General features: G+C 48.9%; 1 protein-coding gene across 1 annotated transcript; it reads left to right on the top strand.

Moving 5' to 3' along the window:
* Positions 1-106,247: 106,247 nt before the first annotated feature.
* On the top strand, positions 106,248-219,364 carry LOC138293764 (uncharacterized). Its single transcript, XM_069233106.1, is given in 5 exon segments — positions 106,248-106,346; positions 107,593-109,754; positions 129,274-129,369; positions 218,106-219,066; positions 219,068-219,364. Coding segments are annotated over 4 exon segments (3,360 nt in total). The 5' UTR covers positions 106,248-106,346; positions 107,593-107,623; the 3' UTR covers positions 219,240-219,364.
* Positions 219,365-288,358: the final 68,994 nt, after the last annotated feature.

Genomic DNA, 288,358 nt, shown 5'->3' with positions numbered 1-288,358 from the left:
CCGCTGAACAGGGCAAGGACCGCCAAGACAAGCACCGCTGAACAGGGCAAGCACCGCTGAACAGGGCAAGGACCGCCAATTCAATTACCGATGAACAGGACAAGGACCGCCAAGTCAAGCACCGATGAACAGGGCAAAGTCCGCCAAGTCAAGCACCGCTGAACATGGCAAGCACCGCTGAACAGGGCAAGGACCACCAAGTCAAGCACCGCTGAACAGGGCAAGGACCGCCGAACAGGGCAAGGACTGCCAGATCAAGCACCGCTAGCCCATGAGCGGCAGGGGCAGTGACGCAACAGGGACCATCACGGGGTGAGTGATCCACTCTGGGCACCAGTCCCCCTCCAGAACCAGTGGAGACATGCATCCACTCCGTCTGTCCTGCACAGGATGAAGCACTCTGGGCACAAAGCCCCCTCCAGAACCAGTGGAGAGATCTATCCACTCCGTCTGTCCTGAACAGGATGAAGCACTCTGGGCACAAAGCCCCCTCCAGAACCAGTGGAGAAAGGCATCCACTACCTCAGTCCTTGGCAGGATGAAGCACTCTGGGCACAAAGCCCCCTCCAGAACCAGTGGAGACATGCATCCACTCCGTCTGTCCTTCACAGGATGAAGCACTCTGGGCACAAAGCCCCCTCCAGAACCAGTGGAGAAAGGCATCCACTACCTCAGTCCTTGGCAGGATGAAGCACTCTGGGCACAAAGCCCCCTCCAGAACCAGTGGAGAGATCCATCCACTCCGTCTGTCCTGCACAGGATGAAGCACTCTGGGCACAAAGCCCCCTCCAGAACCAGTGGAGAGAGCTATCCACTCCGTCTGTCCTGAACAGGATGAAGCACTCTGGGCACAAAGCCCCCTCCAGAACCAGTGGAGAAAGGCATCCACTACCTCAGTCCTTGGCAGGATGAAGCACTCTGGGCACAAAGCCCCCTCCAGAACCAGTGGAGACATGCATCCACTCCGTCTGTCCTGCACAGGATGAAGCACTCTGGGCACAAAGCCCCCTACAGAACCAGTGGAGAGATCCATCCACTCCGTCTGTCCTGCACAGGATGAAGCACTCTGGGCACAAAGCCCCCTCCAGAACCAGTGGAGAGATCTATCCACTCCGTCTGTCCTGAACAGGATGAAGCACTCTGGGCACAAAGCCCCCTCCAGAACCAGTGGAGAAAGGCATCCACTACCTCAGTCCTTGGCAGGATGAAGCACTCTGGGCACAAAGCCCCCTCCAGAACCAGTGGAGACATGCATCCACTCCGTCTGTCCTTCACAGGATGAAGCACTCTGGGCACAAAGCCCCCTCCAGAGCCAGTGGAGAAAGGCATCCACTACCTCAGTCCTTGGCAGGATGAAGCACTCTGGGCACAAAGCCCCCTCCAGAACCAGTGGAGACATGCATCCACTCCGTCTGTCCTTCACAGGGTGAAGCACTCTGGGCACAAAGCCCCCTCCAGAACCAGTGGAGAAAGGCATCCACTACCTCAGTCCTTGGCAGGATGAAGCACTCTGGGCACAAAGCCCCCTCCAGAACCAGTGGAGACATGCATCCATTCCGTCTGTCCTGCACAGGATGAAGCACTCTGGGCACAAAGCCCCCTCCAGAACCAGTGGAGAAAGGCATCCACTACCTCAGTCCTTGGCAGGATGAAGCATTCTGGGCACAAAGCCCCCTCCAGACCCAGTGGAGAAAGGCATCCACTACCTCAGTCCTTGGCAGGATGAAGCACTCTGGGCACAAAGCCCCCTCCAGAACCAGTGGAGACATGCATCCACTCCGTCTGTCCTGCACAGGATGAAGCACTCTGGGCACAAAGCCCCCTCCAGAACCAGTGGAGACATGCATCCACTCCATCTGTCCTGCACAGGATGAAGCACTCTGGGCACAAGGCCCCCTCCAGAACAAGTGGAGACTGTTATCCACTTGAGAGACTGTGGCTTTGCACTCCCCAGGATGGTACAGTGGGCAAACCACCCACTGGAGTGACTTGAAAGACTGTGGCTTTGCACTCCCCAGGATAAAGCAGTCGGCAAACCACACACTGGAGTGACTTGAGAGACTGTGGCTTTGCACTCCCCAGGATAAAGCAGTGGGCAAATGTAGGAGGCTGGACTGGCTTGTAGTGAGTACCAAGGGGTACTTGCACCTTGCACCAGGCCCAGTTATCCCTTATTAGTGTATAGGGTGTCTAGCAGCTTAGGCTGATAGATAATGGTAGCTTAGCAGAGCAGCTTAGGCTGAACTAGGAGACGTGTGAAGCTACTACAGTACCACTTAGTGTCATATGCACAATATCATAAGAAAACACAATACACAGTTATACTAAAAATAAAGGTACTTTATTTTTATGACAATATGCCAAAGTATCTTAGAGTGTACCCTCAGTGAGAGGATAGGAAATATACACAAGATATATATACACAATAGCAAAAATATGCAGTATAGTCTTAGAAAACAGTGCAAACAATGTATAGTTACAATAGGATGCAATGGGGAAACATAGGGATAGGGGCAACACAAACCATATACTCCAGAAGTGGAATGCGAACCACGAATGGACCCCAAACCTATGTGACCTTGTAGAGGGTCGCTGGGACTATTAGAAAATAGTGAGAGTTAGCAAAATAACCCACCCCAAGACCCTGAAAAGTGAGTGCAAAGTGCACCAAAGTTCCCCTAAGGACAAAATAGTCGTGTTAGAGGGAGAATGCAAGGAAAACACAAATCAGCAATGCAACAACGATGGATTCCTGTCTGAAGGTACCTGTGGAACAAGGGGACCAAGTCCAAAAGTCACAAGCAGCTCGGAGATGGGCAGATGCCCAAGAAATGCCAGCGGTTGGTGCAAAGAAGCTCTTACTAGGCTGAAGAACTGTGAATACTGCAGGAACGAAAAGGGCTAGAGACTTCCCCTTTGGAGGATGGATCCCCCACGCCTTGGAGAGTCGTGCAGAAGTGTTTTCCCGCCGGATGGACGCCAACAAGCCTTGCTACACGCAAATCGTGCGTTTGGCGTTTTTGGACGCTGCTGGGGCCCAGGAGGGACCAGAAGGTCGCAAATTGGACCTGCAGAGAGAGGGGACGTCGAGCAAGACAAAGAGCCCTCACTGAAGCAGGTAGCACCCGGAGAAGTGCCAGAAACAGGCACTACGAGGATGCGTGAAACGGTGCTCGCCGAAGTTGCACAAAGGAGTCCCACGTCGCCGGAGACCAACTTAGAAAGTCGTGCAATGCAGGTTAGAGTGCCGTGGACCCAGGCTTGGCTGTGCACACAGGATTTCCGCCGGAAGTGCACAGGGGCCGGAGAAGCTTGCAAAGTCGCGGTTCCCAGCAATGCAGCCCAGCGAGGTGAGGCAAGAACTTACCTCCACCAAACTTGGGCTGAAGAGTCACTGGACTGTGGGGGTCACTTGGACGGTGTCGCTGGATTCGAGGGACCTCGCTCGTCGTGCTGAGAGGAGACCCAAGGGACCGGAGATGCAGCTTTTTGGTGCCTGCGGTTGCAGGGGGAAGATTCCGTCGACCCACGGGAGATTTCTTCGGAGCTTCTGGTGCAGAGAGGAGGCAGACTACCCCCACAGCATGCACAAGCAGGAAAACAGTCGAGAAGGCGGCAGGATCAGCGTTACAGAGTTGCAGTAGTCGTCTTTGCTACTATGTTGCAGGTTTGCAGGCTTCCAGCGCGGACAGCGGTCGATTCCTTATCAGAAGGTGAAGAGGGAGATGCAGAGGAACTCGGCTGAGCTCATGCATTCGTTATCTAAAGTTTCCCCAGAGACAGAGACCCTAAATAGCCAGAAAAGAGGGTTTGGCTACCTAGGAGAGAGGAAAGGCTACTAACACCTGAAGGAGCCTATCACAAGGAGTCTCTGACGTCACCTGGTGGCACTGGCCACTCAGAGCAGTCCAGTGTGCCAGCAGCACCTCTGTTTCCAAGATGGCAGAGGTCTGGAGCACACTGGAGGAGCTCTGGACACCTCCCAGGGGAGGTGCAGGTCAGGGGAGTGGTCACTCCCCTTTCCTTTGTCCAGTTTCGCGCCAGAGCAGGGGCTAAGGGGTCCCTGAACCGGTGTAGACTGGCTTATGCAGAATTGGGCACATCTGTGCCCAACAAAGCATTTCCAGAGGCTGGGGGAGGCTACTCCTCCCCTGCCTTCACACCATTTTCCAAAGGGAGAGGGTGTCACACCCTCTCTCAGAGGAAGTTCTTTGTTCTGCCATCCTGGGCCAGGCCTGGCTGGACCCCAGGAGGGCAGATGCCTGTCTGAGGGGTTGGCAGCAGCAGCAGCTGCAGAGAAACCCCAGGAAGGGCAGTCTGGCAGTACCAGGGTCTGTGCTACAGACCACTGGGATCATGGAATTGTACCAACAATGCCAGGATGGCATAGAGGGGGCAATTCCATGATCATAGACATGTTACATGGCCATATTCGGAGTTACCATGGTGAAGCTACATATAGGTAGTGACCTATATGTAGTGCACGCGTGTAATGGTGTCCCCGCACTCACAAAGTTCAGTGAATTGGCTCTGAACAATGTGGGGGCACCTTGGCTAGTGCCAGGGTGCCCTCACACTAAGTAACTTTGCACCTAACCTTTACCAGGTAAAGGTTAGACATATAGGTGACTTATAAGTTACTTAAGTGCAGTGTAAAATGGCTGTGAAATAACGTGGACGTTATTTCACTCAGGCTGCAGTGGCAGGCCTGTGTAAGAATTGTCAGAGCTCCCTATGGGTGGCAAAAGAAATGCTGCAGCCCATAGGGATCTCCTGGAACCCCAATACCCTGGGTACCTCAGTACCATATACTAGGGGATTATAAGGGTGTTCCAGTAAGCCAATGTAAATTGGTAAAAATGGTCACTAGCCTGTCAGTGACAATTTGGAAAGAAATGAGAGAGCATAACCACTGAGGTTCTGATTAGCAGAGCCTCAGTGAGACAGTTAGTCACTACACAGGTAACACATACAGGCACACTTATGAGCACTGGGGCCCTGGGTTACCAGGGTCCCAGTGACACATACAACTAAAACAACATATATACAGTGAAAAATGGGGGTAACATGCCAGGCAAGATGGTACTTTCCTACACAACCCCCCCCCAAACGAAGGACAATAAGACTAGCCATTACCTGATGAGTCTTCATTGTCTAAGTGGAAATATCTGGAGAGTCCATCTGCATTGGAGTGGCTACTCCCAGGTCTATGTTCCACTGTATAGTCTATTCCCTGTAGGGATATGGACCACCTCAGCAATTTAGGATTTTCACCTTTCATTTGTTTTAGCCAAAGTAGAGGTTTGTGGTCTGTCTGAACAATGAAGTGAGTGCCAAACAGGTATGGCCTCAACTTCTTCAGAGCCCAGACCACAGCAAAGGCCTCCCTCTCAATGGCAGACCAACGCTTTTCTCTAGGGGTCAACCTTCTACTAATAAAAGCAACAGGTTGATCCTGGCCCTCAGAATTAAGTTGTGATAGGACTGCCCCTAATCCTAATTCAGATGCATCAGTTTGGACATAGAATTTTTTAGAGTAACAAGGGCTTTTCAGGACAGGTGCAGAGCACATGGCCTGCTTCAGCTCCTCAAAAGCTTTCTGACAGTTTGCTGTCCATAATACCTTTTTAGGCATTTTCTTGGATGTGAGGTCATTAAGAGGGGCTGCAATGGAGCCATAGTTCTTAATGAACCTCCTGTAATACCCAGTGAGGCCTAGGAAGGCTCTCACCTGAGTCTGAGTGGTAGGGGGAATCCAATCAATAATAGTTTGGATTTTCCCCTGAAGTGGTGCAATCTGTTCCCCACCAACAAGGTGTCCCAGATAAACCACCTTACCCTGCCCTATCTGGCACTTTGAAGCCTTGATAGTGAGGCCTGCCTTTTGCAGGGCCTCCAAAACTTTCCATAGGTGGACCAGGTGATCATCCCAGCTGGAGCTAAAGACAGCTATATCATCCAAATATGCTGCACTGAAAGCTTCCAGCCCTTGCAGGACTGTGTTCACCAACCTCTGAAAAGTGGCAGGTGCATTTTTCAAACCAAAAGGCATTACAGTAAACTGGTAATGTCCTCCAATGGTAGAAAATGCAGTCTTAGGTTTAGCATCTTCTGACATTTTGATCTGCCAATACCCTGCAGTCAAATCAAAAGTGCTTAGATACTTGGCAGATGCCAGTGTATCTATTAGCTCATCTGCCCTGGGTATAGGGTGAGCATCTGTTTTGGTTACCAAGTTGAGACCTCTATAGTCTACACAAAACCTCATTTCTTTCTTTCCATCTTTAGAATTGGGTTTTGGTACCAGTACCACAGGAGAAGCCCATGGACTGTCAGAGTGCTCAACCACTCCTAGTTCCAACATCTTCTGAACTTCTTGCTTTATGCAGTCCCTGACATGGTCAGGCTGCCTATAGATCTTACTTTTGACAGGTAAACTGTCTCCAGTATCTATAGTGTGCTCACACCAAGAAGTGGTGCCTGGCACAATGGAGAAGAGTTCTGAAGATTGTCCTAGGAGATTTATGCAATTATCTTTCTGCTCAGCAGTAAGACAATCAGCCAAAACTACACCTTCCACAAGAGCATCTTGTTCTGTGGAAGAGAAGAGATCAGGTAGAGGATCACTGTCTTCTTCCTGTCCCTCATCTGTTGCCATGAGCAGGGTGAGATCAGCCCTGTCATAGTAGGGTTTCAGGCGGTTGACATGGAGCACCCTAAGGGGACTCCTGGCAGTGCCTAAGTCAACCAAGTAGGTGACTTCACCCTTCTTTTCAACAATTGTGTGTGGACCACTCCATTTATCTTGGAGTGCTCTTGGGGCCACAGGCTCCAAGACCCACACTTTCTGCCCTGGTTGGTACTGAACCAAAACAGCCTTCTGATCATGCCATTGCTTCTGGAGCTCTTGGCTGGCCTGAAGGTTTTTACTGGCCTTTTTCATGTACTCAGCCATCCTTGATCTGAGGCCAAGTACATAGTCCACAATATCCTGCTTAGGAGCTTTTAAAGGTTGTTCCCAACCCTCCTTTACAAGTGTGAGTGGACCCCTAACAGGGTGTCCAAAAAGAAGTTCAAAGGGGCTGAAGCCCACTCCTTTCTGGGGTACCTCCCTGTAGGCAAAAAGGAGGCATGGTAGAAGGATATCCCATCTCCTGCGGAGTTTTTCAGGGAGTCCCATAATCATGCCTTTGAGAGTTTTATTAAATCTCTCCACCAGTCCATTTGTTTGTGGATGATAGGGTGTTGTGAACTTGTAAGTTACACCACACTCCTTCCACATGGCCTTTAAGTATGCAGACATGAAATTGCTTCCTCTGTCTGATACTACTTCCTTTGGGAAGCCCACCCTGGAAAATATTCCCAGGAGGGCCTTTGCCACTGCAGGAGCTGTAGTGGTCCTTAAAGGAATAGCTTCAGGATACCTTGTGGCATGGTCCACTACCACTAAGATAAACCTATTGCCTGAAGCAGTAGGAGGGTCAAGGGGGCCAACTATGTCAACCCCTACCCTTTCAAAGGGAACCCCAACCACAGGCAGTGGGATAAGGGGTGCCTTTGGAGTGCCACCTGTCTTGCCACTGGCTTGACAGGTTTCACAGGACTTACAAAATTCTTTTGTGTCCTCAGACATCCTAGGCCAATGAAACAGTGGAACCAATCTGTCCCAAGTTTTCATTTGACCCAGGTGCCCAGCTAAGGGAATGTCATGTGCCAGTGTTAGGAGGAACTTTCTGTACTCCTGAGGAATCACTAATCTCCTGGCAGCTCCAGGTTTAGGATCCCTATTCTCAGTGTACAAGAGGTTGTCCTCCCAGTAAACTCTGTGTGAGTCACTGACATCCCCATTAGCCTGTTTGACAGCTTGCTGTCTGAGACCCTCTAATGTGGGACAGGTTTGCTGTGCCACACTCAGCTCCTCTCTGGCAGGCCCCCCTTCACCCAAAAGCTCAGCAGTGTCTGCTTCCAGCTCCTCTGGTGTAGGTTCTGCACAGGGAGGGAATTCTTCTTCCTCAGAAGTAGAATCCACTGTAGAGGGAGGGATAGTAGGAAGTGGTTTGCTTCTACTAGCCCTAGCTTTAGGGAGCACTTGGTCCATTGTTCCAGGATCCAAGCTTCCCTGTCCTTTTTGCTTTTTGGCCTGAGCCCTTGTCAAAGCAAAAATATGCCCTGGGATGCCCAGCATTGCTGCATGGGCCTCCAACTCCACATCTGACCAAGCTGATGTCTCCAAATCGTTCCCTAATAGACAGTCTACAGGTAAATCTGAAGCTACCACAACTTTCTTTGGACCAGATACCCCCCCCCAGTTGAGATTTACAACAGCCATGGGGTGGCTTTGTGTTATGTTGTGAGCATCGGTTACTTGGTACTGGTGTCCAAGTATGTGTTGTTCAGGGTGCACCAGTTTTTCAATCACCATTGTGACACTGGCACCTGTGTCCCTGTAGGCCTGGACCTCAACACCATTTATTAGGGTTAGTTGCTTGTACTTCTCCAAGTTATGGCGGCAAGCAACCAAAGTGGCTAAGTCAATAGCCCCTTCAGAGACTAAAGTAGCCTCTGTGGTCTCCCTAATCAGACCAACCCCAACTAAATTACCAAAAGTGAGCCCAGCTACTCCCTTGGATTGGCTATTAGTAGGTTTGCTCCCACCACCACTGCTATTAGTAGGGACACTAGGTGTAGCAGTAGGGGTTGTAGTGGTAGGAGCTGTGGTGCCTTTCTTTGGACAACTGGGATCTGTTGTCCAATGGCCTTTTATCTTACATAAATAGCACCATGGTTTCTTTTCCTTGTTCTGATTAAAGGAGGATTTGGGCCCACCACCCCCACCAGAGTGTTTTTGTGGGCCTGATGAAGACTCATTTTTAGATTTGTCCCCACCCTTGTCAGAAGACTTACCATCCTTCTTTTTGTTGCCATCTTTGTCACCCCCTGTATGAACTTTTCTGTTCACTCTTGTTCTGACCCATTTGTCTGCCTTCTTTCCCAATTCTTGGGGAGAGGTCAGATCAGAGTCCACCAAGTACTGGTGCAACAAATCAGACACACAATTATTAAGAATATGCTCTCTCAGGATCAAGTTATACAGGCTGTCATAATCAGTAACTTTACTGCCATGTAACCACCCCTCCAAGGCCTTCACTGCCTGGTCAATGAAATCAACCCAGTCTTGTGAAGACTCCTTTTTGGTATCTCTGAACTTTATCCTGTACTGTTCAGTGGTTAAGCCATAACCATCCAGGAGTGCATTCTTAAGAACTTGGAAATTGTTAGCATCATTTTCTTTTACAGTAAGGAGCCTATCCCTACCTTTTCCAGTAAATGATAGCCATAGGATAGCAGCCCACTGCTTTTGAGGGACATCCTGTACAGCACAGGCCCTCTCAAGTGCAGCAAACCACTTGTTAATGTCATCCCCCTCCTTGTAAGGGGGAACTATCTTATGCAGATTCCTGGAATCATGCTCTTTTGCAGGATGACTATGGGGAATACTGCTGCTGCCACCATGGGTATCTAAACCCATTTTCTGTCTTTCCCTCTCTATTTCTAAAGACTGTCTATCCAAATCCAGCTGTTGCTTCTTGAGCTTCAGTCTGGTTTGCTCCACTCTCAATCTATTGAGCTCCCTTTCCAACAATCTGTCATCAGGGTGGGTGGGAGGGACATTTCTAGATACAGAGGTATGATGGGAATGAACAGAAGGAGACCTGTCCCTTACAGAGGGCACCCTAACAGCTTGGCTACCAGTATAATGTGAGAGCACATCCTCAGTATGATGTGATTCAACCTCTGTACCAACTATGCTAGACTGTCTAGTAATGGGCAGGCTAAGAAGTTTCTTTCCTGAACCTTTTCCTGGGGGAGTCCCTGGATCAGATTGAGAACCATTAGCTACTTTTTCTACAGATTGGGCACTTATGGCCTTATCCTGTACTCTAAGCATATTAATTAACAGTTCTAAGGAAGGATTCTTCCCTACACTCAAACCTCTCTCTATGCAGAGACTCCTTGCTCCTTTCCAGCTAAGGTGATCATATGCAAGTTTGGACAGTTCAACTTTTTGGCCTGTGCCAGACATTTTTAGAGAGAGTTAAAGTGATAGACAAAGAAAAAAAGTTTTCAGAACTTTTTGGAAAGACAGAAAAAACTTTTTAAACTTTTAAGAACTTTTTGAAAGTTTAGAAGTACTTTTCAGCACTTAGAAAAGAGTGAAAAGAGGAAATGCAAAACTTTTTGTCTATGTGTATATACACTGACCTTGTTTTGTATATTTTTCTCTTATGAAAAGTACAATGACAAGAGTGGTAAGTAGTCTCAAACACTTATCCCACCACTGCACAACCAATGTAGGAGGCTGGACTGGCTTGTAGTGAGTACCAAGGGGTACTTGCACCTTGCACCAGGCCCAGTTATCCCTTATTAGTGTATAGGGTGTCTAGCAGCTTAGGCTGATAGATAATGGTAGCTTAGCAGAGCAGCTTAGGCTGAACTAGGAGACGTGTGAAGCTACTACAGTACCACTTAGTGTCATATGCACAATATCATAAGAAAACACAATACACAGTTATACTAAAAATAAAGGTACTTTATTTTTATGACAATATGCCAAAGTATCTTAGAGTGTACCCTCAGTGAGAGGATAGGAAATATACACAAGATATATATACACAATAGCAAAAATATGCAGTATAGTCTTAGAAAACAGTGCAAACAATGTATAGTTACAATAGGATGCAATGGGGAAACATAGGGATAGGGGCAACACAAACCATATACTCCAGAAGTGGAATGCGAACCACGAATGGACCCCAAACCTATGTGACCTTGTAGAGGGTCGCTGGGACTATTAGAAAATAGTGAGAGTTAGCAAAATAACCCACCCCAAGACCCTGAAAAGTGAGTGCAAAGTGCACCAAAGTTCCCCTAAGGACAAAATAGTCGTGTTAGAGGGAGAATGCAAGGAAAACACAAATCAGCAATGCAACAACGATGGATTCCTGTCTGAAGGTACCTGTGGAACAAGGGGACCAAGTCCAAAAGTCACAAGCAGCTCGGAGATGGGCAGATGCCCAAGAAATGCCAGCGGTTGGTGCAAAGAAGCTCTTACTAGGCTGAAGAACTGTGAATACTGCAGGAACGAAAAGGGCTAGAGACTTCCCCTTTGGAGGATGGATCCCCCACGCCTTGGAGAGTCGTGCAGAAGTGTTTTCCCGCCGGATGGACGCCAACAAGCCTTGCTACACGCAAATCGTGCGTTTGGCGTTTTTGGACGCTGCTGGGGCCCAGGAGGGACCAGAAGGTCGCAAATTGGACCTGCAGAGAGAGGGGACGTCGAGCAAGACAAAGAGCCCTCACTGAAGCAGGTAGCACCCGGAGAAGTGCCAGAAACAGGCACTACGAGGATGCGTGAAACGGTGCTCGCCGAAGTTGCACAAAGGAGTCCCACGTCGCCGGAGACCAACTTAGAAAGTCGTGCAATGCAGGTTAGAGTGCCGTGGACCCAGGCTTGGCTGTGCACACAGGATTTCCGCCGGAAGTGCACAGGGGCCGGAGAAGCTTGCAAAGTCGCGGTTCCCAGCAATGCAGCCCAGCGAGGTGAGGCAAGAACTTACCTCCACCAAACTTGGGCTGAAGAGTCACTGGACTGTGGGGGTCACTTGGACGGTGTCGCTGGATTCGAGGGACCTCGCTCGTCGTGCTGAGAGGAGACCCAAGGGACCGGAGATGCAGCTTTTTGGTGCCTGCGGTTGCAGGGGGAAGATTCCGTCGACCCACGGGAGATTTCTTCGGAGCTTCTGGTGCAGAGAGGAGGCAGACTACCCCCACAGCATGCACAAGCAGGAAAACAGTCGAGAAGGCGGCAGGATCAGCGTTACAGAGTTGCAGTAGTCGTCTTTGCTACTATGTTGCAGGTTTGCAGGCTTCCAGCGCGGTCAGCGGTCGATTCCTTATCAGAAGGTGAAGAGGGAGATGCAGAGGAACTCGGCTGAGCTCATGCATTCGTTATCTAAAGTTTCCCCAGAGACAGAGACCCTAAATAGCCAGAAAAGAGGGTTTGGCTACCTAGGAGAGAGGAAAGGCTACTAACACCTGAAGGAGCCTATCACAAGGAGTCTCTGACGTCACCTGGTGGCACTGGCCACTCAGAGCAGTCCAGTGTGCCAGCAGCACCTCTGTTTCCAAGATGGCAGAGGTCTGGAGCACACTGGAGGAGCTCTGGACACCTCCCAGGGGAGGTGCAGGTCAGGGGAGTGGTCACTCCCCTTTCCTTTGTCCAGTTTCGCGCCAGAGCAGGGGCTAAGGGGTCCCTGAACCGGTGTAGACTGGCTTATGCAGAATTGGGCACATCTGTGCCCAACAAAGCATTTCCAGAGGCTGGGGGAGGCTACTCCTCCCCTGCCTTCACACCATTTTCCAAAGGGAGAGGGTGTCACACCCTCTCTCAGAGGAAGTTCTTTGTTCTGCCATCCTGGGCCAGGCCTGGCTGGACCCCAGGAGGGCAGATGCCTGTCTGAGGGGTTGGCAGCAGCAGCAGCTGCAGAGAAACCCCAGGAAGGGCAGTCTGGCAGTACCAGGGTCTGTGCTACAGACCACTGGGATCATGGAATTGTACCAACAATGCCAGGATGGCATAGAGGGGGCAATTCCATGATCATAGACATGTTACATGGCCATATTCGGAGTTACCATGGTGAAGCTACATATAGGTAGTGACCTATATGTAGTGCACGCGTGTAATGGTGTCCCCGCACTCACAAAGTTCAGTGAATTGGCTCTGAACAATGCGGGGGCACCTTGGCTAGTGCCAGGGTGCCCTCACACTAAGTAACTTTGCACCTAACCTTTACCAGGTAAAGGTTAGACATATAGGTGACTTATAAGTTACTTAAGTGCAGTGTAAAATGGCTGTGAAATAACGTGGACGTTATTTCACTCAGGCTGCAGTGGCAGGCCTGTGTAAGAATTGTCAGAGCTCCCTATGGGTGGCAAAAGAAATGCTGCAGCCCATAGGGATCTCCTGGAACCCCAATTCCCTGGGTACCTCAGTACCATATACTAGGGGATTATAAGGGTGTTCCAGTAAGCCAATGTAAATTGGTAAAAATGGTCACTAGCCTGTCAGTGACAATTTGGAAAGAAATGAGAGAGCATAACCACTGAGGTTCTGATTAGCAGAGCCTCAGTGAGACAGTTAGTCACTACACAGGTAACACATACAGGCACACTTATGAGCACTGGGGCCCTGGGTTACCAGGGTCCCAGTGACACATACAACTAAAACAACATATATACAGTGAAAAATGGGGGTAACATGCCAGGCAAGATGGTACTTTCCTACAGCAAACCACCCACTGTAGAGACTTGAGAGACTGTGGCTTTGCACTCCCCAGGATAAAGCAGTGGGCAAACCACCCACTGTATAGACTTGAGAGACTGTGGCTTTGCACTCCCCAGGATAAAGCAGTGGGCAAACCACACACTGTATAGACTTGAGAGACTGTGGCTTTGCACTCCCCAGGATGTAACAGTGGGCAAACCACCCACTGTAGAGACTTGAGAGACTGTGGCTTTGCACTTCCCAGGATGGTACAGTGGGCAACCCACCCACTGTACAGACTTGAGAGACTGTGACTTTGCACTCCCCAGGATGGTACAGTGGGCAAACCACCCACTGTAGAGACTTGAGAGACTGTGGATTTGCACTCCCCAGGATACATCAATGGGCATGAAGCCCCCTCGTGGATCTGGCGTCGTGCACTCATCCGGCTGAGGTGCCCCCCCTTCCCTTCCCCCTGAGGTGCCTGTTGTATTTCTATCTGATGCCCCTGCAGTGTTCTCTCCATCATGTTCGGGTATCTTGTGTGGGCCTCGCCCATGCATTTTGGGCCCAGTGGTCCACGGACTATGAATGGTGCATTACCTGGACTACTATTCGTGGTGTATATTTTGTTAATAGTGTTTATATGTATATTTTTGCTTACTCTATTTTGATATATTACAATGGTTACACTCATTTCCTTTTGTCCTTGCATTCTTCCGGGGGGGTTGGGGGTTTTTACTGTAATGTTTGAATATGCATTGGTGTGTGTGTTGTAGTGGGTGGGGGTGTTGTGTGTGTGTGTCCCTGTTTTTTTCCCTCCCCCCTCCCCTATGTCGTAGGTGCAGTACTCACTGTGGTCTTCGCCACCGGCATTGGTGCTCCTGGTACAGGAGCAGGAAGACTAGCGCAGGAAGGATATGGAGTTCCGGCTCCATGGTGTCATCGTTCCTCGTGGAGTGTGTAGAGGTGAGCATTTTCCCTTCGAAATGCCTGTTTCCGCCATCTTTTTATCTCCGGTGAATCCGCCCCAGAAAAGGTGGCGGATTGGCCTGTCATAATACTGTGGGCGGTACATTGTCTCCCGCCTGTCTGTTGGCGGTGACCGCCGCGCTGTTTTTGTTTGTACAGCCGTGGCGGTCGGAGTGTTAAATTGGCTGTCTTTGTTGGCGGTTTCCGCCACAGTCGTAATTCCAAAATGTTTACAGCCGGCCTGTTGGCTGTCTTACCGCCGCTTTAGCACTGTCTGCCAGGGTTGTAATGACCACCCATTTCTTGTAAGTTTTTGCAAATTTTTTCTGATCTTGATTCTCTTGTTTCTAAATGTAACCCTTTATTTTTATCCTGGTGGGGTAGATTGGATTCTCTCAAAATGATGTTACTCCCTGTTATCCTCTTTTATTTATCAAACATTCCAATAAATTTTCCAAATCTTTATTTTAAGAAGTTGAATTCCCTCTTAATGAAATTCTTATGGAATAATAAGAAACCCAGAATGTCTCTTCAAAAGTAAATGAGACCTAAATACAATGGAGGGGTTAATTTTCTGAATCTCTGCTCTTATCTTATCAAGCTTCTTGTTTATTGAAGGATGATGATTCTATTTTTTTACCCTTGTAGGTTGACTTTGAAAAGTCTTTCGTTGTTCCCTTTATATTTTCGGAGATATTGACTCTGTCAAATAAACCAGCTTCTATCTCCCTTCCGATTTTAAATAATTCTTGTCCAATTTTTCAGCCTGTTTTTGCTTCACACAATGATGATAAAGCGAGGTTTCTAAATTCGTCAATTTGGTAGAATCAGCTCATTAAGTTGAATAATAGAACCATCTATTGGAAATCGGGGCATTTGAAGGGGCTAAGATGGGTATATCAATTATTTGAAAATGATTCCCTGCTTTCTTTTATACAGGCACAATCTTTTTTTCACTTCCATCCTCTTTTGATAAAAAATATGATGCTCTAATACACGTTATAAATACTTTATATCAATCTTTTCCAATTCAGCAAACACCTTCAGTCCGTCCTCTTCCAATTAAGAATTTGTTATTAAAATCCACATCAACTTCTTGTTTTTGTCAAACTCTTACAGCTTTTCCTGAAGATAGACCTAAGTCGGTAATAGAAATGCAGTGGGAAACAGATCTGGATATTTCACTTTCACCTTCTTTGTGGAATAGAGTGTAGATTAAAATACGTAAGTCTTCTAGAGAAGCTAACGCAATTCAAACTTTGTTCTTTATATATAATAGGTTATTAATTACACCTGTGGCTTTGCACTCCCCAGGATGTAACAGTGGGCAAACCACCCACTGTAAAGACTTGAGAGACTGTGGCTTTGCACTTCCCAGGATGGCACAGTGGGCAACCCACCCACTGTACAGACTTGAGAGACTGTGACTTTGCACTCCCCAGGATGGTACAGTGGGCAAACCACCCACTGTAGAGACTTGAGAGACTGTGGCTTTTGCACTCCCCATGACTGAACAGTGGGCAAACCACCCACTGGAGTGACTTGAGAGACTGTGGATTTGCACTCCCCAGGATACATCAATGGGCATGGAGCCCCCTCGTGGATCTGGTGTCGTGCACTCATCCGGCTGAGGTGCCCCCCCTTCCCTTCCCCCTGAGGAGCCTGTTGTATTTCTATCTGATGCCCCTGCAGTGTTCTCTCCATCATGTTCGGGTATCTTGTGTGGGCCTCGCCCATGCATTTTGGGCCCAGTGGTCCACGGACTATGAATGGTGCATTACCTGGACTACTATTCGTGGTGTATATTTTGTTAATAGTGTATATATGTATATTTTTGCTTACTCTATTTTGATATATTACAATGGTTACACTCATTTCCTTTTGTCCTTGCATTCTTCCGGGGGGGGTTGGAGGGTGTTACTGTAATGTTTGAATATGCATTGGTGTGTGTGTTGTAGTGGGTGAGGGTCGGGGTGGGGGTGGGGGTGTCGTGTGTGTGTGTCCCTGTTTTTTCCCTCCCCCCTCCCCTATGTCGTAGGTGCAGTACTCACTGTGGTCTTCGCCACTGGCATTGGTGCTCCTGGTACAGGAGCAGGAAGACTAGCGCAGGAAGGATATGGAGTTCCAGCTCCATGGTGTCATCGTTCCTCGTGGAGTGTGTAGAGGTGAGCGTTTTCCCTTCGAAATGCCTGTTTCCGCCATCTTTTTATCTCCGGTGAATCCGCCCCAGAAAAGGTGGCGGATTGGCCTGTCATAATACTGTGGGCGGTACATTGTCTCCCGCCTGTCTGTTGGCAGTGACCTCCGCGCTGTTTTTATTTGTACAGCCGTGGCGGTCGGAGTGTTAAATTAGCTGTCTTTGTTGGCGGTTTCCGCCACAGTCGTAATTCCAAAATGTTTACCGCCGGCCTGTTGGCCGTCCTACCGCCGCTTTAGCACTGTCTGCCAGGGTTGTAATGACCACCCATTTCTTGTAAGTTTTTGCAATTTTTTTCTGATCTTGATTCTCTTGTTTCTAAATGTAACCCTTTATTTTTATCCTGGTGGGGTAGATTGGATTCTCTCAAAATGATGTTACTCCCTGTTATCCTCTTTTATTTATCAAACATTCCAATAAATATTCCAAATCTTTATTTTAAGAAGTTGAATGCCCTCTTAATGAAATTCTTATGGAATAATAAGAAACCCAGAATGTCTCTTCAAAAGTAAATGAGACCTAAATACAATGGAGGGGTTAATTTTCTGAATCGCTGCTCTTATCTTATCAAGCTTCTTGTTTATTGAAGGATGATGATTCTATTGTTTTACCCTTGTAGGTTGACTTTGAAAAGCCTTTCGTTGTTCCCTTTATATTTTCGGAGATATTGACTCTGTCAAATAAACCAGCTTCTATCTACCTTCCGATTTTGAATAATTCTTGTCCAATTCTTCAGCCTGTTTTTGCTTCACACAATGATGATAAAGCGAGGTTTCTAAATTTGTCAATTTGGTACAATAAGCTCATTAAGTTGAATAATAGAACCATCTATTGGAAATCAGGGCATTTGAAGGGGCTAAGATGGGTATATCAATTATTTGAAAATGATTCCCTGCTTTCTTTTATACAGGCACAATCTTTTTTTCACTTCCATCCTCTTTTGATAAAAAATATGATGCTCTAATAAACGTTATAAATACTTTATATCAATCTTTTCCAATTCAGCAAACACCTTCAGTCCGTCCTCTTCCAATTAAGAATTTGTTGTTAAAATCCACATCAGCTTCTTGTTTTTATCAAACTCTTACAGCTCTTCCTGAAGATAGACCTAAGTCGGTAATAGAAATGCAGTGGGAAACAGATCTGGATATTTCACTTTCACCTTCTTTGTGGAATAGAGTGTAGATTAAAATACGTAAGTCTTCTAGAGAAGCTAATGCAATTCAAACTTTGTTCTTTATATATAATAGGTTATTAATTACACCATCTTTTTTACATAAAATTAATTCTAACCTCCCGTCCTCCTTCTGGTCATGTAGTACACCGATCTCTGAACTTAATCACATGCTTTTTGAATGTCCCTATACATTTCAATCTTGAGTTAAAGTATGGAGTCAAATTAATACTATTTTTAGAACTCAAATTCCCATGAGTTTTGCAAACATATTTCTAGGTAGACTTGCAGCTGACTCGTTTTCCAAAAACTTCTATTGCAATATTGGATTTATTGCTGGCTGTTGCTTTTCAGCAGATTACGAAAAACTGGAAGGGTTCGTCTCAATTATCCTTTCAAGCTTGTTGGTATGGTGTGTGCTACAATCATAGGCTGGATAGAGCTTATGTTTCCCCCGTATCCCTCGCTATTAAGAGAGACATGCTATGGTTACCTATTACAAATTACTTAAACTCTTTGACTTATTCTGCATGTAATCATTTTCCTAGAAATGAGGAGGTCTTTAAACCACCATGAATTGTTGTTTTATTCTCCCTATCTTAATGTACATACTTATATTTAACTATATCTTATAATATTTTTAATATATGCATACATACTTTGCTTTTAGAGTATTAATATATTTAAAGTATTTTCTTCTACTACGTGTTTTCTCAGAAATAGAACTGTTGTATTAATTTCATTTCTATTTTCAAATGTATTTATATATATATATATATATATATATATATATATATATATATATATATATATATATATTTTATTTTTTTTGTATACTGTATGATTTTTCAATAAACTTTCTTCTTAAAACTTAAAAAAAAAACTACTGATGCAATGGTTGTTCTCTTGTGGAAACCCCACCTACACGTACATTCCTGCCAATATAACTGGCTGCCCATGTGCTTTTACGCGGATGGGAATTATGATGTTTCCATTTCACTTTGTGTCACATCAGCGACTTACAAGAGAAACTGTTCAATTAAGTGAAGAATGTGACTCTGAAATTCAGTTATTTTCTAAATCGGAGTATGTAAGCTTAAGTATTCCTATAGTAGGAGTTTCAGGATTAACTGTTTATTATAATTGAGCTATTAACAAGTTAGCATGTTTAATGGTCAAGAGTATCACTTATACTTCCACTGCTTTGACTGAATTATTGTTAGACATACGAGGCACTAGAAAGGGACCATTTCAAAACAGGGCAGCCATTGACTACTTGCTCTTGAAGCATGATCATGGCTGCTCAGAATTTGAGGATATGTGTTGTTCTAAATTGTCAGACCACTCAACCTCTATTCAGTCCCACATTGACGTTTTACTCAAATTGGTGAAGGGAGTAAAACAAGATATAGATAAAGGGTGGTGGGACTGGCTGTTTAGCTGGTTGCCTGATTTAGGGCAATTACGCACTATTCTAGCTGGAGTGCTCGTAGTGATTTGTATTATAATAATGCTATGTTGCTGTATACAGTGCATAGCTAATATGTCTCCATTTTGTGTTTAGCTTAGCTTCAGATGCCGTCACAATGGTGGCGCAGGTATTTTTCCACAAAGCTTGTTTTCTACACTGAACGTGTTTTAGCTTATTTTCACCAACACTAGGTTGCACCATGCACGATCAAAACATGGGGGTTGTGGACAGTACACATGATAAGAGTCCCAGCCTGGGAATAGTTTCCACGTTTTCACTACGGAAAAGTACTTCTCCTCTGCCTCTGTAATGCGCATCAGGGCAGGGCCCGTTCCTTTGCATGTTTTCGGCGCAGACCGACTACAGCCAGCGCTTGAATTTCATAACTTACATCAAAGAGGGGGAGGTTGCCAGAACCTTCCTCTTGGGTTTGTTTAAGGTATATAAGGTGGGGAAGCTTGGCACTGAGGTAGAAGGAACTCATTTTGGGGGTGGATGTACTGCCCAGAACAAAGTCCTAGGTGGGAAGGTTTCTCCTGTCCCAGCTGTCCAGGGTTCCACAGCTTGAAGTTGGCGCAGGATGATGTTGGATTGGATCCCCATGGTGATGCATTTTTATTCTTAATTATCTAGCTTTGCTGTGTACATATATATATATATATATATATATATATATATATATATATATATATATATTCACTGCATACATATTAATTGTTGAATCATTGTACTTTGACATTAACTGCTGTCAGTATTTTAGCATTTACACGTGTTTTACTGCATTCAAGTTAAATGCTTATATTCAGTTTTTCATGCGCTGTGTTTTGATATCTGGGAAGTTCCTTAATAAATTCATTACTCAAACTAGGAATGCTGCATTCCTTGGCATCATGTTCTTCTTAGTTTGAAGCAAAGCAGAACAAGCCCCCATTTGTAGCATCTGATATATCTCTATTAGTGCCTCAGGTAGTCCAGCTATCTGCTCTGAAGAGATTAATTGGAGACAGAAAAGTCTAGACCATCTTAATCCAGGTGCAGTTGTAATGTGTGAGATTTCTAGTCCGGGGTGGAATGATTAATGTCCTGTTTGGGTAATCGCCTCTTGTATAACTGGAAGATCTCTAGATCTGAATTTGAAATGTTTTTTTTTATTGACAATCAGCTATGTTGTCAGTTGACAAAGTACAGCTGGACCTTTGACAAAGAAATCAAGACCTTCCGGCGCATTTCACCTAATTCAGGTGGCTGGTGGCAGAGACCGTGTGACTAGAAGAAACAAGGGCAGCTGTGCTTTTTTTTTTTAATCAGGTCTTAAGGACGAACTGAAAGATGTTCTCTGTCAGATTGACCCATAGCTAACAAAATGCACATATCTTATAAATCCCACTTTACGATTACACCAGAGGCCTCATAACAGAAAAGGAGACTGAAGAAAATTTAAGAGGAATTCAGGGTACATAGAAAGAGATCGCGCTTGTAAAAACATGATTTCAGGTGACAGCAGCTCTGACCCCATTGAAGTGAAGCTTTCAATCTTTTTCTAAGGAAGAAAAAGATGCAAAGCATTGAAATAGACAGTGCCTAGATTGTGTTAGGAAATAATACTTTGTAAAAGAGTGTCAGTAAAACCAAAAGGTGAAATCATTGGAAGTGACAGGAGGTCAGTGGTCATAGACAATCCTGATGTTTTGACAGAAAACTAAGAACCCTGATGCAAGATGAATGGGGTTCCCTCAGGGAAGTCCCTAGTCCTTGTCCAGGTAGAGCACAAGACATGAAGACACACTCGTTTCTCTCTCAATGCTTCAGTCCCCTGTCCTGATTTGTACTATGATAGATTCGGGGACTACTGGTCATTTCTTTGATTTACAGATGGTGAAGGGTCCAGCCAGACCAGTAGTTACCAAAGAAACTTCTGAACAAGTAACTGCTAATGATCATACATAATTAATTTCATACATGTCGAAACATTCCACCCCCCCAAAAAAAAAATTACGGAGCAAATTAAAATTAAACCAGAACATAAAAATAACAGAAATAATATACAAAGGGAGAATATTAAAACACCATCAAATACATCAGAGCAACGGTACTGGACTGTTTTCATATTCTGCCGGATACAAGATGTAATACACAGATAACATTCAATAGTATCGAGATATCTTAACAGATTCAGATTAAATAATGTGTCAACACGTTTCAGTGGTTTTGCTGATGTTCTACCACCTTCCTCTAGATGAAACAGACATACACTCTGCCATATTATCTAAAAAAAAATCTACATTTCTTGGATCATGTTTCTATACTCACTTCATCACAAAAGGCCTGTAATGAATTACCTTTCTATACACAGAATGTTAACATTTTCCTAATCTCAGTTACACCCCCCAAAGATTCAATTCAATCACAACCCACAATAAGAAACCCCGATCATCTGGTTATTGTGTCTCCCATATTATGCTGGCAACGCTCACATAAAACCCACAGTGTATCTCCATCTTACATGTCACCATACTTTCCACTGTTCTAAATCCTCCATATTTACCAGCCATTCTTCCACCATACCGTCACTCAGTATCACTATCTCTTGACACACTCACCGCTGTAGTCCACTTCAGAGGGATTTCACAAGAACAACCTCTTAGAAATACGCATTGCATCCGAGTCACGTATGAAAATCTGAGAAATTGTTAAAAGAAAGAGACCTTATTTTCTCTTTGTCACTGTCAGCAATTCTGAGGATGATGCCTGATCCGCATCGCTTACCTGTCTCGTATCTGTGAACCAATCAGAAAGGGGAATTATATCCTCCTCATTTACCCAGACGTTAGACTGGACCCGCAAGATTTATCGTAAGCAGTACCCCTGCGTGTCGTTGGGTTGCTTTGATTAGTTCCGCCTGTCATTTTACATGCCATAGTGACATCACGGTTACCTATATAGGCACCACCTCGGCACGCAGGCATCAGTTCTTTTCTTTCCAAGACCGTTAGCACAGATTCTAATTGTGTGGCTGGGGATTTGTGTGAATTTGTAGAAGACCAGTCAAATTCCTGCCTTTGATTCCTTCTCCACAAGATCAGGTAAACAGCACTACTATTTGTACTCAACTTGATATAAGGGGAGCTATTCATTGGTCATGCGACGTAGGGGGACAAGTGGATGACAGAGTTTAAATGTGTTACGAAAACTAAATTCTGTTGAAATAAGTTATACCATGGCTGACAAAGATTCAGTGGCCATCGGACAGGCTTTGTGTGAATGGCAACATTATCTTCTTGACACACACACATGACCAGTTTTACTGATCATCACAATTTGCAGTTCATTCACTCTCCCTGATTAGTTGCTCCATGTCAATTGGGATGGATGTTATTTTTTTCCCAGATTTCATTGTGTTGTCGGGACACAGAACAGAATGGCTGACTTTTATCCAATGAGGAACAGTCATGTCCCCTACGTCTATTGAATTTGTCACCTCTTCAGCTGCATCAGCCATGAAAAATAGAGTTCTGTACAATTAAAGGACATTTTAGAAAACATGGACTGAAATCAAAAGAAAAGTACAAATTACAAGCAGAGAAGAAACAACAAGCTGGCCTCATACACATGTAGGTTTCATCCTAGATGAATCGGACCGTGCTTGGTGGAGATACAAGTGGACCCAGGAACTTACTAATTAGCCTCCCACCTCAGAGAGCATAGATCCGGTGTTTGACGCATCACTTCTGAAACCCACTCAGTCTTGTCATCAGAATCGACAAGTGCCCATAATAATGCAAGGACAACCAGAGTCTGTAGTAAAATAGATTTTGGACTCCCAGAAAGGATATGAACCTCAGAATGATTAAGGAGAAACGGCCTCAGCTTTGTATTTTCAAGATTGAGAAGAAAGTCCCGCAGTCAACGCCCAAGCAATCCTAGTACAAGAAAGATCTAGAGGCGGGAGCACCGTCATGATGTCCTACCAGATGATTCCTGACTCATGGACCAAAGGGCATCATCACCCAGGGCCTCATCTAGGGCCAGATGTATCAAAGTCCCGGTTTGCATTTCCTAAATAGCGATTTTTAAGAAATGGCTATTTAAGAAATGCAAAATGGGATGCATGAAAATTGTGATTTGGTAATAAAGATTTCTTAAAAATCGCAATCGCTATTACAGAATCGCAATTAGGGAATGGAACTCCATTCATCCCTATGGGCCTGTAGGCCGATAAGTGTGAATGGGTTTGCATTTCTGAATTTGCAAATTCCTGTTAGGAATTCGCAAATTAGGTAATGCAAATCCCAGGGTGTTGGGGGCCTAACTCCCCTTTGATGCACCCCAAAAAAATATCTGTGGACATGTAAAGCGCACACATGCCATAGGGGAATCTGTGCACTACATGTCATTTTTAAAAATGCATCTTTAATGCATTTTTTCATTTGCACATGGTTACCACCAAATTGGATTTGGTGGTAATTGCATTTTCTAAATGCCCAGTTTGCATTTAGGAAATGCATGATACATGTGCTTTGGTAATTGCAAATATGAATTCCCTATTTGCGATTACCTATTTAGGGAATCACAATTTGCGATTCCCTAAATCGGGACGCAATTTCAGGGAATCGCTATTTTAGTGATTCCTTGAGATTGCACTGTGAATGCCTTTCATACATTCTGAAAGGCATGTTTGCATTCGCAAACAGTGGAATTTTGCGATTCGCATCATTTGCGAATGCTAAAAGCTTTGATACATCTAGGCCCCAGTACAGTTTGTAATGCAAACATTAAATACTTACCCAGTCACACTAGGCATAAACCCTCCAAATGTACTTTCAGTTATGGGTAAGGTATCCATGAAATGAGAAGAAATTCGGGTTTGGTTAGCTCACAAAATAAACGGGCTGGAGGCAGTATTCCCCAGACAGGACCTCAAGATGAACAGAATTCCCACTATGTGCTTGCCATTTGGGGTGGCTCTCCCAGTAGATAACCGCACCACTAAGGGCATGGTATTTGCCACGCTCTGTACTACCGCACACAGTACACCAACACTTGCCAATCTTCTGAAAGTGTTAAAACAAATTCAGGATGAATATGGGGATGCCCTTGATTTGGGGATGCAATTAATGGGCCATTTTGCCACAGCGGCTTCACTAATATTAAGCAATCTTGAAGGGAAAGCCGTAGCATTAGCAGTGCGCATGCAGCTCCAAGACGTTCCTGTACAGGATCAAGAACGTGAGCTGCCGAAGATTATTGCCGAGACCTACTCTAGTGTTGGTCGGAATAGTCTGGCAGCCAGACCTAGTAAACCACAATTACAGGGTAAATCCAATCCGGATTCTACCACACAAGCACCCAAGGGTTCTAAAAAATGCTGGGATACACAAAGGCAAACACCTAAAAAAGAAAGGTGATAATCTCCACTTTCGGAGACCCCTCAAACCCCTATAGTCTTAAAAATAGATATAAAATAAAAAGAAACCCTGAGAGATATTAATATAATGATACACACTAATACTGTTCCTTTCAGGACTCACCAGATAAACGCAGTAAGAGAGGTGGGCGGTCAGAGAAGCAATCTGAGTATTTGAAACCAAAAATGAAGTCACAATGCTCATCAGAAGTTTCTGTTAGTAAAGAGAAACTTCTCTAACAGAAACCTCAATTCAAAAAGAAAAAAGGGCAGCAATTTCTGTACAAAATGTCATTGAGGATGAGAGCTTTACTGAAGAACAAGTGGGCACTGGCCCTGTTAGACAGAGCAGCAGAGCTCACAATAGTTTGACAGAATCTTCAAGAACATCTAGAGGTGAAAGCAACTAGCGACTTTTTACAAGTCAAGACTGCGGACATGTGTGTCGCCACAACCGATAGGGTGTATAAACTGAAAATACAATAAGAAGGAGCAATTGAGAGCACAATTGATGCTACCTTTTGGGATCGCGTAAATACCATTTTTTATATTTTATTGGCCGAAAAAGAATGGCCACCAGAGTTTGTCCCTAATCTCCCATATGGAGAAGAGGTAATTGAACCATTGTTCTTGCCACTAGTTCCAGTAAAACTCGGGGAGGCTTTCAGTATTGATTAAGCATTAGCGCAGGCACCCATGCTGTATCATAACCATGTAGGGTGGGATAAAGATTCCCCATACCATATAATACCAATTAGTCCCAACGGCAAACTCAACCCCCCAGGATTGTTTTCAGCTCGTGTTACTTCAATTTTACATGACATCGACCCTCAGGCATTGTCACACCTAGATGATATCTACCTTACAGATGATGATCTCGTGCAACATATAAGACGAGTGAGCTGCATTGTTGTGGAATTTGCTGAATTCGGCTTCAATTTTAATTTTTAAAAAATAGCCTTCCTTAGTGTCCTATTTTTGGGATACAAATTATCAGACGAAGGCAAGAGCGTAGCTCCCCACTTTCCAGAAAAGTGCACAGAATTGCAGCCACCAAGCACCATAAAAAAAACTCCAATCATTGTTGGGCTTTTTAGACTTTGGCAGAATTTACATTCCAGATTATGCACAACGGATTAAACCATTATATGATTTAATACGTTCTGCCTTTTCAAGCAAATATTGGACAGTTGAACACACGGATTTTTAGAGCATTGCAACAAGACATGCTTGCAGCTAAACACACACAAGGGACAACAAAACACCTTTGGTCATCAGAGTTATTGCTGGTGTCATTGGCTTCACCTATGTAACGTTCAATGAGGGTGATACAGTCCCCATAGCATACAAATCACATCTGTATTCCACAGCTGAACAAAGATTTGCTCTCACAGAAAAAATTCTGACTACTGTTTAGATGTCAATAAATGGAGACCTGTGGCCCAGGAAAAATGCATTATTGTCATATCTCCGATCCCAGCCCTTTAGGCTGTCACCAAAACCAGCGTTCCTAACGCCAATGTAGTACATCCACATTGGATTCAATGGGTATCGCTTCTGACAGCCAGTGATGTTGCTTATGTTTTCGACCCTAAATTACAAACTCAAGAATTTCTCCAATATGAACTAGCATACCCAGATCCAGCAAACACTTTGCCTATTGAACAATATCATACAATCATTTAGACTGATGGTTCAGCCCAGCCAGCAATAGGCACGATACATCAATACTGTGCAGCCTGTGCGGTTGTGAGTGGCTACATGAAGGATGGTGAATTCCATCTACAACACACTTAGACGCAGACCTTAGGGGACTGTACTGCACAATTAGCAGAGCTCAAGGCTCTGTTGAGGCACTGAAAAACACTGATCTAGGACTATTAACATTAATAGTCTGTGATTCGTATTATTGGGTCCAGTCCTTCAGTGAATACCTGTATTACTGGCTCCAGAATGGGTTCAGAGATCCAAAAGGCTACACCATCAAACACAGATTACTGTGGGGGAAAGTAACTGATCTGAAAGAAACGCTGCCCAATGTCCATGTAGTTCACACATTGGGACATCAATGTATGGGAATACATATTATTGGCAATACCTTGGCTGATGAAGTGGCCAAATCAGCAATAGCTAAAGCTTCTTTGCTGCAGTAACTTGTTCACGGGTGAGGCTGGATGATGAAACATCGGCTGCTGTGAAAGCTCTGGCTGAGAGCAAGCCCATCCCAAAGGCATATCCTGCCAAATCATGCTACCGCATTTCTATCCTAAATATTGCCCTATTAACAATAGCAGCGCATGAGGGAGTTGCTTCTGCCCATTCTGGTGTGGTGGCTAATATTTCTTTACTACAGTGACGTTTCTGGTGACCAGGTCTGTACAAGCAGACCAAATAGTATGTCTTTTGTTGTGACTTCTGTCAGCAAATAAAAGGGTCCACCGTCAAATGTCCACCACAGACACCCCTCCTAGTTTTAAAAAAAAACTCTACAATGTGTGTACCTGGACCATTGTGATCCCTTGACACCTGATTGTGCATACAAATACATCTTACTCGCTGTCAACTCATGCTCCAGATTTCTATTGGTGTGGCCGCAACACTCAACTGACACTCAAACTGTTATTACAGATGTGCAAGTCTTTATCGGCACATATGTGGTTGTGGCTTTCCAGTCGGACCAAGGCCCTGCATTCAGCTCAAGAGCATCCAGGGACACCATGGCTTTGTTAGGGGTCCAGTTGTATTATTTGTCTCCATATCATCCAGAGGGAAGCAGTGTTGTGGAGCAAATAAATCAAGACTTATAGCAATCCTTAACAGCAAGAGTATTAGGCACAGATCGTAGTTGGCTTAATCACCTGTATGGAGTTCAGAGAGTACTTAATAATCTGCCCAGAAGGTCCCTGGGAGGTCGTACCCCATATGAAGTCTTGTTTGGAACACAAATGTGTGTTCTAGATCTTGATGGTCTGGGCGTGGAGGCGGCAGATACACCTTTTGACATAAATGAATGTGTCACTACCTTGCAGGACTTACAACAGTTCTATGATGACAACGCATCCTCCAGTATCGCCTCCTTAGGAATAGGGGATGCACCATTAACATCTACCGGCTGGATTCCAAAAGTTGGGGATCTAGTGTGTGAAAAGATTGCTGTGAAAAAGGAGCTTGATCTTTCTTATTGTGCTCTGGTCCCAATCCTGGGAATACAGGGTACCAGGACTGTTAATCTTCCACCGTTGCCTGGTTCTAAAGAAAAACGCTTTGTCTCCATCGACAATGTCAAGCTACCCCATATGGCCGATCCTGCACAGCAGACCTGGAAGACTCCTGGGTAGTACTTGACTCCCTCTCACTATAGACCAGGATGTTCCTCTAGAGGTTTTGAGCAGCAACGCTGATATTTCCCCGAGCTTGGGAAGGGTGGAAGATGATCTTTCATTAGTACCATTAACTTCTTCTGCAACAATAAACTTCCACAACAATGATCAGTTGTTCTCAAATTCAACTCAAACAGATGGAATCGTTTACTATGAACCACCAAGGGTGACTTCTGCCAGCTCTCCTCTTCCAAACATGGCTCCAGTTTTTGCACACGCTGCTTCTGTGTATTTTGCCGACGTCAACAAGCGCGTAAGCTGGTAAACTGGCTCATAATTAACTATTTCTTTTGAACATGGAATTATCTGTGGCTCTGATTAACTGTACTTGCCTTCCTTCTTTGGATTGGTTTTGTCATGGTCTTTTTCTTATGGATACATGGTCATTACCTTCCTGAATGCTCTGCAGTTGAACTGGTGGATGATGTCCTAAAACCACATTTTGTCTCCCATAAGATCCATCGTGATTTGTCCCTAGTGAACATTTCAGCTATACGAGTTCCTGGTGGGATTGTTTTGGATAAAGTATCTCTTGATATATATGGCCTGACGGAGCCATTCCATATGTATTCAGACTTTAAATAAATGATGTAATAACACCTGGTGTTGTTTCTGATGATTGCAATGTAAAAACAGTTGATTCTATGTTATCTGAACCAGAATATTTTACTGTATTTGAAAGTGAAGATATTTACCAATCAAAAGAAAATTATAGCGATATGTTCTGTTACAATTACTATGGATATCATTTAATTCATAGAGCAAGTACCAAAAAGGCTATTTTTAATTACACACAATGAGAACATTCTCCAACTAATTGTTCTAAAACATACTCTGAAAAGTTTGCATATTTTCTGGGCACAGTCTTAAAAATGCTGAGTCATAAGTTTGTAAATTGCCTATAATGGAAATGAACAATGTATTATTGAGTGATAAAAAAATGGATTTATTCTGATTCCTTTGTTTCCCGGCTGGCTATAGCTATTAATAACTGTACAAATGATATTTTTAAATGAAACTGTACTACAGACAAGTTGTTTAGGCTTGGCAAAAATTAAGGAATTGAGAGTGCCCAGTATGCCTGCTCCTGCTAAATTCTATAAATGGCAAAATACATTAATGCAAATGAAGATCAGCCTGATGAGTGGGTCCAAAATGGAACATTTAACACATCACTTTCACGTCCTGGTGGGTAGCTATTAAGAGCAGGGGGCACAAATGGTCCTCATGCACGTTTTGTAAACTCCACATTGGGTTTTAACTCAAGTAGAGCAGACCCTCGCTATGTGTCATCAGAACATTCTGGTATAGTAACAACATACATGTAGGAAAGTACCATCTTGCCAGGCATGTTACCCCCATTTTTACTGTATGTATGTTTGTTTTTGCCTATGTGTCACTGGGATCCTGCTAGTCAGGACCCCAGTGCTCATATTGCATGCCCAGTATGTGTTCCCTGTGTGGTGCCTAACCCTATCACTGAGGCTCTGCTAACCAGAACCTCAGTGGTTATGCTCTCTCTGCTTTTAAAAAGTGTCACTGCAGGCTAGTGACTAATTTTACCAATTCTCATTGGCACACTGGAACACCCTTATAATTCCCTTATAAATGGTACCTAGGTACCCAGGGTATTGGGTTCCAGGAGATCCCTATGGGCTGCAGCATTTCTTTTGCCACCCATAGGGAGCTCAGACAATTCTTACACAGGACTGCCACTGCAGCCTGAGTGAAATAACGTCCACGTTATTTCACAGCCATTTTTCACTACACGTAAGTAACTTATAAGTCACCTATATGTCTAACTCTCACTTGGTGAAGGTTAGGTGCAAAGTTACTTAGAGTGTGGGCACCCTGGCACTAGCCAAGGTGCTCCCACATTGTTCAGGGCAAAGTCCCCGGGCTTTGTGAGTGCGGGGACACCATTACACGCGTGCACTACATATAGGTCAATACCTATATGTAGCGTCACAATGGTAACTCCGAACATGGCCATGTAAAATGTCTAGGATCATGGAATTGTCCCCCCAATACCATTCTGGTATTGGGGGGACAATTCCATGCATCCCCAGGTCTCTAGCACAGAACCCGGGTACTGCCAAGCTTGCTTTCCGGGGTCTCCACTGCAGCTACTGCTGCTGCCAACCCATCAGACAGGTTTCTGCCCCCGGGGGCCTGGGCAGCCTGGTCCCAGGAAGGCAGAACAAAGGATTTCCTCTGAGAGAGGGTGTTACACCCTCTCCCTTTGGAAATAGGTGTGAAGGGCTGGGGAGGAGTAGCCTCTCCCAGCCTCTGGAAATGCTTTGATGGGCACAGATGGTGCCCTCTCTGCATAAGCCAGTCTACACCGGTTCAGGGATCCCCCAGCCCGGCGTGAAACTGGACAAAGGAAAGGGGAGTGACCACTCCCCTGACCAGCACCTCCCAGGGGAGGTGCCCAGAGCTCCTCCAGTGTGTCCCAGACCTCTGCCATCTTGGATGCAGAGGTGTGAGGGCACAGTGGACAGCTCTGAGTGGCCAGTGCCAGCAGGTGACGTCAGAGACCCCTCCTGATAGGTGCTTACCTTTCTCAGTAGCCATTCCTCCTCTGTGGGCTATTTAGGGTCTCTCCTCTGGGCTATTCCTCGGATAACGAATGCAAGAGCTCACCAGAGTTCCTCTATACTTCCCTCTTCGACTTCTGCCAAGGATTGACCGCTGACTGCTCCAGGACGCCTGCAAAACCGCAACAAAGTAGCAAGAAGACTACCAGCAACATTGTAGCGCCTCATCCTGCAGTCATTCTCGACTGTTTCCTGGTGGTGCATGCTCTCAGGGCTGTCTGCCTTCACCCTGCACTGGAAGCCAAGAAGAAATCTCCTGTGGGTTGACGGAATCTTCCCCCTGCTAACGCAGGCACCAAACTTCTGCATCACTGGTCCTCTGGGTTCCCTCTCATCCTGACGAGCGTGGTCCCTGGAACACAGGAGATGGGTCCAAGTGTCTCCCACAGTCCAGTGGCCCTTCTGTCCAAATTTGGTGGAGGTAAGTCCTTGCCTCCCCACGCCAGACAGTAATCCTGTGTACTGCGTGAACTGCAGCTGCTAGGGCTTCTGTGCGCTTTTACAAGACTTCCTTCGTGCACAGCCTAGCCCAGGTCCCCAGCACTCTGTCCTGCATTGCCCAACTCACTGAGTTGGACTCCAACGTCGTGGGACCCTCCTTTGTGACTCTGAGTCGACTGCTGTCCTCAGATCTTCTAAGTGCCTGTTCAGGTACTTCTACGGTGCTGCCTGCTTCTGCAGGGACTCTCTGAGTTGCTGAGCGCCCCCTCTGTCTCCTCCTCCAAGGGGCGACCTCCTGGTTCTTCCTGGGCCCCAGCAGCACCCAAAATTCTCAACCATGATTCTTGCAGCTAGGAAGGCTTGTTTGCAGTCTTTCTGCATGGAAACAACTCTGCATCCTCCAGCACGCCGTGGGACATCTTCTGACCAAAGGAGAAGTTCCTGGAACCTTCCGTTGTTGCAGAATCTTTGGCTTCTTCCACCCAGAGGCAGCCCTTTTGCATCTTCATCCGGGGTTTACTGGGCTCCTGCCCCCCCTGGACACTTGCATGACTCTTGGACTTGTTCCCCTTCCTTTACAGGTCCAGGAATCCTTCTTCAGTGTTTGCTGGCAGTTGTTGTCCTTGCAGAATCCCCTATCTCGACTTTACTGTCTTTCTGGGGCAGTAGGGTAACTTTACTCCTACTTTTCAGGGTCTTGGGGTGGGGTATCTTCGACACCCTTAGTGTTTTCTAACATCCCCAGCGACTCCGTACACACTACACTAGGCCTGAGGTCCATTTGTGGTTCGCATTCCACTTTTGGAGTATATGGTTTGTGTTACCCCTAGGCCTATTTCTCCCTATTGCATTCTATTGTGTTCTACATTGTTTGCACTACTTTTCTAACTGTTACTTACCTGTTTTTGGTTTGTGTACATATAATTTGTGTATGTTACTTACCTCCTAAGGGAGTGTATCCTCTGAGATACTTTTGGCATATTGTCACTAAAATAAAGTACCTTTATTGTTATTAACTCTGAGTATTGTGTTTTCTTCTGATATAGTGCTATTGGATATACGTGGTATAGTAGGAGCTTTGCATGTCTCCTAGTTCAGCCTAAGCTGCTCGGCTATAGCTACCTCTATCAGCCAAGCTGCTAGAACACCTCTAATCTACTAATAAGGGATAACTGGACGTGGCACAAGGTGTAAGTACCACAAGGTGCCCACTATAAGCCAGGCCAGCCTCCTACATTGGTGGTGCAGTGGTGGGATAAGTATTTGTAACTGCATTACCACTTTGTCATTTGGTGCTTTTCATAAGAAAAACATATACCAAATATTTCAATATATGCACATTGAACCAAAACAGTTTACTGTTCTGCTCTAAAACTTTCTACTAAGTTTCTGAAAAGTTCTGAAAACTTTTTAAAGTTTTCAAAAAGTTTGAAAAAGTTTTTTCTCTGTGCTTTCAAAAGTTCTAAAACTTTGTCTTTCTCTGTCTTAAACCTTTTCTATCATGTCTGCAGTAGAGCTCACTCCCAAAATTGTTCAGGCAACGTATGAGAGTTTAAACTTTAAAAGTTTGAGGCGTCTCTGCATGGAAAGAGGTTTAAGCATTGGTAAGAATCCTACAAAAGACTTTCTCTTTAACCTGCTCCTCGAAAGTGACCAGAACCAGTCTGGCCCATCTCAGGAAGAGGAGGTAGGAGGGGAAAGTACCCAGTCAGACTCAGAGGAGTTCCTATAATAATGGGTGACCAAATAAGAGTAAATGGCGCTGCTGGTCATGTATCCAATGTATTTCCAATACTATTGATGGTGCAATTAAAAGAAGATCACCCTCTGCTTCTTAATCTCAGTGACAAATCACTGATAGTCATGTACACTATCCTTTTATGCAACTGTTTATCTAAATCTAAACAGTTGCATAAAAGGATCAATATTCAGGCTATGAGTAACTTAACCAGAGGTGAATGGCAGTCATTAAAGCACTACAGAGAGATGATAATATTGTGATTAAACAGGCAGATAAGGGTGGAAACATAGTGGTATGGAATAAACAAGATTATGAGAATGAAGTATTTAGGTAACTTAATGATGCGGAGTGCTATGAGGCTCTTACATGGAATCCCATGAATGAACTAACAAATAAGATTAATACATGCTTACAAAATTGGCACTCCCTAGGCTTATTAGATGAGGCTGAATATGTTTATCTTAAGGTTGACCGACCCAGATTCCCATGTCTGTATATGCTTCCAGGAGTACATAAAAGCCTTGGCTCTCCCCCAGGTAGACCGATAGTGTCTGGGATAGGTGGGCCAACGGAAAAGTTATCAGAATTTGTAGATATCTTTTTACAACCTTTGGTGAACAATTTACCATCGTTTATCAAAGATACAAAATATATTTTGAGTTTGTTGTCTGATATACAATGGGAAAATGGTATGATTTTGGTCACCTTAGATGTGGTGGTTCTGTACACCAGTATAGAACATGGAGTTGATACACGAGCATTAAAACACATGCTTTACAGGAGATCAGCAACTTTACGTAAGCATACTGATATGCTTTTAGATATGATAGAATTAATTTTGAATCATAATTTTTTTCTATTTAAGAACAAATGGTATAGAAAACAAAAGGTGTAGCCATGGGCTCCAGATTCTCTCCCTCGTATGCTAATCTCTTTATGGGATGGTTCGAGGAGAAGTGGGTCTGGGGTTCAGGAGCAGCCGAATGGCAGTCGCACATTTTGTACTTGGGAAGGTATATCGATGATTGTTTAATGATATGGACGGGTTCTACATTACAATTGGAGGAGTTTTGTAACTACCTCAACAACAATGATGCTCATATCAGATTTACTTATCATTATAGCATGGAGAAAATCGAATTTTTGGATGTGGAATTGTTCATTTCAGAAGGTGAAATTCACAGCAGATTATATAGAAAGCCAACCTCATGTAATGCTGTGCTGCATGCTAAAAGTGCAAATCCTAAGCATCAGATAAATGCAATTCCATATGGTGAAATGATAAGGGCAAGAAGAAATTGTAGTAAAACTGAAGATTTTGATAAGTGTATTCAGGATATGGAACAACGTTTTATCCAAAGAGGTTACCATAAACAGGTGATTGAGAATGCCATACGACAAGCCAAGAGGATTAGCAGGAATGATGCATTACAATCACAGAAACAGAAATATAAATTTAGGGATAGGTTACTATGGTTATGGATTTTTCGGCATCCTCTAATGCATTGAAGAGGGCATTAACTCGACACTGGAATATCCTAAGACAGGACAAGACATTTGCGGATTTAATCACAAATATGCCCAAGATAACATATCGTAAAGGGAGATCATTGAAAAACCTTCTATGTACTAGTTATTATCGATGTGTGAATACTGATAATTGGTTAATGGAACGCAGTAGGGGATTTTACAAATGTGGCCAGTGTGGGGTCTGTAACTGGGCCTGGCATGCCAAGAAGGAATTTATGGACCATGATGGACACGAGTTCAAGATACTATCAAATATTACCTGTCTGACATCATATGTTATTTATTTAATATTATGTGAGTGTGAGCGGCTCTATGTGGGAAGCACCATTTGCCCCTTGAAAGTTAGGATTGGGAAACATTTGCGGGCGATAAAACAGGAGGATGAAAGATATCCTATAGTACAACACTTAAGAATGTGTGACAAATCCGATGTGAAGAAAAATGTCAATTTGTTTGGCATTGAACATATACCTGTAGACCCTAGGGGTGGTAACAGAGAATTGCAATTGAGGAGAAGGGAGGCAGTGTGGATCATGAGATTACGAGCGGTTGAAAAAGGTCTGAATACTGATTCAGAATTGGAATATTTCTTGGGTACTTGACTATACTCAGACTTACTGTTTAATACTCGTGTTTATTACTTTTATGTTTTTCAATGTATTGGATATGGATTGAAGGCATTATGTGATTACAGGTGGTCCTGGGTACCAATGTGCAACTATACATGTATGTTTACTCACATATGTATATAGTGTATGAGAAGCATTGGATTTAAATAATATCTTATTCAGGCAGACCAAAAAGTCCTTGTTTAGATAGCTTAGTGCCATCCTTTTAGTTTGATAGAAGAATCTGACTCTTTTCATAGTTATAATGAATATTTTTGCAAATGTACGATTGTTACAATATATGTGACAGGTAAGAGTAGACTATACATATGGCAGACAAGCAATGTGGTGAATAGGGTTAGTCCTATTTCTATTTCCATGGTGGAACGAGAAGATAAAAATGGATAATAAACAACGGACTGCAAATAGTAGTAATAGGCGTACTCGCGAGGTTCAGAGATAGCGGCAATGTGGTAAGCGGTTCTATTTTTGAAATTATAGGCTGTCTAAAGTCATATTTACATAGTTCCTAAGTGAGCGTTTATGAAAAGAGGATACTCGAAAGGCTCCCTTGGTATTAGGGTTGGGCGAGTTATGCGTTTGGGCTCCCGACGTTCAGAAATAGTGGCAATGCGGTAAGCGGTTCTTTTATTTTTGAAATTATAGGCTTTCAAAGTCATATTTACATAATTTCTGAGTGAGCGCTTATGTATGGGATACTCGAAAAGCTCCCCGGGTATTAGAATTGGACGAGTTATGTTATTGTGGGTTTCTTATAAATATAATTGCGGCGAGTTCTGAAATTTCGAACTGGCTCGGTTTATGGGATACGGTGTACGTGCTATCGCTCAGGTGCGTACTCTCGGGAAACTTTATAATCACGGGAGCCGCATCGCTCTGACTTATTCACTGAGTGCGTTATGTACTAAATAATTGGCAATATAGCATAGGAATTTTAAGTGATTGATAGCGTTAATACGGAATCAGAGAGAGTACATTAACAGACTGGGATCTTTTTATTTCAAGGCACAGGATGGGTCATTAATGTTTTATATACTTGGTTCTTTATTGGATAGTGTTTAGAGGTTTATGATGTTATTTGATTATACTGATTTCATTTTAGGAGTCATCAATTGAGACTCATAAGAAACCTAAGAGAGATAGAAATATAGACCCAGCAGGTATTTATTGTGAGGTGGAGGGTTCTCCTTTCTTCTTTAGTTTTTACATTTTTTATTTGTATATCTCGTTAACACTAATTATAATTTACACACTTGTATGCTCGCACATTTGGGAACCAGACTGTGATTGAAAAGATATGTAAAATATGGGTTCAGCACTGAGTTTTTCTATTCAAAAGTGCCTGCTTGCTTATCTGGGCTACTTATTGTAATTGCATGATGAATTTGTACACGCATTATCATTAATAGGATGTTAAATCAGCACTTTTGGAATACACAGACTTCACTTAATATTATTATTTGTCAGGAGGATTGGCATGAAATGCTTAATGCACAATTCACACTCTTTGCATGAGTGATGTATACAAATTATAACTGTGTGATTGTAAGATGGACTGTATGGATAATTTAAAATATATGTAAAATTGCAGACTCAGAGGAATTCCTTGAACAGATTGGGGAGGGTTCTTACAAAGTCCTGCCCCTTAGCAGGGCACCTAGTGACACTGGTAGTGGGAGAGGTTCACACATTAGTAGGGCATCTTTCACTCCTAAAGGCCAGGTTACTAGGGCCCAGCCAGTTAGGGACAGGTCTCTCTCTGCCAATTCCCACATATCCTCTGTATCCAAACTCTCCCAAGCCTCCCACCCTGAGGATAACTTACTGGAAAGGTGTAGGAAAGTACCATCTTGCCTAGCATGTTACCCCCATATTTCACTGTATATATGTTGTCTTAGTGTTTGTGTCACTGGGACCCTGCCAGCCAGGGACCCAGTGCTCATAAGTGTGCCCTGTATGTGTTCCCTGTGTGATGACTAACTGTCTCACTGAGGCTCTGCTAACCAGAACCTCAGTGGTTATGCTCTCTCTATGCTTTCCAAATTGTCACTAACAGGCTAGTGACCAATTTCACCAATTCACATTGGCATACTGGAACACCCTTATAATTCCCTAGTATATGGTACTGAGGTACCCAGGGTATTGGGGTTCCAGGAGATCCCTATGGGCTGCAGCATTTCTTTTGCCACCCATAGGGAGCTCTGACTATTCTTACACAGGCCTGCCACTGCAGCCTGAGTGAACTAACGTCCACGTTATTTCACAGCTATTTACTACTGCACTTAAGTAACTTATAAGTCACCTATATGTCTAACCTTTACCTGGTAAAGGTTGGGTGCTAAGTTACTTAGGCGGTCATTCTGACCCTGGCGGTCAAAGACCGCTAGGGCGGAGGACCGCGGGAGCACCGCCGACAGGCCGGCGGTGCTCCAATGGGGATTCCGACCGCGGCGGTAAAGCCGCGGTCGGACCGGCACCACTGGCGGGCTCCCGCCAGTGTACCGCCGCCCCAATGAATCCTCCAAGGCGGCGCAGCTTGCTGCGCCGCCGAGGGGATTCCAACCCCCCCTACCGCCATCAGGATCCCGGCGGTCCGACCGCCGGGATCCGGATGGCGGTAGGGGGGGTCGCGGGGCCCCTGGGGGCCCCTGCAGTGCCCATGCCACTGGCATGGGCATTGCAGGGGCCCCCGTAAGAGGGCCCCTACATGTATTTCACTGTCTGCTGCGCAGACAGTGAAATACGCGACGGGTGCAACTGCACCCGTCGCACAGCTTCCACTCCGCCGGCTCGATTCCGAGCCGGCTTCATCGTGGAAGCCTCTTTCCCGCTGGGCTGGCGGGCGGCCTGAAGGCGACCGCCCGCCGCTGGGCTGGCGGGCGGCCTGAAGGCGACCGCCCGCCAGCCCAGCGGGAAAGTCAGAATTACCGCCGCGGTCTTTCGACCGCGGAACGGTAACCTGACGGCGGGACTTTGGCGGGCGGCCTCCGCCGCCCGCCAAGGTCAGAATGAGGGCCTTAGTGTGTGGGCACCCTGGCACTAGCCAAGGTGCCCCCACATAGTTCAGGGCAAATTCCCCGTACTTTGTGAGTGCGGGGACACCATTACACACGTGCACTGGACATAGGTCACTACCTATGTACAGCGTCACAGTGGTAACTCCGAACATGGCCATGTAACATGTCTAAGATCATGGAATTGTCATCCCAATGCCATTCTGGCATTGGGGAGACAATTCCATGATCCCCCAAGTCTCTAGCACAGACCCGGGTACTGCCAAACTACCTTTTCCGGGGTTTCACTGCAGCTGCTGCCAACCCCTCAGACAGGTTTCTGCCCTCCTGGGGTCCAGCCAGGCTTGGCCCAGGAAGGCAGAACAAAGGACTTCCTCAAAGAGAGGGGGTTACACCCTCTCCCTTTGGAAAAAGGTGTCAGGGCTGGGGAGGAGTAGCCTCCCCCAGCCTCTGGAAATGCTTTGATGGGCACAGATGGTGCCCATCTCTGCATAAGCCAGTCTACACCGGTTCAGGGATCCCCCAGCCCTGCTCTGGCGCGAAACTGGACAAAGGAAAGGGGAGTGACCACTCCCCTGACCTACACCTCCCAGGGGAGGTGCCCAGAGCTCCTCCAGTGTGCTCCAGACCTCTGCCATCTTGGAAACAGGGGTGCTGCTGGCACACTGGACTGCTCTGAGTGGCCAGGACCAGCAGGTGACGTCAGAGACTCCTTCTGATAGGCTCTTACCTGTGTTGCTAGCCTAACCTCCTTCCTAGGTAGCCAAACATCCTTTTCTGGCTATTTAGGGTCTCTGCTTTGGGGAATTCTTTAGATAACGAATGCAAGAGCTCATCAGAGTTCCTCTGCATCTCTCTCTTCACCTTCTGCCAAGGAATCGACCGCTGACTGCTCTGGACGCGTGCAAAACCGCAACAAAGTACCAAAGACGACTACTGCAACCTTGTATCGCTGATCCGGCCGCCTTCTCGACTGTTTTCCTGGTGGTGCATGCTGTGGGGGTAGTCTGCCTCCTCTCTGCACTAGAAGCTCCGAAGAAATCTCCTGTGGGTCGACGGAATCTTCTCCCTGCAACCGCAGGCAACAAAAGACTGCATCACCGGTCCTCTGGGTCCCCTCTCAGCATGACAAGCGTGGTCCCTGGAACTCAGCAACTCTGTCCAAGTGACTCCCACAGTCCAGTGACTCTTCAGTCCAAGTTTGGTGTAGGTAAGTCCTTGCCTCCCCACGCTAGACTGCATTGCTGGGTACCGCGTGATTTGCAGCTGCTCCGGCTCCTGTGCACTCTTCCAGGATTTCCTTTGTGCACAGCCAAGCCTGGGTCCCCGACACTCTAACCTGCAGTGCACAACCTCCTGAGTTGTCCTCCGGCGTCGTGGGATCTTCTTTTGTGACTTTGGGTGAGCTCCGGTTCACTCCTCTTCGTAGTGCCTGTTCTGGCATTTCTGCAGGTGCTACCTGCTTCTGAGAGGGCTCCTTGTCTTGCTGGGCGCCCCCTCTGTCTCCTCACGCAATTGGCGACATCCTGGTCCCTCCTGTGCCACAGCAGCATCCAAAAACCCTAACCGCAGCCCTTGCAGCTAGCAAGGCTTGTTTGCGGTCTTTCTGCGTGGGAACACCTCTGCAAGCTTCTTCACGATGTGGGACATCCATCCTCCAAAGGGGAAGTTCCTAGTCCTCTTCGTTCTTGCAGAATCCACAGCTTCTACCATCCGGTGGCAGCTTCCTTGCATCCTCAGCTGGCATTTCCTGGGCATCTGCCCAATCTCGACTTTGTCGCGACACTTGGACTTGGTCCCCTTGTTCCACAGGTACTCTCATCCGGAAATCCACCTTTGTTGCATTGCTGGTGTTGGTCTTCCTTGCAGAATTCCCTTATCACGACTTCTGTGCTCTCTGGGGAACTTAGGTGCACTTTACACCTACTTTTCAGGGTCTTGGGGTGGGCTATTTTTCTAACCCTCACTGTTTTCTTACAGTCCCAGTGACCCTCTACAAGCTCACATAGGTTTGGGGTCCATTCGTGGTTCGCATTCCACTTTTGGACTATATGGTTTGTGTTGCCCCTATACCTATGTGCTCTCATTGCAATCTATTGTGACTGTATATTGCTTGCATTACTTCCTTTTGCTATTACTGCATATTTTTGGTATTGTGTACATATACCTTATGTATATTTGGCATCCTCATACTGAGGGTACTCACTGAGATACTTTTTGGCATAGTGTCATAAAAATAAAGTACCTTTATTTTTAGTATATCTGTGTATTGTGTTTTCTTATGATATTGTGCATATGACACCAGTGGTATAGTGAGAGCTTTGCATGTCTCCTAGTTCAGCCCAAGCAGCTCTGCTAAGCTACCCTTTTCTATCAGCCTAAGCTGCTAGAACACCTCTTCTACACTAATAAGGGATACCTGGACCTGGTGCAGAGTGTAAGTACTCCTTGGTACTCACTACAAGCCAGGACAGCCTCCTACAAAAGGGAACTCAGAAAGCTGAGGTTGGAAGAGACCGGACTGAAGCTTAAACAGCAGCAGCTGGCCTTAGACAGGGAATCCCTGGATGTAGAGTGGGAAAGACAGAGATTGGGGTTAGTTGCCCATGGTGGCAGCAGCAGTGTTTCAGATTCCAGAATCCTGCATAAGATAGTCCCCCCTTACAAGGAGGGGGATGACATTAACAAGTGGTTTGCTGCACTTGAGAGGGCTTGTATGGTACAGTTGGTCCCTCAAAGGCAGCGGGCTGCTATTTTGTGGCTATCTTTCACTGGAAAAGGTAGGGATAGGCTCCTTACTGTCAGAGAAAGTGAAGCTAACAATTACACAGTATTGAAGGATGCACTCTTGGATGGATTTGGCATAACCACTGAACAATACAGGATTAAGTTCAGAGACACCAGAAAAGAGTCCACTCAAGACTGGACAGATTTTGTGGACTGTTCAGTGAAGGCCTTGGAAGGGTGGTTACATGGCAGTAGAGTATCTGACTAAGAAAGCCTGTATAATCTTATTCTGAGAGAGCATATTCTGAATAACTGTGTGTCTGACTTGTTGCACCAATATCCAGTGGACTCGGATCTGACCTCTCCCCAAGAATTGGGAAAGAAGGCAGACAAGTGGGTCAGAACAAGGGTGAACAGAAAAGTTCATACAGGGGGTGACAAGGATGGCAAGAAGAAGGATGGTAAGTCTTCTGACAAAGGTGGGGACAAAAGTAAGCATACTGAGTCTTCATCAGGCCCACACAAATCCTCTGGTGGGGGTGGTGGGTCCAAATCCTCTTCAAACAATCAGCCTAAAAAGCCTTAGTGTTATTTGTGTAAAGTCAAAGGCCATTGGGCAACTGATTCCAGTTGTCCATAGAAAAACACCAAACCTCCCAATACCACACCCCATGCTGCAAATTCTAGTGCCCCTAGTAATAGCAGTGGTGGTGGGAGCAAACCTACAAATAGCCAATCCAAGGGAGTAGCTGGGCTCACTATTGGCAATGTAGTTGGGGTTGGTCTTGTTAGGGAGACCACAGAGGCTGTTTTAGTCTCAGAAGGTGCCATTGATTTGGCCACCTTAGTTGCTTGTCCCCTTAATATGGATAAGTACAAGCAACTTCCCCTAATAAATGGTGTTGAGGTTCAGGCCTACAGGGACACAGGTAACAGTGTTACTATGGTCATAGAGAAACTGGTCCACCCTGAACAACACCTACTTGGTCAGCATTACCAAGTGACAGACGCTCATAACAGCACTCTTAGCCACCCCATGACTGTTGTGAATCTCAACTGGGGAGGGTTACTGGTCCAAAGAAAGTTGTGGTTGCCTCAGATTTACCTGTAGACTGTCTACTAGGGAATGATTTAAAGACATCAGCTTGGGCAGAAATGGAGTTGGAGGCTCATGCAGCAATGCTGGTCATTCCTGGGCATATCTTTGCTTTAACCAGGGCTCAGACAAAAAGCAAAAAGGACAGGGTAACTTGGATCCTGGATGAATGGACCTAGTGCTCCCTAAAGCTAAGGGTAGTAAGGGTAAATCCCTACCCACTATCCCTCCCTCTACAGATGATTCTCCTTCTGAGGAAGAATTTCCTCCCTGTGCAGAACCTTCACCAGATGAGCTGGCAGCAGACACTGCTGAGTTTTTGGATGGAGGGGGGCCTTCCAGGGAAGAGCTGAGTGTGGCACAGCAAACCTGTCCCACATTAGAGGGTCTCAGACAGCAAGCTGTCAAACAGCAAAACGGGGATGTCAGTGACTCACATAGAGTTTACTGGGAGGACAACCTCTTGTACACAGAGGCAAGGGACCCAAAACCTGAAGCAGCCAGGAGATTCCCCTGCAGTACAAAGAGTTCCTCCTAACTCTTGCACATGACATTCCTTTGCCTGGACATGTGGGTCAGATCAAAACATGGGAGAGACTTGTCCCCCTGTTTCACTGGCCTAGGATGTCAGAAGACACAAAAGACTTTTGCAAGTCATGTGTGACCTGCCAAGCCAGTGGCAAAACTGGTGGCACTCCAAAGGCCCCCCTTATTCCACTACCTGTGGTTGGGGTGCCCTTTGAAAGGGTAGGGGTTGACATAGGTTGGCATTCTTGACCCTCCTACTGCTTCAGGCAATAGGTTTATGTTGGTGGTTGTGGACCATGCCACAAGATATCCTGAAGCAATTCTTCTAAGGACCACTACAGCTCCTGCAGTGGCAAAGGCCCTCCTGGGAATCTTTTCCAGGGTGGGTTTTCCTAAAGAGGTTGTTTCAGACAGAGGTAGCAACTTCATGTCTGCGTACATGAAAGCAATGTGGAAGGAGTGTGGTGTTACCTACAAGTTCACCACTCCTTATCATCCACAGACTAATGGACTGGTAGAGAGGTTTATTAAAACTCTCAAAGGTATGATAATGGGACTCCATGAAAAACTCAGGAGGAGATGGGATGTCCTGTTACCTTGCCTCCTTTTTGCTTACAGGGAGGTACCCCAGAAAGGAGTGGGCTTCAGCCCCTTTGAACTCCTCTTTGGGCACCCTGTAAGAGGTCCACTCACTCTTGTGAAGGAGGGTTGGGAACAACCTGTAAAAGCTCCTAAACAGGACATAGTGGATTATGTACTTGGCCTAAGATCCAGAATGTACATGAAAAAGGCCAGTAAAAACCTTCAGGCCAGCCAGGAGCTGCAAAAGCAATGGCATGACCAGAAGGGTGTTCTGATCCAGTACCAACCAGGACAGAAGGTGTGGGTATTGAAGCCTGTGGCACCAAGAGCACTCCAAGACAAATGGAGTGGACCCCATCAGATTATTGAAAAGAAGGGTGAGGTTACCTATTTGGTAGACCTGGGCACTGCCAGGAGTCCCCTTAGGGTGATTCATGTCAACCACCTGAAACCCTACTATGACAGGGCTGGCAACTCGAATATTACATAATAAATATCTTAGAATAGTGGCATACAATAAACAACATGAAATAAACTCGAGGAGAGGATTGTGTGTCTTGCCGATTCGAGTGTCACCATGTAAAATACCAAGAAATGGTAGCACGCAATGAATATCAAAGTCAAATCATCATTAATCGAATCGCGCGTCTTACCGATTCGTAAAACACGATGTAAATGTCAAGAAATAATAGCTCACAATAAATAACAAGATCATAGTAGAATGAAACAAATCGCGCTTCTTTTGCCGATTCTTAAGCCACCATGTAAATGTCAAGAAATGGTAGCGCGCAATGAACAACAAAGTTAAATCCTCATGAAACGAGTTGCGCGTCTTGCCAATTCGTAAAACATCATGTAAATGTCAAGAAATAGTAAAGCGCAATGGACAACAATGTTTAAACACCATAAAACGAATTGCGCGTCTTGCCGATTCTTAAGCCACCATGCCAATGTCAAGAAATGGTAGCACGCAATGAATAACAAAGTAAAATCTTTATGAAACAAATCGCGTGTCTTGCCTATTTGTAAACTACCATATAAATGTCAAGAAATGGTAGCGCGCAAGTAATCTGTTACTCATTTAAGAATTAAACCAAGAATATGAAAATTCTTAATAAAGGTGTCGGAACAGTCCAACCACGTCTTAACGCCTGGAACAATGATCACCAATGAAGGATGAAGGGCAGAAGACTGGAAGATCCAAATAGGCTGCCGGGACAGGAGCTCAGGAAGAAGCTGCTGCTCTGCACCGGTGTAGGAGGCTGGCCTGGTTTGTAGTGAGTACCAAGGGGTACTTACACTCTGCACCCGGTCCAGGTATCCCTTATTAGTGTAGAAGAGGTGTTCTAGCAGCATAGGCTGATAGAAAAGGGTAGCTTAGCAGAGCAGCTTAGGCTGAACTAGGAGAAATGCAAAGCTCCCACTATACCACTGGTGTCATATGCACAATACACAGATATACTAAAAATAAAAGGTACTTTATTTTTATGACAATATGCCAAAAGTATCTCAGTGAGTACCTCCGTATGAGGATAGCAAATATACACAAGATATATGTACACAATACCAAAAATATGCAGTAATAGCAGTAGAAAGCAATGCAAGCAATGTACAGTCACAATAGATTGCACTGAGAGCACATAGGTATAGGGGCAACACAAACCATATACTCCAAAAGTGGAATGCGAACCACGAATGGACCCCAAACCTATGTGAGCTTGTAGAGGGTCGCTGGGACTGTAAGAAAACAGTGAGGGTTAGAAAAATAGCCCACCCCAAGACCCTGAAAAGTAGGTGTAAAGTGCACCTAAGTTCCCCAAAGAGCACAGAAGTCGTGATAGGGGAATTCTGCAAGGAAGACCAACACCAGCAATGCAACAAAGGTGGATTTCTGGACGAGAGTACCTGTGGAACAAGGGGACCAAGTCCAAGTGTCGCGACAAAGTCGAGATTGGGCAGATGCCCAGGAAATGCCAGCTGAGGATGCAAAGAAGCTGCCACCGGATGGTAGAAGCTGTGGATTCTGCAAGAACGAAGAGGACTAGGAACTTCCCCTTTGGAGGACGGATGTCCAATGTCATGAAGAAGATTGCAGAGGTGTTCCCACGCAGAAAGACCACAATAAAGCCTTGCTAGCTGCAAGGGTCACGGTTAGGGTTTTTGGATGCTGCTGTGGCCCAGGAGGGACCCGGATGTCGCCAATTGCGTGAGGAGACAGAGGGGGCGCCCAGCAAGACAAAGAGCCCTCTCAGAAGCAGGCAGCACCCGTAGAAGTGCCAGAACAGGCACTACGAAGAGGAGTGAATCGGAGCTCACCCCAAGTCACAAAAGAAGATCCCACAACACCGGAGGACAACTCAGGAGGTTGTGCACTGCAGGTTAGAGTGTTGGGGACCCAGGCTTGGCTGTGCACAAAGGAAATCCTGGAAGAGTGCACAGGAGCCGGAGCAGCTGCAAATCACGCGGTACCCAACAATGCAGTCTAGCGTGGGGAGGCAAGGACTTACCTCCACCAAACTTGGACTAAAGAGTCACTGGACTGTGGGAGTCACTTGGACAGAGTTGCTGAGTTCCAGGGAACACGCTCGTCGTGCTGAGAGGGGACCCAGAGGACTGGTGATGCAGTCTTTTGGTGCCTGCGGTTGCAGGGGGAAGATTCTGTCGACCCACGGGAGATTTCTTCGGAGCTTCTAGTGCAGAGAGGAGGCAGACTACCCCCACAGCATGCACCACCAGGAAAACAGTCGAGAAGGTGGCCAGATCAGCGATACAAGGTTGCAGTAGTCGTCTTTGCTACTTTGTTGCGGTTTTGCAGGCGTCCAGAGCAGTCATCTGTCGATTCCTTGGCAGAAGGTGAAGAGAGAGATGCAGAGGAACTCTGATGAGGTCTTGCATTCGTTATCTAAAGAATTCCCCAAAGCAGAGACCCTAAATAGCCAGAAAAGGAGGTTTGGCTACCTAGGAAGGAGGATAGGCTAGCAACACAGGTAAGAGCCTATCAGAAGGAGTCTCTGACATCACCTGCTGGCACTGGCCACTCAGAGCATTTCAGTGTGCCAGCAGCACCTCTGTTTCCAAGATGGCAGAGGTCTGGAGCACACTGGAGGCGCTCTGGGCACCTCCCCTGGGAGGTGCAGGTCAGGGGTGTGGTCACTCCCCTTTCCTTTGTCCAGTTTCGCGCCAGAGCAGGGCTGGGGGATCCCTGAACTGGTGTAGACTGGCTTATGCAGAGATGGGCACCATCTGTGCCCATCAAAGCATTTCCAGAGGCTGGGGGAGGCTACTCCTCCCCAGCCCTGACACCTTTTTCCAAAGGGAGAGGGTGTAACACCCTCTCTCTGAGGAAGTCCTTTGTTCTGCCTTCCTGGGCCAAGCCTGGCTGGACCCCAGGAGGGCAGAAACCTGTCTGAGGGGTTGGCAGCAGCAGCAGCTGCAGTGAAACCCTGGGAAAGGCATTTTGGCAGTACCCGGGTCTGTGCTAGAGACTCTGGGGATCATGAAATTGTCACCCCAATGCCAGAATGGCATTGGGGCGACAATTCCATGATCTTAGACATGTTAAATGGCCATGTTCGGAGTTACCATTGTGACGCTATACATAGGTAGTGACCTATGTATAGTGCACGCGTGTAATGGTGTCCCCGCACTCAAAAAGTCCGGGGAATTTGCCCTGAACGATGGGGGGGCACCTTGGCTAGTGCCAGGGTGCCCTCACACTAAGTAACTTTGCACCCGACCTTTACCAGGTAAAGGTTAGACATATAGGTGACTTATAAGTTACTTAAGTGCAGTGGTAAATGGCTGTGAAATAACGTGGACGTTATTTCACTCAGGCTACAGTGGCAGGCCTGTGTAAGAATTGTCAGAGCTCCCTATGGGTGGCAAAAGAAATGCTGCAGCCCATAGGGACCTCCTGGAACCCCAATACCCTGGGTACCTCAGTACCATATACTAGGGAATTATAAGGGTGTTCCAGTATGCCAATGTGAATTGGTGAAATTGGTCACTTGCCTGTTAGTGACAATTTGTAAAGAGAGAGCATAACCACTGAGGTTCTGGTTAGCAGAGCCTCAGTGAGACAGTTAGGCATCACACAGGGAACACATATATATATAGGTCACAAACTTATGAGCACTGGGGTCCTGACTAGCAGGGTCCCAGTGACACATAACAAACATACTGAAAACATAGGGTTTTCACTATGAGCACTGGGCCCTGTCTAGCAGGATCCCAGTGAGACAGTGAAAACACCCTGACATATACTCACAAACAGGCCAAAAGTGGGGGTAACAAGGCTAGAAAGAGGCTACTTTCTCACACCCGGGACCTCTGAATAGTGAGCACTGGGAGTTGGGCTGGCTCTCTTTCATAGAGTCTTGACCCATCCCAGAACCACGCCTCAGGATTGAACTCTGCAATGCAAAAGGTTAAACCACAACATATCAGCACAATGCATAAATTATGTTGTTTTGAGAGTGCTGGATTTTTGCATTTTTGTCACCAATAGAGCACGTACTGCTCTGGTGTTGATACCTGTTCTTTTTTTCTTTTCTTTGGACATCTGGTTGTGCCTTCCTTTATGTTTTTTTCCCCTTCCCATGTTACCTTTCTCTTCCCAGCATACCTTGTTCCCTATTCTCTATGGTTCCTAGTCCATTATGTTCTATGTGCTTTTCCCTATCTAAGATGGAGTCCTTTTACTTCCTGTTGATCGTTTCCTCTTTGATGGTATTTAAGGGCTGTCATTCTTTCTCTCCTTGCGCTGCAACACTTTCTGTTTGGATGGTGTCTTCGCTCCTGCTTCCTTGTATTCCTGTGCCGGTTGTCGTCAGTTCAGAATACTGTTTCCTGTATTTGCTCTTGCTGATATCTCTTCTTTTTTGTTCCTGTTTTAGGAACATATCCTTGTGGAGGTTTTTCCCCCTCTGGCAGTACTTCTGAGGGACACGGCCTGCCCTTGGCATACCCATTGCCTGCAGCACCGTGGCTACCAGAAAGAGTCGCCCCTACTTGGGTCAAGACCGAACATTCAAGAACAGGATCCATGCCATTCGCTCTGCGGCCTCCAGGGTAAGGCAGTACGTAAGTCGTAACAGCGGCGGGAGCTTGGCAGTGGAAACCTTTATTTGTTGACAGATGTCACAACAAAGGACATACTGCTTAGTCTCCTTGTAGCGACCTGGCCACCAGTAACGGGCCTGCAGAATAGATATTGTAGCCGCCACAACCGCATGTGGAGATGCCACCCCCTCATGCGCTGCTTTAATCAATTGTGGTCTTACATCTTTATTTGGGATGTCTCGCACGCCTACGCCTGATATCTTAACTTCAGCGTTCAGCATACTACCCATGCAATAATGATATTTGTTAGAAAATCCTTTAGGATGGGGTGTACCGTCAGCCGTAGCTTTCACGGCAGTCTGTATCTGGTTTTGAACTCGAACGAGTTACTGCAGCTACAGTGGCCACCGCCACTGCTGACTTTGCGGCTTCATCAGCCAATGTATTTCCAGCAACGTGTATTCCAACGTGCTGGTGTCCAAGTGTATGTACAACTTGGACATTTGGTAGCGTCTCTTTTAGGTCAGCTACTTTCCCCCACAGAAGTCTGTGTTTGATGGTGTTGCCTTTTGAATCTCTGAACCCATTTTGGCGCCAATAATGAAGATATTCATTAAAGGACTGGACACAGTAATAAGAATCGCAGACAATCAGTGTAGGCTGTGCCAGATCCTTGCGTTCCAGTGCCATCAGTAGAGCTTTTAGCTCAGCCAATTGTGCTGTACAATCCCCTAATGTTTGTGTAAAGGTATGGAGAGGACAAAATTGATCTCCTTCCATATGGCCACTTACGACTGCGCAAGCAGCTGAATATTGATGCTTAGTTCCAATTGCAGGTTGTGCAGAGTCATCCGTATACATGACTCTATGATATTGATCAATAGGCAAAGTATTTGCTGGAACCGGATATTCTACCTCATATTGTAGAAACTCCTGAGTCTGTAGTTTTGGGTCAAAAATTTAATCTACATCAGTGGCAGTCAGACGTAGCCCATTGTATCCAACGTGGATGTAATGCTTTTGCATTCGGAACGCTGGCCTTTGTAACAGCCTCTAGGGTTGGGATTGGAGAAACGACAATGATGCGTTTTCCTTGGGCAAGAGGTCTTTTTTCAATGACAGCCATCTGTACAGCAGTGAGAATTTTCTCTGTGGGAGCAAAGCGCTGTTCGGCTGCTGAATATAAATGTGATTTATATGCTATCGGAACTGTCTCACCCTCATTGAATGTCACATAGGTGAAACCGATGGCCCCAGCTATGACCCTGATGACCAAATGTGTTTTGTTGTCCCTTGTATGTAAATGTTGTGCTGCAGTTCTCGAAGAGTGTGTGTATGTTCAACTGTCCAAAATTTACTTGAAAAATCCAGACGTATTAGGTTATATAAGGGTTTTATGCACGTAGCATAGTCTGGAATGTATGTTCTGCCAAAATAAAAAAAAAAAAGAACAATGATTGGAGTTTTTTAATCGTATTTGGTTGTTGTAACAGTGTGCATTTTTCTAAGAATTGCAGTGCTAAGCTCTTACCCTCATTTGACAGCTCATATCCTTAAAACAGGACGCTGAGGAAGGCTATTTTTGTTTTTTTTAAATTAAATTTATAGCCTATTCCAGCAAATCCTACAACAATGCGGGCTACCCGTCTTAAATGTTGTAGTAATCCATTGTCCGTGAGATATATATCATCCACATAGGACAAGGCTTCAGGGTCGATCTCGTGTAAAATAGTAGTGACACGAGCCGCAAACAGTCCTGGGCTGTTCTTATAACCCTGAGGTAAACAACAGAATTGTTTCTGAGAGCCAAGTGCGCTGAAACCTGTTAAGTCTCTACTCTCAGGCGCTATATTCTGGCAGAAGAATCCATTTGAGATGTCTAGTGTTGTTTTGTATTTTTTACGCACAATATTGCTTATAAGCGCTGTGCTATGTGAATTTTATATAGCGTATGTACGTGCATGACTGTTTAAATGTCTGTAGTCTAAGACTATTCTGTAGGAATGGTCTGGTTTAGCTACGTGAAATAAGGGGTTATTCATCGGTGATACACAGGGTTCAATCACACCCTGATACTCTAATTGCGTGAGTATTTCTCTCACAGGTGCTCTTGCATCATGTTTTATAGGATACTGTGGTTGTGGCTGAGGTTCGCTTTTATTGGAATTACGTGGTGGGGGATTCTTTATCCCAACCTACATGGTTTCTGTATAAAGCAGGTGCTTGCGCTAGAGCCCATTCAATTGAATATGACTCAGCTAGTTCCTCTGGAACAAGGGGCGAGAAGGAAGGCTTAATAACATCCTCTCCATATCGGCAGGTACGGTCAAAGTCAGGCGGCCAATCTTGTTCAGCCAACAAGACATCATATACTTTTACCATGCGATCCCAAAAGATTGCATCTATTATGCGTTCAATGTCTCCTTCTAATTGTAGCGTTACTTTGTATACCCTATCAGGCTCGGAGACACACATTTCCGCAGTTTCTACTTGTATAAAGTCATCAGTTGCTTTCACCTCCAGATGCTCTAGAGGATTCCGGCAAACTATTGTGACCTCTGCCGCGCTGTCTAGCAAGACTAGAGCCCAAGTCTTGGTCTTCAAGAGGACCCTCTTCCTGTGTGGCATGTCGGACTGTGACAGCTGCCACCTTTTTCTTTTTAAATTGTTGTTTTAGTTGTGGTGGTTTCTCTTCCTTTTTAACAGAAACCTCCACAGAGCGTTGTGAGTCCTGTCTCGGTTTCACGTACTCTGTTCTTCGCTCTGATCGCCCACCTCTCTCATTTCTCTTTTCTGATGAATCCTGAAAGTAACGAGATTGGCGTGCTACAGTATATTGATATCTATCAGGCGTTTTTATAGTATCTCTATTTCTGAGATTATACCTAGTCTGCGGGGTCTCCGTACGTGGAGATTCTCCCCTCTCTTTTTTAGGTGTTTGTTGTTTTTTATCCCAGCGTTTCTTATTGCCCTCAGGTTGTTGTTTGGTATTTTCTTTATTCGATTTACCCTGTAACTGAATTTTTTGTGGTCTGGCCCCTAGGCTATCTCGCCCGATACTTGAATAAGTTTCCGCTATTATTTTAGGCAGCTCTCGTTCCTGATCCTGTTGTGGGACGTCACGAAGCTGCATGCACACTGCGAGCGCAACTGCTTCCCCTTTAAGGTTACTTAAAATGATTGAGGATATTGTGGCAAAATTGCCTATCAATTGCATCTCCAAATCCAGGGCCAGGGCTGCCCCATACTCATCTTTAATTTGTTTTAGTACCTCCGGTAAATTGGCAAGTGTCGGTGTACCGTGTGCTGTTGTGTAGAGCGCAGCAAATACCGTGCCCCAAGTATTACAGTTTTCTACTGTAGGGACCATTCCAAAAGGCAAGCACATCGTCAATATTCTATGTTTATCCTGAGGTTCCGTATGGGGAAATACTGCCTCCAGCGTATTTATTTTCTGTGCTAACCAAAACGGAGTATCCTCTCGTTTGGCGGGTACTTTACCCATAATCGAATGTACAGTCACATGATTTATACCTGGCGTTACTGCATGTAGATGTGCCGGAGCAGCACACGCTGGGTTTGTATTTAGAGTTTGCATCACAAATTGTACCAATCGTCTATATATTGCTATTAACTCAATGTATAAGCGACGAACCTCAGCTACTGCTAAATTTGCTACCGCAGGATGTGGTGTATAGGTGCCCAATAAAGGCCAGGTAGGACCGTCATTACTTAGTGGACCTAACCTTACTGGTAGTACTGTATGGGGTAGGGCGCCATCAAGCCAATTATTATGTTCTTGATATGATAGAGATTTCTCTAAAGATGCGTATGCTCTGTATTGTCCAGGTGCATTTGCAAGTGTGTATTGGTGAAATGTATTTGTGTTCCCATCAACTGCTGGAAATGTGACCCAAGAATAGAAAAGTTCTGTTCTATAGGCTGCGTGGGCGTCCACCATAAAAGTGACTGGACCTCCCTGGGCCGTCAGGCTATTCACTAATAAATGTGCTGTGAGAGTCTGTCTCATATTGACAGCTACTTGTACATGCTGGGGATTCGCCATGATCGTAATCCTATGAGTTCAGAGAAGGCACACCAAAATGGGGTTTCCTTTTTAAAGTTCAAGCTTGAACAACCGTCAGTTGTAGTAGGATTACCTACACAGCTGTGGTGGAAATCCTCAGTACCACGGGCGTCTCCGCATACGGTATTGAGGCGTCATTGTATATAATGAGACTGAGATACACCGGTGGACCCGAAAATTAGAGCCTGACCAAACGTTGGCGGCGCCATGTCACGTAGGCTCCCATTATTCTAATGAGACTACTGGATTTTGAGCAACAAGATCGCCTGCGGTGTGGGAGACTGAGTCTGACCCACTACAGGTGACACCTGTCGCTCTGAATCCGGGTTTTGCTCCGGCTAACTAGCAGTGCCTCATCTCCATCACGGGATAGAGATGATTGGGCAGCTGAGCGCATGACATATTATACTTCTCAGGGAAGTCGTGGTCACTCAGGTCACAACCGGTTCTCTCACACACACTTCGGTCTCATATATAAATGACAAGAAAATCAGTATAAGTTTTAAAACTGGTTTAATAAAACGACTGCATCTTAGATAGCAAAGCGTGAGCTGCAATAACCAGAATGATACAACATGACAATATTAAAATAGTGACAAGGAGAGTAAAGCACAAGAATAACACTATCGTCTTGTTACTATTCTAAGTGGACAACTTCCTGTCTAGATTATAATTTGAGCACAGTGTAGTAAGCTCTAACTCTGCCTTTCAGGGTTCCCCAGGATGACATCGACCCTCACATCTGAGCAAAGGCCTGTAGTTCACGTTAGCATCTGCGGCGAAGCATTCAGCGTTCAGCGTTCAGATCACAGTCGTGGTTCCCTGGCTGGAATCTCCCTCTTGATATGTACTGGGACTAACAAGTGTTTTTATAATAACCTAGCTAAAGTCCTGCAGAAATGTTCCTATGTAAGGACATGTAATGTCTACGTGTATTGGAGACATAACTTCTACCACGTTCACCGACAACGTACAAAACTATAGCCTTGATTGAAACACAGAGTGAACAAGAATGTCATGTTTGAGGACACGGTGTTGGGCTAGGCTAAACAATAGGATAAACGCAAATTAAAACAAGACCGTGAAACTGGCTATTGTAAGAAAAATAAGCCAAGCCAAATAAAATATATCTAGGTGAGGGTGCGCAGCTACTCTGGGTGAAGGTGCACAGCGGCCGAGTATATTAAACTTAACGCGCATGGAGATGTAGCTAAAAATGCCTCCGAAACAATCATACCTTTGAGAGTTCTATTAAACCTCTCAACCAGACCATTTGTTTGTGGATGGTAAGGAGTTGTGAACTTGTAAGTTACACCACACTCCTTCCACATAGCTTTGAGGTATGCAAACATGAAGTTACTACCTCTGTCTGACACTACTTCCTTAGGGAAGCCCACTCGGGAAAAGATTCCCAGGAGGGCCTTTGCCACTGCAGGAGCTGTAGTGGTCCTTAAGGGGATGGCTTCAGGGTACCTAGTGGCATGGTCCACTACCACCAGGATAAACCTATTGCCTGAAGCTGTTGGAGGGTCAAGGGGGCAAACTATATCAACTCCTACCATTTCAAAGGGCACCCCAACCACTGGAAGTGGAATTATGGGGGCCTTTGGAGTGCCACCAGTTTTGCCACTGGCTTGGCAGGTCACAAAAGAGCGACAAAACTCTTTGGTGTCCTCTGATATATGAGGCCAGTGAAACAGGGGAACAAGCCTGTCCCAAGTTTTACTTTGGCCCAAATGCCTAGCCAAGGGAATGTCATGTGCCAAGGTAAGAAGAAACTCTCTGTATTGCAAGGGGATGACCAATCTCCTGGCAGCTCCAGGTTTAGGGTCCCTTGACTCAGTATACAGGGGGTTGTCTTCCCAATACACCTTATGGCTATCACTGAAATCCCTATTCTGCTGTTTGACAGCTTGCTGCCTTAAACCCTCTAGTGTGGGACAGGTCTGCTGTGCCACACTCAGCTCTTCCCTGGCAGGCCCCCCTGCACCCAAAAGCTCAGCAGTGTCTGCTGCCAGCTCATCTGGTGTAGGTTCTGCACAGGGAGAGGATTCCTCTTCCTCAAAAGGGGAATCATCTGGAAAGGGAGGGATAGTGGACCAGGATTTACCCTTCCTACCCCTAGCTTTTGGGAGCACTTGGTCCATTGTTCCAGGATCCAAGTTTCCCTGTCCTTTTTGCTATTTGGCCTGAGCCCTGGTTAAAGCAAAAATATGCCCATGAATGCCCAACATTGCTGCATGAGCCTCCAACTCCACTTCAGCCCAAGCTGATGTCTCCAAATCATTGCCTAGTAAGCAATCTACAGGTAATTCAGTGGCTACCACAACTTTCTTTGGACGAGTAACCCCCCTCCCCCCAGTTGAGATTCACAACAGACATGGGGTGGCTAAGTGTATTATAGTGAGCATCAGTCACTTGGTACTGCTGACCAAGTAGGTGTTGATCAGGTTGAACCAGTTTCTCTATAACCATAGTTACACTGGCTCCTGTGTCCCTGTAGTCCTCAACCTCAACACCTTTGATTATAGCTAATTGCTTGTACTTACCCATATTAAGGGGACAAGCAACCAAGGTGGCAAAGTCAATGCCACCATCAGAGACTAAGACAGCCTCTGTGGTCTCCCTAACAAGACCAACCCCAACTGCACTGCCCAATGGCCTCACTTGCCCAATTACCTTTTACTTTACATTAATAACACAAAGGCCTTTTCTGATTGTTAGAAGAGGATTTGGACCCACCAGGACTTTTGTGGGCCTGATGAAGACTCAGAATGTTTTTTATCTTTGTCCCCACCCTTGTCAGAAGACTTACCATCCTTCTTCTTGCCATCCTTGTCACCCCCTGTATGAACTTTTCTGTTCACTCTTGTTCTGACCCATTTGTCTGCCTTCTTTCCCAATTCTTGCGGAGAGGTCAGATCTGAGTCTACCAAGTACTGGTGCAACAAATCAGACACACAATTGTTAAGAATATGCTCTCTCAGGATTAGATTATACAGGCTTTAATAGTCAGTCACCTTACTGCCATGCAACCAACCCTCCAAGGCAGTCACTGAACAGACTACAAAATCTGTCCAGTCTTGAGAGGACTCTTTTCTGGTATCTCTGAACTTAATCCTGTATTGTTCAGTGGTTAAGTCAAATCCATCCAAGAGTGCATCCTTCAAAACTTTGTAGTTATTAGCATCACTTATTCTGACAGTAAGCATCCTATCCCTATTCTTACCAGTGAAAGATAGCCACAAGATAGCAGCCCACTGCCTTTGAGGGACCAACTGTACCATAGAGGCCCTCTCAAGCACAGAAAACCACTTGTTAATGTCATCCCCCTCCTTGTAAGGGGGGCTATCTTATGCAGGTTTCTGGAATCTTGCTCTCTAACAGGATTACTATCAAAAACACTGATGCTGCCACCATGGGGAACTAAACCCAATATCTGCCTTTCCCTCTCTACATCCAGAGATTCCCTGTCTAAGACCAGCTGCTGCTGTTTAAGCTTCAGCCTGGCCTCTTTCAACCTCAGCTTTTTCAGTTCCCTTTCCATTAAGTTAGCCCTGCAGTGGGCTTCAATTTACAGCAAGCCCTGTGTAGGAAAGTTCAATCTTGCCTGGCATGTTACCCCCATTTTTACTGTATGTATGTTTGTTTTTGCCTGTGTCACTGGGATCCTGCTAGCCAGGACCCCAGTGTTCATAAAGTATGCCCTGTATGTGTTCCCTGTGTCACAGAGGCTCTGCTAATCAGAACCTCAGTGCTTATGCTCTCTCTGCCTTTAAAATTGTCACTATAGGCTAGTGACCATTTTCACCAATTCTAATTGGCACACTGGAACACCCTTATAATTCCTTAGTATATGGTACCTAGGTGCCCAGGGTATTGGGGTTACCTGGAGATCCCTATGGGCTGCAGCATTTCTTTCGCCACCCATAGGGAGCTCAGACAATTCTTACACAGGACTGCCACTGCAGCCTGAGTGAAATAACGCACACGTCATTTCACAGCCATTTTACACTGCACTTAAGTAACCTTTAAGTCACCTATATGTCTAACCTTCACTTAGTGAAGGTTGGGTGCAAAGTTACTAAGTGTGAGGGCACCCTAGCACTAGCCAAGGTGGCACCACATAGTTCAGGGCAATTTCCCCAGATTTTGTGAGTGCGGGGACACCATTACACGTGTGCACTACATATAGGTCAATGCCTATATATAGCTTCACAATGGTAACTCTGAATATGGTCATGTAACATGTCTAAGATCATGGACCTGCCCCCCATGCCAAATCTGGTATTGGGGTGCCAATCCCATGCATCCCTGAGGCTCTACCATTGACCTGGGTACTGCCAAACCAGCTCTTTGGAGTTTTCTCTGCAGCTACCGCTGCTTCCAACCCACAGACAGGGTTCTGCCCTCTTGGGGTCTGGGCAACCCAGTCCCAGGAAGGCAGTTGTTAAGGGCTCGGGAGGAGTAGCCTCCCCCAGCCTCTGGAAATGCTTTGAAGGGCACAGATGGTGCCCTCCTTGCATAAGCCAGTCTACACCAGTTCAGGGAACCCACAGTCCCTGCTCTGGCACGAAACTGGACATAGGAAAGGGGAGTGACCACTCCCCTGTCCATCACCACCCCAGGGGTGGTGTCCAGAGTTCCTCCAGTGTGTCCCAGACCTCTGCCATCTTGAATCCAGAGGTGTGAGGGCACAATGGAGGCCTCTGAGTGGCCAGTGCCAGCAGGTGACGTCAGAGACCCCTCCTGATAGGTGCTTACCTGACTAGGTGGCCAATCCACCTCTGAGGGCTATTTAGGGTCTCTCCAGTGGGCTTTTCTTCAGATAACAACTTGCATGAACTCACCAGAGTTCCTCTGCACCTCTCTCTTCGACTTCTGCCAAGAATCGACCGCTGACTGCTCCAGGATGCCTACAAAACTGCAACAAAGTAGCAAGAAGACTACCAGTGACATTGTAGCACCTAATCCTGCCTGCTTTCTCGACTGTTTCCTGGTAGTACATGCTTTGGGGGCTGCCTGATGTAGGAGGCTGGCCTGGCTTATAGTGGGTACCTAGTCGTACGTACACCTTGTGCCAGGTCAGTTATCCCTTATTAGTAGAATAGTAGTGTTCTAGCAGCTTAGGCTGACAGAGGTAGCTATAGCAGAGCAGCTTAGGCTGAACTAGGAGACATGCAAAACTCCTACTATACCTCATATCATATAGCACTATATCATAAGAAAACAGAATACTCAGAGGTACTAATAATAAAGCCACTTTTTTTTGTGACAATATGCCAAAAGTATCTCAGAGGATATACTCCCTTAGGAGGTAAGTAAAATACACAAAATATACACACAGCCAAAATCAGGTAAGTAAAACACTTAGAAAAGTAGTGCAAACACTGTAGAACACAATAGAATGCAATAGGAGAAAATAGGCATAGGGGTAACACAAAACATATACTCCAAAAGTGTAATGCGAACCACAAATGAACCCCAGGCCTAGTGTAGTGTGTAGAGGGTCGCTGGGAGTGTAAGAAAACACTAAGGGTGTCCAGGATACCCCACCCCAAGACCCTGAAAAGTAGGAGTAAAGTCACCCTACCACCTCAGAAAGACAGTAAAGTCGAGATAGGGGATTCTGCAAGGACAACAACTGACTGCAAAGCACTGAAGACGGATTCCTGGACCTGAGGACCAGCAAAGGAAGGGGACCAAGTCCAAGAGCCACGCAAGTGTCCAGGGGGGGCAGAAGCCCACTAAACCCCAGATGAAGGTGCAAAAGGGCTGCCTCCGGGTGGAAGAAGCTGATGATTCTGCAACAACGGAAGGTGCCAGGAACTTCTCCTTTGGTCTGAAGATTTATCACGGCGTGCTGGAGGATGCAGAGCTGTTTCCACGCAGAAAGACTGCAAACAAGCCTTGCTAGCTGCAAGAGTCGCAGTTGAAGATATTGGGTGCTGCCAGGGCCCAGCAAGGACCAGGAGGTCGCAACTTGAAGGAGGAGACAGAGGGGGCACTCAGCAACAGAGAGCCCACGCAGAAGCAGGCTGCACCAACAGAAATACCTGAACAGGCGTTCAAGAAATCTGAGCATGGCGGTTGTCTCAGCACAACAAAAGAGGGTCCTACGAAGTTGGAGGTCAAATCAGCGAGTTGAGCAATGCAGGACGGAGTGCTGGGGACCTGGGCTAGGCTGTGCATGAAGGAAGTCTTGCAAAAGTGCACAGAAGCCCTAGCAGCTGCAGATCATGCAGTACACAGGATTACTGTCTGGAGTGGAAAGGCAAGGACTTACCTCCACCAAATTTAGACAGAAGGACCACTGGACTGTCGGGGTCACTTGGATCCAGCTCCTGTGTTCCAGGGACCACGCTCGTCAAGATGAGAGGGGACCCAGAGGACCGGTGATGCAGAAGTTTGGTGCCTGCGATAGCAGGGGGAAGATTCCGTCGACCCACGTGAGATTTCATCTTGGCTTCCAGTGCAGGGTGAAGGCAGACAGCCCTCAGAGCATGCACCACCAGGAAACAGTCGAGAAAGCCGGCAGGATTAGGCACTACAATGTTGCTGGTAGTCTTCTTGCTACTTTGTTGCGGTTTTGCAGGCGTCCTGGAGCAGTCAGCGGTCGATCCTTGGCAGAAGTTGAAGAGAGAAGTGCAGAAGAACTCTGGTGAGCTCTTGCATTCGTTATCTGAAGAGAAACCCACAGGAGAGACACTAAATAGCCCTCAGAGGAGGATTGGCTACTAACCAGGTAAGAGCCTATCAGGAGGGGTCTCCGACGTCACCTGCTGGCACTGGCCACTCAGAGGTCTCCATTGTGCCTCACACCTCTACATTCAAGATGGCAGAGGTCTGGGACACACTGGAGGAGCTCTGGGCACCACCCCTGGGATGGTGATGGACAGGGGAGTGGTCACTCCCCTTTCCTTTGTCCAGTTTCGCACCAGAGCAGGGGCTGGGGGCTCCCCTGAACCGGTGTAGACTGGCTTATGCAAGGAGGGCGCCATCTGTGCCCTTCAATGCATTTCCAGAGGCTGGGGGAGGCTACTCCTCCCCAGCCCTTAACACCTATTTCCAAAGGGAGAGGGTGTAACACCCTCTCTCAGAGGAAATCCTTTGTTCTGCCTTCCTGGGACTGGGCTGCCCAGACCCCAGGAGGGCAGAAACCTGTCTGAGGGTTGGCAGCAGCGGTAGCTGCAGAGAAAACCCCAGAGAACTAGTTTGGCAGTATCCGAGGTCTATGCTGGAGCCCCGGGGATGCATGGAATTGGCACCCCAATACCAGATTTGGCTTGGGGGGACAATTCTATGATCTTAGACATGTTACATGGCCATGTTCGGAGATACCATTATAGGTATTGACCTATATGTAGTTCACACGTGTAATGGTGTCCCCGCACTCACAAAGTCTGGGGAAATTGCCCTGAACGATGTGGGGGCACCTTGGCTAGTGCCAGGGTGCCCTCACACTTAGTAACTTTGCACCTAACCTTTACTAAGTGAAGGATAGACATATAGGTGACTTATAAGTTACTTAAGTGCAGTGTAAAATGGCTGTGAAATAATGTGGACATTATTTCACTCAGGCTGCAGTGGCAGTCCTGTGTAAGAATTGTCTGAGCTCCCTATGGGTGGCAAAAGAAATGCTGCAGCCTATAGGGATCTCCTGGAACCCGAATACCCTGGGTACCTAAGTACCATATACAAGGGAATTATATGGGTGTACCAGTGTGCCAATGAGAATTGGTAAAATTAGTCACTAGTCTGCAGTGACAATTTTAAAGACATAGAGAGCATAAACACTGAGGTTCTGGTTAGCAGAGCCTCAGTGATACAGTTAGGCACCACACAGGGAACACATACATATAGGCCACAAACTTATGAGCACTTGGGTCCTGGCTAGCAGGGTCCCAGTGACACATATCAAACACACTGACTACATAGGGTTTTCACTATGAGCACTGGGCCCTGGCTAGCAGGATCCCAGTGAGACAGTGAAAACACCCTGATATATACTCACAAACAGGCCAAAAGTGGGGGTAACAAGCCTAGAAAGAGGCTACCTTCCTACACCAGTCAACAAGAGAATCACCTTCAAACTCCTCACCCACGCTCACAAAGCACTGCACAACACCGGACCAGAATACCTCAACAGACGGCTCTCATTCTACACCCCGACCCGGCATCTCCGCTCCCCCGACTTCGCCCTCGCAACCATCCCACGCGTCCGCAGAACTACAACCAGCGGCAGATCATTCTCGCACCTCGCTGACAAAATGTGGATACTCTTCCCACCCACCTGCGCCAGATCAAAGATCTCCTTAACTTCAAGAAACTTCTCAAGACCTGGCTGTTCAAGCAGTAGCAGCCCACCCCCCTCCCCCCCCGCTTCCACCTCCCTCCTCAGCACTTTGAGTCCTCATGGGGTGAGTAGTGCGCTTTACAAATTCCTGATTGATTGATTGATTGTAAGGTCCCAGGAGTCTGTAGGATTTCTTAAGAATCCTGCGACCTCCGAAAGGTAATCTATGTCAGTGATGCAGCCATGTTTACATTTCACATGTTTAACTTCATGTTACAATCGTAAAGGCTATTTCCTTTTGCTAGCTGTTGTGTTTCTGTATATTTTTTAAGTAGCATACACTGGTTGTGTGAGCCAGGTCTTTGTTGGATGTCTAGTGCGTTCTGGCTGATGGTTAGTGGTAAAGACGGGGCATGATTGCTACCTCCAGGCAGTTCCAGTGGGTCAGGATGGTGTTCAGACTGCCTGCTCGTCCCATCTTTTGTCACTCTGCAGAGCACATCAGATGTGGTAATTGTAGCTACCATTTTATATGGGGGTGTGGGAAGGAGGGAGGCAGCTGTTGAAATACTGACAGGTGCAAAGGAAAATGTGCTTACCAGTGAGGAGAGAGTGGTTCGTGTGTGTGAGCGAGAGACTGGTGAAGGTGGGGGGGACACAAGGAGGTACCTGCAGGAGGGCAGAATATAAAGACAGTGATGAAGAGGAAGGAGACAACCTGCACCTACGCAGGTGGACAGTTTCAGGAGATGTGGATAGAGAAAGAAGTGGCAGAAGGATGAAGAGCTGCAGAGGCCAGTCTGAATGACAGAGCAAGACCGATCGAAGCCCCCTGAAGGCCACTGAAGGCCACTTCCCTGCAACTGACCTTGGTAATGTTTAAATCACAGGCCTGGCTTGTTTTGGGGAAGTATTGATTATTCTGGTTTATGTCCGGATACAATAGAATAATAGAAAACTCAGAGGCACCCAAATAGCAGTCATTGCTGTGATTTACTCCTGTCGTAGTTTGGACTCTTGCTCTAGGCAAGACTGCTGGTTAAAGGATGACAGTACTTTTGCTTGTAGGCGACTATGCCTATCCTACAACAAGTCGCAACTGTTGTCCCAACCTTACCGGCTCACTAGCAGCACCTCACCAGAAACATAATAGTAAAAGGTGATTTAGGGCATCCTTTACGCATGGACTCGAGAATAAGACATCTCAGGGAGTGTTGTGGTTAAATGGAGATTACCCCTTTCTCACAGATATATCATGTCTCATGCAAACAAAGGCAATGACAGATGCAGTAAAGTTCCAATAGTTTTTATTTAACACAAGTGCAATTTGTGATATGTTGCATGGGTTGCAATGATTAGGATAATGAATAATGCAAGAAACAGAATTGTGAAGACGAGAGTCATTATTACAAAGACCCCCACCATCTTGCAATACATAGAAAAGACATATGAGATGTAATACGCCCTAATACCCTAACATGATAGGCCTAACCTCCTACCTAAAGGAGAGCTGGGTTTGTTAAACCTAATCTGCCAATGCCATGTCCATGAGAGGAGCCCCCAACCCTTGTTACCTTGGAATGAGGTCTCTGTCTCATACTCCACAGCGACATGAAGACTGGGTCAGCACCAAGACGACGTGCAGCATCGATATCAGCGATGGTGGCGATGCCCTCTGGTCGGAATCCCTCCGATTATTTATCTAAAGTGCGATGTATTTATACAGATCTACCAGGACCCCTGACGTAGGTGTGTTCCAAAACAATAGATAACAGACATGCTTGGGACGGCAATTAATATAAAAAATCCCTCGAAAGTATGGAGAGGGAAAATCCCTAAGTCTGAACACCAACTGTTTGTTTGTCTTTGTTGCTTGATCTTGAAGCCTTAGCACGGTGGCACTGATAATGAAAAGCATAACAAGTGGCCTAACTATAAACAAGGCAGCCATCTTAGAAGAATTAAATAATTAAATGGGCTAAGATAGAGCAAGCTAAGTAGGTTAAAAGTCACTAGGTGACGGGGGCACGAGTCTGCAAGCCAAAGGCTAAGCTAACTCCTGTTATCCCATTAAAACAAATTAGGATTCACTGCACCCTCCCCATTGCCGTAACAGGTATGACGAAGGTACAGGCACCCAAATGCTAAAATTGCTCTGAACTAAAAAAGCTAAATGCATAAAAACCAGCTAAAAAATCTTTAAAATGTGTTAAAAAGGTAATAAAAACAGTTAAAATACATACAGAGATATTAGTGTCAACCATGACAAGCGCAGAGTGCCAAAGCAAACCAATTTAAATGCATCATTTTTAATTGGGAATGGCAAATCAATTCATCAAATTATTTGCTGTACGCATGATCTTGAAGAGTGTCATCAAAGTCACCAACCAAGGACCTCAAAAATGAGTCAACATCATCTGATGTTAAATTGAGTGCTGGGTGGACAAACGGATCCACAGAGCAGTAGTGAGCAGTACTTTCTGGTATAAAGTCATTCGTTGCAGTGCCATCGTCCATAGTAGATCACAAAACGGAAGGCTCATAGGTGGCCTCGCGGAGCAACCTCAGTCTCAAGGGGCATGACCGTGTATGAACCCTCATCGGGGACATCAGCAGTTCGTGGTCCACAGGAGATGTCGGTGCAACAGCAAGACAGACCATAGGCAGATGTTAAAAGAGGCACCATATGCAGCGGAAAACTGGTTGTACGCACCAGAGAAGGGGCCAAAATGACAACGACCAGTCATGCTCCAGTTCCACCGGCAAAGGTGCACCGAAGATCGGAACCATGCGTTCACGGCACAGTGGAGTTGGTGGGAGCAGTTCCATTGCTCTGCATAGCTGGAAAGAAACAACCACTGCGAATCAGAAGAAATAGCAGTAGTAGTCCGCCAATCAAAGCCAAAATAATTGGAAAGCCACCAAACACGCTTGAAAAGAGCGAGTGGATGGCTGATGGGATGACTTCGAAGACAGTCTGGAAGATGGACACAAAACCAGACCGACTGCCTTAAAGAAATGAACAATCCCAGTGGTGCTTGAAGCATTGAATATTCTGGATACCAGTTCTCCAAAGTGCTTGGGGAAGTTGGTATTTAATAGGGATTGTATCTCGGCTGATGATCTCGCAATCTGGAGAGCATACGTCTCCTTTGCAGATGTCAAGGCGACCTGTTTTTGAAACAATAGCGCCTTTAGCCTGCTCAGATTGTCATAGTTCACATTAATAGTATCTATGTGAGGCCACATGTCAGATACTTTTATCTCTCATGTGGGGAGGAATAACACATGTCCACAATACGTAACGACCTTTGAGACCGAAATTGCGTAGGCAATTCCAGGTTGCATGCCGCAACAACTTTGATTGTTCAGTACCACATAACTTCAATTGGAAAGTACATGAAATACCGGGAAAATCAAAGGGACGTGAGTACCCTTCAGTAAACAGGCTAAGTTTGTGACCCCCGCATTGCAAAGGCCATGAAGGGACACATCCTTGCATATCATTGAATGACTAACAGCAGTCTCAAATTCACTTACGCTAAGTAAGACCTCTGTTTCGCCGTTCAGACATTTATAATCAAAGGGCAACTCCCACTCTTAATATAGCTATCTCCTAGTTGCTCGTACCTTCCCACTGCAAGATGTTTCAGGCAGCTTGAGAAACGAAAGGTCAAAATGGGTAAATTAATTATAGTTGAAGGACTCTCTGCCACCGTGAAGGGCAACTTATCTAACTTTTCTACGTGAAGCATGGTGAAACTAGCCTCCCTTTTATCCATTGTCTATTGTTCTCTGGAAAAATTAAAAGCAGTGAAAAATTCACTCCCGTTAATATACTTCCATGGAATGCAGCCATTTTTCAGTGTCTGCAAAGTCCAACCCAGCTGCATGATGGAACGTAGCTGTGTTTGCTCATGATATAACCAGGACAAGTCTGTCTGAGTGATATCAATAGCAGACAACACTATATTTGATAGTGAATAAATTCTGCTGGACAGAGTATTCATGCCGTTGTCGACAACCGCTAAAGCCTTTTCTAAATTTTCCTTATCCAATTGCCTTAAACGCGAAGCAGCCTCAATCTGTGAAAGTTTCCAAATTTCATTGTACATAGCATATAGAAACCTTTTCGAACGCTCTTTTCTAGGACCCAGCAGAAAATCCTGCAAGTCTACATCATCAGAAAGAGTGTTTAGGTGTTTCTTAACTGCGGCTAATTTGTTGGTCTGTACCCATTGCTGGCACACTTTACCCACACTGTATTTCGTAACTATACCTGTAAGCAAGGGTCTGGCCTGTTAATTGAAAAAACCCCTGAAGAGTTCAAAACACGCATTTGACACTCATTAGTGTCATTGGGCCATATTAACCACCCACCGGGACTGGAAAGTGAAGAATTATAGGTACCAGACTTAACCATTGCGTCTAGCCTTTCCTCTGTGATACTAAGCAATTGTTGCCAATCTTTAAACCTTGCCGGTGTAGGTATATTTGGTGTTTTCAGATCTTTAATTTTTGCTAACCCCAGACAGGATGTCTGCTGAATAGTGTCATTTAAGAAAATCATTTGCACAGGAATCAGGCATGCTCGAAATAAAGCTTCCCTACCCTGTACCTGCCAATCTTGTGTTCCCCATACCACTTTTCAAGTCAATAGTGCTCTTCCAGTATTCGTAACCTTCAACTGCGAGCCGGGAAACAAAGGGATCTGATTAAATCAGTTTTGTGTCAGTTAGCTAAATTTTCCTAATTTGTGCTGGAGGTATTTTAAAATAATACGGCTCTGCTTTTTTTGTGTCATGCCCAGAAAAATATGTACATTTATCACAATAGTATTTTGGGCCCCCCACCGGTGGTGTAGAACTGTGTTCCCACTGTGTGTAATTTAATACTGGCCTGTATCTAGTGGCACGGTGTAGGTAGTAATGTCCCCAATTGTTATAGCAGAACATTTCCCCATAATTCATTGTATGTTCATATATATCATCACTTTCAAAAGCGGAATAGTCCTTCATCTCAGTTAGCATAGGATCAACTGTTTGGACATCCCAATCATCCGAGACAACATCAGGTGTAATTACGTCTGTCATAGAAATTTTGAACATGTATGGTATTTGAATAATTTCTGTAGGCCCGTATATATCAAAGGGAACTTTGTCCCACACAATCCCATCAGAAATTGGTATTGCTGTAACATTTATAGGGGACAAGTCTCTTCGGACCTTATGTGAGGAATGATATGGAGTTAAAACTTCATCAAGAGGCTCAACAGATGAGCGGTCAGGAATATAGCGACCATTTATGAGCAAAAAGAAAACAGTCACAATACCAATCCATAAAAATAATGCAAAAAATGTCAAACAGAACCATAAATAGTTCCACGGGTATATCAAATAGTTCTTTTTAAGCCATTGATACAGCTTACTGATTTTTGAAACACTGTCAATCACAGTGGTGGATGAGTCTGAAGAAAAATCATCAATGTCAATGAAATAGCCAGAGGCAGTCTCTGCAAACACGGGAGCCAGTGCAATATCCGTACTTTGGTCCACTTCACGTGGAGGCTCTTGGTAGACGGCGTCATTAGTCTGTGATGTGTTTGTGTAAAAAACAGCCAAATCCTGGACGGGAGTGGTCACTGAAGTGGTGACAGGAACTAGCAAGAATTCATTTTCCGCCCTCCCCATGGTCGAGGAGGTATCTGGAACAGCATTGGACATTGTTGCATAGTCCGTAGTAATGTTGTTCATTCTACTATGTAGGTGTATGTCCTGTTGGGTAGTGAGAGGGGATCGGGAACCACCCAAGGGACCTCTTGGTCTACTGTGAAGGATCGGCCACATGGTGTAATTTGATGTCATCGATGGAGATAAATCTGTACGTTTGAGAGCCAGACAGTGGTGGTAAGATGACAGTCCTGGTACCTTGAATTCCCAGGACCGGTACAGGTGCTCTGTATGATGGACCGAATTCCTTCTTCACAGCGATCTTCTCACGAACCAGATCCCCAATTTTAGGAATCCAGCCAGTCGAAGTTTTCGCTGAATCCCTTATTCCTAAGGTGGCAGCACTTGCAGATGATTTATCATGACGAAATTGCTGAAGCTCCTGTAAAACAGTGAGACGTTCATTTATGTCAAATGGTGTTTCTGCTGCCACCATACCAGAGGCATCAAGATCTGGGACAATCATAGGTATCCCAAAGAGAACCTCATATGGAGTGCGTCCCCCCAAGGACCGTATTGGCAGATTATTCAGTGTTCTCTGGACCCCATATAGTTGATGTAACCAACTGCGGCCTGAACCTAATACTCGAGCTGTCAAGGACTGCTTTAGATCACGATTCCGCCTCTCCACGACCGAATTTCCCTCGGGATGGTATGGTGAGGAGTAATGGAGTTCAACACCCATCGTCTCCATGGTATCCCTGAATGCCTTAGAGGCAAATGCAGGGCCCTGGTACGAATGGAATGCTGCAACCGCATATGTACCGATAAAGATCAGCACGTCTTTTATAACAGTCCGAGCGTCAGCCGACCGCTGTGGCCATACCCACAGGAATCTAGAACAAGAATCTACAGCGACTAGAATGTATTTGTATGCACCATCAGGCTGTAAGGGACCACAATGGTCCAGGTACACACACTGTAGTGGCCTATTGGACACTAAGAGGGATGTCTGCGGTGGGCGTTTGATATTAGAGCCCTTTATCTGCTGGAAGATGACACAGCAAAGGACATATTTCTTTGTCCGTCTGCAAAGACCAGGCCACCAGAAGCATTTCTGTAAGAGTGTTATCGTGGCCGATATACCAGCATGTGCAGAAGCAACACCCTGATACGCTCCTTTTATGAGATCTAATCTCTGGTCTTCGTTGGGGATCACTCGATCTCCAACCCCAGGAATTGTTGAGTAGGCAACATTCTGTGCACTGATATGGTAAGTATAGTTTGAAGGGTATCCCTTCGGAAGGGGCTTGCCTGCAGCCAAAGCTTTCACAGCAGTCAGTATTTCATTATCCAATCTCGTTTGCGAACGAGTCACTGCAGCCACAGAAGCCGTAGCTACTGCTGCTTTGGCCGCATCATCAGCCAAAGTGTTGCCAGTAACGTGTACTCCTACACGTTGGTGGCCAAATGTATGTACTACATAGACACGCGGTAGCTTATCCTTAAGATCAGCCACCCTCCCCCACAATATTTTGTGTTTAATGGTGTTCCCTTTAGAGTCTCTAAACCTGTTCAGCTTCCAATGATTGAGATAGTCATTGTATGACTGAACGCAGTAATATGAGTCACAGACTATTAAAGTCAGGCATCCTGGCTTAGTATGTTCGAGCGCTAGTATTAGAGCTTTAAGTTCAGCCAACTGGGCTGTGCAGTCCCCTAAGGTATGCGTGTAGGTATTGTGAGGGTGGAAGACTCCATCTTCCATCACTCCGCTCACGGCTGCGTAAGCTGCTGAGTATTGATGTTTAGTGCCTACAGCCGGTTGTGCTGAACCGTCAGTATATATGACAGTATGATATCTGTCTAGTGGCAAGATATTTAGAGGAGCGGGGTACTCTTGTTCGTACTGGAGAAACTCTTGTGTCTGAAGTTTTGGATCAAAAATGTAATCGACATCAGTGGCGGTCAGAGACGTTGCCCATTGAATCCAACGTTGATGTAATGCTTTAGTGTTTGGAGCGCTTGCTTTGGTGACAGCCTCTAAAGCTGGCACCGGAGAGACTACAATAATACGTTTCCCCTGAGCAAGTGGCCTCTCTTTTATGAAGACCATTTGAACTGCCGTCAAAATCTTTTCTGTAGGTGCAAAACGCTGTTCTGCATTAGAGTATAAATGTGATTTCTATGCTATGAGTACTGTGTCGCCTTCGTTGAAGGGGACATAAGTAAATCCAATGGCACCAGTGTGAGAAAGTAGCCTCTTTCTAGCCTTGTTACCCCCACTTTTGGCCTGTTTGTGAGTGTATGTCAGGGTGTTTTCACTGTCTCACTGGTATCCTGCTAGCCAGGGCACAGTGCTCATAGTGAAAACCCTATGTTTTCAGTATGTTTGTTATGTGTCACTGGGACCCTGCTAGTCAGGACCCCAGTGCTCATAAGTTTGTGGCCTATATGTATGTGTTCCCTGTGTGGTGCCTAACTGTCTCACTGAGGCTGTGCTAACCAGAACCTCAGTGGTTATGCTCTCTCATTTCTTTCAAATTGTCACTAACAGGCTAGTGACCAGTTTTACCAATTTACATTGGCTTACTGGAACACCCTTATAATTCCCTAGTATATGGTACTGAGGTACCCAGGGTATTGGGATTCCAGGAGATCCCTATGGGCTGCAGCATTTCTTTTGCCACCCATAGGGAGCTCTGACAATTCTTATACAGGCCTGCCACTGCAGCCTGAGTGAAATAACGTCCACGTTATTTCACAGCCATTTTACACTGCACTTAAGTAACTTATAAGTCACCTATATGTCTAACCTTTACCTGGTAAAGGTTAGGTGCAAAGTTACTTAGTGTGAGGGCACCCTGGCACTAGCCAAGGTGCCCCCACATTGTTCAGGGCCAATTCCCCGGACTTTGTGAGTGCGGGGACACCATTACACGCGTACACTACATATAGGTCACTACCTATATGTAGCTTCACAATGGTAACACCGAATATGGCCATGTAACATGTCAATGATCATGGAATTGCCCCCTCTATGCCATCCTGGCATAGTTGGCACAATCCCATGATCCCAGTGATCTGTAGCACAGACCCTGGTACTGCCAAACTGCCTTTCCTGGGGTTTCACTGCAGCTGCTGCCAACCCCTCAGACAGGTTTCTGCCCCCCTGGGGTCAAGCCAGGCTTGTCCCAGGATGGCAGAACAAAGGACTTCCTCTGAGAGAGGGTGTTACACCCTCTCCCTTTGGAAAATGGTGTGAAGGCAGGGGAGGAGTAGCCTCCCCCAGCCTCTGGAAATGCTTTCATGGGCACAGATGTGCCCAATTCTGCATAAGCCAGTCTACACCGGTTCAGGGACCCCTTAGCCCTGCTCTGGCGCGAAACTGGACAAAGGAAAGGGGAGTGACCACTCCCCTGACCTGCACCTCCCCTGGGAGGTGTCCAGAGCTCCTCCAGTGTGCTCCAGACCTCTGCCATCTTGGAAACAGAGGTACTGCTGGCACACTGGACTGCTCTGAGTGGCCAGTGCCACCAGGTGACGTCAGAGACTCCTTCTGATAGGCTCCTTCAGGTGTTAGTAGCCCATCCTCTCTCCTAGGTAGCCAAACCCTCTTTTCTGGCTATTTAGGGTCTCTGTCTCTGGGGAAACTTTAGATAACGAATGCAAGAGCTCATCAGAGTTCCTCTGCATCTCTCTCTTCACCTTCTGCCAAGGAATCGACTGCTGACCGTGCTGGAAGCCTGCAAACCTGCAACATAGTAGCAAAGACGACTACTGCAACTCTGTAACGCTGATCCTGCCGCCTTCTCGACTGTTTTCCTGGTGGTGCATGCTGTGGGGGTAGTCTGCCTCCTCTCTGCACTAGAAGCTCCGAAGAAATCTCCCGTGGGTCGACGGAATCTTCCCCCTGCAACCGCAGGCACCAAAAAGCTGCATTACCGGTCCCTTGGGTCTGCTCTCAGCATGACGAGCGAGGTCCCTCGAATCCAGCAACTCTGTCCAAGTGACTCCCACAGTCCAGTGACTCTTCAGTCCAAGTTTGGTGGAGGTAAGTCCTTGCCTCACCTCGCTAGACTGCATTGCTGGGAACCGCGACTTTTGCAGCTACTCCGGCCCCTGTGCACTTCCGGCGGAAATCCTTTGTGCACAGCCAAGCCTGGGTCCACGGCACTCTAACCTGCATTGCACGACTTTCTAAGTTGGTCTCCGGCGACGTGGGACTCCTTTGTGTAACTTCGGGTGAGCACCGTTTCACACATCCTTGTAGTGCCTGTTTCTGGCACTTCTCCGGGTGCTACCTGCTGCTGAGAGGGCTCCTTGTCTTGCTCGACGTCCCCCCTTCCTCCTGGTCCAATTTGCGACCTCCTGGTCCCTCCTGGGCCACAGCAGCATCCAAAAACGCTAACCGCACGATTTGCAGATAGCAAGGCTTGTTGGCGTTCTTTCGGCGGGAAAACACTTCTGCACGACTCTCCAAGGCAAGAGGGATTCGTCCACCAAAGGGGAAGTCTCTAGCCCTTTTCGTTCCTGCAGAAACCTCAGCTTCTTCTGTCCAGTAGAGGCTCCTTTGCACCCACAGCTGGCATTTCCTGGGCATCTGCCCATCTCCGACTTGCTTGTGACTTTTGGACTTGGTCCCCTTGTTCCACAGGTACCCTAGATTGGAAATCCACCGTTGTTGCATTGTTGGTTTGTGTCTTTCCTGCATTATTCCTCTTTCACGACTTCTTTGTCTTTTGGGGAACTTTAGTGCACTTTGCACTCACTTTTCAGGGTCTTGGGGAGGGCTAATTTTCTAACTCTCACTATTTTCTAATAGTCCCAGCGACCCTCTACAAGGTCACATAGGTTTGGGGTCCATTCGTGGTTCGCATTCCACTTTTGGAGTATATGGTTTGTGTTGCCCCTATCCCTATGTGTCTCCATTGCATCCTATTGTAACTATACATTGTTTGCACTGTTTTCTAAGACTATACTGCATATTTTTAGTACTGTGTACATATATCTTGTGTATATTTCCTATCCTCTCACTGAGGGTACACTCTAAGATACTTTGGCATATTGTCATAAAAATAAAGTACCTTTATTTTTAGTATAACTGTGTATTGTGTTTTCTTATGATATTGTGCCAGTGACACTTGTGGTACTGTAGTAGCTTCACACGTCTCCTAGTTCAGCCTAAGCTGCTCTGCTAAGCTACCATTATCTATCAGCCTAAGCTGCTAGACACCCTATACACTAATAAGGGATACCTGGGCCTGGTGCAAGGTGTAAGTACCCCTTGGTACTCACTACAAGCCAGTCCAGCCTCCTACAACCAGCAATTATTCTGATGACCAAATTTGTTTTATTGTCACATGTGTGCAAGTGTTTAACTTCTAGCATGTCCTGTTGCATTTCCCTAAGGATGCGGGTGTGTTCAACCGTCCAGTGTCTGCTAGAAAAATTGGGCTGAACCAAGTCATAAAGTGGCTTGATACATTGTGCATAATCTGGAATGTACGTTCTGCCAAAATTAAAGAAACCTAGTAGTGACTGTAGTTTCTTAATTGTGTTAGGAGGGTGCAGTTGAGCAAATTTTTCTAGAAAGTGCGGGCCAGGCTCTTTCCCTCATTCAATAGCTCATATCCCAGGAATAATACACTGAGAAAGGCGATCTTGCTTTTCTTAAAGTTGAATTTGTAACCGAGGTCTGCAAATCCCAAAATGATCCGATCGACCCTTGCAAGATGACGTCGTCTGTGAGATATATGTCTTCCATGTAGGATAACGCCCCGGAATCAATATCATGTAATATTGATGTTACACGGGCTGAAAATAGCTCCGGGCTATTTTTATAGCCTTGAGGTAAACGACAAAAGCGTTACTGAGAGCCAAATGAGAATGCACTCAGGTCCCGACTTTCGTGTGCTAAATTCTGGCAGAAAAAAAACATTAGATATATCTAATGTTGTTTTATATTTTTTACGCACTATATTGTTTATTAGTGCTGTGCTATGTGAATTTTGTATAGCATATGTGTGTGTATGACTATTTAGATGTCTATAATCTATGACTATTGTACATGAATGGTCTGGTTTTGCAACAGGGAATAACAGATTATTCATTGCAGATGTACAGGGCTCAATTACTCCCTCGTACTCAAGTTGGGTGAGGATCTCCCTCACCAGAGCTTTTGCTTCATGTTTGACCGGGTATTGTGGCTGCGGTTGGGGTGTAGACCTAACGGGAATAACATGACAAGGAGACTCCTTGTAACAACCTACATGATTGCGATATAACGCAGGTGCCTGCGCTAAAGCCCATTCAGCAGCATAGGCTTCTTTTTCTGCTTCCGGAAAAAGATCGGAGAAAGAAGGCAAAATTACATCTTCCCCATGCGGGAGCTTACGGACGTGCTCAGGTGGCCAGTCTCTTTCGGCCAGTAGGATATCACTAGTAAGTTCATCCCAAAATATCACACTAATGGTGCGCTCCACGTCTCCCTCTATCTGAATTTTTAAATCATAAACCCTGTCAGGGGGAGAACGCGGCCATCCGCTGTTTCAACTGCGATTAAATCGCTAGTTGCTGTCTCATCCAGATGATCTTTCAGACTCTGGCGACATATCGTGACCTCTGCTGCGCTGTCTAACAGAGTCACTGCCCACGTCTTGTTCCTCAACAGTGTTCTCAAGTATACTGGCATTTTTAGCTGTCAGTGCTGCCACCTTTTTCTTTTTAAACTGTGGCTTTTGCTGAGGAGCCTTTTCTTCTTTTTTAATGGTAGACAGTGGCAAGTCTTTCTTTTGTTTCACATATTCAGGACGTCGGTCTGGACGGCCCCCTCTCTCGCTACGTCTATCCGGTGCGTCCAGAAAGGAACGAGATGGACGTGAATCAGTATATCTGTCTGGAGTTTTAATGTTCTCCCTATTTCTGAGATTGTACCTCCTTTCGGAGTTCTCCGGGTGTGGAGAATCAGCTCTCTTATTTCTTCTATCTTTAAAGTCTTTTTGTTTGTCCCAGCGCTTCTTAGGGCCCTCTTGTGTCTGCTTTGTACCTTCCTTATGGGTGGTACCTGGTAACTCCAATTTCTTTGGCTTGGCTCCCAAACTATCCCGCCCTATACTAGTAAAGGTATCGGAAATAATTTTCAGTAGCTGTCTCTCTTGTTCCTGGTGTGGAGTTTCCCGGAGACGCTGGCGTATTGCCAGTGCTACCACTTCCCCTTTAATGTTACTGAGTATTATTGAGGAAACCGCATCAAAGTTACGCATTAATTTCATCCCCAAATCCAAGGCTGGTGCAGCCCGTGCTCATTTTGTATTTGTTTTAACACTTCCGGTAAATTGGCCAGTGTCGGGGCACCATGTGTGGTAGTATAGATGGCAGCAAAGACTGTACCCCATGTGGCACAGCCATCCACAGAGGGAACCATCCCAAAGGGCAAGCACATAGTGAGCAGTCTATTTTTCCTGTGGTCCCGTATGGGGAAACACAGCTTCCAGCTGATTCGTTTTCTGGGCAATCCAGAACTTTATTTTTTCCCGTTCTGCAGGTACTTTACCCATCATAGTATGCACTGTTTGTGGATTAATCCCAGTAGCCAATTGGTAACCACCAGGTGCTGGCGGTGCTAGACGCGCTTGTGTTGTGTTCAATGTTCGCATTACGAACTGAACTAATCGTCTATATAATGTCACTAATTCATTATATAAATCTCGCAGATCTGCTATTGGCATATTTTGTATGCCTGGGTGAGGTGTGTATGTGGCAAACATAGGCCATGTTGGTCCGTCATTACTTAAGGGACCTAGCCTCATACTTTGTAATACATGTGGTAGGACGCCTTCAAACCAGTTCTGGTGCTCTTGGTATGTGAGCGATATTTCATGATACTGGTATGCTCGGTACCGTAAAGGTACGTTTGCAATTTCAAATGTGTGGAATGTATGTGTTCCTTGGTCTACCTCAGGAAAGGTGACCCAACAGTAAAATGTTTCTGTTTGGTATGCTTCATTAGCTTCTATTATAAGAGTAACATCCCCGCCCTCATCTGTAAGGTCATGCGTTAATAAATGTTGTGTTAGTGCATGTCTAGCATTTTCAGGAATGTCTATGGCAGCAGCCATTTTTTGTTTAGAAAAAAGGAACACCAAAATGGTGAGTATAAGTCCTTTTATGAGTTCGAGCTCGAACAACCTACAGCATAATCAGGTATTACCTTTTTAGCTGAGGAGGAATTTCCCAAAGACCACAGACGTCTCCGTATAATGGTACTTAGGGTACCTGTTGTCTGTGAGACAGTGATAATCGTAAATTAGTGCCTAGACACCATCGTTGGTGGCACCATGTCGTAGTTTGGACTCTTGCTCTATGCAAGACTGCTGGTTAAAGGATGACAGTAATTTTGCTTGTAGGACTATGCCTATCCTACAACAAGTCGCAACTGTTGTCCCAACCTTACCGGCTCACTAGCAGCACCTCACTAGAAACACAATAGTAAAAGGTGATTTGTGGCAGCCTTTACGCATGGGCTCGCGAATAAGACATCTCAGGGAGGGTTGTGGTTAAACAGAGATTACCCCTTTCTCACAGATATATCATGTCTCATACAAACACAGGCAATGACAAAGATGCAGTAAAGTTTCAATAGTTTTTATTTAACACAACTGCAAGTTGCGATATGTTGCCTGGGCTGCAATGATTAGGATAATGAATAATGCAAGAAACAGAATTGTGAAGACGAGAGTCATTATTACAAAGACCCCCACCAACTTGCAATGCATTGAAAAGACATACAAGATGTAATATGCCTTAATACCCTAATGTGAGAGGCCTAACCTCCTACCTAAAGGAGAGCTGGGTTTGCTAAACCTAATCTGCCAATACCATGTCCATGAGAGGAGCCCCCAATCCTTGTTACCTTGGAATGAGGTCTCTATCTCAGACTCCGCAGGGACACAAAGACTGGGTCAGCACCAAGACGACTGCAGCATCGGTATCAGCGATGGTGGCGATGCCCTCTGGTCGGAATCCCTCTGATTATCTGTCTAAAGTGTGATATATTTATACAGATCTACAAGGACCCCTGACGTATGTGTGTTCCCAAACAATAGATAACAGACATGCTTGGGACGGCAATTAATATCAACAATCCCTCGAAAGTATAGAGAGGGAAAATCCCTTAGTGTGAACACCAACTGTTTGTTTGTCTTTGTTGCTTGATCTTGACGCCTTAGCACGGTGGCACTGATAATGCAAAGCATAACAAGTGGCCTAACTATAAACAAGGCAGCCATCTTAGAAGAATTAAATAATTAAATGGGCTAAGACAGAGCAAGCTAAGTAGGTTAAAAGTCACTAGGTGACGGGGGCACGAGTCTGCAAGCCAGAGGCTAAGCTAACTCCTGTTATCCCATTAAAACGAACTAGGATTCACTACACTCCCAAGTGTCAATCAAAGTGTCACACATTCTGCAGTAGATGTCGCCCATTCACACACTAAAGCCATAGAAATGTCACACATAAAGAATCCAATATCTTGGCAGCTGTGAATTGTTCAGTCTATCTCTACAAGCACAGCAGAAGGTGCTGACAGTCGCCTCCTTGTGCAGACATTTCCAGGCTCTCTCCTCCTCCTGGGGTAGATGCACATGAGGTGCGTGAAGCGTCTGCAAATGAAGATCATTGTACTGAGAGGGGATTATTTCCCCTCTTTATAGACATACGGACAGACCCCCTTGAGGGCTCCTCCTCTGGACAGACAGACAGAGGCTCCATGCTCCTCTGCACAGACCCACAGGGGCTCCTCCTTCCTCTAGACAGACGGACAGAGCCTCCACCCCCCTCTGCACAGACCCACAGGGGCTCCTCTCTCCGCTGAACAGACAGACAGAGCCTCCATCCCCCTCTGCACAGACCCACAGGGGCTCCTCCTTCCACTGGACAGACGGACAGAGCCTCCATCCCCCTCTGCACAGACTCACAGGGGCTCCTCTCTCCCCTGAAAAGACAGACAGAGCCTCCATCCCCCTCTGCACAGACCCACAGGGGCTCCTCTCTCCCCTGAAAAGACAGAGCCTCCACCCCCCTCTGCACAGACTCACAGGGGCTCCTCCTTCCTCTGGACAGACAGGCAGAGCCTCCATCCTCCTCTGCACAGACCCACAGGGGCTCCTCTCTACCCTGAACAGACAGACAGAGCCTCCATCCCCCTCTGCACAGACCCACAGGGGCTCCTCCTTCCATTGGACAGATGGACAGAGCCTCCATCCTCCTCTGCACAAGCCCACAGGGGCTCCTCCCTCCCCTGTACAGGTAGACAGAGCCTCCACCCCCCTCTGCACAGACCCACAGGGGCTCCTCCTTCCTCTGGATAGACGAACAGAGCCTCCATCCTCCTCTACACAGACCCACAGGGGCTCCTCCTTCCATTGGACAGACAGACAGAGCCTCCATCCCCCTCTGCACATGCCTACAGGGGCTCCTCCTTCCTCTGGACAGATGGACAGAGCCTCCCAATCCAGCCAGCCCAATCATCGCTCCCCAGCTCCACGCCGCAACCTTCCCAGACACCTGGAAGCACGCCAAAGTCAACGCGCTCGTCAAAGAACCCAAAGCAGACCCGGAAGACCTCACAAACTGCCGTCCCATCTCTCTTCTCCCCTTCCCCGCCAAAGTCGCTGAGAAAAATAGTGAATGCCCGCCTGTCTTACTTCCTAGAGGAAAACAACGTACTCAACGCCTCCCAGTCTGGATTCCGCAAGAACAACAGCACTGAGTCCGCCCTCATCGCCTGCACTGACAGCATCAGAACCAGAGTGGACAAGGGCGAGACAGTCGTCCTCATCCTCCTGGACCTCTCCTCAGCTTTCGACACTGTATGCCACCAAATCCTCCATGCATGCCTTTTTGACGCAGGAATCCGACACAAGGCCCTAGACTGGCTCACCTCCTTCCTCGCCGAAAGAACCCAGAAAGTCCGCCTCCCTCCCTTCCAGTCCCCAGCAACCAAGATCATCTGCGGGGTCCCCCAAGAATCTTCCCTCAGCCCTACCCTCTTCAACATTTACATGGCCCCGCTCGCCAACATCCTCTGCCCCCACGGAATCACCATCATCTCGTACGCAGATGACACCCAGCTCATCATCTCCCTCACCAGGAACCCTTCCACTGCCAAGACAAACCTCCACGCCAGACTCCTCGACATCGCCAAATGGATGACAGCAAGCCATCTCAAACTCAACTCCAACAAAACAGAAATCATCATCTTCAGCCCCAACAAGACAGTATTGGACGACTCCTGGTGGCCCACCGCCCTAGGACCATCCCCAACACCCTTCACCCACGCATGCAACCTCAGCATCATCTTAGACTCATCTCTCCCCCCATGGCCCAGCAAATCAACACCACATCTCCTCCTGTTTCAACACCCTTCGCATGCTACGGAAGACCTTCAAATGGATTTCCATAGAAACCAGAAAAACAGTCACCCATCCACTCATTAGCAGCAGATTGGACTACGGCAACACCGTCTACGCTGTTACCACAGCCAAACTTCAGCAAAAGCTCCAGCGAATCCAGAACGCAGCCACACGTCTCATCCTCAACCTCCCGTGCCACGAGCACATCTCCGCTCACCTCAGATCCCTTCACTGGCTGCCCATCAGCAAAAGGATCATCTTCTAAATCCCTATCCACGCTCACAAATCCCTCCACAACACTGGACCAGCCTACGTCAACGAATGAGTAAACTTCCACGCACTTAATCGACTTCTCCGCTCCGCTGACCTCATCCTCGCCACAGTGCCCCGCATCCAACGCACCACCTCCGGCAGCAGATCCTTCTCCCACCTCGCATCCAAGACCTGGAACTCCCTCCTCACCAACCTATGCAAGACCCAGGGCCTCCTAACTTTCAGAAAGCACCTAAAGACATGGCTTTTTGAGCAGTAAACAGCAACCCTCTCCCCCACCTGCCCCCCACAGCGCCTTGAGACCCTATCAGGTGAGTAGTGTGCTTAATACATTTTTTGATTGATTGATCCCCATCTGCACAGACCCACAGTGGCTCCTCCTTTCTCTGGACAGATGGACAGAGCCTCCATCCTCCTCTCCACAGACACACAGGGGCTCCTCCTTCAATTGGAAAGACGGACAGAGTCTCCATCCTCCTCTGCACAGACCCACAGGGGCTCCTCCCTCCCCAGACAGATAGACAGAGCTCCACCCCCCTCTGCACAGACCCACAGGGGCTCCTCCTTCCTCTGGACAGAAGAACAGAGCCTCCATCCTCCTCTCCACAGACACACAGGGGCTCCTCCTTCCATTGGACAGATGGACTGAGCCTCCATCTTCCTCTGCACAGACCCACAGGGGCTCCTCCCTCCACTGGATAGATAGAGAGAGCCTCCACCCCCCTCTGCACAGACCCACAGGGGCTCCTCCTTCCTCTGGACAGACGAACAGAGCCTCCATCCTCCTCTTCACAGACACACAGGGGCTCCTCCTTCCACTGGACAGATGGACTGAGCCTCCATCTTCCTCTGCACAGACCCACAGGGGCTCCTGCCTCCCCTGGACAGATAGACAGAGCCTCCATCCCCCTCTCCACAGACCCACAGGGGCTCCTCCTTCCACTGGACAGATGGACAGAGCCTCCTTCCCCCTCTGCACAGACCCACAGGGGCTCCTCCTTCCTCTGGACAGACGGACAGAGCCTCCATCCTCCTCTGTACAGACCCACAGGGGCTCCTCTCTCCCCTGAACAGACAGACAGAGCCTCCATCCTGTAGGAAAGTACCGTCTTGCCTGGCATGTTACCCCCATTTGTACTGTATGTATGTTTGTTTTTTCCTATGTGTCACTGGGATCCTGCTAGCCAGGACCCCAGTGCTCATAAAGTGTGCCCTGTATGTGTTCCCTATCTGGTGCCTAACTGTATCACTGAGGATCTGCTAACCAGAACCTCAGTGTTTATGCTCTCTCTGCTTTTAAAATTGTCACTGCAGGCTAGTGACTAATTGTACCAATTCTCATTGGCACACTGGAACACCCTTATAATTCCCTAGTATATGGTACCGAGGTACCCAGGGTATTGAGGTTCCAGGAGATCCCTATGGGCTGCAGCATTTCTTTTGCCACCCATAGGGAGCTCTGACTATTCTTACACAGGACTGCCACTGCAGCCTGAGTGAAATAACGTCTATGTTATTTCACAGCCATTTTACACTGCACTTAAGTAACTTATAAGTCACCTATATGTCTAACCCTCACTTAGTGAAGGTTAGGTGCAAAGTTACTTAGTGTGAGGGCACCCTGGCACTAGCCAAGGTGCCCCCACATTGTTTAGGGAAATTTCCCCGGACTTTGTGAGTGCGGGGACAACTTTACACGTGTGCACTGCATATAGGTCAATACCTATATGTAGCGTCACCATGGTAACTCCGAACATGGCCATGTAACATGTCTAGGATCATAGAATTGTCAATTCCATGCACCCCCAGGGCTCCAGCATGGAGCCCGGGTACTACCAAACTAACTTTCCGGGGTTTTCTCTGTAGATACTGCTGCTGCCAACCCTTAGACAAGTTTCTGCCCCCCTGGGCCCTGGGCAGTCCAGCCCCAGGAAGGCAGAACAAAGGATTTCCTCTGAGAGAGGGTGTTACACCCTCTCCCTTTGGAAATAGGTGTGAAGGGCTGGGGAGGAGTAGCCTCCCCCAGCCTCTGGAAATGCTTTGATGGGCACAGATGGTGCCCATCTCTGCATAAGCCAGTCTACACCGGTTCAGGGATCCCCCCAGCCCTGCTCTGGCACGAAACTGGACAAAGGGGAGTGACCACTCCCCTGACCAGCACCTCCCAGGGGAGGTGCCCAGAGCTCCTCCAGTGTGTCCCAGACCTCTGCCATCTTGGATGCGGAGGTGTGAGGGCACAATGGACAGCTCTGAGTGGCCAGGGCCAGCAGGTGACGTCAGAGACCCCTCCTGATAGGTGCTTACCTTTCCTCTGTAGCCAATCCTCCTCTGAGGGCTATTTAGGGTCTCTCCTGTGGGTATCTCACCAAATAACAAATGCAAGAGCTCACCAGAGTTCCTCTGCACTTTCCTCTTCGACTTCTGCCAGGGATCGACCGCTGACTGCTCCAGGACGCCTGCAAAACCGCTACAAAGTAGCAAGAAGACTACCAGCAACATTGTAGCGCCTCATCCTGCCGGCTTTCTCAACTGTTTCCTCGTGGTGCATGCTCTGAGGGCTGTCTGCCTTCACCCTGCACTGGAAGCCAAGAAGAAATCTCCCGTGGGTAAACAGAATCTTCCCCCTGCCAACGCAGGCACCAAACTTTTACATCACCGGTCCTCTGGGTCCCCTTTCATCTCGACAAGCGTGGTCCCTGGAACACAGGACTGGATCCAAGTGTCCCTGACAGTCCAGTGGCCCTTCTGTCCAAATTTGGTGGAGGTAAGTCCTTGCCTCCCCACGCCAGACAGTAATCCTGTGTACTGCGTGAACTGCAGCTGCTAGGGCTTCTGTGCACTTTTGTAAGACTTCCTTCGAGCACAGCCTAGCCCAGGTCCCCAGCAGTCCGTCCTGCATTGCCCAACTCGCTGAGTTGGACTCCGACTTCGTGGGACCCTCTTTTGTTGTGCTGAGTCGACCGTCATGCTCCGATCTTCTGAACGCCTGTTCAGGTGCTTCTGCGGGTGCTGCCTGCTTCTGCGTGGGCTCTCTGTGTTGCTGAGCGCCCCCTCTGTCTCCTCCTCCAAAGACCTCCTGGTCCTTCCTGGGCCCTGGCAGCACCCAGAATCCTCAACTGTGACTCCTGCAGCTAGCAAGGCTTGTTTGCGGTCTTTCTGCGTGGAAAAAAACTCTGCATCCTCCAGCACTTCGTGGGACATCTGACCAAAGGAGAAGTTCCTGGCATCTTCCGTTGTTGCAGAATCTTCGGCTTCTTCCACCCGGAGGCAGCCCTTTTGCACCTTCATCCGCGGTTTAGTGCGCTCCTGCGCCCCCTGGACACTATTGTAACTTTTGGACTTGGTCCCCTTCCTTTACAGGTCCTCAGGTCCAGGAATCCGTCTTCAGTGCTTTGCAGTCAGTTTTTGTCTTTGCAGAATCCCCTATCTCAACTTTACTGTCTTTCTGGGGTAGTAGGGTAACTTTACTCCTACTTTTCAGGGTCTTGGGGTGGGGTATCTTGGACACACTTAGTGTTTTCTTATACTCCCAGCGACCCTCTACACGCTACACTAGGCCTGGGGTCCACTCGTGGTTCGCATTCCACTTTTGTAGTGTGTGGTTTGTGTTGCCTCTAGGCCTATTGTCTCCTATTGCATTCTATTGTGTTCTACAGTGTTTGCACTACTTTTCTCACTGTTACTTACCTGATTTATGGTTTGTGTGTGTATATTATTTACCTCCTAAGGGAGTATATCCTCTGAGATACGTTTGCCATATTGTCACTCAAATAAAGTACCTTTATTTTTAGTAACTGAGTATTGTGTTTCTTATGATATAGTGTTATATGATATACGTGGGATAGTAGAAGCTTTGCATGTCTCCTAGTTCAGCCGAAGCTGCTCTGCTATAGCTACCTCTATCAGCCTAAGCTGCTAGAACACCTCTAATCTACTAATAAGGGATAACTGGACCTGGCACAATGTGTAAGTAACACAAGGTACCCACTATAAGCCAGTCCAAGGAAGGCAGAACAAAGCATTTCCTCTGAGAGAGGGTGTTACACCCTCTCCCTTTGGAAATGGGTGTGAATGGCTGGGGAGGAGTAGCCTCCCCCAGCCTCTGGAAATGCTTTGATGGGCACAGATGGTGCCCATCTCTGCATACGCCAGTCTACACCGGTTCAGGGATCCCCCAGCCCTGCTCTGGCACGAAACTGGACAAATGAAAGGGGAGTGACCACTCCCCTGAGCTACACCTCCTAGGGGAAGTGCCCAGAGCTCCTCCAGTGTCTCCCACACCTCTGCTGTGGATCCAGAGGTGCTGGGGCACAAGGGAATGCTCTGAGTGGCCAGTGCCAGCAGGTGACGTCAGAGACCCCCTCTGATAGGCTCTTACCTCTCTTGGTATCCAAACCTCTTGTCTTGGTAGCCAAACCTCCTTATCTGTCTATTTAGGGTCTCTCCTCTGGGGTATTCTTCAGATAACGAATGTAAGAGCTCACCAGAGTTCCTCTGCACTTTCCTCTTCGACTTCTACCAAGGATCGACCGCTGACTGCTCCAGGACGCCTGCAAAACAGCAACAAAGTAGCTCGACGACTACCAGCAACCTTGTAGCGCCTACTCCTGCTGGCTTTCTCAACTGCTTCCTGGTGGTGCATGCTCTGAGGGCTGTCTGCCTTCACCCGGCACTGGAAATCCCGTAGAAATCTCCAGTGGGTTGACGGAGTCTTCCCCCTGCTCAAGCAGGCACCAAACATCTGCATCACCAGACCTCTGGGTCCCCTCATTGTGACAAGTGTGGTCCCTGGCACACAGGAGCTGCATCCAAGAGACTCTCACAGTCCAGTGATTCTTCAGTCCAAGTTTAGCGGAGGTAAGTCCTTGCCTCCCCACGTCAGACGACATTCCTGTGTTCTGCGTGATTTGCAGCTGCTCCGGCTTCTGTGCACATTTCCAAGACTTCCTTGGTGCACAGCCTAGCCTGGGCCCCTAGCACTCTGTGCTGCAGTGCCCAGCTCCCTGAGTTGGCATACAACACCATGGGACCCTCTTCTGTGATTCTGAGTCGACCGCTGTCCTCAGGTCTTCCAAGTGCCTGCTCCGGTACTTCTGCGGGTGCTGCCTGCTCCTGTGGGGGCTCTCTGAGTTGCTGAGCGCCCCCTCTATCTCCTCCTCCTCCAAGTGGCGACATCCTGGTCCCTCCTGGGCCTTTGCAGCATCCAAAAACCTCTACTGCGACCCTTGCAGCTAGCAAGGCTTGTTTGTGGTATTCTGCGTGGGAACACCTCTGCAATCTTCAGCGCGTCGTGGGACATCTTCCATCCAAAGGAGAAGTTCCTAGCTCTCTTCGTTGTTGCAGAATTCCAAGCTTCTTCCATCCAGAGGCAGCTTCCTTGCACCTTCATCTGGGGTTTTCTGGACTCCTGCCCCCCCGGACAGTATCGCGACTCTTGGACTTGATCCCCTTGCTTTGCAGGTCCTCAGGTCCAGGAATCCGGCTTTAGTGCTTTGCTGGTGTTTGTGGTTCTTGCAGAATCCCCCTATCACGACTATTGTGTCCTATATGGGTGTTAGGAGGTACTTTACTCCTACTTTTCAGGGTCTTGGGGTGGGTTATTTTGGTAACCCTCACTGTTTTCTTACAGTCCCAGCGACCCTCTACAAGCTCCCATAGGCCTGGGGTCCATTCTTGGTTCGCATTCCAATTTTGGAGTACATGGTTTGAGTTGCCCCTAGGCACATGTCTACCTATTGCATTCTATTGTGATTCTACATTGTTTGCATTACTTTTCTAACTATTACTTACCTGTTTTGAGTTTGTGTGCATGTAACTTGTGTATATTACTTACCTTCTTACTGAGGGTACTCACTGAGATACTTGTGGTACCTTTATTTTTTAGTAACTCTGTGTATTGTGTTTTCTTATGATATTGTGCATATGATATAGGTGGTATAGTAGGAGCTTTACATGTCTCCTAGTTCAGCCTAAGCTGCTTTGCCATAGCTACCTTCTATCAGACTAAGCTGCTAGAAACACCTCTTCTACACTAATAAGGGATAACTGGACCTGGCACAAGGTGTAAGTACCTCTACACTACACTACAAGCCAGGCCAGCCTCCTACATTGGTTGTGCAGCGGTGGGATAAGTACTTGTAACTACTTACCACTTTGTCATTTTGTACTTTTCATAAGAGAATCATATACCAAACAGTTCAGTGTATGTACACTTAACCAAAAAAAGTTTGCTTTTCTTCTCTAAAACTTTTTACAAAGTTCTGAAAAGTTTCTTAAAACTTCTAAACGTTTAAAAAAAAGTTAGAAAAAGTTTTTTTCTCTGTGCTTTAAAAAGTTCTGAAACTTTTTCTTTCTCCTTCCTATCTCTAAACCTTTTTGCTATCATGTCTGTGGTAGATTCAGCTCTCAAAACTTTCAATGCAACTTATGACAGTTTGAATTACAAGAGCTTAAGGAGTCTCTGCTTAGATAGAGGTTTAGTTATAGGAAAGAACCCTACAAAAGAGTTTCTGATTCAGAGGAACCCCTTGAGGAAGCTGGGGAGGGTTCAGATAAGGGTCTTCCCCCTAGCAGGACACCTAGTAATGTTGGTAGTAATGGAGGGTCCCATCACAGTAGGGCATCCTTTATTCCTAGAGGCCAACTTACCAGGGTCCAGACAGACAGGGACAGATCACCCTCTGTAGTTTCGAATTTGTCATCTGTGTCAAAGCATTCCCAGCCCACCCACCCTGAGGATAACGTGTTAGAAAGGGAACTCAAAAAGTTGAGGGTTGAAGAGACCAGACTTAAGCTTAAACAGCAACAGCTGGCCTTAGATAGGGAATCCCTAGACATTGAGAAGGAAAGACAGAGGTTGGGGTTAGGACACCATGGAGGCAGCAGCAGCATTCCTGATAGTAATCCTGTTAGAGAGCATGATTCCAGGAATCTGCACAAGATAGTCCCCCCTTTCAAGGAGGGGGGTGATATCAACAAGTGGTTTGCTGCACTTGAGAGGGCCTGTATGGTACAGGGGGTCCCTCAAAGGCAGTGGGCTGCTATTTTGTGGCTATCTTTCAATGGACAGGGTAGGGATAGGCTCCTTACTGTTAGAGAAAGTGAAGTTAACAACTACACAGTATTGAAGGATGCACTCTTGGATGGATTTGGCTTAACCACTGAACAATACAGGATTAAGTTCAGAGACACCAGAAAAGAGTCCTCTCAAGACTGGACAGATATTGTAGACTGTTCAGTGAAGGCCTTGGAAGGGTGGTTACATGGCAGTAAGGTATCTGACTATGAAAGCCTGTATAAATGTATTCTGAGAGAGCATATTCTGAATAACTGTGTGTCTGACTTGTTGCACCAGTACCATAGTGGACTCTGATCTGACCTCTCCCCAAGAATTGGGAAAGAAGGCTGACAAATGGGTCAGAACAAGAGTGAACAGAACAGTTCATACAGGAGGTGAGAAGGATGGCAAGAAGAAAGATGGTGAGAAATCTCAGGATAAGCATGGTGATAAGGGTAAAACCAAAGATCCTTCTTCAAATCCTAAACACTCTTCAGTGGGTCGGGATAAATCAAATTCTTCCTCTTCTTCACAGCCCACACACATTAAAAAGCCTTGGTGCTTTGTGTGTAAAAATAAAGGCCATGGGCCAGGGGATAAGTCCTGTCCAGGTAAACCCCCTGAGACAACCACCACTAATACATCAAACTCTAGTGCCCCTAGCAGCAGTGGTAATAGTGGTGGGACTGCTGGCAACAGTCAAACTAAGGGTGTAGTTGGGTTCACTTATGGGTCCATCATAGAAACTGAGGTAGTCAGTCCCAAGACAGTTTCTGTCACACCTGGTGGCATTGGCCTTGCCACACTGGCTGCTTGTCCCCTTACAATGGATTAGTACAGGCAGACAGTTTCAATAAATGGTGTTGAGGCTCAGGCTCTGAGACCTCTCCTGAACAACACATCATTGGACAACAGTATAAGATTATTGATGTCCATAACTCCACTAAGTTTCTTCCCTTAGCTATAGTTCAGCTTAGTTGGGGTGGAGTTACTGGCCCTAAGCAGGTGGTAGTATCACCTACCTTACCTGTAGACTGTCTCTTAGGTAATGACCTAGAGCAGTGGTTCACAAACTTTTTCGCTCCCCGGCTCCTTTGACCTATTGGCCGTGTTGGCCACGGCTCCCCATTATGTTACTTTTTTTTGGCGGGTGGGGGAACGTAATCCCAGCCTGTACCTGTACCTACACTATTTACAGTTTGACTTCTTTATTCTCTCGTTCAGGTTCCTGAAAACCATTTATTGGAAACTATTTTTGTTCTTTTGTCATAGGGATATTATTAATGGTACTTTGGCGCCCTCCGCTGGTCACAATAATTAATGCAGGGGGTTTTGTTTCCAATACCACGGTGAAAAGCTACCGATTAAAAGCACCTCCGAGTGGTTTCCAGACTGTGTGCGGCGCCCCTGGCTAATTTTGACGGCGCACAAAGGAGCCGCGGCGCACAGTTTGGGAACCACTGACCTAGAGGCCTCAGGTTGGGCTGAGGTAGAGTTTAATACCCATGCAACCATGCTGGGTATCCCTGAGGAATTGCTTCCTCTCATTTCAGCTGAAATGAAAAAGCAAAGGAGGGGAAAAGGCCTGGAAACTCAGGGTCCCTCTCCACCAACAGGTAAAAAAGGCATCACAGTATCCCCTACCCACCCTGCCATCCAGGATACCATTCCTGTGGTGGGAGAAACCTCTCCTGGGGTGGCACCTGTACCAAGGGAACCATCAGCTGGCACAGCTGAACTCCCTGAGGTAAAAGTACCTCTCTGTGGGATAACTAATATTAGTGAGGAAAAGGGCACCATTTTGGTTAACATGGAGCATCCCTCCAAACCTCCCAGAGAAACTTTAGTGCAGAGATCCTGCACTGCCTCACAACACTTAGGACAGAAGCCCTGCCCTAGTGTGGAGCTCATAGGACAGCATCCCTGCCCTGCTCCAACTCAAGAGAAACAGCATCCCTGTTCTCTCTTACAGCCATATGGACAAACTTTTTTCCCAGCTATGGCTTTACTGAGACAGCATCCCTATCTGGCATTTTCATCACTTGAAATAGGTCCAGTGGACAATTCCCACTGTTCTAAACTAAAACTTACTGATAGGAACTCTGAAAATGGATCTTCACATTGTTGGCTAGCTAAAAAACTTCAGACAGGGTGGTTTACATCCCCACAGGGAAGTAACCATATAGTGGATGATAAAGGGAGTAACCAGTCTTTTGCAGAGCTACTCTCCACTTATCGCCACTTAGACAACAAAGACTCAACTGGCCAAGGTTAGCCTTATTGTCCTTCGTTTGGGGGGGGGGGGGAATTGTGTGAGAAAGTAGCCTCTTTCTAGCCTTGTTACCCCCACCTTTGGCCTGTTTGTAAGTATATGTCAGGGTGTTTTTACTGTCTCACTGGGATCCTGCTAGCCAGGGCCCAGTGCTCATAGTGAAAACACTATGGTGGTCATTACAACCCTGGTGGACGGTGTTAAAGCAGCGGGAAGACCGACAACAGGCCGGCGGTAAAAAAATTGGAATTACGACCGTGGCGGAAACCGCCAACAAAGACAGCCACTTTAACACTCCGACCGCCACGGCGGTAGAAACAAACAGCACAGCGGTCACCGCCAACAGACAGGCAGAAGACAAAGTACCGCCCACAGTATCACAACCTACCAATTCGCCACCTTTTCCGGGGCAGTGTCACTGCGGACAAAAACACGGCGGCAACAGGACTTCGAAGGGAAAACGCTCACCTCTACACACCCCACGAGGAACCAGGACGCCATGGAACCAGAGCTGCATATCCTGCCAGCCCTTGTCTTCTTGCTCCGCTACCAGGAGCACGAACGCCGGTGCAGAAGACCACGGTGAGTACTGCACCTACGACACAGGGGAGGGGGAGGGAAAAAACAGTAACACACACACGCAACACGCAACACCCCCACCCCCACCCTCACCCACTTTAACACACACACAAATACATCATGATACATTACAGTTACACCCCCCTGGAAGAATGCAAAGACAAAAGGAAATGAGTGTAGCCATTGTAATAGATTAAAATGCAGAACACAAAAATATACATATATACACTATAAACAAAATATACACCAAGAATTGTAGTCCAGGTAGTGCTCCATTGAAGTCCGTGGAACACTGGGCCCACACGGTATGGGCGAGGCCCACACAAGATCCCCAACCATGACGGAGAGAACACTGCAGGGGCATCAGATAGCAATAAAACAGGCACCTCAGGGGGAGGGAAAGGGGGGGCACCTCAGCCGGTTGAGTGCACAATGCCAAATCCACGAGGGGGCCACATGCCCACTTTTCAATCCTGGGGAGTGCAAAGCAACAGTCTCAAGTCTCCCAAGTGGGTGGGTTGCCCACTGTTCAATCCTGGGGAGTGCAAAGCCACAGTCTCTCAAGTCTCTACAGTGGGTGGGTTGACCACTGTTCAATCCTGGGGAGTGCAAAGCCATAGTCTCTCAAGTCTCCCAAGTGGGTGGGTTGCCCACTGTTCAATCCTGGGGAGTGCAAAGCCACAGTCTCTCAAGTGGATGCGTTTCTCCACTGGTTCTGGAGGGGGTCTTGTGCCCAGAGTGCTTCATCCTGCCAAGGACAGAGGTAGTGGATGCCTTTCTCCACTGGTTCTGGAGGGTGTCTTGTGCCCAGAGTGCTTTATCCTGCCAAGGTCAGAGGTGGTGGATGTGATACTCCACTGGTTCTGGAGGGGGTCTTGTGCCCAGAGTGCTTCATCCTGCTGGTGACGGACTCAGTAGCGTCAGTGTCCTTGGCGCTCATGTGCCAGCAGTGCTTGTTGTGGCGGTGCCCTGTTCAGCGGTGCTTGTTGTGGCGGTGCCCTGTTCAGCGGTGCTTGTTGCGGTGGGGTCCTTTGCAGTGACTCAGCTGCTGGCGGTCCTGTCTGGCCCAGCGGGGATGGTGCTGGCGGTCCTCTCTGTCCCAGCGGGGATGGTGCTGGCGGTCCTCTCTGTCCCAGCGGGGATGGTGCTGGCGGTCCTCTCTGGCCCAGCGGGGATGGTGCTGGCGGTCCTGTCTGGCCCAGCGGGGATGGTGCTGGCAGTCCTCTCTGGCCCAGCGGGGATCCTGTCTGGCCCAGCGGGGATGGTGCTGGCGGTCCTGTCTGGCCCAGCGGGGATGGTGCTGGCGGTCCTGTCTGGCCCAGCGGGGATGGTGCTGGCGGTCCTCTCTTGCCCATCGGGGATGGTGCTGGCGGTCCTCTCTGGCCCAGCGGGGATGGTGCTGGCGGTCCTCTGTGGCCCAGCGTGGCTGGTGCTGGCAGACCTCTCTGGCCCAGCGGGGATGGTGCTGGCGGTCTTCTCTGGCCCAGCGGGGCTGGTGGCGGTGGCCTCTTGGGCAGCGGGGAGGATGGTGGTGGCCTCCTGGGCAGCAGGGCAGGTGCTGGCGGTGGCATCCTGGGCAGCGGGGATGATGGCGGTGGCCTCCTGGGCAGCGGGGATGATGGCGGTCTTCTCCGCCGTGCTGCTCTTCCCAGACCTGCTGACTTTCTTGTGGCCCTTCCCCACCTTGGAAGGTGTCGCAGCTGACTCCACACTCCCACCTGTACCCCTTGGAGTGGCTTTGGTGGCTGGAGTCTTCCCCCTCTCCCACCGGGCACTGGCCAACTTCTGATGCTTCACAGGTGGGGGACTGTCCGTGCTGTGGCTCCGTGCCACACTGGCTGCCCTGGTGGCCGGTGCACTCCAGATTCCGGTGACTACAGGCACCACTGGTCCAGGAGATGTTGTGGCTGAGGTGCTAGGTTGGGTCCTGGAGAGTTGGGCCCTAGGAGACGGACGCGGTGGGGGAGGGGTGGGAAAGAGGTCAAGGGTGGACAGGAAAAGTTTTTTGGAAACACTAGGACGGGTAGCTGGAGGGGGTTTGGGAGTGGAGAAAGAGGTTGTGGTTGTAGGAGGTGTCAGTTTGGTGACTGTGGGTGAAGTTGCATGCGCTGGAGGCTGTCATGAGGTGGATGGCTGTTGGGTGGGTGTGTGCCTGCGTTTGTGTATCTTGGGAGGTGGCGTCACAGACACACTGGGAGAGGACACAGGGGACGTGTGAATGGCAGTGGGGTGGTGACTGCACGTGAGCGGGGTGTGGTGGTGTGTGTGCTGGTGATGGCAGTAGTGGCTGTAGATGTACTGCTTGCAGGTGTGAGTGTAGACGAGACTGGGAGGGAGGAGGGAGACGAGGAGGCGGGGGACACAGTGGAGGCAGTGGATGTTGGTGTGTCTGCATGTGTGTGATGCTTGCGTGAGTGCCTGTGGGATGTGTGGTGCTTATGTTTGCCTGAGCTTCCCTTGTGTGTTGACGTGTGTGCATGCTGGTCTGAAGGTGTGCTTGGGATAGGCTGAGGTACAGGGGATTGGGTCTAGGTGGAGGAAGTTGGAGGGGGAGGCTAGACACAGGGACAATGGCTGCCATCAGTGCTGAGGCCAGAGTCTGAAAAGCTTGCTAAAGGGCCGCCTGACCAGAATGAATGCCCTCCAGGAATGCATTAGTTTGTTGCAACTGCCTTTCTACACCCTGGATGGCATTCAAAATAGTAGACTGCCCAACAGTGAGGGACCTGAAGAGGTCAATGGCCTCCTCACTGAGGGCAGAAGGGGTGACTGGGGCAGGGCCTGAGGTGCCTGGGGCGAAGGTGATGCCCACCCTCCTGGGTGAGCGGGCACGGGGCAAAGGCTGAGGGGCTGCTGGGAGGGCGGTGCTGGTAGGGGGGGTGGCAGATGTACCTGTAGATGCGGGGGCACTGATGTTGCTGCCACCACAAAGGAGCTCCCATCAGAGGACGAGTCCGTGTCACTGGTGTCAGCTCCTGTCGCCGCCGTGGAGCTCCCCTCACCCTCCGTCCCACTGGTGAACTCCGAGTCTGTTTTCTCGCCCTCCAGGGCCATGTGGGATGCAGCTGCCTCCTGCTCCGGTGCCACTGCTCCTCTACCTGATGTTGCTAATGCACACAAGAACAGGGAGACCACAAAAGGGGGGGGCGACAGAAGAAAGACATGTTGAGTGCATGCATTACTGCTACCGTTGGCGGACACAACAGACACAGAAGGCCTCTGCACTATGCCGCGCACTTGGCCTCCACTGTTCAATCCTTGGGACATGGCCTACAAGGCTGTGAATGACATCTGCACACATGGATGACACAGGAGCATGACTAGGTGTACTTGGCACTGTACACAGGTGGAGTGGGGTGCCACAGGGTTTGCCAGAGCAAGTGGACCTACCCTACTAAACTCGCCCTTACCTAGGGTAACCCACAGCCCACCTCACCCACCCAGACACCTCCACTGCGCGCAAAATCAGCAGAATGAGAGTGTACTCACCCCCTTGTAGCTGCCGTGATGCCCTCAAGCGCCCATCCAAGTCCGGGTACGCCACCGCCAGCATCCTCAACATCAGGGGGGTCATGGTGCGATGGGCACCCCTCCCACGTTGGGAGGCCATCCCTGTAGGAAAATACCATCTTGCCTGACATGTTACCCCCATATTTCACTGTATATATGTTGTTTTAGTCTATGTGTCACTGGGGCCCTGCCATGTATGTGTTCCCTGGGTGATGACTAACTGTCTCACTGAGGCTCTGCTAACCAGAACCTCAGTGGTTATGCTCTCTCTGCTTTCTAAATTGTCACAATCAGGCTTGTGACCAATTTCACCAATTCACATTGGCATACTGGAACACCCTTATAATTCCCTAGTATATGGTACTGAGGTACACAGGGTATTGGGGTTCCAGGAGATCCCTATGGGCTGCAGCATTTCTTTTGCCACCCATAGGGAGATCTGACAAATCTTACACAGGCCTGCCAGTGCAGCCTGAGTGAAATAACGTCCACGTTATTTCACAGCCATTTACCAATGCACTTAAGTAACTTATAAGTCACCTATATGTCTAACCTTCACCTGGTGAAGGTTGGGTGCGAATTACTTAGTGTGAGGGCACCCTGGCACTAGCCACGGTGCCCCCACATCGTTCAGGGCAAATTCCCCAGACTTTGTGTGTGCGGGGACACCATTACACGCGTGCACTGTACATAGGCCTCTACCTATGTACAGCGTTACAATGGTAACTCCAAACATGGCCATGTAATATGTCTAGGATCATGGAATTGTCACCACAATGCCATTCTGGCATTGGGTGGGACAATTCTATGATCCCCCGGGTCTCTAGCACAGAACCCGGGTACTGCCAAACTGCCTTTCCCGGGGTTTCACTGCAGCTGCTGCTGCTGCCAACCCCTGAGACAGGTTTCTGCCCTCCTGGGGTCCAGCCAGGCCTGGCCCAGGAAGGCAGAACAAAGGACTTCCTCTGAGAGAGGGTGTTACACCCTCTCCCTTTGGAAATAGGTGTCAGGGCTGGGGAGGAGTAGCCTCAACCAGCCTCTGGAAATGCTTTGATGGGCACAGATGGTGCCCATCTCTGCATAAGCCAGTCTACACCGGTTCAGGGATCCCCCAGCCCTGCTCTGGCGCGAAACTGGACAAAGGAAAGGGGAGTGACCACTCCCCTGACCTGCACCTCCCAGGGGAGGTGCCCAGAGCTCCTCCAGCGTGCCCCAGACCTCTGCCATCTTGGATTCAGAGGTGTGCTGGCACACTGGACTGCTCTGAGTGGCCAGGGCCAGCAGGTGGCGTCAGAGACTCCTTCTGATAGGCTCTTACCGTTCTTACTAGTCCATCCTCCTTCCTAGGTAGCCAAACCTTCTTTTCTGGCTATTTAGGGTCTCTGCTTTAGGGAATTCTTCAGATAACGAATGCAAGAGCTCACCAGAGTTCCTCTGAATCTCCCTGTTCACCTTCTGCCAAAGGATCGACCGCTGACTGCTCAGGACGCCTGAAAAACTGCAACAAAGTAGCAAGACGACTACCACCAACCTTGTATCGCTTCATCCTGCTGGCTTTCTCGACTGTTTCCAGGTGGTGCATGCTCTGGGAGTAGCCTGCCTCCTTCTTGCACCAGGAGCTCTCAAGAACTCTCCTGTGGGTCGAAGGAATCGTTCCCCCTGCAACCGCAGGCAACAAAAGACTGCATCACCAGTCCTCTGGGTCCCCTCTCAGCACGACGAGCGTGGTCCCTGGAACTCAGCAACTCTGTTCAAGTAACTCCCACAGTCCAGTGACTCTTCAGTCCAAGTTTGGTGGATGTAAGTCCTTGCCTCCCCACGCTAGACTGCATTGCTGGGTACCGCGTGATTTGCAGCTGCTCCGGCTCCTGTGCACTCTTCCAGGATTTCCTTCATGCACAGCCAAGCCTGGGTCCCCGACACTCTAACCTGCAGTGCACAACCTTCTGAGTTGTCCTCCGGCGACGTGGGACTCCCTTTTCTGACTTCGGGTGGACTCCGGCTCACTCCTCTTCTAAGTGTCTGTTCTGGTACTTCTGCTGGTGCTGCCTGCTTCTGTGAGGGCTCCCTGACTTGCTGGGCACCCCCTCTGTCTTCTCATCCAAGTGGCGACATCCTGGTCCCTCCTGGGCCACAGCAGCATCCAAAAACCCTAACCGCGACCCTTGCAGCTAGCAAGGCTTGTTTGCGGTCTTTCTGCTTGTGAACACCTCTGCAAGCTTCTTCACGACGTGGGACATCCATCCTCCAAAGGGGAAGTTCCTAGTCCTCTTCGTTCTTGGAGAACACAAAGCTTCTTCCATCCGGTGGCAGCTTCCTTGCACCCTCAGCTGGCATTTCCTGGGCATCTGCCCACTCCCTACACTGTCGCGACTCTTGGACTTGGTCCCCTTGTCTTACAGGTACTCAGGTCCGGAAATCCACTGTTGTTGCATTGCTGGTGTTGGTCTTCCTTGCAGAATCCCCCTATCACGACTTCTGTGCTCTCTGGGGGTTGTAGGTGCACTTTATACCTACCTTACAGGGTCTTGGGGTGGGCTATTTTTCTAACCCTCACTGTTTTCTTATAGTCCCAACAACCCTCTACAAGCTCACATAGGTTTGGGGTCCATTCGTGGTTCGCATTCTACTTTTGGAGTATATGGTTTGTGTTGCCCCTATACCTATGTTCTCCTATTGCAATCTATTGTAACTTTACACTGCTTGCATTACTTCCTTTTGCTAATACTGCATATTTTTGGTATTGTGTACATATATCTTGTGTATATTTGGCATCCTCATACTGAGGGTACTCACTGAGATACTTTTGGCATATTGTCATAAAAATAAAGTACCTTTATTTTTAGTATATCTGTGTATTGTGTTTTCTTATGACATTGTGCATATGACACCAGTGGTATAGTAGGAGCTTTGCATGTCTCCTAGTTCAGCCTAAGCTGCTCTGCTGTAGCTACCTTCTATCAGCCTAAGCTGCTAGAAACACCTCTTCTACACTAATAAGGGATAACTGGACCTGGTACAGAGTGTAAGTACCCCTTGGTGCCCACTACAAGCCAGGCCAGCCTCCTACAATCCCCAGCTGGGCCTCCGCCGTCTTCTTGCTCCAGCGGCGAATGTCCTCCCATCTCTTATGGCAGTGGGTGCTCCGTCTGTGGTAGACCCCCAGGGTCCGGACGTCCTTGGCGATGGCACGCCAAATATCTTTTTTCTGGTGGGCGCTGACCTACATGAATTGTACAGGGGGAACAGAAAAGTTATTACCAAATGCACCGTCACAGTCATTGTCCCCCATCCCTACCCTTGCCATGATGCACATGCACTCACCGTCGTTTCATGCACACCTCAATCTCCCCCCCATCTTTTATTCACCCCACTCCACACAGGCATAGCCAATACAGCATGCTCCCAGTGTATTTACCTGTTTGTCTGGAGGACCGTAGAGTAGCGTGTACTGGGGGAGGACCCCATCCACGAGTTTCTCCAACTCCTCCGATGTGAAGGCAGGGACCCTTTCCCCAGACACACGAGCCATTGTCTCTTCCAGACCGAGGTCACAGCAGCACTTGCAGTGTAGGTCCTCTCCTGTCGAAGATCAGGTATCAAGTGATTGAACAGATGGAAAGTGGCGGTCACGTCCGCGGCGGTGCGTACCGTCACCACCGGCGTACATCGCCATTGGCTCCTGGGACCCATAGGCTCCAATGTTAACCAAAGCAGCATTGCGCCGCGGTCTTCGACCACCTACCGCGACGGTGTACAACGCCAGCGCAGTTACCTCACATCCTATTGTCCCACTTTAAAGGTCAAGCAGTCGCCATTTCAGGGGCCCACAAGGCTTAATTTTTAACTACGTCACACATACCTAGGCCTTGCCTCAACACTCATACAGGCCATTATTTGGATTATGATTAGTGTTCTGTGTAAGCTGTGGGTACGTACCTCTGAGTTGTTTGACTCTGTGCTCGCTGTTGTCCTTTATATGCACCGTCCGCTGGGACATGTGAGGAGATGGCGGCATTCTCCGGTGTACAGACCGCTGGTGGACCTGTCGACAATGGAGGAAAGACATGTGATCCTCACCTACAGGCTGGACCGTGCCACAATCCAGGAACTGTGTGCTCAGCTGGAGCCTGACCTGATCTCAGCTATCCTCCATCCCACAGGAATCCCCCCTCAAGTGCAGGTGTTGTCAGTACTCCATTTCCTAGCAAGTGGGTCTTTTCAAACTACAGTGGCCATATCATCAGGGATGTCCCAGCCTATGTTTTCCAACGTGTTGTCCAGATTGTTGTCTGCCCTGCTGAAACACATGCGGACCTACATCGTTTTCCCTCAGGTGGAGGATTTGCCTACAGTGAAAGGAGACTTCTATGCCTTGGGACATATCCCCAACATCATAGGTGCCATTGATGGGACCCATGTGGCTTTGGTACCCCCCTGCAGGAGTGAACAGGTGTACAGAAACCGGAAGAGTTACCATTCTATCAATGTGCAGATGGTGTGTTTGGCCGACCAGTACATCTCCCATGTTAAGGCCAAGTTCCTGGCTCAGTGCATGACCCCTACATCCTGCGGAATAGTAGCATCTCTTATGTGATGGGGCAAATACACAGGCACTGTGTGTGGCTAATAGGTGAGCACCTGGAAGCATGTAAGTGGGAATGGTTGTCTGGGTCTGGGGATATCCCTACAGGTTAGTGTGTGTCTTAACAGTTGTCCCTCGCCATTTGCAGGTGACTCTGGTTACCCCAACCTGTCATGGCTACTGACCCCAGTGAGGAATCCCAGGACAAGGGCAGAGGAACGCTACAATGAGGCCCCTGGGCGAACTCAGCGGATAATTGAGCGGACCTTCGGCCTACTGAAGGCCAGGTTCCGGTGCCTCCATATGACAGGTGGTTCCCTATTCTACTCACCAAAAAAGGTGTGCCAGATCATCGTGGCCTGCTGTATGCTTCACAACTTGGCTTTGCGACGACAGGTGCCTTTTCTGCAGGAGGATGGTCCAGATGGTGGTGTTGTTGCAGCTATGGAGCCTGTGGAGAGTGAAGACGAGGAAGCAGAAGAAGAGGACATGGACAACAGGAACTCGGTGATCCTGCAATATTTCCAGTGAGACACAGGTAAGAATACAAACCTGCCTACTACATGTACTTTATCACTAATACCTCTCTACTGTCTGTCCTTTTCACCCAGTGTATGGTGACTGAGTTGTCACTTTCCCTTACGATTTCAAAGATGTGTGTCCCACAGTGTGACATCTGCCTTGTTTCCTCATGGACTAGAGCTGTGTGACATAGGTATGTTGACATTACAATTGAAAAACCATTTTGCCACTGTAATTACTAATACAGTATTTTGAAAACACAGACAGACTCCTGATTGTTTTGTGCTTTAAGGGTGTTTATTTAAGTGCTCAATATTGGAGGGGGTTGTAAATTGGTGAGGGGTGATGGTGGAGGAATGTCCATGGCAGAGTCCAGTCTATTAGTCTCACAGGTGCATTGCCCAAATGGGCATAGGAAGTGGAGCTGGGGCAGTTTGAGGATGTAAAGGGTGACAAAGTGGGACAGAAGTATGACATTCATGGTGGTCTCATTTCTTGGTGGGGGTCTTGGCATTGTTCTCTATCTTTGTCCTGGTCTCAGGGACCGTTTGCTCTGTGGTTCTCCATCCGCAGGGGTTGGGGTGCTGGTGTAGTGGTCCTGTGGCGGTGCCTCCTGTCCACTAGCGCCGGCGGAGGTGGTGGGCAGTTCATCGTCCATGCTAGTGTCAGGGGCTCTTTGTAGTGCCACAGTCTCCCTCATGGTGTTGAGTACTTCCTTCAGTACCCCTATGATGGTGCCCAGGGTGGAATTGATGGCTCTGACTTCCTCCCTGAAGCCCAAATACTGTTCCCCCTGCAGGCGCTGGGTGTCCTGAAACGTGGCCAGTACCGTTGCCATCGTCTCCTTGGTGTGGTGGTAGGCTCCCATGATGGAGTAGAGGGCCTCGTGGAGAGTGGGTTCCCTTGGCCTGTCCTCCCCGTTGCACAGCAGCCCTCCCAGTTCCACTGTGTTCCTGGGCCTCCGTCCCCTGGACCGTGTGTCCACTTCCACTGCCCCCAGGTCCCTGTTGTTGTTGGGGTGGTGGGTTAGCCTGGGTTCCCTGTAGTGGTGGACACACTACTGGTTGACGTGTCCTGGGGACAGAGGTATGGGCCAGCTGGGTGGGTGCTGTGCTGGTGTTTCCAGAGGGGGGAAGGTCTGTAGTGGCCTGTGCCACTATGAGGGGATCTGACTGTCCCGAGGTCCCCGATGGCCGGGCTGGTCATCTAGATCCAGTTGGACAGAGCTGCTGTCATCACTGTGGGCCTCTTCTGTTGGTGGTGTGGACATGTGTGGACCCTCCTGTCCGGTGACATTGGGTAAGGGTCCTGCATGGGTATAAAAGGATGTTTATTACATGTGTGTGCCATGGTGTGCAATAGGTGGGTGACCTTGTACCCCAGTGCTTGCATTCCTGTGTGGGACCTTGTGTGATGGTGGTTTGGGGGGTGTATGGGTATGTGCAGTGGCCATGCTTTGGTGATGGGTGTCCATGCTTTGTTGTTGCATGCAGGGCTTGGTGTTGGGATGGGTGGGTTGTGATAGTGGGACATTTGTGAGGAGTAGGAGTGATGGGGGTGAGGGTGAAGGTGGGGGTATGTGATGGTATGCAGGTGCGGTAGGGGGGATGAAGTAGTTGAGATATGACTTACCAGAGTCCATTCCTCCATCTACTACTGCGAGGCCGTCAGGATGCAGAATCGCCAAGACCTGCTCCTCCCATGTTGTTAGTTGTGGGGGAGGAGTTGGGGGTCCGCCGCCAGTCCTCTGAACTGCTACCTTGTATCGTGAGACCACTGAACGCACCTTCCCCCGTAGGTCGTTCCACCTCTTCCTGATGTCATCCCTATTTCTTGGGTGCTGTCCCACTGCGTTGACCCTGTCCACTATTCTTCGCCATAGCTCCATCTTCCTTGCAATGGACGTCTGCTGCACCTGTGATCCGAATAGCTGTGGCTCTATCAGGACGATTTCCTCCACCATGACCCTGAGCTCCTCCTCCGAGAACCTGAGGTGTCTTTGCGGTGCCATGGGGTGGTGTGGGTGATGTGTGGGGTGGTGTGTGTTGTGATGTGTGAGGTGATATTTAGTGGTGTGTTGTGTAAGGTGCGTGGAAGTTGTTTGGGTGATGGTATTGTGTGCCTCTGGATGCTTGGTAGTTGTTTGTGGTGTCTCTCTCTGGGCTTCTCTCTGTACTTGTGGTCGTAGGGGTTTGTGGGTGATGTGGGTGTGTGTTTTATATTGTATTGGGTGTGTGGGAGTGATGTGTGTATGTGTATCAGGTGTGTGTATTTGGAATTCTCCAATGTGGCTCTCTTTTGTATATGTGTGTGTATTTTGATTGCGGCGGTGTGTACCGCCAATGGAATACCGCGGTTGAAAGACCGCCGCGTGGATTCGTGGGTCGGGATAGTGTAGGCGTATTTCTGTTGGCGTGACGGTGGAGGTTTTGTTTTCGCCAGTTTATAACTGACCTTTGGTGTGGCGGACTTGTGTGGGTGTCTGAATTTTGGCAGATTCTGAGCTGTGGGTCATAACAGCTGTGGCGGCATTTCGCGGCCGCGGCAGTGTGTTGGCGGTCTTCTGCACGGCGGTAAGCGGCTTTTGCCGCCAATGTTGTAATGAGGACCTATGTTATCAGTGTGTTTGTTATGTGTCACTGGGATCCTGCTAGCCAGGACCCCAGTGCTCATAGGTTTGTGGCCTATATGTGTTCCCTGTGTGGTGCCTAACTGTCTCACTGAAGCTCTGCTAACCAGAACCTCAGTGGTTATGCTATGCTGCTCCACTTTTCAAATTTGTCACTAACAAGCTAGTGACTAAATTTACCAATTCACAGTGGCATACTGGTACACCTATATAATTCCCTAGTATATGGTACTAAGGTTCCCAGGGTATTTGGGGTTCCATTTCTTTTGCCACCCATAGGGAGCTCTGACAATTCTTACACAGGCCTGCCACTGCAGCCTGCTTGAAATAATGTCCACGTTATTTCACAGCCATTTACTACTGCACATAAGTAACTTATAAGTCACCTATATGTCTAACCTTCACCTGGTGATGGTTGGGTGCAAAGTTACTTAGTGTGTGGGCACTCTGGCACTAGCCAAGGTGCCCCCACATTGTTTAGGGCAAATTACCCGGACTTTGTGACTGCGGGGACACCATTACACGCGTGCACTACATATAGGTCACTACCTATGTATAGCGTCACAATGGTAACTCCGAACATGGCCATGTAACATGTCTAAGATCATGGAATTGTACCCCCAATACCATTCTGGTATTGGGGATACAATTCCATGATCCCCCGGGGCTCTAGCACAGAACCCGGGTACTGCCAAAACTGCCTTTTCAGGGTTGCACTGCAGCTGCTGTTGCTGCCAACCCCTCAGACAGGTTTCTGCCCCCCCTGGGGTCCAGGCAGCCCTGGCCCAGGAAGGCAGAACAAAGGATTTCCTCTGAGAGAGGGTGTTACACCCAAAAGTGGAATGCGAATCACAAATGGACCCCAGACATATGGGAGCTTGTAGAGGGTCGCTGGGACTGTAAGAAAACAGTCAGGGTGTCCAAGATACACCACCCCAAGACCATGAAAAGTAGGAGTAAAGTACACCTACTACCCCAAAGGAGCATAATAGTTGTGATAGGGGAATTCTGCAAGAACAACAAACACCAGCAGTGCACTGAAAACGAATTCCTGGACCTGAGGACCTGCAAAGCCAGGGGGCCAAGTCCAATAGTCGCGACAGTGTCCAGGGGGTGGGTGCAGAGGTGTTCCCACGCAGAAAGACCGCAAACAGGCCTTGCTAGCTGCAAGGGTCGCGGTAGAGGTTTTTGGGTGCTGCTGTGGCCCAAGAGGGACCAGGATGTCGCCACCTGGAGGAGGAGACAGAGGGGGGCGCCCAGCAACTCAGGGAGCCCTCACAGAAGCAGGCAGCACGCGCAAAAGTACCTGAACAGGCACTTGGAAGAAGAGTAAACCAGAGTCCACGCGAAGTTACAAAACGGCGTCCCACGACGTCGGAGGACAACTCAGAAGGTTGTGCAATGCAGGACGGGGTGCTGGGGACCTAGACTTGGCTGTGCACGAGGGAAATCCTAGAAGAGTGCACAGGAGCCGGAGCAGCTGCAAATCACGCGGTACCCAGCAATGCAGTCTTGCGTGGGGAGGCAAGGACTTACCTCCACCAAACTTGGAATGAAGAGTCACTGGACTGTGGGAGTCACTTGGACAGAGTTGCTGAGTTCCAGGGACCACGCTCGTCAGAATGGAAGGGGACCCAGAGGATCAGTGATGCAGTCTTTTGGTGCCTGCGTTAGCAGAAGAAAGATTCCGTTGACCCACGGGAGATTCCTTCTGAGCTTCTGGTGCAGGGTGACGGCAGGCTACCCCCAGAGCATGCACCACCAGGAAACAGTCGAGAAAGCCAGCAGGATTAGGCGCTACAATGTTGCTGGTAGTCATCTTGCTACTTTGTTGCGGTTTTGCAGGCATCCTGGAGCAGTCAGCGGTCGATCCTTGGTAGAAGGTGAAGAGGGAGATGCAGAGAACTCTGGTGAGCTCTTGCATTCAGAATCTGAGGAATAGCCCAGAGGAGAGACCCTAAATAGCCAAAAAAGGAGGCTTCCTGGTGGTGCATGCTCTGAGGGCTGTCTGCCTTCACCCTGCACTGGAAATCCCGAAGAAATCTCCTGTGGGTTGACGGAGTCTTTCCCCTGCCAACGCAGGCACCAAACTTCTGCATCACCAGTCCTCTGGGTCCCCTTTCATCTCGACGAGCGTGGTCCCTGGCACACAGGAGCTGGATCCAAGAGACTCCCACAGTTCAGTGGTCCTTCAGTCCAAGTTTGGTGGAGGTAAGTCCTTGCCAGACGACAATCCTGTGTTCTGTGTGATCTGCAGCTACACGCCGTGTGACATCTTCTCACCAAAGGGGAAGTTCCTGGCGCCATCCGTTGTTGCAGAATCTTCGGCTTCTTCCACCCGGAGGCAGCCCTTTTGCACCTTCATACGGGGTTTAGTGGGCTCCTGCCCCTGGCTGGACACTTGCGTGACTCTTGGACTTGGTCCCCTTCTTTTGCAGGTCCTCAGGTCCAGGAATCCGTCTTCAGTGCTTTGGTAGCAGTTGTGGTTCTTGCAGAATCCCCTATCTCGACTTTACTGTCTTTCTGGGGTAATAGGGTAACTCTACTCCTACTTTTCAGGGTCTTGGGGTTGGGTATCTTTGACTCCCTTAGTGGTTTCTAACAGTCCCAGCGACCTTCTACACACTACACTAGGCCTGGGGTCCATTCGTGGTTCGCATTCCACTTTTGGAGTATATGGTTTGTGTTGCCCCTAGGCCTATTGTCTCCTATTGCATTCTATTGTGTTTGCTGTATTTCTAAGTGTATTACTTATCTGATTTTGGTCTGTGTGTATATATTTTGTGTATTTTACTTACCTCCTAAGGGAGTATATCCTCTGAGATACTTTTGGCATATTGTCACTAACTTTATTTTTAGTAACTCTGAGTATTGTGTTTCTCATGATATAGTACCTATATGATATAAGTGGTATAGTAGGAGCTTTGCATGTCTCCTAGTTCAGCCTAAGCTGCTCTGCTATAGCTACATCTAACATCCTAAGCTGCTAGAACCCCTCTAATCTACTAATAAGGGATAACTGGACCTGGCACAAGGTGTAAGTACCACAAGGTACCCACTTTAAGCCAGGCCAGCCTCCTAAGCATCCTCCTCTGCACAGACCCACAGGGGCGCCTCTTTCCATTGGACAGACGGACAGAGCCTCCATCCTCCTGTGCACAGACCCACAGGGGCTCCTCTCTCCCTGGAACAGACAGACAGAGCCTCCATCCCCCTCTGCACAGACCCACAGGGGCTCCTCCTTCCATTGGACAGAGCCTCCATCCCCCTCTGCACAGACCCACAGGGGCTCCTCCTTCCATTGGACAGATGGACAGAGCCTCCATCCCTCTCTGCACAGACCCACAGGGGCTCCTCCTTCCTCTGGACAGATGGACAGAGCCTCCACCCCCCTCTGCACAGACCCACCAGGGCTCCTCCTTCCTCTGGACAGACGGACAGAGCCTCCATCCTCCTCTCCACAGACACACAGGGGCTCCTCCTTCCATTGGACAGACGGACAGAGCCTCCATCCTCCTCTCCACAGACCCGCAGGGGCTCCTCCCTCTCCTAGACAGATAGACAGAGCCTCTACCCCCCTCTGCACAGACCAACAGGGGCTCCTCCCTCCTCTGGACAGACAGACAGAGCCTCCATCCTCCTCTCCACAGACACACAGGGGCTCCTCCTTCCATTGGACAGATGGACAGAGCCTCCATCCTCTTCTGCACAGACCCACAGGGGCGCCTCCCTCCCGTGGACAGATAGACAGAGCCTCCATCCTCCTCTGCACAGACCCACAGGGGCTCCTCCTTCCATTGGAGAGAGGGACAGAGCCTCCATCCTCCTCTGCACAGACCCACAGGGGCTCCTCCTTCCTCTGGGCAGACAGACAGAGCCTCCATCCACCTCTGCACAGACCCACAGGGGCTCCTCCCTCCCCTAGACAGAGCCTCCACCCCCCTCTGCACAGATCCACATGGGCTCCTCCTTCCATTGGACAGACGGACAGAGCCTCCACCCCCCTCTGCACAGACCCACAGGGGCTCCTCCTTCCATTGAACAGACGGTCAGAGCCTCCACCCCCCTCTGGACAGACCCACAGGGGCTCCTCCTTTCTCTGGACAGACGGACAGAGCCTCCATCCTCTTCTACACAGATCCACAGGGGCTCCTCCTTCCATTGGACAGATGGACTGAGCCTCAACCCCCCTCTCCACAGACCCACAGAGGCTCCTCCTTCCATTGGACAGACGCTCCACCCCCCTCTGCACAGACCAACAGGGGCTCCTCCTTTCTCTGGACAGACGGACAGAGCCTCCACCCCCCTCTCCACAGACCCACAGAGGCTCCTCCTTCCATTGGACAGAGGCTCCATGCTCCTCTCCACAGACCGACAAGGGTTCCTCCTTCCTCTGGACAGATGGACAGAGCTTCCATCCTCCTCTGCACAGACCCACAGTGGCTCCTCCTTCCATTGGACAGATGGACAGAGCCTACACCCCCCTCTCCACAGACCCACAGGGGCTCCTCCTTCCATTGGACAGATCGACAGAGGCTCCATGCTCCTCTCCACAGACCCACAGGGGCTCTTCCTTCCTCTGGAAAGACGGACAAAGCCTCCATCCTCCTCTGCACAGACCCACAGGGGCTCCTCCTTCCATTGGACAGAGCCTCCACCCTTCTCTGCACAGACCCACATGGGCTCCTCCCTCCCCTGGACAGACGGACAGAGCCTCCATCCTCCTCTGCATAGACCCACAGGGGCTCCTCCTCCCTCCCCCGAAGGAGGTTGGACACAGAGGAGGAAGAGGCTGGGACCAGCTGCTGGTACTGAATCTGCTCCCATTGACCCAGAAACAGAAATCTCTCGGTGTGACATATTCCATTGAGAACAAGGGTACTCTCATCAGCCTCCACTGCTGCCGCTGCCTCTGGTGACCTTGAAGTGAATCTGTTCATTAGTCACCTACGGAGGGGGACCAGTGGAGCTTTGAGAGAACTAGGGAGATGAGTCCTGGGGTGAGTAGAATGAGGTGGGGTCTGGTGCAGACGTGAGGAGGAGGGCTCAGTGTACAGGGGGGAGAAGAGTGAGGTGGGAGGGGGACAGAGAGGTGAAACACAGGAGGGGAACAGGGAAGCTGCAGAAATAGTTGTGTCTCTGTTGGGAGGACTGAGGACGGTTCTGTGGGGATGGCTGAGGATGGTTACCTGAGAGGGGCACTGAGGATGGTTCTTGGGGGGTAATGCCTTAATCCTTACTCCTGACTATTCGATCCTACTCTGTAATGCACACTCACCTGTAACATGAAGTTACACAGACTTTTACATGCACTCAGTACACTTTTCACACACTTTACATGAGTCACACGCTGAATGGAAATATAGAAACATGTCTGATAAAAGTATATGTTCATACGCAATGCAGGATAAGTAAAGCAGGGTCGGACTGGGACAGAAAATAGGTCCAGGCACCAATATAAAAGTGGCTGACATTAGTGAATCAGATAGCTAGAAAAAGTGGCCCACATTTGCAAATTGGTGTAGCTTTGATCTGGTAAACACATGCTGAATAGGTGTTTTGCAAAGTATGGGAGACTGTGTGTTTGTGCTTTTGCTGCAGGCAATGTTTGTGCTCCCTGGGGGGCTGTTTTAGGCAGGGCTGCTGCAGCTTCCTAAGTTAGTGGCTCTGGCCCTAACACCACATTCTTCCCCATCAGCTAAGAGAGCGAGACGTCAACTTAACTTACTGACCGGCCTTGTTATTATCACTAACCAGTGAAGGATGGACCCAGAGCAGCACCGCCCATGAGGAAATGTCCTCCCTGAGGCAGCAGCAGAACAATCACTGTTCTTCCCACCTTCAACCATACCAGGCGAAGCCAGGTCTCAACAAGCTGCACTTAGAGCAGCATAAGGAAGCAGATGGAAATGAGCTCCTGTAAAAGTTTTGATGAGAATGAGCTCCTGTAAAAGCTTTGATGGAATGAGTTTCTGAAAATGCTTTGATGGACTGAGCTCCAGTGAAAGCTTTGATGGCCATGAGCTTCTGTAAAAGCTTTGATGAGAATGAGCGCCTGTAAAATCCTTGATGGAATGGAGCTCCTGCAAAAGCTTTGATTGAATGAACTCCTGTAGAAGCTTTGATGAACTGAGCTCCTGTAAAAGGTTTGAATGAATGAGGTCCTGTAAAAGCTTCTATAGAACTGAGCTCCTGTAAAATTTTTGATGGGAATGAACTCCTGTAAAAGTTTTGATGGAATGAAGCTCCAGTAAAAGCTTTGATGGCCATGAGCTTCTGTAAAAGCTTTGATGAGAATGAGCGCCTGTAAAATCCTTGATGGAATGGAGTTCCTGTGGAACCTTTGATGAATGAGCTCCTCTGAAAGCTCTGATGAATGAGCTCCTGTGAAAGCTCTGATGAGTGAGCACCTGTGAAAGCTCTGATGAGTGAGCACCTGTGAAAGCTCTGATGAGTGAGCTCCTGTGAAAGCTCTGATGAGTGAGCTCCTGTGAAAGCTCTGATGAGTGAGCTCCTGTGAAAGCTCTGATGAGTGAGCTCCTGTGAAAGCTCTGATGAGTGAGCTCCTGTGAAAGCTCTGATGAGTGAGCTCCTGTGAAAGCTCTGATGAATGAGCTCCTGTGAAAGCTCCGATGAGTGAGCTCCTGTGAAAGCTTTGATGGAGTGAGCTCCTGTGAAAGCTTTGATGGAGTGAGCTCCTGTGAAAGCTCTGATGAGTGAGCTCCTGTGAAAGCTCTGATGAATGAGCTCCTGTGGAACCTTTGATGAATGAGCTCCTCTGAAAGCTCTGATGAATGAGCTCCTGTGAAAGCTTTGATGGAGTGAGCTCCTGTGAAAGCTCTGATGAATGAGCTCCTGTGAAAGCTTTGATGGAGTGAGCTCCTGTAAAAGGTATGATGAATGAGCTCCTGTGAAAGCTCTGATGAATGAGCTCCTGTGAAAGCTCTGATGAGTGAGCTCCTGTGAAAGCTTTGATGGAGTGAGCTCCTGTGAAAGCTTTGATGGAGTGAGCTCCTGTGAAAGCTCTGATGAGTGAGCTCCCAGAGGGAGGTCTCCTGATCACACCTCTGACTGGAGGGTGCAGGATGGTTGGGGCACGCAGGGGGCGCTGAAACACCCCAATGGAGGCAGCTAAAGCGCTGCTGATCGGACTTGTTGGCGCTATACAAAGTGCAGCCGCGGTTATGAGGCCCGGAGACTCCAGTGAAGCTCGCCCAGCGGCCCAGGAAGGGCCACAAGCAGCCACCGCGAGGGCCCAGACAGGGGGGGACACGGCGCGTGCGCGGGGTCACGCACACTCTGGTAACTGCTTCCGGACCCCGCGTGCGCCGGAAGCTACGCACAGATGCTGTAAGAAGCCGGGCCCGGGAGACCGTTCCGTGGCTGCTGGTGCTGCCTCTGCCGCCGCTGACCCGGAAGTGATCCCACTGCCAGGCCAGAGGGGCGGGTCCGAGGCCTGTGAGGGTCTGAGGAGGAGGCGGTACTGGACCTGCTGCTGGTGCTGACTCTGCCGCCGCTGACCCGGAAGTTAAACTCTTCTATTCACTTCCTCGCAGAGCAGGAACTAAGACTTGAGAGGGAGGTGAGTCTGAGGAGGGCAGAGGGAGGGGGCAGGACCCGGTGCACTTTAAGGGGGGGCGGTGAGTCAGAGGAGGGCAGAGGGAGGGGGCAGGACCAGGTGCACTTTAAGGGTGAGGGTAAGTCTGAGGAGGGCAGAGGGAGGGGGCAGGACCTGGTGCACTTTAAGGGGGGGTGAGTCTGAGGAGGGCAGAGGGAGGGAGCAGGACCCGGTGCACTTTAAGGGGGGGTGAGTCTGAGGAGGGCAGAGGGAGGGGGCAGGACCCGGTGCACTTTAAGGGGGGGTGAGTCTGAGGAGGGCAGAGGGAGGGGGCAGGACCAGGTGCACTTTAAGGGGAGGTGAGTCTGAGGAGGGGAGAGGGAGGGGGCAGGACCCGGTGCACTTTAAGGGGAGGAGGTGAGTCTGAGGAGGGCAGAGGGAGGGGGCAGGACCCGGTGCACTTTAAGGGGGGAGGTGAGTCTGAGGAGGGAGGGGGCAGGACCCGGTGCACTTTAAGGGGGGGAGGGTGAGTCTGAGGAGGGCAGAGGGAGGGGGCAGGACCCGGTGCACTTTAAGGGGAGGTGAGTCTGAGGAGGGCAGAGGGAGGGGGCAGGAGCTGGTGCACTTTAAGGGGAGAAGGTGAGTCTGAGGAGGGCAGTGGGAGGGGGCAGGACCCGGTGCACTTTAAGGGGTGGGGTGGGTGAGTCTGAGGAGGGCAGAGGGAGGGGGCAGGACCCGATGCACTTTAAGGGGGGGTGGTGAGTCTGAGGAGGGCAGAGGGAGGGGGCAGGACCCAGTGCACTTTAAGGGGGAGGTGAGTCTGAGGAGGGCAGAGGGAGGGGGCAGGACCCGGTGCACTTTAAGAGGGAGGTGAGTCTGAGGAGGGCAGAGGGAGGGGGCAGGACCCGGTGTACTTTAAGGGGTGGGTGAGTCTGAGGAGGGCAGAGGGGGGGGCAGGACCCGGTGCACTTTAAGGGGGGGCTGAGTCCGAGGAGGGCAGAGAGAGGGGGCACGACCCGGTGCACTTTAAGGGGGCAGTGAAGTCACAGAGCCCAGACTCCCCCTTTTGTTTATATTTTAGACCTACAATGCCTTTCATAATACATCTACAATATACGAGTATTGTGCACTTTTAATGGTTCATATTTTTCTGGTTTATACAAATTAGGGGTTTCCTCTGATCACACTGGCCTTAGTGAGAAAGGAAGGAGTATTTTGACCTAATTGTCCTGTGATGACGTTCTCTTCTCTCTTTTCTTCCCCTCTGCAGACACTTGAGACTTAAACATCATTATATCGGAATGGGGAGAACGCAGGCTCCAGGAAAGAAAGTGAAAGTGCAGTGGTCACCTCAGTCCGTAAGAGCCACACTCCCATCTTCTCCTGTCCATGACGTCTCAGCTTCAAGGTCCCAAAATAATGCTCAGATGGACCTAAAGCTGGAGTCCCTTTCGGAGAACCTGTCCCATATTATCCTCTTATCCATGCTGGAGCAGTTGGAAGCCAAACTGGATGACTTGCAGAATACCCTAAAGGACGTACCGTCTAGAGTCGCTGGGCTTATGGAGCAAATCTGGATTGCAAAGAGTCAATATCCCCTTCCAAATGGTGGGGTGTCTTTGGAGATGGTTTGTCCAATGAGCATTAGAGATTGTGCTGTTAGCCAGTCTCCTGCGACACCTCAGCTGGACAGGCCAGGTGAAGCAAGCATGTGTCTTCAGCCAGTGTTTACTGATAGGCATGTACCAAAACAGGACTGTACGCTCTCCTCTCCAACCGATGTTAAAGTGTCCCCATATGAGCCAAGACTTTATCTACTGCCAGTGTTGCCAGATCGATGTGACCCACTGCAGGGCAGGAGCATGCAACCTGGGTTTCCAGATGTACGAGAGCCGCAGGAGGACCAGTGCATGCAACCTGGGTTTCCTGATGTACACGAGTTGCAGCATGACCAGTGCATGCAACCTGGGTTTCCTGATGGAAATGAACTAAAACAGGATTGTACTGAATCCAGGTGCCCTCAGACAGATCCTTCATTGAGATCACTGGAGGGAAAGCTGTGTCTTCAGCAGGAATTTGCTGATGAGCAGACACCACAGCAAGACCACAGCATACAACCAGCGATCCCCGAAGAGAAGGAGCCAGATGAGCACCTGAAACAAGAGCCATCCCCTTTGTCTGCTAACAGTTGGAACCAGCAACAAAACGTCTGCCCAGGCCCACTATTTGCAGCTGGAGATGAACCACAGCAAGACCACTGTAAAGAACCTGTTTTACCAAATGCAAAGGAACCAGATGAACAAGTGGGGGAAGAGTTGATGTGTTTTGATTGCCAAGATCCACAGGAGAACCAGTGCCTGCAACCTGGGTCACATGATGGAAAGGCACCATGTAAACACTTACAGTCTGGGTTATTGTCCCTTGATATCTTCGGGTCACAACAAACCCAGTGCCTACAGTTAGCATTTCAAGATACTCAACAACACCTGTGCTTGAAACAGGAATTTCCTTGTGCACAGGATCCAAATGTGGACTACGAGCTAGAGTCTCTGCATCAAGAGCTAGAATCAATGCATCCTGAAGCACAGGAACCAAATCAGAACTACAAGGTGGAACCACTACACCCTGTGGAGCAGGATTCATATCAGAACGACAAGCTAGAACCACCCTGTACTGATGCACAAGGTTCATATCAGAACGACAAGCTAGAACCCCCCTATACTGATACACAAGGTTCATATCAGAACGACAAGCTTGAACCACCCTGTACTGATGCACAAGGTTCATATCAGAACGACAAGCTAGAACCACCCTGTACTGATGCACGAGGTTCATATCAGAACGACAAGCTAGAGCCACCCTGTACTGATGCACGAGGTTCATATCAGAACGACAAGCTAGAGCCACTCCGTACTGATGCACGAGGTTCATATCAGAACGACAAGCTAGAACCACCCTGTACTGATGCACAAGGTTCATATCAGAACGAAAAGCTAGAACCACCCTGTACTGATGCACGAGGTTCATATCAGAACGACAAGCTAGAACCACCCTGTACTGATGCACGAGGTGCATATCAGAACGACAAGCTACAACCACCTTGTACTGATGCACAAGGTTCATATCAGAACGACAAGCTACAACCACCCTGTAGTGATGCACAAGGTTCATATCAGAACGACAAGCTACAACCACCCTGTAGTGATGCACAAGGCTCGGATCGGAACTCCGTACTCGAACCACTGCTTCCTGAATCAAAAGATCAGCATCAGAACTACAAGTTAGAACTGCTCTGTTCTGATGAGCGGGGTCCTTCTGTGCCCCCATCATGCCTAGAACTGGATACAAGTACTGCAGATCAGGATGCCCTCACAGTCTCAATTGAGAGGGGAAATACAAAATCACATTTATTGCTGTTTGAAGGCTTCCCAGGTATGTGTTTCAGTATCAACGGACACTCAGAATGCATACTAACTAGCTTCTCAAAATGCATATTGGCAGATTTCAGTAAGTCTCAGAGGAGAGGATTATGGTTTGGTAGAACCCCCTGAGCGATACTGACCCCAGAGTACGAGTACACTGGGTTCAGATGTGTCCCTGCGTTCCCCCTTGTTTCTACACAGCACTGCAGCCTTCCTGTGCAGAAACAGTCCTGATAATGGGACCCTGCATGAGACAAGTAGGACAGTAGCTCTCATCCCTCCTTGTTTATCCCCATTCCAGGCGGAAGTACTGGGAATATCGCTATTCATGGGAGGAATTGCTGGCAGAAATCAAACTTCATTGTCAGATGCAAGTTATGTGATATTCATTGAGAATAGCCAACATGCACAATCTAGAGAGTGAATTGTGTTTCCTGTTGCACAGTTACTTTGGGTAAGACACAGCTGTCGGAAAGTACCATCTTGCCTGACATGTTACCCCCATTTTTCACTGTATATATGTTGTTTTAGTTGTATGTGTCACTGGGACCCTGCCAGCCAGGGCCCCAGTGCTCATAAGTGTGCCTGAATGTGTTACCTGTGTTATGACTAACTGTCTCACTGAGGCTCTGCTAACCAGAACCTCAGTGGTTATGCTCTCTCATTTCTTTCAAATTGTCACTAACAGGCTAGTGACCAATTTTACCAATTTACATTGGCTTACTGGAACACCCTTATAATTCCCTAGTATATGGTACTGAGGTACCCAGGGTATTGGGGTTCCAGGAGATCCCTATGGGCTGCAGCATTTCTTTTGCCACCCATCGGGAGCTCTGACAATTCTTACACAGGCCTGCCACTGCAGCCTGAGTGAAATAATGTCCACGTTATTTCACAGCCATTTACCACTGCACTTAAGTAACTTATAAGTCACCTATATGTCTAACCTTTACTTGGTAAAGGTTAGGTGCAAAGTTACTTCGTGTGAGGGCACCCTGGCACTAGCCAAGGTGCCCCCACATTGTTCAGGGGAAATTCCCCGGACTTTGTGAGTGCTGGGACACCATTACATGCGTGCACTACACATAGGTCACTACCTATGTGTGGCTTCACAATGGTAACTCCGAATATGGCCATGTAACATGTCTATGATCATGGACTTGCCCCCTCTATGCCATCCTGGCATAGTTGGCACAATCCCATGATCCCAGTGGTCTGTAGCACAGATCCTGGTACTGCCAAACTGCCTTTTCAGGGGTTTCACTGCAGCTGCTGCCAACCCCTCAGACAGGTTTCTGCCCTCCTGGTGTCCAGCCAGGCCTGGCCCAGGATGGCAGAACAAAGGAATTCCTCTGAGAGAGGGTGTTACACCCTCTCCCTTTGGAAAATGGTGTGAAGGCAGGGGAGGAGTAGCCTCCCTCAGCCTCTGGAAATGCTTTCATGGGCACAGATGGTGCCCATTTCTGCATAAGCCAGTCTACACCGGTTCAGGGACCCCTTAGCCCTGCTCTGGCGCGAAACTGGACAAAGGAAAGGGGAGTGACCACTCCCCTGACCTGCACCTCCCCTGGGAGGTGTCCAGAGCTCCTCCAGTGTGCTCCAGACCTCTGCCATCTTGGAAACAGAGGTGCTGCTGGCACAATGGACTGCTCTGAATGGCCAGGGCCAGCAGGTGACATCAGAGACTCCTTCTGATAGGCTCCTTCAGGTGTTGCTAGCTTATCCTCTCTCCTAAGTAGCCAAACCCTCTTTTCTGGCTATTTAGGGTCTCTGCTTTGGGGAATTCCTTAGATAACGAATGCAAGAGCTCATCAGAGTTCCTCTGCATCTCTCTCTTCACCTTCTGCCAAGGAATCGACTGCTGACCGCGCTGGAAGCCTGCAAAACTGCAACAAAGACGACTACTGCAACTCTGTAACGCTGATCCTGCCGCCTTCTCGACTGTTTTCTTGGTGGTGCATGCTGTGGGGGTAGTCTGCCTCCTCTCTGCACTAGAAGCTCTGAAGAAATCTCCCGTGGGTCGACGGAATCTTCCCCCTGCAACCGCAGGCACCAAAGAACTGCATTACCGGTACCCTGGGTCTCCTCTCAGCACGACGAGCGAGGTCCCTTGATTCCAGCAACTCTGTCCAAGTGACTCCCACAGTCCAGTGACTCTTCAGTCCAAGTTTGGTGGAGGTAAGTCCTTGCCTCCCCACGCCAGACTGCATTGCAGGGAACCGCGACTTTTGCAGCTACTCCGGCCTCTGTGCACTTCTGGCGGAAATCCTTTGTGTACAGCCAAGCCTGGGTCCACGGCACTCTAACCTGCATTGCACGACTTTCTAAGTTATTCTCCGGCGACGTGGGACTCCTTTGTGCAACTTCGGTTGAGCACCGTTTCACTCTTCTTCGTAGTGCCTGTTCTGGCACTTCTGCGGGTGCTGCCTGCTTTTGAGAGGGCTCCTTGTCTTGCTCGACGCCCCCTCTGTCCCCAGACGCAATTGGCGAACTCCTGGTCCCTCCTGGGCCACAGCAGCATCCAAAAACCCTTACCGCACGATTTGCAGCTAGCAAGGCTTGTTGGCGTTCTTTCTTCAGGAAAACACTTCTGCACGACTCTCCATGGCGTGGGGGATCCATCCTCCAAAGGGGAAGTCTCTAGCCCTTGTCGTTCCTGCAGAATCCTCAGCTTCTACTGTCCAGTAGCAGCTTCTTTGCACCCACAGCTGGCATTTCCTGGGCATCTGCCCATCTCCGACTTACTTGTGACTTTTGGACTTGGTCCCCTTGTTCCACAGGTACCCTCGACTGGAAATCCATTGTTGTTGCATTGCTGGTTTGTGTCTTTCCTGCAGAATTCCCCTAGCACGACTTCTTTGTCCTTTGGGGAACTTTAGTGCACTTTGCACTCACTTTTCAGGGTCTTGGGGTGGGCTATTTTTCGAACCCTTACTATTTTCTAATAGTCCCAGCGACCCTCTACAAGGTCACATAGGTTTGGGGTCCATTCGTGATTCGCATTCCACTTTTGGAGTATATGGTTTGTGTTGCCCCTATCCCTATGTGTCCCCATTGCATCCTATTGTAACTATACATTGTTTGCACTGTTTTCTAAGACTATACTGCATATTTTTGGTATTGTGTACATATATCTTGTGTATATTTGCTATCCTCATACTGAGGGTACACTCTGAGATACTTTGGCATATTGTCATAAAAATAAAGTACCTTTATTTTTAGTATATCTGTGTATTGTGTTTTCTTATGATATTGTGCAAGTGACACTAGTGGTACTGTAGGAGCTTCACTCGTCTCCTAGTTCAGCCTAAGCTGCTCTGCTAAGCTACCATTATCTATCAGCCTATGCTCCTAGACACCCTATACACTAATAAGGGATAACTGGCCCTGGTGCAAGGTGCAAGTACCCCTTGGTACTCACTACAAGCCAGTCCAGCCTCCTACAACAGCCCTGCCCAGTTCCTGATACAAAAATCAAAGTATGTACCCAGCCTCAACAACAGAACAGTGATGTTCTTGCCTCTGCATGGTTCTCCTAGAGTGTACACCACATTTTGAAACTCAGATTTACTAAGTGATTTGTTATGTGTCACCTGTGAGTTCACCCATCCGACTTCTAGCTCAGTCCTAACTGTGTTTTCAATTGCTTTATGGGCAGGACAAACATAGCTTTGATCTTGCTTCAACTGCATCCTACCTTTAGAGAACTCTTTTTACCAATGTAAATGTCATTGCATCATCACTTGTAACATGCTGAGTTAGGGTTTGCATGTCTGTAGTGTGAGTTACAGATTGTGGGTCTAACCATAGCTTGCAAATTTCAGTGGTTTGTCGGCTTTTAGGTCTTAACCATAAATACCATAAATTAATGCACCCTTGTTTTTTAAGTGAATTTCTGAGGTTTATTTTAAAGACCTCTTAAGGTGTTATAACAAAACCAACTATACCTTCATGTTAACCTTTTTCATTGACAATATATTAGGGATAAAGTACCCCCTGCCGTTCATTATAAGGATATTGCAAGTCAACGAGGAGTTCCATAACTATATAGAGGAAGGAGGCCGAAGGCAGAGTTCCTTCATAAGGTTTTTGTCAGGTAGTCACCTGATATTCCTTCAAGAGTGAGCTGGAGTGTGAAGATAGGTCCCCACTCTACCACCTGGCACAATCCACCCAACCTAGAAATAGTCAAGGCAACTCTAGCCCCATGGGGAAGAGGAGAATGGTGAAAGAAAATACTGTTTCTGACTCTAAGCTCCCTGGATTCTGTCTAGCATTCTGTCCAGGAATTTTCGTTCTGCTGCTACGTCCTATGAGACATGGTACTCTGGTTAGTCATATACGTACAGCTATAGTCCCCCTCCCTAAACCCAGAGTGATGTATGGTACCTTTGTGATCTCTCTTCTCACTTGAACCTGCTTTCTCTGTAAGTGTTCTGACAGGGAGTGCGTATATTGACAGAAACTCTGGAAGTGGAAAACCTTGAGAAAGATAGACAGGAGTGGTTATTTTACACTGACACAGATATGCGAATATTTGTACCACTTAATTGGGCAAGTGTAGGAAAGTACCATCTTGCCTGGCATGTTACCCCCATTTGTTCACTGTATATATGTTGTTTTAGTTGTATGTGTCACTGGGACCCTGGTAACCCAGGGCCCCAGTGCTCATAAGAGTGCCTGAATGTGTTACCTGTGTAGTGACTAACTGTCTCACTGAGGCTCTGCTAATCAGAACCTCAGTGGTTATGCTCTCTCATTTCTTTCCAAATTGTCACTAACAGGCTAGTGACCATTTTTACCAATTTACATTGGCTTACTGGAACACCCTTATAATTCCCTAGTATATGGTACTGAGGTACCCAGGGTATTGGGGTTCCAGGAGATCCCTATGGGCTGCAGCATTTCTTTTGCCACCCATAGGGAGCTCTGACAATTCTTACACAGGCCTGCCACTGCAGCCTGAGTGAAATAACGTCCACGTTATTTCACAGCCATTTTACACTGCACTTAAGTAACTTATAAGTCACCTATATGTCTAACCTTTACCTGGTAAAGGTTAGGTGCAAAGTTACTTAGTGTGAGGGCATCCTGGCACTAGCCAAGGTGCCCCCACATTGTTCAGAGCCAATTCCCTGAACTTTGTGAGTGCGGGGACACCATTACACGCGTGCACTACATATAGGTCACTACCTATATGTAGCTTCACAATGGTAACTCCGAATATGGCCATGTAACATGTCTATGATCATGGAATTGCCCCCTCTATGCCATCCTGGCATAGTTGGCACAATCCCATGATCCCAGTGGTCTGTAGCACAGACCCTGGTACTGCCAAACTGCCCTTCCTGGGGTTTCACTGCAGCTGCTGCTGCTGCCAACCCCTCAGACAGGCATCTGCCCTCCTGGGGTCCAGCCAGGCCTGGCCCAGGATGGCAGAACAAAGAACTTCCTCTGAGAGAGGGTGTGACACCCTCTCCCTTTGGAAAATGGTGTGAAGGCAGGGGAGGAGTAGCCTCCCCCAGCCTCTGGAAATGCTTTGTTGGGCACAGAGGTGCCCAATTCTACATAAGCCAGTCTACACCGGTTCAGGGGACCCCTTAGCCCTGCTCTGGCGCGAAACTGGACAAAGGAAAGGGGAGTGACCACTCCCCTGACCTGCACCTCCCCTGGGAGGTGTCCAGAGCTCCTCCAGTGTGCTCCAGACCTCTGCCATCTTGGAAACAGACGTGCTGCTGGCACACTGGACTGCTCTGAGTGGCCAGTGCCACCAGGTGACGTCAGAGACTCCTTGTGATAGGCTCCTTCAGGTGTTAGTAGCCTATCCTCTCTCCTAGGTAGCCAAACCCTCTTTTCTGGCTATTTAGGGTCTCTGTCTCTGGGGAAACTTTAGATAACGAATGCAAGAGCTCAGCCGAGTTCCTCTGCATCTCTCTCTTCACCTTCTGATAAGGAATCGACTGCTGACTGCGCTGGAAGCCTGCAAACCTGCAACATAGTAGCAAAGACGACTACTGCAACTCTGTAACGCTGATCCTGCCGCCTTCTCGACTGTTTTCCTGTCTGTGCATGCTGTGGGGGTAGTCCGCCTCCTCTCTGCACCAGAAGCTCCGAAGAAATCTCCCGTGGGTCGACGGAATCTTCCCCCTGCAACCGCAGGCACCAAAAAGCTGCATTACCGGTCCCTTGGGTCTCCTCTCAGCACGACGAGCGAGGTCCCTCGAATCCAGCGACTCTGTCCAAGTGACCCCCACAGTCCAGTGACTCTTCAGTCCAAGTTTGGTGGAGGTAAGTCCTTGCCTCACCTCGCTGGGCTGCATTGCTGGGAACCGCGACTTTTGCAGCTACTCCGGCCCCTGTGCACTTCCGGCGGAAATCCTTTGTGCACAGCCAAGCCTGGGTCCACGGCACTCTAACCTGCATTGCACGACTTTCTAAGTTGGTCTCCGGCGACGTGGGACTCCTTTGTGCGACTTCGGGTGAGCACCGTTTCACGCATCCTCGTAGTGCCTGTTTCTGGCACTTCTCCGGGTGCTACCTGCTGCTGAGAGGGCTCCTTGTCTTGCTCGACGTCCCCTCTCTCTCCTGGTCCAATTTGCGACCTCCTGGTCCCTCCAGGGCCACAGCAGCGTCCAAAAACGCTAACCGCACGCACGATTTGCAGCTAGCAAGGCTTGTTGGCGTTCTTTCGGCGGGAAAACACTCTCCACGGCGAGAGGGATCCGTCCACCAAAGGGGAAGTCTCTAGCCCTTTTCGTTCCTGCAGAAACCTCAGCTTCTTCTGCCCAGTAGAAGCTTCTTTGCACCCGCAGCTGGCATTTCCGGGGCATCTGCCCATCTCCGACTTGCTTGTGACTTTTGGACTTGGCCCCCTTGTTCCACAGGTACCCTAGATTGGAAATCCACAGTTGTTGCATTGTTGGTTTGTGTCTTTCCTGCATTATTCCTCTAACACGACTTCTTTGTCCTTAGGGGAACTTTAGTGCACTTTGCACTCACTTTTCAGGGTCTTGGGGAGGGTTATTTTTCTAACTCTCACTATTTTCTAATAGTCCCAGCGACCCTCTACAAGGTCACATAGGTTTGGGGTCCATTCGTGGTTCGCATTCCACTTTTGGAGTATATGGTTTGTGTTGCCCCTATCCCTATGTTTCCCCATTGCATCCTATTGTAACTATACATTGTTTGCACTGTTTTCTAAGACTATACTGCATATTTTTGCTATTGTGTATATATATCTTGTGTATATTTCCTATCCTCTCACTGAGGGTACACTCTAAGATACTTTGGCATATTGTCATAAAAATAAAGTACCTTTATTTTTAGTATAACTGTGTATTGTGTTTTCTTATGATATTGTGCATATGACACTAAGTGGTACTGTAGTAGCTTCACACGTCTCCTAGTTCAGCCTAAGCTGCTCTGCTAAGCTACCATTATCTATCAGCCTAAGCTGCTAGACACCCTATACACTAATAAGGGATAACTGGGCCTGGTGCAAGGTGTAAGTACCCCTTGGTACTCACTACAAGCCAGTCCAGCCTCCTACATTGGTTGTGCAGCGGTGGGATAAGTGCTTTGAGACTACTTAACACTCTTGTCATTGTACTTTTCATAGCAGAAAAATATACAAAACAAGGTCAGTGTATATACACATAGCCAAAAAGTTTTGCATTTCCTCTTTTCACTCTTTTCTAAGTGCTGAAAAGTACTTCTAAACTTTCAAAAAGTTCTTAAAAGTTTAAAAAGTTTTTTTCTGTCTTTCTAAAAAGTTCTGAAAACTTTTTTCTCTTTTTCTATCACTTTAACTCTCTCTAAAAATGTCTGGCACAGGCCAAAATGTTGATCTGTCCAAACTTGCATATGATCACCTTAGCTGGAAAGGAGCAAGGAGTCTCTGCATAGAGAGAGGTTTGAGTGTAGGGAAGAATCCTTCTTTGGAATTATTGCTTAACATGCTTAGAGAACAAGATAAGGCCATAGGGGCCACATCTGTTGAAAAGGTAGCAAATGGTTCCCAATCTGATCCAGGGACTCCCCCAGGAAAAGATTCAGGAAAGAAACTTCCTAGCCTGCCCATTACTAGACAGTCTAGCATAGTTGGTAATGATGATGAGCCACACCATACAAATAGTGTGGTCTCACATCATAGCAAAAGCATTTATTCTCACCATACTGGTAGTGATGTTTCTGTTAGCCAAGCTGTTAGGGTGGCTTCTGTAAGGGACAGTGTGAGAAGGTAGCCTCTTTCTAGCCTTGTTACCCCCACTTTTGGCCTGTTTGTGAGTGTATGTCAGGGTGTTTGTCACTGTTTTCACTGTCTCACTGGGATCCTGATAGCCAGGCCTCAGTGCTCATAGTGAAAACACCATGTTTTCAGTATGGTTGTTATGTGTCACTGGGATCCTGCTGGTCAGGACCCCAGTGCTCATAGGTTTGTGGCCTATATGTATGTGTCACTGGGACCCTGTCACACAGGGCCCCAGTGCTCATAGGTGTGCATGTATATGTTCCCTGTGTGGTGCCTAACTGTCTCACTGAGGCTCTGCTAACCAGAACCTCAGTGGTTATGCTCTCTCATTACTTTCAAATTGTCACTAACAGGCTAGTGACCATTTTTACCAATTTACATTGGCTTACTGGAACACCCTTATAATTCCCTAGTATATGGTACTGAGGTACCCAGGGTATTGGGGTTCCAGGAGATCCCTATGGGCTGCAGCATTCCTTTTGCCACCCATAGGGAGCTCTGACAATTCTTACACAGGCCTGCCACTGCAGCCTGAGTGAAATAACGTCCACGTTATTTCACAGCCATTTTACACTGCACTTAAGTAACTTATAAGTCACCTATATGTCTAACCTTTACCTGGTAAAGGTTAGGTGCAAAGTTACTTAGTGTGAGGGCACCCTGGCACTAGCCCAGGTGCCCCCACATTGTTCAGAGCCAATTCACTGAACTTTGTGAGTGCGGGGACACCATTACACGCGTGCACTACATATAGGTCACTACCTATATGTAGCTTCACCATGGTAACTCCGAATATGGCCATGTAACATGTCTATGATCATGGAATTGCCCCCTCTATGCCATCCTGGCATTGTTGGTACAATTCCATGATCCCAGTGGTCTGTAGCACAGACCCTGGTACTGCCAGACTGCCCTTCCTGGGGTTTCACTGCAGCTGCTGCTGCTGCCAACCCCTCAGACAGGCAGCTGCCCTCCTGGGGTCCAGCCAGGCCTGGCCCAGGATGGCAGAACAAAGAACTTCCTCTGAGAGAGGGTGTGACACCCTCTCCCTTTGGAAAATGGTGTGAAGGCAGGGGAGGAGTAGCCTCCCCCAGCCTCTGGAAATGCTTTGTTGGGCACAGATGTGCCCAATTCTGCATAAGCCAGTCTACACCGGTTCAGGGACCCCTTAGCCCCTGCTCTGGCGCGAAACTGGACAAAGGAAAGGGGAGTGACCACTCCCCTGACCTGCACCTCCCCTGGGAGGTGTCCAGAGCTCCTCCAGTGTGCTCCAGACCTCTGCCATCTTGGAAACAGAGGTGCTGCTGGCACACTGGACTGCTCTGAGTGGCCAGTGCCACCAGGTGACGTCAGAGACTCCTTGTGATAGGCTCCTTCAGGTGTTAGTAGCCTTTCCTCTCTCCTAGGTAGCCAAACCCTCTTTTCTGGCTATTTAGGGTCTCTGTCTCTGGGGAAACTTTAGATAACGAATGCATGAGCTCAGCCGAGTTCCTCTGCATCTCTCTCTTCACCTTCTGATAAGGAAACGACCGCTGACCGCGCTGGAAGCCTGCAAACCTGCAACATAGTAGCAAAGACGACTACTGCAACTCTGTAACGCTGATCCTGCCGCCTTCTCGACTGTTTTCCTGCTTGTGCATGCTGTGGGGGTAGCCTGCCTCCTCTCTGCACCAGAAGCTCCGAAGAAATCTCCCGTGGGTCGACGGAATCTTCCCCCTGCAACCGCAGGCACCAAAAAGCTGCATCACCGGTCCCTTGGGTCTCCTCTCAGCACGACGAGCGAGGTCCCTCGAATCCAGCGACTCTGTCCAAGTGACCCCCACAGTCCAGTGACTCTTCAGCCCAAGTTTGGTGTAGGTAAGTCCTTGCCTCACCTCGCTGGGCTGCATTGCTGGGAACCGCGACTTTGCAGCTACTCCGGCCCCTGTGCACTTCCGGCGGAAATCCTTCGTGCACAGCCAAGCCTGGGTCCACGGCACTCTAACCTGCATTGCACGACTTTCTAAGTTGGTCTCCGGCGACGTGGGACTCCTTTGTGCAACTTCGGCGAGCACTGTTTCACGCATCCTCGTAGTGCCTGTTTCTGGCCCTTCTCCGGGTGCTACCTGCTTCAGTGAGGGCTCTTTGTCTTGCTCGACGGCCCCTCTCTCTGCAGGTCCAATTTGCGACCTCCTGGTCCCTCCTGGGCCCCAGCAGCGTCCAAAAACGCCAAACGCACGATTTGCGTGTAGCAAGGCTTGTTGGCGTCCTTCCGGCGGGAAAACACTTCTGCACGACTCTCCAAGGTGAGAGGGATCCGTCCACCAAAGGGGAAGTCTCTAGCCCTTTTCGTTCCTGCAGAAACCTCAGCTTCTTCTGTCCAGTCGAAGCTTCTTTGCACCCGCAGCTGGCATTTCCTGGGCATCTGCCCATCTCCGACTTGCTTGTGACTTTTGGACTTGGTCCCCTTGTTCCACAGGTACCCTAGATTGGAAATCCACAGTTGTTGCATTGCTGGTTTGTGTCTTTCCTGCATTATTCCTCTGACACGACTATTTTGTCCTTAGGGGAACTTTAGTGCACTTTGCACTCACTTTTCAGGGTCTTGGGGAGGGTTATTTTGCTAACTCTCACTATTTTCTAATAGTCCCAGCGACCCTCTACAAGGTCACATAGGTTTGGGGTCCATTCGTGGTTCACATTCCACTTCTGGAGTATATGGTTTGTGTTGCCCCTATCCCTATGTTTCCCCATTGCATCCTATTGTAACTATACATTGTTTGCACTGTTTTCTAAGACTATACTGCATATTTTTGCTATTGTGTGTATATATCTTGTGTATATTTCCTATCCTCTCACTGAGGGTACACTCTAAGATACTTTGGCATATTGTCATAAAAATAAAGTACCTTTATTTTTAGTATAACTGTGTATTGTGTTTTCTTATGATATTGTGCATATGACACTAAGTGGTACTGTAGTAGCTTCACACGTCTCCTAGTTCAGCCTAAGCTGCTCTGCTAAGCTACCATTATCTATCAGCCTAAGCTGCTAGACACCCTATACACTAATAAGGGATAACTGGGCCTGGTGCAAGGTGCAAGTACCCCTTGGTACTCACTACAAGCCAGTCCAGCCTCCTACAGACAGGTCTCCTTCTGTTCATTCTTCTGTGTCTAAGAATGTCCCTCCCACCAACCCTGATGACAGAATGTTAGAGAGGGAACTCAATAAGTTGAGAGTGGAACAAACCAGACTGAAGCTTAAAAAGCAACAGCTGGATTTGGATAGACAGTCTTTTGAACTAGAGAAAGAAAGACGGAAGTTGGGTTTAGATACCCATGGTGGCAGCAGCAGTATTCCCCATAGTCATCCTGCAAAAGAGCATGATTCCAGGAATCTGCATAAGATAGTTCCCCCTTATAAGGAGGGGGATGACATTAACAAGTGGTTTGCTGCACTTGAGAGGGCCTGTGTTGTACAGGATGTCCCTCAAAGGCAGTGGGCTGCTATCCTATGGCTATCATGTAGTGGAAAAGGTAGGGATAGGCTCCTTACTGTGAAAGAAAATGATGCTAATAATTTCCAAGTTCTTAAGAATGCACTCCTGGATGGTTATGGCTTAACCACTGAACAATACAGGATAAAGTTCAGAGAGACCAAAAAGGAGTCTTCACAAGACTGGGTTGATTTCATTGACCATTCACTGAAGGCCTTGGAGGGGTGGTTACATGGCAGTAAAGTTACTGATTATGACAGCCTGTATAACTTGATCCTGAGAGAGCATATTCTTAATAATTGTGTGTCTGATTTGTTGCACCAGTACTTGGTGGACTCTGATCTGACCTCTCCCCAAGAATTGGGAAAGAAGGCAGACAAATGGGTCAGAACAAGGGTGAACAGAAAAGTTCATACAGGGGGTGACAAAGATGGCAACAAAAAGAAGGATGGTAAGTCTTCTGACAAGGGTGGGGACAAATCTAAAAATGAGTCTTCATCAGGCCCACAAAAACACTCTGGTGGGGGTGGTGGGCCCAAATCCTCTTTTAATCAGAACAAGGAAAAGAAACCATGGTGCTATTTATGTAAAATAAAAGGCCATTGGACAACAGATCCCAGTTGTCCAAAGAAAAGCACCAATGCTCCTACCACTACAACCCCTACTGCTACCCCTAGTGTCCCTACTAATAACAGTGGTGGTGGGAGCAAACCTACTAATAGCCAATCCAAGGGAGTAGCTGGGCTCACTATTGGTAACTTAGTTGGGGTTGGCCTTGTTAGGGAGGCCACAGGGGCTGTGTTAGTCTCTGAGGGGGCTATTGATTTAGCCACCTTAGTTGCTTGTCCCCTTAATATGGATAAGTACAAGCAGCTACCCCTAATAAATGGTGTTGAGGTTCAGGCCTACAGGGACACTGGTGCCAGTGTGACTATGGTCATAGAGAAACTGGTCCACCCTGAACAACACCTACTTGGTCACCAGTACCAAGTAACCGATGCTCACAACAACACACTTAGCCACCCCATGGCTGTTGTAAATCTCAACTGGGGGGGTGTTACTGGTCCAAAGAAAGTTGTAGTAGCTTCAGATTTACCTGTAGACTGTCTATTAGGGAATGATTTGAAGACATCAACTTGGTCAGATGTGGAGTTGGAGGCCCATGCAGCAATGCTGGGCATCCCAGGGCATATTTTTGCTTTGACAAGGGCTCAGGCCAAAAAGCAAAAAGGACAGGGAAGCTTGGATCCTGGAACAATGGACCAAGTGCTCCCTAAAGATAGGGCTAGTAGAAGCAAACCACTTCCTACTATCCCTCCCTCTACAGTAGATTCTACTTCTGAGGAAGAAGAATTCCCTCCCTGTGCAGAACCTACACCAGAGGAGCTGGAAGCAGACACTGCTGAGCTTTTGGGTGAAGGGGGGCCTGCCAGAGAGGAGCTGAGTGTGGCACAGCAAACCTGTCCCACATTAGAGGGTCTCAGACAGCAAGCTGTCAAACAGGCTAATGGGGATGTCAGTGACTCTCACAGAGTTTACTGGGAGGACAACCTCTTGTACACTGAGCATAGGGATCCTAAACCTGGAGCTGCCAGGAGATTAGGGATTCCTCAGGAGTACAGAAAGTTCCTCCTAACCCTGGCACATGACATTCCCCTAGCTGGGCACCTGGGTCAAATGAAAACTTGGACAGACTGGTTCCATTGTTTCATTGGCCTAGGATGTCTGAGGACACAAAGGAATTTTGTAAGTCCTGTGAAACCTGTCAAGCCAGTGGCAAGACAGGTGGCACCCCAAAGGCACCCCTTATTCCACTGCCTGTGGTTGGGGTTCCCTTTGAAAGGGTAGGGGTTGACATAGTTGGCCCCCTTGACCCTCCTACTGCTTCAGGCAATAGGTTTATCTTGGTGGTAGTGGACCATGCCACAAGATATCCTGAAGCTATTCCTTTAAGGACCACTACAGCACCTGCAGTGGCAAAGGCCCTCCTGGGAATATTTTCCAGGGTGGGCTTCCCAAAGGAAGTGGTATCAGACAGGGGAAGCAATTTCATGTCTGCATACTTAAAGGCCATGTGGAAGGACTGTGGTGTAACGTACAAGTTCACAACACCCTATCATCCACAAACAAATGGACTGGTGGAGAGATTTAATAAAACTCTCAAAGGCATGATTATGGGTCTCCCTGAAAAACTCCGCAGGAGATGGGATATCCTTCTACCATGCCTCCTTTTTGCCTACAGGGAGGTACCCCAGAAAGGAGTGGGCTTCAGCCCCTTTGAACTTCTTTTTGGACACCCTGTTAGGGGTCCACTCACACTTGTAAAGGAGGGTTGGGAACAACCTTTAAAAGCTCCTAAGCAGGATATTGTGGATTATGTACTTGGCCTCAGATCAAGAATGGCTGAGTACATGAAAAAGGCCAGTAAAAACCTTCAGGCCAGCCAAGAGCTCCAGAAGCAATGGCATGATCAGAAGGCTGTTTTGGTTCAGTACCAACCAGGGCAGAAAGTGTGGGTCTTGGAGCCTGTGGCCCCAAGAGCACTCCAAGATAAATGGAGTGGACCCCACACAATTGTTGAAAAGAAGGGAGAAGTCACCTATTTAGTTGACTTAGGCACTGCCAGGAGTCCCCTTAGGGTGCTCCATGTCAACCGCCTGAAACCCTACTATGACAGGGCTGATCTCACCCTGCTCATGGCAACTGATGAGGGACAGGAAGAAGACAGTGATCCTCTACCTGATCTCTTCTCTTCCACAGAACAAGATGCTCTTGTGGAAGGTGTAGTTTTGGCTGATTGTCTTACTGCTGAGCAGAAAGACAATTGCATAAATCTCCTAGATCAATTCTCTGAACTCTTCTCTACTGTGCCAGGTACCACTTCTTGGTGTGAGCACACTATAGATACTGGAGACAGTTTACCTGTCAAAAGTAAGATCTATAGGCAGCCTGACCATGTCAGAGACTGCATAAAGCAAGAGGTCCAGAACATGTTAGAACTAGGAGTGGTTGAGCACTCTGATAGTCCATGGGCTTCTCCTGTGGTACTGGTACCAAAACCCCATTCCAAAGATGGAAAGAAGGAAATGCGGTTTTGTGTAGACTATAGAGGTCTCAACTTGGTAACCAAAACTGATGCTCACCCTATACCCAGGGCAGATGAGCTCATAGATACACTGGCATCTGCCAAGTATCTAAGCACTTTTGACTTGACTGCAGGGTATTGGCAGATCAAATTGTGAGAAGATGCTAAACCTAAGACTGCATTTTCTACCATTGGAGGACATTACCAGTTTACTGTAATGCCTTTTGGTTTGAAAAATGCACCTGCCACTTTTCAGAGGTTGGTGAACACAGTCCTGCAAGGGCTGGAAGCTTTCAGTGCAGCATATTTGGACGATATAGCTGTCTTTAGCTCCAGCTGGGATGATCAACTGGTCCACCTATGGAAAGTTTTGGAGGCCCTGCAAAAGGCAGGCCTCACTATCAAGGCTTCAAAGTGCCAGATAGGGCAGGGTAAGGTGGTTTATCTGGGACACCTTGTTGGTGGGGAACAGATTGCACCACTACAGGGGAAAATCCAAACAATTATTGATTGGGTTCCCCCTACTACACAGACTCAAGTGAGAGCCTTCCTAGGCCTCACTGGGTATTACAGGAGGTTCATTAAGAACTATGGCTCCATTGCAGCCCCTCTTAATGACCTCACTTCCAAAAAAATGCCTAAAAAGGTATTATGGACAGCAAACTGTCAGAAAGCTTTTGAGGAGCTGAAGCAGGCCATGTGCTCTGCACCTGTCCTGAAAAGCCCTTGTTACTCTAAAACATTCTATGTCCAAACTGATGCATCTGAATTAGGAGTAGGGGCAGTCCTATCACAACTTAATTCTGAGGGCCAGGATCAACCTGTTGCTTTTATTAGTAGGAGGTTGACCCCTAGAGAAAAGCGTTGGTCTGCCATTGAGAGGGAGGCCTTTGCTGTGGTCTGGGCTCTGAAGAAGTTGAGGCCATACCTGTTTGGCACTCACTTCATTGACAGACCACAAACCTCTACTTTGGCTAAAACAAATGAAAGGTGAAAATCCTAAATTGTTGAGGTGGTCCATATCCCTACAGGGAATGGACTATACAGTGGAACATAGACCTGGGAGTAGCCACTCCAATGCAGATGGACTCTCCAGATATTTCCACTTAGAGAATGAAGACTCTTCAGGTCATGGCTAGTCTTATTGTCCTTCGTTTGGGGGGGTTGTGTAGGAAAGTACCATCTTGCCTGGCATGTTACCCCCATTTTTTCACTGTATATATGTTGTTTTAGTTGTATGTGTCACTGGGACCCTGGTAATCCAGGGCCCCAGTGCTCATAAGAGTGCCTGAATGTGTTACCTGTGTAGTGACTAACTGTCTCACTGAGGCTCTGCTAATCAGAACCTCAGTGGTTATGCTCTCTCATTTCTTTCCAAATTGTCACTAACAGGCTAGTGACCATTTTTACCAATTTACATTGGCTTACTGGAACACCCTTATAATTCCCTAGTATATGGTACTGAGGTACCCAGGGTATTGGGGTTCCAGGAGATCCCTATGGGCTGCAGCATTTCTTTTGCCACCCATAGGGAGCTCTGACAATTCTTACACAGGCCTGCCACTGCAGCCTGAGTGAAATAACGTCCACGTTATTTCACAGCCATTTTACACTGCACTTAAGTAACTTAAAAGTCACCTATATGTCTAACCTTTACCTGGTAAAGGTTAGGTGCAAAGTTACTTAGTGTGAGGGCACCCTGGCACTAGCCAAGGTGCCCCCACATTGTTCAGAGCCAATTCCCTGAACTTTGTGAGTGCGGGGACACCATTACACGCGTGCACTACATATAGGTCACTACCTATATGTAGCTTCACAATGGTAACTCCGAATATGGCCATGTAACATGTCTATGATCATGGAATTGCCCCCTCTATGCCATCCTGGCATAGTTGGCACAATCCCATGATCCCAGTGGTCTGTAGCACAGACCCTGGTACTGCCAAACTGCCCTTCCTGGGGTTTCACTGCAGCTGCTGCTGCTGCCAACCCCTCAGACAGGCATCTGCCCTCCTGGGGTCCAGCCAGGCCTGGCCCAGGATGGCAGAACAAAGAACTTCCTCTGAGAGAGGGTGTGACACCCTCTCCCTTTGGAAAATGGTGTGAAGGCAGGGGAGGAGTAGCCTCCCCCAGCCTCTGGAAATGCTTTGTTGGGCACAGAGGTGCCCAATTCTGCATAAGCCAGTCTACACCGGTTCAGGGGACCCCTTAGCCCTGCTCTGGCGCGAAACTGGACATAGGAAAGAGGAGTGACCACTCCCCTGACCTGCACCTCCCCTGGGAGGTGTCCAGAGCTCCTCCAGTGTGCTCCAGACCTCTGCCATCTTGGAAACAGAGGTGCTGCTGGCACACTGGACTGCTCTGAGTGGCCAGTGCCACCAGGTGACGTCAGAGACTCCTTGTGATTCAGAGTCAGAGGCTCCTTCAGGTGTTGCTAGCCTATCCTCTCTCCTAGGTAGCCAAACCCTCTTTTCTGGCTATTTAGGGTCTCTGTCTCTGGGGAAACTTTAGATAACGAATGCAAGAGCTCAGCCGAGTTCCTCTGCATCTCTCTCTTCACCTTCTGATAAGGAATCGACTGCTGACCGCGCTGGAAGCCTGCAAACCTGCAACATAGTAGCAAAGACGACTACTGTAACTCTTTAACGCTGATCCTGCCACCTTCTCGACTGTTTTCCTGTCTGTGCATGCTGTGGGGGTAGTCCGCCTCCTCTCTGCACCAGAAGCTCCGAAGAAATCTCCAGTGGGTCGACGGAATCTTCCCCCTGCAACCGCAGGCACCAAAAAGCTGCATTACCGGTCCCTTGGGTCTCCTCTCAGCACGACGAGCGAGGTCCCTCGAATCCAGCGACTCTATCCAAGTGACCCCCACAGTCCAGTGACTCTTCAGTCCAAGTTTGGTGGAGGTAAGTCCTTGCCTCACCTCGCTGGGCTGCATTGCTGGGAACCGCGACTTTTGCAGCTACTCCGGCCCCTGTGCACTTCCGGCGGAAATCCTTTGTGCACAGCCAAGCCTGGGTCCACGGCACTCTAACCTGCATTGCACGACTTTCTAAGTTGGTCTCCGGCGACGTGGGACTCCTTTGTGCGACTTCGGGTGAGCACTGTTTCACGCATCCTGGTAGTGCCTGTTTCTGGCACTTCTCCGGGTGCTACCTGCTGCTGAGAGGGCTCCTTGTCTTGCTCGACGTCCCCTCTCTCTCCTGGTCCAATTTGCGACCTCCTGGTCCCTCCAGGGCCACAGCAGCGTCCAAAAACGCTAACCGCACGATTTGCAGCTAGCAAGGCTTGTTGGCGTTCTTTCGACGGGAAAACACTTCTGCACGACTCTCCACGGCGAGAGTGATCCGTCCACCAAAGGGGAAGTCTCTAGCCCTTTTCGTTCCTGCAGAAACCTCAGCTTCTTCTGTCCAGTAGAAGCTTCTTTGCACCCGCAGCTGGCATTTCCGGGGCATCTGCCCATCTCCGACTTGCTTGTGACTTTTGGACTTGGTCCCCTTGTTCCACAGGTACCCTAGATTGGAAATCCACAGTTGTTGCATTGTTGGTTTGTGTCTTTCCTGCATTATTCCTCTAACACGACTTCTTTGGCCTTAGGGGAACTTTAGTGCATTTTGCACTCACTTTTCAGGGTCTTGGGGAGGGTTATTTTTCTAACTCTCACTATTTTCTAATAGTCCCAGCGACCCTCTACAAGGTCACATAGGTTTGGGGTCCATTCGTGGTTCGCATTCCACTTTTGGAGTATATGGTTTGTGTTGCCCCTATCCCTATGTTTCCCCATTGCATCCTATTGTAACTATACATTGTTTGCACTGTTTGCTAAGACTATACTGCATATTTTTGGTATTGTGTACATATATCTTGTGTATATTTCCTATCCTCTCACTGAGGGTACACTCTAAGATACTTTGGCATATTGTCATAAAAATAAAGTACCTTTATTTTTAGTATAACTGTGTATTGTGTTTTCTTATGATATTGTGCATATGACACTAAGTGGTACTGTAGTAGCTTCACACGTCTCCTAGTTCAGCCTAAGCTGCTCTGCTAAGCTACCATTATCTATCAGCCTAAGCTGCTAGACACCCCATACACTAATAAGGGATAACTGGGCCTGGTGCAAGGTGTAAGTACCCCTTGGTACTCACTACAAGCCAGTCCAGCCTCCTACAGCAAGGAACAGGATACATACCACAGTGCAATTGGACCATGCTGGAAACATGTGAACCGACATTCTAAATTGGGTAGACAGTTATCAGTTAAGGTATCAAAATAAGCAATCTTAAATCATGTGTTTAAATTCAGAGTACATAAACCTTTTGGTTTGTCACAAAAGTTATAAAATATGCAGTGAGTTAACCCCCTCACATTTCTTTTCAGGCCTTATATATATCAACACTACATGCAAAATCACGATCGTATGCCAGTAAATATTAATAGATGTTCCCACACAGCATGCTTTCTCAATATTCAGGCTGACTTCTGTTTACAGAAATTGTTAAACGATTTTCATAGTTTCACAGGATGCCCAGTGAAAGTTATAGGCTTCCAGAAGATTCACAGAGGAAAATATTAGGCTTAAAAAAACTAGCTCTATAACTAAATATGAACAAGGACACGATTAGTAAGATAACAAAATTGCCACCATGCACACATATTACCGCCTTTACATCTTCTTTTGTTGTGAAAATGTCTATCTTTTTTTTCCACAGGAGGAGCGAGGCGTGGGGCAGCAAGGCAGCGAGGAAGACGTGAACCCGAAGAAAAGAAAACTCCTACACCGAGGATGCCAGAATGCCCGGAAACAGGTGAGTCAGAAACTGACACAGGATTACCTGCGAGAGGGCTGGAATGTCAAGCACTAGAAAGCGGGCAAACTTAAATAGCTGATCACTTCCACCTCATCTAACATGGCCGTCTCACATCACAAGACCGCTGCCTGCACATAACATCGCCCGGTCTTTGTTTCCAGCCCCAGAGGGCTGCAGAATTCACTGGCCGGCAGGTACAGGGTATGGTCGGTACAAGCCCGACAGTACATCTCCACCCCCCAATAGTCCTGCCTGCAGGGTTTGGTTTGGAAGGTTATCTGTTATGAAAAAGTCATACAAGTCTAGCAGCATGCACAAGACCAGGTCTGTATCCTTTCCAGTCAATCAGATAAGATAATTTGTTACATGTCCTTTTAGAATCCAGGGTGGCTTTAACTTCCAATTCTGGTTCTTTGTTTGTCAACAGGGCTGGTGGTTTCTGTGAGAGAACGGTTCCAGGGGCAACAGGCTTCTATAAATTAATGTGAAATACGGGATGAACACGCATGGTTGTTGGCAGGTCCAATTTCATGGCCACATTGTTTATCTTTTTTAAGATGTTGAATGGTCTGATGTATCAAGCCTGAAATTTTCTTGAACCCTTCAAACAAATATTTTATGTGGAAAGGCAAACGTCTTGATCTTCCATTAGTAGTAGACCTGGTTGACGATGTTTATTTGCTTGTGCTTGGTACTGTGTCTTGGCAATAGACAGATTGTCTTGTGCCTTGCAATGTATTCTTTTTAATTGGTGTACTCCCTGACTTTTTGCCTTTGCTGATGCTATGTTTTGATTTGAAAGTGTGCTGAGGCCTGCTAACCAGGCCCCAGCACCAGTGTTCTTTCCCTAACCTGTACTTTTGTTTTCACAATTGGCACACCCTGGCATCCAGGTAAGTCCCTTGTAACTGGTACCCCTGGTACCAAGGGCCCTGATGCCAGGGAAGGTCTCTAAGGGCTGCAGCATATCTTATGCCACCCTGGGGACCCCTCACTCAGCACAGACACACTGCTTGCCAGCTTGTGTGTGCTGGTGAGGACAAAACGAGTAAGTCGACATGGCACTCCCCTCAGGGTGCCATGCCAACCTCAGACTGCCTATGCAGTATAGATAAGTCACCCTCTAGCAGGCCTTACAGCCCTAAGGCAGGGTGCACTATACCATAGGTGAGGGCACCAGTGCATGAGCACTGTGCCCCTACAGTGTCTAAGCCAAACCTTAGACATTGTAAGTGCAGGGTAGCCATAAGAGTATATGGTCTGGGAGTCTGTCAAACACGAACTCCACAGCACCATAATGGCTACACTGAAAACTGGGAAGTTTGGTATCAAACTTCTCAGCACAATAAATGCACACTGATGCCAGTGTACATTTTATTGTAACATACACCCCAGAGGGCACCTTCGAGGTGCCCCCTGAAACCTTAAGCAACTACCCGTGTAGGCTGACTGGTTTTAGCAGCCTGCCACACTCGAGACATGTTGCTGGCCACATGGGGAGAGTGCCTTTGTCACTCTGTGGCTAGTAACAAAGCCTGCACTGGGTGGAGATGCTTATCACCTCCCCCTTGCAGGAGCTGTAACACCTGGCGGTGAGCCTCAAAGGCTCACCCCCTTTGTTACAGCACCACAGGGCATTCCAGCTAGTGGAGTTGCCCGCCCCCTGCGGCCACGGTCCCACTTTTTGCGGCAAGGCCAGAGGAGATAATGAGAAAAACAAGGAGGAGTCACTGACCAGTCAGAACAGCCCCTAAGGCAACCTGAGCTGAAGTGAGTCTGACTTTTAGGAATCCTCTATCTTGCAGATGGAGGATCCCCCAATAGGGATAGGAATGTGACCCCCTCCCCTTGGGAGGAGGCACAAAGAGGGTGTAGCCACCCTCAGGGCTAGTAGCCATTGGCTACTGCCCTCCCTGACCTAAACACACCCCTAAATTCTGTATTTAGGGGCTCCCCTGAACCTAGGAACTCAGATTCCTGCAACCTAAGAAGAAGAGGACTGCTAAGCTGAAAAACCCTGCAGAGAAGACGGAGACACCAACTGCTTTGGCCCCAGCTCTACCGGCCTGTCTCCCCCCCTTCTGAAGACACTGCTCCAGCGACGCTTTCCCCAGGGACCAGCGACCTCTGAATCCTCAGAGGACTGCCCTGCTCTAAAAGGACCAAGAAACTCCAGAGGACAGCGGCTCTGTTCACCCAAGACTGCAACTTTGTTTCCAAAGAAGCAACTGCAAGACAACTGCGTTTCCCTCCAGAAGCGTGAGACTTGCAACTCTGCACCTGACGCCCCCGGCTCGACTTGTGGAGAAACAACACTTCAGGAAGGACTCCCCGGCGACTACGAGACTGTGAGTAGCCAGAGTTGAGCCCCCACCCCGACGCCTGCAGAGGGAATCCCGAGGCTCCCCCTGACCGCGACTGCCTGACTCTCAGATCCCGACGCCTGGAAAAGACCCTCCACCCGCAGCCCCCAGGACCTGAAAGATCAGACCTCCAGTGCAGGAGTGACCCCCAGGAGGCCCTCTCCCTTGCCCAGGTGGTGGCTACCCTGAGGAGCCCCCCCCCCTTGCCTGCCTGCATCGCTAAAGAGACCCCTTGGTCTCCCATTGATTTCCATTGGAAAACCGACGTGTGTTTGCACACTGCACCCGGCCGCCCCCGTGCTGCTGAGGGTGTACTTTCTGTGCTAACTTGTGTCCCCCCCGGTGCCCTACAAAACCCCCCTGGTCTGCCCTCCGAAGACGCGGGTACCTACCTGCTGGCAGACTGGAACCGGGGCACTCCCTTTTCCATTGAAGCCTATGCGTTTTGGGCACCACTTTGAACTCTGCACCTGACCGGCCCTGAGCTGCTGATGTGGTAACTTTGGGGTTGCTCTGAACCCCCAACGGTGGGCTACCTTGGACCCAAACTTGAACCCCGTAGGTGGTTTACTTACCTGCAAAAACTAACTAACTCTTACGCCCCCTAGGAACTGTGAAAATTGCACTGTCTAGTTTTAAAATAGCTATATGTGATTTATTTGAAAAGTATATATGCTATTGTGATTATTCAAAGTTCCTAAAGTACCTACCTGCAATACCTTTCATTTAAAGTATTACATGTAAAATTTGAACCTGTGGTTCTTAAAATAAACTAAGAAAATATATTTTTCTATACAAAAACCTATTGGCCTGGAATTGTCTCTGAGTGTGTGTTCCTCATTTATTGCCTGTGTGTGTACAACAAATGCTTAACACTACTCCTTTGATAAGGCTACTGCTCGACCACACTACCACAAAATAGAGCATTAGTATTATCTCTTTTTGCCACTATCTTACCTCTAAGGGGAACCCTTGGACTCTGTGCATACTATTCCTTACTTTGAAATAGCACATACAGAGCCAACTTCCTACATTGGTGGATCAGCGGTGGGGTAGAAGACTTTGCATTTGCTGGACTACTCAGCCAAAACCTGATCACACGACAAATTCCAAAAATTGTCATTAGAAATTGATTTTTGCAATTTGAACTATTTTTCTAAATGTTTAAAAGTCCTGCTAGGGCCTTGTGTTAGTCCCTGTTAGCATTTTTTTTAGAGTTTAAAAGTTTTGTGAAAGTTTGAATTAGGTTCTAGAACTAGTTTTAGCTTCTTAAAATGTATTCCAACTTTTAGAAAGATAATGCCTGGTGCAGATAAGAATGTGGTGGAACTCGACCTCACACCTTACCTCCATCTTAAGATGAGGGAGCTAAGGTCTCTCTGTAAGATAAAGAAATTCCCAATTGGCTTAAGACCCTCCAAACAACAGCTCCAGGAGCTTTTGGCAGAGTTTGAAAAAGCCAACCCCTCTGAGGATGACAACCCAGAGGATGTGGATAGTGAACTGGAGGAGAATTCCCAACTTCCAGTCCTAACTAGGGAACCCAGGGACCCTGAATCCCTGATTCCAACTGTGTTAGTCAGAGATGCTGCTTCCCTCACAGGAGGGGCCAGCACCTCTGAAATCACTGAGGATAGCCTCGGTGAAGATGACCTCCTGTTAGCCAGGATGGCCAAAAGATTGGCTTTGGAGAGACAGCTCCTAGCCATAGAAAGGGAAAGACAAGAGATGGGCCTAGGTCCCATCAATGGTGGCAGCAACTTAAATAGGGTCAGATATTCTCCTGACATGTTGAAAATCCCTAAAGGGATTGTGACTAAATATGAAGATGGTGATGACATCACCAAATGGTTCACAGCTTTTGAGAGGGCTTGTGTAACCAGAAAAGTAAACAGATCTCACTGGGGTGCTCTCCTTTGGGAAATGTTCACTGCAAAGTGTAGGGATAGACTCCTCACACTCTCTGGAAAAGATGCAGAATCTTATGACCTCATGAAGGGAACCCTCCCTGAAAAACTCAAAAGGAGATGGGATGTCCCCTTGCCATGTCTGCTTTTCGCTTACAGAGAGGTGCCTCAGAAGGGAGTAGGGTTCTCACCCTTAGAAATTCTGTTTGGCCACCCTGTAAGGGGACCACTAGCTCTTGTAAAAGAAGGCTGGGAGAGACCTCTTCATGAGCCTAAACAAGACATAGTGGACTATGTACTTGGCCTACGTTCAAGGATGGCAGAGTACATGGAAAAGGCAAGTAAAAACCTTGAGGCCAGCCAACAGCTCCAGAAGTTTTGGTATGACCAAAAGGCTGCAATGGTTGAATTTCAACCAGGGCAGAAAGTCTGGGTTTTGGAGCCTGTGGCTCCCAGGGCACTTCAGGACAAATGGAGTGGCCCTTACCCAGTGCTAGAGAAGAAGAGTCAGGTCACCTACCTGGTGGACCTAGGCACTAGCAGGACCCCCAAGAGGGTGATCCATGTGAAACGCCTTAAGCTCTTCCATGATAGTGCTGATGTGAATCTGTTGATAGTAACAGATGAGGACCAGGAAGCTGAGAGTGAACCTCTCCCTGATCTCCTCTCATCAAACCCTAAAGATGGGTGTAGGAAAGTACCATCTTGCCTGGCATGTTACCCCCATATTTCACTGTATATATGTTGTTTTAGTTGTATGTGTCACTGGGACCCTGCCAGCCAGGGCCCCAGTGCTCATAAGTGTGCCCTGAATGTGTTACCTGTGTTATGACTAACTGTCTCACTGAGGCTCTGCTAATCGGAACCTCAGTGGTTATGCTCTCTCATTTCTTTCCAAATTGTCACTAACAGGCTAGTGACCAATTTCACCAATTTACATTGGCATACTGAAACACCCTTATAATTCCCTAGTATATGGTACTGAGGTACCCAGGGTATTGGGGTTCCAGGAGATCCCTATGGGCTGCAGCATTTCTTTTGCCACCCATAGGGAGCTCTGACAATTCTTACACAGGCCTGCCACTGCAGCCTGAGTGAAATAACGTCCACGTTATTTCACAGCCATTTACCACTGCACTTAAGTAACTTATAAGTCACCTATATGTCTAACCTTTACCTGGTAAAGGTGAGGTGCAAAGTTACTTAGTGTGTGGACACCCTGGCACTAGCCAAGGTGACCCCACATAGTTCAGGGCAACTTCCCCGGACTTTGTGAGTGCGGGGACACCATTACACGCGTGCACTCACCTATGTGTAGCTTCACAATGGTAACTCCGAATATGGCCATGTAACATGTCTATGATCATGGAATCGCCCCCTCTATGCCATCCTGGCCTTGTTGGCACAATCCCATGATCCCACGGGTCTCTAGCACAGACCCGGGTACTGCCAAACTGCCTTTTCAGGGGTTTCACTGCAGCCGCTGCTGCTGCCAACCCCTCAGACAGGTTTCTGCCCTCCTGGGGTCCAGCCAGGCTTGGCCCAGGAAGACAGAACAAAGGACTTCCTCAGAGAGAGGGTGTTACACCCTCTCCCTTTGGAAAAAGGTGTTAAGGCAGGGGAGGAGTACCCCCCCCCAGCCTCTGGAAATGCTTTCATGGGCACAGATGGTGCCCATTTCTGCATAAACCAGTCTACACCGGTTCAGGGACCCCTCAGCCCTGCTCTGGCGCGAAACTGAACAAAGGAAAGGGGAGTGACCACTCCCCTGACCTGCACCTCCCCTGGGAGGTGCCCAGAGCTCCTCCAGTGTGCTCCAGACCTCTGCCATCTTGGAAACAGAGGTGCTGCTGGACTGCTCTGAGTGGCCAGGGCCAGCAGGTGACGTCAGAGACTCCTTCTGATAGGCTCCTTCAGGTGTTGCTAGCCTATCCTCTCTCCTAAGTAGCCAAACCCTCTTTTCTGGCTATTTAGGGTCTCTGCTTTGGGGATTTCCTTAGATAACGAATGCAAGAGCTCATCTGAGTTGCTCTGCATCTCTCTATTCACCTTCTGCCAAGGAATCGACTGCTGACCGCGCTGGAAGCCTGCAAAACTGCAACAAAGTAGCAACGACGACTACTGCGACACTGTAACGCTAATCCAGCCACCTTCTCAACTGTTTTCCTGGTGGTGCATGCTGTGGGGGTAGTCTGCCTCCTCTCTGCACTAGAAGCTCCGAAGAAATCTCCCGTGGGTCGACGGAATCGTCCCCCTGCAACCGCAGGCACCAAAAAGCTGCATTACCGGTCTCTTGGGTCTCCTCTCAGCACGACGAGCGAGGTCCCTCGAATCCAGCAACTGTGTCCAAGTGGCCCCCACAGTCCAGTGACTCTTCAGTCCAAGTTTGGTGGAGGTAAGTCCTTGCCTCCCCACGCCAGACTGCATTGTTGGGAACTGCGTGTTTTGCAGCTGCTCCGGCTCCTGTGCACTTTCTGAGGGAATCCTTTGTGCACAGCCAAGCCTGGGTCCACGGCACTCTAACCTGCATTGCACGACCTCCTGAGTTGTCCTCCGGCGGCGTGGGACTCTCTTGTGCAACTTCGGGTGAGCACCGTTTCACTCCACTTCGTAGTGCCTGTTCCGGCACTTCTGCGGGTGCTGCCTGCTTCTGAGAGGGCTCCTTGTCTTGCTGGGCGCCCCCTCTGTCCCCTGACGCAATTGGCGACATCCTGGTCCCTCCTGGGCCACAGCAGCATCCAAAAACCCTAACCGCGAGCTTTGCAGCTAGCAAGGCTTGTTTACGGTCTTTCTGCAGGAAAACACTTCTGCACGACTCTTCACGACGTGGGACATCTATCCTCCAATTGGGAAGTTTCTAGCCCTTGTCGTACTTGCAGAATCCTCAGCTTCTACTGTCCTGTAGCAGCTTCTTTGCACCCACAGCTGGCATTTCCTGGGCATCTGCCCACTCTCGACTTGATCGTGACTTTTGGACTTGGTCCCCTTGTTCCACAGGTACCCTCGTCTGGAAATCCATTGTTGTTGCATTGCTGGTTTTGGTCTTTCCTGCAGAATTCCCCTATCACGACTTCTGTGCTCTTTGGGGAACTTTAGTGCACTTTGCACTCACTTTTCAGGGTCTTGGGGTGGGCTATTTTTCTAACCCTCACTGTTTTCTTACAGTCCCAGCGACCCTCTACAAGGTCACATAGGTTTGGGGTCCATTCGTGGTTCGCATTCCACTTTTGGAGTATATGGTTTGTGTTGCCCCTATCCCTATGTGTCCCCATTGCGTCCTATTGTAACTATACATTGTTTGCACTGTTTTCTAATACTATACTGCATACTTTTGGTATTGTGTACATATATCTTGTGTATATTTGCTATTCTCATACTGAGGGTACTCACTGAGATACTTTTGGCATATTGTCATAAAAATAAAGTACCTTTATTTTTAGTATATCTGTGTATTGCGTTTTCTTATGATATTGTGCATATGACACTAGTGGTACTGTAGGAGCTTCACTCGTCTCCTAGTTCAGCCTAAGCTGCTCTGCAGTCGTGCAGAAGTGTTTTCCCGCCGAAAGACCGCCAACAAGCCTTGCTAGCTGCAAGTCGTGCGGTTAGCGTTTTTGGATGCTGCTGTGGCCCAGGAGGGACCAGGATGTCGCCAATTGCGTCTGGGGACAGAGGGGGCGTCGAGCAAGACAAGGAGCCCTCTCAGAAGTAAGCAGCACCCGCAGAAGTGCCAGAAACAGGCACTACGAGGATGCGTGAAACGGTGCTCAGCCGAAGTCGCACAAAGGAGTCCCACGTCGCCGGACACCAACTTAGAAAGTCGTGCAATGCAGGTTAGAGTGCCGTGGACCCAGGCTTGGCTGTGCACAAAGGATTTCCGCCGGAAGTGCACAGAGGCCGGAGTAGCTGCAAAAGTCGCGGTTCCCAGCAATGCAGTCTGGCGTGGGGAGGCAAGAACTTACCTCCACCAAACTTGGACTGAAGAGTCACTGGACTGTGTGAGTCACTTGGACACAGTTGCTGGATTCAAGGGACCTCGCTCGTCGTGCTGAGAGGAGACCCAGGGGACCGGTGATGCAGTTCTTTGGTGCCTGCGGTAGCAGGGGGAATATTCCGTCGACCCACGGGAGATTTCTTCGGAGCATCTAGTGCAGAGAGGAGGCAGACTACCCCCACAGCATGCACCACCAGGAAAACAGTCGAGAAGGCGGCAGGATCAGCGTTACAGAGTTGCAGTAGTCGTCTTTGCTACTTTGTTGCAGTTTTGCAGGCTTCCAGCGCGGTCAGCAGTCGATTCCTTGGCAGAAGGTGAAGAGAGAGATGCAGAGGAACTCGGATGAGCTCTTGCATTCGTTATCTAAAGAATCCCCAGAGACAGAGACCCTAAATAGCTAGCCAGAAAAGAGGGTTTGGCTACCTAGGAGAGAGGATAGGCTAGCAACACCTGAAGGAGCCTATCAGAAGGAGTCTCTGACGTCACCTGGTGGCACTGGCCACTCAGAGCAGTCCAGTGTGCCAGCAGCACCTCTGTTTCCAAGATGGCAGAGGTCTGGAGCACACTGGAGGAGCTCTGGACACCTCCCAGGGGAGGTGCAGGTCAGGGGAGTGGTCACTCCCCTTTCCTTTGTCCAGTTTCGCGCCAGAGCAGGGCTAAGGGGTCCCTGAACCGGTGTAGACTGGCTTATGCAGAAATGGGCACCAAATGTGCCCATGAAAGCATTTCCAGAGGCTGGGGGAGGCTACTCCTCCCCTGCCTTCACACCATTTTCCAAAGGGAGAGGGTGTAACACCCTCTCTCAGAGGAAGTCCTTTGTTCTGCCATCCTGGGACAAGCCTGGCTTGACCCCAGGAGGGCAGAAACCTGTCTGAGGGGTTGGCAGCAGCAGCAGCTGCAGTGAAACCCATGAAAAGGCAGTTTGGCAGCACCAGGGTCTGTGCTACAGACCACTGGGATCATGGGATTGTGCCAACTATGCCAGGATGGCATAGAGGGGGCAATTCCATGATCATAGACATGTTACATGGCCATATTCGGAGTTACCATTGTGAAGCTACATATAGGTAGTGACCTATATGTAGTGCACACGTGTAATGGTGTCCCCGTACTCACAAAGTCCGGGGAATTGGCCCTGAACAATGTGGGGGCACCTTGGCTAGTGCCAGGGTGCCCTCACACGAAGTAACTTTGCACCTAACCTTTACCAGGTAAAGGTTAGACATATAGGTGACTTATAAGTTACTTAAGTGCAGTGTAAAATGGCTGTTATTGGACGTTATTTCACTCAGGCTGCAGTGGCAGTACTGTGTAAGAATTGTCAGAGCTCCCTATGGGTGGCAAAAGAAATGCTGCAGCCCATAGGGATCTCCTGGAACCCCAATACCCTGGGTACCTCAGTACCATATACTAGGGAATTATAAGGGTGTTCCAGTAAGCCAATGTAAATTGGTAAAATTGGTCACTAGCCTGTTAGTGACAATTTGAAAGAAATGAGAGAGCATAACCACTGAGGTTCTGGATAGCAGACCCTCAGTGAGACAGTTAGTCACTACACAGGTAACACATTCAGGCACACTTATGAGCACTGGGGCCCTGGTTGGCAGGGTCCCAGTGACACATACAACTAAAACAACATATATACAGTGAAAACTGGGGGTAACATGCCAGGCAAGATGGTACTTTCCTACACAACCCCCCCCCCCCCCCCCCCCCCCCAAACGAGGAACAATAAGAATAGCCATGACCTGATGAGTCTTCATTGTCTAAGTGGAAATATCTGGAGAGTCCATCTGCATTTGAGTGGCTACTCCCAGGTCTATGTTCCACTGTATAGTCCATTCCCTGTAGGGATATGGACCACCTCAACAATTTATGATTTTCACCTTTCATTTGTTTTAGCCAAAGTAAAGGTTTGTGGTCTGTCTGAACAATGAAGTGAGTGCCAAACAGGTATGGCCTCAACTTCTTCAGTGCCCAGACCACAGCAAAGGCCTCCCTCTCTATGACAGACCAACGCTTTTCTCTAGGGGTCAACCTCCTACTAATAAAGGCAACAGGTTGATCCTGGCCCTCAGAATGAAGTTGTGATAGGACTGCCCCTACTCCTAATTCAGATGCATCAGTTTGGACATAGAATTTTTTAGAGTAACAAGGGCTTTTCAGGACAGGTGCAGAGCACATGGCCTGCTTCAGCTCCTCAAAAGCTTTCTGACAGTTTGCTGTCCATAATACCTTTTTAGGCATTTTTTTGGATGTGAGGTCATTAAGAGGGGCTGCAATGGAGCCATAGTTCTTAATGAACCTCCTGTAATACCCAGGGAGGCCTAGGAAGTCTCTCACCTGAGTCTGAGTAGTAGGGGGAACCCAATCAATATTTGTTTGGATTTTCCCCTGTAGTGGTGCAGTCTGTTCCCCACCAACAAGGTGTCCCAGATAAACCACCTTACCCTGCCCTATCTGGCACTTTGAAGCCTTGATAGTGAGGCCTGCCTTTTGCAGGGCCTCCAAAACTGTCCATAGGTGGACCAGGTGATCATCCCAGCTGGAGCTAAAGACAGCTATATCGTCCAGATATGCTGCACTGAAGGCTTCCAGCCCTTGCAGGACTGTTTTCACCAACCTCTGAAAAGTGGCAGGTGCATTTTTCAATCCAAAAGGCATTACTGTGAACTGGTAATGGCCTCCAATGGTTGAAAATGCAGTTTTAGGTTTAGCATCTTCTGATAATTTGATCTGCCAATACCCTGCAGTCAAATCAAAAGTGCTTAGATACTTGGCAGATGCCAGTGTATCTATGAGCTCATCTGCCCTGGGTATAGGGTGAGCATCAGTTTTGGTTACCTGGTTGAGACCTCTGTAGTCTACACAAAACCGCATTGTAGGAAAGTACCATCTTGCCTGGCATGTTACCCCCATCTTTCACTGTATATACGTTGTTTTAGTTGTATGTGTCACTGGGACCCTGTTCACCAGGGCCCCAGTGCTCATAAGTGTGCCTGAATGTGTTACCTGTGTAGTGACTAACTGTCTCACTGAGGCTCCGCTAATCAGAACCTCAGTGGTTATGCTCTCTCATTTCTTTCTAAATTGTCACTAACAGGCTAGTGACTGTAGGAGGCTGGACTGGCTTGTAGTGAGTACCAAGGGGTACTTGCACCTTGCACCAGGCCCAGTTATCCCTTATTAGTGTATAGGGTGTCTAGCAACTTAGGCTGATAGATAATGGTAGCTTAGCAGAGCAGCTTAGGCTGAACTAGGAGACGTGTGAAGCTACTACAGTACCACTTAGTGTCATATGCACAATATCATAAGAAAACACAATACACAGTTATACTAAAAATAAAGGCACTTTATTTTTATGACAATATGCCAAAGTATCTTAGAGTGTACCCTCAGTGAGAGGATAGGAAATATACACAAGATATATATACACAATACCAAAAATATGCAGTATAGTCTTAGAAAACAGTGCAAACAATGTATAGTTACAATAGGATGCAATGGGGAAACATAGGGATAGGGGCAACACAAACCATATACTCCAAAAGTGGAATGCGAACCACGAATGGACCCCAAACCTATGTGACCTTGTAGAGGGTCGCTGGGACTATTAGAAAATAGTGAGAGTTAGAAAAATAACCCTCCCCAAGACCCTGAAAAAGTGAGTGCAAAGTGCACTAAAGTTCCCCTAAGGACAAAAGAGTCGTGTTAGAGGAATAATGCAGGAAAGACACAAACCAGCAATGCAACAACTGTGGATTTCCAATCTAGGGTACCTGTGGAACAAGGGGACCAAGTCCAAAAGTCACAAGCAAGTCGGAGATGGGCAGATGCCCAGGAAATGCCAGCTGCGGGTGCAAAGAAGCTTCGACTGGACAGAAGAAGCTGAGGTTTCTGCAGGAACGAAAAGGGCTAGAGACTTCCCCTTTGGTGGACGGATCCCTCGCGCTTTGGAGAGTCGTGCAGAAGTGTTTTCCCGCCGGAAGGACGCCAACAAGCCTTGCTACACGCAAATCGTGCGTTTGGCGTTTTTGGACGCTGCTGGGGCCCAGGAGGGACCAGGAGGTCGCAAATTAGACCTGAAGAGAGAGGGGACGTCGAGCAAGACAAAGAGCCCTCACTGAAGCAGGTAGCACCCGGAGAAGTGCCAGAAACAGGCACTACGAGGATGCGTGAAACGGTGCTCGCCGAAGTTGCACAAAGGAGTCCCACGTCGCCGGAGACCAACTTAGAAAGTCGTGCAATGCAGGTTAGAGTGCCGTGGACCCAGGCTTGGCTGTGCACGAAGGATTTCCGCCGGAAGTGCACAGGGGCCGGAGTAGCTTGCAAAGTCGCGGTTCCCAGCAATGCAGCCCAGCGAGGTGAGGCAAGGACTTACCTCCACCAAACTTGGGCTGAAGAGTCACTGGACTGTGGGGGTCACTTGGACAGCGTCGCTGGATTCGAGGGACCTCGCTCGTCGTGCTGAGAGGAGACCCAAGGGACCGGTAATGCAGCTTTTTGGTGCCTGCGGTTGCAGGGGGAAGATTCCGTCGACCCACGGGAGATTTCTTCGGAGCTTCTGGTGCAGAGAGGAGGCAGGCTACCCCCACAGCATGCACAAGCAGGAAAACAGTCGAGAAGGCGGCAGGATCAGCGTTACAGAGTTGCAGTAGTCGTCTTTGCTACTATGTTGCAGGTTTGCAGGCTTCCAGCGCGGTCAGCGGTCGTTTCCTTATCAGAAGGTGAAGAGAGAGATGCAGAGGAACTCGGCTGAGCTCATGCATTCGTTATCTAAAGTTTCCCCACAGACCCTAAATAGACAGAAAAGAGGGTTTGGCTACCTAGGAGAGAGGAAAGGCTACTAACACCTGAAAGAGCCTATCAGCAGGAGTCTCTGACGTCACCTGATGGCACTGGCCACTCAGAGCAGTCCAGTGTGCCAGCAGCACCTCTGTTTCCAAGATGGCAGAGGTCTGGAGCACACTGGAGGAGCTCTGGACACCTCCCAGGGGAGGTGCAGGTCAGGGGAGTGGTCACTCCCCTTTCCTTTGTCCAGTTTCGCGCCAGAGCAGGGGCTAAGGGGTCCCTGAACCGGTGTAGACTGGCTTATGCAGAATTGGGCACATCTGTGCCCAACAAAGCATTTCCAGAGGCTGGGGGAGGCTACTCCTCCCCTGCCTTCACACCATTTTCCAAAGGGAGAGGGTGTCACACCCTCTCTCAGAGGAAGTTCTTTGTTCTGCCATCCTGGGCCAGGCCTGGCTGGACCCCAGGAGGGCAGCTGCCTGTCTGAGGGGTTGGCAGCAGCAGCAGCTGCAGTGAAACCCCAGGAAGGGCAGTCTGGCAGTACCAGGGTCTGTGCTACAGACCACTGGGATCATGGAATTGTACCAACAATGCCAGGATGGCATAGAGGGGGCAATTCCATGATCATAGACATGTTACATGGCCATATTCGGAGTTACCATGGTGAAGCTACATATAGGTAGTGACCTATATGTAGTGCACGCGTGTAATGGTGTCCCCGCACTCACAAAGTTCAGTGAATTGGCTCTGAACAATGTGGGGGCACCTTGGCTAGTGCCAGGGTGCCCTCACACTAAGTAACTTTGCACCTAACCTTTACCAGGTAAAGGTTAGACATATAGGTGACTTATAAGTTACTTAAGTGCAGTGTAAAATGGCTGTGAAATAACGTGGACGTTATTTCACTCAGGCTGCAGTGGCAGGCCTGTGTAAGAATTGTCAGAGCTCCCTATGGGTGGCAAAAGAAATGCTGCAGCCCATAGGGATCTCCTGGAACCCCAATACCCTGGGTACCTCAGTACCATATACTAGGGAATTATAAGGGTGTTCCAGTAAGCCAATGTAAATTGGTAAAAAGGGTCACTAGCCTGTCAGTGACAATTTGGAAAGAAATGAGAGAGCATAACCACTGAGGTTCTGATTAGCAGAGCCTCAGTGAGACAGTTAGTCACTACACAGGTAACACATTCAGGCACACTTATGAGCACTGGGGCCCTGGGTTACCAGGGTCCCAGTGACACATACAACTAAAACAACATATATACAGTGAAAAAATGGGGGTAACATGCCAGGCAAGATGGTACTTTCCTACAGTGACCAATTTTACCAATTTACATTGGCTTACTGGAACACCCTTATAATTCCCTAGTATATGGTACTGAGGTACCCAGGGTATTGGGGTTCCAGGAGATCCCTATGGGCTGCAGCATTTCTTTTGCCACCCATAGGGAGCTCTGACAATTCTTACACAGGCCTGCCACTGCAGCCTGAGTGAAATAACGTCCACGTTATTTCACAGCCATTTTACACTGCACTTAAGTAACTTATAAGTCACCTATATGTCTAACCTTTACCTGGTAAAGGTTAGGTGCAAAGTTACTTAGTGTGAGGGCACCCTGGCACTAGCCAAGGTGCCCCCACATTGTTCAGGGCCAATTCCCCGGACTTTGTGAGTACGGGGACACCATTACACGCGTGCACTACATATAGGTCACTACCTATATGTAGCTTCACAATGGTAACTCCGAATATGGCCATGTAACATGTCTAAGATCATGGAATTGCCCCCTCTATGCCATCCTGGCATTGTTGGCACAATTCGATGATCCCAGTGGTCTGTAGCACAGACACTGGTACTGCCAAACTGCCTTTTCTGGGGTTTCACTGCAGCTGCTGCTGCTGCCAACCCCTCAGACAGGCTTCTGCCCCCCTGGGGTCAAGCCAGGCTTGTCCCAGGATGGCAGAACAAAGGACTTCCTCTGAGAGAGGGTGTTACACCCTCTCCCTTTGGAAAATGGTGTGAAGGCAGGGGAGGAGTAGCCTCCCCCAGCCTCTGGAAATGCTTTCTTGGGCACAGATGTGCCCAATTCTGCATAAGCCAGTCTACACCGGTTCAGGGACCCCTTAGCCCCTGCTCTGGTGCGAAACTGGACAAAGGAAAGGGGAGTGACCACTCCCCTGACCTGCACCTCCCCTGGGAGGTGTCCAGAGCTCCTCCAGTGTGCTCCAGACCTCTGCCATCTTGGAAACAGAGGTGCTGCTGGCACACTGGACTGCCCTGAGTGGCCAGTGCCACCAGGTGACGTCAGAGACCCCTTCTGATAGGCTCCTTCAGGTGTTAGTAGCCTATCCTCTCTCCTAAGTAGCCAAACACTCTTTTCTGGCTATTTAGGGTCTCTGTCTCTGGGGAAACTTTAGATAACGAATGCAAGAGCTCATCCGAGTTCCTCTGCATCTCTCTCTTCACCTTCTGATAAGGAATCGACTGCTGACCGCGCTGGAAGCCTGCAAACCTGCAACATAGTAGCAAAGACGACTACTGCAACTCTGTAACGCTAATCCTGCCGCCTTCTCGACTGTTTTCCTGCTTGTGCATGCTGTGGGGGTAGTCTGCCTCCTCTCTGCACCAGAAGCTCCGAAGAAATCTCCCGTGGGTCGACGGAATCTTCCCCCTGCAACCGCAGGCACCAAAAAGCTGCATTACCGGTCTCTTGGGTCTCCTCTCAGCACGACGAGCGAGGTCCCTCGAATCCAGCAACTGTGTCCAAGTGGCCCCCACAGTCCAGTGACTCTTCAGTCCAAGTTTGGTGGAGGTAAGTCCTTGCCTCACCTCGCTAGACTGCATTGCTGGGAACCGCGACTTTTGCAGCTACTCCGGCCCCTGTGCACTTCCGGCGGAAATCCTTCGTGCACAGCCAAGCCTGGGTCCACGGCACTCTAATCTGCATTGCACGACTTTCTAAGTTGGTCTCCGGCGACGTGGGACTCCTTTGTGCAACTTCGGGTGAGCACCGTTTCACGCATCCTCGTAGTGCCTGTTTCTGGCACTTCTCCGGCTGCTACCTGCTTCAGAGAGGGCTCCTTGTCTTGCTCGACGTCCCCTCTCTCTCCTGGTCCAATTTGCGACCTCCTGGTCCCTCCTGGGCCACAGCAGCGTCCAAAAACGCTAACCGCACGATTTGCAGCTAGCAAGGCTTGTTGGCGTTCTTTCGGCGGGAAAACACTTCTGCACGACTGTAGGAGGCTGGACTGGTTTGTAGTGAGTACCAAGGGGTACTTGCACCTTGCACCAGGCCCAGTTATCCCTTATTAGTGTATAGGGTGTCTAGCAGCTTAGGCTGATAGATAATGGTAGCTTAGCAAAGCAGCTCAGGCTGAACTAGGAGACGTGTGAAGCTACTACAGTACCACTTAGTGTCATATGCACAATATCATAAGAAAACACAATACACAGTTATACTAAAAATAAAGGTACTTTATTTTTATGACAATATGCCAAAGTATCTTAGAGTGTACCCTCAGTGAGAGGATAGGAAATATACACAAGATATATATACACAATAGCAAAAATATGCAGTATAGTCTTAGAAAACAGTGCAAACAATGTATAGTTACAATAGGATGCAATGGGGAAACATAGGGATAGGGGCAACACAAACCATATACTCCAAAAGTGGAATGCGAACCACGAAGGGACCCCAAACCTATGTGACCTTGTAGAGGGTCGCTGGGACTATTAGAAAATAGTGAGAGTTAGAAAAATAACCCTCCCCAAGACCCTGAAAAGTGAGTGCAAAGTGCACTAAAGTTCCCCTAAGGACAAAATAGTCGTGTTAGAGGAAAATGCAAGGAAAACACAAATCAGCAATGCAACAACGATGGATTCCTGACTGAGGGTACCTGTGGAACAAGGGGACCAAGTCCAAAAGTCACAAGCAGCTCGGAGATGGGAAGATGCCCAAGAAATGCCAGCGGTTGGTGCAAAGAAGCTCTTACTAGGCTGAAGAACTGTGAATACTGCAGGAACGACAAGGGCTAGAGACTTTCCCTTTGGAGGATGGATCCCCCACGGCTTGGAGAGTCGTGCAGAAGTGTTTTCCCGCCGGATGGACGCCAACAAGCCTTGCTACACGCAAATCGTGCGTTTGGCGTTTTTGGACGCTGCTGGGGCCCAGGAGGGACCAGAAGGTCGCAAATTGGACCTGCAGAGAGAGGGGACGTCGAGCAAGACAAAGAGCCCTCACTGAAGCAGGTAGCACCCGGAGAAGTGCCAGAAACAGGCACTACGAGGATGCGTGAAACGGTGCTCGCCGAAGTTGCACAAAGGAGTCCCACGTCGCCGGAGACCAACTTAGAAAGTCGTGCAATGCAGGTTAGAGTGCCGTGGACCCAGGCTTGGCTGTGCCGAAGGATTTCCGCCGGAAGTGCACAGGGGCCGGAGAAGCTTGCAAAGTCGCGGTTCCCAGCAATGCAGCCCAGCGAGGTGAGGCAAGGACTTACCTCCACCAAACTTGGGCTGAAGAGTCACTGGACTGTGGGGGTCACTTGGACGGTGTCGCTGGATTCGAGGGACCTCGCTCGTCGTGCTGAGAGGAGACCCAAGGGACCGGAAATGCAGCTTTTTGGTGCCTGCAGTTGCAGGGGGAAGATTCCGTCGACCCACGGGAGATTTCTTCGGAGCTTCTGGTGCAGAGAGGAGGCAGGCTACCCCCACAGCATGCACAAGCAGGAAAACAGTCGAGAAGGCGGCAGGATCAGCGTTACAGAGTTGCAGTAGTCGTCTTTGCTACTATGTTGCAGGTTTGCAGGCTTCCAGCGCGGTCAGCGGTCGATTCCTTATCAGAAGGTGAAGAGGGAGATGCAGAGGAACTCGGCTGAGCTCATGCATTCGTTATCTAAAGTTTCCCCAGAGACAGAGACCCTAAATAGCCAGAAAAGAGGGTTTGGCTACCTAGGAGAGAGGAAAGGCTACTAACACCTGAAGGAGCCTATCACAAGGAGTCTCTGACGTCACCTGGTGGCACTGGCCACTCAGAGCAGTCCAGTGTGCCAGCAGCACCTCTGTTTCCAAGATGGCAGAGGTCTGGAGCACACTGGAGGAGCTCTGGACACCTCCCAGGGGAGGTGCAGGTCAGGGGAGTGGTCACTCCCCTTTCCTTTGTCCAGTTTCGCGCCAGAGCAGGGGCTAAGGGATCCCTGAACCGGTGTAGACTGGCTTATGCAGAATTGGGCACATCTGTGCCCAACAAAGCATTTCCAGAGGCTGGGGGAGGCTACTCCTCCCCTGCCTTCACACCATTTTCCAAAGGGAGAGGGTGTCACACCCTCTCTCAGAGGAAGTTCTTTGTTCTGCCATCCTGGGCCAGGCCTGGCTGGACCCCAGGAGGGCAGCTGCCTGTCTGAGGGGTTGGCAGCAGCAGCAGCTGCAGAGAAACCCCAGGAAGGGCAGTCTGGCAGTACCAGGGTCTGTGCTACAGACCACTGGGATCATGGAATTGTACCAACAATGCCAGGATGGCATAGAGGGGGCAATTCCATGATCATAGACATGTTACATGGCCATATTCGGAGTTACCATGGTGAAGCTACATATAGGTAGTGACCTATATGTAGTGCACGCGTGTAATGGTGTCCCCGCACTCACAAAGTTCAGTGAATTGGCTCTGAACAATGTGGGGGCACCTTGGCTAGTGCCAGGGTGCCCTCACACTAAGTAACTTTGCACCTAACCTTTACCAGGTAAAGGTTAGACATATAGGTGACTTATAAGTTACTTAAGTGCAGTGTAAAATGGCTGTGAAATAACGTGGACGTTATTTCACTCAGGCTGCAGTGGCAGGCCTGTAGTGGCAGGCCTGTGTAAGAATTGTCAGAGCTCCCTATGGGTGGCAAAAGAAATGCTGCAGCCCATAGGGATCTCCTGGAACCCCAATACCCTGGGTACCTCAGTACCATATACTAGGGAATTATAAGGGTGTTCCAGTAAGCCAATGTAAATTGGTAAAATTGGTCACTAGCCTGTTAGTGACAATTTGAAAGTAATGAGAGAGCATAACCACTGAGGTTCTGGTTAGCAGAGCCTCAGTGAGACAGTTAGGCACCACACAGGGAACATATACATGCACACCTATGAGCACTGGGGCCCTGTGTGACAGGGTCCCAGTGACACATACATATAGGCCACAAACCTATGTGCACTGGGGTCCTGACCAGCAGGATCCCAGTGACACATAACAACCATACTGAAAACATAGTGTTTTCACTCTGAGCACTGAGGCCTGGCTATCAGGATCCCAGTGAGACAGTGAAAAACAAGTGACAAACACCCTGACATACACTCACAAACAGGCCAAAAGTGGGGGTAACAAGGCTAGAAAGAGGCTACCTTCTCACACAACCCCCCCCCCAAACGAAGGACAATAAGGCTAACCTTGGCCAGTTGAGACTTTATTGTCTAAGTGGTGATAAGTAGAGAGTAGCTCTGCAATAGACTGGTTACTCCCTTTATCATCCACTATATGGTTACTTCCCTGTGGGGATGTAAACCACCCTGTTTGAAGTTTTTTAGCTAACCAACAATGTGAAGATGTATTTTCAGAGTTTCTATCAGTAAGTTTTAGTTTAGAGCAGTGGGAATTATCCATTGAACCTATTTGTAATGATGGAAATGCCAGACAGGGATGCTGTCTCAGTAAAGCCATAGCTGGGCAAAAACTTTGTCCATGTGACTGGAAGAGAGAACAGGGATGCTGTTCTCTTGAGTTGGAGCAGGGCAGGGATGCTGTCCTATGAGCTCCACACTAGGGCAGGGATGCTGTCCTAAGTGTTGTGAGGTAGTGCAAGGTTTATGCACTAAAGTTTCTCTGGGAGGTTGGAGGGATGCTCCATGTTAACTAAAATGGTGCTGTTTTTCTCACCAATGTTAGTTATCCCACAGAGAGGTACTTCCACCTCAGGGAGTCCAGCTTTGCCAGCTGATGATTCCCTTGGAACAGGTGCCACCCCAGGAGAGGTTTCTCCCACCACAGGAAATGGTATCCTGAATGGTAGGGGTGGTTAGGGGATACTGTGATAACCCCTTTTTACCTGTTGATGGAGAGGAATCCTGAGTTTTCAGGCCTTCTCTCCTTTGATTTTTCATTTCACTTGAAATGAGAGGGAACAATTCCTCAGGGATGCCCAGCATGGCTGCATGGGCATAAAACTCTACATCAGCCCAACCTGAGGCCTCTAGGTCATTACCTAAGAGACAGTCTACAGGTAAGCTAGGTGATACCACCACCTGCTTAGGGCCAGTAACTCCACCCCAACTAAACTGAATTATAGCTAAGGGAAGAAACTTAGTGGAGTTATGGACATCAATAATCTTATACTGTTGTCCAATGATGTGTTGTTCAGGAGGCACTAGGTTTTCAGTCACCAAAGTGAAACTGGCACCTGTGTCCCTGTAGGCCAAGGCCTCAACACCATTTATTGAAACTGTCTGCCTGTACTTATCCATTGTAAGGGGACAAGCAGCCAGTGTGGCAAGGCCAATGCCACTAGGTGTGACAGAAACTGTCTTGGGACTGATTACATCAGTTTCCACTATGGACCCATAAGTGAACCCAACTACACCCTTTGCTTGACTGTTGCCAGCAGTCCCACCACTAGTACCACTACTGCTAGGGGCACTAGAGCTTGATGTATTAGTGGTGGTAGGCTCAGGGGGTTTACCTGGACAGGACTTATCCCCTGGCCTATGGCCTCTGTTTTTACACACAAAGCACCAAGGCTTTTTAATGTGTGCAGGTTGGGAAGAAGAGGAATAATTTGTTTTATCCCCACCCTCTGAAGAGTGTTTAAGATTTGAAGTGGGATCTTTGGTTTTACCCTTATCCCCATGCTTATCTTGAGATTTTTCACCATCTTTCTTCTTATTGCCATCTTTGTCACCCCCTGTATGAACTTTTCTGTTCACCCTTGTTCTGACCCATTTGTCTGCCTTCTTTCCCAATTCTTGGGGAGAGGTCAGATCAGAGTCTACCAGGTACTGGTGCAACAAATCAGACACACAATTATTAAGTATATGCTCTCTCAGGATTGTGTTATACATGCTTTCATAATCAGTAACTTTACTGCCATGTAACCACCCCTCCAAGGCCTTCACTGAATGGTCAATGAAATCAACCCAGTCTTGTGAAGACTCCTTTTTGGTCTCTCTGAACTTTATCCTGTACTGTTCAGTGGTTAAGCCATAACCATCCAGGAGTGCATTCTTAAGAACTGTAAAATTATTGGCATCATTTTCTTTCACAGTAAGGAGCCTATCCCTACCTTTTCCACTAAATGATAGCCATAGGATAGCAGCCCACTGCCTTTGAGGGACATCCTGTACAACACAGGCCCTCTCAAGTGCAGCAAACCACTTGTTAATGTCATCCCCCTCCTTGTAAGGGGGAACTATCTTATGCAGATTCCTGGAATCATGCTCTTTTGCAGGATGACTATGGGGAATACTGCTGCTGCCACCATGGGTATCTAAACCCATCTTCTGTCTTTCCCTCTCTATTTCTAAAGACTGTCTATCCAAATCCAGCTGTTGCTTCTTGAGCTTCAGTCTGGTTTGCTCCACTCTCAATCTATTGAGCTCCCTTTCTAACAATCTGTCATCAGGGTGGGTGGGAGGGACATTTCTAGATACAGAGGTGTGATGGGAATGAACAGAAGGAGACCTGTCCCTTACCAAGGGCACCCTAACAGCTTGGCTATCAGCATAATGTGAGAGCACATCATCAGTATGATGTGATTCAACCTCTGTACCAACTATGCTAGACTGTCTAGTAATGGGCAGGCTGAGAAGTTTCTTTCCTGAACCTTTTCCTGGGGGAGTCCCTGGATCTGATTGAGAACCATTAGCTACTTTTTCTACAGATTGGGCACTTATGGCCTTATCTTGTACTCTAAGCATATTAATTAACAGTTCTAAGGAAGGATTCTTCCCTACACTCAAACCTCTCTCTATGCAGAGACTCCTTGCTCCTTTCCAGCTAAGGTGATCATATGCAATTTTGGACAGTTCAACTTTTTGGCCTGTGCCAGACATTTTTAGAGAGAGTTAAAGTGATAGACAAAGAGAAAAAAGTTTTCAGAACTTTTTGGAAAGACAGAAAAAAACTTTTAAAACTTTTAAGAACTTTTTGAAAGTTTAGAAGTACTTTTCAGCACTTAGAAAAGAGTGAAAAGAGGAAATGCAAAACTTTTTGGCTATGTGTATATACACTGACCTTGTTTTGTATATTTTTCTCTTATGAAAAGTACAATGACAAGAGTGGTAAGTAGTCTCAAAGCACTTATCCCACCGCTGCACAACCAATGTAGGAGGCTGGACTGGTTTGTAGTGAGTACCAAGGGGTACTTGCACCTTGCACCAGGCCCAGTTATCCCTTATTAGTGTATAGGGTGTCTAGCAGCTTAGGCTGATAGATAATGGTAGCTTAGCAAAGCAGCTCAGGCTGAACTAGGAGACGTGTGAAGCTACTACAGTACCACTTAGTGTCATATGCACAATATCATAAGAAAACACAATACACAGTTATACTAAAAATAAAGGTACTTTATTTTTATGACAATATGCCAAAGTATCTTAGAGTGTACCCTCAGTGAGAGGATAGGAAATATACACAAGATATATATACACAATAGCAAAAATATGCAGTATAGTCTTAGAAAACAGTGCAAACAATGTATAGTTACAATAGGATGCAATGGGGAAACATAGGGATAGGGGCAACACAAACCATATACTCCAAAAGTGGAATGCGAACCACGAATGGACCCCAAACCTATGTGACCTTGTAGAGGGTCGCTGGGACTATTAGAAAATAGTGAGAGTTAGAAAAATAACCCTCCCCAAGACCCTGAAAAGTGAGTGCAAAGTGCACTAAAGTTCCCCTAAGGACAAAATAGTCGTGTTAGAGGGAAAATGCAAGGAAAACACAAATCAGCAATGCAACAACGATGGATTCCTGACTGAGGGTACCTGTGGAACAAGGGGACCAAGTCCAAAAGTCACAAGCAGCTCGGAGATGGGAAGATGCCCAAGAAATGCCAGCGGTTGGTGCAAAGAAGCTCTTACTAGGCTGAAGAACTGTGAATACTGCAGGAACGACAAGGGCTAGAGACTTTCCCTTTGGAGGATGGATCCCCCACGGCTTGGAGAGTCGTGCAGAAGTGTTTTCCCGCCGGATGGACGCCAACAAGCCTTGCTACACGCAAATCGTGCGTTTGGCGTTTTTGGACGCTGCTGGGGCCCAGGAGGGACCAGAAGGTCGCAAATTGGACCTGCAGAGAGAGGGGACGTCGAGCAAGACAAAGAGCCCTCACTGAAGCAGGTAGCACCCGGAGAAGTGCCAGAAACAGGCACTACGAGGATGCGTGAAACGGTGCTCGCCGAAGTTGCACAAAGGAGTCCCACGTCGCCGGAGACCAACTTAGAAAGTCGTGCAATGCAGGTTAGAGTGCCGTGGACCCAGGCTTGGCTGTGCCCGAAGGATTTCCGCCGGAAGTGCACAGGGGCCGGAGAAGCTTGCAAAGTCGCGGTTCCCAGCAATGCAGCCCAGCGAGGTGAGGCAAGGACTTACCTCCACCAAACTTGGGCTGAAGAGTCACTGGACTGTGGGGGTCACTTGGACGGTGTCGCTGGATTCGAGGGACCTCGCTCGTCGTGCTGAGAGGAGACCCAAGGGACCGGAAATGCAGCTTTTTGGTGCCTGCAGTTGCAGGGGGAAGATTCCGTCGACCCACGGGAGATTTCTTCGGAGCTTCTGGTGCAGAGAGGAGGCAGGCTACCCCCACAGCATGCACAAGCAGGAAAACAGTCGAGAAGGCGGCAGGATCAGCGTTACAGAGTTGCAGTAGTCGTCTTTGCTACTATGTTGCAGGTTTGCAGGCTTCCAGCGCGGTCAGCGGTCGATTCCTTATCAGAAGGTGAAGAGGGAGATGCAGAGGAACTCGGCTGAGCTCATGCATTCGTTATCTAAAGTTTCCCCAGAGACAGAGACCCTAAATAGCCAGAAAAGAGGGTTTGGCTACCTAGGAGAGAGGAAAGGCTACTAACACCTGAAGGAGCCTATCACAAGGAGTCTCTGACGTCACCTGGTGGCACTGGCCACTCAGAGCAGTCCAGTGTGCCAGCAGCACCTCTGTTTCCAAGATGGCAGAGGTCTGGAGCACACTGGAGGAGCTCTGGACACCTCCCAGGGGAGGTGCAGGTCAGGGGAGTGGTCACTCCCCTTTCCTTTGTCCAGTTTCGCGCCAGAGCAGGGGCTAAGGGGTCCCTGAACCGGTGTAGACTGGCTTATGCAGAATTGGGCACATCTGTGCCCAACAAAGCATTTCCAGAGGCTGGGGGAGGCTACTCCTCCCCTGCCTTCACACCATTTTCCAAAGGGAGAGGGTGTCACACCCTCTCTCAGAGGAAGTTCTTTGTTCTGCCATCCTGGGCCAGGCCTGGCTGGACCCCAGGAGGGCAGCTGCCTGTCTGAGGGGTTGGCAGCAGCAGCAGCTGCAGAGAAACCCCAGGAAGGGCAGTCTGGCAGTACCAGGGTCTGTGCTACAGACCACTGGGATCATGGAATTGTACCAACAATGCCAGGATGGCATAGAGGGGGCAATTCCATGATCATAGACATGTTACATGGCCATATTCGGAGTTACCATGGTGAAGCTACATATAGGTAGTGACCTATATGTAGTGCACGCGTGTAATGGTGTCCCCGCACTCACAAAGTTCAGTGAATTGGCTCTGAACAATGTGGGGGCACCTTGGCTAGTGCCAGGGTGCCCTCACACTAAGTAACTTTGCACCTAACCTTTACCAGGTAAAGGTTAGACATATAGGTGACTTATAAGTTACTTAAGTGCAGTGTAAAATGGCTGTGAAATAACGTGGACGTTATTTCACTCAGGCTGCAGTGGCAGGCCTGTGTAAGAATTGTCAGAGCTCCCTATGGGTGGCAAAAGAAATGCTGCAGCCCATAGGGATCTCCTGGAACCCCAATACCCTGGGTACCTCAGTACCATATACTAGGGAATTATAAGGGTGTTCCAGTAAGCCAATGTAAATTGGTAAAATTGGTCACTAGCCTGTTAGTGACAATTTGAAAGTAATGAGAGAGCATAACCACTGAGGTTCTGGTTAGCAGAGCCTCAGTGAGACAGTTAGGCACCACACAGGGAACATATACATGCACACCTATGAGCACTGGGGCCCTGTGTGACAGGGTCCCAGTGACACATACATATAGGCCACAAACCTATGTGCACTGGGGTCCTGACCTGCAGGATCCCAGTGACACATAACAACCATACTGAAAACATAGTGTTTTCACTCTGAGCACTGAGGCCTGGCTATCAGGATCCCAGTGAGACAGTGAAAACAGTGACAAACACCCTGACATACACTCACAAACAGGCCAAAAGTGGGGGTAACAAGGCTAGAAAGAGGCTACCTTCTCACAACGACTCTCCACGGCGAGAGGGATCCGTCCACCAAAGGGGAAGTCTCTAGCCCTTTTCGTTCCTGCAGAAACCACAGCTTCTTCTGTCCAGTAGAAGCTTCTTTGCATCCCCAGCTGGCATTTCCTGGGCATATGCCCATCTCCGACTTGCTTGTGACTTTTGGACTTGGTCCCCTTGTTCCACAGGTACCCTAGATTGGAAATCCATCGTTGTTGCATTGTTGGTTTGTGTCTTTCCTGCATTATTCCTCTATCACGACTTCTATGTCCTTGGGGGAACTGTAGTGCACTTTGCACTCACTTTTCAGGGTCTTGGGGAGGGCTAATTTTCTAACTCTCACTATTTTCTAATAGTCCCAGCGACCCTCTACAAGGTCACATAGGTTTGGGGTCCATTCGTGGTTCGCATTCCACTTTTGGAGTATATGGTTTGTGTTGCCCCTCCCTATGTTTCCCCATTGCATCCTATTGTAACTATACATTGTTTGCACTGTTTTCTAAGACTATACTGCATATTTTTGGTATTGTGTACATATAACTTGTGTATATTTGCTATCCTCACCCTGAGGGTACACTCTGAGATACTTTGGCATATTGTCGTAAAAATAAAGTAGCTTTATTTTTAGTATAACTGTGTATTGTGTTTTCTTAGGATATTGTGCAAGTGACACTTGTGGTACTGTAGTAGCTTCACACGTCTCCTAGTTCAGGCTAAGCTGCTCTGCTAAGCTACCATTATCTATCAGCCTAAGCTGCTAGACACCCTATACACTAATAAGGGATAACTGGGCCTGGTGCAAGGTGCAAGTACCCCTTGGTACTCACTACAAGCCAGTCCAGCCTCCTACATTGGTTGTGCAGTGGTGGGATAAGTGCTTTGAGACTACTTACCACTCTTGTCATTGTACTTTTCATAAGAGAAAATATACAAAACAAGTTCAGTGTGTGTACACATAGCTAAAAAGTTTTGCATTTCCTCTTTTCACTCTTTTCTAAAGTGCTGAAAAGTACTTCTAAACTTTCAAAAAGTTCTTAAAAGTTTAAAAAGTTTTTTTTCTGTCTTTCTAAAAAGTTCTGAAAACTTTTTTCTCTTTTTCTATCACTTTAACTCTCTCTAAAAATGTCTGGCACAGGCCAAAATGTTGATCTGTCCAAACTTGCATATGGTCACCTTAGCTGGAAAGGAGCAAGGAGTGTCTGCATAGAGAGAGGTTTGAGTGTAGGGAAGAATCCTCCTTAGAACTGTTAATTAACATGCTTAGAGAACAAGATAAGGTCATAAGTGCCCCATCTGTTGAAAAAGTAGCTAATGGTTCCCAATCTGATCCAGGGACTCCCCCAGGAAAAGGTTCAGGAAAGAAACTTCTTAGCCTTCCCATTACTAGACAGTCTAGCATAGTTGGTACTGAGGTGGAGTCACATCATACAGATGATGTGCTCTCACATTACACTGTCAGCCAAGCTGTTAGGGTGGCCTCTGTAAGGGACAGGTCTCCTTCTGTTCATTCCCATCATACCTCTGTATCTAGAAATGTCCCTCCCACCAGCCCTGATGACAGATTGTTAGAAAGGGAACTCAATAAGTTGAGGGTGGAACAAACCAGACTGAAGCTTAAAAAGCAACAGCTGGATTTGGATAGACAGTCTTTAGAAATAGAGAGGGAAAGACAGAAGTTGGGTTTAGAAACCCATGGTGGCAGCAGCAGTATTCCCCATAGTCATCCTGTAAAAGAGCATGATTCCAGGAATCTGCACAAGATAGTTCCCCCTTATAAGGAGGGGGATGACATTAACAAGTGGTTTGCTGCACTTGAGAGGGCCTGTGTTGTACAGGATGTCCCTCAAAGGCAGTGGGCTGCTATCCTATGGCTATCATTTAGTGGAAAAGGTAGGGATAGGCTCCTTACTGTGAAAGAAAGTGATGCCAATAATTTCCAAGTTCTTAAGAATGCACTCCTGGATGGTTATGGCTTAACCACTGAACAATACAGGATAAAGTTCAGAGAGACCAAAAAGGAGTCTTCACAAGACTGGGTTGATTTCATTGACCATTCAGTGAAGGCCTTGGAGGGGTGGTTAAATGGCAGTAAGGTTACTGACTTTGAAAGCCTGTATAACTTGATCCTGAGAGAGCATATTCTTAATAATTGTGTGTCTGATTTGTTGCACCAGTACTTGGTGGACTCTGATCTGACCTCTACCCAAGAATTGGGAAAGAAGGCAGACAAATGGGTCAGAACAAGGGTGAACAGAAAGGTTCATACAGGGGGTGACAAAGATGGCAACAAAAAGAAGGATGGTAAGTCTTCTGACAAGGGTGGGGACAAATCTAAAAATGAGTCTTCATCAGGCCCACAAAAACACTCTGGTGGGGGTGGTGGGCCCAAATCCTCTTTTAATCAGAACAAGGAAAAGAAACCATGGTGCTATTTTTGTAAAGTAAAAGGCCATTGGGCAACAGATCCCAGTTGTCCAAAGAAAGGCACCAACCCTCCTACCACTACAACCCCTACTGCTACACCTAGTGTCCCTACTAATAGCAGTGGTGGTGGGAGCAAACCTACTAATAGCCAATCCAAGGGAGTAGCTGGGCTCACTATTGGTAACTTAGTTGGGGTTGGCCTTGTTAGGGAGGCCACAGAGGCTGTGTTAGTCTCTGAGGGGGCTATTGATTTAGCCACATTAGCTGCTTGTCCCCTTAATATGGATAAGTACAAGCAGCTACCCCTAATAAATGGTGTTGAGGTTCAGGCCTACAGGGACACTGGTGCCAGTGTGACTATGGTCATAGAGAAACTGGTCCATCCTGAACAACACCTACTTGGTCACCAGTACCAAGTAACCGATGCTCACAACAACACACTTAGCCACCCCATGGCTGTTGTTAATCTCAACTGGGGGGGGGTTACTGGTCCAAAGAAAGTTGTGGTAGCCACAGATTTACCTGTAGACTGTCTATTAGGGAATGATTTGGAGACATCAGCTTGGTCAGATGTGGAGTTGGAGGCCCATGCAGCAATGCTGGGCATCCCAGGGCATATTTTTGCTTTGACAAGGGCTCAGGCCAAAAAGCAAAAAGGACAGGGAAGCTTGGATCCTGGAACAATGGACCAAGTGCTCCCTAAAGCTAGGGCTAGTAGAAGCAAACCACTTCCTACTATCCCGCCCTCTACAGTGGATTCAACTTCTGAGGAAGAAGAATTCCCTCCCTGTGCAGAACCTACACCAGAGGAGCTTGAAGCAGACACTGCTGAGCTTTTGGGTGAAGGGGGGCCTGCCAGAGAGGAGCTGAGTGTGGCACAGCAAACCTGTCCCACATTAGAGGGTCTAAGACAGCAAGCTGTCAAACAGGCTAATGGGGATGTCAGTGACTCTCACAGAGTTTACTGGGAGGACAATCTCTTGTATACTGAGGCAAGGGATCCTAAACCTGGAGCTGCCAGGAGATTAGTGATTCCTCAGGAGTACAGAAAGTTCCTCCTAACTCTTGCACACGACATTCCCCTAGCTGGGCATCTAGGACAAATGAAAACTTGGGACAGGCTTGTTCCTTTGTTTCATTGGCCTAGGATGTCTGAGGACACAAAAGATTTTTGTAAGTCCTGTGAAACCTGTCAAGCCAGTGGCAAGACAGGTGGCACTCCAAAGGCACCCCTTATTCCACTGCCTGTGGTTGGGGTTCCCTTTGAAAGAGTAGGGGTTGACATAGTTGGCCCCCTTGACCCTCCTACTGCTTCAGGAAATAGATTCATCTTGGTGGTAGTGGACCATGCCACAAGATATCCTGAAGCTATTCCTTTAAGGACCACTACAGCTCCTGCAGTGGCAAATGCCCTCCTGGGAATATTTTCCAGGGTGGGCTTCCCAAAGGAAGTAGTATCAGACAGGGGAAGCAATTTCATGTCTGCATACTTAAAGGCCATGTGGAAGGAGTGTGGTGTAACTTATAAGTTCACTACACCCTATCATCCACAAACAAATGGACTGGTGGAGAGATTTAACAAAACTCTCAAAGGCATGATTATGGGTCTCCCTGAAAAACTCCGCCGGAGATGGGATATCCTTCTACCATGCCTCCTTTTTGCCTACAGGGAGGTACCCCAGAAAGGAGTGGGCTTTAGCCCCTTTGAACTTCTTTTTGGACACCCTGTTAGGGGTCCACTAACACTTGTAAAGGAGGGTTGGGAACAACCTTTAAAAGCTCCTAAGCAGGATATTGTGGATTATGTACTTGGCCTCAGATCAAGGATGGCTGAGTATATGAAAAAGGCCAGTAAAAACCTTCAGGCCAGCCAGGAGCTCCAGAAGCAATGGCATGACCAGAAGGCTGTTTTGGTTCAGTACAAACCAGGGCAGAAAGTGTGGGTCTTGGAGCCTGTGGCCCCAAGAGCACTCCAAGATAAATGGAGTGGACCCCACACAATTGTTGAGAAAAAGGGAGAAGTCACCTATTTAGTTGACTTAGGCAGTGCAAGGAGTCCCCTTAGGGTACTCCATGTAAACCGCCTGAAACCCTACTATGACAGGGCTGATCTCACCCTGCTCATGGCAACTGATGAGGGACAGGAAGAAGACAGTGATCCTCTACCTGATCTCTTCTCTTCCACAGAACAAGATGCTCTTGTGGAAGGTGTAGTTTTGGCTGATTGTCTTACTGCTGAGCAGAAAGACCATTGCATAAATCTCCTAGATCAATTCTCTGAACTCTTCTCTACTGTGCCAGGTACCACTTCTTGGTGTGAGCACACTATAGATACTGGAGACAGCTTGCCTGTCAAAAGTAAGATCTATAGGCAGCCTGACCATGTCAGGGACTGCATAAAGCAAGAGGTCCAGAAAATGTTAGAACTAGGAGTGGTTGAGCACTCTGAAAGTCCATGGGCTTCTCCTGTGGTACTTGTACCAAAACCTCATTCCAAAGATGGAAAGAAGGAAATGCGGTTTTGTGTAGACTACAGAGGTCTCAACTTGGTAACCAAAACTGATGCTCACCCTATACCCAGGGCAGATGAGCTCATAGATACACTGGCATCTGCCAAGTATCTAAGCACTTTTGACTTGACTGCAGGGTATTGGCAGATCAAATTGTCAGAAGATGCTAAACCTAAGACTGCATTTTCAACCATTGGAGGACATTACCAGTTCACTGTAATGCCTTTTGGTTTGAAAAATGCACCTGCCACTTTTCAGAGGTTGGTGAACACAGTCCTGTAAGGGCTGGAAGCTTTCAGTGCAGCATATCTGGACGATATAGCTGTCTTTAGCTCCAGCTGGGATGAGCACCTGGTCCACCTATGGAAAGTTTTGGAGGCCCTGCAAAAGGCAGGCCTCACTAACAAGGCTTCAAAGTGCCAGATAGGGCAGGGTAAGGTGGTTTATCTGGGACACCTTGTTGGTGGGGAACAGATTGCACCACTTCAGGGGAAAATCCAAACAATTATTGATTGGGTTCCCCCTACTACACAGACTCAGGTGAGAGCCTTCCTAGGCCTCACTGGGTATTACAGGAGGTTCATTAAGAACTATGGGCCTCATTATGACCCTGGCGGGCGGCGGAGGCCGCCCGCCAGGATCCCGCCCTCCAAATTACCGCGCTGCGGTCAAAAGACCGCGGCGGGTATTACGAGTTTTCCCCTGGGCTGGCGGGCGGTTCCAGTTAAACCGCCCGCCAGCCCAGGGGAAAACGACCTTCCCACGAGGATGCCGGCTCGTAATCGAGCCGGCGGAGTGGGAAGGTGCGACGGGTGCTACTGCACCCGTCGCGTATTTCACTGTCTGCAAGGCAGACAGTGAAATACATTTTGGGGCCCTCTTACGGGGGCCCCTGCCGTGCCCATGCCATTGGCATGGGCACGGCAGGGGCCCCCAGGGGCCCCGCAACCCCCCCTACCGCCATCCTGTTCATGGCGGCTTTCCCGCCATGAACTGGATGGCGGTAGGGGGGGTCAGAATCCTCATGGCTGCGGAGCGCGCTCCGCAGCCATGGAGGATTCCAATGAGCAGCGGAAAGTCAGCGGGAGACCGCTGACTTTCCGCTTCTGACCGCGGCTGAACCGCCGCGGTCAGAATGCTCATTGGAGCACCGCCAGCCTGTTGGCGGTGCTCCCGTGGTCGGTGGCCCTGGCGGCCACCGGCCGCCAGGGTCAGAATGACCCTCTATGGCTCCATTGCAGCCCCTCTTAATGACCTCACTTCCAAGAAGATGCCTAAAAAGGTATTATGGACAGCAAACTGTCAGAAAGCTTTTGAGGAGCTGAAGCAGGCCATGTGCTCTGCACCTGTCCTGAAAAGCCCTTGTTACTCTAAAAAATTCTATGTCCAAACTGATGCATCTGAATTAGGAGTAGGGGCAGTCCTATCACAACTTAATTCTGAGGGCCAGGATCAACCTGTTGCTTTTATTAGTAGGAGGTTGACCCCTAGAGAAAAGCGTTGGTCTGCCATAGAGAGGGAGGCCTTTGCTGTGGTCTGGGCTCTGAAGAAGTTGAGGCCATACCTGTTTGGCACTCACTTCATTGTTCAGACAGACCACAAACCTCTACTTTGGCTAAAACAAATGAAAGGTGAAAATCCTAAATTGTTGAGGTGGTCCATATCCCTACAAGGAATGGACTATACTGTGGAACATAGACCTGGGAGTAGCCACTCCAATGCAGATGGACTCTCCAGATATTTCCACTTAGACAATGAAGACTCATCAGGTCATGGCTAGTCTTATTGTTCTTCGTTTGGGGGGGGGGTTGTGTAGGAAAGTACCATCTTGCCTGGCATGTTACCCCCATCTTTCACTGTATATACGTTGTTTTAGTTGTATGTGTCACTGGGACCCTGTTCACCAGGGCCCCAGTGCTCATAAGTGTGCCTGAATGTGTTACCTGTGTAGTGACTAACTGTCTCACTGAGGCTCTGCTAATCAGAACCTCAGTGGTTATGCTCTCTCATTTCTTTCCAAATTGTCACTAACAGGCTAGTGACCAATTTTACCAATTTACATTGGCTTACTGGAACACCCTTATAATTCCCTAGTATATGGTACTGAGGTACCCAGGGTATTGGGGTTCCAGGAGATCCCTATGGGCTGCAGCATTTCTTTTGCCACCCATAGGGAGCTCTGACAATTCTTACACAGGCCTGCCACTGCAGCCTGAGTGAAATAACGTCCATGTTATTTCACAGCCATTTTACACTGCACTTAAGTAACTTATAAGTCACCTACATGTCTAACCTTTACCTGGTAAAGGTTAGGTGCAAAGTTACTTAGTGTGAGGGCACCCTGGCACTAGCCAAGGTGCCCCCACATTGTTCAGAGCCAATTCCCTGAACTTTGTGAGTGCGGGGACACCATTACACGCGTGCACTACATATAGGTCAATACCTATATGTAGCTTCACAATGGTAGCTCCGAATATGGCCATATAACATGTCTAAGATCATGGAATTGCCCCCTCTATGCCATCCTGGCATTGTTGGCACAATTCGATGATCCCAGTGGTCTGTAGCACAGACCCTGGTACTGCCAAACTGCCTTTTCTGGGGTTTCACTGCAGCTGCTGCTGCTGCCAACCCCTCAGACAGGCTTCTGCCCCCCTGGGGTCAAGCCAGGCTTGTCCCAGGATGGCAGAACAAAGGACTTCCTCTGAGAGAGGGTGTTACACCCTCTCCCTTTGGAAAATGGTGTGAAGGCAGGGGAGGAGTAGCCTCCCCCAGCCTCTGGAAATGCTTTCCTGGGCACAGATGTGCCCAATTCTGCATAAGCCAGACTACACCGGTTCAGGGACCCGTTAGCCCCTGCTCTGGCGCGAAACTGGACAAAGGAAAGGGGAGTGACCACTCCCCTGACCTGCACCTCCCCTGGGAGGTGTCCAGAGCTCCTTCAGTGTGCTCCAGACCTCTGCCATCTTGGAAACAGAGGTGCTGCTGGCACACTGGACTGCTCTGAGTGGCCAGTGCCACCAGGTGACGTCAGAGACTCCTTCTGATAGGCTCCTTCAGGTGTTAGTAGCCTATCCTCTCTCCTAAGTAGCCAAACCCTCTTTTCTGGCTAATTAGGGTCTCTGTCTCTGGGGAAACTTTAGATAACGAATGCAAGAGCTCATCCGAGTTCCTCTGCATCTCTCTCTTCACCTTCTGATAAGGAATCGACTGCTGACCGCGCTGGAAGCCTGCAAACCTGCAACATAGTAGCAAAGACGACTACTGCAACTCTGTAACGCTGATCCTGCCGCCTTCTCGACTGTTTTCCTGCTTGTGCATGCTGTGGGGGTAGTCTGCCTCCTCTCTGCACCAGAAGCTCCGAAGAAATCTCCCGTGGGTCGACGGAATCTTCCCCCTGCAACCGCAGGCACCAAAAAGCTGCATTACCGGTCTCTTGGGTCTCCTCTCAGCACGACGAGCGAGGTCACTCGAATCCAGCAACTGTGTCCAAGTGGCCCCCACAGTCCAGTGACTCTTCAGTCCAAGTTTGGTGGAGGTAAGTCCTTGCCTCACCTCGCTAGACTGCATTGCTGGGAACCGCGACTTTTGCAGCTACTCCGGCCCCTGTGCACTTCCGGCGGAAATCCTTCGTGCACAGCCAAGCCTGGGTCCACGGCACTCTAACCTGCATTGCATGACTTTCTAAGTTGGTCTCCGGCGACGTGGGACTCCTTTGTGTAACTTCGGGTGAGCACCGTTTCACGCATCCTCGTAGTGCCTGTTTCTGGCACTTCTCCGGGTGCTACCTGCTTCAGAGAGGGCTCCTTGTCTTGCTCGACGTCCCCTCTCTCTCCTGGTCCAATTTGCGACCTCCTGGTCCCTCCTGGGCCACAGCAGCGTCCAAAAACGCTAACCGCACGATTTGCAGCTAGCAAGGCTTGTTGGCGTTCTTTCGGCGGGAAAACACTTCTGCACGACTCTCCACGGCGAGAGGGATCCGTCCACCAAAGGGGAAGTCTCTAGCCCTTTTCGTTCCTGCAGAAACCACAGCTTCTTCTGTCCAGTAGAAGCTTCTTTGCATCCACAGCTGGCATTTCCTGGGCATATGCCCATCTCCGACTTGCTTGTGACTTTTGGACTTGGTCCCCTTGTTCCACAGGTACCCTAGATTGGAAATCCATCGTTGTTGCATTGTTGGTTTGTGTCTTTCCTGCATTATTCCTCTATCACGACTTCTATGTCCTTGGGGGAACTTTAGTGCACTTTGCACTCACTTTTCAGGGTCTTGGGGAGGGCTAATTTTCTAACTCTCACTATTTTCTAATAGTCCCAGCGACCCTCTACAAGGTCACATAGGTTTGGGGTCCATTCGTGGTTCGCATTCCACTTTTGGAGTATATGGTTTGTGTTGCCCCTATCCCTATGTTTCCCCATTGCATCCTATTGTAACTATACATTGTTTGCACTGTTTTCTAAGACTATACTGCATATTTTTGGTATTGTGTACATATAACTTGTGTATATTTGCTATCCTCACTCAGAGGGTACACTCTGAGATACTTTGGCATATCGTCATAAAAATAAAGTACCTTTATTTTTAGTATAACTGTGTATTGTGTTTTCTTATGATATTGTGCAAGTGACACTTGTGGTACTGTAGTAGCTTCACACGTCTCCTAGTTCAGCCTAAGCTGCTCTGCTAAGCTACCATTATCTATCAGCCTAAGCTGCTAGACACCCTATACACTAATAAGGGATAACTGGGCCTGGTGCAAGGTGCAAGTACCTCTTGGTACTCACTACAAGCCAGTCCAGCCTCCTACACGCATTTCCTTCTTTCCATCTTTGGAATGGGGTTTTGGTACAAGTACCACAGGAGAAGCCCATGGACTTTCAGAGTGCTCAACCACTCCCAGTTCTAACATTTTCTGCACCTCTTGCTTTATGCAGTCTCTGACATGGTCAGGCTGCCTATAGATCTTACTTTTGACAGGCAAGCTGTGTCCAGTATCTATAGTGTGCTCACACCAAGAAGTGGTACCTGGCACAGTAGAGAAGAGTTCAGAAAACTGACCCAGGAGATTTATGCAATGGTCTTTCTGCTCAGCAGTAAGACAATCATCCAAAACGACACCCTCCACTAGAGCATCTTGTTCTGTGGAAGAGAAGAGATCAGGAAGAGGATCACTGTCTTCTTCCTGTCCCTCATCAGTTGCCATGAGCAGGGTGAGATCACCCCTGTCATAGTAGGGTTTCAGGCGATTGACATGGAGCACCCTAAGGGGACTCCTGGCAGTGCCTAAGTCAACTAAATAGGTGGCTTCACCCTTTTTTTGAACAATTGTGTGGGGTCCACTCCATTTATCTTGGACTGCTCTTGGGGCCACAGGCTTCAAAACCCACACTTTCTGCCCTGGTTTGTACTGAACCAAAACAGCCTTCTGGTCATGCCATTGCTTTTGGAGCTCTTGGCTGGCCTGAAGGTTTTTACTGGCCTTTTTCATATACTCAGCCATCCTTGATCTGAGGCCAAATATATAATCCACAATATCTTGTTTTGGAGCTTTTAAAGGTTGTTCCCAACCCTCCTTGACAAGTGTTAGTGGACCCCTAACAGGGTGTCCAAAGAGGAGTTCAAAGGGGCTGAAGCCCACTCCTTTCTGGGGTACCCCCCTGTAGGCAAAAAGGAGGCATGGTAACAGGATATCCCAACTCCTGCGGAGTTTTTCAGGGAGACCCATAATCATGCCTTTGAGAGTTTTGTTAAATCTCTCCGCCAGTCCATTTGTTTGTGGATGATAGGGTGTAGTGAACTTGTAAGTCACACCACACTCCTTCCACATGGCCTTTAAGTATGCAGACATGAAATTGCTTCCCCTGTCTGATACTACTTCCTTTGGGAAGCCCACCCTGGAAAATATTCCCAGGAGGGCCTTTGCCACTGCAGGTGCTGTAGTGGTCCTTAAAGGAATTGCTTCAGGATATCTTGTGGCATGGTCCACTACCACCAAGATAAACCTATTGCCTGAAGCAGTAGGAGGGTCAAGGGGGCCAACTATGTCAACCCCTACCCTTTCAAAGGGAACCCCAACCACAGGCAGTGGAATAAGGGGTGCCTTTGGGGTGCCACCTGTCTTGCCACTGGCTTGACAGGTTTCACGGGACTTACAAAACTCTTTTGTGTCCTCAGACATTCTAGGCCAATGAAACAAGGGAACAAGCCTGTCCCAAGTTTTCATTTGTCCCAGGTGTCCTGCTAGGGGAATGTCGTGAGCAAGAGTTAGGAGGAACTTTCTGTACTCCTGAGGAATCACTAATCTCCTGGCAGCTCCAGGTTTAGGATCCCTTGCCTCAGTGTACAAGAGGTTGTCCTCCCAGTAAACTCTGTGAGAGTCACTGACATCCCCATTAGCCTGTTTGACAGCTTGCTGTCTTAGACCCTCTAGTGTGGGACAGGTCTGCTGTGCCACACTCAGCTCCTCCCTGGCAGGCCCCCCTTCACCCAAAAGCTCAGCAGTGTCTGCTTCCAGCTCCTCTGGTGTAGGTTCTGCACAGGGTGGAAATTCTTCTTCCTCAGAACAAGAATCCACTGTAGAGGGAGGGATAGTAGGAAGTGCTTTACTTCTACTAGCCCTAGCTTTAGGGAGCACTTGGTCCATTGTTCCAGGATCCAAGCTTCCCTGTCCTTTTGGCTTTTTGGCCTGAGCCCTGGTTAAAGCAAAAATATGCCCTGGGATGCCCAGCATTTCTGCATGGGCCTCCAACTCCACATCTGACCAAGCTGATGTCTCCAAATCATTTCCTAGTAGACAGTCTCCAGGTAAATCTGAGGCTACCACAACTTTCTTTGGACCAGTAATCCCCCCCCCCCCAGTTGAGATTTACAACAGCCATGGGGTGGCTTAGTGTGTTGTTGTGAGCATCGGTTACTTGGTACTGGTGACCAAGTAGGTGTTGTTCAGGGTGGACCAGTTTCTCTATCACCATTGTGACACTGGCACCTGTGTCCCTGTAGGCCTGAACCTCAACACCATTTATTAGGGGTAGTTGCTTGTACTTATCCATGTTAAGGGGACAAGCAACCAAGGTGGCTAAATCAATAGCCCCCTCAGAGACTAACACAGCCTCTGTGGTCTCCCTAATCAGACCAACCCCAACTAAGTTACCAAAAGTGAGCCCAGCTACTCCCTTGGATTGGCTATTAGTAGGTTTGCTCCCACCACCACTGCTATTAGTAGGGACACTAGGTGTAGCAGTAGGGGTTGTAGTGGTAGGAGGCTTGGTGCTTTTCTTTGGACAACTGGGATCTGTTGTCCAATGGCCTTTTATTTTACATAAATAGCACCATGGTTTCTTTTCTTTGTTTTTATTAGAAGAGGATTTGGGCCCACCACCCCCACCAGAGTGTTTTTGTGGGCCTAATGAAGACTCATTTTTAGATTTGTCCCCACCCTTGTCAGAAGACTTACCATCCTTCTTCTTGTTGCCATCTTTGTCACCCCCTGTATGAACTTTTCTGTTCACCCTTGTTCTGACCCATTTGTCTGCCTTCTTTCCCAATTCTTGGGGAGAGGTCAGATCAGAGTCCACCAAGTACTGGTGCAACAAATCAGACACACAATTATTAAGAATATGCTCTCTCAGGATCAAGTTATACAGGCTGTCATAATCAGTAACTTTACTGCCATGTAACCACCCCTCCAAGGCCTTCACTGAATGGTCAATGAAATCAACCCAGTCTTGTGAAGACTCCTTTTTGGTCTCTCTGAACTTTATCCTGTATTGTTCAGTGGTTAAGCCATAACCATCCAGGAGTGCATTCTTAAGAACATGGAAATTATTGGCATCACTTTCTTTCACAGTAAGGAGCCTATCCCTACCTTTTCCACTAAATGATAGCCATAGGATAGCAGCCCACTGCCTTTGAGGGACATCCTGTACAACACAGGCCCTCTCAAGTGCAGCAAACCACTTGTTAATGTCATCCCCCTCCTTATAAGGGGGAACTATCTTGTGCAGATTCCTGGAATCATGCTCTTTTGCAGGATGACTATAGGGAATACTGCTGCTGCCACCATGGGTTTCTAAACCCAATTTCTGTCTTTCCTTCTCTACTTCTAAGGATTGTCTATCTAAATCCAGCTGTTGCTGTTTAAGCTTCAGTCTGGATTGCTCCACTCTCAATCTATTGAGCTCCCTTTCTAACAATCTGTCATCAGGGTGGGCGGGAGGGACATTCCTAGACACACAATTATTAAGAATATGCTCTCTCAGGATCAAGTTATACAGGCTGTCATAATCAGTAACTTTACTGCCATGTAACCACCCCTCCAAGGCCTTCACTGAATGGTCAATGAAATCAACCCAGTCTTGTGAAGACTCCTTTTTGGTCTCTCTGAACTTTATCCTGTGTTGTTCAGTGGTTAAGCCATAACCATCCAGGAGTGCATTCTTAAGAACTTTGTAATCATTGGCTTCACTTTCTTTCATAGTAAGGAGCCTATCCCTACCTTTTCCACTAAATGATAGCCATAGGATAGCAGCCCACTGCCTTTGAGGGACATCCTGTACAGCACAGGCCCTCTCAAGTGCAGCAAACCACTTGTTAATGTCATCCCCCTCCTTATAAGGGGGAATTATCTTGTGCAGATTCCTGGAATCATGCTCTTTTGCAGGATGACTATGGGGAATACTGCTGCTGCCACCATGGGTTTCTAAACCCAGTTTCTGTCTCTCCTTCTCTACTTCTAAGGTCTGTCTATCCAAATCCAGCTGTTGCTTCTTGAGCTTCAGTCTGGTTTGTTCCACTCTCAATCTATTGAGCTCCCTTTCTAACAATCTGTCATCAGGGTGGGTGGGAGGGACATGTCTTGAAACAGAAGTATGATGAGAATGGACAGAAGGAGACCTATCCCTTACAGAAGGCACCCTAACAGCTTGGTTAACAGAAACATCACTTCTACTGTGGTGAGAATGAATGCTCTTGCTATGATGTGAGACAACACTATCTGTATGGTGTGACTCAACCTCAGTACCAACTATGCTAGACTGTCTAGTAATAGGCAGGCTTTGAAGTTTATTTCCTGAATCTTTTCCTAGGGGTGTCCCTGGATCAGATTGGGAACCATTAGCTACTTTTTCAACAGATGGGGCCCTTTTGGCCTTATCCTGTTCTCTAAGCATGTTAAGTAACAATTCCAAGGAAGGATTCTTCCCTACACTCAAACCTCTTTCTATACAGAGACTCCTTGCTCCTTTCCAGCTAAGGTGGTCATATGCAATTTTGGACAGATCAACATTTTGGCCTATGCCAGACATTGTAGAAAGAGTTTAAGTGATAGAAAAAGTGAAGAAAAAGTTTTTCAGAACTTTTAGAAAGAGATAAAAAAACTTTTAAAACTTTTTAGAACTTTTTAGCAAGTTTTATAAGTACTTTTCAGCGCTTAGAAAAGAGTAAATGCAAAACTTTTTAGTTATGTGTACACACACTGAACTTGTTTTGTATATTTTTCTCTTATGAAAAGTACAATGACAAGAGTGGTAAGTAGTCTCAAAGCACTTATCCCACCGCTGCACAACCAATGTAGGAGGCTGGACTGGCTTGTAGTGAGTACCTAGGGGTACTTGCACCTTGCACCAGGCCCAGTTATCCCTTATTAGTGTATAGGGTGTCTAGCAGCATAGGCTGATAGATAATGGTAGCTTAGCAGAGCAGCTTAGGCTTGTGAGAAAGTAGCCTCTTTCTAGCCTTGTTACCCCCACTTTTGGCCTGTTTGTGAGTGTATGTCAGGGTGTTTTCACTGTCTCACTGGGATCCTGCTAGCCAGGGCCCAGTGCTCATAGTGAAAACCCTATGTTTTCAGTATGTTTGTTATGTGTCACTGGGACCCTGCTAGTCAGGACCCCAGTGCTCATAAGTTTGTGGCCTATATGTATGTGTTCCCTGTGTAGTGCCTAACTGTCTCACTGAGGCTCTGCTAACCAGAACCTCAGTGGTTATGCTCTCTCATTTCTTTCAAATTGTCACTGACAGGCTAGTGACCAATTTTACCAATTTACATTGGCTACTGGAACACCCTTATAATTCCCTAGTATATGGTACTGAGGTACCCAGGGTATTGGGGTTTCAGGAGACCCCTAGGGGCTGCAGCATTTCTTTTGCCACCCATAGGGAGCTCTGACAATTCTTACACAGGCCTGCCACTGCAGCCTGAGTGAAATAACGTCCACGTTATTTCACAGCCATTTTACACTGCACTTAAGTAACTTATAAGTCATCTATATGTCTAACCTTTACCTGGTAAAGGTTAGGTGCAAAGTTACTTAGTGTGAGGGCACCCTGGCACTAGCCAAGGTGCCCCCACATTGTCCAGGGCCAATTCCCCGGACTTTGTGAGTGCGGGGACACCATTACACGCGTGCACTACATATAGGTCACTACCTATATGTAGCTTCACAATGGTAACTCCGAATATGGCCATGTAACATGTCTATGATCATGGAATTGCCCCCTCTATGCCATCCTGGCATAGTTGGCACAATCCCATGATCCCGGTGGTCTGTAGCACAGACCCTGGTACTGCCAAACTGCCTTTCCTGGGGTTTCACTGCAGCTGCTGCTGCTGCCAACCCCTCAGACAGGTTTCTGCCCCCCTGGGGTCAAGCCAGGCTTCTCCCAGGACTGCAGAACAAAGGACTTCCTCTGAGAGAGGGTGTTACACCCTCTCCCTTTGGAAAATGGTGTGAAGGCAGGGGAGGAGTAGCCTCCCCCAGCCTCTGGAAATGCTTTCTTGGGCACAGATGTGCCCAATTCTGCATAAGCCAGTCTACACCGGTTCAGGGACCCCTTAGCCCTGCTCTGGCGCGAAACTGGACAAAGGAAAGGGGAGTGACCACTCCCCTGACCTGCACCTCCCCTGGGAGGTGTCCAGAGCTCCTCCAGTGTGCTCCAGACCTCTGCCATCTTGGAAACAGAGGTGCTGCTGGCACACTGGACTGCTCTGAGTGGCCAGTGCCACCAGGTGACGTCAGAGACTCCTTCTGATAGGCTCCTTCAGGTGTTAGTAGCCTATCCTCTCTCCTAGGTAGCCAAACCCTCTTTTCTGGCTATTTAGGGTCTCTGTATCTGGGGAAACTTTAGATAACGAATGCAAGAGCTCATCAGAGTTCCTCTGCATCTCTCTCTTCACCTTCTGCCAAGGAATCGACTGCTGACCGCGCTGGAAGCCTGCAAAACTGCAACATAGTAGCAAAGACGACTACTGCAACTCTGTAACGCTGATCCTGCCGCCTTCTCGACTGTTTTCCTGGTGGTGCATGCTGAGGGGGTAGTCTGCCTCCTCTCTGCACTAGAAGCTCCGAAGAAATCTCCCGTGGGTCGACGGAATCTTCCCCCTGCAACCGCAGGCACCAAAAAGCTGCATTACCGGTCCCTTGGGTCTCCTCTCAGCACGACGAGCGAGGTCCCTTGAATCCAGCAACTCTGTCCAAGTGACTCCCACAGTCCAGTGACTCTTCAGTCCAAGTTTGGTGGAGGTAAGTCCTTGCCTCCCCACGCCAGACTGCATTGTTGGAAACCGCGTCTTTTGCAACTACTCCGGCTCCTGTGCACTTCCGGCGGAAATCCTTTGTGCACAGCCAAGCCTGGGTCGACGGCACTCTAACCTGCATTGCACGACTTTCTAAGTTGGTCTCCGGCGACGTGGGACTCCTTTGTGTAACTTCGGTGGAGCACCGTTTCACGCATCCTCGTAGTGCCTGTTTCTGGCACTTCTCTGGGTGCTACCTGCTGCTGAGAGGGCTCCTTGTCTTGCTCGACGTCCCCTCTTCCTCCTGGTCCAATTTGCGACCTCCTGGTCCCTCCTGGGCCACAGCAGCGTCCAAAAACGCTAACCGCACGATTTGCAGCTAGCAAGGCTTGTTGGCGTTCTTTCGGCGGGAAAACACTTCTGCATGACTCTCCACGGCGTGGGGGATTCCCCTATCACGACTTCTATGTCCTTTGGGGAACTTTAGTGCACTTTGCACTCACTTTTCAGGGTCTTGGGGTGGGCTATTTTTCTAACCCTTACTATTTTCTAATAGTCCCAGCGACCCTCTACGAGGTCACATAGGTTTGGGGTCCATTCGTGGTTCGCATTCCACTTTTGGAGTATATGGTTTGTGTTGCCCCTATCCCTATGTGTCCCCATTGCATCCTATTGTAACTATACATTGTTTGCACTGTTTTCTAATACTATTACTGCATATTTTGGTATTGTGTACATATATCTTGTGTATGCGTCTGGGGACAGAGGGGGCGTCGAGCAAGACAAGGAGCCCTCTCAGAAGCAAGCAGCACCCGCAGAAGTGCCAGAAACAGGCACTACGAGGATGCGTGAAACGGTGCTCACACGAAGTCACACAAAGGAGTCCCACGTCGCCAGAGACCAACTTAGAAAGTCGTGCAATGCAGGTTAGAGTGCCGTGGACCCAGGCTTGGCTGTGCACAAAGGATTTCCGCCGGAAGTGCACAGGGGCCGGAGTAGCTGCAAAGTCGCGGTTCCCAGCAATGCAGCCCAGCGAGGTGAGGCAAGGACTTACCTCCACCAAACTTGGACTGAAGAGTCACTGGACTGTGGGGGTCACTTGGACAGAGTCGCTGGATACGAGGGACCTCGCTCGTCGTGCTGAGAGGAGACCCAAGGGACCGGTAATGCAGCTTTTTGGTGCCTGCGGTTGCAGGGGGAAGATTCCGTCGACCCACGGGAGATTTCTTCGGACCTTCTGGTGCAGAGAGGAGGCAGACTACCCCCACAGCATGCACAAGCAGGAAAACAGTCGAGAAGGCGGCAGGATCAGCGTTACAGAGTTGCAGTAGTCGTCTTTGCTACTATGTTGCAGGTTTGCAGGCTTCCAGCGCGGTCAGCAGTTGTTTCCTTATCAGAAGGTGAAGAGGGAGATGCAGAGGAACTCGGATGAGCTCTTGCATTCGTTATCTAAAGTTTCCCCAGAGACAGAGACCCTAAATAGCCAGAAAAGAGGGTTTGGCTACCTAGGAGAGAGGATAGGCTACTAACACCTGAAGGAGCCTATCAGCAGGAGTCTCTGACGTCACCTGGTGGCACTGGCCACTCAGAGCAGTCCAGTGTGCCAGCAGCACCTCTGTTTCCAAGATGGCAGAGGTCTGGAGCACACTGGAGGAGCTCTGGACACCTCCCAGGGGAGGTGCAGGTCAGGGGAGTGGTCACTCCCCTTTCCTTTGTCCAGTTTCGCGCCAGAGCAGGGGCTAAGGGGTCCCTGAACCGGTGTAGACTGGCTTATGCAGAATTGGGCACATCTGTGCCCAAGAAAGCATTTCCAGAGGCTGGGGGAGGCTACTCCTCCCCTGCCTTCCCACCATTTTCCAAAGGGAGAGGGTGTCACACCCTCTCTCAGAGGAAGTTCTTTGTTCTGCCATCCTGGGCCAGGCCTGGCTGGACCCCAGGAGGGCAGATGCCTGTCTGAGGGGTTGGCAGCAGCAGCAGCTGCAGTGAAACCCCAGGAAGGGCAGTTTGGCAGTACCAGGGTCTGTGCTACAGACCACTGGGATCATGGGATTGTGCCAACTATGCCAGGATGGCATAGAGGGGGCAATTCCATGATCATAGACATGTTACATGGCCATATTCGGAGTTACCATTGTGAAGCTACATATAGGTAGTGACCTATATGTAGTGCACGCGTGTAATGGTGTCCCCGCACTCACAAAGTTCAGGGAATTGGCTCTGAACAATGTGGGGGCACCTTGGCTAGTGCCAGGGTGCCCTCACACTAAGTAACTTTGCACCTAACCTTTACCAGGTAAAGGTTAGACATATAGGTGACTTATAAGTTACTTAAGTGCAGTGTAAAATGGCTGTGAAATAACGTGGACGTTATTTCACTCAGGCTGCAGTGGCAGGCCTGTGTAAGAATTGTCAGAGCTCCCTATGGGTGGCAAAAGAAATGCTGCAGCCCGTAGGGATCTCCTGGAACCCCAATACCCTGGGTACCTCAGTACCATATACTAGGGAATTATAAGGGTGTTCCAGTAAGCCAATGTAAATTGGTAAAAATGGTCACTAGCCTGTTAGTGACAATTTGGAAAGAAATGAGAGAGCATAACCACTGAGGTTCTGATTAGCAGAGCCTCAGTGAGACAGTTAGTCACTACACAGGTAACACATTCAGGCACACTTATGAGCACTGGGGCCCTGGGTTACCAGGGTCCCAGTGACACATACAACTAAAACAACATATATACAGTGAAAAATGGGGGTAACATGCCAGGCAAGATGGTACTTTCCTACACTAGCCCAGTGGTCTTAGTCCCCAAACCTCACACCAAAGATGGAAAGAGAGAGATGAGGTTTTGTGTGGACTACAGAGGACTTAATTCTGTCACCAAGACAGATGCCCATCCCATTCCAAGGGCTGATGAACTGATTGATAAATTAGGGGCTGCCAAATTCTTAAGTACCTTTGACTTAACAGAAGGGTACTGGCAAATCAAAATGGCACCTGGAGCAAAATAAAAGTCAGCATTCTCCACACCTGATGGGCATTATCAGTTTACTGTTATGCCCTTTGGTTTAAAGAATGCCCCTGCCACCTTCCAAAGGTTGGTGAATCAAGTCCTTGCTGGCTTGGAGTCCTTTAGTGCAGCTTATCTTGACGATATTGGTGTCTTTAGCTCCAACTGGCATGATCACCTGGTCCACCTGAAGAAGGTTTTGAAGGCTCTGCAATCAGCAGGCCTCTCTATCAAGGCATTCAAATGCCAGATAGGGCAGGGAACTGTGGTTTACTTGGGACACCTTGTAGGTGGAGGACAAGTTCAGCCACTCCAGCCTAAGATCCAGACTATTCTGGACTGGGCAGCTCCAAAAACCCAGACTCAAGTCAGGGCATTCCTTGGCTTGACTGGGTATTACAGGAGGTTTGTGAAGGGATATGGATCCATAGTGACAGCCCTCACAGAACTCACCTCCAAGAAAATGCCCAAGAAGGTAAACTGGACTATAGAATGCCAACAGGCCTTTGACACCCTGAAACAAGCAATGTGCACAGCACCAGTTCTAAAAGCTCCAGATTACTCCAAGCAGTTCATTGTGCAGACAGATGCCTCTGGACATGGGATAGGGGCAGTTTTGTCCCAAACAAATGAAGATGGCCTTGACAAGCCTGTTGCTTTCATTAGCAGGAGGTTACTCCCCAGGGAGCAGCGTTGGAGTGCCATTGAGAGGGAGGCCTTTGCTGTGGTTTGGTCCCTGAAGAAGCTGAGACCATACCTCTTTGGTACTCACTTTGTAGTTCAAACTGACCACAGACCTCTCAGATGACTGATGCAAATGAAAGGTGAAAATCCAAAACTGTTGAGGTGGTCCATCTCCCTACAGGGAATGGACTATATAGTGGAACACAGACCTGGGACTGCCCATGCCAATGCAGATGGCCTTTCCAGGTTCTTCCACTTAGAAAAAGAAGACTCTCTTGGGAAAGGTTAGTCTCATCCTCTTTCGTTTGGGGGGGGTTGTGTAAGGAAATGCCTCCTTGGCATGGTTACCTCCTGACTTTTTGCCTTTGCTGATGCTATGTTTTGATTTGAAAGTGTGCTGAGGCCTGCTAACCAGGCCCCAGCACCAGTGTTCTTTCCCTAACCTGTACTTTTGTTTTCACAATTGGCACACCCTGGCATCCAGGTAAGTCCCTTGTAACTGGTACCCCTGGTACCAAGGGCCCTGATGCCAGGGATGGTCTCTAAGGGCTGTAGCATATCTTATGCCACCCTGGGGACCCCTCACTCAGCACAGACACACTGCTTGCCAGCTTGTGTGTGCTGGTGAGGACAAAACGAGTAAGTCGACATGGCACTCCCCTCAGGGTGCCATGCCAACCTCACACTGCCTATGCAGTATAGATAAGTCACCCCTCTAGCAGGCCTTACAGCCCTAAGGCAGGGTGCACTATACCATAGGTGAGGCCACAAGTGCATGAGCACTGTGCCCCTACAGTGTCTAAGCCAAACCTTAGACATTGTAAGTGCAGGGTAGCCATAAGAGTATATGGTCTGGGAGTCTGTCAAACACGAACTCCACAGCACCATAATGGCTACACTGAAAACTGGGAAGTTTGGTATCAAACTTCTCAGCACAATAAATGCACACTGATGCCAGTGTACATTTTATTGTAACATACACCCCAGAGGGCACCTTCGAGGTGCCCCTGAAACCTTAACCAACTACCCGTGTAGGCTGACTGGTTTTAGCAGCCTGCCACACTCGAGACATGTTGCTGGCCACATGGGGAGAGTGCCTTTGTCACTCTGTGGCTTGTAACAAAGCCTGCACTGGGTGGAGATGCTTATCACCTCCCCCTTGCAGGAGCTGTAACACCTGGCGGTGAGCCTCAAAGGCTCACCCCCTTTGTTACAGCACCACAGGGCATTCCAGCTAGTGGAGTTGCCTGCCCCCTCCGGCCACGGCCCCACTTTTGGCGGCAAGGCTGGAGGAGATAATGAGAAAAACAAGGAGGAGTCACTGACCAGTCAGGACAGCCCTTAAGGCAACCTGAGCTGAAGTGACTCTGACTTTTAGGAATCCTCCATCTTGCAGATGGAGGATCCCCCCAATAGGGATAGGAATGTGACCCCCTCCCCTTGGGAGGAGGCACAAAGAGGGTGTAGCCACCCTCAGGGCTAGTAGCCATTGGCTACTGCCCTCCCTGACCTAAACACACCCCTGAATTCTGTATTTAGGGGCTCCCCTGAACCTAGGAACTCAGATTCCTGCAACCTAAGAAGAAGAGGACTGCTAAGCTGAAAAACCCTGCAGAGAAGACGGAGACACCAACTGCTTTGGCCCCAGCTCTACCGGCCTGTCTCCCACCCCCCCCCCTTCTGAAGACACTGCTCCAGCGACGCTTTCCCCAGGGACCAGCGACCTCTGAATCCTCAGAGGACTGCCCTGCTGTAAAAGGACCAAGAAACTCCAGAGGACAGCGGCTCTATTCACCCAAGACTGCAACTTTGTTTCCAAAGAAGCAACTTCAAGACAACTGTGTTTGCCGGCAGAAGCGTGAGACTTGCAACTCTGCACCCGACGCCCCCGGCTGGACTTGTGGAGAAACAACACTTCAGGGAGGACTCCCTGGCGACTACGAGACTGTGAGTAGCCAGAGTTGCCCCCCCTGAACCCCCACAGCGACGCCTGCAGAGGTAATCCCGAGGCTCCCCCTGACCGCGACTGCCTGACTCCCAGATCCCGATGCCTGGAAAAGACCCTGCACCCGCAGCCCCCAGGACCTGAAAGATCGGAACTCCAGTGCAGGAGTGACCCCCAGGAGGCCCTCTCCCTTGCCCAGGTGGTGGCTAACCCGAGGACCCCCCCCTTGCTTGCCTGCATCGCTGAAGAGACCCCTTGGTCTCCCATTGATTTCCATTGGAAACCTGACGTGTGTTTGCACACTGCACCCGGCCGCCCCCGTGCTGCTGAGGGTGTACTTTCTGTGCTAACTTGTGTCCCCCCCCCCCGGTGCCCTACAAAACCCCCCTGGTCTGCCCTCCGAAGACGCGGGTACCGACCTGCTGGCAGACTGGAACCGGGGCACCCCCTTTCCCATTGAAGCCTATGCGTTTTGGGCACCACTTTGAACTCTGCACCTTACCGGCCCTGAGCTGCTGGTGTGGTAACTTTGGGGTTGCTCTGAACCCCCAACGGTGGGCTACCTTGGACCCAAACTTGAACCCTGTAGGTGGTTTACTTACCTGCAAAAACTAACTAACTCTTACTCCCCCTAGGAACTGTGAAAATTGCACTGTGTCTAGTTTTAAAATAGCTATATGTGATTTATCTGAAAAGTATATGTGCTATTGTGATTATTCAAAGTTTCTAAAGTACCTACCTGCAATACCTTTCATTTAAAGTATTACATGTAAAATTTGAACCTGTGGTTCTTAAAATAAACTAAGAAAATATATTTTTCTATACAAAAACCTATTGGCCTGGAATTGTCTCTGAGTGTGTGTTCCTCATTTATTGCCTGTGTGTGTACAACAAATGCTTAACACTACTCCTTTGATAAGCCTACTGTTCGACCACACTACCACAAAATAGAGCATTAGTATTATCTCTTTTTGCCACTATCTTACCTCTAAGGGGAACCCTTGGACTCTGTGCATACTATTCCTTACTTTGAAATAGTGCATACAGAGCCAACTTCCTACAATTGGTCTACACACTCTATCACTATGGTTGTGGTTAAAGTTTGGTTCACATCAATTGCCAACATTTGAGGATGATAGCTGTAATTGCAGTGAAAGGGAGTATGACCGGTTGAATTGTTATTGACATTGTTGTACTCAAACTGAGCCTCCCAAAGTCAACCATTCCACTTCACTTTACATCAACTGACATCGTAAATACTGTTCCAAATACTTGTTTACTCTCTCCGCCTGTCCATCAGTCTGGGGATGATGGCTGGAGGACAGCCAGACATCCATCTCCAATAGACGACAAAAGGCTATCCAGAAATTTGATATGAACTGAAGGCCTCTATCTGAAATGAGTACAGATGGAAGTCCATGTAACCGGATCATATCTTGAAGAAAGACTGAAGTTAGATCTTTGTATGTGGGTAACATTTTTAATTGAATGAAATTCATCATTTTAGTAAGGTGGTCAATACCACCAATATAGTGGTATAGCCTTTCAAGGTTTTTGGTAATTTTTCTATGTAGTTTAAATAGAACAGGCAAAGGAGTTAGTAAGCCTGCTAGGAATTGACAAGAGATTTTTCTTTGAGCACAAACAGTGCAATTCTGGATGAAAATCCTTGTTTCTGTGGAGACGGTTGTCCATCTTAAGTATAGTTTTGCCAGTTCTAGAGTTGTCTTCTCACCCAGATGTCCTGCCATTGATTGTGTGTGGCACCATTGTAAATCATGTTTCTGTAACATGGCAGTGGTAACATATAAGGCACCCTGTATCTAAATCATTGATGGACTGTCCTTTCTGTGTGTGACTAATGATATTAAAATCTTCCTTTCCTTGTTCTACTGATTCTTGTTGTAGGACGTCTTTGCCTGTGATTCAGCTCCTTGAAACCATTCCCATTGAATGATGTAAGGGCACTCGTAGGGAAATCTATGTAATCATGGCCTAAAAATGGAAGAGCATCTGCCTTGCCATGACTGGAACCAGGCTGGAATGGTATTACAAAATCATAATTGTTAAAAAATTGAGTCCACTGTAACTGTTGTGTAGACAAGGCACAAGCAGAGTTTAGGAATTTTAGATTTATGTGGTCAGTCAGAATAGTAATAGTATGGAGGCATTCTAATAGTTAATCCCTCTGCCTTTCTAAAGCCTTTTTTATTGCAAACAACTCTCTATCACGTACTGCATAGTTCGCTTCTACAGCGTTCAGTTTGTGTGAAAATTAGGCAACTGGGTACAATTCCCCTGTAGCACTGTCTCTTTGTGAAAGCAGCCCTCCCACTGCCTCTTGTGAGCATCTGCTTGATGTAAGGTTGAGTAGGATCTGTATGTTGTAAGATGAGTGACTGTATGAAACATTTTTTTGAGATGTGAATTTTCGGCCTGCATGTCCCATTGAAACTTAATACCCTTTCTTAGCAATTTAGTAATGGGGGAAACCAATGTTGAGAAATGATCAATGAATCTCTGATAAAAATTGGCAAAACCTAAATAACTTTGAGCTTCTTTCCCACTTTCAGACTAACTCCACTTTACTATAGCTATGACTTTTTGGGTGTCCATTTCAATCCATTGTGAGGAGATTACATATACTAGAAAATTCATTTTGTGCACATGAAACTCACATTTCTCCAACTTAAGGTCTAAAATGTATTCACGCAATTTCTGGAGATCATTTTTTACATTCTGTACATGTTCAGTGCGTCATGGTCTGCACGTCGCTTCCCACTGTTGGCTCAAGAACTTGAAGGAGCACTTGGTCTTCTGCTGGTTCTGGACTGACCAAGATAAGAGCGACCCTTTCTAGTAGCCACAAAGCTGCTTGACTGGAAATGCCTAAGCAGACCGTACCCCCCAGAAGGAGTCCCAGAGGGAAAAAATCCCAAATTTTTGGGAAAAACCTCTACACTGGAACTCCTGAAAAAGAGGAAAAAGGATAATAAAAAAAGGCAAAAATTGAATAATCCCTACCAAGAACAACAGGAACTAGAGAAAAACCCAAAGAAACAGGAGCGAGGATCACCACAAAGCAGAAGTGTTTGCAACGCAAGGAAGCTTTTATACCAGGAGACAGGAAGTGACAAACAGAAAGAAAGAGTGACACCATCTTGGATTGGGAAGGCCACATAGGAAAGAATAGGAAAAAAGTAGCAGTATAAAAGGAAAAAGAAAAAAGGCATGCTGGGAAAAAAGAACACCAAGAAGAAGACAACATGGACACCAGAACAAGGAAAGAAGTAAAGTGGAAAGAAAAGAAGAAGAAAAAAGGATGAGAGAAGAGGATTCTCCCCAGGTAAGGAAGGGAAAAATATCAGGAAGACAAGCTGGGAAAGCGGCGTGACCGGGAACACGAAATGTCCTTTCTGGGCCACGCTGTGAGAGAAGATATGCAGAAATGCGGGCCGTGGCAATGCCTTCACTCTGATACTTGGAGCGACGGCCCGACCGTGGCTCGAAGCAAGGACGCCGCATTAGAGCACGGTGTCACAGTAGGTCCCTGTGAGAAAGTAGCCTCTTTCTAGCCTTGTTACCCCCACTTTTGGCCTGTTTGTGAGTGTATGTCAGGGTGTTTTCACTGTCTCACTGGGATCCTGCTAGCCAGGGCCCAGTGCTCATAGTGAAAACCCTATGTTGTCAGTGTGTTTGATATGTGTCACTGGGACCCTGCTAGCCAGGACCCCAATGCTCATAAGTTTGTGGCCTATATGTGTTCCCTGTGTGGTGCCTAACTGTCTCACTGAGGCTCTGCTAATCAGAACCTCAGTGGTTAGGCTCTCTCTCTGCTTTAAAATTGTCACTGCAGGCTAGTGACTAATTTTACCAATTCACATTAGCATACTGGTACACCCATATAATTCCCTTGTATATGGTACTGAGGTACCTAGGGTATTGGGGTTCCAGGAGATCCCTATGGGCTGCAGCATTTCTTTTGCCACCCATAGGGAGCTCTGACAATTCTTACACAGCCCTCACAGAAGCAGGCAGCACCCGCAAAAGTACCTGAACAGGCACTTGGAAGAGGAGTGAACCGGAGCTCACCCGAAGACACAAAAGGGAGTCCCATGATGCCGGAGGACAACTCAGAAGGTTGTGCAATGCAGGACAGAGTGCCGGGGACCCAGGCTTGTCTGTGCACAAAGGAAATCCTGGAAAAGTGCACAGGAGCTGGAGCAGCTGCAAATCACGTGGTACCCAGCAATGCAGTCTAGGGTGGGGAGGCAAGGACAGATTGAACTTTTCTGCATTTACTTATTGCCAACATTTAGGCTCACAGGACTCCCTTTATGCACAGATTTGACATTAAATTAGTTATCAGGCAGTTGCATCCATACTTCACTTTGTTCACAATTTAACACAGGGGACAGTGTTACAGGGGTGATATGTGTTTTATTGGTTGAAGTGAGTGAATAGTGCTATTTACAGTGATGGCAAGTCGTAAGGGGTAGGTGTCCTCAAGACCAACATGGTGGCAACCTTGTTGGTACTAACGATGGGTCCCTCTTTTCTTACATTAGTTCATATTGGCTCCTAGCAATGTGTGGTGGCTGATTGAGTGGGATGGTTGCTGTGCAGATTGTTGCAGAGTTACTTCTTGAAGGGAGCCTTGTTATTTGCTGGGGTTCCAGTGCCATATCTTGGCCTGAGGGTCCATTTGGGCGCCTGCTGTTGATCTGCAGGAGATGAGATGGTAGGCCCTTGGGTTTCCTGTGAGGGTAGTTCCTGGGATGTTTCTGCTGATGGTGTAATCTCATGGTGGGTGTCCGATGCTGTTGTGGGGGCCTCTTGTCCTGTGTGGGTGTCAGACTGTTTTTGGACCAGCTGCAGCAGTGCTCCTTCCATGGTGGCCATTGTGGCGTTGTGCTCTTTCCACTGCTCCATGGCCTGTTGGTGGTGTTCCTGCTGCACCCTCTGACTGTGCTCCAGGGTGGACACAATCTGTGCCAACCTGTCATGGGTATGCTGGTAGGCCCCCAATACCTCTGATATCACATCCTGGGCTGCTGCATCCACCCTGTGGCCTCCTCCCTGGCCCACTGCCACCCTTGCACTTGCCCTAGCCCCCTGTGCCTGTGTCCCCTGCACGGGTCTGGCAGTACCACGTGTACTGGGGCCCTCGCCTTCCTGCATGTTGCGAGTGGGAGACTGTGGCCTCTGTACTTGTGTTCCACCAGTCTGTGCCCTGGATACACTGGTATGGGGACGCTTGCCCTGGGCTGCTGGTCTTGACTGGGTGGTAGGGGTGACAGTGGTTTCCTGGGTGGGGCAGCTGCATGGTGAGTGTCCAGGACTGTGTTAGGGGCCTGCCCGCTCATCAGTGTCCAGGGATCCTTCACCAGTGTCCTGTGAGGTGGCTATGTCTCCCTGGGGGGCAGTGGCACTCCTTGTCCTGTCCTTTAGGGTTGCATGGGTGGTGGTGCCTGTTGGGGGACATAGAAATGTCTCTTACAGCTGCATGAATGTTTGGGGAGAAGAGGACTGGGCTATTGTGTGCTGGGGTTACTTTCTGTGGCCTTACAGAGTGCCTTTGTGTGGTTGACACTGCATTTAGCATCGACTGTGGGGTTGCATTGTGGTGGGGGGTGTTGTTCCATTGTGGGTACTTGCAGGGGTAGGTGACTGTGCACAGGGGGAGGGATGTGGGACTGTTAGTGGTCATGCATGGGGGGTGGATTTAGTGGCTGATGCCTGGGTGGGGTGTTGGTCCTGGTGGGTGGGGGTGGGGTGGGGTGGTGCATGCATTACAGGTATGGTGTTTATGGGGTATATGTTGATGACTTACCCATTCCTCCAGTGAGTCCCTCAGGGTGCAGGATGGCCAGTACCTTTTCCTCCCAGTCTGTGTATTTTGGTTGTGTTGGTGGCGGTCCTCCCCCAGTCTTCTGCACTGCGATGTGGTGCCTTGATGCCATGCCCCCGACCTTTCCCTGCAGGTCGTTCCATCTCTTCCGGATGTCGTCCCTGGTGCGTGGATGGTGTCCTACTGCATTGACCCTGTTCACAATGGTCTGCCATAGCTCCATCTTCCTTGCGATGGGTGTGTGCTGCACCTCAGCCCCGAATATTTGTGCCCCCACCTTCAGGATCTTGTCCACCATGGTCCTTAACTCCCTTTCGGTGAAGCGTGGATGTTTGGGGGGTGACATGGTGAGTGTATTGAAGGATGTCGGGGCTGAGAACGCAGTGAGGGTGCTCTTCTGTGGGTCGGTGTGTGTCTCCTGTATGCTGGCGTTCGATGCCTGCCTCTGGTGCTCTCCGTCTTATTGGCCTGGTTTTGTTGCAAAGTATTGTGTGGTATGTCTGGGGGTGTTTTATGGGGTTGTGGATGTGTGTCAGGTGTGTGGGTTACACGCTTCTCCAATGTGTGCACTTCTTGCTGTTAAGTCCACTTGCCGCCCTTGGCGGTCGGAGCCGCCAATGGTCGTTTGGCCTCCACTGTCCACCGAGGTGATTTGTGCATCATTATTTGGAGGGCGGGATGTGGGTGTGCTTGGCGGTGGCGGGGTGGGGAGGTCCGGGATTCCCGCCGACAGGGTCATGGCGGGGAGTGGTGGTCTGTTGATTTTTGGCAGGGTTGGGATTTTTGTTCATTATATGATGGGTTTCCATTCACCGCCAATGGCGGCATTCTGTTCACCGCTGCCACGGCGGTCGGCGGTGTTTCCCGCCGTGTTCATAATGACCACCTAAAAGTTTTACCAGTTTGACTCAATCAGGATGGCTTCAGGTGTGCCACACTTTTGTCATACGTAAGACTGTTAGCGCTCTAGTTCTTCCTTAGAACACTCTGGGAGGCTGCAGTAGGACACAGGGGAATCACCTGGCCCGTTGCTCCTGTTGGAAGTTCATGTTTTACTGAGAATGTCAAACTTCATTCTCCTATGGCTTAGAAAGTTAGCGTGAATTTGCTGAAAATATGCTCTCATTTTAGCTTCTAGAGCACCTTCCATCACCTCTATGAGAAAATCATGAGAAAACTGTTTTCTCTCAAACATGGTTCATGAACTCCCAGAGGATAAAATCACCTAAAATGAGTATGGTAGCAACAACAAATGATTTATATTGTAGCTAAAATCTGTTATCACCCTTTATATGATTCTCCTTTTTGTTACCCTCCAGAACTGCCATTCACTACAATGTATTTCAACAGGGGCTACATGTATTGATCCCAAGATGGCTGTCATCACTTCTTGGTTGAAGTGCTGACAGCCAATCAGATCTCACCATGTGATCTGTGCTTAGGCTCCACCCAGATATAGAAATGTGGATTTCCTTTAATATCTCAAAAGCTACTCAACAGATTTACACCAAATGAGAAAATTGCTTTCTGGGACAGGAGCTCCCTTACGGCCATATTTAGTATAATTCCGTTCAGTGGTTCGGGCTGCAGTTGTTTCTAAAATCTCAATGGGAAATAAAATGGGAAACACACTTTTTTTACCCCTTCCCCCCTTTTTCTTTGCCCCTGCTTGATGGATCACCCCAAAACTTTCCATGTACAAGAACCCAAAGGACACTTTAAAAAAAAAAAATGTAATGAAGATTAACCTAACCATGCCAAAGATATAGCCAAGCCAAAAACCCGCTTTCCCTATGGAAAGTAGGTCCTAACTATAACTACCTACTGATGACGCCACTAGGTAATATGGATATACATGCACAGTTTTCTGCAAATATTACATTGATATTATCAATGATGTTATGAAAGATGACATGATTGCCATCATTTGTGGGTTTATTAGCAGTGCATGGCGAGGGGGTGGGTTATAGTTACCTTAGGGCACGAGTTACAGTAACATGAGGTAACTTTAACTATAACTGGTAAATGTGTGTGGTTTGGTACATTTAAAATGTGAGCCTAACTATTACGTCCCTGTAACCTTTGTTTTTTTTAAGTGAATTTCTTTGTTTTTTTAAATTCTATTTCCTCATTATAACGTCCCTCAAACCTTTGTTTTTTTCAGTGAATATCTATGCTTTTTTAAATTTACAGTAATTTTTATTACTATCCAACAACGGCGCACAGCCTTCGGCCTTACATGGCGGCAGCTGGCCACCTAAGGCCAAGCCTTTATAAGCACCCAACAGTGCACGGCCTTCCCTCGTGCCAAGACCTCGCCTGCAGCCAACATCCCCTAACCGCCCAAACCCAAGCTGTGCACAGCCCTTTCGCCATGTGCGGCGGGAGTTAATCGCAGCTTCTCTGGGTGTGAGAGGGTGTATCTGGGGGTGAGAGTGGCTGTCAGATTGTCTGTCTTGGTGTGAAAGTGCGTACATCAGTGTTTTTGAGTGGGTGCTTCATTGTGTGTGTGGGTCTGTGAATGGGTGCATGAGGGTGTCAGTGGGTCTGTGACTGGTTGCGTTAGTGTCTGAGTGGATCTGTGAGTGAGTGTCTGAGTGGGACTGTGAGTGGGTGTGTAAGTGTCTAAGTGGGTGTCAGTGGGAGAAATTGATTGAAAGGGAGACAGAAAGAGTTTTTTAGGCTTTAATAACTCATATACTTAGAATGAGATATTTTTGATGGATTTAACAAAAAAATCTAATATATTTTTTATTTAAAAAAAAATGGAAATGAGTGCAGCCTGATTCGAACCCCCATAGCGACCTTCACACTGAGCTATAGGAGCTTTCTTTTTTTTTTCATTTATTTACGGGCTATGTGGGACTGCGAGGGAGCCCTCAAACGCTCCTATGCATTCCCTACTTTCTTATTTAATTATTATTATTATTTTTTGTCTTTAATTTTTTAAAGACCCCATTAAGGTCTATGTGGGACCGCAAGGAAGCTCTCAAGGGCTCCCTGCGGTCCCTACTTCTTTTCTTTTTTTTAGATTTTTGTAAAAACAAATTTGAGTAAAAAGCCTTTTACGGGCTTTATGGGACTGCGAGGGAGCCCTCTGGGGCTCCGCCGCAGTCCCTACTTTTTAATTATTTATTTATTTAAATTTTGTTTGTTTTTTTAAAATGTTTTTATTTAAAGGCCCTCACGGGCTACCTGGCACTGCGGGGAACGCCCTAAGGCTTCTCCTGGGGTCTGGTTTGACAGCAGCTCCCTGCTGGCTGAAGCATTTCATCTCAGTCCCCTGCATTCGTGCAGGGACAGAGATAACACTTAGGATTGTGACAGCGTAACCAACCTGAAGACCTTAGCCCCGGGGGGAGGGGGTGGTCCCTGGGGAGAGGGGTCCAATGGAGACCCCCTTTCTTTTTGTAAACATTTGCCCCGGGGTTGGTGGTCCCCAGGGCAGCAGGGGATGCTCCGTGTCCTGCCTGCTCCAAATATAATGTTGCCCCGGGGGGGAGGAGGGGGGTGATCCCTAAGGCAGTCGGGGGAGGGGTGGTGGCCATCCCGCTCAAAATAAAGTTTAGTCCCAGGGGTGATTGTCCCCGGGGCACGCCTGGGGCCACAGGCCCCCCCCCCCCATTAAGTACGAGACTGCCAGGTCCAGGAGGCCACCTCCCGCATACTAAAAGAGCCTAGGGGATGTAGTGGTACCTTGGGCGGGGGGCACTGTAGGAAGGTAGCCTCTTTCTAGCCTTGTTACCCCCACTTTTGGCCTGTTTGTGAGTATATGTCAGGGTGTTTTCACTGTCTCACTGGGATCTTGCTAGCCATGGCCCAGTGCTCATAGTGAAAACCCTATGTTGTCAGTATGTTTGTTATGTGTCACTGGGATCCTGCTAGCCAGGACCCCAGTGCTCATAGGTTTGTGGCCTATATGTGTTCCTTGTGTGATGCCTAACTGTCTCACTGAGGCTCTTCTAACCAGAACCTCAGTGGTTATGCTCTCTCTGCTTTTAAAATTGTCACTGCAGGCTAGTGACTAATTTGACCAATTCTCATTGGCACACTGGAACACCCTTATAATTTCCTAGTATATGGTACCCTAGGTACCCAGGGTATTGGGGTTCCAGGAGACCCCTATGGGCTGCAGCATTTCTTTTGCCACCCATAGGGAGATCTGACTACTCTTACACAGGACTGTCACTGCAGCCTGAGTGAAATAACGTCCACGTTATTTCACAGCCATTTTACACTGCACTAAAGTAACTTATAAGTCACCTATATGTCTAACCCTCACCTGGTGAAGGTTAGGTGCAAAGTTACTAAGTGTGAGGGCACCCTGGCACAAGCCAAGGTGCCCCCACATCGTTCAGGGCAATTTCCCCCAACTTTGTGAGTGCGGGGACACCATTACACGCATGCACAATACCTATATGGTAAGATGCAGGATGGAGTGCTGGGGCAAGGAAGTCTTGGAAAAGTGCATAGAAGCCGGAGCAGCTGCAGATCACGCAGAAAACAGGACTGTCATCTGGCGTGGGGAGGCAAGGACTTACCTCCACCAAACTTGGACTGAAGAATCACTGGACTGTGATAGTCTCTTGGATGCAGCTCCTGTGTGCCAGGGACCACGCTCGTCACGATGAGAGGGGACCCAGAGGACTGGTAATGCAGAGGTTTGGTGCCTGCTTGAGCAGGGGGAAGACTCTGTCAACCAACGGGAGATTTCTTTGGGATTTCCAGTGCAGGGTGAAGGCAGACAGCCCTCAGAGCATGCACCACCAGGAAGCAGTCGAGAAAGCCTGCAGGATTAGGTGCCACAAGGTTGCTGGTAGTCGTCGTGCTACTTTGTTGTTGTTTTGCAGGCGTCCTGGAGCAGTCAGCGGTCGATCCTTGGTAGAAGTCGAAGAGGGAAGTGCAGAGGAACTCTGGTGAGCTCTTGCATTCGTTATCTGAAGAATACCCCAGAGGAGAGACCCTAAATAGCCAGAAAAGGAGGTTTGGCTACCAAGAAAGGTACGAACCTATCAGAGGGGGTCTCTGACGTTACCTGCTGGCACTGGCCACTCAGAGCACTCCCTTGTGCCCCAGCACCTCTGAATCAAAGATGGCAGAGGTCTTGGACACACTGGAGGAGCTCTGGGCACCTCCCCTGGGAGGTGCAGGTTGGGGGAGTGGTCACTCCCCTTTCCTTTGTCCACTTTCACGCCAGAGCAGGGCTGGGGGATCCCTAAACCGGTGTAGACTGGCTTATGCAGAGATGGGCACCATCTGTGCCCATCAAAGCATTTCCAGAGGCTGGGGGAGGCTACTCCTCCCCAGCCCTTCACACCTATTTCCAAAGGGAGAGGGTGTAACACCCTCTCTCAGAGGAAATGCATTGTTCTGCCTTCCTGGGTCTGGGCTGCCCAGACCCCAGGAGGGCAGAAACCTGTCTGAGGGGTTGGCAGCAGCAGCAACTGCAGTGGAGACCCCTAAAAGGCAGTTTGGCAGTTCCTGGGTTCTGTTCTAGAGACCCGGGGGATCATGGAATTGTCCCCCTAATACCAGAATGGTATTGGGGCGACAATTCCATGATCTTAGACATGTTACATGGCCATGTTCGGAGTTATCATTGTGAAGCTACACATAGGTATTGACCTATGTGGAGTGCACGCGTGTAATGGTGTCCCCGCACGTGAGCAAGTAGCCTCTTTCTAGCCTTGTTACCCCCACTTTTGGCCTGTTTGTGTGTATATGTCAGGGTGTTTTCACTGTCTCACTGGGATCCTACTAGCCAGGGCCCAGTGCTCATAGTGAAAACCCTATGTGTTCAGTATGTTTGTTATGTGTCACTGGGACCCTGCTAGCCACGACCCCAGTGCTCATAAGTTTGTGGCCTATATGTATGTGTTCCCTATGTGATGCCTAACTGTCTCACTGGGGCTCTGCTAACCAGAACCTCAGTGGTTATGCTCTCTATGCTTTACAAATTGTCACTAACAGGCTAGTGACCAATTTTACCAATTAAGCATTGGCATAATGGAACATCCTTATAATTCCCTAGTATATGGTACTGAGGTACCCAGGGTATTGGGGTTCCAGGAGATCCCTAGGGGCTGCAGCATTTCTTTTGCCACCCATAGGGAGCTCTGACAATTCTTACACAGGCCTGCCACTACAGCCTGAGTAAAATAATGCCCACATTATTTCACAGCCATTTTACACTGCACATAAGTAACTTATAAGTCACCTATATGTCTAACCTTCACCTGGTGAAGGTTGGGTGCAAAGTTACTTAGTGTGTGGGCACCCTGGCACTAGCCAAGGTGCCCCCACATCTTTCAGGGCAAAGTCCCCGGACTTTGTGAGTGCGGGGACACCATTTCACGCGTGCACTATACATAGGTCACTACCTATGTATAGCGTCACAATGGTAACTCCGAACATAGCCATGTAACATGTCTAAGATCATGGAATTGACACCCCAATGCCATTCTGGCATTGGGGAGATAATTCCATGATCCCCCGAGTCTCTAGCACAGACCCCGGTACTGCCAAACTGCCTTTCCCGGGGTTTCACTGCAGCTGCTGCCAACCCCTCAGACAGGTTTCTGCCCTCCTGGGGTCCAGCCAGGCCTGGCCCAGGAAGGCAGAACAAAGGACTTCCTCTGAGAGAGGGTGTTACACCCTCTCCCTTTGGAAAAAAGTGTCAAGGCTGGGGAGAAGTAGCCTCCCCCAGCCTCTGGAAAATGCTTTGATGGGCACAGAGGGTGCCCATCTCTGCATAAGCCAGTCTACACCAGTTCAGGGATCCCCCAGCCCTGCTCTGGCGCAAAACTGGACAAAGGAAAGGGGAGTGACCACTCCCCTGACCTGCACCTCCCAGGGGAGGTGCCCAAAGCTCCTCCAGCGTCCCCTAGACCTCTGCCATCTTGGATTCAGAGGTGTGCTGGCACACTGGACTGCTCTGCGTGGCCAGGGCCAGCGGGTGACGTCAGAGACTACTTCTGATAGGCTCTTACCTGTGTTACTAGCCTATCCTCCTTCCTAGGTAGCCAAACCTCCTTTTCTGGCTATTTAGGGTCTCTGCTTTGGGGAATTTGTCAGATACCGAATGCAAGAGCTCATAAGAGTTCCTCTACATCTCCCTCTTCACCTTCTGCCAAAGGATCGACCGCTGACTGCTCAGGACGCCTGCAAAACCGCAACAAAGTAGCAAAGACAACTACTGCAACCTTGCATCGCTCATCGTGCCGCCTTCTCGACTGTTTCCTAGGGGTGCACGCCACCCGAGAACCACTCAGGAAGGTGTGCGTTGCACAAAGGAGTTCGGAGGTCGGAGCTGCAAGATGCACGAAGAACTTCGTGGAAGGATGCCAACAAGCCTTGGCAGCTGCAAAACACGCAATGCACCGGGGTACTGTCCTCCGTGGGTGGCAAGCTCCTACCTCCACCAAAGTTGGACAGTAGGACGTCAGGACCACTTCAGTCCACCACCCAAGATGCAGGATCCACGCAGCTCAGCAGGAGAGAGGATCCACGTAACCGGTCGTCATTGCAGTCCGTGCCAGCAGAAGCAGGTGAGTGACTCCTTCACCCCAAGGGAGATTCCTTCGTTCTTCTGGTGCAGGCTGAAGATGGGTTGTCCTCAGAGATGCACGACTGGGAAACTGTTGAAGTTGCTGGCAGGAACAGAAGGTGTCTTGCTTCTTTATTGCAGTTTTTAGAGTTCCTGGAGGGTCCAGATGTAGTTTTTTTGGTGAGAAGTTGAAGTGGAGGATGCAGAGGATTCCTGCTGGAGTCTTGCACTCCGAATCTGAAGAACCACCCAAAGGGAGACTCTAAAAATAGTCCTGCACAGGGAATTGGTCACCTAACCAGGTAAGCACCTATCAGGGGAGGGCTCTGACGTCACCTGCTGGCACTGGCCACTCAGATGCTCCCAGAGTTCCCTGCCAACTTGGAATCCAAGATGGCAAAATCCAGGGACCCTCTGGAGAAGCTCTGAGCACCACCCCTGGGGTGGTGATGGACAGGGGAGTGATCACTCCCCTTTCCTTTGTCCCGTTTTGTGCCAGAGCAGGGACTGGGGGTCCCTGAACTGCAGTAGACTGGATTATGCAAGAAGGGCACCAAATATCCCCTTCAAACCATTTCCAGTGGCTTGGGAAGGCTACCCCTCCCAAGCCTGTAACACCTATTTCCAAAGAGAGAGGGTGTAACACCCCTCTCCCACAGGAAATCCTTAGTTCTGCCTTCCTGGGCTTGAGCTCCTCAAGCAACAGGAGCGCAGAAACCTGAACCTCTACAGCGACCCTTGCAGCTAGCTAGGCTTGTTTGCGGTCTTTCTGCGCGGGAACACCTCTGCAAGCTTCATCACGACGTGGGACATCCATCCTCCAAAGGAGAAGTTCCTAGTCCTTTCTTGCAGAACTCCAAGCTTCTTCCAACCGGTGGCAGCTTCCTTGCATCTTCAGCTGGCATTTCGTGGGCTCCTGCCCACTCTCAACACTGTCGCGACTATTGGACTTGGTCCCCTTGTCTTACAGGTACTCAGGTCCGGAAATCCACTGTCTATGCATTGCTGGTGTTTGCTCTTCCTGCAGAATCCCCCTATCACGACTTCTGCGCTCTCTGGGGGTAGTAGGTGCACTTTACACCTACTTTTCAGGGTCTTCGGGTGGGCTATTTTTCTAACCCTCACTGTTTTCTTACAGTCCCAGCAACCCTCTACAAGCTCACATAGGTCTGGGGTCCATTCGTGGTTCGTGTGAGAAAGTAGCCTCTTTCTAGCCTTGTTACCCCCAATTTTGGCCTGCTTGTGAGTATATGTCAGGGTGTTTTCACTGTCTCACTGGGATCCTGCTAGCCAGGGCCCAGTGCTCATAGTGAAAACCCTATCTTTTCAGTATGTTTGTTATGTGTCACTGGGACCCTGCTAGCCAGGGCCCCAGTGCTCATAAGTTTGTGGCCTATATGTATGTGTTCCCTGTGTGATGCCTAACTGTCTCACTGAGGCTCTGCTAACCAGAACCTCAGTGGTTATGCTCTCTCTGCTTTACAAATTGTCACTAACAGGCTAGTGACCAATTTTACCAATTCACATTGGCATAATGGAACACCCTTATAATTCCCTAGTATATGGTACTGAGGTACCCAGGGTATTGGGGTTTCAGGAGATCCCTATGGGCTGCAACATTTCTTTTGCCACCTATAGGGAGCTCTGACAATTCTTACACAGGCCTGCCACTGCAGCCTGAGTGAAATAATGCCCACATTATTTCACAGCCATTTTACACTGCACATAAGTAACTTATAAGTCATCTATATGTCTAACCTTCACCTGGTGAAGGTTGGGTGCTAAGTCACTTAGTGTGTGGGCACCCTGGCACTAGCCAAGGTGCCCCCACATCGTTCAGGGCAAATTCCCCGGACTTTTTGAGTGCGGGGACACCATTACACACGTGCACTATACATAGGTCACTACCTATGTATAGCGTCACAATGGTAACTCTGAACATGGCCATGTAACATGTCTAAGATCATGGAATTGTCACCTCAATACCATTCTGGCATTGGGGAGACAATTCCGTGATCCCCTGAGTCTCTAGCACAGACCCGGGTACTGCCAAACTGCCTTTTCCCGGGGTTTCACTGCAGCTGCTGCTGCTGCCAACCCCTCAGACAGGTTTCTACCCTCCTGGGGTCCAGCCAGGCTTGGCCCAGGAAGGCAGAACAAAGGACTTCCTCAGAGAGAGGGTGTTACACCCTCTCCCTTTGGAAAAAGGTGTCAGGGCTGGGGAGGAGTAGCCTGCCCTAGAGGGCTGGGGAGGAGTAGCCTCCCCCAGCCTCTGGAAATGCTTTGATGGGCACAGATGGTGCCCATCTCTGCATAAGCCAGTCTACACCAGTTCAGGGATCCCCCAGCCCTGCTCTGGCGTGAAACTGGACAAAGGAAAGGGGATTGACTACTCCCCTGACCTGCACCTCCCAGGGGAGGTGCCCAGAGCTCCTCCAGTGTGTCCGAGACCTCTGCCATCTTGGAAACAGAGGTGTTGCTGGCACACTGGACTGCTCTGAGTGGCCAGTGCCATCAGGTGACGTCAGAGACTCCTTCTGATAGGCTCTTACCTTTCTTACTAGCCTATCCTCCTTCCTAGGTAGCCAAACCTCCTTTTCTGGCTATTTAGGGTCTCTGCTTTGGGGAATTCTTCAGATAACGAATGCAAGAGCTCACCAGAGTTCCTCTGCATCTCCCTCTTCACCTTCTGCCAAAGGATCGACCGCTGTCTGCTCAGGACGCCTGCAAAACCGCAACAAAGTAGCCAGACGACTACTAGCAACCTTGTATCGCTTCATCTTGCCGGCTTTCTCGACTGTTTCCAGGTAGTGCATGCTCTGGGGTTAGCCTGCCTCCTTTTTGCACCAGGTGGTCTGAAGAAATCTCCCGTGGGTCGACAGAATCTTCCCCCTGCAACCGCAGGCAACAAAAGACTGCATCATCGGTCCTCTGGGTCCCCTCTCAGCACGACGAGCGTGGTCCCTGGAACTCAGCAATTCTGTCCAAGTGACTCCCACAGTCCAGTGACTCTTCAGTCCAAGTTTGGTGGAGGTAAGTCCTTGCCTCCCCACGCTAGACTGCATGGCTGGGTACTGCGTGATTTGCAGCTCCTCCGGCTCCTGTGCACTCTTCCAGGATTTCCTTCGTGCACAGCCAAGCCTGGGTCCCCGACACTCAAACCTGCAGTGCACAACCTTCTGAGTTGTCCTCCGGCGTCGTGGGACTCCCTTTTGTGACTTCAGGTGGACTCCGGTTCACTCCTCTTCTAAGTGCCTCATCCGGTACTTCTGCGGGTGCTGCCTACTTCTGTGAGGGCTCCCTGACTTGCTGGGCGCCCCCTCTGTCTCCTCATCCAAGTGGCGACATCCTGGTCCCTCCTGGGCCACAGCAGCATCCAAAAACCCGAACCGCGACCCTTGCCGCTAGCAAGGCTTGTTTGCGGTCTTTCTGCATGGGAACACCTTTGCAAGCTTCTTCACGAGGTGGGACATCCATCCTCCAAAGGGAAAGTTCCTAGTCCTCTTCGTTCTTGCAAAACACCAAGCTTCTTCCATCCGGTGTCAGCTTTGTTGTACCCTCAGCTGGCATTTCCTGGGCATCTGCCCACTCTCGACACTGTCGCGACTCTTGGACTTGGTCCCCTTGTTTCACAGGTACTCGGGTCCGGAAATCCACTGTTGTTGCTTTGCTGGTGTTGGTCTTCCTTGCAGAAACCCCCTATCATGACTTCTGTGCTCTCTGGGGGTTATAGGTGCACTTTACACCTACTTTTTAGGGTCTTGGGGTGGGCTATTTTTCTAACCCTCACTGTTTTCTTACAGTCCCAGTGACCCTCTACAAGCTCACATAGGTTTGGGGTCCATTCGTGGTTCGCATTCCATTTTTGGAGTATATGGTTTGTGTTGCCCCTATACCTATGTGCTCCTATTGCAATCTACTGTAACTTTACATTGCTTGCATTACTTCCTTTTGGTATTACTGCATATTTTTGGTATTTGGCATCCTCATACTGAGGGTACTCAGTGAGATACTTTTGGCATATAGTCATAAAAATAAAGTACCTTTATTTTTAGTATATCTGTGTATTGTGTTTTCTTATGATATTGTGCATATGACACCAGTGGTATAGTAGGAGCTTTGCATGTCTCCTAGTTCAGCCTAAGCTGCTCTGCTATAGCTACCTTCTATCAGCCTAAGCTGCTAGAAACACCTCTTCTACACTAATAAGGGATAACTGGACCTGGTACAGAGTGTAAGTACCCCTTGGTACCCAATACAAGCCAGGCCAGCCTCCTACAGTTCGCATTCCACTTTTGGAGTATATGGTTTGTGTTTCCCCTATACCTATGTGCTCCTATTGCAACCTATTGTAATTCTAAAATGTTTACATTACTTTTCTTGCTATTACTTACCTAATTTTGGTTTGTGTATATATATCCTGTGTATATAACTTATCCTCATACTGAGGGTACTCACTGAGATACTTGTGGCATATTGTCATAAAAATAAAGTACCCTCATTTTCAGTAACTCTGTTTATTGTGTTTTCTTATGATATTGTGCATATGACACCAGTGGTATAGTAGGAGCTTGCATGTCTCCTAGTTCAGCCTAAGCTGCTTTGCCATATCTACCTTCTATCAGCCTAAGCTGCTAGAAACACCTCTTCTACACTAATAAGGGATAACTGGACCTGGCACAAGGTGTAAGTACCCGTGGTACCCACTATAAGCCAGGCCAGCCTCCTACATCACAGCGCTAGCCTTGTTGAAAATGTAGTGTGGGCAGAGGTCGGTCGGGGCTCCCGAGTGGATGCTGCTCATGACGGAGAGGGTGTTGTATGTCATGAGGGGGGTCCAGGTGTGCAGGAGTCGAGGGGATCCAGCTGATCCTGGTGGGAGTGTAGTTAGTGGGTTCAATGAGTTTTGGGGTCCGAAACTGTTGTAAATGTCCTTGATCTTCCTGTGGAAGAAGGTGGCCAGTCTGTCGCAGAGCTCCTGAGATGGAGGTATGTCGGTGGTCTCGACTTGTGGTTTGGTGAATTCTTTGATGGCGCTGAAAAGTTCTGTAGTATTGTGAGAGGTGGAGTTGATACGGTCCTGCAGGACATCCTTCCTGGTACACCTGATCAGGCTGTGGTGGGATCTTGTGGTGGCTTTGAAGGCTGCCAGGTCTTGAGGGGATTTGTTGTTTCTTAACTTCTTCTCCAGCCTCCTGAATGAGCGCTTTGATTCCTGGAGTGCGGGATGAACCAGCTGGCTTTTTTGAACAAGTGTTTCCCTGTAGTCATTCGGAGAAGGGCCAGGGTGTCGGTGCAGTTGGTGATCCATTTGCTGACGTTCTGGGCTGAGGTGTTGGTGTCTGTTGTGTTGGTGGAGGAGAGTTGCCGATGGTGTTGGAGAGTTGCTCCTCTGAGATCTGGTTCCATTTTCTGTAGGTGGGGCATATTGCATGGGCGTGCGATGTGGGCGTGGAAATGGAAAAATGGATGTAGTGGCAGTCGGTCCAGTGTAGTGGCGTCGAGTCGCTGATGGCGACTGTAGGAAAGTACCATCTTGCCTGGCATGTTACCCCCATTTTTACTTGTGTGTCAGTTTGTTTTTGCCTGTTTCACTGGGATCCTGCTAGCCAGGACCCCAGTGCTCATAAGGGTGGACTGAATGTGTGTTCCTTGTGTGGTGCCTAACTGTGTCACTGAGGCTCTGCTTACGAGAACCTCAGTGCTTATGCTGTCTCTGCCTTTTAAATTGTCACTTCAGGCTAGTGACCATTTTCACCAATTCTAATTGGCACACTGGAACACGCTCATAAATCCCTAGTATATGGTACCTAGGTACCCAGGGTATTGGGGTTCCAGGGGATCCCTATAGGCTGCAGCATTTCTTTTGCCACCCATAGGGAGCTCAGACAATTCTTACACAGGACTGCCACTGCAGCCCGAGTGAAATTACATCCACGTTATTTCACAGCCATTTTACACTGCACTTAAGTAACTTATAAGTCACCTGTATGTCTAACCCTCATTTAATGAAGGTTAGGTGCAAAGTTACTAAGTGTGAGGGCACCCTGACACTAGCCAAGGTGCCCACACATTGTTCAGGGCAATTTCCCCGGACTTTGTGAGTGCGGGGACACCATTACACGCGTGCACTACATATAGGTCAATACCTATATCTAGCTTCACAATGGTAACTCCGAATATGGCCATGTTACATGTCTAAGATCATGGAATTGTCCCCCCATGCCAAATCTGGTATTAGGGTGCCAATCCCATGCATCCCTGGGGCTCCAGCATGGACCCCGGGTACTGCCAAACCAGCTCTCTGGGGCTTTCACTGCTGCTACTGCTGCTACTGCTGCTGCCAACCCACAGACAGGCTTCTGCCCTCCTGGGGTCTGGGCAGCCAGTCCCAGGAAGGCAGAACAAAGAATTTCCTCTGAGAGAGGTTGTTACACCCTCTCCCTTTGGAAATAGCTGTGAAGGGCTGGGGAGGAGTACCCTCCCCCAGCCTCTGGAAATGCTTTGAAGGACACAGATCGTGCCCTCCTTGCATAAGCCAGCCTACACCGGTTCAGGGTTCCCCCAGCCCCTGCTCTGGCGCGAAACTGGGCAAAGGAAAGGGGAGTGACCATTCCCCTGTCCATCACCACCCCAGGGGCGGTGCCCAGAGCTCCTCCAGTGTGTCCCAGACCTCTGCCATCTTGAATGCAGAGGTGTTAGGGCACTACGGAGGCCCCTGAGTGGCCAGTGCCAGCAGGTGACGTCAGAAACCCCTCCTGATAGGTGCTTACCTCTCTAGTTGGCCACTCCTCCTCTGAGGGCTATTTAGGGTCTCTCCTGTGGTCTTCTCTTCAGATAACGAATGCAAGAGCTCACCAGAGTTCCTCTGCACTTCCCTCTTCGACTTCTGCCAAGGATCGACCGCTGACTGCTCCAGGACACCTGCAAAACTGCAACAAAGTAGCAAGAAGACTACCAGCGACATTGTAGCACCTAATCCTGCTGGCTTTCTCGACTGTTTCCTGGTGGTGCCTGCCTTCACCCTGCACTGGAAGCCAAGTAGAAATCTCCTGTGGGTTGACGGAGTCTTCCCCCTGCTACCGCAGGCACCAAATTTCTCCTTCACTGGTCCTCTGGGTCCCCTCTCATCGTGACGAGCATGGTCCCTGGAACACAGGAGCTGGATCCAAGTGACCTGACAGTCCAGTGGTCCTTCTGTCCACATTTGGTGGAGGTAAGTCCTTGCCTCCCCACGCCAGACAGTAATCCTGTGTCCTGCGTGAACTACAGCTGCTAGGGCTTCTGTGCACTCTTCCAAGGATTCCTTTGTGCACAGCACAGCCCAGGTCCCCAGCACTCCGTCCTGCATTGCTCAACTCGCTGAGTTGTTCTCTGGCTTCGTGGAACCCTACTTTGTAGTGTTGAGAAGACCGCCGTGCTCAGATTTCTTAAACCCATGTTCAAGTGCTTCTGCGGGTGCTGCCTGCTTCTGCATGGGCTCTCTGTGTTGCTGAGCGCCCCCCTCCCCCCCACTGTCTCCTTATCCAAGTGGCGACCTCCTGATACTTCCTGGGCCCGGGCAGCACCCTTTTTCTTAAACCGCGACCTTTGCAGCTAGCAAGGCTTGTTTGCGGTCTTTCTGCGTGGAAACAACTCTGCATCCTCCAGCACGCCGTGGGACATGTTCTGTGCAAAGGAGAAGTTCCTGGCACCTTCCGTTGTTGCAGAATCTTCAGCATCTTCCACCCGGAGGCAGCCATTTTGCACCTTCACCTGGGGTTTAGTGGGCTCCTGCCCTACCCTGGATACTTTTGTGACTCTTGGACTTGGTCCCCTTCCTTTACAGGTCCTCAGGTCCAGGAATCTGTCTTCGGTGCTTTGCATCCTGTTGTGGTCTTTGCAGAATCTCCTATCACGACTTTTGTGTGTTTCTGGGGAAGTAGGGTAACTTTACTCCTACTTTTCAGGGTCTTGGGGTGGGGTATCTTTGACACCCTTAGTGTTTTCTTACACTCCCAGCGACCCTCTACACACTACACTAGGCCTGGGGTCCGTTCGTGGTTCGCATTCCACTTTCAGAGTATATGGTTTGTGTTGCCCCTAGGCCTATTGCATCCTATTGTATTCTACAGTGTTTGCACTACTTTTCTAACTGTTTACTTACCTGATTTTGGTTTGTGTGTATATTTTTCTTACCTCCTAAGGGAGTATGGGCCACATGTAGCAACATTTAGAATTGCGACACGCAATTTGTGAGTCGCAATTCTGAATGTTGGATGGGCTCCCTGACACCATCTGCGATTCGCAAGGGGGTCACAAAGGCCCACCTCATGAATAATCATGAGGTGGGTTGCAATTTGCGACCCCCTTGCGAATGGCGGCCCTCACAGAGATGGTGGCCTGCTGCGGACAGCAGACCAGCATGTCTGTGACTGCTTTTAAAAAAAAAAAATTTAACATGTTTTTGTTGATTTTTCAAAACGAAAGCCATACATTTTCTTGCATACAAAGTCATTGATAGCAATTTGTCATTGGTTACAGTCTGTCGTCTGGCTCTCCCATGTTAAGGTCAATATATATAACAAACTACTAAGAACTTGTGTGCACTTCCCGGTCCGCTAACTCTACCCAACACTTCCGAAGTTGCCGCCACGTAGGACGAAGCGTTCAGTTGCTATGTGGTTCTATTGCCACTGGTGACAGGGGCCCTCGTGTCCACACGGGTGAGGATGGGGGGGGCAGAGGAAACAGAGGGGGGGGGACAAGGTGGAGGGACATGGCACAATGGATCATAGCGCTGGTGTCTATTGGTTGAGTGTGCAGGCCTTTTGGTGCTGTGGCATGCATGCATGGGGGGGGGGCTGCTGAGCTATCAGTGTTGGCGAGGCATTGATGATAGATATGTATGCGTCCCCAAGTGTAGTATTGCCTTTCTGCCGGGGGCAGGGCCCGCGGCCTTCCAGGTGGGTGCAGCTGTCTGTGATTCAGGGGGGTCTTTCATCATTTTTGGCTTCTAGCCTAGACACTAAGACGCCCCAGGCCTCGCAGCCCGCCTGTCGCAGTCCCCTACGAGCTAAATTTGTTAATACCTGATGCTCAGCTCGAGCCCAACGTAGCGTGAGAGCAAGCCAGACTTTTAAGTCAGGCGCGTTGCGAGCCTTCCAGTTCATTGCTATCAATCTTTTGTACATTACATACGCTAGATCTACAAACCTGTGCAAGTGTTTATTTCTTTTCGTCCTTGTACTTAGTCTGAGTAGACAGGATTTGGGATTTGTGTCCAGGTTGAGCCCTGTGATTTCCGCTAAGGCTGTGACCACCCCTTCCCAATCCCCCCCGGTAACCGCAGGCACTGCCAGACCATGTGATAGAACTGTGATGCTGGTGTTTTACATCTGGGACAGGCTGGGTCTGACCCGGGGAACATGCGTTTAATCCTGGCCGGCGCCAGGTATGTCTGATGTAGATAATTGAACTGTGTATATCGAAATCTGGGGTTTCTTGAGACCTCACGTGTGTGGCACAGAGCTTTTGCCCATTCTGTCCCTGAGATCGGAGTGGGCAATACGATGTTCCACCTCTCCCTAGCTTTCTGCAGGTTGTCTTCCCGGGGTCTGTTCAGAAGTTTATAAAGGTTTGAGACTGCTTTTCCTTGGGGGTCCCAGTTCAGCATGTGGTGCAGGGTCACTGAGATATCAGGCTCTACGTCGCCAGATGCCCACGTTTTCCTGATTGCATGGCATATCGCGTGATATGCCAGGAATTGCCCCGGATTGATCTCTGTAAGGGCCTGCATAGCTTCGAAGGTCATTAATTTCCCTTCCTCAAAACAGTCTCCTACTGCACTTATACCCGCTCTAACCAAGTTGTAGGTGAATATGAGCCGGCTTCCACCCACCCGGGGAGCCGATCCAACGGGAGGAGTGGTGAGTAGGGTAGTTTTTTAACTCCCTTTTGGATATACTTCTTCCAATATGTGTGTGCCACTCTCATCAACGGGTTTGTGCATGTGCTTTTAGTCTGCTTATCCAACAACCAAAATAGTATGGGAGCGACTTGGAGTTGGGATTGCAACCATATAGTTTCTGCCGAGCTAGGTCTATGGAGCCAATTTAAGATCCACTGCAGCTGTGCGGCCGCAGAATAGAGTTCAAAGTTTGGGGCGCCCAGTCCACCCATTGCTACCGGATGATGCAGCGTGGTAAGTGCAACACGCCTTCTGCCCTCGCCCCACACCAGTTGTAGCAGGATGGAGTTCAAGCCAACAAAAAAGCTTTTGGGGATAATGATTGGTAGGGCCACAAAATAATACAAACAGTCTAGGTAATATCAGCATGTTTGCTATAGCTATTTTACCCAGTGGTGAGAGTGGTAATTTATTCCAAAAGCGTATTGAGCTCTTAACAGAGGACACCGCTTTCCCCAGATTTTCATCCCTTAGAGCTTCCGCCCTGTGGTATACGTTGGTCCCTAGGTATTTAAATGTGTCGAAGCACCATTTTAGGTGGCCTGGTGGGGCACTTTCTTGCCTCGTAGGGGGCCAGCTGGTTAGTGGGAATATACAGGATTTCCCCCAGTTAACTGTTAGTCCAGATACCCTTCCGAACTCAGACAGCAGCGACATCACTGGGGGCAGCGACTCCTCCAACCTGCGTATGTATATCAGGGCATCATCTGCGTATAATGATATGGAGTGGAGAGTATCGTTCCTTGACACCCCCCATTCTTCTTTTTTGGCACGTACGCGTGCAGCTAGTGGTTCCATCGCTAAGGGAAATAGGAGGGGGGAAAGGGGGCAGCCCTGTCTTGTTCCCCTGCTAATCGGAAAGCTTTCTGATATTACTCCTCCCGTCTTCACCCTAGCCTGTGGGGCAGTGTACAGAATGCGTACCCAGTTTGTGAATTTTGGATCGATACCCAGTAACTGCATAGTGGCAAACAGGAAGTCCCATTCTAATGTATCAAACGCTTTTTCTATGTCAAGCTATATCACCACCTCCTCGAGTGCGGTCGGGGGGGTGTCATCCATCACACTGAGCAGCCTCCGAATATTTAGGAAGGTGTTACGTTTCGGGATGAATCCATTCTGGTCATCGTGTACGAGGATATGCATGTAGGGAGCTAGTCTGTTAGCCAGGATTTTGCCAAGTATCTTACAGTCTAGGTTCAACAGTGAGAGAGGTCTGTAAGACCTGACGTCAGTGGGGTCGCGCCCCTGCTTTGGAGGGACCACTATCATTGCCCCTCTCATTGAGGGGGGCAGGATACCATTGGTCCCTGCTCCTTCGAACGTTCTTAGGAGATGTGTGTTAAGGTGTGTCGCGAAAGTTGAGTAGTATTCTGACGGCAGGCCGTCTGTCCCTGGGGCTTTATTCCTAGTTGTTCGAGGGCCTTATTAAGTTCCCCTAATGTGATGGGGGCTTCTAGTGTCTCTCTGTCGACGTGCATTAGTTGGGGCAGGGGAGAATCTGCTAGAAAGGACTCAAGTTGTTGGATGGTGCATGATGTGCTTTTGGTATATAATTGTGTATACTATTCCCTAAACGCATCATTTATTTTTACCTGCGTGGTAGCTATTGCGCCTGCGCCTGTTCCTATCGCCCCGATTGGAGGGCCCCGCCTGTCCTCCCGCAGCAGCCATGCGAGCAGCCTACCAGATCTGTCGCCTTCCGACTGTAGCCTAGCCACGTGGTGTTTGTGATCGTGAAGGCGTAATGTAGCATCAGCCTTTGCATGTTCCGCGCGCGTTTCCTTCAGGGTCGTGTATGGCGTTTCATTGCGGGCAACTGCGTTTTCTAGTGCTCTTAGTTTCTTCTCCAGCTTGCTAACCTCTGCATGGAGTGTGCGCCTCACCCCCCATGTAGTGGAAATACAATGTCCACGGATCACCACTTTGTGTGCGTCCCACTCCATTGCTCTTAGTTTTGTGGTGCCGGTGTTTAATTCCCAATACTGTTTTAGCGCTGTTCTCAGTGAGTCTGTGAATGCAGGGTTGTGTAAGGCTTCCGCTTGTAGCCTCCACGTTGGGATAGCCTGGCGCTTCCTGCCCCAGTCCAAAACTATTTTAAGCGGTGAGTGATCTGATAGTGTCTTGGCTAGGTATTCTATTCCACTGGTCCCTGTGCAGATCTCCTGGGTGCCCCACATCAAGTCTATCCTGGTGTGTACCTTATGTGGTGCTGAATAAAATGAATATTCCCTATGTCGTGGGTGTTTCATGCGCCATATGTCATGGAGGCTCATGTTACTAGCCCATGTCGATAATGGGCGGCTGAGGTGTCTGATGACTGTTGAATATGTGGGGGGATTTGACCTGTCCAGTGCTGGATCTGGCGTGCAATTGAAGTCACCTCCCCATATGGCGGGTGTTTCGGAGTTCGTTAATAATGCTGGAGTGAGTGTGCTCAGGAAATCAGGCAGTGCGCTATTGGGAGCGTATACCCCTATAATTGACAATTGTTTGCCGTCCAGCTTACTCTCCACTACCACATACCTGCCCTCGTGATCTATCTTGTGTGATGTTTGGATAAAGGGGACATTCCCTGCTATCCATATGAGTACCCCCCTCGCGAAGGTTGAATAGGATGTGCCCACAATCTGACCTCCCCATTTACTGCGTAGATCCTGCAGGTCTGGGTCCCGCAGGTGAGTCTCTTGTAGTATTGCAATATGTGTGCCATGGCGTTTGAGTCGTGCGTGCACCCTGGACCTTTTGCCTGGGGTCCCCAGTCCCCTGACGTTCCAAGTGACTATGTCATATTTGTATGTGCTATGGGTTGTGGATTGGGCCATATTCAATTTGTGAGTGTATGTCTTGCTCCCCGGATCCCGGGAAGGCCCAATGGGTCTCCTCCGCCCCCGTCGCCCCCGTCGCCCCCGCGGGCGGGCCCCCCACCTCCGGGCACTTATCCAGTGTTGTGAGCAGACTGGTAGTGCACAAACTAATAGTTACCCTCTTTCCCTCCCCAACTGGATCCCAACCCCAACTGTGAACTTGCAACAGGCTACACACCCATTTTAGGTGCGGGCTAAGGTGTATCCGTATGGATATCTGCGGGGAGCAATAATACTGTCCGGATGCGGCTCATTTTAGGGGCTCGCATCCTTCTGCAGACACGGTCCGCAATTGGCTTGGGGCACTCCCAGGGCACGGCCATCCGCCCTCCCCCCCCGCTCCACGCCGCCAACCGTGCACAATATGAATAAAGGAGTTATCTCCAGGAGCAAACGTGCAAGGATACATAAGTTCAGGTGATGTGACCACCCACTTCAGAAGGAAGTCGCAAAGTTCAGTTCTGTACTCCGGCTGTGGCGGTTGGTCCCCCTTGAGGGGATAGTTCAGTAGTGTTTGTTCAGAGTGTGCCTGCGGACCTGGGGGTGAACTCCGGGCCCCTCAATGCCTCTGTTAATGTAGAGTCCAAACTGATCGAGTCAGACTCCGAGCCTTCCACTGGTTGGGTCCTGAGCATCTCAAAGGAATTCTGTGTTAGTAGGGGGGTTTCTTTAAGGGCCCTGGCTCTCTCCTCTGCAGCCTGTTCCTCCGTGGGTTGACCCCTGGCGTGCCTCTTGGATCGTTTCCGAGGTTTCGTCGTTGACCAGTTCTCGTCGGTACCGGCTGCCTCGCGGGGTTGGCCGATGCCTTTGGCATGCATCCACGTCCAGGCATCTTCCGGTGAGGTGAACACATGGATGCGTTCATCTGTTGTTACACGTAATTTAGCGGGGAACATTAATGCGTATTTTATGTCATATTCCCGGAGGCGTTGTTTAACTTGGGTGAAGGAGTTGCGTTGCCTTTGCACTTCCTGAGTGAAGTCTGGATAAGCGTGAACAGTCGAGTCCTCATACCTATATGGGCCTTTGCTGCAGAACTGTTGGAGTATCGCATCCCGGTCCCTGAAGTTTAGAAACCTAGCTATCAGCGGTCTCAGAGGTTGGCCCGGTGCCGGGGGGCGTCCGGGGATTCTGTATGCTCTTTCCACTGAGAAGAATTTGGATGGGGTTCCATTCAGGACCTCTTCAATTAACCAGTGTTCCAGCAGGAGCTCTGAGCTTTGATCCAGTGATTTTTCAGGAAACCAAGAAAGCGTATGTTGTTGCGACGGGATCTGCCCTCCGCCTCCTCTGCTCTTCTCAGCAGTGACTTTACTACTGCATCTAGACGGAGAATTTGTTTTTGGTTATCCGCTACCGTGGGGGCCAGTTCACTTAGCGCTGCCTCCGTTGTCTTCACTTTATCAGATAGTTTGCCATGGTCTACTCTGAGGATGTTCAGATCTTGCGATGCCGTGTCTATCCTGGTCTCCAGTGAAGTTTTAGTGTCCATGATTGCTTGTAGTACTTTCTCGAATTGCGAGGAATGTGACATGAGCGAGGACTCCCAACGACTGCAGAGAGGGCGTATGCTGCTGCTCTCCGGGTGCCTGGCCTAGCGTGTTCCGATCCTGGTTTTTAGCTGATTTGGGCCCTCCGGCCATTTTGACTTATCTGTTGCGGCCTGATTCCTCCTAGAATCACGCGCTCACCTACGTTCTCTGGGCCCTGCAAGCGAGGAGGGCATATATGTCCCCGCGGGGCCACGCCAGTGCAGACTTCAGTTTTTGAGGTTTCGGCCCTGCTGGTGGTCCTCTAAATGAGATCTTATTCAGGCGGTCTAGTACCTCCCGTCGCTAGGTCCACACGCGTGCCTCGAGCCCCCGGTCGGCAGCCAGCTCCAGGCTCTAGGTCCTCTTTTGGTATGAAGTAGAGGAGTGGTGTTCCCAAGTGGGTTCGCTTAGTGTGTTACGGGCTCGCACAGTTCTTTAAGCACTGTTCCACCCTGTGGTGCAGGTCGGTGCCATTTAACAGAGGATATGGCTTAGCTTGATCCTGATCGACCCTGCGCGAACCATGTCTGTGGTGGCTTCGATATCCAGCTGCAGGTCCAGAGACGACTCCCGGGATGGGCGCTCCACGCCATCAGTCATGAGATAGGGAGGCACCCCCAGTGGCCCACTACAGGATTCGTCTCCCGTCCTTCATCCCCCCTCGTGGGCGGGAGGGGGTAGTCGATGCAAGGCGAAGGCAATGGCTCCCAGTTCCCTTCTCGGCGGTCCCCGCAGACGCCGTACGCCCGTCTCGCCGTCAGGACCTCCAAATCTGGTGCAAAACTCCACCTCAGGGGGAGACGGCGCCAGCGGCCTCCAGGAGAGGGCGTGTCTGCTGTGGCCGAGCTCACAGCCGCCCGACAGGCCTCGTAACCATGTGTAGCAGCTGGGGGGTCCAGGGAGCGGGTCCCGACCCGCTCATGAAACAAATTCGCCCCTGGCCTGTTGTTGTGGTCCCACAGAGCCTTTCGTGGAGGGGGAGGCGCGTCTCTCCGCTCGTCTCCAGCCGCGGCGGGGGCATCCACCTGGGGCCCTTGCAGTCCCCGCCGTTAATTCGCCGCTGCTCCTCGGAGCTCCCCAAGCCTGGTTGGAGGGGGGGGGAAATCCGGCGGCCGATAGGCGGGCGAGGGGGGGGGGCACCCAGGATGGAACTGAAGCAAAATATGGGCTTATCGCCCTCGCGAGGTGGGCCGCTCCCGCTCCCGCGCACCCACCTCTCTTCCAGACCTCAGGGCCGCGTCCAGCCCGACAGAGCCGGCAAAATGGCGGCCACAGCACCCTGCTCCGATCCGCTCCGCAGCAGCCCCTCCGCACGGCCGCTCGATCGCGCTTGGAGCCGTCAGCGAGGGGAGAGCGGTCCCAGCAGCGGATCCCGCCACAGGGATGTGACAGCGGCGCCCCAGGAGCACCCCGCAGATATTTACGTGGCGAGCCCGAGAGGAGCGCTTAATCAAGCGTCCTTCCCGGTCGCCATCTTGGCTCCTTCCGCACTGTTTTTTATTAAAGGAAAACGAGATGCATTAAAAAAACGAAACGTTTTTGTTTCATTTTTTCAGAGCAGACAGTGGTCCATAGGAGACCACTGCCTGCTCTGAATTTTTTTTTGCAGTGGCATTCTCAACGGGGAAGGGGTCCCATGGGACCCCTTCCCTTTTGCAAATGGGTTACCACCCATTTGAATAGGGTGCAAATTGCGATTGGTTTGCGACCACAATCGCGGTCACAAACCAATCCTGCGTTGCGACTCGCAATTAGGAAGGGAACACCCCTTCCTAATTTCGACTCCCAAACACATTTTTCGATTCGGTAACCAGGTTTCCGAATCGCAAAACGGGGTTTGTGCATTGCGATGTGCTTTTTGCACATCGCAAACAGCGAAATTTGCTGTTTGCGATGTGCAAACTGTTTGCTACATCTGGCCTTATATCCTTTGTGATATTTTTGGCACATTGTCACTAAAATAAAGTACCTTTATTTTTAGTAACTCTTGAGTACTGTGATTCTTATGATAGAGTGCTATATGATATAAGTGTTATAGTAGGAGCTTTGTATGTCTCCTAGTTCAGCCTAAGCTGCTCTGCTATAGCTACCTCTATCAGCCTAAGCTGCTATAACACTACTAATCTACTAATAAGGGATAACTGGACCTGGCACAAGGTGTAAGTACCACTAGGTACCCACTATAAGCCAGGCCAGCCTTCTACATTGGTGGTGCAGTGGTGGGATATGTACTTGTTACTGTGTTACCACTTTGTCATTGGTGCTTTTCATAAGAAAAACATATTCCAAATACTTCAACATATACACAGTTAACCTAAACTGTTTAATTTTCTTTCTAAAACCTTTCTTATTAGTTTCTAAAAAGTTTTCAAAAGTTTTCAAAAGTTTGAGAAGTTTTCTCTGTTCTTTAAAAAGTTTCTAAACTTTTTTCTCTATGTCTTAAACTCTTTCTTTACAATCATGTCAGCAGTATAACTTACTCCCACAGTTGTTCAGCAACCTATGGTAGTTTAAACTTTAAAAGTTTGAGGGGTCTCTGCATAGAAAGAAGTTTAAGCATTGGTAAGAACCCTACCAAAGATCTTCTCCTTAGCCTTCTCCTAGAAAGTGACCAGAACTAGTCTGGCCCAGCCCAGGATGAGGAGGTAGAGCAGGGTGGTATCCAGCAAGAATTAGGGGAGGGCCCTGAGGACTCTGGGGAGGGTTCATCTAAGGACCTGCCAGTTAACGGGCCACCTAGTGACACTGGTAGTGGGAGGGGGGTCACATCCTAGTATGGCACCTTTCACTCCAAAAGGCCAGGTAACTAGGGTTCAGGTAGTTAGAGACAGGTCCACTTCTGCCAATTCCCACATCACCTCTGTGTCTCAGAACTCCCAAGCCTCCCATCCTGAGGATAACACCCTAGGCAGGGAACTCAGAAAGCTGAGGTTGGAAAAGGCCAGACTGAAGCTAAGACAGCAGCAGTTGGCCTTAGACAGGGAATCTCTAGATGTAGAGAGGGAAAGACAGAAGTTGGGGTTAGTTCCCAATGGTGGTAGCAGCAGTGTTTTTAATAGTAATCCCATAAGAGAACAAGATTCCAGAAACCTGCATAAGATAGTCCCCCCTTACAAGGAGGGGGATGACATTAACAAGTGGTTTGCTGCACTTGAGAGGGCTTGTATGGTACAGTTGGTCCCTCAAAGGCAGTGGGCTGCTATCTTGTGGCTATCTTTCACTGGTAAGGGTAGGGATAGGCTCCTTACTGTCAGAGAAAGTGATGCTAATAATTACAACGTATTGAAGGATGCACTCTTATATGGATTTGGCTTAACCACTGAACAATACAGGATAAAGTTCAGAGATACCAGAAAAGAGTCCTCTCAAGACCGGACAGACTTTGTAGACTGTTTAGTGAAGGCCTTGGAGGGTTGGTTACATGGCAGTAAGGTGACTGACTATGAAAGCCTGTATAATCTAATCCTGAGAGAGCATATTTTGAACAATTGTGTGTCTGATTTGTTGCACCAGTACTTGGTAGACTCAGATCTGACCTCTCCCCAAGAATTGGGAAAGAAGGCAGACAAATGGGTCAGAACAAGAGTGAACAGAAAAGTTCATACAGGGGGTGACAAGGATGGCAAGAAGGATGGTAAGCCTTCAGACAAGGGTGGGTACAAAGATAAAAAGCATTCTGAGTATTCATCAGGCCCACAAAAATCCTTTGGGGTGGTGGGTCCAAATCCCGTTCAAACAATCCCAAAAAGCAATGGTGTTATTTATATAAAAGTAAAGGCCACTGGGCAAGAGATTCCACCTGTCCAAAGAAAAACACCAAGGCTCCCACTACCACCACCCCAACTGCATCCTCTAGTGCCCCTAGTATTAGAGGTGGTGGGGGGGAATGCTACTACAAATAGCCAGTCAAGGGGTGTAGCTGGGCTCACCATTGGTAATGTAGTTGGGGTTGGTCTTGTTAGGGAGACCACAGAGGCTGTTTTAGTTTCTGATGGTGGTATAGACGTTGCCACCTTGGTTGCTTGTCCCCTTAATATGGGTAAGTACAAGCAACTTCCCCTAATAAATGGTGTTGAGGTTCAGGCCTACAGGGACACTGGTGCCAGTGTCACAATGGTGATTGAGAAACTGGTTCACCCTGATCAACAGCTACTTGGTCAGCAGTACCAAGTGACTGATGCTCATAACAGCACTCTTAGCCACCCCATGGCTGTTGTGAATCTCAACTGTGGGGGGGGTGGGGGGTTAGTGGTCCAAAGAAAGTTGTGGTTGCCTCAGATTTACCTGTAGACTGCTTACTAGGCAATGATTTGGAAACATCAGCTTGCGCTGAAGTGGAGTTGGAGGCTCATGCAGCAATGCTGGGCATTCCAGGGTATATCTTTGCTTTGACAAGGGCTCTGGCCCAGAAGCAAAGAGGACTGGGAAGCTTGGATCCTGGAACAATGGACCAAGTGCTCCCAAAAGCTAGGGGTAGAAAGGGTGAATCCTTGCCCACTATCCCTCCCTCTCCAGAAGATTCCCCTTTTAAGGAATAGGAATCCTCTCCCTGTGCAGAACCTACACCTGATGAGCTGGCAGCAGACACTGCTGAGCTTTTGGGTGCAAGGGGGCCTGCTGGGGAAGAGCTGAGTGTGGCACAGCAGACCTGTCCCACACTAGAGGGTTTAAGACAGCAAGCTGTCAAACAGCAGAATGGGGATGTCACTGATAGCCATAAGGTGTATTGGGAAGACAACCTCCTTTATACTGAGTCAAGGGACCCTAAACCTGGAGCTGCCAGGAGATTGGTCTCTCCCTTTACAGTATAGGGAGTTTCTTCTAACCTTGGCACATGACATTCCTTTGGCTGGGCATTTGGGCCAGACCAAAACTTGGGGCAGACTTGTTCCAATGTTTCACTAGCCTCACATGTCAGAGGACACTAAGGAGTTTTGTAGCTCCTGTGTGACCTGCCAAGCCAGTGGCAAGACTGGTGGCACACCTAAGGCCCCCTTAATTCCACTTCCTGTGGTTGGGGTGCCCTTTGAAACGGTAGGGGTTGATATAGTGGGCCCCCTTGACCCTCCAACAGCTTTAGGGAACAGGTTTATCCTTGTGGTAGTGGATGTGAGAAAGTAGCCTCTTTCTAGCCTTGTTGCCCCCACTTTTGGCCTGTTTGTGAGTGTATGTCAGGGTGTTTTCACTGTCTCACTGGGATCCTGCTAGCCAGGGCCCAGTGCTCATAGTGAAAACCCTATGTTTTCAGTATGTTTGTTATGTGTCACTGGGACCCTGCTAGTCAGGACCCCAGTGCTCATAAGTTTGTGGCCTATATGTATGTGTTCCATGTGTGATGCCTAACTGTCTCACTGAGGCTCTGCTAACCAGAACCTCAGTGGTTATGCTCTCTCTGTACAAATTGTCACTAACAGGCTAGTGACCAATTTCACCAATTTACATTGGCATACTGGAACACCCTTATAATTCCCTAGTATATGGTACTGAGGTACCCAGGTATTGGGGTTCCAGGAGATCCCTATGGGCTGCAGCATTTCTTTTGCCACCCATAGGGAGCTCTGACAATTCTTACACAGGCCTGCCACTGCAGCCTGAGTGAAATAACGTCCACATTATTTCACAGCCATTTACCACTGCACTTAAGTAACTTATAAGTCACCTATATGTCTAACCTTTACCTGGTAAAGGTTGGGTGCTAAGTTACTTAGTGTGTGGGCACCCTGGCACTAGCCAAGGTGCCCCCACATTGTTCAGGGCAAATTCCCCGGACTTTGTGAGTGCGGGGACACCATTACACGAGTGCACTACACATAGGTCACTACCTATGTGTAGCTTCACAATGGTAACTCCAAACATGGCCATGTAACATGTCTAAGATCATGGAATTGCCCCCCCAATGCCATCCTGGTATTGGGGAGACAATCCCATGATTCCCCGGGTCTCTAGCACAGACCCGGGTACTGCCAAACTGCCTTTCCCGGGGTTTCACTGCAGCTGCTGCTGCTGCCAACCCCTCTGACAGGTTTCTGCCCTCCTGGGGTCCAGCCAGGCTTGGCCCAGGAGGGCAGAACAAAGGACTTCCTCAGAGAGAGGGTGTTACACCCTCTCCCTTTGGAATAAGGTGTCAGGGCTGGGGAGGAGTAGCCTCCCCCAGCCTCTGGAAATGCTTTGATGGGCACAGATGGTGCCCATCTCTGCATAAGCCAGTCTACACCGGTTCAGGGATCCCTCAGCCCTGCTCTGGCGTGAAACTGGACAAAGGAAAGGGGAGTGACCACTCCCCTGACCTGCACCTCCCAGGGGAGGTGCCCAGAGCTCCTCCAGTGTGCTCCAGACCTCTGCCATCTTGGAAACAGAGGTGCTGCTGGCACACTGGACTGCTCTGAGTGGCCAGGGCCAGCAGGTGACGTCAGAGACTCCTTCTGATAGGCTCCTCCAGGTGTTGCTAGCCTATCCTCTCTCCTAGGTAGCCAAACCTCCTTTTCTGGCTATTTAGGGTCTCTGCTTTGGGGAATTCCTTAGATAACGAATGCAAGAGCTCATCAGAGTTCCTCTGCATCTCTCTCTTCACCTTCTGCCAAGGAATCGACTGCTGACCGTGCTGGAAGCCTGCAAAACTGCAACAAAGTAGCAAAGACGACTACTGCGACCTTGTAACGCTGATCCTGCCGCCTTCTCGACTGTTTTCCTGGTGGTGCATGCTGTGGGGGTAGTCTGCCTCCTCTCTGCACTAGAAGCTCCGAAGAAATCTCCCGTGGGTTGACGGAATCTTCCCCCTGCAACCGCAGGCACCAAAGAACTGCTTCACCGGTCCTCTGGGTCTCCTCTCAGCACGACGAGCGAGGTCCCTTGTACTCAGCAACTCTGTCCAAGTGACTCCCACAGTCCAGTGACACTTCAGTCCAAGTTTGGTGGAGGTAAGTCCTTGCCTCCCCACGCTAGACTGCATTGCTGGGAACCGCGTGTTTTGCAGCTGCTCCGGCTCCTGTGCACTCTTCCAGGATTTCCTTTGTGTACAGCCAAGCCTGGGTCCCGGCACTCTAACCTGCAGTGCACGACCTCCTGAGTTGTCCTCCGGCCTCGTGGGACCCTCTTGTGCAACTTCGGGTGAGCTCCGGTTCACTCCACTTCGTAGTGCCTGTTCCGGCACTTCTGCGGGTGCTGCTTGCTTCTGAGTGGGCTCCTTGTCTTGCTGGGCGCCCCCTCTGTCTCCTCACGCAATTGGCGACATCCTGGTCCCTCCTGGGCCACAGCAGCATCCAAAAACCCTAACCGCGACCCTTGCAGCTAGCAAGGCTTGTTTGCGGTCTTTCTGCACGGAAACACTTCTGCACGACTCTTCACGACGTGGGACATCCATCCTCCAAAGGGGAAGCTTCTAGCCCTTGTCGTTCTTGCAGAATCCACAGCTTCTACCATCCGGTGGCAGCTTCTTTGCACCCAGGCATTTCCTGGGTATCTGCCCACTCCCGACTTGATCGTGACTTTTGGACTTGGTCCCCTTGTTCCACAGGTACCCTCGTCTGGAAATCCACCATTGTTGCATTGCTGGTGTTGGTCTTTCCTGCAGAATTCCCCCATCAAGACTTCTCTGCTCTTTGGGGAACTTAGGTGCACTTTGCACCCTCTTTTCAGGGTCTTGGGGTGGGCTATTTTTCTAACCCTCACTGTTTTCTTACAGTCCCAGCGACCCTCTACGAGCTCACATAGGTTTGGGGGTCCATTCGTGGTTTGCATTCCACTTCTAGAGTATATGGTTTGTGTAACCCCTATCCCTAGGTGCTCCCATTGCATTCTATTGTGACTATACATGGTTTGCACTGTTTTCTATTGCTACTACTGCATATTTTGGTATTGTGTACATATATCTTGTGTATATTTGCTATCCTCATTCTGAGGGCACTCACTGAGATACTTTTGGCATATTGTCATAAAAATAAACTACCTTTATTTTTAGTATATCTGTGTATTGGGTTTTCTTATGATATTGTGCATATGACACTAGTGGTACTGTAGGAGCTTCACTCGTCTCCTAGTTCAGCCTAAGCTGCTCTTCTAAGCTACCTTTTCTATCAGCCTAAGCTGCTAGACACCCCTCTACACTAATAAGGGATAACTGGACCTGGTGCAAGGTGTAAGTACCCCTTGGTACCCACTACAAGCCAGGCCAGCCTCCTACAGTGGACCATGCCACTCGGTATCGTGAAGCAATTCCCTTAAGGACCACTACAGCTCCTGCAGTGGCAAAGACCCTCCTGGGAATCTTTTCCAGGGTGGGCTTCCCTAAGGAAGTGGTGTCAGATAGAGGTAGTAACTTCATGTCTGCATACCTCAAAGCTATGTGGAAGGAGTGTGGTGTAACTTACAAGTTCACTACTCCTTATTATCCACAGACAAATGGTCTTGTTGAGAGGTTTAATAAAACTCTCAAAGGTATGATTATGGGACTCCCTGAAACACTCAGAAGGAGATGGGATGTCCTGTTGCCATGCCCTCTTTTTGCTTACAGGGAGGTACCCCAAAAAGGAGTGGTCTTTAGCCCCTTTGAACTCCTCTTTGGGCACCCTGTAAGAGGTCCCCTTGCACTTGTGAAGGAGGGTTGGGAACAACCTTTAAAAGCTGCAAAGCAAGACATTGTGGACTATGTACTTGGCCTAAGATCCAGAATGTCTGAGTACATGAAAAAGGCCAGTAAAAACCTTCAGGCCAGCCAAGAGCTCCAAAAGCAATGGCATGACCAGAAGGCTGTTCTGACCCAGTACCACCCAGGACAGAAGGTGTGGGTATTGGAGCCTGTGGCTCCAAGAGCACTCCAGGACAAATGGAGTGGACCCCATCTCATTGTTGAAAAAAGGGGTGTGGTTACCTATCTTTTAGACCTGGGCACTGCCAGGAGTCCCCTTAGGGTGCTCCATGTCAATCACCTCAAACCCTACTATGACAGTGCTGACTTAACCCTGCTCATGGCAACTGATGAGGGGCAGGAAGAAGAGAGTGACCCTCTTCTCCACCACTGAAGCGGATATCTTAGTGGAGGGAGTGGTATTAGCAGATTGCCTTACTGCTGAGCAGAAGGACTACTGTGTAAATCTCCTAGGCCAATTCTCTGACCTCTTCTCAGTGATACCAGGTACAACTACCTGGTGCGACCACACAATCAACACTGGAGACAGTTTACCTGTCAAAAGTAAGATTTATAGGCAGCCTGACCATGTCAGAGATTGCATAAAACAAGAGGTACAGAATATGCTGGATGTAGGAGTGATTGAGCCTTCAGAAAGCCCTTGGGCTAGCCCAGTGGTGCTTGTCCCAAAACCTCTGTAAAGATGGTAAAAGAGAAATGAGGTTTTGTGTTGACTACAGAGGTCTCAATCAAGTAACCAAAACTGATTCTCACCCTATACCCAAGGCAGATGAGCTCATAGATACACTGGCATCTGCCAAGTATCTAAGCACTTTTGATTTGACTGCAGGGTATTGGCAGATCAAATTATCAGAAGATGCTAAAGCTAAAACTGCATTTTCAACCATTGGAGGGCTGTCAACATCAGGACAGTGCGCGCTCTACGGGCGACAAAAATGCAAAAACCCAGTCTTTATGCAAGAGCATAATTCATGCATTGTGTTTATATGCAGTATGTTAACCTTGTGCATTGCAGAGTTCAACCTTGAAAAACACTATTAATGATGTTTGCATAACTGTTAATTTGCAAGGGATTGCTGCAGGCTTATTGAGTGTGTCAGGGTGTGGTCCCTATCTAGGACCTTCTAGAAGCTTTCCCTGCAGCATTACTGGGTGTGGTTTGTTGGCTGGGTGTAGGAGGCTGGCCTGGCTTATAGTGGGTACCAAGGGTACTTACACTCTGTGCCAGGTCCAGTTATCCCTTATTAGTGTAGAAGAGGTGTTTCTAGCAGCTTAGGCTGATAGAAGGTAGCTATAGCAGAGCAGCTTAGGCTGAACTAGGAGACATGTAAAGCTCCTACTATACCACTAGTGTCATATGCACAATATCATAAGAAAACACAATATACAGAGTTACTAAAAATAAAGGTCCTTTATTTTTATGCCATATACCACAAGTATCTCAGTGAGTACCCTCAGTATGAGGACAAGTTATATACACAAGATATATATACACAAACCAAAATTAGGTAAGTAATAGCAAGAAAAGTAATGTAAACAGTGTAGAATTACAATAGGTTGCAATAGGAACACATAGGTATAGGGGCAACACAAACCATATACTCCAAAAGTGGAATGCGAACTGTAGGAGCCTGGCCTGGCTTGTAGTGGGTACCAAGGGGTACTTACACTCTGTACCAGGTCCAGTTATCCCTTATTAGTGTAGAAGAGGTGTTTCTAGCAGCTTAGGCTGATAGAAGGTAGCTATAGCAGAGCAGCTTAGGCTGAACTAGGAGACACACCATATACTCCAAAACTGGAATGTGAACCACGAATGGACCCCAGACCTATGTGAGCTTGTAGAGGGTCGCTGGGACTGTAAGAAAACAGTGAGGGTTAGAAAAATAGCCCACCCCAAGACCCTGTAAGGTAGGTGTAAAGTGCACCTATATTCCCCAGAGAGCACAGAAGTCGTGATAGGGGGATTCTGCAGGAAGAAAAAACACCAGCAATGCAACAACAGTGGATTTCCGGACCTGAGTACCTGTAAGACAAGGGGACCAAGTCCAATAGTCGCAACATCATCGAGAGTGGGCAGGAGCCCAGGAAATGCCAGCTGAAGATGCAAGGAAGCTGCCACCGGTTGGAAGAAGCCGGGAGTTCTGCAAGAAAGAAGAGGACTAGGGACTTCTCCTTTGAAAGACGGATGTCCCACGTCGCGATGAAGCTTGCAGAGGTGTTTCTGTGCAGAATGACCGTCAACAAGCCTTGCTAGCTACAAGAGACGCGTTAGAGGTTTTTGGATGCTGCTGTGGCCCAGGAGGGACCAGGATGTCGCCACTTAGAGGAGGAGACAGAGGGGGCCCCCCACAACTCAGGGAGCCCTCACAGAAGCAGGCAGCACCTGCAAAAGTACCTGAACAGGCACTTGGAAGGAGAGTGAACCGGAGTCCACCCGAAGTTACAAAAGAGAGTCCCACGACGTCAGATGCCAACTCCTCGAGCTGGGCACTGCAGGACGGAGTGCTGGGGACCCAGGCTAGGCTGTGCACGAAGGAAGTCTTGGAAAAGTGCACAAAAGCCGGAGCAGTTGCAAATCGTGCAGAACACAGGAATGTTGTCTGGCGTGGGGAGGCAAGGACTTACCTCCGCCAAACTTGGACTGAAGAATCACTGGACTGTGAGTCTCTTGGATGCAGCTCCTGTGTGCCAGAGACCACGCTCGTCACGAGAGGGGACCCGGAGGACTGGTGATGCAGACGTTTGGTGCCTGCTTGAGCAGGGGGAAGACTCAGTCAACCCACGGAAGATTTCTTCAGGATTTCCAGTGCAGGGTAAAGGCAGACAGCCCTCAGAGCATGCACCACCAGGAAGCAGTCGAGAAAGCCGGCAGGATGAGGCGCTACAATGTTGCTGGTAGTCGTCTTGCTACTTTGGTGCGATTTTGCAGGCGTTCTGGAGCAGTCAGCAGTCGATCCTTGGCAGAAGTCGAAGGTAGAAGTGCAGAGGAACTCTGGTGAGCTCTTGCATTCAGAATCTGAGGAATAGCCCAGAGGAGAGACCCTAAATAGCCAAGAAAGGAGGTTTGGCTACTAAGAAAGGAGGCTTGGCTACTGAAAGAGGTAAGCACCTATCAGGAGGGGTCTCTGACGTCACCTGCTGGCACTGGCCACTCAGAGCTGTCCATTATGCCCCAGCACCTCTGAATCCAAGATGGCAGAGGTCTGGGACACACTGGAGGAGCTCTGGGCACCTCCCCTGGGAGTGCAGGTCAGGGGAGTGGTCATTCCCCTTTCCTTTGCCCAATTTCGTGCCAGAGCAGGGCTGGGGGACCCCTGAACAGGTGTAGACTGGCCTATGCAGAGATGGGCACCATCTGTGCCCATCAAAGCATTTCCAGAGGCTGGGGGAGGCTACTCCTCCCCAGCCCTTCACACCCATTTCCAAAGGGAGAGGGTGTAACACCCTCTCTCAGAGGAAATGCTTTGTTCTGCCTTCCTGGGACTGGGCTGCCCAGACCCCAGGAGGGCAGAAACCTGTCTGAGGGGTTGGCAGCAGCTGCAGTGGAGACCCCTGAAAGGCAGTTTGGCAGTACCCGGGTTCTGTGCTAGAGACCTGGGGATGCATGGAATTGTCCCCCCAGTACCAGAATGGTATTGGGGTGACAATTCCATGATCTTAGACATGTTACATGGCCATGTTCGAAGTTACCATTGTGACGCTACATATAGGTATTGACCTATATGTAGTGCACGCGTGTAATGGTGTCCCCGCACTCACTAAGTCCGGGGAATTTGCCCTGAACAATGTGGGGGCACCTTGGCTAGTGCCAGGGTGCCCTCACACTAAGTAACTTTGCACCTAACCTTCACTAAGTGAAGGTTAGACATATAGGTGACTTATAAGTTACTTAAGTGCTGTGAAATAACGTGGACGTTATTTCACTCAGGCTGCAGTGGCAGGCCTGTGTAAGAATTGCCTGAGCTCCCTATGGGTGGCAAAAGAAATGCTGCAGCCCATAGGGGTATCCTGGAACCCCAATACCCTGGGTACCTCAGTACCATATACTAGGGAATTATATGGGTGTTCCAGTATGCCAATGTGAATTGGTGAAATTGGTCACTAGCCTGTTAGTCACAATTTGGAAAGCAGAGAGAGCATAACCACTGAGGTTCTGGTTAGCAGAGCCTCAGTGAGATAGTTAGTCATCACACAGGGAACATATACAGGGCACACTTATGAGCACTGGGGCCCTGGCTGGCAGGATCCCAGTGACACAGGCAAAAACAAACATACAGATGAGTAAAAATGGGGGTAACATGCCAGGCAAGATGGTACTTTCCTACAGTCCCATAATAGTGTACATGACTGAGTCAGGGTAGACTTCAGTCCCCATTTAGAATGATCCAGTTCTTATTAATGATCCTTTGATGTCATTGGATCGTGGGGTGAAGTTACCCTATAAGTACACAGACTAGAGCTAGCGTATCCCAGGTCCCTGCTGTGGTTCAATCTCTGCAGTGTGTGCTTCTTGTGAAGCACTTGACTCACTACGTCACTGCACTTCCTGTGAGCGGCCTAGCAACCATTTGGGTCTCAGTGAACTGTGACTGTCCTTGTTAGAACATACAGTTTTTCCTGAATTGTATCTGTCCACCTTTCCATATTATAACTGCAGCTTTTTCAAGAAATATTTCCCAATGTTTAATTTTCTGTCTTCTTTTCATTCTGCAGCACAACAATCACACTTAGAAAGTATGGATGGGAAAGAGAGCCATAAAAGTTCTGGATGCAAGAAGAACTTTACTCAAAATATCCACTTAAGAAAACGCCACAGAATGCACATGAGGGAGAGACACTTTGCTTGCAATGTGTGTGAAAAAGGATTTATCAGTAAAACAATTCTTGTGAGGCACAAAAAAGTACACACCAGCCTCAGGCCATATCCCTGCACCAGGTGTAAGAAGTGTTTTACTCAAAAGGCAACTTTTTTACAGCATCAAAGAACACACACAGGAGAGAAGCCTTATAACTGCACTGCATGTGAGAAGAGCTTCACTCGAAAGAAAACTTTTCATGAGCACCAACTCATACACACAGGAGAAAAACCTTATAGCTGCACTGTGTGTGAGAAGAGCTTTACTCATAAGGGAACCCTTGTACAGCATCAAAACGTACACACAGGAGAGAAGCCTTATAACTGCACTGTGTGTGCCAAGAGCTTCAATCGAAAGTCAAATCTTCTACAGCACCATCGAATACACACAGGAGAGAGGCCTTATCACTGCACTGTGTGTGAGAAGTGCTTCAATCAAAAGGCAAATCTTCTAAAGCACCAAATAACACACACAGGAGAGAGGCCTTATCACTGCACTGTGTGTGAGAAGAACTTCAATCAAAAGTCACATCTTCTACAGCACCAGAGAATACACACAGGAGAGAAGCCTTATAGCTGCACTGCGTGTGAGAAGAGCTTTACATTCAAGCAAAGCCTTTATCGGCATCAACACATACACACAGGAGAAAAGCCTTATAGCTGCACTGTATGTGAGAAGAGCTTCAATCAAAAGTCAGATCTTCTAAAGCACCAAATTATACACACAGGAGAGAGGCCTTATCGCTGCACTGTGTGTGAGAAGCGCTTCAATCAAAAGTCAAATCTTCTACAACACCAAATTATACACACAGGAGAGAGGCTTTAGTAATAAGGGAACCCTTGTACTGCATCAAAGCGTACACATAGGAGAGAGATCTTATCACTGCACGGTGTGTGCCAAGAGCTTCACTCAAAAGGACATTTTTCATCAGCATCAGTGCATACACACAGAAGAAAAGTCTTATAGCTGCAATGTGTGTGAGGAGCTTTAAATGTAAGCAAAATCTTTATCACCATCAACTCATACACACAGGAGAAAACCCTTATTACTGCACTGTGTGAGAGGCTCTTCAATCAAAAGACACATCTTGTACAGCATCAAAGCCTACACACAGGAGAGATGCCTTATCACTGCACTGGTTGTTCCAAGCACTTTACTTGGAATAGCCCCCTTGTATGGCATCAAAGCGTACACACAGGCGAGAGGCCTTACCACTGTGCCAGGTGTAAGAAGAGCTTTACTCGAAAGGCACATCTTCAATTGCATCAATGTTAACACACCGGAGAGAGGACTTATCGCTGCACTGAGTGTGAGAAGAGCTTTACTCGAAAAGCACATCTTCTGCGGCACCGAACAATGCACACTGAGTACCTTAACACTGCACAGTGTATGCCAAGAGCTTTACTCTAAAGGACATTTTCTAAATCACCAAGTAATAATACAAACAAGATCGATCCCTTTTCACTGTAACCATCTTTTGTCCTGTTTAACCTAAAAAATCACTGCAACTCTGTATTTTGTCCTTTCGACATAATTCACTGTAACTATCTTTTGACCTGCTAGCCCCATAAACCAAAAGAACTCTAGATTGTATACTGTTGATTCGGTAATGCACAATTTACAGGTATGTTGTAATTTAGCAGAGGCTTACGGGGAAAAATGCTTAATGGGTAATTCAAGTTGTTAGATGAATATTTAATGAGTCACATATGTTTTCTGTGTCCATAGCAGATTAGCAGGTTCCACTTGTCCTCCACCTTTCCACAACAGGCAGTTGGGAGCTTCCATTTATTATAGGCAGTTCCCAAAATATCATAAATGGCTGTTTAGTCCAGAATAATCTTGCACACTCTCAGGAGTTTCTTTTCCTGCAGAACTCCCTCCATGCTGTTCCTTTCCTAAACCCCTTCTCCTGGCCCTGCCGATACTCTACTGCCACAGTCAGAGGTGCCTGGAGGTGGACCCTGTTGAGCATCTCCAACTCCTGAGGACAAGAACTATTCATGATAAATAAGCCTGCGTATTGAGCCCTCTTGAGTGACTGATACTCTTTAGATGGTGTGTTGAAGGTCTTTCCATGGCTTAACAAGACCTTGCTGTGGCTTGGTTAGAGGCAGCAGCTTTTCCTACAAGGGTCACTCGAATGCTACCTAGGAACCCATTCCGATCATGAATCTTTCATCTCCAAGGTACAGAGATGCAGCTTCCTCCAAGTCCCCCTGTACAGCCCCCTTTGTACCTCCTGATATATCTGTATTAGTACCCCGTGTAGTCCAGCCGTCCGCTCTGAAGAGATTTAATGGAGACAGAAAAGTCCAAACCTACTTAGCTCAGGTGCAGTTTCAATGTGTGAGATTCCCAGTCTGGGGTAGAATGATTAATTTCCTATTTGGGAGGAGACGCTGCTTTATGGACAGAGCTATTAGAGAGAGAGGATAATTCTCTTGTATAACTGGGATAACTCTAGATCTGAATTTGAGAAGATTAATGATCAACCATGTTGTCAGCTGACCGAGTACTGCTGGATTTTCAACAAGAAAATCAAGCACTTCTGGCGCATTTCACCTAATTCAGTTGGCTGGTGGCCGAGACCGTGTGACTAGAAGAAACAAGGGCAGGTGTCTCTTTTTTATCACGTCGTAAGGATAAACTGAAAGATGTTCTCTGTCAGATTGACCCATAGCTAACAAAATGCACATATCTTATAAATCTCACTTTATGATTACACCAGAGGCCTCATAACAGAAAAGGAGACTGAAGACATTTTAAGAGGAATTCAGGGTACATAGAAAGAGATCGCGCTTGTAAAAACATGATTTCAGGTGGCAGCAGCTCTGACCCCATTGAAGTGAAGCTTTCAATCTTTTTCTAACAAAGAAAAAGATGCAAAGCATTGAAATAGAGAGTGCCTAGATTGTGTTAGGAAATAATACTTTGTAAAAGAGTGTCAGTAAAACCAAAAGGTGAAATCATTGGAAGTGACAGAAGGTCAGTGGTCATAGTCAATGCTGATGTTTGGACAGAAAACTGCAAACCTTGATGCAGGATGAATGGGGTTCTCTCAGGGAAGTCCCTTGTCCTTGCTCAGGTAGAGCCCAAGACATGAAGACACTCATTTATCTCTCAATGCTCCAGTCTCCTGTCCTGATTTGTACTATGATAGATTCTGGGACTACTGGTCACTTCTTTGATTTACAGATGGTGAAGGGGCCGGCCAGACCAGTAGTGACCAAAGAAACTTCTGAACAAGTAACTGCTGGTGATGGTACAGAATTAACATCAGAATCTGTAGCTGCATATACTGTCACAGTGACCCTTAAGTACATGGCTGAAGATGAAAAACCCAACGTGTGCACCTGTTTGAATGTTATTGCTTCCTCTCAGTATGGATTTATTTTAGGAATGCCAGTGGTAAGCACTCACAACCCTAGTATAGGTTGACACTCAAGAACAGTTTCTTTTCATTTAGACTTTTCTTTACACTTTGGTTTTCATAAAGAGACTCCACTTCCTATTTCAGATTCATGAGTCAATGCTTTGGTGCAGCCATGCTGTGGCCACACTACCAGAAATGGACACTTGCCTGGTATCGAAGCACAGTTTTCAGGTGTATTTAATGAGGAAATAGATGAGCTATTTCCACCCTAACAACAGCCTGACCGTCAGTCAGGTAGACCTGGTTCCTGGACCTGCTATTCCAAATGATAGTATCTGTGCATTCACTGAACCTGGCCAAGGACATCTCCAAGCTACGTGGATAAATATTTAGTCAGTGGTGTTATTAGACCTATTGGTTCTTCTGCACCTTCCCCTTTTTTTATGTGTGCGTTGGGAATGATATTGTTTTCACGTGGTTTCCAGGACTTGTGCCGTGCAAGGGACCACAGCTGCCTCATGTTGATTAGGAGACAACAAGGTAGAAAGGCCCAGGGTATCTGACAAGCGAACCTTCCTATCTGTGTGTCCTGATTCTCAAGTTGCTACAAGACAAGGATATTGGCCCTCATTATGACTTCGGCGGTCTATTTCACACCCGCCACATGACCGCCAGTGTTGGCAGTCATCAGACTGCCATATTATGGCTGCTGGCTGCTCACCGCCATTATTTGGCAGAGAAGCTGCCAGCAGCCATACTGGCGGTCTGCGGTCTAGTGGAGCTAGCTCCTTCGCCACGCCACATGACCACAACACGCCCCCCGTATTACTACATTGTAGATGGCGTGGTGGTGTTGTGTTGGCGGTGCACTGGTGGCGGAGCAAGTGCCATGGACCCCATTGAGTGTTGTGTGCGTGAATTGGGGGAGGGTGTGAATGGAGGGGGTGTTGTGTGTGTGTGCAAGTGTCTGTGTGCTTGTGTGAATGCGTGTATGCGGGGGGTGGGGGAGTGTGTATGCGGGGGTGTGGGGGTGTTGTGGCTGTGTGTGCAAATGAGTGAGCATGGAGGTGTGCGTGCATGTATGCAAGTGTGTTGTGTGTGTGGATGGGGGGCGGAGGGGGTCTGAATAGGGATCGGGGGTACAGAATTTGGGGCAGGGGGTGTTCAGAATTGGGATTGGGGGTACAGAACGGGGGAGGGGGTGTTGCTGCTTGGGAGCTGGAGGACTTCTGATGGAGTCGGGGGTGGGGGGGCTCCTACATGGAGGGGGTGTTGGGGAGTCCTGCAGTGGCGACAGGAATTAGTATTCCTGTCGCCAGTATCCTCACCGCCAGGGGTTTCATGACGGGGCTGCTGCCACGGAATCCCTGGTGGTAAGGATGCTCAAAATACCAGGGGCGGTGTTAGGTGGACTGCCGGGTCGAAGGTGGTCAACCTTTAGCCAGGTGGTCCCACCCCCCTGGCGGTACAGGTGGTGAACTGGCTGCAATGCAACCAGTTCACTTGTGTGGTCATGATTTGGCGGTCCTGCACTGCCACGCTGTCGGCAGTCTGGTGGGGCATAAGGACCCCCATTGAGTTCTAACCCAAACTGTACTGTGGCCCGTGTGATCCCCTTTATGTCTAATGTCTTTCTTTGACCAGAAATAAGTCTCCCCTTGGAAATAGAAAGCACTCCTCTTGCCACACTATCACATTCAGTCCCTTTTGACACACTCCCAACCTATACCACTGTTTTCATAAGGCCAATGCCACAACAATATAGAAAAATATACACCAAGGTCCCATATACTGCATTGCAAAATATAGTTTTTATTTGCCATTATCTCTACAAAGTGTACAAAGCAAATACCAAAGCTTGCACAATATGCTGATTGTTAAAAAGTGCATTAATGTCCAGACATTCCACCTCCACCCCAACAATTATGATGCAACTTAAAATTAAACAAGAACATAAAAATAACAGCAAATAATATAAAAAGGTAGAATCTTGAAACACCATCAAATACATCAGTGCAATGGTACTGGACTGTTTTCTTATTCTGTCGGATACAAGATGTAATATACAGATAAAATTCAATAGTATCCAGTTATTTTAACAGATTGAGAATAAATGTTGCGTCAACGCATTTCAGTGGTTTTCCTGATGTCCTACCACCTTCCTCAGGATGAAACAAAGATAAACTCTCCCACAGTAAGATCCAAAGACTGTAACCTGAAATGAAAACATATATCCCTGTGACGGGCCGGACGAGGCCGGCCCGCACGAGTCCGCCACTGGTGCTGACTCTGCCACTGAGGACCCGGAAGTCCTCGGCCGGCTCCCCAATCCTGGCGAAGCATGGAGGTCATGGCGGGAAGACGGACGGTTAAAGAACCCGAACTCGGGTTTTCAGGAGGGCGCTGCGAGCAAGAAAGAAGACGGAGAGGAGAGAAAGACCAGGAGTACAGAGGAACCCAGGAGCTCGAGGTGCCGAGTGTCCCAATCGGGGACGAGAGGAGGGTGAAGAGCCGCACGACGGTTGGCCCGCTCAGGAAGAAGACGAAGAGTCAGTCTCCGGGAGGCGGAATCCATTGGCCTGGCACGCTTCAGGAGAAGCGTGGCATAATCAGGTGCGTGTTAGTGGCTGGGACAGGGGTAGGGAGGACGGGAGGAGGAATTAAGGAGGGATTGGGGGAAGAGGGGCTGCACTTTATCAAGAAATAAAACTGACAGGGAGGGGGCTGCACTGTAAATAAAGGACACGGGCAAGGAGGGGCTGTATAATAAAACAAAAATGAGGCGGAGAGGAGAGGAAACGAGCAGGAAAGAGTAAAAAGGAAAAGATAGACAAGAAACAGAACAGGTATTGCTCGTGAGAACCAAGAAAGAAAAGTAAAGGCAACCTCCTGTTAGAAAAGGGAAAGCACAGGAGAAGCGCAGACAGAGAGAAGAGAGAGAAGGAAAGATACAGCAGCAGGAGAGGGAAAGCCAGACAAAGAAAAAGAACCCCCCAAAGGAAAGTACCAGCACTTACCGAAACCTTTCTTCTTCTTTCCACATGTGCTTCACGCGAGACCTGTTAAACAAAGAGAGAAGAGAGTGAACTGTGAACCACTACCCGGACAAGACGCATAAAGACTGTATGAAATACCCAGGAAGCCACTATCAATAACCAATAAAACAACCACTACCAAAGCATCAGACGCAGCCTTGCGTACTTCTTTTCGCCATTCCTGCAACAAACCCCATAAAAATCAACATTTCTTGAGTCACTTTTCTCCACTGACTTCATCACAAAATGCCAATAATGAATTACCTTTCTATACACAGAATGTTAACATTTTCCTAATCTCAGTTACACCCCCCAAAGATTCAATTCAATCACAACCCACAATAAGAAACCCCGATCATCTGGTTATTGTGTCTCCCATATTATGCTGGCAACGCTCACATAAAACCCACAGTGTATCTCCATCTTACATGTCACCATACTTTCCACCGTTCTAAATCCTCCATATTTACCATCCATTCTTCCACCTTACCGTCACTCAGTATCACTATCTCTTAACCCCTAGGGTGCCTTGGACGAGATCACCTCGTCCTACACCCGGGAACTGGGGGGAGCGCTAGCGCTCCCCCCATGTGCACCCCACCCACCCCCCCAAGGCAGGGATGGAAGGGGAAGCCCTTCCCCTTCCACCCCCACCCCCTCCCCTCCACCCCCGTGACGTCAGCGCGCGATTGCGCACTGATTTGTCTCAGGGCCTCCTCCTGATCGGAAGAGAAATGCAAAGGGAGGCCAAAAGAGGCTTCAAAGGGAAGGAAAGTTATTTCCTTCCCTTTGAAGTCTCTCTCTGTGTTTTGGCAGCCCGATTGAAAGCAATCCGGCTGTCAAAACGCCCACTAGACACCAGGGATTTTATTTTTTATTTTTGAAACTGGCATAAGGGTGCTACCACTTGGGCAAAAGTCGCTCCCAGGGGGGGGCATTTTTTTGGAAGGCCTTTTCTGCCAAGGGTCGCTCCCCTAGGGGGCAAATTATATTTAGGCCATTTCTGCCCCCTTTGGGGGCAGATTGGCCTATTTTTATGAGGCCAATCTGCCCCAAAGGGGGACAGAAACCACTAGACACCAGGGAGTTTTTTCTTTTTACGTGAATTTAACGTAAGGGGAGCGACCCCTTAGGCAAGGGTCGTTTCCCTGGGGGTCAAATTTATTTTAGGCCATTTCTGCCCCCTTTGCGGGCAGATCGGCCGATTTTTGCTACGCCAATCTGCCCCCAAGGGGGGCAGAAACCACTAGGCACCTGGGATTTTTATTTTTTATTTTGCGCCAATGTCACGCAGGGGGAGCGACCCTACCGGTAACGGTCGCTCCCGGGGAGGGGGTGGGTTTGGACGGGTGGGGGGCAAATTCATTTTAGGCCATTTCTGCCACCCGTGGGGGCAGATCGGCCTATTATTAGGAAACCTTTAGGCGCCAGGGCAATTTTTTTTTTGGTGTGTTTTTTTTTTTGTTTGTTTTTTTAGAGATGGGGGGCGACCCATTAGGAAAGGGTCGCTCCCCTGAGGGGCAAATTGTATTTAGACCATTTCTGCCCGATCAGCCGATTTTAGGTCAATCTGCCCCCAAGGGGGCAGAAACCACTAGGTACCGGGGATTTTTTTTTTGCGCCAATGTAATGCAGGGGGAGAGACCTCATAGGCAAGGGTCGCTCCTGTGGGAAGGTTGGGGGGCAAATTTATTTTAGGCCATTTCTGCCCCCCCGGCGGCAGATCGGCCTATTGTTATTAGGCCGATCTGACCCTGGGGGGGGGCAGAAACCTCTAGGCGCCAGGGCAAAAGTTTTTTTTTTTGTGTTTTTTTTTTTGTTTGTTAGTTTTTTTTAGAGATGGGGACGACCCATTAGGCAAGGGTCGTTCCCCTGAGGGGCAAATTGTATTTAGACCATTTCTGCCCCCCTTGGGGGCAGATCGGATGATTTTAGGTAAATCTGCCCCCAAGGGGGCAGAAACCACTAGGCACCAGGGATTTTGTTTTTTTGCGCCAATGTCATGCAAGGGTCGTAACCCCGTAGGCAAGGGTCGCTCCGGGGGGGGGGTTTGGGGGGGTGGGGGTCAAATTTATTTTAGGCCATTTCTGTCCCCCCTCGTCTAATATTAGGCCGATCTGCCCCCGGGGGGACAGAAACCTCTAGGCGCCAGGGCAAATTTTTTTTTTTTTTTTTTTTTTTTTTAGAGATGGGGAGCGACCCATTAGGTAAGGGTCGCTCCCCTGGTGGGCAAATTATATTTATACCATTTCTGCCCCCCTTGGAGGCAGATCGGCCGATTTTAGGTCAATCTACCCCCAAGGGGGCAGAAACCACTCGGGGGATTTTTTTTTGCACCAATGTCACACAATGGGAGCGACCCCGTAGGCAAGGGTCGTTCCTGGGGTGGGGGAGGGGCAAATTTATTTTAGGCCATTTCTGCCCCCGGGGTGGCGGAGGCAGAAACCTCTAGGCGCCAGGGCAAATTTTATTTTTGTGGTTTTTTTTGTTTGTTTTTTTTAGAGATGGGGAGCGACCCATTAGGCAAGGGTCGCTCCCCTGGGGGGCAAATTGTATTTAGAACATTTCTGCCCCCCTGGCGGCAGATCGGCCGATTTTAGGGGGCAGAAACCACTAGCCACCGGGGATTTTTTTTTTTTTCCCCAATGTCACGCAAGGGGAGCGACCCCGTAGGCAAGGGTCGCTCCCGGGGAGGGGGTGGGGGTGGCAATTTATTTTAGACCATTTATGCCCTCCTGGGGCCGGCTGAGCTAGAGGCCAAAATCCACAGGTAGGCACTTTGCAAAAAACACCTCTGTTTTCTGTGAAAAAATGTGATGTGTCCACGTTGTGTTTTAGGCCATTTCCTTTCGTGGGCGCTAAGCCTACCCACACAAGTGAGGTACCATTTTTATCAGGAGACTTGGGAGAACGCTAGGTGGAAGGAAATTTGTGGCTCCTCTCAGATTCCATAACTTTCTGTCACCGAAATGAGAGGAAAAAGTGTTTTGTTTGGCCAAATTTTGAGGTTTGCAAAGGATTCTGGGTAACAGAACCTGGTCAGAGCCCCACAAGTCACCTCATCTTGGATTCCCCTAGGTTTCTAGTTTTCAAAAATGCGCTGGTTTGCTAGGTTTCCCCAGATGCCGGCTGAGCTAGAGGCCAAAATCCACAGGTAGGCACTGTTTTCTGTGAAAAAATGTGAGGTGTCCACGTTGCGTTTTGGGGCATTTCCTGTCGCTAGGCGCTAGGCCTACCCACACAAGTGAGGTACCATTGTTATCGGGAGACTTGGGGGAACATAGAATAGTAAAACAAGTGTTATTGCCCCTTGTCTTTCTCTACATTTTGTCCTTCCAAATATAAGAGAGTGTGTAAAAAAGACGTCTATTTGAGACATGCCCTGTAATTCACATGCTATTATGGTCACCCAGGAATTCAGAGATGTGCAAATAACCACTGCTCCTCAACACATTATCTTGTGCCCATTTTGGAAATACAAAGGTTTTCTTGATAGCTATTTTTCACTCTTTATATTTCAGCAAATGAATTGCTGTATACCCAGTATAGAATGAAAACGCACTGCAGGGTGCAGCTCATTTATTGGCTCTGGGTACCTAGGGTTCTTGATGAACCTACAAGCCCTATATATCCCCGCAACCAGAAGAGTCCAGCAGACATACCGGTATATTGCTTTAAAAAATCTGACATTGCAGGAAAAAGTTACAGACTAAAACGTAGAGAAAAATTGCTGTTTTTTTCACCTCAATTTCAATATTTTTATTTTTCAGTTGTTATTTTCTGTAGGAAACCCTTGTAGGATCTACACAAATTACCCCTTGCTGAATTCAGAATTTTAGGTTTCTGGGATCCAGCATTGGTTTCACACCCATTTCTGTCACTGACTGGAAGGAGGCTGAAAACACAAAAAAATCGTAAAAATGGGGTATGTCCCAGTAAAATGCCTAATTTGTGTTGAAAAATTGGGTTTTCTAATTCAAGTCTACCTGTTCCTGAAAGCTGGGAAGCTGGTAATTTTTCCCCGCAAACCGTTTGTTGATGGCATTTTCAGGGAAAAAACCACAAGCCGCCTTCTGCAGCCCCTTTTTCCCATTGTTTTGAAAAAAACAAAATGTTCACTGTATTTTGGCTCATTTCTTGGCCTCCTTCAGGGGAACCCACAAAGTCTGGGTACCTCTAGAATCCCTGGGATGTTGGAAAATAAGGCCGCAAATTTGGCTTGGCTAGCTTATGTGGACAAAAAGTTATGAGGGCCTAAGCGCAAACTGCCCCTAATTGCCAAAAAAAGGCTTGGCACAGGAGGGGGGAAAAGGCCTGGCAGCGAAGGGGTTAACACACTCGCCATGTGTAAGAGGCTGGCCTGGCTTATAGTGGGTACCAGAGGTACTTACACCTTCTGCCAGGTCCAGTTATCCCTTATTAGTGTAGAAGAGGTGTTTCTAGCAGCTTAGGCTGATAGATGGTAGCTATGGCAAAGCAGCTTAGGCTGAACTAGGAGACATGTAAAGCTCCTACTATACCCTTGGTTTCATATGCACAATATCATAAGAAAACACAATACACAGTAGTACTAAAAATAAAGGTACTTTATTTTTATGACAATATGCCACACGTATCTCAGTGAGTACCCTCAGTATGAGGACAAGTTATATACACAAGACATATATACACGAACCAAAATTAGGCAAGTAATAGCAAGAAAATAATGCAAACAGTGTAGAATCACAATAGGTTGCAATATGAACACATAGGTATAGGGGCAACACAAACCATATACTCCAAAAGTGGAATGCGAACCACGAATGGACCCCAGACCTATGTAAACTTGTAGAGGGTCGCTGGGACTGTAAGAAAACAGTGAGGGTTAGAAAAATAGCCTACCCCAAGACACTGAAAAGTAGGTGTAAAGTGCACCTACTACCCCCAGAGAGCACAGAAGTCGTGATAGGGGGATTCTGCAGGAAGAACAAACACCAGCAATACAACAACAGTGGATTTCTGGACCTGAGTACCTGTAAGACAAGGGTACCAAGTCCAATAGTCGCAACAGTGTCGAGAGTGGGCAGGAGCCCAGGAAATGCCAGCTGAAGATGCAAGGAAGCTGCCACCGGTTGGAAGAAGCTTGGAGTTCTGCAAGAAACAAGAGGACTAGGGACTTCTCTTTTGGAAGACGGATGTCCCACGTCGCAATGAAGCTTGCAGAGGTGTTTCTGTGCAGAATGACCGCCAACAAGCCTTGCTAGCTGCAAGAGACGCGTTAGAGGTTTTTGGATGCTGCTGTGGCCCAGGAGGGACCAGGATGTCGCCACTTGGAGGAGGAGACAGAGGGGGCACCCAGCAACTCAGGGACCCGTCACAGAAGCAGGCAGCACCCACAAAAGTACCTGAACAGGCACTTGGAAGGAAAGGGAACCGGAGTCCACCCGAAGTCACAAAAGGGAGTCCCACGACGACGGAGGACAACTCAGAAGGTTGTGCACTGCAGGAAGTAGTGCCGGGGACCCAGGCTTGGCTGTGCACAAAGGAAATCCTGGAAGAGTGCACAGGAGCCGGAGCAGCTGCAAATCACGGGGAACACAGCTTTGCAGTCTAGCGTGGGGAGGTAAGGACTTACCTCCACCAGACTTGGACTGAAGAGTCACTGGACTGTGGGAGTCACTTGGACAGAGCCGCTGTGTGCCAGGGACCACGCTCGTCACGATGAGAGGGGACCCACAGGACCAGTGATGCAGTCTTTTAGTGCCTGTGTTAGCAGGGGGGAAGATTCCGTCGGCCCACAGGAGATTATTCCGGAGCTTCTGGTGCAGGGTGAAGGCAGGCTACCCCCAGAGCATGCACCACCTGGAAACAGTCGAGAAAGCCAGCAGGATGAGGCGCTACAATGCTTCTGGTAGTTGTCTTGCTACTTTGTTGCGGTTTTGCAGGCGTCCTGGAGCAGTCAGCGGTCGATCCTTTGGTAGAAGGTGAAGAGGGAGATGCAGAGGAACTCTGATGAGCTCTTGCATTCGTTATCTGAAGAATTCCCCAAAGCAGAGACCCTAAATAGCCAGAAAAGGAGGTTTGCCTACCAGGTTAGGAGGATTGGCTACCAAGGGACGTAAGAGCCTATCAGAAGGAGCCTCTGATGTCACCTGGAGGCACTGGCCACTCAGAGCAGTCCAGTGTGCCAGCAACACCTCTGAATCCAAGATGGCAGAGGTCTGGGGCACTTCCCCTGGGAGGTGCAGGTCAGGGGAGTGGTCACTCCCCTTTCCTTTGTCCAGTTTCGCGCCAGAGCAAAGCTGGGGGATCCTTGAACCGGTGTAGACTAGCTTATGCAGAGATGGGCAGCATCTGTGCCCATCAAAGCATTTCCAGAGGCTGGGGGAGGCTACTCCTCCCCAGCCCTTCTCACCTTTTCCAAAGGGAGAGGGTGTAACACCCTCTCTCAGAGGAAGTTCTTTGTTCTGCCTTCCTGGGCCAGGGCTGCCTGGACCCCAGGGGGGCAGCAACCTGTCTGAGGGTTTGGCAGCAGCTGCAGTGAAACCCTGGAAAGGCAGTTTAGCAGTACCCAGGTTCTGTGCTCGAGACCCGGGGGATCATGGAATTGTCTCCCCAATACCAGAATGGTATTGGGGTGACAATTCCATGATCTTAGACATGTTACATGGCTCTGTTCGGAGTTACCATTGTGACGCTACACATAGGTAGTGCCCTATGTGTAGGGCACGCGTTTAATGGTGTCCCCGCACTCACAAAGTCCGGGGAATTTGCCCTGAACAATGTGGGGGCATCTTGGCTAGTGCCAGGGTGCCCACACACTAAGTAACTTTGCACCCAGCCTTCACCAGGTGAAGGTTAGACATATAGGTGACTTATAAGTTACTTATGTGCAGTGGTAAATGGCTGTGAAATAACGTGGACGTTATTTCACTCAGGCTGTAGTGGCAGGCCTGTGTAAGAATTGTCAGAGCTCACTATGGGTGGCAAAAGAAATGCTGCAGCCCATAGGGATCTCCTGGAACCCCAATACCCTGGGTACCTCAGTACCATATACAAGGGAATTATATGGGTGTACCAGTATGCCAATGTGAACTGGTAAATGTAGTCACTAGCCTGTTAGTGACAAATTTGGAAAGCAGAGAGAGCATAACCACTGAGGTTCTGGTTAGCAGAGCCTCAGTTAGACAGTTAAGCATCACACAGGGAACACATACAGGGCACATACTTATGAGCACTGGGGCCCTGCCTGGTAGGGTCCCAGTGACACATGGACTAAAACAACATACATACAGTGAAATATGGGGGTAACATGCCAGGCAAGATGGTACTTTCCTACACCACTGTAATCCACTTCAGACAGATTTCACAAGAACAACATCTTAGAAATGTACTCATTGCATCCGCATCTCCTATGAAAATCTGAGAAATTGTTAAAAGAAAGAGACCTTATTTTCTCTTTGTCACTGTCAGCAATTCTGAGGGTGATGCTGGGTCCACTTTTCTTACCTTTCTCGTATCTGTGTATATAGGAGGCTGGCCCTCAATGCAGTGTGCATAGCTAGACACACTGTGCAGGGGGTCCAGGCAACCACATGTTGGTTTCCAGAGGTAAAAATTAGACCACCTAATGCTCCAATTTTAAGGTAGCTGGTCGAGCAGTTAGGCTAATCCAGGAGATATGCTAAGCTGTACTCACAAATCCAATCATGCACCACACACACTCAATGAATAACTCGAGACCAGATTTTATAAAAATACTCCAGACTTTTCTATAAATTTTAAGACGAAGATCTTTAAGATATGTTAAGTACTTTTTGAGATATGACTTTTTAAAGTTTTGATAGTTAGTCTTTCTGTGCGTAATTATGCACCATAGGAATCAATAGGCAGTCACTTTAAAAAATGCATTAAAAATCGTACAGTTGGGTTACCAGTCTCTTCTTTTGTAGGATGGTCGAAGCAGTCGGTGTGCACACTCTGCCAACTGGAGAGCCTCGGGTGGCTCCCAGTTCCAGCGGGAGCAGAGCTGGAAAGTCTCTTGGCACAGGGCCACTCGAAGGGGCCACCTGGAAAAGGAGCTGCTTTGCAGATTTAAAGGTTGTGCCTTGGGGTCCCCTTGGGCTTTCGATGTCGCAAAGGGTTAGGGACCCAGGGCACACAGCAGATTCAGGGAGGCCAGATGCAGGGAGAGTTGGAGGTCTTGGATGCTGTGCGCAATGGAACCCTTTGGAGCTGGAGGTAAGTCTTCTTCCAGGGGTCTTGCAGAATGACAAGGGTGCTCTGGTGCGAGGTCCAAGGTGTCACTGAAGTCCCTCCACTGGGGCTTACTCCTGCTCCAGTTGCAGCTCTGGGTGAGCTGTTTTGATGGTGTCCGACGCGCACTGACCAGTACCTGGGATATTGGCACAACTCGGCAATGGGAGGGAGCTGTGCCACCAAAGTTGGCACACTTGCAGGTCTCCTCTGGGCTGATATTGGTGTGTTGTCGAGTCTGGCTGTGACTTCTGGTTGCGGAGGTATCTGCCAGTTGGTGAAGTGACCCTCACCGGTTTACTGGTTCCTTGTAGGTTTCTTTGGTTTCTTGAGTGGTGCCTCCACTCAGGAGGGAGATCTTGGACTATTTGCGAAGGTTGGAGGTCCTCTGGGTCTTTTGAGGTTGGTTCAGTGGTCAGCTCCTCCTAAGTGGCGATTGTCGGGACTCTGGTGCAGCAAGCAGAGGTCTTGGACCCTCTTCTGGTGCAGCAGGTCCTCTGTTCTCGTCCTGTCGGGTTCTTTGGTGCTGTCTTCTTTTCTTCCTAATGAATCAGATTTCTTGGTCTAGGGGAGCCCACTAAATACTGAATTTAGTAGGTGGTTTACGGTTAACCTGGTAGTGTCCAATGGGAAGGGTCACTTCCCTAAACCTCATTGACTATTTTCCTGCTAGCCAACATGGAGGACAAAGAAATAGGGGGTCATCTTTGCCTGCAAGCCCCTAGGGGTGGTGCATGCTCAGTGGGAACCCTCCTCCTGCCCTTTGTGTGTTTTCCTGTCTTTGCTTCCGCCAAAAGTGGGGATGGACACAGGGGAAGCCATCTGTTGCTAGCAGTAAGCCTGGGCACTCGAGTTACAAGGGCGGTAGCCCTTTAAAGCTCACCACCAGGAGAGTGCACATTCCTGAGGGATGGGGTGTTAGTTCCTCCACCCAGGAAGGGCATTGATTTACTAACCAGAGAGCCAGGGCTCTCCCCCAGGTTTGTGTATTGGCTGTCTGGAAGTGGCATGCTGGATGGAACCAGACAGCAACTATGCCAGTTAGGTTAGCTTTTGCAGGGGGGCCTCTAAGGTGACCCCTGGGTACATTTAGGGATAAATCCATGTAGGAAAGTAACCTCTTTTTGGCTTGGTTACCCCCACCTTTGGCCTGTTTGCCAGTGTGTTTAACTGTGTCTACTGGGATCCTGCTAATCAGGACCCCAGTAGCTATTGTCACTCCCTCAAATGATGGTTGTTGCATACTAGTAACCCTGTATTTCACCCACAATTGGCATACTGGTGCTCCTTATAAGTCCCTAGTATATGGTACTTAGGTACCCAGGGCATTGGGGTTCCAGGGGATCCCTATGGGTTGCAGCATATCTCTTGCCACCAATAGGGAGCTCATGCAAAGGCTTCTGCAGGACTGCCATTGCAGCCTGCCTGAAAAGGTGCATGCACCCTTTCACTGCCATCTACACTGCACCAGGTCACTTATAAGTCACCCCTATAGCAGGCCCTCCAGCCCTGAGGGCAGGGTGCAGAGTACCTGTGTGTCAGGGCACCCCTGCACTAGCAGAGGTGCCCCCACGATTCCAGGACCATTTTCCCGGACTTTGTGTGTGTGGGGACACCATTTTACACGTGTACTGGACATAGGTCACTACCTCTGTCCAGCTACATAATGGTAACTACGAACATAGGCATGTTTGGTATCAGACATGTTGGAATCATACCCCCATGCTTTTGCAAGTATTGGTTGTATGATACCATGCACTCTGGGGGCTCCTTAGAGGACCCCCAGTACTGCTGTTACTGCCTTCTGAGGTTTTTTCAGGCAGCCCCAGCTGCTGCCACCTCTCAGACAGGTTTCTGCCCTCCTGTTGCTTGAGCAACTCAAGCCATGGGAGGCAGAACAAAGGATTTCCTTTGGGAAAGGAGTATTACACCCTCTCCCTTTGGAAATAGGTGTTACAGGCTTGGGAGGGGTAGCCTCCCCAAGTCACTGGAAATGCTTTGAAGGGCACATTTGGTGCCCTCCTTGCATAATCCAGTCTACACCAGTTCAGGGACCCCCTGTCCATGCTCTGGCACATAACTGGACAAAGGAAAGGGGAGTGAATACTCCCCTGTCCATCACCACCTCGGGGTGGTGGTCAGAGCTCCTCCAGGCCGCCCTGGGTTTTGCCATCTTGGATTCCATGTTGGCAGGGAACTCTGGGAGCATCTGAGTGGCCAGAGTCAGCAGGTGATGTCAGAGCCCTCCCCTGATAGGTGCTTACCTGTTTAGCTGACCAGTCCCCCTTTCAGGGCTGTTTAGGGTCTCTCTTTTGGGTGGTTCTTCAGATTTGGATTGCAAGGCTCCAGCAAGGAATCCTCTGCATCCTTTACTTCACCTTCTCACCGAAGAAACTGCATCTGGACCCTCCAGGAACACCACAAACTGCAACAAAGAAGCATAGACGACTTCTGTAACATTGTATCTTCAGCTCCTGCCAGCAACTGCAACTGTTTCCCAGTCGTGCATCCTCAGAGGACAGCCTGTCTTCAGCCTACACCAGAAGAGCGAAGGAATCTTCATTGGAGTGAAGGAGTCACTCCTCTGCTTCAGCAGGCACCTCTCTGCAATGACGACCGGCTGCGTGAGTCCCCTCTCCTGACGAGTTGCGTGGATCCTGCATCACGTGTGGTGGACTGAAGTGGTCCCAATGGTCCTGACGTCCTACTGTCCAACAATGGTGCAGGTAAGAACTTGCCTCCCCATGCAAGACTGTACCCCTGTGCACCGCTTGTTTTGAAGTTGCCAAGGCTTGTTAGCATCCTTCCATGAACTTCTTTGTGCACTGTGCAGCTCCGGCCCCCAGCACTCTATCCTGCGACGCACAACTTCCTGAGTGGTTCTCTGGCGGCGTGGGATCCTTTGTTGTCGTGCTGCGTGGGCCTCCTTTGTCTCCGTGCTGTGGGACTGCTGTGCGCGTTGCCTGGTTTTCTGTGGGATCTCCGAGTTGCTGAGAGCACTCTCTGACTCCCCCTCCTGGGTAGAGTCCCCTAGGTCCCTCCTGGTCCCAGGCAGCGCCATTTTCCGCTAACCGTGAGTTTTTTGTGTGCCAAGGCTTGTTGGCGGACTCCAGTGACGCAAATCAGTCTGCAGTCTTCCATCTGGCATGGGACATCTTCTTCACCAACCAGGAACCCGCATCCATCTTCTTGGATGCAGTACTGACTGTTGTTCTTCACCGGTGATTCTTCTTTTGCACGTTCATCCGGGTTAGCAGGGGCTCCTGTTTTACCTGGACTCTTCTTTGCTTCTTGGTCCCCCTTCTTCCACAGGCCTTCTGGTCGAGGAATCCACTGTTGGTGTCTTGCAGTCTCTTCTGGTTCTTGCATAATCTTCTTTATCATGTTTCTGTGTGTTCTAGGAAACTTGCCATGTTTTACTCCTGCTTTCCTAGGCTCTGTGGTGGGGTGCATTACTTACGTTTGGTGTTTTCTTACACTCCCAGCGTCCCTCTACTCACTACACTTGCCTAGGTGGGAAACCGATTTTCGCATTCCACTATTTTAGTATATGGTTTGTGTACCCCTTAGGCCCATTGCAACCTATTGTGATTTTCATTATTTGCACTGTTTTCTTATTGTGTGCTTACCTGTTTTTGGTTACTAGTGTATATGTTGTGTAATTTACTTACCTCCTAAGGTAGTATAATCTCCAAAGTATTTTTGGCCTTGTGTCATTCAAATAAAGTACCTTTATTTTTGGTAACCCCGATTATTGGCTTTCATGTGTGTGAGTACTGTGTGACTACAGTGGTAATGCAAGAGCTTCGCATTTTTCCTAGTTCAGCCTTGGCTGCTCTGCCTACAGCTACATCTAGACAGCCTGGCTTCTAGACACTAACTACATTTCACTAATAAGGGATAACTGGACCTGGTATAAGATGTAAGTATCTGTGGTACCCACTACAAACCAGGCCAGCCTCCTACATTGGTGGTGCAGCAGTGGGATAAGTACTTGCAATTGCCTTATCACTCTGTCACCTGTGCTTTGCGCAGGAAAGTGTACTCTGTACTTGGAGCTATACAAAAATATACCTAGTACAGGATCCAGTCTTTTCACTTGCTTTCTAAAAAGCTACAAGTTAGGTAAAGTAGGTCTTTTTCTTTCCTTTCACTTTACTCTAACTTTCTATCACTATGGTCCTCATTACAACCCTGGTGTTCGGTGTTAAAGCGGCGGTAATACCGCAAACAGGCCGGCTGGAAAAAAAATTGAATCACGACCGTGGCGGAAACCGCCAACATAGACAGCCACTTTAACACTCCGACCGCCACGGCGGTACAAACAAACAGCATGGCGGTCACCGCCAACATACAGGCGGAAGACAATGTACTGCCCACACTGTTATAAGAGGCCAATCCGCCACCTTTTTCGGGGCGGATTCAACGCGAACAAAAACACGGCGGAAACAGGACTTGGAAGGGGAAACACACACCTCTACACAACCCACGAGGAACTAGGATGCCATGGAGCAAGAACTCCAAATCCTCCCTGCGAAGTCTTCCTGCTCGTCTACCAGGAGCACGAGCGACGGCGACGACCACGGTGAGTACTGCACCTAAACACAGGGGAGGGAAAAGAGAGTGACACACAAACGCAACACCCCCACCCTCACCCACAACAACATACACACTAATACATGCTGCAACATTACATTTACACCCCCAGCCCCCTCTGGAAGAACACAAGGACAAAAGGAAATGATTGTAACGATTGTAATCAATAAAAATCTATTAGTCAAAACTTGAAATACAGTATAAACAATTATGTACACCAACTATACAAGTCCGGATAGTGCACCATTCATAGTCCTTGGACCACTGGGCCCAAAATGCATGGGCGAGGCCCACACTCGATACCAGGCTCAAAACGGAGAGAACACTGCTGGGGCATCAGATCGAAATTAAACAGGCACCTCAGGGGGAAGGGAATGGGGGGCACCTCAGCCAGATGAGTGCACGACGCCAGCTCCACGAGGGGGCCCCATGCCCACTGATGTATCCTTGTGATGCTATTAATTGTGTTTGACCAATGACTTTGTGTTTCACCACTGCGCATATTAGTTGCTTAATGTTCACCAGTAGCACATTACATGTTGTGTTCAGTTTAGCTGCCTATTGGCTTTAACATGGAGTTAGCCATTACATTCTGTATTCAGTTTAGCTGCCTATTGGCTTTGACATGACATTACATTTGGTATTTAGGTTAGCTGCCTATTGGCTTTAACGTGGGGTTAGACATTGCAGTTGAGACATTGCAGATGAGCTGTGTTTTTCCAAGCTGTGTTTTTCACACCAGACTAGACCTGATAAGAGAAAGTACATTTGGTGTTTTCCTTTCTGCTCAGCTTTGGGAATAGGAGAAGTCTAGGAGATCTGGCCAGTCTCCAAAGGCTTGCGTAGTTTTCCCGAGTCTGAGAGGAGGGGGCACGCTTTTGGAACAATGACTCTGGACTACAGCAGAGTTAGATTGAATCTGCTTTGACTTCAGACAGGAACTAGACGTCAGTTGCCTGTCTCCCGTTTGGGTAGGAAATCTCTTTCTCGCAGTTGACCGGAGTCATCAACTTGCAGACCCCAGAAAGATGAAGATGAGTTATAGGCCCTACAGGCTTGACCTACGGTGATGAATTTTGACTTTTATGCTTTGCTTTGAAGTTATGCTATAATATAATCACATGTATTTGCTGTGTACATTGCAACTGAGAAGTACTTTGATATATTTTGCTTTCATTGCTGCGACTACTTTTGAACGTGTGCTGTCAATCTACTAATTTCGTCTCTCAAGAACCTCGTGGTGAAGTAATAATAACAATAAATGTCTTCTTTAAACTTAGAAGTGCATTCCAGAGAGGTTCTGTAAGCTCGGTTATGAGATACGAACCGGAAAGCAGAACAATCCTGGGGAGTGCAAAGCCACAGTCTCTCAAGTCTCTCCAGTGGGTGGTTTGCCCACTGCTCTATCCTGGGGAGTGCAAAGCCACAGTCTCTCAAGTCTCTCCAGTGGGTGGTTTGCCCACTGCTGCATCCTGGGGAGTGCAAAGCCACAGTCTCTCAAGTGGATGCCTTTCTCCACTGGTTCTGGAGGGGGCTTTGTGCCCAGAGTGCTTCATCCTGCCAAGGACTGAGGTAGTGGATACCTTTCTCCACTGGTTCTGGAGGGGGCTTAGTGCCCAGAGTGCTTCATACTGCCAAGGACTGAGGTAGTGGATGCCTTTCTCCACTGGTTCTGGAGGGGGCTTGGTGCCCAGAGTGCTTCATCCTGCCAAGGACTGAGGTAGTGGATGTGACACTCCACTGACGGTGGTGCAACTGGAACTGACCACCAGCCTCGTACAACTGACCACTGGGGATGGCAGCCATGTCTGCCGTGGTGCCACAGGCTCAGGATGTCGCGGGGCCGCTGGCGGTGCTGGCGGCGGTGTCAGTAGCGGCTGTTCTTGCGGCGGACTCTGTGGCATCGGTGCTTGCGGCGGACTCTATGGCATCAGTGCTGGCGGAGGGCTCTGTGGAAACGGTGCTGGCGGCGAGCTCTGTGGCATCGGTTCTGGCGGCGGGCACTGTAGAAACGATGCCCGCGGTGGTCTTTGTGGCGGCAGTGCTGGTGGCGGGCTCACTGACTGCGGTGCTGGTGGCGGGCTCAGTGTCTGCGGTGCTGGTGGCGGGCTCAGTGTCTGCAGTGCTGGTGGCGTGCCCAGTGTCTGCGGTGCTGGTGGCGTGCCCGGTGTCTGCGGTGCTGGCGGCGGGCTCAGTGTCTGCAGTGCTGGCGGCGGTGTCACTGGCGGTCTTGTCCGCCGTGCAGGTTGGCGTCGACGTGGACCTGCCTTTGATTTTCTGGCCCTTCAGCACCTTGGATGGTGGCGCAGCTGTCTTGCCACCTTCCACTTTTGTGTTGCCCGAGCCCTTGGTGGCAGGTGTTTTCACCTTCTACCTCCGGGATGTGGGCAACTTTTTCAGTTTTGGAGGTGGCGGAATGTCCTTGCCCTCGCTCCTTGGGACACTGCCAGCCCTGTGGCTTGGCGCAATCCAAAATCCTGCTATTGCTGGCACCACTGTGCCCGGTGATGTGGTGGCTGAGGTGCTGGGTTGGGACCTGGAAAGGCGGGTCCTAGGGGACGCACGGGGGGGGAGGTGAAGGGAAGAGGTCAAGGATTGCCAGGAAAAGTTTTTTAGACACACTGGGACGGGTAGATGGAGGGGGTTTGGGAGTGGAGGCAGAGGTAGTGGTTGTAGGCGGTGTATGTTTGCTGACTTTGGGTGAAGGTGCATGGGCTGGAAGATGTTGTGAGGTGGATGGCTGTTGGGTGGGTGTGTGACTGCGTTTGTGTACTTTAAGAGGTGGGCTCACAGACACACTGGGAGAGGACACAGGATGTGTGAATGGTAGTGGGGGTGTTGAGTGCACGTGAGCGGTGTGTGGTGATGGGCGTGCTGGTGATGGAGGTAGTGGCTGAAGATGTAGTGCATGCAGGTGTGAGTGGTGAAGAGACAGGGAGGGAGGAGGGAGACGTGGAGGAGGGGGACACAGTGGAGGCAGTGGATGTTGGTATGTCTGCATGGGTATGATGCTTGTGTGAGTGCCTGTGGGATGTGTGGTGCTTATGTTTGTCTGAGCCACCCTTGTGTGTTGAGGTGTGTGAATACTGGTCTGATGGTGTGCTTGGGATAGGCTGAGGTACTGGGGATTGGGTCTGGGTGGAGGAGGTTGGAGGGGGGAGGCTGGACACAGGGACAATGGCTGCCATCAGTGCAGAGGCCAGAGCCTGAAATGCTCGCTGTTGGGCAGCCTGGCCAGAATGAATGCCCTCCAGGTATGCATTTGTTTGTTGCAAATGCCTCTCTACACCCTGGATGGCATTCAGAATGGTAGACTGCCCAACAGTGAAGGATCTCAGGAGGTCAATAGCCTCCTCACTGAGGGCAGCAGGGCTGACTGGGGCAGGGCCTGAGGTGCCTGGGGCGAAGGAGATGCCCACCCTCCTGGGTGAGCGGCCACAGGACACACGCTGAGGGGCTGCTGGGAGGGCGGTGCTGGTGGGGGGGGTGGCGGCTGTACCTGTAGATGCGGGGGCACAGAGGGGCCCGTCACCGCAAGAGAGCTCCCATCAGAGGAGGAGTCGGTGTCTCTGTCGCTGGTCTCTGCTCCTGTCCCCACCGTGGAGCTCCCCTCGCCCACTGGTGACTTCAGACTCCATTGTCTCGCCCTCCAGGGCCATGTGGGATGCAGCTCACTCCTGCTCTGGTGGCACTGCTCCTCCGCCTGATGATGCTAATGCACACAAGAACAGGGAGAACACAAAAAGGGGGGGGTGGAGAAAGAAGAAAGACATGTTCAGTGCATGCAGCACTGCTACCGTTGCCGGACACTACAGACACAGCAGCCCTCTGCACTACTCCATGCACTTAGAGTTCCCTAATTAATCACAGGGACATGGGGTACAAGGCCTATGCCCGATTGCTGCACACAAAGGGTCCTTGCCTACAAAGCTCGCCCTGGCCTAGGGTAACCCACAGCCCACCTCCCCCACCCAGACACCGCGAAATGCGCGCAGAGTCAGATGGATGTGACGGTACTCACCCCCTTGTGTCTGCTGTGATGCCCTCAAGCACCCATCCAACTCCGGATACGTCACCGCCAGGATCCAGAACATCAGGGGGGGTCATGGTGCGATGGGCACCCCATCCCCAGCCGGGTCTCCGCCGTCTTCTTGCTCTAGCGGCGAATGTCCTCCCATCTTTTCCGGCAGTGGGTGCTCCGTCTGTGGTGGACGCCCAGGGTCAGGACCTCCTTGGCGATGGCACACCAAATATCCTGCTTCTGGTGGGTTTTGACCTAGAGGAATAGTACAGTGGGAAAGGATGATCTTTAACCGTCCTGACCGTCACAGTCATAGGCCCACGTTTCCCACCCTTTCCCTGACGCACATACACTAACCGTCCGCTCATGCAGGCCTCAGTCCCCTCCCCCACCTGTATCATCCATCCACACCACTCCAAACAGGCATTGCCCATACAGCATGCTCACAGTGTACTCACCTGTTGTAGGAGGCTGGCCTGGCTTGTAGTGGGTACCAAGGGGTACTCACACTCTGTACCAGGTCCAGTTATCCCTTATTAGTGTAGAAGAGGTGTTTCTAGCAGCTTAGGCTGATAGAAGGTAGCTATAGCAGAGCAGCTTAGGCTGAACTAGGAGACATGCAAAGCTCCTACTATACCACTGGTTTCATATGCACAATATCATAAGAAAACACAATACACAGATATACTAAAAATAAAGGTACTTTATTTTTATGACAATATGCCAAAAGTATCTCAGTGAGTACCCTCAGTATGAGGATGCCAAATATACACAAGATATATGTACACAATACCAAAAATATGCAGTAATAGCAAAAGGAAGTAATGCAAGCAGTGTAAAGTTACAATAGATTGCAATAGGAGCACATAGGTATAGGGGCAACACAAACGATATACTCCAAAAGTGGAATGCGAACCACGAATGGACCCCAAACCTATGTGAGCTTGTAGAGGGTCGCTGGGACTGTAAGAAAAAAGTGAGGGTTAGAAAAATAGCCCACCCCAAGACCCTGAAAAGTAGGTGTAAAGTGTACCTATAACCCCCAGAGAGCACAGAAGTCATGATAGGGGGTTTCTGCAAGGAAGACCAACACCAGCAAAGCAACCAAAGTGGATTTCCGGACCTGAGTACCTGTGGTACAAGGGGACCAAGTCCAAGAGTCGCAACAATGTCGAGAGCGGGCAGATGTCCAGGAAATGCCAGCTGAGGGTGCAAAGAAGCTGCCACCGGATGGTAGAAGCTGTGGATTCTACAAGAACGAAGAGGGCTAGAAACTTCCCCTTTGGAGGATGGATGTTCCACGTCATGAAGAAGCAGAAAGACCGCAAACAAGCCTTGCTAGCTGCAAGGGTCGCGGTTAGGGTTTTTGGATGCTGCTGTGGCCCAGGAGGGACCAGGATGTCGTTACTTGGATGAGGAGACAGAGGGGGCGCCCAGCAAGTCAGGGAGTCCTCACAGAAGCAGGCAGCACCCGCAGAAGTACCGGAACAGGCACTTGGAAGAGGAGTGAACCGGAGTCCATCCGAAGACACAAAAGGGAGTCCCGTGAAGCCGGAGGACAACTCAGAAGGTTGTGCACTGCAGGTTAGAGTGTCGGGGACCCAGGCTTGGCTGTGCATGAAGGAAATCCTGGAAGAGTGCACAGGAGCCGGAGCAGCTGAAAATCATGCGGTACCCAGCAATGCAGTCTAGCGTGGGGAGGCAAGGACTTACCTCCACCAAACTTGGACTGAAGAGTCACTGGACTGTGGGAGTCACTTGGACAGAGTTGCTGAGTTCCAGGGACCACACTCGTCGTGCTGAGAGGGGACCCAGAGGACCGGTGATGCAGTCTTTTGTTGCCTGCGGTTGAGGGGGAAGATTCCGTCGATCCACGGGAGATTTCTTCAGAGCTCCTGGTGCAAGAAGGAGGCAGGCTACCCCCAGAGCATGCACCACCAGGAAACAGGCGAGAAAGCCAGCAGGATGAAGCGATACAAGGTTGCAGTAGTCGTCTTTGCTACTTTGTTGCGGTTTTGCAGGCGTCCTGAGCAGTCAGCGGTCGATCCTTTGGCAGAAGGTGAAGAGAGAGATGCAGAGGAACTCTGGTGAGCTCTTGCATTCGGTATCTGAAGAATTCCCCAAACAGAGACCCTAAGTAGCCAGAAAAGGAGGTTTGGCTACCTAGGAAGGAGGATAGGCTAGTAACACAGGTAAGAGCCTATCAGAAGGAGTCTCTGACGTCACCTGCTGGCCCTGGCCACTCAGAGCAGTCCAGTGTGCCAGCACACCTCTGTTTCCAAGATGGCAGAGGTCTGGAGCACACTGGAGGAGCTCTGGGCACCTCCCCTGGGAGGTGCAGGTGAGGGGAGTGGTCACTTCCCTTTCCTTTGTCCAGTTTCGCGCCAGAGCAGGGCTGGGGGATCCCTGAACTGGTGTAGACTGGCTTATGCAGCGATGGGCACCATCTGTGCCCATAAAAGCATTTCCAGAGGCTGGGGGAGGCTACTCCTCCCCAGCCCTGACACCATTTTCCAAAGGGAGAGGGTGTAACACCCTCTCTCTGAGGAAGTCCTTTGTTCTGCCTTCCTGGGCCAGGCCTGGCTGGACCCCAGGAGGGCAGAAACCTGTCTGAGGGGTTGGCAGCAGCAGCTGCAGTGAAACCCTGGGAAAGGCAGTTTGGCAGTACCCAGGTCTGTGCTAGAGACTCAGGGGATCATGGAATTGTCTCCCCAATGCCAGAATGGCATTGGGGTGACAATTCCATGATCTGAGACCTGCTACATGGCCATGTTCGGAGTTACCATTGTGAAGCTATACATAGGTAGTGACCTATGTATAGTGCAGGCGTGTAATGGTGTCCCCGCACTCACAAAGTCCAGGGAATTTGCCCTGAACGATGTGGGGGCACCTTGGCTAGTGCCAGGGTGCCCACACACTAAGTAACTTAGCACCCAACCTTCACCAGGTGAAGGTTAGACATATAGGTGACTTATACATTAGTTATGTGCAGTGTAAAATGGCTGTGAAATAATGTGGGCAATATTGTACTCAGGCTGCAGTGGCAGGCCTGTGTAAGAATTGTCAGAGCTCCCTATGGGTGGCAAAATAAATGCTGCAGCACATAGAGATCTCCTGGAACCCCAATACCCTGGGTACCTCAGTACCATATACTAGGGAATTATAAGGGTGTTCCAGTATGCCAATGTGAATTGGTCAAATTGGTCACTAGCCTGTTAGTGACAATTTGTAAAGCAGAGAGAGCATAACCACTGAGGTTCTGGTTAGCAGAGCCTCAGTGAGACAGTCATCACACAGGGAACACATACAGGGCACACTTATGAGCACTGGGGCCCTGGCTGGCAGGGTCCCAGTGACACATACACTAAAACAACATATATACAGTGAAATATGGGGTTAACATGCCAGGCAAGATGGTACTTTCCTACACAGTGTGCCAATGAAAATTAGTAAAATTAGTCACTAGCTTGCAGTGACAATTTTAAAAGCTGAGAGAGCATAAACACTGAGGTTCTGGTTAGCAGAGCCTCAGTGATACAGTTAGGCACCACACGGGGAACACATATAGGCCACAAACTTATGAGCACTTGGGTCCTGGCTCACAGGATCCCAGTGACACATATCAAACACACTGACAACATAGGGTTTTCACTATGAGCACTGGGCCCTGGCTAGCAGGATCCCAGTGAGACAGTAAAAACACCCTGATGTATACTCACAAACAGGCCAAAAGTCCTGCAGTGCTCAACCCTCTGAGTTGGACTCCAACGTCGTGGGACCCTCCTTTTGTGACTCCGGTTACACCAATCTTCTAAGTGCCTGCTCAGGTACTTCTGCGGGTGCTGCCTGTTCTGTGGGGGCTCTCTGAGTTGCTGAGCGCCCCCTCTGTCTTCTCCTCCAAGGAGCGACACCTTGGTCCTTCCTGGGTCCCAGCAGCATCCAAAAACCTCTACTGCTACTCTTGCCGCTCGCAAGGCTTGTTGGCGGTATCTCTGCGTGGAAACACTTCTGAAACCTCCAGTGCGCCGTGGGACATCTTCCATCCAAAGGAGAAGCTCCTGGCCCTCTTTGTTGTTGCAGAATCTTCGGTTTCTTCCACCCGGAGGCAGCCCTTTTGCACCTTCATCCAGGGTTTTCTGGGCTCCTGCCCCCCGGACACTATCGTGACTCTTGGACTTGGTCCCCTTGCTTTGCAGGTCCTCAGGTCCAGGAATCAATCTTCAGTGCTTTGCTGCTGTTTGTGGTTCTTGCAGAATACCCCTATCACGACTATTGTGTCCTATTGGGGTATTAGGGGTACTTTACTCCTACTTTTCAGGGTCTTGGGGTGGGGTTTCTTGGACACCCTGACTGTTTTCTTACAGTCCCAGTGACCCTCTACAAGCTCCCATAGGCCTGGGGTCCAGTCGTGGTTCGCATTCCACTTTTGGAGTATATGGTTTGTGTTGCCCCTAGGCCTATTTCTACCTATTGCATTCTATTGTGATTCTACATTGTTTGCACTACTTTTCTAACTGTTACTTACCTGTTTTGGGTTTGTGTGCATGTAACTTGTGTACATTACTTACCTTCTTACTGAGGGTACTCACTGAGATACTTGTGACATATTGTCATAAAAATAAAGTACCTTTATTTTTAGTAACTCTGTGTATTGTGTTTTCCTATGATATTGTTCTATATGATATAAGTGGTATAGTAGGAGCTTTGCATGTCTACTAGTTCAGCCTAAGCTTTGCCGTAGCTACCTTCTATCAGCCTAAGCTGCTAGAAACACCTCTATTCTACTAATAAGGGATACCTGGACCTGGCACAAGGTGTAAGTACCATAAGGTACCCACTGTAAGCCAGGCCAGCCTCCTAAACACTGCCCCCAGGTCCCTGATGTTCTTGGGTTGGTAGGTTTGCCTGGGTTCCCTGTAGTGGTGAACACACTGCTGCTTGACGTGTCCTGGGGACAGAGGGATGGGCCCGCTGGGTGGGTGCTGCGGTGATGTTTCCTGAGAGGGGAGGCTCTGTGGTGGCATGTGCCAGTGTTTGTGGAACCGACTGTCCCGAGGTCCCAGATGGTCATCTAGATCCAGTTGGACAGAGCTGCTGTCATCACTGTGGGACTCTTCTAGGTGGGGAGTGGACATGCCTGGAACCTCCTGTCCGGTGACGTTGGGTAGGGGTCCTGCAGGGGTGTAAAGGCATGATTATTGCATCTGTGTGTGCCATCGTGTGCAATGGGTGGGTGACCCTGTACCCCAGTGATTACATTCTTGTCTAGGACCTTGTGTGATATTTGGTTTGGGGATCTGTGTGGGTATCTCTAGTGGACATGCTTTGGTGATGGGTGTCCATGCTTTGGTGTTGCATGCAGGGCTTGGTGTTGGGATGGGTGGTTTGTGATAGTGGGACATATGTGAGGTGTTGGAGTGATGGGGGTGAGGGTGAGGGTGAGGGTGAGTGTGGGTGTATGTGATAGCATGCAGGTAGGGTGGGGGATGTAATAGTTAAGATTTGCCTTACCAGAGTCCAGTCCTCCTGCTACTCCTGCAAGGCCCTCAGGATGCAGTCTGCGCCACAGCTTCATCTTCCTTGCAATGGAGGTGTGCTGCACCTGTGCTCCAAATAGCTGTGGCTCTACCCGGATGATTTCCTCCACCATGACCCTGAGCTCCTCCTCAGAGAACCTGGGGTGTCTTTGCGGTGCCATGGTGTGGGTGATGTGTGAGGTGGTGTGTGTTGTGATGTGTGAGGGGATGTGTTTGTGTGTGTTGTGTGAGGTGCGTGGATGTTGTGTGAGTGATGGTGTTGTGTGCCTTTGGATGCTAGTTTGTTGAAGGTGGTGTCTCTCTGTGTGCTTCATTCTCAATTTTTGTTGTAGGGGTTTGTGGGTGTGTTTTATATTGTATTGGGTATGTGGGAGTGGTGTGTGTATGTGTCTCAGGTGTGTGTATTTTGAATTGTCCAATGTGGTGGTGTTTTGGAGATGTGTGTGTATTTTGAGCGCAGCGGTGTGTACCGCCAATGGAATACCGCGGTTGAAAGACCGCCGCGTGGATTCATGGGTCGTGATAGTATGGGCGGATTCTTGTTGGCGTGACGGTGTCGGTTTTGTTTTTTCCAGTTTATCACTGACCTTTGGTGTGGCGGATTTGTGTGGGTGTCTGGATTTTGGCAGATTCTGAGCCGTGGGTCGTAATACCTGTAGTGGAATTCTGCGGCCGCGGCGGTGTGTTGGCAGTCTTCTGCACGGTGGTAAGCGGGATTTACCGCCAATGTTGTAATGAGGGCCTATGTCTTCCTCTGAGGCCACTCCTAGGGTTATCAAAATTACTTATGAGAACCTTTAACTTTAAAAGTTTGAGGGAATCTCCTTCTCTAGGAAGACCAGGAGCAGTCTGGGGGCCAGGAGGAAGAGAGAGAGGTGGATTCTAGCCCACAACAATCAGGAGAGGGTCCCGAGGATGTAGGGGGGGTCCTTCACATAATCTTTCCCCTAGCAAGCCATCTAGTGAAGCTGGCAGTGGGAAGGGGTCACACACAAGTAGGGCCCCCTTCACACCCAGAGGTCAGGTCACTGGGGTTACCAGGGATAGGGAAAGATCTGCCTCCGTTCATTCCCATGTCACCTCAGTCTCTGACGTGTCCCACATCCAGTCCTTAGGATAACTCCCTAGACAGGGAACTCAGAAAGCTGAGATTGGAAGAGGCTAGACTGTGGCTGAAACAGTAGCAGTTAGCCACAAATAGAGAAGTCTTAGCTGTGGAAAGGGAAATACAGGGGTTCGGGTTAGATCCCCATGGTGGCAGCAGCAACAGTAGTTTCAGGAGTTGTGGTGTTAAAGAAAATTCCACTGATTCTAGAAACGTACACATAATGTTCCCCCATACAATGTGGGGGATGATATCCAAAAGTGGTTTGCTGCACTTGAGAGGGCCTGTAAAGTGCAAAGGGTCCCTACAAGGCAGTGGGCTGCCATTCTTTGGTTGTCCTTCTCTGATAAAGGGAGGGACAGACTCCTCACTGTTAGGGAGGAGGACTCAGACAAATACAACATTCTGAAAAAGGCACTCATTGATGGTTTTGGGCTCACCCCAGGGAGATACAGAATCAAGTTCAGGGAAACCATGAAAGAATCTTCACAAGATTGGGTTGACCTTGTGGACTGTTCTGATAAGGCTTTAGAAGGTTTGGTTACATGGCAGTAAAGTGTCTGACTATGAGGGTCTATATAATCTGATTTTGAGAGAGCATATTCTTAATAGTTGTGTGTTTGATTTGTTACACTAGTACCTAGTGGACTCAGATCTGACCTCTCCCCAAGAATTGGGTAAGAAGGCAGACAAATGGGTCAGAACAAGGGTGAGCAGAAAAGCTTATACAGAGGGTGAAAAAGAAAAGAAAGATGGTGAAAAATCTCAGGAAAGCATGAGGATAAAAGTAAACATGAAGATCCTTCTTCAGGTCCACAACACTCTACTGGGGGTGGAGATAAAACCTCTTCTTCTTCCCACTCTACACACAATAAAAAGCATTCGTGCTATTTTTGCAGAGGTAAAGGCCAAAGGCCAGGGGATAAGTCCTGCCCAGGTAAAGCCCCTGAGCCTACTACCACTACTGCGCCCATTTCAACTTCTAGTGCCCCGAGTAGTAGTAGTAATAGTGGTGGGACTACTGGCCATAGTCAAACAAAAGGTGTAGTTGGGTTCACTTTTGGGTCCATTATAGAAACTGATGTAGGTGTAGAAACCCCCAAGACAGTTTCTGTCTCACCTGGTGGCATTGGCCTTGCCACATTGGCTTCTTGTCCCCTTAACATGGATAAGTACAAACAGTCAATTGAAATAAATGGTGTTGAGGCCCAGGCCTATAGGGACACAGGAGCCAGTATCACTTTGGTGACTGAAAACCTAGTGTCACCTGCACAACACCTCCTTGGTCAGAAGTACCAGGTTACTGATGTCAATAACTCCACTCAGTCTCTTCCCTTAGCTGTAGTGCAATTCAGTTGGGGTTCATTACTGACCCAAAGCAGGTGGTGGTGTCACCTAGCTTGCCTGTAGACTGTCTCTTAGGTACCGCCTAGAGACAGAAGGCTGGGCTGAGGTAGAGTTTAGGACCCATGCATCCATGCTGGGTATCCCTGAGGGATTGCTTCCTCTCATTTCAAGTGAAATGAAAAAGAAATGTAGAGAAGGAACCCTGAAACCTTTGGATCCTCCTTGCACCACAGGTAATAATGGCATCAAAGTATCCCTTCCGCACCCTACCACTAAGGATACCATTCCCTTTGGAAATAGGTGTTACAGGCCTGGGAGGGGTAGCCTCCCCAAGCCACTGGAAATGCTTTGAAGGACACATTTGGTGCCCTCCTTGCATAATCCAGTCTACACCGGTTCAGGAACCCCCAGTCCCTGCTCTGGTGTGAAACTGGACAAAGGAAAGGGGAGTGACAACTCCACTGTCCGTCACCACCCCAGGGGTGGTGCCCAGACCTCCTCCAGAGTGTCCCCGGGTTTTGCCATCTTGGATTCCAAGGCGGTGGGACACTCTGGGAGCAACTGAGTGTCCAGTGCCAAAAGGTGATGTCGGAGCCCTCCCCTGATAGGTGCTTACCTGTGTAACTTACCAATCCCCCTTTCAGTTCTATTTAGGGTCTCTCCTCTGTGTGTTTATTCAGATTCGGATTGCAAGACTCCAGCAGGAATTCTCTGCATCCTTTACTTCACCTTCTAGCGGCGAAACTGCATCTGGAACCTCCAGGAACTCTACAAACTGCAACAAAGAAGCAAAGATGAATTCTGCAACATTGTATCTTCAGCTCCTCCCAGCAACTGCAACTGTTTACAGGTTGTGCATTCTCTGAGGACTGCATGTCTTCAGCCTGCACCAGAAGAATGAAGGAATCTCCCTTGAAGTGAAGGAGTCACTTCCCTGCTTCAGCAGGCACTCCTCTGCAGTGACAACCAGTGGTGTGGGTCCCCTCTCCTGACGAAGTGTGTGGATCCAGCTACACGGGTAGTGGACTGAAGTGGACTGAAGTGGTCCCGACGGTCCTAAGGTCCAGCTGTCTAACTTTGGTGGAGGTAAGAGCTTGCCTCCCCACGCAAGACAGTACCCCCGTGCACTATTTTTTTGCAGCTGCCAAGACATATGTGCGACCTTCCACGAAGGTCTTCGTGCACAGCAATGCTCCGGCCCCCAGCACTCCTTCCTGCGATGCACAGCGTCCTGCGTGGATCTCCAGCGGCATGGGATCCCTTTGTGTAGTGCTGAGTTGGCCTCCATTTGCACCTTCTTTGTCCCTGTGCTGTGGGACTCCTGTGCACACTGCCTGGTCTTCTGAGGGCTCTCTGAGTTGCTGACATCCCCCTCTTCCTCTCCCTCCTGGGTAGAGGCCACCAAGTGCCTCGTGGTCCTGGGCATTTTCTGCTAACCGCGTGCTTTGCATGTGCCAAGGCTTGTTGGAAATGCTTTGAAGGACACATGTGGTGCCCTCCTTGCATAATCCAGTCTACACCGGTTCAGGGACCCCCAGTCCCTGCTCTGGTGCGAAACTGGACAAAGGAAAGGGGAGTGACCTCTCCCCTGTCCATCACCACCCCAGGGGTGGTGCCCAGACCTCCTCCAGAGTGTCCCTGGGTTTTGCCATCTTAGATTCCAAGGTGGTGGGGCCCTCTGAGAGCATGTGAGTGGCCAGTGCCAGCAGGTGACGTCAGAGACCCCTCCTGATAGGTGCTTAACTGGTTAGGTGACCAATCCCCCTCTCTGGGCTGTTTATGGTCTCTCCTCTGGGTGTTTCCTCAGATTCGGATTGCAAAACTCCAGCCGGAATCATCTGTAACCTTTACTTCATCTTCTACTGACGGGTCAACTGCTGACCGCTCCAGGAACTCTGCAAACTTGCAACAAATAAGAAAAGATGACTTCAGCAAGCTTGTATCTTCAGCTCCTGCTGTCAGAAGATTACCCATTAAATCAAACTTCCACACGAGCAGATGCCTTTTACCCAACTCCCTCCAACAGATGCGTGCTCAGACCTTAACTGATTATCTGAACACTGCATCCGCTAGGGGGAAATGGGAATGGTAATAGAAAAAGAGAGACGGCCTCCCGATCCAGTTCCTGCCTGTTTTTTCCCACTTGAAGATAGGATATTCTGCGTTTGCTTCTGTAAACTAGCACCTTTCTTCTTTTGGGGATTTCGTTAAGGGAAGGACCTGCAGTCGGGTGATAGGAGCATAAATGATAATAACAGACACAGCCGCACTCAAACAGTCTATATACAAATCAGTCTTTCAGTTGCGAAATGATCCTTTATTAGAAGGCATCACCATAGATCCATGGAGCGATCAACGTTCCTTAACCACAGCCATCGTACTCAAATGGATGAACATCTCTGCATAAGCAAGCCAACACGTGTTTCGTCACAACAAGTGACTTTTTCAAGGCTGCAAGGTATATACAAACAGTTATGGTAATAAATAACCTATCAAAGAACGTTCCAGGATGATAGCATGTTAAAATGGGTGTGAGAGTACAAATGGTGAATCATGTGTCAACTGAAGAGAAAAGGTGGTAAGTTGCCCGTATGCCAATAAAAAATGGAAGTAGTGAGAGAGATGATCATAAAAACACACCTATTAGATAAGTAAGAAAGTCAAAGAACCCAGTGTCAGCATACCCTGAGTGACATAACATAGTAGTGATGGCGGAGGAAAAGTGTTACAAATAAAATATTGTATTAAATTCCCATCACCAACATCAGGGAGTTATCTGGAATTTTGTTCCCTCACAGATTTGAGACTTATCATGGTCTCTCATAACTGCCACTTTTCTTCCTTGTGACTACCATGAAAGAGTTACTCATAACCATGTTTCTGAAGCATATTCCATCTTCTTTCTACATATATTTGGTACTTTCCGGGCCGCGCCTTTGCTTCGAGGTATGCTTTTCTTCATTCCTCAGCTATAATACACTATCACCAAACTGCAGAATTCGCCTTTCTCTCGCCAAGCGCGGGGCAGTGTTGTGGACTCTATAATGTTGTAGTTCTCGCAGGTGCGTCGGGTGGGGGGACAGGCCTACAATGCCTGGTGTGCGTGTGCTCAACTATGAATAACTTAGAGAAGGAGTCTGCACCAAAAACAGTAGTATGAAGCCGCTCAATGCAGTCTTTCACTTTACCAGTATTTGTAGATTCCGGGACTCCCAAAGTCCACAGATTCCAAAGCCTCATTTTTGGCTGCAGTAATTTTGAGAACTTTTTCCATGTTGAGTAGTTGGTCACTTCAAGTTGTCAGCGTGTCTTCCACTGTAGACAGTCTTTGTTCCACTTCTCTAAGGTGACCATTGTGCTGCTCAGGTTTATGTATGATTGAGTCCATTCTAGCACACATAGGGCCTCATTATGACCCTGGCGGTCTTCTGACCACCAGGGTTAATATGGCGGTATTACCGCCAGCAGGCTGGTGGTACATACCGCCACATGAGATTGGCAGGTTGGCTGCAGCCAACCTGCCTCTTCTCCACTCATACCGCCATGGCGGTATGAGCCACCGGGCCGGAGATGTCTATCTCCAGCCCGGCGGCCGACATAGTACCACCCATGGCATTATGAGCCGGCCTACCACCATGGTTTTCGTGGCATTAGCAACGCCACGAAAACCATGGCGGTAGGCCCTACCGGTGACTGGGAATTTCTTCCCTGTCACCTGTAGGCGGCTCCCCCCCAACACTTACCTGACGACCCCCCTCCGTCCAAAGTCAACCCCCATCCACCTGATACACAAACTAACCCCCCACACCTCCCTGATACACTCACCCACCCCCTCAGATCCACTCACTCACCCCCCACCCCCTCTGATACATTCACACAACCCAACCCCCATACACGCACACACCCGCAGACACGCATACACCACACAACTGACCACAGCCACACATGCACACTTCACCCCCACCCCCACTACATTCACAGCACCCCTCCCCGCACACCCCCCCCACATACACTTACAAAGACACCAACACACCACGCATACACCATTTTCTAATACTGGCATACACAGATTCATACACACACTGGCATACAAGCATTGATACATACATACTTCCAGACATACTCACACACATTCTTACACACAATCACACTGACATGCAGACACGCACTCACTTCTCCATTCTTACACGCATTCACTCACACACATACAACCATGCAAACAACACAACACAGGTAGTCGCATTCACACACACTTACACATTCATGCACACACTCAGACACACACACACAACAGCCCCCGCCCTCCCACCTCTCTCCCCCTACCTTGTCTGGCGAGGAGGTCGTCTGTCAAGGAAGGGGAAGCCAGCAGCGCCCGGCCAGCGGAACACCACCAGGCTGTATTACTGGTCATAATGCGGCTGGGGGAGTCCTTCTGGCGGGGCAGTGCTGGTGTTAGCAGTGCCAGCTTACCACCGTCCACCACCATGAGCACTGCCGGATTTCTGCCCTTATTGTGGCAGAAGTCAGGCAGTGCTCATAATATGGCAGACGGATGGTAGCTGCCGTGGCGGTATGTTGGTGGCTGTCACCGCAGCGGTAGGCGGTATTTATCGCCAATGTCATAATGAGCCCCATAGTGTCAATTTTTATTTCAATGGATGTTAAGCTTTGCTGCATGGCTGTCAGCAGTGCTCTGTGTCCGTGGGTTCATCTGATAGAGAGTCTTTGGTGAAGGACTGGTCTGTGCAGCTGTTTGGCAGGTGTGTGCATCTCTGAGCATCAAACTACAGCTAGGTCTGCCCCCCCATCTGATTTGCCCATGGTTCTGTTGTTTTGTAGAGCATCAGGGATGCAGCCGCCAGGAAGACTACAATGTGTGATGGTTTAACACGCAGTAGGAACGTGCAGTGCAGAGCTTGGGGCTTCGTGGAATCTTATGCGTAAGTGTTGTGATATGCGCTGTAGGTCATGCACCCACACGGTGGTGGTGATGGCAATATGGTGCACCGGCACCCTATGATGAAGAGCAGCGAGGATCCAGAAGCAGTGTTAGATTGGCACAGGGTAGTGCAGCAACACAGTCCTATCTTCGCCACAGAACTCCCTTCCGGGAGGCACAAGCACACTCTGGTAGCTCAAACAGCGTCCAAGTTGCTACTAGTGTCCCCGGGAGGCACGTGTCAGCAGCAAAACTCACTCAGGCAAAAAGCAGCAGTGCCACCCCCATTACACAGTTACAGCAGTACCTTTTCCACTTGCACTATGCGGCTAAAAGAAAAGAAATACAGGTCTGATGTATAAAATCATCAGTTTCCAATATGGGGGTTCCAGTATAGAGTGGATGACCTGGAGAGTCCGTACTTATTTGTGGATCAGGGACGTTTCATCCGTGCACCTGGTGGGATGAGGTTTGTGCTGCGCAGGCCGTGTTGGCTCTGTAGGGTGCATCAATGGGCTTCCTACTTCACTGATGTGGCTCCAAATCAGGTCTGTGGGGTTGGGAGATTCTGCTGGGACGCAGTGAGATTGCTTTGTTTCAGTCTGCTTGTTAACAGTGTGAGGTCTGCTAAGGACCTAGTGGTACTGGTGTGTGGAGATTAGCGATGGGCCTTCCCACTCGACCCGTGTGTCATGCGATGTAGGAAAGTACCATCTTGCCTGGCATATTACCCCCATTTTTCACATGTATGTCAGTTTGTTTTTGCCTGTCTCACTGGGATCCTGCTAGCCAGAACCCCAGTGCTCATAGTTGTGGCCTGAATGTGTGTTCCCTGTGTAGTGCCTAACTGTGTCACTGAGGCTCTGCTAACCAGAACCCCAGTGCTTATGCTCTCTCTGCTTTAAAATTGTCATTGCAGGCTAGTTACTAATTTTACCAATTCTAATTGGCGCACTGGAACACCCTTATAATTCCCTAGTACATGGTACGTAGGTACCCAGGGTTTTGGGGTTCCAGGAGATCCCTATAGGCTGCAGCATTTCTTTTGCCACCCATAGGGAGCGCAGACAAACCTTTACACAGGACTGCCAGTGCAGGCTGAGTGAAATAACATCCACGTTATTTCACAGCCATTTTACACTGCACTTAAGTAACTTATAAGTCACCTATATCTTTAGCTTTCACTTGGTGAAGGTTAGGTACAAAGTTACTAAGTGTAAGGGCACCCTGGCAATAGCCAAGATGCCCCCACATAGTTCAGGGCAATTTCCCCGGACTTTGTGAGTGCGGGGACACCATTACACGCATGCACTACATATAGGTCAGTACCTATATGTAGCTTCATAATGGTAACTCCGAATATGGCCATGTAACCTGTCTAAGATCATGGAATTGTCCCAGTAGGAAAGTACCATCTTGCCTGGCATGTTACCCCCATTTTTACTTGTATTTATGTTTGTTTTTGCCTGTGTCACTGGGATCCTGCTAGCCAGGACCCCAGTGCTCATAAAGTGTGCCCTGTATGTGTTCCCTGTGTGGTGCCTAACTGTATCACTGAGGCTCTGCTAACCAGAACCTCAGTGTTTATGCTCTCTCTGCTTTTAAAATTGTCACTGCAGGCTAGTGACCAATTTCACCAATTCTGATTGGCACACTATGTAGGAAGGTAGCCTCTTTCTAGCATTGTTACCCCTACTTTTGGCCTGTTTGTGAGTATATGTCAGGGTGTTTTCACTGTTTCACTGGGATCCTGTTAGCCAGGGCCCAGTGCTCATAGTGAAAACCCTATGTTGTCAGTGTGTTTGTTATGTGTCACTGGGATCCTGCTAGCCAGGACCCCAGTGCTCATAAAGTGTGCCCTGTATGTGTTCCCTGTGTGGTGCCTAACTGTATCACTGAGGCTCTGCTAACCAGACCCTCAGTGTTTATGCTCTCTCTGTTTTCTAAAATTGTCACTGCAGGCTAGTGACTAATTTTACCAATTCTCATTGGCACACTGGTACACCCATATAATCCTCTTGTATATGGTACTTAGGTACCCAGGGTATTGGGGTTGCAGGAGATCCCTATGGGCTGCAGCATTTCTTTTGCCACCCAAAGGGAGCTCAGACAATTCTTACACAGGCCTGCCAATTGCAGCCTGAGTGAAACAACGTCCACGTTGTTTCACAGCCATTTTAGACTGCACATAAGTAACTTATAAGTCACCTATATGTCTAACCCTCACTTAGTGAAGGCTGGGTGCCAAGTTACTTAGTGTGTGGGCACCCTGGCACTAGCCAAGGTGCCCCCACATAATTCGGGGCCAATTCCCCAAACTTTGTGAGAGCGGGGACACCATTACACGTGTGCACTATACATAGGTCACTACCTATGTATAGCGTCACAATGGTAACTCCAAACATGGCCATGTAACATGTCTAAGATCATGGAATTGTCCCCCCAATACCATTCTGGTATTGGGGGGACAATTCCATGATCCCCCGGGTCTCTAGCACAGAACCCGGGTGCTGCCAAACTGCCTTTCCGGGGTTTCCACTGCAGCTGCTGCTGCCAACCCCTCAGACAGGTTTCTGCCCCCCTGGGGTCTCGGCAGCCACAGCCCAGGAAGGCATAACAAAGGATTTCCTCAGAGAGAGGGTGTTAAACCCTCTCCCTTTGGTAATAGGTGTGGAGGGCTGGGGAGGAGTAGCCTCCCCCAGCCTCTGGAAATGCTTTGATGGGCACAGATGCTGTCCATCTCTGCATAAGCCAGTCTACACCGGTTCAGGGATCCTGCTCTGGCGCAAAACTGAACAAAGGAAAGGGAAGTGACCACTCCCCTGACCAGTACCTCCCAGGGGAGGTGCCCAGAGCTCCTCCAGTGTGTCCCAGACCTCTGCCATCTTGGATTCAGAGGTGTTGGGGGCACACTGGACTGCTCTGAGTGGCCAGTGCCAGCTGGTGACATCAGAGACCCCCTCTGATAGGCTCTTACCTTTCTTGGTTGCCAATCCTCCTTTCTTAGTAGCCAAACCTCCTTTTCTGGCTATTTAGGGTCTCTCCTCTGGGGTATTCTTCAGATATCGAACGCAAGAGCTCATCAGAGTTCCTCTGCACTTCCCTCTTCGACTTCTGCCAAGGATCGACCGCTGACTGCTCCAGGACGCCTGCAAAACCGCAACAAAGTAGCAAGATGACTACCAGCAACATTGTAGCGCCTAATCCTGCCGGCTTTCTCGACTGTTTCCTGGTGGTGCATGCTCTGGGGGTCATCTGCCTTCACCCTGCACTGGAAGCCAAGAAGAAATCTCCTGTGGGTCGACGGAATCTTCCCCTTGCTAACGCAGGCACCAAAAAACTGCATCACCGGTCCTCTGGGTCCCCTCTCATCCTGACAAGCGTGGTCCCTGGAACACAGGAACTCTATCCAAGTGACTCCCACAGTCCAGTGATCCTTCAGTCTAAGTTTGGTGGAGGTAAGTCCTTGCCTCCCCACGCTAGACTGCAAACCTATGTACTGCGTGATTTGCAGCTGCTCTGGCTTCTGTGCACTTCTCCAAGGATTCCTTTGTGCACAGCCTAGCCTGGGGCCCCAGCACTCTGTCCTGCAGTGCTCAACCCTCTGAGTTGGCCTCCGACGACATGGGACCCTCCTTTGTGACTCTGAGCCAGCTCTGGTTCACAAATCTTCTAAGTGCCTGCTCCGGTACTTCTGCTGGTGCTGCCTGCTTCTGCAGGGGCTCTCTGAGTTGCTGAGCGCCCCCTCTGTCTTCTCCTCCAAGGGGTGACATCCTGGTCCTTCCTGGTCCTCAGCAGCACCCAAAAACCTTTACCGTGACCCTTGCACCTAGCAAGACTTGGTTGCAGTATTTCTGTGTGGAAACACTTCAGCAACATCCAGTACACCGTTGGACATCTTCCATACAAAGGAGAAGTTCCTAGCTCTTTTCATTGCTGCAGAATCCTAAGCTTCTTCCATCCGGAGGCAGCTTCCTTGCACCTTCATCCGGGGTTTCCTGGGCTCCTGCCCCCCCCCCGGACACTATCGCAACTCTGGGACTTGGTCCCCTTGCCTTGCAGGTCCTCAGGTCCAGGAATCCGTCTTCAGTGCTTTGCTGATGTTTGTGGTTCTTGCAGAATCCCCCTATCACGACTATTGTGTCCTTTTGGGGTAGTAGGTGTACTTTACTCCTACTTTTCAGGGTCTTGGGGTGGGGTATCTTGGACACCCTGACTGTTTTCTTACAGTCCCAGCGACCCTCTACAAATTCCCATATGTCTGGGGTCCATTTGTGATTCGCATTCCACTTTTGGAGTATATGGTTTGTGTTGCCCCTACACCTATGTTTGCCTATTGCAGCCTATTGTAATTCTACACTGTTTGCATTACTTTTCTTACTGTTACTTACCTGTTTTGGGTTTGTGTACATATAATTTGTGTATATTACGTACCTTCTAACTGAGGGTACTCACTGAGATACTTTTGGCATATTGTCATAAAAATAAAGTACCTTTATTTTTAGTAACTCTGAGTATTGTGTTTTCTTATGATATTGTGCTATATGATATAAGTGGTATAGTAGGGGCTTTGCATGTCTCCTAGTTCAGCCTAAGCTGCTTTGCCATAGCTACCTTCTATCAGCCTAAGCTGCTAGAAACACCTCTATTCTACTAATAAGAGATAACTGGACCTGGCACAGGGTGTAAGTACCACAAGGTACCAACTATAAGCCAGGCCAGCCTCCTACACACTAGAACACCCTTATAATTCCCTAGTATTGGGGTTCCAGGAGATCCCTATGGGCTGCAGCATTTATTTTGCCACCCATAGGGAGCTCAGACAATTCTTACACAGGACTGCCACTGCAGCCTGAGTGAAATAATGTCCACGTTATTTCACAGCCATTTTACACTGCACTTAAGTAACTTATAAGTCACCTATATGTCCGACCCTCACTTAGTGAAGGTTAGGTGCAAAGTTACTTAGTGTGAGGGCACCCTGGCACTAGCCAAGGTGCCCCCACATTGTTCAGGGCAAATTCCCTGGGATTTGTGAGTGCGGGGACACCATTACACGCGTGAACTATATATAGGTCAATACCTATGTGTAGCGTCACAATGGTAACTCGGAACATGGCCATGTAACATGTCTAGGATCATGGAATTGTCACCCCAATACAATTCTGGAATTGGGGGACAATTCCATGCATCCCCGGGGCTCCAGCATAGAGCCCGGGTACTGCCAAACTAACTCTCTGGGGTTTTATCTGCAGCTACCGTTGCTGCCAACCCTCAGACAGGTTTCTGCACCCCTGGGGCCTGAGCAGCCCAGTCCCAGGAAGGCAGAACAAAGGATTTCCTCAGAGAGGGTGTCACACCCTCTCCCTTTGGAAATAGGTGGGAAGGGCCTGAGAGGAGTAGCCTCACCTCACCAGGCGGATTCTGCCTCCGGACTGCGGGAGCCTCACGTTAGTTCCTCCATCTCTCGCGCAGCTCCCTAGCGCCCTCCGCAGTCCGACAACTGCTACGTTCATTAAATGCTGTGCTATGTGCACGTAGGTGTCTGTGCGTGTGTGATATCCCCTGCCTAAGGGAAGTCTGTATTCTTGTGAAAACAAACTGTTCTCAGAGACGTCAGCGAGAAGCTGTGATATTTGCACCTAATTCAAACTGAGGCAGAGTGATTCACTTGCTGGATTTTGCATGATCTCGTGGCATTGAGACTTGCCATAGACAGGGTCTCTGCAGAAGAATGTTAGCTGCAGCCTGAAGTTTTGCCTTTGCAGGAGTCTGAGGAATGGCAGCTCCACAGACAGTTTTACTTGTACGTTGTAAGTTAGTGGGGGCTCTCGGTGGGCACTGCTTACAACTAGTTCAGTTCCTGGATGAATATTCAATCAGCAATGAATATATCTAATGCATGATATCAGGTTAGCCATCTCCACACGTCCCCGCCTCTCCATAGGCAGGAAGGTGAGAGCTTCCATTTACTAAAGGCAGTTACTGAAGTATCAGAAATGGGTGCAAAGTCCAGAAATTAGTTTTCATCCTTTCACAGGTTTCCTTTCTCTTCTATCAAACTTCCCTCGCTTCTGTCCCTTCCCATCACCCCTGGCCCCCAGATACTCTGTTTCTGGAACTGGTGGTGCCTGGGGGTGGACCTGGCAAGCATCATGCCACCCCAGGGTACAGTGACCATTCCTGGCACTTTTGTCCTAATTTAGCCCATAAATCTCTGCACCTCTGTTTTGTCCTGTTGACTGTGTAGAATAATAATGGTCTTCCTATCTCAGTAAACTTCAGGAGTCCTCTGGGATCAGCATGAAATATTTAATCAATAACAGCAATAATCACTGGGGATCAATTTGGTATTTCCCAAGAGTTCGCCAAACACAGAAGCATTAACATCTGTGTACATTCTCGATGGATACCTGTGATTTAGATGGGAACTGCATGTGGCAGGATTTCTCTTTTATAAGACAAGCATTGCTGCAGGAGGCGCTGCACATGCGCAGATCACGCATCGCATTGATTATGATTGGTTTCCAGGCAGTAACATATTTATTCCGTTTCCTAAATATCGATTTATATCCTGTCGATGAGCCACATCTGTGGCCCAAGTCCAACTCGAGCGATCAGATCTGAGGGCCCAGACAGAGGTCAGTTTGCTGACCTATCTCTCCTTGTCTTCTAGGTCTGCTGACAAGCCCCCTCTCCTCCCTTGTGTCCCAGAACCGAGGATCCGATGTCTGAATGTCTTTCAGAATCTCAGTCCCGGTGCTGGTTTCACTCACACCCTCTCCCTTGCTCGGCTCGGTTCCTGTCTGTCCACAGGCGGCTCTCCAGGCTCTTACTACAAGGGTTATCATTCATCACCGCACGTAGCGCTATGATGTTCAGTCTCTCACTGGAAACTGTCATTCATCCCTGCACATAGCGCTATGATGTCCAGTCTGTCACTAGAAAGCGTATCATTCATCCCTGTACATAGCGCTATGATGTCCAGTCTGTCACTACAAACTATATCATTCATCTCTGCACATAGCGCTATGATGTCCAGTCTCTCACTGGACACTGTCATTCATCCCTGCACATAGTGCTATGATGTCCAGTCTCTTAATACAAGGTTTATCATTCATCACCGCACGTAGCGCTATGATGTCCAGTCTCTCACTACAAACCGTATCATTCATCCCTCCACATACTACTATGATGTCCAGTTTCTCACTACAAACTATATAATTCATCACCGCACGTAGCGCTATGATGTCCAGTCTCTCACTAAAAGTTGTATCGTTCATCACCGCACGTAGCGCTATGATGTCGTCTCTCACTAAAAGTTGTTTCATTCATCACCGCACGTAGCGCTATGATGTCCAGTCTCTCACTACAAACTATATATCATTCATCCCTCCACATAGTGCTATGATGTCCAGTCTCTCACTACGAGCTGCATCATTCGTCCCACCACGTAGCGTTATGATGTCCAGTCTCTCACTACAAACTATATCATTGATCTCTGCACGTAGCGGTATGATGTCCAGTCTTTCACTACAAGCTGTATCATTCATCACCGCACGTAGCGCTATGATGTCCAGTCTCTCACTACTAACTGTATCATTCATCCCTGCACATAGCGCTATGATGTTCAGTCTCTCACTGGGAACTGTCATTCATCCCTGCACATAGCGCTATGATGTCCAGTCTGTCACTAGAAAGCGTATCATTCATCCCCGCACGCAGTGCTATGATGTCCAGTCTCTTACTACAAGCTGTATCATTCATTCCTGCACATAGCGCTATGATGTCCAGTCTGTCACTAGAAAGCATATCATTCGTCCCCGCACGTAGCGCTATGATGTCCAGTCTCTCACTGCAAACTGTATCATCCATCTCTGCACATAGCGCTATGATGTCCAGTGTGTCACTACAAACTTTATCATTCATCTCTGCAGATAGCGCTATGATGTCCAGCATTTTTAACATAACATAACCTGGGGGTCCGCAAAGCCTCCTCAGGGGGTCCGCGGCTGCTTAGAAAATTAAATAATATTAACAAACTATTCAAGTGTATAAAATAAAGGGGCTAAATGTAGAATTGTAGATTTTGAAACATACTGCAAATGTCAAGAGATTTGAAATTGGAGCTAAAAATAAATGAGTCTCCTCAGATTGACTCGTGGGAGCAGTGCTGGGGCCTCAAACAGAACGTGGTGTGGACGGTGTAGGAGGCTGGACTGGCTTGTAGTGAGTACCAAGGGGTACTTGCACCTTGCACCAGGCCCAGTTATCCCTTATTAGTGTATAGGGTGTCTAGCAGCTTAGGCTGATAGATAATGGTAGCTTAGCAGAGCAGCTTAGGCTGAACTAGGAGACGTGTGAAGCTACTACAGTAGCACTTAGTGTCATATGCACAATATCATAAGAAAACACCATACACAGTTATACTAAAAATAAAGGTACTTTATTTTTATGACAATATGCCAAAGTATCTTAGAGTGTACCCTCAGTGAGAGGATAGGAAATATACACAAGATATATATACAAGATATATATACACAATAGCAAAAATATGCAGTATAGTCTTAGAAAACAGTGCAAACAATGTATAGTTACAATAGGATGCAATGGGGAAACATAGGGAGAGGGGCAACACAAACCATATACTCCAGAAGTGGAATGCGAACCACGAATGGACCCCAAACCTATGTGACCTTGTAGAGGGTCGCTGGGACTATTAGAAAATAGTGAGAGTTAGCAAAATAACCCTCCCCAAGACCCTGAAAAGTGAGTGCAAAGTGCACTAAAGTTCCCCTAAGGACAAAATAGTTGTGTTAGAGGGAAAATGCAAGGAAAACACAAATCAGCAGTGCAACAACGATGGATTCCTGACTGAGGGTACCTGTGGAACAAGGGGACCAAGTCCAAAAGTCACAAGCAGCTCGGAGATGGGCAGATGCCCAAGAAATGCCAACGGTTGGTGCAAAGAAGCTCTTACTAGGCTGAAGAACTGTGAATACTGCAGGAACGACAAGGGCTAGAGACTTCCCCTTTGGAGGATGGATCCCCCACGCCTTGGAGAGTCGTGCAGAAGTGTTTTCCCGCCGGATGGACGCCAACAAGCCTTGCTACACGCAAATCGTGCGTTTGGCGTTTTTGGACGCTGCTGGGGCCCAGGAGGGACCAGGAGGTCGCAAATTGGACCTGTAGAGAGAGGGGACGTCGAGCAAGACAAAGAGCCCTCACTGAAGCAGGTAGCACCCGGAGAAGTGCCAGAAACAGGCACTACGAGGATGCGTGAAACGGTGCTCGCCGAAGTTGCACAAAGGAGTCCCACGTCGCCGGAGACCAACTTAGAAAGTCGTGCAATGCAGGTTAGAGTGCCGTGGACCCAGGCTTGGCTGTGCACGAAGGATTTCCGCCGGAAGTGCACAGGGGCCGGAGTAGCTTGCAAAGTCGCAGTTCCCAGCAATGCAGCCCAGCGAGGTGAGGCAAGGACTTACCTCCACCAAACTTGGGCTGAAGAGTCACTGGACTGTGGGGGTCACTTGGACGGTGTCGCTGGATTCGAGGGACCTCGCTCGTCGTGCTGAGAGGAGACCCAAGGGACCGGTAATGCAGCTTTTTGGTGCCTGCGGTTGCAGGGGGAAGATTCCGTCGACCCACGGGAGATTTCTTCGGAGCTTCTGGTGCAGAGAGGAGGCAGACTACCCCCACAGCATGCACAAGCAGGAAAACAGTCGAGAAGGCGGCAGGATCAGCGTTACAGAGTTGCAGTAGTCGTCTTTGCTACTATGTTGCAGGTTTGCAGGCTTCCAGCGCGGTCAGCGGTCGATTCCTTATCAGAAGGTGAAGAGGGAGATGCAGAGGAACTCGGCTGAGCTCATGCATTCGTTATCTAAAGTTTCCCCAGAGACAGAGACCCTAAATAGCCAGAAAAGAGGGTTTGGCTACCTAGGAGAGAGGAAAGGCTACTAACACCTGAAGGAGCCTATCACAATGAGTCTCTGACGTCACCTGGTGGCACTGGCCACTCAGAGCAGTCCAGTGTGCCAGCAGCACCTCTGTTTCCAAGATGGCAGAGGTCTGGAGCACACTGGAGGAGCTCTGGACACCTCCCAGGGGAGGTGCAGGTCAGGGGAGTGGTCACTCCCCTTTCCTTTGTCCAGTTTCGCGCCAGAGCAGGGGCTAAGGGGTCCCTGAACCGGTGTAGACTGGCTTATGCAGAATTGGGCACATCTGTGCCCAACAAAGCATTTCCAGAGGCTGGGGGAGGCTACTCCTCCCCTGCCTTCACACCATTTTCCAAAGGGAGAGGGTGTCACACCCTCTCTCAGAGGAAGTTCTTTGTTCTGCCATCCTGGGCCAGGCCTGGCTGGACCCCAGGAGGGCAGCTGCCTGTCTGAGGGGTTGGCAGCAGCAGCAGCTGCAGTGAAACCCCAGGAAGGGCAGTCTGGCAGTACCAGGGTCTGTGCTACAGACCACTGGGATCATGGAATTGTACCAACAATGCCAGGATGGCATAGAGGGGGCAATTCCATGATCATAGACATGTTACATGGCCATATTCGGAGTTACCATGGTGAAGCTACATATAGGTAGTGACCTATATGTAGTGCACGCGTGTAATGGTGTCCCCGCACTCACAAAGTTCAGTGAATTGGCTCTGAACAATGTGGGGGCACCTTGGCTAGTGCCAGGGTGCCCTCACACTAAGTAACTTTGCACCTAACCTTTACCAGGTAAAGGTTAGACATATAGGTGACTTATAAGTTACTTAAGTGCAGTGTAAAATGGCTGTGAAATAACGTGGACGTTATTTCACTCAGGCTGCAGTGGCAGGCCTGTGTAAGAATTGTCAGAGCTCCCTATGGGTGGCAAAAGAAATGCTGCAGCCCATAGGGATCTCCTGGAACCCCAATACCCTGGGTACCTCAGTACCATATACTAGGGAATTATAAGGGTGTTCCAGTAAGCCAATGTAAATTGGTAAAATTGGTCACTAGCCTGTTAGTGACAATTTGAAAGTAATGAGAGAGCATAACCACTGAGGTTCTGGTTAGCAGAGCCTCAGTGAGACAGTTAGGCATCACACAGGGAACATATACATGCACACCTATGAGCACTGGGGCCCTGTGTGACAGGGTCCCAGTGACACATACATATAGGCCACAAACCTATGAGCACTGGGGTCCTGACCAGCAGGATCCCAGTGACACATAACAACCATACTGAAAACATAGTGTTTTCACTATGAGCACTGAGGCCTGGCTATCAGGATCCCAGTGAGACAGTGAAAACAGTGACAAACACCCTGACATACACTCACAAACAGGCCAAAAGTGGGGGTAACAAGGCTAGAAAGAGGCTACCTTCTCACACAACCCCCCCCCAAACGAAGGACAATAAGGCTAACCTTGGCCAGTTGAGACTTTTTTGTCTAAGTGGTGATAAGTAGAGAGTAGCTCTGCAATAGACTGGTTACTCCCTTTATCATCCACTATATGGTTACTTCCCTGTGGGGATGTAAACCACCCTGTTTGAAGTTTTTTAGCTAACCAACAATGTGAAGATGTATTTTCAGAGTTTCTATCAGTAAGTTTTAGTTTAGAGCAGTGGGAATTATCCACTGAACCTATTTGTAATGATGGAAATGCCAGACAGGGATGCTGTCTCAGTAAAGCCATAGCTGGGCAAAAACTTTGTCCATTTGGCTGGAAGAGAGAACAGGGATGCTGTTTCTCTTGAGTTGGAGCAGGGCAGGGATGCTGTCCTATGAGCTCCACACTAGGGCAGGGATGCTGTCCTAAGTGTTGTGAGGTAGTGCAGGGTTTCTGCACTAAAGTTTCTCTGGGAGGGTTGGAGGGATGCTCCATGTTAACTAAAATGGTGCTGTTTTTCTCACCAATGTTAGTTATCCCACAGAGAGGTACTTCCACCTCAGGGAGTCCAGCTTTGCCAGCTGATGATTCCCTTGGAACAGGTGCCACCCCAGGAGAGGTTTCTCCCACCACAGGAATGGTATCCTGAATGGTAGGGTGGTTAGGAGATACTGTGATACCCTTTTTACCTGTTGCTGGAGAGGGATCCTGAGTTTTCAGGCCTTCTCTCCTTTGCTTTTTCATTTCACTTGAAATGAGAGGGAACAATTCCTCAGGGATGCCCAGCATGGCTGCATGGGCATAAAACTCTACATCAGCCCAACCTGAGGCCTCTAGGTCATTACCTAAGAGACAGTCTACAGGTAAGCTAGGTGATACCACCACCTGCTTAGGGCCAGTAACTCCACCCCAACTAAACTGAATTATAGCTAAGGGAAGAAACTTAGTGGAGTTATGGACATCAATAATCTTATACTGTTGTCCAATGATGTGTTGTTCAGGAGGCACTAGGTTTTCAGTCACCAAAGTGAAACTGGCACCTGTGTCCCTGTAGGCCAAGGCCTCAACACCATTTATTGAAACTGTCTGCCTGTACTTATCCATTGTAAGGGGACAAGCAGCCAGTGTGGCAAGGCCAATGCCACTAGGTGTGACAGAAACTGTCTTGGGACTGATTACATCAGTTTCCACTATGGACCCATAAGTGAACCCAACTACACCCTTTGCTTGACTGTTGCCAGCAGTCCCACCACTAGTACCACTACTGCTAGGGGCACTAGAGCTTGATGTATTAGTGGTGGTAGGCTCAGGGGGTTTACCTGGACAGGACTTATCCCCTGGCCTATGGCCTCTGTTTTTACACACAAAGCACCAAGGCTTTTTAATGTGTGCAGGTTGGGAAGAAGAGGAAGAATTTGTTTTATCCCCACCCTCTGAAGAGTGTTTAAGATTTGAAGTGGGATCTTTGGTTTTACCCTTATCCCCATGCTTATCTTGAGATTTTTCACCATCTTTCTTCTTATTGCCATCTTTGTCACCCCCTGTATGAACTTTTCTGTTCACCCTTGTTCTGACCCATTTGTCTGCCTTCTTTCCCAATTCTTGGGGAGAGGTCAGATCAGAGTCTACCAGGTACTGGTGCAACAAATCAGACACACAATTATTAAGTATATGCTCTCTCAGGATTGTGTTATACAGGCTTTCATAATCAGTAACTTTACTGCCATGTAACCACCCCTCCAAGGCCTTCACTGAATGGTCAATGAAATCAACCCAGTCTTGTGAAGACTCCTTTTTGGTCTCTCTGAACTTTATCCTGTACTGTTCAGTGGTTAAGCCATAACCATCCAGGAGTGCATTCTTAAGAACTTTAAAATTATTGGCATCATTTTCTTTCACAGTAAGGAGCCTATCCCTACCTTTTCCACTAAATGATAGCCATAGGATAGCAGCCCACTGCCTTTGAGGGACATCCTGTACAACACAGGCCCTCTCAAGTGCAGCAAACCACTTGTTAATGTCATCCCCCTCCTTGTAAGGGGGAACTATCTTATGCAGATTCCTGGAATCATGCTCTTTTGCAGGATGACTATGGGGAATACTGCTGCTGCCACCATGGGTATCTAAACCCATTTTCTGTCTTTCCCTCTCTATTTCTAAAGACTGTCTATCCAAATCCAGCTGTTGCTTCTTGAGCTTCAGTCTGGTTTGCTCCACTCTCAATCTATTGAGCTCCCTTTCTAACAATCTGTCATCAGGGTGGGTGGGAGGGACATTTCTAGATACAGAGGTATGATGGGAATGAACAGAAGGAGACCTGTCCCTTACAAGGGGCACCCTAACAGCTTGGCTACCAGCATAATGTGAGAGCACATCATCAGTATGATGTGATTCAACCTCTGTACCAACTATGCTAGACTGTCTAGTAATGGGCAGGCTGAGAAGTTTCTTTCCTGAACCTTTTCCTGGGGGAGTCCCTGGATCAGATTGAGAACCATTAGCTACTTTTTCTACAGATTGGGCACTTATGGCCTTATCCTGTACTCTAAGCATATTAATTAACAGTTCTAAGGAAGGATTCTTCCCTACACTCAAACCTCTCTCTATGCAGAGACTCCTTGCACCTTTCCAGCTAAGGTGATCATATGCAAGTTTGGACAGTTCAACTTTTTTTCCTGTGCCAGACATTTTTTAGAGAGAGTTAAAGTGATAGCAAAAGAGAAAAAAGTTTTCAGAACTTTTTGGAAAGACAGAAAAAAACTTTTTAAACTTTTAAGAACTTTTTGAAAGTTTAGAAGTACTTTTCAGCACTTAGAAAAGAGTGAAAAGAGGAAATGCAAAACTTTTTGGCTATGTGTATATACACTGACCTTGTTTTGTATATTTTTCTCTTATGAAAAGTACAATGACAAGAGTGGTAAGTAGTCTCAAGCACTTATCCCACCGCTGCACAACCAATGTAGGAGGCTGGACTGGCTTGTAGTGAGTACCAAGGGGTACTTGCACCTTGCACCAGGCCCAGTTATCCCTTATTAGTGTATAGGGTGTCTAGCAGCTTAGGCTGATAGATAATGGTAGCTTAGCAGAGCAGCTTAGGCTGAACTAGGAGACGTGTGAAGCTACTACAGTAGCACTTAGTGTCATATGCACAATATCATAAGAAAACACCATACACAGTTATACTAAAAATAAAGGTACTTTATTTTTATGACAATATGCCAAAGTATCTTAGAGTGTACCCTCAGTGAGAGGATAGGAAATATACACAAGATATATATACAAGATATATATACACAATAGCAAAAATATGCAGTATAGTCTTAGAAAACAGTGCAAACAATGTATAGTTACAATAGGATGCAATGGGGAAACATAGGGAGAGGGGCAACACAAACCATATACTCCAGAAGTGGAATGCGAACCACGAATGGACCCCAAACCTATGTGACCTTGTAGAGGGTCGCTGGGACTATTAGAAAATAGTGAGAGTTAGCAAAATAACCCTCCCCAAGACCCTGAAAAGTGAGTGCAAAGTGCACTAAAGTTCCCCTAAGGACAAAATAGTTGTGTTAGAGGGAAAATGCAAGGAAAACACAAATCAGCAGTGCAACAATGATGGATTCCTGACTGAGGGTACCTGTGGAACAAGGGGACCAAGTCCAAAAGTCACAAGCAGCTCGGAGATGGGCAGATGCCCAAGAAATGCCAACGGTTGGTGCAAAGAAGCTCTTACTAGGCTGAAGAACTGTGAATACTGCAGGAACGACAAGGGCTAGAGACTTCCCCTTTGGAGGATGGATCCCCCACGCCTTGGAGAGTCGTGCAGAAGTGTTTTCCCGCCGGATGGACGCCAACAAGCCTTGCTACACGCAAATCGTGCGTTTGGCGTTTTTGGACGCTGCTGGGGCCCAGGAGGGACCAGGAGGTCGCAAATTGGACCTGTAGAGAGAGGGGACGTCGAGCAAGACAAAGAGCCCTCACTGAAGCAGGTAGCACCCGGAGAAGTGCCAGAAACAGGCACTACGAGGATGCGTGAAACGGTGCTCGCCGAAGTTGCACAAAGGAGTCCCACGTCGCCGGAGACCAACTTAGAAAGTCGTGCAATGCAGGTTAGAGTGCCGTGGACCCAGGCTTGGCTGTGCACGAAGGATTTCCGCCGGAAGTGCACAGGGGCCGGAGTAGCTTGCAAAGTCGCAGTTCCCAGCAATGCAGCCCAGCGAGGTGAGGCAAGGACTTACCTCCACCAAACTTGGGCTGAAGAGTCACTGGACTGTGGGGGTCACTTGGACGGTGTCGCTGGATTCGAGGGACCTCGCTCGTCGTGCTGAGAGGAGACCCAAGGGACCGGTAATGCAGCTTTTTGGTGCCTGCGGTTGCAGGGGGAAGATTCCGTCGACCCACGGGAGATTTCTTCGGAGCTTCTGGTGCAGAGAGGAGGCAGACTACCCCCACAGCATGCACAAGCAGGAAAACAGTCGAGAAGGCGGCAGGATCAGCGTTACAGAGTTGCAGTAGTCGTCTTTGCTACTATGTTGCAGGTTTGCAGGCTTCCAGCGCGGTCAGCGGTCGATTCCTTATCAGAAGGTGAAGAGGGAGATGCAGAGGAACTCGGCTGAGCTCATGCATTCGTTATCTAAAGTTTCCCCAGAGACAGAGACCCTAAATAGCCAGAAAAGAGGGTTTGGCTACCTAGGAGAGAGGAAAGGCTACTAACACCTGAAGGAGCCTATCACAATGAGTCTCTGACGTCACCTGGTGGCACTGGCCACTCAGAGCAGTCCAGTGTGCCAGCAGCACCTCTGTTTCCAAGATGGCAGAGGTCTGGAGCACACTGGAGGAGCTCTGGACACCTCCCAGGGGAGGTGCAGGTCAGGGGAGTGGTCACTCCCCTTTCCTTTGTCCAGTTTCGCGCCAGAGCAGGGGCTAAGGGGTCCCTGAACCGGTGTAGACTGGCTTATGCAGAATTGGGCACATCTGTGCCCAACAAAGCATTTCCAGAGGCTGGGGGAGGCTACTCCTCCCCTGCCTTCACACCATTTTCCAAAGGGAGAGGGTGTCACACCCTCTCTCAGAGGAAGTTCTTTGTTCTGCCATCCTGGGCCAGGCCTGGCTGGACCCCAGGAGGGCAGCTGCCTGTCTGAGGGGTTGGCAGCAGCAGCAGCTGCAGTGAAACCCCAGGAAGGGCAGTCTGGCAGTACCAGGGTCTGTGCTACAGACCACTGGGATCATGGAATTGTACCAACAATGCCAGGATGGCATAGAGGGGGCAATTCCATGATCATAGACATGTTACATGGCCATATTCGGAGTTACCATGGTGAAGCTACATATAGGTAGTGACCTATATGTAGTGCACGCGTGTAATGGTGTCCCCGCACTCACAAAGTTCAGTGAATTGGCTCTGAACAATGTGGGGGCACCTTGGCTAGTGCCAGGGTGCCCTCACACTAAGTAACTTTGCACCTAACCTTTACCAGGTAAAGGTTAGACATATAGGTGACTTATAAGTTACTTAAGTGCAGTGTAAAATGGCTGTGAAATAACGTGGACGTTATTTCACTCAGGCTGCAGTGGCAGGCCTGTGTAAGAATTGTCAGAGCTCCCTATGGGTGGCAAAAGAAATGCTGCAGCCCATAGGGATCTCCTGGAACCCCAATACCCTGGGTACCTCAGTACCATATACTAGGGAATTATAAGGGTGTTCCAGTAAGCCAATGTAAATTGGTAAAATTGGTCACTAGCCTGTTAGTGACAATTTGAAAGTAATGAGAGAGCATAACCACTGAGGTTCTGGTTAGCAGAGCCTCAGTGAGACAGTTAGGCATCACACAGGGAACATATACATGCACACCTATGAGCACTGGGGCCCTGTGTGACAGGGTCCCAGTGACACATACATATAGGCCACAAACCTATGAGCACTGGGGTCCTGACCAGCAGGATCCCAGTGACACATAACAACCATACTGAAAACATAGTGTTTTCACTATGAGCACTGAGGCCTGGCTATCAGGATCCCAGTGAGACAGTGAAAACAGTGACAAACACCCTGACATACACTCACAAACAGGCCAAAAGTGGGGGTAACAAGGCTAGAAAGAGGCTACCTTCTCACAGACGGTGTGTGGCTTCAACTGTCCTATTAAAATGTATTTTTTTTATTTTTTTATTTATAATTGCAAATTATATAAAATGTGTTTTCACTTGTGTATGTGTTTGATGAATGCTTGTTTCTGTATTTGTTGTGTATTGCTTTGTGGTTCAAATCATGGACAGTGTTTAGACCGGGGTCCCGCGGCTTTCAGTAATGACTCAGTGGGGGGTGGGTCCCCCTGTAATGACTCAGTGGGGGTGGGTCCCCCGCTTCCAGTAATGACTCAGTGGGGGTGGGTCCTCTAGTAATGACTCAGTGGGGGGTGGGTCCCCCGGCTTCCAGTAATGACTCAGTGGGGGGTGGGTCCCCAGGGTTCCAGTAATGACTCAGTGGGGGTGGGTCCCCCAGTAATGACTCAGTGGGGGGTGGGTCCCCAGTAATGACTCAGTGGGGGTGGGTCCCCCAGTAATGACTCAGGGGGGGTGGGTCCCCCGGCTTCCAGTAATGACTCAGTGAGGGGTGGGTCCCCCAGTAATGACTCAGTGGGGGTGGGTCCCCCAGTAATGACTCAGGGGGGGTGGGTCCCCCGGCTTCCAGTAATGACTCAGTGAGGGGTGGGTCCCCCAGTAATGACTCAGTGGGGGTGGGTCCTCCAGTAATGACTCAGTGGGGGGTGGGTCCCCACGGCTTCCAGTAATGATTCAGTGTGGTGGGTCCTCCAGTAATGACTCAGTGGGGGGTGGGTCCCCCGGCTTCCAGTAATGACTCAGTGGGGGGTGGGTCCCCAGGGTTCCAGTAATGACTCAGTGGGGGTGGGTCCCCCAGTAATGACTCAGTGGGGGGTGGGTCCCGAGGCTTTCAGTAATGACTCAGTGGGGGGTGGGTCCCCCAGTAATGACTCAGTGGGGGTTGGTCCCCCGGCTTCCAGTAATGACTCAGTGAGGGGTTCCCGGGTTCCATTAATGATAAAGTGGAGGTCCACAGAGTCCAAAGGTAGAGAACCACTGCCTTAGTGGATTGAACCCATTAATGACAGACACACTGCCTTTTGCCCTGTTAATCTCATAATTCAGTGTAACTCTTATCTTTTGGTCTTTTGACCCCAGGTGTTGCTGTAACAACCTTGTGGCTTGTTGGCCCGACACCTGTTTTCACTCCTTTCCACCCTCTCTCTGGTTCTTTAGAAATACCCCCCTGCTTCTCTGTAAACTGAGCTCTGCCCTGCTGTCCCTCGCTATGTCCCTCCGCGTCTTAACATTCCAGATAATTTATCATTCATTGGACTCAAATATTTATGCCCTGAAAGTGATGCAGCTCAATAAATTCTACCCCCTTGGCTCTTAAATAATGATGATTCCACTAATGATCCCCTTCTGTTTTATACCTCTGAATCCTTGTACCCATGGTTATGTTTACCCTTTCGATATAGCGCTTCAATACCAACACCGGCTTTGAGGAGCTAAGGTCGCCTCAGCATCACCCTCTGGTGCCAGTGGAATAGGAACTTCTATGAAAGCCTTTGATGCGGCTCCCAGGATAGCTGCTGTGATCGAGTTTATTCTCCTTTCTCGAAGAATTGAAAGATAAAACTGGATCTTCAAGACTTGGGAGTTACATAGTCAAGAACTAGATTTTGTAGCTGCCGTTAAGTCACCACTTGAACGAATGGGGTCCAGTATTTCCAGACCCATTCGTAGCTGGCAAGGAAGCTGTGACCTGAGGTTTCATTGGCCGTAGGAGGGTAGCGGTGTGATATGGCCAATACACTGGCCCCCGCGTACTTCTGAGACATCATCTGGTTCAGCAGAGCTCCCTGAGTCTGTTGCTGCTGCTACCAAGCTTTTGAAGGAAGGAATGTCCATCCTTATAATAGGACATTTTATTGGTTCCTAGTCAAGGAGCAACATTTGATATTTTTACAAATGCTTCCAATTTTAACACAATCCTTGCTAAAAGCTTAACTTTATCTATAAACAACTGGGGTGAGTGTCCTTGAGTTTGACTGATTTAAGATTCAGAGTGAGGTGGCCACAATAATTCAGCAGTGCTTCTGTCCTGCCAAGCTCACAGGTAACCCTGCTCTCTTGAGGGTAGAGGCATGTCAGGTCATAGTGCCTGAGTGCTGTCCTGTTTGGGGGGGGGCACCCCCAATAGTTCTCCTTGGCTGGCACTGCAATGCCTGTCAGTCTCAGACAGGGAACCACCCTCACACGCAGGATGAAAACTCCCTGCTTGTTGGGGCTTGCAGGGAGGCATCCTCTGGGTCAGCCAAGAAGGTGTCAGTGGGGTTTGGAAGCCATCAAAACCTGAAAGGATGAGTTTGATATTTTCATACAGAAAGAGTAAATGTTCGATCTGTCAGCCTTTGGTATGGTTTTTCCCAAAGCGGTTTGCCTTCTCCCCTCCTGTGTGCTGACATTTGTTTTTGTTGGCCTTAGGACTCTGTGCACGTCCCACTTCTGCCAAGTGCTGAAGTGCTTGTGCTCTTTCTAAATGACAAACATTAGCTTACATTCAGTGCAATTTTAAACTGCCTATTCGACCTAGCAAAATAAACCTTTTGCCAGGCCTTAAATTTCCACAACCCCTTGGTTGGGGTACAGTGTGTTTATAAAGTTGGGCAGGTAGTTTTAACTTTTAGATGTTCTGGTAGTGAGAAACATTTTAATTTATGTTTCACTGCTCCAAGGCTTACCTCTCCCGTAGGATAACATAGGGTTATCTGTTAGAAACAGGATCCCTAGCTGGTAGTGGGTTTGAACCCTGTCCAAGTAGGGACCCTCACTCTAGTCAGGATAAGGTAGATACCCGCTCAGTTAACTACTGCTCACCCCATTGGTAGCTTGGTGTGAGCAGTCAGGCTTATCTCAGAAGCAATGTGTAAAGCATTTATACATAACATACAGTAATACAGTGAAAACACTATAAAAGGACACCACACCAGTTTTAGCAAAAATACCCAATATTTATCTGTATAAAACAAGACCAAAATGATAAAAATCCAACATACAGTGCAAAAGGTATGAATTTTGTAAGATTGTTGTTAAAATTACAGTTCCTTGAAGTTGATAGCTCTACCTGGGACTATCACGGCATCGTGATCAAAAAACTAATAGTTCAGGCCAGCTGCAACATTGCGGGCCAGCTACGGTGTTGGGAAGACCCACAAACAGTACCTTGGATTTGCAGGGCGTCTTGATCCTCGCGGTGCGGGAGTCGTCAGGCCCTTGATGTCACACGCGTTGCGGATCAAACTCTGGGCTGATGAAGTCAGGAGCTCTAATGTGAATGGCGTCGGGTTTGCGGTGCAATGTGCGATGCCCACAGGTCGCGGTGCAGGTAGCGGCTCGGTGACGGCGTCCAGCTGCGTTGGTGAGACCAGAGCTGCGGTGTGAAGCAGGGCAGTGCGACGCGCGGTGTCCACAGGTCATGGTGCAGGCAGCAGCATTGTCGTTGCTGAAGCGCTGTCATCGGTAGGCCCAAGCCAGCGGTGCAGGACGGGACGGTGCTTCGTGACCCTCATGAGCGGTGTCCACAGGCCATGGTGCAGGCAGGGATGTCTGGTAACAACACTGGAGTCGATGGTGCTGGCGTCGGTGGACCGGGGCTGCGGAGCGGGACGGAAGGATGCTTTGTGTACCTCACGAGCGGTGTCCACAGGCCACGGTGCAGGTAGCGGCGCCGGTGTCAGCAGGAGCGGTGGCGTTGGGGAGGCCCAGGCTGCGGTGTGAGCAGGTGACGCCGGAGTGCGGGCGGACAGGTCACGGTGCGAGCAGCGGCTCAGTGAAGTCGTCTGATGACAGCGTCGGTGAGGCCTGGGTCACAGTGCGAAGCGGGGCAATGCGACTCCGTGTACCTTCGGCAGGACACGGTGCAGGCCAGTGGCGTCGTTGACAGCGTTAACAGGGGGAAGATTCCTGCGACGCCTTCCACGCTAGTGACTAAATTTACCAATTCTCATTGGCACACTGGTACACCCATATAATTCCCTTATATATGGTACTTAGGGACCCAGGGAATTGGGGTTCCAGGAGATCCCTATGGGCTGCAGCATTTCTTTTGCCACCTATAGGGAGCTCAGACAATTTGTACACAGGCCTGCCACTGCAGCCTGAGTGAAATAGCGTCCACCTTATTTCACAGCCATTTTTCACTGCACATAAGTAACTTATAAGTCACCTATATGTCTAACCCTCACTTGGTGAAGGTTGGGTGCCAAGTTACTTAGGGGGTCATTCCAACCCTGGCGGTCGGTGTTAAAGCGGCGGCCAACCCGCCAACAGGAAGGCGGTCAAAAAAATAGAATTCTGACCCTGGCGGAAACCGCCAACAGAGACCGCCACTTTAACACTCCGACCGCCACGGCGGAACAAACAAACAGGCGGGAGACAATGTACCGCCCACACTATCACAACTCACCAATCCGCCACCTTTTCCGGGGCGGGAGCCCCGCCGATGAAAACACGGCGGAAACAGACTACGAACGGGAAAACGCTCACCTCTACACACTCCACGAGGAATCTGGACAGCATGGAACCAGAACTACACATCCTACCAGCTATTGTCTACCTGCTCCTCTACCAGGAGCACGAACGCCGGCGCAGAAGACAACGGTGAGTACTGCACCTACGACACAGGGGAGGGAAAACAATTACGGGCACACACATACGCGACACACCCACCCTCACCCACAACTACCTACACATCAATGCAGAGCAACAACTCAGAGTGACACCCCCCATACCCCCCGGAAGAATGCAAAGACAAAATAAAATGATCATGAAATTTAAATATATTGTACGGCTAAGTAAAAAATTATTTCGAACATCTATAACTATATACACATATGTAAATTGTCCTGTCCAAATTGGGTTTCAGTCATTGTACGTGGGCCAATGGGCCTCAACACATGGGCAAAGCCCACACAGGAGACCCGAATCCATTGGAGAGAACACTGCAGGGGCATCAGATAGCAAAACTACAGGCACCTCAGGGGGAAGGGAAGGGGGGGCACCTCAGCCACATGAGTCCACGACGCCAGATCCACGAGGGGCCTCCATGGCCACTGTCCCATCCTGGAGAGTGCAAAGCCACAGTCTCTCAAGTCTCTAAAGTGGGTGGGTTGCCCACTGCCATATCCAAGCCACAGTCTCTCAAGTCTCTACAGTGGGTGGGTTGCCCACTGACATATCCTGGGGAGTGCAAAGCCACAGTCTCTCAAGTCTCTACAGTGGGTGGCTTGCCCACTGCCATATCCAAGCCACAGTCTCTCAAGTCTCTACAGTGGGTGGGTTGCCCACTGACATATCCTGGGGAGTGCAAAGCCACAGTCTCTCAAGTCTCTCAGTGGGTGGCTTGCCCACTGACATATCCTGGGGAGTGCAAAGCCACAGTCTCTCAAGTCTCTACAGTGGGTGGCTTGCCCACTGACATATCCTGGGGAGTGCAAAGCCACAGTCTCTTAAGTGGATTACAGATTCCACTGGTACTGGAGGAGGCATGGTGCCCAGAGTGCATCGTGCAGCCCTGCCCGACAGAGATCCGGGCCTGCTCCTTCTGCCAATGGGCCAGCGGTGCTTGAGATGAAGGGCCCAGCGGAGCGGTGCAGAGACGGCGGGGCCCAGCGGAGCGGTGCTTGAGATGAAGGGCCCAGCGGAGCGGTGCAGAGACAGCGGTGCCCAGCGGAGCGGTGCTTGAGATGAAGGGCCCAGCGGAGCGGTGCTTGAGATGAAGGGCCCAGCGGAGCGGTGCTTGAGATGAAGGGCCCAGCGGAGCGGTGCAGAGACGGCGGTGCCCAGCGGAGCGGTGCTTGAGATGAAGGGCCCAGCGGAGTGGTGCTTGAGATGAAGGGCCCAGCAGAGCGGTGCAGAGACGGCGGTGCCCAGCGGAGCGGTGCTTGAGATGAAGGGCCCAGCGGAGCGGTGCAGAGACGGCGGTGCCCAGCGGAGCGGTGCTTGAGATGAAGGGCCCAGCGGAGCGGTGCAGAGACGGCGGTGCCCAGCGGAGCGGTGCTTGAGATGAAGGGCCCAGCGGAGCGGTGCAGAGACGGCGGTGCCCAGCGGAGCGGTGCTTGAGATGAAGGGCCCAGAGGAGCGGTGCTTGAGATGAAGGGCCCAGCGGAGCGGTGCAGAGACGGCAGTGCCCAGCGGAGCGGTGCTTGAGATGAAGGGCCCAGCGGAGTGGTGCAGAGACGGCGGTGCCCAGCGGATCGGTGCTTGAGATGAAGGGCCCTGTTCAGCGGTTCTTGAGACGGCGGTGCCCTGTTCAGCGGTGCTTGTCTTGAAGGGCCCTGTTCAGCGGTGCTTGTCTTGAAGGGCCCTGTTCAGCGGTGCTTGTCTTGAAGGGCCCTGTTCAGCGGTTCTTGAGACGGCGGTGCCCTGTTCAGCGGTGCTTGTCTTGAAGGGCCCTGTTCAGCGGTTCTTGACTTGAAGGGCCCTGTTCAGCGGTGCTTGTCTTGAAGGGCCCTGTTCAGCGGTTCTTGAGACGGCGGTGCCCTGTTCAGCGGTGCTTGACTTGAAGGGCCCTGTTCAGCGGTGCTTGACTTGAAGGGCCCTGTTCAGCGGTGCTTGAGACGGTGGTGTCCTGTTCAGCGGTGCTTGTCTTGAAGGGCCCTGTTCAGCGGTGCTTGTCTTGAAGGGCCCTGTTCAGCGGTGCTTGTCTTGAAGGGCCCTGTTCAGCGGTGCTTGACATGTGTCTCCAGGGCACCAGATCCGGCCAATATATGGAGTTCACTCGCCATCCGACTTCTCGCTTGCGGGGCCCTCCTGTGCTGGAGTCCCGGGCCCGTGGGTGTCCTCCTTCACACCCGGAATGGGGCTGGTGGGGCCCTCCTGGGCAGCTTGCCTGCTGCCGGACTTGTCGGCCGTACTGCCCTTGCCATCCTTCCGTGATTCTCTGTGGCCCTTGCCTCCCTTTGTCGATGTGCCAGGTGGCACCCCACTTCCTGACGGTGCCAGGGTAGTGCCTTTGGAGGCTGCCGTCTCTGGCCTCTCGCGCCGGGCCTTGCCTTTCTTTGTTTTTTTCCCAGGGGGTGGGCTGGCTGTCCCTTTACTGCTAGCCGATGTAGCTGCCCTTGAAGGTGGTGGATTCCAATATCCTTGTACTATGGTCCTTGTAGGTCCAGGGGTTGTGGTGGCTGAGGTGCTGATTGGACTCTTATGAGATGGAGGGGGTGGGTCAGGTGATGGAAAGAGGTTAATTTTGGACAGGAAAAACTTTTTAGGAGCAGTGGGAAGGGTAGGTGCAGTGGGTATGGGAGTGGAGGAAGAGGATGTGGTTGTAGGAGAGTCAAGTCTGGTGTCTTTGGGTGCAGGTGCTTGTGATGGAGGCTGTCGTGAGGTGTATGGCTGTTGGGTGGGTGGCTGCCTGCGTTTGTGTGGTTTGGAAGAGGGGGTGACAGACACACTGGGAGAGGACACAGGGGACGTGTAAATGGCAGTGGGGGTGGTGACTGCACGTGTGCGGAGTGTTCTGGTGGGTGTGCTGGTGCTGGACGTAGTGGCTGATGATGTTGTGCATGCAAGTGTGAGTGGAGACGTCACAGGGAGGGAGGAGGGAGACGAGAAGGAGGGGGACACAGAGGAGGCAGTGGCTGTTGGCATGTCTGCATGTGGCTGTTGCTTGGGTGAATGCTTGTGTGATGTGTGGTGCTTATATCTGGATGAGCTGCCCTTGGGTGTTGAGGTGTGTGCAGGCTGGTCTGTAGGTGTGTCTGGGATAGGCAGAGGAACAGGGGAGTGGGACTGGGTTGAGGAAGTTGGAGGAGGGAGGCAGGAGACAGGGGCAATGGCTGCCGTCAGTGCTGAGGCCAGAGCGTTGAACGATCGCTGATGGGCAGCCTGACCCGAATGAATGCCCTCCAGGTATGCATTGCTCTGGTACACCTCCCTTTCTACACCCTGGATGGCATTCAAAAGGGTAGACTGCCCAACAATGAGCGTCCTGAGGAGGTCAGTGACCTCCTCACTGAGGGCAGCAGGGGTAACTGGGGCAGGGCCTGAGGTGCCTGGGGCGAAGGAGATGCCCGTCTTCGTGTGCGAGCGGGCACGGGGCGAATGCTGAGGGGCTGCTTGGAGGGCGGAGCTGGTGCGCTGGGTGGCGGCTGTACCTGGTGTTGCGGTGGGCACGGATGTTGCCGCCACCACAAGGGAGCTCCCTTCCGAGGACGTGTCTGTGTCGCTGGTGTCTCCACGTGTCCCCGTTGTGGAGCTCCCCTCGCCCTCCGTCTCACTGGTGAACTCCGAGTCGGTTGCAGGGCCCTCCAGGGCCATGAGAGATGCAGCTCCCTCGTGGTCCGATGCCACTTCTCCTCCGCCTGATGATGCTAATGCACACATGAACAGGAAGAGCAGCAAAAAAGGGGGGGGGGAAATAAAGACATGTTGAGTGCATGCATTGGCAACACAGTTGGCGGAGAGGACAGACACAGAAGCCCCCTGCACTACGCTGCGCACTTGGGGTACACTACTCAATCATTGGGACTTGGCCTACAAGCCTATGGACGACAACTGCACACATAGGTGACACAGGGCCATGGATAGCTGTACTTGGCACCCTACAGAGGTGGGGGGCGGGGGCACAGGGCCATGCCTTACGGAGGGGCCTAGCCTACAGAAATCGCCCTGGCCTAGGGATACCCACAGCCCTCCTCCCCCACCCAGACACCTCCACTGCGCGCTAAGATAGCGGAATGTGCTTGTACTCACCCCCTTGTGTCTGCTGTGATGTCCTCACGCGCCCATCCAAATCTGGGTAGGCCACCGCCAGGATCCGGGACATCAGGGGGGTCAATTGACGAGTGGCACTCCTCCTACGTTGGGAGGCCATCCCCAGCAGAGCCTCCGCGGTCTTCCTGCTCCCGCGGCGGATGTCCTCCCACCTCTTGCGGCAGTGGGTGCCCAGTCTGTTGTGGACCCCCAGGGTCCGGACGTCCTTGGCGATGGCACGCCAAATGTCGATTTTCTGATGGGCGCTAACCTATGTGACATGTACAGGGGGAGAAAATAAAATATCATCATTTTCTGCATGCTCGATTTGAGTGCCCCCCCCTCCCCACCCTTGCCATATGGTACATGCTCTCATCTGTCGTTTGATGTATGCCTCATTCGCTCCCCTCCCCACCATCGTTCATTCACCCCACTCAACCCAGGCATTGGCCAGAAAGCATGGTCCCAGTGTACTTACCTGTTGGTCTGGAGGACCGTAGAGTAGCGCATACTGGGGGGAGGACCCCATCCACGAGTTTCTCCAATTCTTCAGAAGTGAAGGCAGGGGCCCTTTCCCCAGTCGCAGCAGCCATTGTCTCTTCCAGACCGAGGTCACAGCAGCACTTGCAGTATAGGTCCTCTCCTGTGGAAGATCAGGTCTCGAGTGATTAAGTAGATAGAAAATGGCAGTCACGCCCGCAGCGGTGCGTACCGCGGCGGTGCGTACCGCGACTGCCGGCGCACATCGTCATTGGCTCCTCAAACCCATAGGGTTCAATGTTAACCAATGCGGCTTTGCACCGCGGTCTTCGACCGCCTACCGCCACGGTGTGCCACACCAGCGCATTGACCTCACATCCCATTGTCGCACTTCACAGGTCAGGCAGCCGCCATTTCAAGGGCCCACATGGCTTAATTTCTACTGCGTCACAAATGCCTAGGCCTTGCATCGACAGTCATACAAGCCATTCACTGCATAGAGAATCGTGTACTGTGCATGCTGTGGGAACGTACCTGTGGGTTGATTGACTCTGTGCTCCATGTTGTCCTTCATAGGCACTGTCCGCTGGGACTTGCGAGATGGAGGAATCTTCCCGTGTACAGACCGCTGGTGGACCTGTCGACAATGGAAGAAAGACATGTCATATTGACATACAGGCTTGACCGAGCCACTATACAGGAACTGTGTGCCCAGCTGGAGCCAGACCTGATGTCACTCATCCGCCAACCCACAGGGATTCCCCCTCTAGTGCAGGTTCTGTCAGTACTCCATTTTTTGGCAAGTGGGTCATTTCAATCAACAGTGGCCATTTCATCAGGGATGTCTCAGCCTATGTTTTCAAAGGTGTTGTCCAGAGTGTTGTCTGCCCTGATGAAATACATGCGGAGCTACATTGTGTTCCCTTAGGTGGGCGATTTGGCTACAGTGAAGGGTGATTTCTATGCCCTTGGACATATTCCCAACATCATTGGTGCCATTGATGGGACACATGTGGCTTTGGTCCCCCCCAGCAGGAGTGAACAGGTGTACAGGAACAGAAAAAGTTATCATTCGATGAATGTCAAGGTGGTCTATTTGGCTGACCAGTACATCTTCCATGTAAATGCCAAGTTCGCTGGGTCAGTGCATGGCGCGTACATCATGCGAAATAGCAGCATCCCTTATGTGATGGAACAACTACAGAGACACCGTGTGTGGCTAATTGGTGACTCTGGTTACCCCAACCTGTCCTGGCTACTGACCCCAGTGAGGAATCCCAGGACCAGGGCAGAGGAACGGTACAGTGAGGCCCATGGGCGGACTAGGAGGGTGATCGAACGCACCTTCGGCCTCCTGAAGGCCAGGTGTGGATGAGGTGTGGGGTGGAGTATGTGTTGATGAGTGTGGTGAGTGTGATGGTGTGTGGTGTTTTGTGCGTGGATGTTGTGTGGGTGATGGTGTTCTCTATTCTGTGCTGTCTCTCTCTGGGCTTCGTCTCTGATTTGTGGTCGTAGGGGTTTGTGGGTGATGTGGGTGTGTGTTTTATAGTTAATTGGGTGTGTGGCAGTGTTGTGTGTATGTGTATCAGGTGTGTGTATTTCAAATTGTCCAATGTGGTTGTGTTTTGTAAGTGTGTGTGTATTTTGAGCACGGCGGTGTGTACCGCCAATGGAAAACCGCGGTTGGAAGACCGCCGCGTGGATTCGTGGGTCGGAATGGCATGAGCGTTTCTCTGTTGGCGTGACGGTGGAGGTTTGGTCATCGCCAGTTTTTCGCTGCCCTTTGATGTGGCTGACTTTTGTGGATGTCGGGATTTTGGCGGTTTGCCTGTTGCGGGTCAGAATGACCGTGGCGGTTTACCGCGACCGCGGCGGTGTTGTGGCGGTCTTCTGACCGGCGGTAAGCGCCTTTTACCGCCGAGGTTGGAATGACCCCCTTATAGTGTGTGGGAACCCTGGTACTAGCCAAGGTGCCCCCACATCGTTCAGGGCAAATTCCCCGAGCTTTGTGAGTGCAGGGACACCATTACACGCGTGCACTATACATAGGTCACTACCTATGTATAGCGTCACAATGGTAACTCCGAACATGGCCATTTAACATGTCTAAGATCATTCTGGTATTGGGGAGACAATTCCATGATCCCCCGGGTCTCTAGCGCAGAACCCGGGTACTGCCAAACTGCCTTTCCGGGGTTTACACTGCAGCTGCTGCTACTGCCAACCCCTCAGACAGGATTCTGCCCTCCTGGGATCTGGGCAGCCCCAGCCCAAGAAGGCAGAACAAAGGATTTCCTCTGGGAGACTGTGTTACACCCTCTCCCTTTGGAAATAGGTGTGAAGGGTTGGGGAGGAGTAGCCTCCCCCAGCCTCTGGAAATGCTTTGATGGGCACAGATGGTGCCCATCTCTGCATAAGCCAGTCTTCACCAGTTCAGGGATCCCCGAGCCCTGCTCTGGCGTGAAACTGGACAACGGAAAAGGGAGTGACCACTTCCCTGACCTGTACCTCCCGGGGGAGGTACCCAGAGCTCCTCCAGTGTGTCCCAGACCTCTGCCATCTTAGAACCAGAGGTGTTGGGGGCACACTGGACTGCTCTGAGTGGCCCATGCCAGCAGGAGACGTCAGAGACCCCCTCTGATAGGCTCTTACCTCTCTTGGTAGCCAATCCTCCTTTCTTGGTAGCCAAACCTCTTTTTATGGCTATTTAGGGTCTCTATCTCTGGGGTATTCTTCAGATAACGAATGCAAGAGCTCACCAGAGTTCCTCTGCACTTCCCTCTTCGACTTCTGCCAAGGATTGACCGCTGACTGCTCCAGGACGCCTGCAAAACAGCAACAAAGTAGCAAGACGACTACCAGCAACATTGTAGCGCCTAATCCTGCCGGCTTTCTCGACTGCTTCCTGGTGGTGCATGCTCTGAGGGCTGTCTGCCTTCACCCTGCACCGGAAATCCCGAAGAAATCTCCTGTGGTTTGACAGCGTCTTCCCCCTGCTAACGCAGGCACCAAACTTCTGCATCACCAGTCCTCTGGGTCCCATCTCATCTCGACGAGCGTGGTCTCTGGAACACAGGAGCTATATCCAAGTGACCCCCACAGTCCAGTGATCGTTCAGTCCAAGTTTGGTGGAGGTAAGTCCTTGCCTCTCCATGCTAGACTGCAAACCTGTGTACTGCGTGATTTGCAGCTGCTCCGGCTTCTGTGCACTTCTCCAAGGATTCCTTTCTGCAGAACCTAACCTGGGTCCCCAGCACTCCGTCCTGCAGTGCTCAACCCACTGAGTTGGACTCCGACGTCGTGGGGCCCTCCTTTGTGTCTCTGAGTTGACTCCGGTTCACAAATCTGCTCTGGTACTTCTGCGAGTGCTGCCTGCTTCTGTGGGGGCTCTCTTAGTTGCTGAGCGCCCCTCTGTCTCCTCCCCCAAGGGGCGACATCCTGGTCCTTCCTAGTCCCCAGCAGCACCCAAAAACCTCTACCATAACCCTTGCAGCCAGCAAGGCTTGTTTGTGGTATTTCTGCGTAGAAACACTTCTGCAACATCCAGCACGCCGTGGGACATCTTCCATCCAAAGGAGAAGTTCCTAGCCCTTTTCGTTGTTGCAGAATCTTTGGCTTCTTCCACCCAGAGGCAGCCTTCTTAGACCTTCATCCAGGGTTGAGTGCCCTGCCCCCCCCCCGGACACTATCATGACTCTTGGACTTGGTCCCCTTGCCTTGCAGGTCCTCAGGTCCAGGAATCCATCTTCAGTCCATTGCTGGTGTTTGTGGTTCTTGCAGAATCCCCTATCACGACTATTGTGTCCTTTTGGGGCAGTAGGGGAACTTTACTCCTACTTTCAGGGTCTTGGGTGGAGTATCTTGGACACCCTGACTGTTTTCTTACAGTCCCAGCAACCCTCTACAAGCTCCCATAGGTCTGGGGCCCATTCATGATTCGCATTCCACTTTTGGAGTATATGGTTTGTGTTGCCCCTAGACCTATGTTCACCTATTGTATCCCATTGTAATTCTACACTGTTTGCATTACTTTTCTTACTATTACTTACCTTTTTTGGGTTTGTGTACATATACCTTGTGTATATTACTTACCTTCTAACTGAGGGTAGTCACTGAGATACTTGTGGCATATTGTCATAAAAATAAAGTACCTTTATTTTTAGTAACTCTGAGTATTGTGTTTTCTTATGATATTGTGCTCTATGATATAAGTGGTATAGTAGGAGCTTTGAATGTCTCCTAGTTCACCCTAAGCTGCTTTGCCATAGCTACCTTCTATCAGCCTAAGCTGCTAGAAACACCTCTATTCTACTAATAAGGGATAACTGGACCTGGCACAGGGTGTAAGTACCACAAGGTACCCACTATAAGCCAGGACAACCTCCTACATTGGTGGTGCAGCAGTGGGATAAGTACTTGCAACTGCTTTACCACTTTGTCATTTGGTACTTTTCATAAGAGACTCATATACCAAATAGTTCAGTATATGTACACTTAACCAAAAAAGTATACTTTTCTATTCTAAAACTTTTACAAAGTTCTGAAACGTTTTTGAAAACTTCTAAAAGTTTTCCCAAAGTTTGAAAAAGTTTGTTTCTGTGCTTTCTAAAGTTCTAAAACGTTTTCTCTCACTATCCTTAAACCTTTTCTAAACATGTCTGTTGTAGAGCCCACTCCCAAAACTGTTAATGCAACATATGAGAGTTTAAACTACAAAAGTTTGAGGGGTCTCTGCCCTCTGAAAGAGGTTTAAGTATAGGTAAGAATCCTACAAAAGAGTTTCTCTTTAACATGCTCATTGTAGATGACCAGAACCAGTCTGGCCCATCTCATGAGAGGTTAGAAAATGGGGAAGCTTCCCAGTCAGACTCAGAGGAGTTCCATGAGGAAGCTGGGGAGGGTTCTTACAAGGTCCTGCCCCCTAGCAGGGCACCTAGTGACACTTATAGTGTTAGAGGGTCCCACACCAGTAGGGCATCTTTGACCCCTAGAGGCCAGGTTACTAGGGTCCAGACAGTTAGGAACAGGTCTCCCTCTGAAACTTCCCACATTTCTCCTGTGTCTAAACATTCCCAACCCACCCACCCTGAGGATAACTTGTTAGAAAGGGAACTCAAAACGTTGAGGGTTGAAGAGACCAGACTGAAGCTTAAACAGCAGCAGCTGGCCTTAGATAAGGAATCCCTAGACATAGAGAAGGAAACACAGAGGTTGGGGTTACTTCCCCAAGGTGGAAGCAGCAGTGTTGTAGATAGCAATCCTGTTAGAGAGCAAGATTCCAGCAATCTGCACAAGATAGTTCCCCCTTACAAGGAGGGGATGACTTTAATAAGTGGTTTGCTGCACTTGAGAGGGCCTGTATGGTACAGTTGGTCCCTCAGATGCAGTGGGCTTCTATTTTGTGGCTATCTTTCACTGGAAAGGGTAGGGATAGGCTGCTTACTTTCAGAGAAAGTGATGCCAATAATTACAGAGTTTTGAAAGATGCACTGGATGGATTTGGCTTAACCACTGAACAATACAGGATTAAGTTCAGAGACACCAGAAAGCCAACGACAGATATGTAAAATACGACACTACTAAAGCTGAAAATATGCTCTTTATAATCTAAGAGCTAATAAAGACATAGTTGTAAAAGCTGCAGATAAAGGGGGAGCTATAGTGGTCCAAAATCTCCAGGATTACAAAGAGGAGATTTTATTACAATTGTCGGACACAGGGAGCTATGTGAAATTGGGTTATAACCCTACGAATGAAGTGGTGACTATGATAAAAACAGTAACGGATGGGGGTTTGACCAATGGCTTCTTGTCTGATTTAGAATATGACTTTTTGAATAAGAAGAATCCTCTTACTCTCACTATTTATACTCTCACAAAAATACATAAAGACCCTCGGAAACCCCCGGGACGTCCTATTATATCGGGATGTGGTTCCGTTTTGGAACGTTTATGTAAATATGTTGACTTCTTTGTGAAACCGCTGGTGATTGGGACTAAGGCGTATATAAGGGACACCATGGAAGCTATTGCTATGAGTGATGATCGAGACTTTAGATGCAATAGTCAATTTTTGGTGACTTTAGATATTGTCTCGTTATATACGAGTATTCCTCAAGGACAGGTGTTACAGGCTATGACAGAAGTCCTTGATAGGTACCTGCACAGGTTAAATTCTTCTATCAGTTTTATTATTGAATTGTTAGAAAACGCAATGGCAGGAATTTTTTTTATTTTCAGGGTAATTATTACTTTCAAACAAAAGGAGTAGCGATGGGAGCGTCCTTTGCCCCGGATGTTGCATTTTGTTAATGGATTCCTTTGAAAAACGCTATATCTTTGAGGAATCCTTGCCCTATTATGCTAATATAACAATGTGGAGAAGATATATTGACGATGTGTTAATGATTTGGACAGGTTCTGCGGAAGATCTTTTGAATTTTCATCATTGGTTGAACAATAGATGTAAGGATATTCAGTTTACCATTAAATATAGCTCTTCTGAAATTGTATTTTTGGATTTGACTATCAAAGTAGAGGAACAACGTTTATACACTACTTTGTATAGGAAACAGAGCGAGAGGAATTCTTTATTACAATATTCCAGTCACCATCCACATAATTTGCAGGATAATTTACCCTTTGGTCAATTCCTCCGTATTCGGAGGAACTGCTCCCGCAAACAGGATTACTTTCTGTAATCGGATGACTTGATTAATCGTTTGATAGTACGGGGATACCCGAAGAGTGTATGTAGAAAGGCCAGAAACAAGATCATGGTTTTGTCATCGAGAAAATCTTTTGTCATCCAAACAACGGGCCGATAATGAGACTAACAGATTGATTTGTGTGACTACATTTTGTACAAGAAGTTCAGAAATCAAAAAGATTATCAATGGCTACTGGAATATGATTGCGGATGATCTTGAGACTAATGATTTACGGATGTATGCCTTTAAGAGGGGTAGAAATGTTAAGGATTGGGTGGTTAGTTCTTTGCTAACCGAACCCAGACAACCCCCTCTTTGATTTCTATATTAAATTTACCAAGGATTGTGGGTCATTATAAATGTGGATCATGCAAAGCGTGTTCATTGTGTATGGAAATGAAGGTGTTTAATTATCAAAATGTTTCTGTAGTTTTGAAAGAGCACACCAATTTTAATAGCAGTAAGGAATTTATATCATCAAATGTCCGTGCAAATTGTTTTATGTGGGGCAGACAAAACAAAAGGTAAAGGCACGGATTTTGCAACACTGCAGTCGCATTAGGTGCAA

The sequence above is a fragment of the Pleurodeles waltl genome, chromosome 4_2 (assembly GCF_031143425.1).
Source record: "Pleurodeles waltl isolate 20211129_DDA chromosome 4_2, aPleWal1.hap1.20221129, whole genome shotgun sequence".
Classification (NCBI taxonomy): Eukaryota; Metazoa; Chordata; class Amphibia; order Caudata; family Salamandridae; genus Pleurodeles; species Pleurodeles waltl.
The sequence above is the reverse complement of the archived record's forward strand: the minus strand, read 5'-3'. Positions and strand labels throughout refer to the sequence as shown.